The 288,358-nt window shown below is 29.7% G+C and overlaps 5 protein-coding genes across 5 annotated transcripts; 2 read left to right on the top strand and 3 right to left on the bottom strand.

Annotated features, from left to right (window-relative positions):
* Positions 1 to 27,309: 27,309 nt before the first annotated feature.
* On the bottom strand, positions 27,310 to 28,886 carry LOC148299894 (retinoid-inducible serine carboxypeptidase-like). The gene is made up of 4 exons (XM_088275524.1): positions 28,796 to 28,886; positions 28,308 to 28,537; positions 28,057 to 28,156; positions 27,310 to 27,374 (listed from the first exon to the last, which is right to left on the bottom strand). Exons 1-4 carry the CDS (start codon positions 28,884 to 28,886, stop codon positions 27,310 to 27,312), a joined length of 486 nt encoding a protein of 161 aa, XP_088131650.1.
* A 9,941-nt stretch (positions 28,887 to 38,827) lies between these two features.
* Positions 38,828 to 43,134, bottom strand: LOC148299893 (retinoid-inducible serine carboxypeptidase-like). Its single transcript, XM_088275527.1, has 9 exons — positions 43,066 to 43,134; positions 42,186 to 42,415; positions 41,331 to 41,430; positions 41,107 to 41,237; positions 40,632 to 40,950; positions 40,111 to 40,296; positions 39,929 to 40,006; positions 39,466 to 39,620; positions 38,828 to 38,983 (listed from the first exon to the last, which is right to left on the bottom strand). The coding sequence occupies exons 1-9, from the start codon at positions 43,112 to 43,114 to the stop codon at positions 38,924 to 38,926; spliced, it is 1,308 nt and encodes a 435-aa protein (XP_088131653.1). The 5' UTR covers positions 43,115 to 43,134; the 3' UTR covers positions 38,828 to 38,923.
* Positions 43,135 to 45,393: 2,259 nt separating this feature from the next.
* Positions 45,394 to 104,799, bottom strand: LOC148299892 (retinoid-inducible serine carboxypeptidase-like). The gene is made up of 10 exons (XM_088275523.1): positions 104,696 to 104,799; positions 70,883 to 71,013; positions 50,969 to 51,198; positions 49,711 to 49,810; positions 49,503 to 49,633; positions 48,043 to 48,361; positions 46,978 to 47,163; positions 46,772 to 46,849; positions 45,906 to 46,060; positions 45,394 to 45,453 (listed from the first exon to the last, which is right to left on the bottom strand). The coding sequence occupies exons 1-10, from the start codon at positions 104,797 to 104,799 to the stop codon at positions 45,394 to 45,396; spliced, it is 1,494 nt and encodes a 497-aa protein (XP_088131649.1).
* A 10,865-nt stretch (positions 104,800 to 115,664) lies between these two features.
* LOC148299891 (uncharacterized) lies at positions 115,665 to 166,326 on the top strand. Its single transcript, XM_088275526.1, has 6 exons — positions 115,665 to 116,077; positions 151,538 to 151,749; positions 154,321 to 154,456; positions 158,974 to 159,233; positions 160,385 to 160,520; positions 165,943 to 166,326. The coding sequence occupies exons 1-6, from the start codon at positions 115,999 to 116,001 to the stop codon at positions 166,035 to 166,037; spliced, it is 918 nt and encodes a 305-aa protein (XP_088131652.1). The 5' UTR covers positions 115,665 to 115,998; the 3' UTR covers positions 166,038 to 166,326.
* Positions 166,327 to 223,461: 57,135 nt separating this feature from the next.
* LOC148299890 (epithelial serine protease-like) lies at positions 223,462 to 226,474 on the top strand. Its single transcript, XM_088275528.1, has 4 exons — positions 223,462 to 223,480; positions 223,946 to 224,047; positions 224,565 to 224,710; positions 225,954 to 226,474. The coding sequence occupies exons 1-4, from the start codon at positions 223,462 to 223,464 to the stop codon at positions 226,125 to 226,127; spliced, it is 441 nt and encodes a 146-aa protein (XP_088131654.1). The 3' UTR covers positions 226,128 to 226,474.
* The last annotated feature ends 61,884 nt before the right edge of the window (positions 226,475 to 288,358 follow it).

The raw sequence follows: 288,358 nt of genomic DNA, 5'->3' as shown, positions 1-288,358 counted from the left end.
GATTTTACTTCCCGGGATTTGAAATTTTCTCACCAATTGCATGTAATAATTTCAGTCCCGATATATTTTCGTACATCAAACATATCGATGCACGTCTTAACGTTGAAAATATCCTCTCATTAGAATTTTTACTCGATCGGTAATGCTTTTATTTTAGATATTATTCGCGATCATCTACACGATTTTCACATAAAATAAATAAAATAATGTTGTTTTTTTTAATACCCTGCATTTACATTTTCCCTCCATTTGAGTTTTTTAACATTTTAAAAACGTAAAATAGGGGATTCACTGTATTAAATTATATAATCTTGAACTTAAGTTTTAAATGCGAATGGAGTTTTTTTTAATAAAAATGTACATATAAATATCAAAGGGTCATTGTTACACTTTATGGATACATAAAAATGTAATTTTACAGTTCTAAAACATACAAATATGAAAATGATATTTTAACAGGTTTCGAATATATAAAAACGTAAAATTGCGCAATTAAGAGAATGATACTAATGGTGTGTGTAGAATGTTTCCAGAGTTGTATGAATAAAGAATACAATGATAAACCTTCGTAATAAAGTTGGTAAACTCCGCCCTTCACGCGTTAGCTCCATTGCATAAAATTATAAATCGACTTAGAAGTGCGCCTGCGGCGCGGCTGCGGCGTTTGCGGCCACAACGCAAAGGTGTGGTACGTGCAATAAATTTTGATTCCTGCGCAATTTGTTCCCGAATTTACCGCCCGGTTCTGAATTTTGCGTATTCAAAACCGCAGCACTCGACCGGGCCTGGAGAGCGCAATCACACAGGGGGCAGAGCCGAATTATCGCGTGATTTATAAATTTTTCCACCCAAAAGAGAAACACGGGATCGCTTTGGCGGTGATCGATTAAATGTTAATTGATTTCAGCAACCCACGATCACCCTTCACACTGACTTCAAAATTGGTAAGTTAAAATATTTTTTATTGTCCTGAATCTAAATGTACATTTAGAATTTTTTACGGAGTGTGTGGAAGTTTTTGGTAAGGGAATGTAATTAATTATGAGTATTTTAATGTTTTAGAATTTAATAAACCCTGATGATGACAAGGTTTTTGTCGAAACCGGTAGGTTTAAGTGTACTTATAATAATGAAATGGTTAAAACAAAGATAATTTTATAAAGTTTATAAAATGTGCCACAAAGTATCTGCGGAAAACATTCAAGAAACATGTGAATATAATCCAGGATTCAGACCTTACATTAAAATGAAAGAGTTTTAGCTTAATAAAGCTCTCCTCATTCTACCATAGATATCTCTATTGAACTCTCGCACACTGTGTTTCAAGTTTGATCAGTATATCTAGAAGTGCTAAAAATAATGTATATTCGTTTCATTGATATTTTGAAAATCTATGCTAAGAATATGCGAAATGATAAAATTTTCTGAAGTATAAGTTTTTTTGCTGTTTTATTATTCTTTTGTATTTCACAAAGTGTGATATAAATCTTAGTGCGATGTTTTTTATGTCTGTATTGATTTCCTCAATAAATTCATGCGTTGAAATATGTGACCCGAAACATTACTCGGTTTACAAACCATTTACGTCAAGTTACAAACGTTTACAAACTTACAACATAATATTTATCTGCTGTAATATAATGTTCATAACTTTGTACATTTATGCATTCCAAGACATTTGTCCCAGAACTTTAGGAGATTAACGGCAAATCTTCGAAACTTTACAAGAACGATTTGTTCCTGTTATTATAAACAATGAATTAAACAATAAAATCAGATTTATAAAACTGCCTTAAATAATTCAAGACATTACGTCAAAATACATCAAAAGCAGCGGTCGGGGAACTTTTTTAACCATTACCCCAAAATATTTTTTTTGTAATCATTAAATCGAACTGGAAATCGAATTCCCTAGTCTAACCACTTTGGTTCGGAAAGAAATAAGCTTTGTCAATCTAACATAAATGGCTGTTTTGAACACAAATGTCCAGTGTCATGGAATTAATGATATTAGTACGAGTTCTAAAAATTTGAGTAGAGTCGTTGTCAAACATAAACAGAAAGATGGATGTTGCACGTGTATAAAATGATCACTTAATCAGCCTATGATAAGTCACAAGTCCTGTAAATACCTGGACAACAATATTTTTCTTCATCTATGTTGAGATATCAAAAAAATAAGGACGATGTGGACTTTAATATGCGATTACCAATTTCAGTTTAAACTTTCTTATTATTCGTATTTTATTTATTTATTTTACAGACCAATCATTATATTTTAAAATAATTTTATAAAATAAAGTTTTTAATTTTTGTTGTCAACATATAAAATGATACAAAAATGAATTTCATTAATTGATTCGGCAGTCACTTTTTTTTGTTAAATCTGTCCATTTTTTATTTACGTTTTACTGAGTAATACCACTATTTCGTGAAATCTATTGTGACAGTGTTTGAAAATGAGGAATGCATCAAAACACGTGTGACAATAGATTTTAAGAAAAAGTGGTAATAACTTAGTAAAACTAAAATAAAATATACATTTATTTTACCGATAAAAGTTCTCAGATTTTTATACAATGATCTCCAGAAAAACCTTTAATATCCGAGATTTTAAATTGACTTGCCTTCTCTTAAATTAATAATATAAAAGCGTGAAATATTTTTTGGGAATTCATAAAGTTAACATGTTATATAAGTCGTTACACGAATGTTTGTTTAAAGAGTCACAATGGAACGCGAGTATCATTGTGTTATTTGAAGCATCGCTTTATTTCATCCTGATAATATTATTTGTGCCTTCGCTTCAGAACAGCATCCCAAAACAACAAATCACACACATTCGATACAATGCGAACAACAGTCTATCCAAAATGGCATCATTACGTTTTTGTCATTGAAAAAGGAAACATTTTATCCGACAGTGATTTATTCGGTACAGCCTTTTTACATCAGTGGAGTATTTGTAGAACATGGGCCGAGAAACGCGAGGGGCGAGTGGAGATACTCCGCGCCAGTATTCTCCAAGGCGCGCCAACTGCCAACTTAGGCGATTGCAAACTTTTTCATTACAGCCTTAATCTGGAAATGTCATTGTTTTGTATTTTTTCGGGCGCCGAATTTCGCTTGTTTCTTTGATAACGAGAAAAAACAGTATTTTGAAGTTCCTTACTTTAAATTGTATTGCGCTAGACGTTCAATATTTTATTTAAGACGCTCTCTCCCGTAAATTTGACTAAAGTAATAAATGTTTATATTTAGTCATCGAGTTAGTTTGAAAACGTTTTTTTTAACTAATCGTAATGAGATTAAATGTGGAGGTCTTCACCAAAAAGACAAATTTACAAATTTCTTTTTTAAATTGTATTGCGCTGGAAGCTCAATATTTTATTTAAGACGCTCTCAAAATTTCGTAAATTTCTCTCGAACATTTTACTAAGGTAATAAATGTTTATATTTACAATCATCAGGTTTGTTTGAAATCGTATTTCATTTTTAACTAGTCATAATGAGATTAAACGTGGAGGTCTTCGCCAAAAAGATACATTTCCAATATTGCACAAAAAATCCTTTAAATGAAAATCTATTCTGTTTAAAGTTTTCTGTCGAAACCTTTATCTAAGTTGCGACAAAACGTAACCAATCTTGTGTTAAACCAACATGAAATCATTAAATCTCACCAAAACGTAACAATTTTACAAGCTAGAATTCCTGATTGCTTAAAATCATTTAAAATGGAAATGTAACGTTTTGGTGAGGATCTCCACAAATTTTCTAACTTAGTATTGTATATGACCATCACGTCGCTTCTCTACAGGGGAAGTATAGAGTATAGAACGCTTCTAATATTTTTCGCCTCTTCCCACTCATTCCCAATGATTATTCCGAATGTTAACCTGACCACTTTCAAAGATTTTTAAATATCTTGAAATGCCGATATATTTTCTGCTACTACTTCTTGAGAATTGTAGATTTTCTAATTTTCTATTTTACCCAGTGATTTATTATAAAATAAAAGGTCCTGCGCTTCAGATTCTTGGATCTAGAAGTGGAATTTATTTGATACATAGATGTATTGGAACACATTTAGTTTATATTCAAACCCATATATGGAAGCATCTGTAGTTTCCGAAACAATGTAGTCCTGGTTAAAAATAAACATAACTCAAGTAGTAAAAAACAAGTGTTCTCATTTATCATACAATATTTACAAGGAGAGGTCATTCATATGGAATGAATAACATCGGAATCATATGGAATAAATAGTATCGGGGTGTGGTCCTGTGGTTAGTGTCATGGACTCTTAAGTCAGAGTTTCTCGGTTCGAACCCACTCTACCACAATTTGATATATATTTCTAACAATGAGCCGCTTAAGTTCACAGAAACAGTATGAAATTGAAATATTTGTGTAAATAATAAAAACATAAAGTTTTCTTTTTAAAATAAAAAAAATATATTAATTACCTTGTAAAAAATGCACCTTCTCTAATAACTTTCGAGAAACGTCTGAGACATTACTATCTATCATTAGAATCCTAACTGTCCATCAAACTTCCTCTCTTAATTTTTCCCTCTACCTCCTTCCCTAAACTCCCTTTTTCCTTTGCCTTCCATATCATCATCAATTTGTTATTTATGTGTTTTTTTTTATTATTGTTCAAGTTCTATTTACCCTCTGATTGCAAACAGTTATATTATATGGTATCAAACGTTTTCACCAAAATCACTAGTTGGTTTTTGGTTGGTTGGAAGATAGTGCTTTTTTGCAATAAACCCGCCAAAGTACTTAAATACTTTATACTTAAATAAATAAATAAAAAATCATGTCTTACCACAAATAAAAAACTAGACCGTTCAGATTGTTAGAAATGAAAATAATTCAATATAAAATACAAAATACAAAAATTAATAAAATAAAATGATCACCACATCCGTATAAGGTAATCTGAAATAATGATAGTAAGATGCGATATGTGTTTAGCTTTCCAGAACATATTCTATTATATACATCTAAGTAATGTGTAGTGCTGGTAAAGTTACACTTTGTAACGTCTAACAACTAACCTCAACAACCTAATCCAGATGAAGGCACGTAGGAGAATCTGAAGGCATTTTGCGGATAACTTGAAGTTAAGAACGTTTTCCACGACAATTCAAAGATGGTATCTAAATGTATGACATTTATTACCTACTATTCACGAATATAGTGCGAATGTATTAATCGAAGCGCCAACTCTAAATTCTATAATTTATTTATTTATGTATTTTGTCCGCCTCCGTAGTGTAATGGTCAGCACGCTCGGCTACCGTTCTGGAGGACCCGGGTTCGATTCCCAGGGGGGGTAAGAATAAATATGAGTGATTTTTTCACTGTAATATTTATTCAATAATACCCTGGACTGGTACTGATCACCTTTCCTTCATGTGTAAACGATCAAGATAACACTGCGTTTATATGACGCAGTGCCCTATGCACCATTGGGGTGCGGATAAGGGTTTTATTATTATTATATTTATTTAAACTTCATGTACAGAAAATTAATAAGTACATTAACAACATTTTGAGTGTGTCCAAATACTTGTTCACAAAATCTGGATTATCTCACCAATAGATGTCTCTAGTGAAGTTCTAGTGATTCAAGAACAAGGTTTCTAAATTGGTTAATTTATATAGAACTTCCAAGAATTTTAGTAGTGTGGTTGTCAATAATGGGTAGAATTGGTGAATGTTACACGTGTGTAAAGTGATCACTTAAACCAGCCTATGACGGTCGTCAGCCCCGTAAATGCCCAGACTTCCATATTCTCCTCCATCTTTGATGAGATGTCAAGAAATAACAAAAAATAATAAGTACATTGGCGGGCTTATTGCTGAAAATCAATATTTTCCAACCAACCAAAAACAGACTAGTGATATTGATTAAAACGTTTGATACCATAAATAGCTCTTTGCAATCAAAGGGTAGATAGTACTTGAACATTTAAGAAAACCTAAATTACAAATTGACATTTAAAAAAACATAAATTACAAAGGATGATAATAAGGAGGGAAAAGAAAAAAGTGAGTTTAAGGAAGGAGGTAGAGGGAAAAACTAGGGTTTGATGAACAGTGTCTAATGATAAAAAGTAATGTCTCCGACGTTTTTTAAAAGTTATTAGAGAAGGTGATTTTTTTACAAGGATAGGTCATTCACTCCATAGTCTGGCTGCTTGGACAAAGAAGGAATTACTGAAGAATGATGTGTTATGGCGAGGAATGGAAAGCATTCTTTCTTGGGAAGAACGAAGTGATAAACCATGTTCTGAGAGGTATATTAAATTTTCAGCCTGATATTTAGGTGCATTGGGGTTGTGAAGATTAATATTAAGCAGCGTGAGAGATTCAAGATTTATGCGCTGGTTGAAATGAAGCCATTTTAGTCCCGTGCGAAAAGGTTAAACATGGTCATCATTTTTTGAATTGTATATGAAAAGGATGCTTTGATTTTGTAGACGATTCAGATGATTTATATGATCGACGTTCGCATTAATGTAGCAAACATTAGCATAGCATAATTTACGTTTCTCGAATAATCTATTGTTGTCAGTAATTAAGAGAAATCAAATTTGAACATGATTTATTTTCTTACACTACAACCTTCTTGGTGTGATAAACTCTACAATTCTGAAATTCTCATCGTGAAAAAATCCAGAAATCATTATTGTTATATAATTTTGAAAATATTTTATTAAATCAGACACTGTATAATTCACCCTTTTAATGATATGTCAATATTATAGGTATCTCAATTTGATATGAAACGTCCATCTTTTATCGTTTATAACTGACGGCCATATTTCCAAACGTATTAAAAATTGTACCAGCATGTGAAAGGTCCTGAAACCATTGCATATTAACAGGTTTCAATAATTAATGCAAAACAAATGTTTAATAATAGGCAGAATGGTGAACGTTACACAAGTGTATGAAGTGATCGCTTAATACATATAATGTAAAACTTTGATTTAATCCTCTTTAAAACACTCTCCTTTTCATTCATTATTTACTTTGTATAATACCAATTTTTTAAACACTTATTCGTGATTACCGGTTTCGAAAATAATTTCACCGCCATGTTATTAAAATAAAATTATTACGATTTGACATTTGAAATAATAATAATTATAAAAATATATAAAATTTAAAGTTATTTAATTTTTATAATTTTTATTTTTAATTATATATTTGATTTTATTAATTTTATATTAACAACCTTACGATGGAATGATTTTCCAAATTCGGTTGCCACGAATAAGTGTTTATAAAAGTGGTATTATACAAAGTAACCAATGGATGATAAGGAGAGTGTTTTATTACCATACCACAAAGTTATCAATACTTTGAATATACAAAACTAATCCTCTTTCTTCTATAATGTAACAATTTTCTTTTATCCTTACTTAGATCCTCTATTTTTTTAATGAAAAAAGTAAAAACAATTACTTCATTTCAGATTTCAGAACAAACTTCTATTGGTCGGCTTCTAAGTGACTAATTTCGCTTTCATTATAAAGCATCACTCCTTCCCTGGGGAAAATGAGTGAACCTATTCATTGATGAGCGTGCCGCTAACTAAGTCTAAGCTTTAGGTTAATTTCGTCCTTTAAAGTTAACACGGTAACGTAAAGTATAGGTCCGTGAAACAAGGACTTGTGGCAGCGGCGTAGTGAGCATTAAAATATAAACATAAATCACGTTTACATTATTTTTTGACATCTTAACATTGATGAAGAAAAATGTGGAAGTCTGGGCATTTACAGGGCTAACGACCGTCATATGCTGGTTTAAGTGATCACTTTACACACGTGTAACATTCACAAATTCTTCACATGATTGACAACCACACTTTCGATGTTTCGAGTTTAATCAACATATCTAGAAGATTCAAGAATTTGAATAGTGTCAATCATGGGACAAATTGTTGAATGTTACTTTTGTGCAAAGAGATTACTTAAACCGGCCTATGACAGTCGTTAGCCATGTAAGTGCCCAGACTTCTATTTTCTTCTCCATCTATGTTGAGATGTCAAAAATGTAACAAATAACTCCAAATTGGAGATAATATAGATTTGTGAACATATATTTGAACAACTTAAAATTTTGTAATAATTCACGTTTTATTAAAGAAATAGCAGTATACTTATTAAAGTATAGCACATAACATACTAGTATTCAAAGAACTTAATGTACCAAAAATTTAATACATTTTTAATAAAGCCTCTGTCTTACAAACTTGTCTTGTCTTACAAAGAAAAAACAACTGAAGTACAAATTTCACGCAACCTTTGATTTTCTAATAATTTAATATTGCACAGATGTAAAACAACAGCAGCGTTAAACCATTATACGTAAGTAGGTAATTTTTTTAAATAAACTTCCGGAAAACTTAAAATCTATAAAAAATTATCAAGACATTAAAACTAAAATAATAAAAAAAAAACAAATAAGACTCCACACCTAGGAATATATATTTTTTTAAATTAATTTTGTTTATAAAAAAATGTAAAACGAACACCCTCTCTAAACACAAGTATCTACGTTACTAGAGAGGTAGAAACGTAAAATTTTAAATGTATTGTATATTTATCAACTATTTTGTATTATTTAAATATGTATTATGTAAAAAAAAAATTAGTGATTTTTTTCGTTTTCTCCGAATCTTTTATTTTTTTGCTCGTTTGCAATTAATTTTTCTCGTTTATCACATTTTGTTATATAATGTTAAAATTTCGTGTTCGATTTTCTGTCAAAATTAATATGATTTGACAATAACATGACAAATTAGACAATTAAGCGGACGATAAGGCTTTATTATAATGCAACTTAAAGATTCTACTGATAATAATCTGCGATATTGATATGAACAATCATTATAGTAAGCAAAGAAAGCAAAAAGTGTAAACACAGATAAAATTCACAATATGAATTCAATGAGTTGCTTTATATAATATAAAATAAATATCATTGTGTCAAAATAAATACAATTGTTCGATAGATTAATAACTTTTTGCTCAGATACTGGATTATTCACCTGACAAATGATATATCAATACATTATATTAAATGTACAAATATTTAAAAGGTGTCTCAAATTGAGACGAAATCATTTTGGTAAAAAAAATGATAGAAGTGTGAGCATGCTAGAGCTTACGATTTGTGTTTAAATGAAAAAGCTATGAATGCTTGGAACAGCGAGTTTGGATCGTGTGTGAGAATAGCGGCGAACAGCAGCATAAGAGTTAGCAGACCCCCGGGGAGATATAGACAAAGCTGGTATTCCACCTCCCGGAGAATGATAGGATATAGTCTTATATAAAGAAGAAGAAGAATTGAGGGCACCACCGTCAGCCAAAATTCTGAATTCTTCAAAATATAACTCAAATACGAAAATCACCTAATAACAGTGCATAAATATATCTTTTAAAGAAATGCAAAATAGACAATCAATAAGGGGCAGAATGGTGAATGTTACACATTTGGATAAAATGATCACTCAAGCCAGCCAAATGCCAGATCATAAGCCCTGGGATGCTGAGACTTCCATCTTATTTTCAATTAAACACATAGATGCTTCATCTAAAGTTGAGACACGTACAATACATCTTCATCTTCGAACTCTTATCCGCACTCGATGGTGCATATGGCACTGCGTTTATATAATGATATAAACGCAGTGTTATTATCTTAATCGTAAACATATAAAGGGGAGATGATCAACACTAAATGATGAATGATGAAAGATTTATTTTCAATTGGTCTGGGTGTTTGTGATGTATTTTTCACATTTACCCTCCCTTTCCTTACTATCCCACCTGCAGACACCATCTTAAATAGACGTTTTGCTGGTTATTCCTATAAAAATAAACATTTAAATTATTTAAATAATTTTTAAAAAAACTCCGCTTCAGGTACCAGTCAAGGGTTATACTAAATAAAATTAAGAGTGAAAAATCACTTATAATCATTTCATCCCCCCCTCTAGGAATTGAACCAGGAACCTTTCACCAAATCGCTCACTCCTTTCAAGAACGACATAAATAAAAAAACTTTATTTTTCAAGAGAAAAACGTTTTTGCGTTTTTAAAATTAAAAAATATAGCACAATGTATTAAAAATAAATATCAAGCCACTTATTGAACTTTTTACTGTGCCACAGATCTTTTAAGGTAAAACTTGAAGGTTTTTTCCTCTATTTGAAAAATATTTAGTTTATTTAAAAAAAAAACAATACATTTTCTTTAAAATGCAAGAACTACATTTTCTGGCCTGTAGCGGGTAAATATTAAGTTAAAAATATGCCTCTTTCGCTGGAATATAGTACATTTTTTGGGTATTCCGAAAACACGCACAACTGAAAAATGACGATTTTTGATTTATGACGTTCTTGAAAGGAGTGAGCGAAATATTATACATTACGCGTAATGTTTATTATTTGGTGAAAGGTATTTTTTTATGTTAGAAATAACGTCCTGCCAATGCATTTATACGTACAGGGTGTACCCAAACTAAATTCATGAGTATAGAGTACAATGGTTCCCTCAAAGTATTCCCATTCAACTTCATCGTCTTAACGCTTAGGGTTTATTTCACTCTAGCTTAAAGCTTACCTGAAGGTAATTAGTACGTCGAAAAGTCAAATGTTGAATCAAGATTTTTTTACTATGCAAACCTGCACACAATATGTAAATACAGTAAAACCTTGATATAGCGGACGTCTTTTTTACGAACGGAGAAAAATCCGGTCAAATTATTGACTGTCAGATAATTAAGTTATTTATATAATATAATACGCTTTTTCGTAATTTAGAAAGTGGATAAACCTTAATAGTGTAAACAAAACTTTTATGTTTTCTGTTACAAAAAATCCCGTTCCTTTACCTTCCCCCCCTCCCCTCTATTTATTTCCCTATCTACCTCTATATATACCCCTAAATATTTTTTACTCGTTAGTTTTAATTTTAAACCTGTAGATGAAAACATCTGTTAGTTTTCGAAACTAGTCGTGTATAATAAAATAAAACTCATTAAGTGGTGTTTAATTTTTAAAATAATTATATTAATAATAATTATAATTAAAAAAAAAATCATTCCATTTTCAAAGCAGGATTATTAAAAGAAAGGGCATTGATATCACACTGCAACCTTGCTTCACAAGTATCCGAAGACGATAAAGAGAATTTATCTATGTTTTATTTTTTTTTAAATTCTAAAATCTAAATGTAAAGTTGTATTCAGTCATTTAAAAAAAAAAAGTTTTTGTTTTATTTTAAACCTTGTTTTATAAAACGGACTTCCAGATTTAACGGACACCTCCTTCCTCAAATTTGTCCGTTATATCAAAGTTTCACTCTAGTATGGAATATACAAGTGGATATTTGGACTAATACTTACCTCAAATATTTTATCATAAGGTGAAATCACACGAAATACACTCATACAAGTAAGTAGCTTCGCTAATTTATCTTAATTTTGGAAAAAAACAGTCACCTGAAATTTGCATTGTAGTATTAAGAAGAAGTAAAAATGCTCAAAATATTGTTAAAATTTTTTTTTTTTTTGGAAATCGATTAATTTTTTGAATTGTTGATTGTTATTCAGTGTTTTGTATATTATTTTATGTAAAAATCTTGATTATATTAATGCAAAATTAGAATCTTAAGTTATATGCAAAAGGCTGATTTTACATTTTCTTTGAGTTTATGTCGACACACGTTATGTTTACTATTGCTTGCCATGACAGTTTGAGAATATGTATAAATATTTCTTAGGAATTATCTAGATGTAACCTATTTTCCAAGCACTTTGCTTTTCTAAAGGATTCATTTCCTTCAGCAAAATGTATCCCGTTCTGATATTTTGATGTAGGAAAGTCATTGTGTGAAGAATTCGGATTTTAGGTGAAAAATTCTCGTTTAAACTTTGAAATCTTCAATGAAATTTAATCAATTGATTCTCATATTAAAAAAAACTCAATTTAATCATAATTGTCCCTAAAGAATATATTTAAACTCTCTGTGGTCGATATAAAAATATTTTATAATTCATTATATACATATTGTGAGTTTAATAACCAATATTATAATAACCATGATTATAAATAAAAAAAAATTTAAATAAAGGATTCGAAATAATATTATTTATTTCAAACTGTCATATCCATTAAACATTTTTTTACTATCTACTTATATTATATTGTTTATTTTAAAACCAAATAAATAGTAAATATTTATGGTATCTTATAATGGACACTTCAAATACATGTATATAGCATTATTGTATTAATATTAATAAGATTAGATTATTCATTGAGCAAGGTAGAAATGAAAATTACATCACAAACACCGAGACCAATTTAAAATAAATGTTTCATAAATTGGTTTTGCAATTAGCGGTAATCGAACCCGCGACGCCAGTTTTGCAGTCGAGCTTCTACCCAACTACGCCACAGCGTCTGTCTAAAAACATATTTAAAAACCACAAATCAAACAGGATAGTTTTTTGATCGATTTTAGAGATACGTATTCAACAAATATTGTTTTTATTTCCTTGTTTCCAAGTAAGTTTTTCTACACTTGGAAACAAGGAAAATTGTTTTACGTTCGTTTGTTTTACTTCGTTTAAAATGCACTATTATTACTCGTTCATTTATACGAGAAGATTATACTCTAGTTGATATACTGGTTTATGAAAATCAATGATTTAAAAAAAGTTCAGAGTTTCATTTAATTCTTTCTCATTAAATCTAACTGTATTTTTTTCATTTATTTATTTATTGAACATTTCTTGATATGCATTTTTAAAACGTTGACAATAGAACAATTGTAGTAAATCAGAAAACCCTGTTATGCAAAGTTGAATGTATTAAATTTATTTATGTATGTACCATATATATAGGAAATATAAAGGAAGAATGTTTAATGAACCGTTACTTAATGCGGTGAATGTATTGAGAAATACAAAGGATCTATGCAAGAGACATCCGAATGCATTCACTAAATTTCTATGCGAATAAATCAAGCGAGATAAGAAAATGATGCTATTCAAAATATACAATAAAACCGATAAATCAATTCGTAAGTTCTTAAAGATATGCACTATTCTTAGATAAATTTAAAAATATCTATTTTTTATCAAGAAAATGTGTAATTAAATATATTTATGTATTTTAACACACTTAATATTTAAAGCATTTACATAATAAAATAACAACTATGTATTTTTTTGCACATGAATTTTATTTGACCAGAAACCGAGTTTCGTCGTAACCGAAATCACCAGACTGTTAATATCAGTTATGATGAAACCCGGTTGCTGGTCAAATAAAAATCTATTTGGAAAAAAATTACATTGTTGTTAGTTTATTATATAAAATGCAGTTCCACCAAGAAATGTCAGTACAAAACTTAAATCTTATAAAGCATTTACTTTCTGGTTAGTCATTTTTACTCTTTGTTTTTTTTTTTAACAAAAATGTAAGCAATCTCAGCGTATAACCACTCACCGAGATTTCATTGTCTACCGGTTTCGAGACATACCCGTCTCTTCGTCAGGATAATCACTACAATAGCATGCAAAGAATACTAAAAGTCTCTACAATAGCACAAGTCACACACTTATAACTACATGAAATGGTGACCTGACATGCACTTGCATGTTGTTCTGCAATCCTTAGTGCATGCCGGTTCTCGGGTCGACCAAAATCCCATGAGATCAACATTTTAAGTTGTTATAAGTGTGTGAGTAGTGCTATGGTAGTGATGGGTTGTATAGTTTGCATGCTGTTGTAGTGATTGTCCTAATAAAGAGACGGGTACGGTTTCAAACCGGTAGACAAAAAATCTCGGTAAGTTATTTACTTATATCACTAACATTAAAAAAATACAGGGTGGGCGTGGTCACTTCCTTATTTTAAAAAATCTTAGAAAAAAAGTATTTTCAGCATGGATTTAATTGTTTTTTTAATGAGTTTAATGTTTATCCTTGTGATTCATATTTTGAATTTCTTTAAATAATTGTATTAAATTAAGAATAATGCACAGAGAGTCAGTGCCATCAGCCGTTAAATTAGAATAGTAGTCAGTATTTCAAAGAGATTCCTTAATAAGATTTTATCAGAGCACGCAGATTTCCATTTTACACCCAGAGCAATAACATCCCCTCGGGATAAGTGAGTCTATAAACACGGCGATAAGGCTGTGTTCACAGTGACAACCCAAACTCATTTGTCTGACTCGGAATAATCACCGTTTTATTTGTTTTAATTAAGTTTTACTTCCTTCTCGACAGAACGTGGTCATGGTTCTGCAGCCCATAAATGTCACTTAAACATCTCCCACTGCAGTGTAATTAGGAAAATATGTTTACTTTTTCAAATAAAGACTTCATTTGTTTTATTTTTTACAATATATAATTTAAACAAATCGCTAGACTTGTTGAGACGTATATGTTGTAATTATATTGTATTTTACATCTTAAACGGGTTTTTATTTATGGTTATCACAAAAAATTGTTTAAAATAAACATACATACATAATTACTATTAAATGATCAGTATCTTAAATTTAAATCGTATAAATCATGATTTGTTTTAAAATTTCAAACGGTTATTACATATAAATTAATTTTGGTTATTGATTTAAAATAAATATATATTACAGTGCATTTGTACGGTTTCGATAAAGATGTTCAGTACAATGATAGAAAAAATTAAGATTTAGTAACATTTGTCAAGTTTAAATGACAAATAGATAATTAAACAACAAAAAACAAAGTGATCGAAGCCTTATCAATCGTGAAATAGAAATTCATGAAAAAAAATAACAATAAACCCGTAATTAACAATATGACAATGACTAAAGCCTCTCCCCTGTTGTCTAAGTTCCCACTGATAAGAAATAAAAATAAAAATTAAATAAATAATTAAAAATGAGAAACAGCTGCTACCCCCTCATAAACCTTCAACGTCCCAAGGACCCTAAAAAATGTGGAATTAGCTTCACATACGATGTTTGAAAATGATGTGTAATGCATCAAAACACGTACCATAGTAGATTTTAAGAAAACGTGGTATTAAGTAAGTAAAACTATAATTCAAAATGGATAGATTTTACCACAAACTGACTGCCGAATCAATTAGTGACTGAAATTAAAAACGCTTGGTTTTGCCGTTCCACCAAGAAATATTAGTGCAACATTTTAATTTTTAAAATAATTATATTATCAACATTATGATAATTACAAAAATCTCTCAGGCTGATTGAAAAATATATTATACTTTCGACCTCGTTCAAAATTTTTAAAACACAGCTCCTTAATATGGAAAAAAATTGCATGTTGTTTTTGCAAATTATGTAGGTCACGTTTCATTGAATCTCGAAACAGGTGTCACACATAGATATACAATAATTCATCATATTTATCTAAATAAATAAATAATACGTGATATATATCGAAGATAATAAATAATACGTGGTATTTATCGAAGATAATAAATAATACGTGGTATTTATCGAAGATAATAAATAATACGTGATATTTATCACGTAAACATAAAATTAAAATTTTATGTTCACATACTATATAACAACTAACATACTAACAATTTTCATACAAAGTGACTGCTGAGAATTTAAGCATTATTAATTAAAACGAACGTACCAAGTATTTTAATAAGAAAATTAAAAATATATTATGAATAGTTTATATTACACATATTATTACTTTTAGATAGCCGATAGGTTTGAGTGCATCTAGAATGCATCGCTTTTTATAAATACTCAGTAGTCGTATAATGCGTTGATTTATACATAAAGAGACAGAATTTATTCTGTACCTTTCAGGAAGAGATTGAATTTTGTTATTCCAGAAATCAGTAATCCAATATAAATCAATCTACATTTTCTTTAAATATATATTGTAAATATGAAATACTGGGAAGTGATTATTAAAGCGATTTTCAATTGATAACCAAAATAAACAAAAAAACTGAAATAAATTAAAAATATCGAGCAAGTCTCACAAATATAGCCTATAAATTTTAGAAGTTTATTTTGTATTACAAATACAAATACAATTACATATATACACTTGTATAAATCACAGACAAGATAATTCAGCTTCGATATCCAATGATGGTAGTAAACTTAATTGTATTAATTCTTTGCGTGAGGGTACCAAGCAAAAACTTCCATTCTAGAAACTGAACGAATATTAAAAAAAAATATTGATCAACACTCGTAGAAGCAGTTTATTTTAAAACGGGAATGTAAGTAAAACGTATTTTCAATCCATATATCGTAGTCGTTCAAGAGAAAGCGAGCAACTAACAAAACGTAAAATGTTAAGGAGAACCATTTAAATTACTTATGCTTGGCAAGAAAATAAACTTCAATGCAGCTAACCATTTTCAACAAGTTAATATACAATACTTCCAAGCTTAAAATCGCTTTAGATTTTTTTCAGTGCAATGTTAAGCTAGTAAGATATCAAATAGTCAATAGTCACGTTTTTGTAAAAAAAAATGCACTTGGTCACTTTCTCCTGTGTGACCACGATATGTATTTTTTTATCGTTGTTTCATAGTAGATTCGTAAATACTATATCATTAAAATTTTCAAGACTATCAAAACTTGTAAACCGAGAGGAAATATTGCGACACATCAATTCTCAGCCACAGGTGATTCCTGCGGAAAAGTTTAAGAAAGAATTCTCATTTACGTCCTACACTTCATCCTCATTGTTACGGAAAAGACTTTTTTAAACTCTTTGTTCAAGGAAAATAAGTCGAAGCTATTGACGGAATGGAAATACTTCTGAGAGAAAGATACGATATTTGAAAAGCCATAAACATAAATTTTATCTCGGGTTCGAAGGATTCCCCATTGTTTCAGTAGTGCTTTTATAGAAATGAAGCATCAAAGAAAAAATGTCGAAAGATGACTGGAACGACGTATTGAAATTCTTGCATTTTGAGAAGATAAAATAATAATATATATAAGTATGTCTTTGTTCAAAATCTGAAAATGAAATGTCTTCTCTGCGAATATTATGTCTCTAACTGCTCTTATTTATTATTTAAAATAAGCCAAAGTTTTATATCATCCGCCTTGATTATTCTACCTCTGTAGCGCAGTGCAAGCGTGTTTGGATAGCGTTGGGAAGCGTGTTTGGATAACGGACGTCCCGAGTTCGATTCCCAGGGAATCAAAAAAATATATAATCGGTTTTCACTCCGAGTTAGGATCGAGTGGTGAGGGCAGCAGCGAAGAGGTAACTGAGGTAACCCCTAGGAAGATCACCTAAACGATGGAAAGACAGCTGGTCTTCCACCCTGAGGAGCGAACTCCGAGAATAACATGATACAGTGGGAACTAAAGAAGAAGAAAAAGAATAAGATTTTCACTCGTATTTATTTAATATCACCCACATCTAGCACAAGGAGCGCAAAACTGACTACTTTGCCTTCATGCAATAAACGATTAAGATCAAACGAACACTGCGTCGCTACGATAAAGGTTAGAAGAATAATCAATTGTTTATCTCTGAACCATAGTAAAATTTAGATATTGCAGACTTCGACCCTTATCGACAGACGTCTAATGGTGCAAATCATGCTGCATTGCTTCAAACAAGAGATAACTTGATCAGTCATTTCATAAAGCAAAGTGATCAGTTCTACGCTTCAGATTTTTAGTTATTCGATTGGAATCAATTTTTCTTTCTACAAATAAAGTGATAAAGCTTAGTATAAAGCACTTTATTGCTGAACAAATAGATTTTTTTGTACAAACAAAACTCCCAAATTATTTGCAAACACAAAAATCATAAAAATTATCAAAGTTTATTGTATTTTGAGAGTAAAAAAATACTTCATTTTCGGCATATTATATGAAGCACAACATTAATTAGAAAAAATTTATTATAAATGTGTATGTAAAAGTTTAAAAAAAATTCATATTTTTTCCTTGGAAAATCACGTTTTGTGAAACTTGTATTTTAAATTACCAGAGCTAAATACGTTATTCGGTCACAACATTTGGGGTGTGTCTAAATACTTGTTCATAAATCTTGGTTTTCTCTGCATTGGGGCTTTTTCAATTAAAATAAATGAAGAAGAATTAGTAAAACGAAATATTTTAACATTTGTTTCTTCATTTTTGCAGAAATTTATTAGTATTATTTATGAGTGGATCATTGACGAGTGATTTGAAACGGATGTAGAGATATCAAAAATGTAAACATAACTTAAATTTAAAATTTTAAACAAGTATTTGAACACATTCAAAATGTTGTAAATAAAAATAACTGTTTTCATATCGCTCACTCTTTTCAACAACGTCATATATCAAACATCGTTAAGTTTCAATAATGCATGTTTTCGGAATCCCCAGAAAATGTACTATATCCCAGCAAAAGCGGCATATTTAACTTAATATTTACCCGTTGCAGAGCCGAAAGTGTTTTTTTGCATTCTAAATAACAAGTATTGCTAGATATTTTTTTAAATATAATAAATATTTTTCAAATGGAGAAAAAACATTCAGGATTTACTTAAAATATTTGTTGCACAGTAAAAAGTTCAATAAGTGGGTTGATATTAATTTTTAATACATTTTATTCTGTTTTTAAACTTTTGAAACGATCTCCCGAAAATTTAAGTTTTTTGATATATGACGTTGTTGAAAGGAGTGACCGATATTTTAACGCGCATAAAAAATTCAGTGACTTGTTAGAGCCAAAAATTTACGTATTTATTAGATTATCAAATGAAGATTTATTTTTTACTGAATTTATCATAAAATTATACTTAATGATATTTACATGTACTTAAATTCAATGCTATCTAAGGATTTTAGTCTCATTAAAAGATTACTGATTAAAAAATAGGTAATGAAATAAGTTATCGATCAAATAAAAAAATTCATGAACAATTCAAAATTTTTAATAAATAACATATGCATCATAATCAATTCTGATAACAACGGAAATTCCAACAATTAGATCAGTAACGTGCGATTATTTATTATTCGATAAGTAGATCTATTTAAGCTTATAATGTATGAACCTTTCAGATAATGGTCATTAATTTCGTTTATTTCAAGAGAGAACACTTTCCGTTCCTCGCTATGGCACATCATTATTTATTAATATTTTCTGACCAAGCGGCTAGACTATGAAATGAATAACTTCTTCATATAAAAAGTGTATCATCTCTAAACACTTTAAATAAACCCCTGAAAGATTACTATCTTTAATGGGAACCCAGACTTTTCATTTTGTAATTTTTTCTTGATTTAAACTTCGTCTCCTTCCTCAACTTCTCTAATCTTACTTCATTTACCTTCCTCGCCTACATAAATTTATAGTTAATTTTATTTAAGTGTTGTAATTATTTGTTTAATCGTATTTCATTTATTGAATTTCATATTTTTTTCGTTAATAATCTTACTTCATTTACGTTCCTCGCCTTTATAAATTTTAAGTTCATTTTATTTGAGTGTTTTAATTATTTATTTAATCGTATTTTATTTATTGAAATTCAGGTTTTTTTCGTTGATACTTTTGTACATACAGGGTAGATAGACCCTCTAATAACAAATGACTGTATAAAACTCAAATTTTTCAAGAGCATCACTTTTCTGTTTATGAGAAACTTCAATGACAAATGGAATGAGCTTTAAAAAAAGCTTTCCTAATCCCACCATAGATACCTATTGTGAATTGTATTATATGTTTGGTCAATGTATCTAAAAGTTCAAGCGCTGAAGTAGGGTTATGGTCAATCATGGGTAGACCTGGTGAATGTTACACGTGTATATAGCGATCACTTAACCAAGTCTATGACGGTCGTAAGCCTGTAAATTTCCAGACCTCTAAATTCTTCTTCGTCCATGTTGGGGTATAAAAAAAAGTGAATTAATCATGATTATAAATGTCATTTTATCAATCGAAAATCCGCCGGTACGATATTTCTCTTCCTATCTAGCGAAAGCTTTGAAACTTTAACAATTCTCACCCTGCATAATTGATAGCGCGTAAAGTCGGCAACAAAAAGTTATTAAACACGTTTGTAATGTCTTGATTGCCAGTATCTTTCTTCATTTGCTGAGTGAGGGGATGAGAGAGTGGCCAGCTAGTTTATTACGCCATTAAGTCCTCCGCAGGACGCCGAAGGACCTAAAGGTTACCGCCTGAGCCATGACCCGGGGGAGAGAACGGTAAAAATAATACATTCATGAGATTGAAAAGAAAACAACTTCGAGGAAAGGCTTTCACCTTAGATTTCAGTCCTTATGTGGTAAGTTTATGGGAAAAGGTGTAAAAGAGCGTTAAAAAATGCTTTACATATTTTGTGTCACTCGAATACACATTCAGAAACCATTTTTATTTTGTATTATATTGTAAACATTTGATTTTTCAATTTGCTTCAACTACATTATTTAATAATTCCAATCAAAATAACTTCTTTTAAATTTAATTTAAAGGTCAATCCCAGTGGGCTTTATTTATTTATTCAATATTACCTTTGACAGGTACCTGTAAAATGAAATGAGGTTGAAATCAATACAATTGAGAACAAATCAGTATGATGATTAAAGAAAACACTTCGTTTTTTACCACTTGAGTTTTATTATAGACTACATGTTTCAGAAGTTAAACTTCCATCATTCAGGTCTGTATAATAACATACATAGTTATTATACAGATCTGAATGATGGAAGTTTAACTTCTGAAACATGTAGTCTATAATAAAACTCAAGTGGAAAAAAACGAAGTGTTTTCTTTAATCATTGTAACATGTCTTACCACAAAGTTAATGCCGAAACTCTAAATAAAAATCAGTATGCTTGTTTTAATAAAAATTATCGCTGACAATATAATCCAATTAATTTGTTTTACTCTATGACTAAAACTTAAAGAATCTCAGGAATATATTGTATGTATATGTGCCGCAAAGTATCAGAAAAAACATTAAAGATTTTTTTCTCTTATATATAAATTCATTCATTACATATTTAAATAAAAATTTGATATTGTTAAGCATTTTTTATAAGGCTGTTTATTCGTTGTTACCATATATAACATAGCTTTTAGAATTAATATGACTCCTGTTTGCAACAACGAAAATTTGTACCGTGACTGAGTTTTGAGTTTGGTAGGTTTACCTTTTTTAGGTGCTGTAAAAGACTAGCAAAAAACAAATAAATTCCATCATTTGACTCGTATAGGTGTAACTCTCTTTCAACGTTTTGTAGTAGCCGCGGTAGATCTGGTTTATTTATTTATAAAGCAAGAGTCTTAGCTAACGCAAACAAAATTACCAAATATCTGTTTTTTATGCACGAAAAAATTCTGATATTTTATTAATATTTATTTAGAAAAAACTGTTTTTAATTCATTTGATAAACTAAATCAATAAAGTATTTAATTTATAAGAAGATTATAATATTGTATCACATTGATCGATTACATTTAACAAGGTCAAAAATTTCAGATTGCAATCATGAAAATAATTTGTGATAAGGTTTATATAGTTTAAATTGACTGATATATTGATGTTGAATTAGATATAAAATATTTATCATTAATATACTTAAAAATATATACATTTGTTTAAATTTTATTCATCAATCTTTTCTAGAAAGTCTGAAGAATATATGATTGCACAAATATATAACAAAGTTAAAGCTATTTTTAATTTACTTCACAGTTTTCATTCCAGATGGATTTTCGTGAAATTAAAACAAGTATAATTTTTTGTTAGAGCAGAATTTTTTTAAAATATTTTAGCTGATTTGAATCCCAACATTCCAATATTTGTTTATTAATCGTAACAAAGGATATTTTTGACAACAAAACTGTACCGTTTAAAAGAAAACAGTTAAAATTAAACTGTATACCGCATCAATAACATTTTCAATCACAGTGCAGTGGAAATATTTAGGGACCTTATGTCTTTAAATACGGTTTTCTCCAAAGACCAGTGATTTTATCGCGTGCATGGCTAGTAAAAATACTACTTATAAATTGCTTTGCTTAACTGTATGGCTAAACATAAGAGCTGTATATAAGAAAATGGTTCCAGAGGTGTCAATTTGGTGGACTTCATTAATTGTTCACAATAGTAATAATGATCGAAAGGGCGGCATCCTTGCTCATTATCTCCTTCATATTCACTTCGACCGCGTGGGTGTTAGTGCTTTTAAGAGGAAAGCACTCCTTCCGGTCCAATTCTAGGTAATGTCCACTTACTATTTTTATCTTATTTAAGTGCACACGGTGGCCATTCATAATAAATAAAGTCTGAAGAGCCACTCTGCACATTACTTTATCCACTAACTGGGTTATTAACTATGAGAACGTTGAAATCATTTGTCTGTACAACTAAAAATAAAAAATTACCTACAACATGTGAATAGTAAAAAAAACATCAATATAATTACTCGAAAAAAAATCGCAATTTTGTTTTACAAAACATATAAATTATACTAAGCATGAAGTTAATTAACACTTTAAAATATTTATGATATGCCTTTTGAGTATTTCCTCTTTGTTTTATTTAACCCTTAAACTGTGACACATCAACGACACCAAAAACATAAAATTTACCATATACCAAATGTATTTATCAATTGTCACTTTGTGGCTAAATATATCCATTATCAATTTAAGTTTAACTTGGTTAATACATTTTTTTCTTAAAATTCCTTGTGCTACGTATTTTGATGCATTTTGCATCATTTTTGCACACGGTGTATGAAAATTATGCTAAATGCAACGAAACACGTATCATATAAAATAGTTGTATTTACCATGTAAAACTGAAAATTAAAAACATATTTATATACATTTATCTTACATTTCAACAATGAATATACAACATGATATACAGATATATAAAATACACAAATATGTTTTAACGATGGATAAATAAATAATAAAAAAAACTGTTACAATTTATTGCTAATGGATTATCTGTTTGGTTTTTTCTGAATTCCGTTGTTTTAAATTAAAGTCAAAAAGTAACATACAATATTTCCATTCCATTTGGCATATATATGATTTTTATTATATGGAGTGTGGAGTCCAAATTATCATCTGAGACCTGCAAAGACATTGGCAATGCATATTATACATACAGAAGATACTTTATGTAGTATTTGACCCACATTATGACGTTAATATTTATATAGAGGATTTATCAAAAAATCTTTGCCATACATAATTAATTTATAAATTTGTTTTATCCATTACATGAAAAAAAATATTTAAGGATTTCGGCTTCATTAATTAGTCAGACAAAAGTCATGTGCTTCAAAATACTTCTCAAAGCTCCAGGGTTATCAGCTGGGACCTGAAATGAAAAACAGATAAAATACTAAATGGCAAATATTGATAAAAATATTCCCTTTGTCATGTACGATCATTTAACTTATTTTTATGCCTCAAAAGATATCTTTATTTGCAATCGCTTTTTATTGATGTTTTTGGGCGGTTTTTCTAAGAAACAGATTTTTTTTAATCTTTTAATTGTTGTTTGGACCGCACATCGAGAGCATTCTTTTTTTACCTATTTGAATATGGTCTACAGTTTTGAATTCAATAAAATTGTATGAGACTGCTCAGTTCCGCTCAAATCACGTTTTTTTGACTTGAATTCAATAAAAAATAATGAAGGCTTAAATAAAAAATACGTAAAAATCTTATTTTTTTACTCATTACAATAACTGGAGAGCAACGATTCAAATATAAAACTGATCCTTGATATTAGTAAATAGAATGTTATGAGATAAACCATTAATCTTAAGGACGTAAATTAAAAAATATATAAATTCCATTATTTTTCTTAAATGGCCATATTTAGAACTTCAAAAACTACTGATAAAATGTTTTTCCTTCTTTTGCTTTTGGTTTTATTAGGTTGTTTAAAAGTACCCGTTTTTTCGTGTCATCCTTTATTTATACACACAAATGTTATTTGAGATACCCAAGAAAAACACTTCGATTCGATATCGCTCTTAATCTAAATTGCTCGAATATTATCATAATTATTATTTTTAAAAGGTAAATAATCATATTTTTCCACTTGACGATTTTACATCTTTTTTCATATTACATCTATTTGTAATAATGAACTGCGTAGGCTTTCGAAAAAAAAAATTTTTAAACAATTATAGGTATAAAATTGCGGTGGAGTGGGTTCGAATCCCAGAAACTAATTTAATTATTTATAGATCCTAATACAATACTTACATCGTTTCCAGCACCATTCACCCAATAGAAAGCAAATCCTCCCCCATATCTTCTGAAACCCTCCACGGTGTCATTTACCCATAGAGCCTCTCTTGGGGCGCTTCTGTACTCCGCTTCCCTTCTAAATCGAATATTTTTCTCCCAAGCCATTTGACCTGCAATCGTTTTATTTAAGCAAATTGATTGTGTACTTCATTTAGAATATTTTGATAGGTACTCTCGAGAGGAAACAAAATACATGTGTACCTGGAATATTTTGAATGAGGTCAAGGTTTCCATTGTAGGACTCGACAATTAGAGTGGTTCTATTAAGGATCTCTTCAACTGAAAAATTAAAAAAATGTAAATATATATAAATATATATATATATATATATATATATATATATATATATATATATATATATATATATATATATATATATATATATATATATATATATATATATATATATATATATATATATATATATATATATATATATATATATATATATATATATATATATATATATATATATATATATATATATATATATATATATATATATATATATATATATATATATATATATATATATATATATATATATATATATATATATATATATATATATATATATATATATATATATATATATATATATATATATATATATATATATATATATATATATATATATATATATATATATATATATATATATATATATATATATATATATATATATATATATATATATATATATATATATATATATATATATATATATATATATATATATATATATATATATATATATATATATATATATATATATATATATATATATATATATATATATATATATATATATATATATATATATATATATATATATATGTGTACATATAATTTTAAAACGCAAAGTTAACTATGTTACACGATCAATCATCATATCGATGATAATTATTAATGTACTATGTATTCGATTTATTTCAACAGTCGAATAAACGAAATTATTCCCATAGTTATATAAAAAATGAAACGGATGTAAAAATGACTAGTTTTGAGACTTACAAAACATTTGTAATTCTCGAAACTAGTGATTTCATTAATAACCTTAGGGGTATTGTACAGGTGTTTTTATATTTAAATCATTAGGTTATTCCACAAAGTAAATGACAAATGAATAAATAATATCATTCAACAGTTATTGCTTACGTTGTTTTGTTACATGGAATAGTAAATATATAATCTTGGTTTTATATTGATATATTAACCACCTTGGATATTGATGATTTTTTTATTAAAAAATATTGTAGAATTTTGCAATTGGCTTTATTTTTATAAATGTATCTTTTTTTTATTTTATACTTAAAAATAATAAAAAAACACTTTGAGTAATATTCTTGTATTTTTGATTTTAGAAAAATATTAAAATTTATGTAGATAGATGTGAATATTTAAAAATGTTACATACCAAAGATTACCACTGTGCATTGTAGTTTTGGTTACATTTGTTACTAGTTTTAAAATAGCTTATTTTGAATATTTAAGGTATGTAGTATTATTTATTGATTGTTTAATGATAATCTTGTTGAAGTTTTTATTTATTATATTGATATTAATAAAGCATTGTTTTACAAAAAAATAAAAAAAGGTAAATGCTTATTTTGCATCGAATTATCAGGATAGTGTGATGTATTTTTTTTCCTGTAAATAGTTGTGAGCTGGATTTATACTCACTGACATGGGTAACTGGATGCATGATGTCGTCATATAGTCCATTGTAAGCTGCGCCAGCAAGAGTACCCCAAATTACATCGCTGGAAATGCCAAGTGCTTCCTTTACGGGACCATTCATAAGCGCCCGAAGATCCCATTCTTCGCTATCATATTTCGATCTGATTTGTATTTGACCTACTTCAAAAATATGCATAAAAATCACATTTTAATACAAAGCAAAAATATTTTAAGAAAATGTGAGTTGGTACATATAGAGAGTCATTGGTGAGTTTCGCATGTATCTACCATTGTACTCATAATTGAAAATTCTTTTTTTTTGGCATCTCAACATAGATGACGAAGAATATGGATGTTTCGGCATTTGCGGGGTTTGCTGCTGTCATAAACTAGTTTAAGTTATCACTTTACACACGTGTAACATTCAATAATTCTACCACACTACTAAAATTTTTGTAAATTCTAAATATAAATATACATACATATATATATATATATATATATATATATATATATATATATATATATATATATATATATATATATATATATATATATATATATATATATATATATATATATATATATATATATATATATATATATTGTTCAAATTCGAAACATTTTACTGCAGACATATATGTAGAAATGAAAAAAAAAGAGCAGAAACTTATAGAACAAAGCAGAAACTAGATTATAATTAGTTATAAAAAATATTTATTGTGATTTTGAAAGGAAGAAAATTTATCTTTTTCGTTTGTTTTCATTATTATTTTGTTTACAAATCTACCAAAATATCTTTCTTAATTAGTAATGAATTTGAATTAATTATGATAACCAGTGTAATTTTATATATTTATAAATTAATATCACGATAAAAAAGTAATGTTAATTAACAGTTTATATATTTTTTTAAATTTATTTTAAAAACAAATAATTGTTTCTTCAAAAAATCTAGTGTATGATAAAATAATTTTAAAAAAAATGTTGTTAATTACAAGTATAGATGGATGAAAAGAAAAAAAAAACTCAGTACCTTCTGAAGCCTCGTTATCATAAAATCCGGGACGCGTGGCTTTTTTCAAATAATTACTAAAATCGGCTCCTTCTGTGTGTCGCGAGGCAATATTTTGTGTCCTACCCCGTTCATAATTAGCAGAGTGGTATTCCCCTTGCTCATAAAAAGCTTTTGTAGCTACAGCGTGAAGGATCATTTGATCGTGAACTGCCAGGTCAATCAATCCCACATTGTGCAAGAAAGGACCCAGCGAGAGAGTGGCCTCTATAGGATCAATCCACGCGTTTCCCAATCCAACTCCAGATATATTTGACTTCAAGTTGCCCAATTGTTGCTCCTAAGTACAATAAAAATTAACAGTTTAATACTTTGAATAAAGGTTTAGTTTAATTTAACGAAAAATTTGTTCAAAACGTTTACAAGAGTTTGGACGAAATGGAAAAAATATAAAATTATAACAACAATAACTAAAATAATAATAAATTAGGGAAAAGGTAATGATCAAGAGTCAATTCTATAAAAATTGTAAAAAAGTTTATATCTTTTAATTTTTTTTCTATTTGTTTTTTGTGTGTATATTAGGTTAAAATAAATGTAAAAAGAACTCCACCGACAAGACACACAATGTGGCTTGGTGGGTGGATGCAAAAAAATATCTTTAAATTGTTTAATGATTGTTCTTTTATATAAATGTATAAAATTTATGTGAATAAAAAATAAAATATAAAAATTTAAAAATTTACCAATAATAATCAGTAAAAAAAAAAAAAATTTTAACAAAAAAATACCTCCCAGACTTCAAGGGTTATATCTGCTGCTAGTTTTCCTCCATAACCTTGCCCAAATACAAATAATGGTGTAGTGTTATACTCTGGATGATTTGTATAGAATGATTTCAAGAGTACAACAAATTCCTTAGCTAGAAAAATGCGTTTTTTTTAGTTATTTTACAACACAAATCATATTTTTTTATAATGATGCATATAGCATCAATAATCATTTTTATGTCAATAACGTACCAACATCCTTGTTAGTCTTCGTATAAGTCGTAAGTGTATCAACATAACTGAACCCTGCTCCAACTGGACAATCAACAAATAAAATGTTGAAGTCATTCACCTATATAAAATGAATCGGATATTAAAAGAAATCATTCATGGTGATAGTTACATTATGTAGCTTCCAAAACTAGTAAAAACAATATAATACTAAAATGGTACAAAATCAAATGTTTTCTTTGTAATTTGAAATTTCTATACTATACCCTTACCAAAGTGTATTTTCTCGGATTCAAGCTCAAGTCAAGAGATCCGATCAGAGCGAAGTTTCCGTATCCTGTTGAAGAGTCTCCAGGTCCACCTTGTAGCCAAACAATAAGGGGTCTCTGAGTAGGATCAGGAACATCAGCCAAGGTTTTATGGAGCCACCAGAACATGTGAGCTTTTTCACGGACCGTTACATACCCCCAATCCTGGTCTCCTGGTCCGAAGCCTTCCTTGGCTATAATAAACATTAAATTTAAAATATTTTACATACCATTATTTTCGTAAAATACCACTTTAAGGCTTCACTGTGAATGAATTGGGGAAAATAAGATAGTGGAAAAGATCAAGCAAACAAATAAGTTTATAGTTTTTTCTAAAGATCATCTCACTGTAACTACTGGTGGAAGAGCATTTTACGCCATCGGTCCCGCAACAGCAAAAGCATGCTCGCCAAATTTTTTATGCTGGTTGTGATATGGTAAAATCACTTTGCCCTTGGCCGCTGTTGTAGCCAATCGTGGCGTGAGACGTCTATCAACCAATTTGTCTGGAATACACTGCTCTTTTAGATACCCTGGAGCCATACTACGTATTAAAGTATACATGAGTAGACAGAGTTTATTCTCATCCTTTTAAGAAAAGGTAACTAGTGCAGTTGGTAAAGTAGTGAGGTGATGTGACCGTATTAAAAAATTAGAAAAATCAGGTATCAATAAACAGTTTAAAAATTGATGTAAATATTTTCAATTTTTTTACCTTGGGAGGATGCGAAAAAAATTATAATACTTAATAACAGCTGTAACTCCATGTTTGATTTTTTCCACTAATGATAAATTTAATTGTTTTGACAAGTCATATATAAACAATTCATAAATAAACTTATCAAAAAAAGATAAATTTATTTTACAATCTTCAGTAAAAATCTACATTTAACTGCGTATGACTTAGAATATCGTAAATGCACCGAAAAATTAATTAAAACGTTTCGTAAATTATGTTAAAAATGTACGTGTAAAAAATTATATATCACGTTTATAATATTGTGAATAGGTACGTTTCGTTAATGTCTTTTCTTTTTATAATGATAATTTTTTATAATTAAATAATTAAATCTTATAAAATAATAATTATATTTTTTTTCCACATAAATTTAATTTGACCAGCGACCGAGTTATGTCGTAACCGACATCATCATTCTAATCATGTCGGTTACGACGAAACCCATTCACTAGTCAAATAAAATATATGTGGAAAAAACTACATAGTTGTTATTTTATTATATTAAATGCACTTCCACCATAAAATGTCAGTACAAAACTTAAATCTAAAAGGACTATATTTTGCATTATTCATGAAACTTTGAATTCATCTCTGAGAAAGTCGATCAATGCTGACCCTAGTCACTGCTCGCTTCTGGACGGTCTACTTCTATCTTGTATGGTTCTGTACCTTTTCGCAAGCATCTCTGTCAATAGTATGACCAGATCGCTCCATCTGCTTTATTGTCGCTATTTCGACTCGTACCCTCGATATATCTCATCAAGTTTTCAGTAGTTGTTCCCGAGATATGCCTTTAAGACTGAAGGATCCTTATAAACAAATAAAAGTTGTGTGATTTTTAGCTGTCAAGAATTATGATATTTGTATGCCTGACCTTTCATGAGTTTATTGCCACTATTACATGTCAAAGGCTCAAATATTTTCTCTCTGATTCTCTCTAGCACTGCTACCAGAACTAAACACTATATATGTGTCGCCTACTTTCAAAATCCCCCAGATCCATGTAAGTCGATTTTACAAGAAATGCTAAATTCTCCGGGTAACATTTATGTTTCAAAGATTTGTCTATCCTTAGATAAAATATTATGAAATAGAGAATTTTCCCATTTTTTAATATTTTTCTGTTTAAAAAAAAACACGAGACAAAAACCGATGATGACGTCATCTTAATTTTTGACCTATCCCCGCTCTCTGATTGGCCGATATGGGTCAGAAGACAAGTTTCATGAATATAGTGGAATTTGAAATACAACGCTGTTTTTAAGCTTTTTTATCAGGGTTTTCAAGAATATAAATATTTTAAACAATAAAACCTACATTTGGCATTCCGATAAAGAATTTATATTTAAATCTTACAAAATTCGACCTGGTGGATTTTGAAAGTAGGCGACACATATAAACAGTGAGTTAACCAATATCTACTTAGAAAATTTAAAAAAAAATCTTTTATTTTCAATTTCTTACTTTATTTAAAATGTGATCTAGAAATTATTTTATTGATTCTTTTTATAAATATTTTGTTATTTTTGATCACTTATTTTATAAATCTATGGATTCAGGAATCGGAGTTTATGAAAAAACAAATTTAATTTAAACATATTTGATTTCCATTCACTAATTAATGATAACACTTTTGTGAATTTTTGTAGATGGTATTAATTTTGAAAACATTATTAAGAATAAAATAATATAATCCATTATGTACAAATACAGTAAACTTTTTTTTAATAAATTTTTCAGATGTTTGTCATATTCCTTAAAATACCCCTTAAAGCGGCAGGTTTATCAGCCGGAGCCTGGAAAACAATATTTAGATTTGAGAACGTATAAAATCCTGGTTGTATTTAATATATTTACAATGAAGAATTATTGGTAAGAAAATTTTGTTCATTCCTGCCATAATAGTTCATATACAATATTTTAAGTAGGTATAATGAAACGTTTATTGTTTAAAAAGATATTTAGCAACAAAAAAAACATTAGAAAACTATTCATCTAACTTTTGTATATGAATCTACAGTCTGTCCTTAAATTTGAGAATCATCTATACGTTTATAGTACAGTTTAAACCCTAAAACACAATGTTAGATATTGTGTAATAATCACAACTCTGAAAGTACCGCCACGTATTTGTTTTCAAACCCTTATCCACACCACAATGGTGCATAGAGCACTGCATTATATAAACACAGTGTTATCTTGATCGTTAACACACGACGGAAAGGTGATAAGCCCTCCGCTTCAGGTACCAGTCCAGGGTAGTATTGAATTAATATTAGAGTGAAAAAATCACTTATATTTATTTGACCCCCACTGGGAATCGAACCCGGGACCTCCAGAATGGTAGCCAACCATTTTGACCATTACACTACACATTACATTACACTACACTACATTATTTATACATATAGATACAGATTATTTAATACTCACATCAACTCCTGCGCCATTTATCCAATAAAAAGAAAATCCTCCTCCATATCTTTTGAATCCTTCCAAGGTATTATCAACCCACAGAGGTTCTCGCGGGGCGCTTCTATATTCTCCCTCTCTAATAAAGCGAAGATTTTTTTCCCAAATCATTTGCCCTTAAATCGTTTCATTAATGTTAACAGATTGACAAATTTTATTTCCCTCAATTTTCGAGGTTAGAGCTATTTGATAATTTTCCTTTCCTTAAATTTTTCAAGGTTAGAACTATTCTTATTCCACTGTAATTCGAAACATTGATGTTTTATTTTTATAATATACCTGTCTCTTAGATTTTTTGGCAACACCGTTAGTCTTCTGCTAGATTATCTATAGTCTTTGCTTGTTTACTTAACAATATTGCATTTATTATAGCGAATGATATTTCTAAATTATTCAAGCATCCTATTTATAATTCTGTGATAATCTGTTTGATTTTCAAAAAAAATATATCTACGTACCAGGAATATTTCCGATAACGTCTAAGTTTCCATTGTAACTTCCAACAGCAATGTTAGTCTTATTAAGGATCTCTTCAACTAAGGAGAAATAATAATCAAAATTGTAATTAAATATACATGTTATATCATTTAAACTATGATGTAATAATACAAAACTGTATCTTATGTGTTCAACATCAAAAATGAAAGATAATTGATCCATATTTTTTTTCAATGTTTACAAAGATATATTCAAAAAATTAAATAAATATCTGACCAATAGTCATATCAAATTCCACTAGTCAATTTAATTGAGGTTTTGTCAAGGGGTAGTAAATCATTTTCAAACTAAGAAACTTTCAATTGCAAAGAATTTATATTATCCACTGACACTTCGTGATGGAATTGCATTTTAATATATTATAAGATTAAAACCAATATTTTTAGCTTTTCCAGTTTATTTTTATTTGACCAGCGACCGGGTTTCGTCGTTACATCATCAGACTGGTGATGTCGGTAACGAAGAAACCCGGTTGCTGGTCAAATAAAAATAAAGTGTAAAAGCTAAAAATATTGGTTTTAATATAATAATATATTAATTGTAAAGAAATTGTTAACTATTTAAGCGCTCATGGGCGAAAAATTAAAATAAATGGAAAGTTTTTTCTCAATAAAAGAGAAAACTTAACTAAATTTTGGGCATATGAATATCGAATATTTTAAGTTGATGAATATCGACTCCACAAGGCATTAAGACATTTTAAATTTATAATATTTAGTCGGTCATCGTTTAGAGAGTGAATTCGAATTATACTTACTGACGTGAGTTACTGGGTGCATTATATCATCATATAGTCCATTGTAAACAGCACCAACTAATGTACCCCACGTCACGTTACTAGGAATATTGAGCGCTTCTTTTACCGGTCCATTCATTAGAGCCATAAGATTCCACGGTTCTTTGGTGTCATATTTATAATTCAATAATCTTTTAATTATTTCATCTGTTGAAAAAATAATGCATTCTATGAAATCATATTTCATAACATATATTAACTAACTTACTAACTATCAGTTAGTGAGTTAATATGTGTTATAAAATATTATTTTATTGAAATGAGTTATAAATGTTTCAATAAAGAAAAATATAAAGATATTTAAATAATTGTTATATACGGTGCAAGTAAACAAAGGTCAGTAAATTTTTACTACAGATATTTAAAAAAATCATTTATATAAATTGATCAATTAAAATTATATAGAATTTAAGGCATTCATTTTTGGTTTCTATTTGTTTTCTACAAATAATAATTATATGTTTGAAAAGTGTAAATAATTCAATACAAAGTAATATTATCCATAAGACTAAATGATTTTTTTTTAAATACAAAATAAAAAGTTCTTAAAAACAAACTTAGACAAAAGCGTTAATCTTACGCTCAATAATTACAAACTGAACATATCGAGGCCTTGACAATTTTCAATTATTTGTAACAATATTTTTATTTTATTTAATAAAGTATTTTTAATGATTGAAAACATGGATACCGGATTGAATGATAATTTATCCTGACTGCGTGTGTTATAGATTTTAACAATAAATTAATAATTGTTCGTTTGGATATGAAAAGTTGATTAAGTACTCTTATTAATCCTTATCAAATTAAACTAATATGAATACAAATATCTTCTAATTAACTGGAAATAACATAACTGGAATGTTTGGTGAATTTTGTCTTTTTTTATCTTCTAATATTTCTCATTTTTAACCTTATAGTTTTTGTCTTTAATAATAATAATAATAAATACATAATATAATTGTTAAATACATTCCTTTTAATGTATTGTTACTGAATGAACCAGGAAGTGTAGCTTTCTTCAAATAATTATTGAGACTTGTTCCATACACGTTACGCTCAACCATGCCACGTGTTCTCCCACGCTCATAATTGGCCTGGTGGTATTCTCCAAGTCCATAAATGTATTTCGTGAAGTTGGCTTGGAAGTTAACTTGATCCTGAACAGCCAAGTCAACCAAACCCACTTGGAACAGGAAAGTACCCATGGCTGCGTTTGCTTCTAACGGATCAATCCACGCATTTCCCAAACCGACTCCGCTTATGTTCGATTTTAAATTTCCAGATTGTTGCTCCTATAAAAGTTCAATAAACAATGATGAACAAGAATCAATCTTCAACTATATTTTTAAAGAACTATCATGTCTCATGTTTTATTTTTAACTAAAATTACGATTAATATTGGTATTGGGAATAAATTTATAAACACAGAGACATTTTATTTTTATGAATTGTAAATCATTTTTTGGATTAAAACACTATTGTAAAAGTAAGAATTTTATTTTTTACCGACCTCCCAGATTTCAAGGGTTATATCAACTGCAATTTTTCCACCATATTCTTGTCCAAATACGTATAATGGAGTTGTATTATATTCTGGATGATTTGCATAGAATGATTTCAATAAGACGACAAATTCTTTTGCTAGAAAAACAAATATTTTTATATAAATCCTCTTAGATCATGTAAAAGCATGATAAAAATTAGGAAAGTAAGCAAAACAGTCATTTATATTGAGAGAAAAATATTTAAACTGTAAATTACACTCACCAACTTCTTTATTAGTCTTTGCATAAGTCGTACCGAAGTCAGCATAACTGAAGCCAGCTCCGATTGGACAATCAACAAATAAAATGTTGAAATCCGTAACCTGTAGAATATTAAAATGTTTCAGAACTTTCGATAACTCATCTAGTCAAATGTCTGTAATTGACATGGTTCCAAAACTAGTTATCAATTTTATTTATTGTAACTGCAGACAGTTGGTAGAATTCCATGTTGAATTGTTGGGTAATATATCCAAAATAAAACACACACTGGAGTGTTTGATAATGTCCTAAGAAGACGAAACGTGACACGTATTAACATATACATAAATAAATAATTCAATAAAAAAAACTCGTTTTATTTTGGTTATCAATGCCTACTTGATGCGTTAAAAGTATGATTTTTAGACATCTCAACATAGATGAAAAAAATGCAAGTCAGGGCAAATACGGGGCTTTTGACCGTCATAAGCTATAACATTCATTAATTCTACCCATGATTGACAACCACACAGCTCATATTCTTGGAAATTCTTTTTATGTACGAGTATATGATTCAATTTCAAAACATTGTGGAAGAATCACTGGAATTTTCACTACAGACATCTACTGGTGAGATAAAGAAGCTTTTTTTAGCAGAAACTCTTATATTTGTATGTGAGGTCATTAAAAGTATATGTCGAATAACAGTGATAAGAATTATTTATACCCAGGTGTGTTCTCTCGGATTCAAACTCAAGTCAAGAGGTCCAATCAGTGCAAAGTTTCCATATCCTGTAGAAGAGTCTCCTGGGCCACCTTGTAACCAAACAATAAGGGGTCTCTGAGTAGGATCAGGAACCTCAGCTAGGGTTTTATGGAGCCACCAGAACATGTGAGCTCCTTCACGGACCGTTACATACCCCCAATCCTGATCTCCAGGTCCGAAACCTTCCTTGGCTATTCGAAATATAGAAAGAAAAAAAAAAAACAAACATAAAAATGAACAAGTTTAAAATTTGAAATTGAATTCAATAACATAACAGGTTTATTGTAACTGCAGACAGTTGGTAGAATTCCATATTGAGTTGTTGGGTAATATATCCAAGATAAAACACGGTATTGTTGGATTGAAATCTAAATTTATTTATATATATCTTAATACGTGACGCGTTTCGTCTTCTTAGGACATTAAAAAAACACATTGGTGTTGAAGATGGAAGCTTAGCTTCCGAAACTAGTCGTCATAATAAAATAAACTCAAGTGGTAAAATAACAAGCGTTTTTCTTTTACAATATCATCATGTCTTGCCACAAAGTGAATACCAAAACAATAAATAAAATATCGGTAGAAGACATAATTATAAAAAGCAAAAGTAATAATTTTTTGACATTTCAACATAGATGAAGAAGAATATGTGAAGTCTGGGCATTTACAGGGCTCACGACCGTCATAGGCTTGGTAAAGTGATCACATTACACACGTGTAACATTCACCAATTCTACTCATGATTGACAACCACTTCACTCAAATTCTTGAAACTTCTAGATTTATTGAACAAACTCTTAACTCTCACAGTGTGCGTGAGTTTACAATAGTCATCTACTGTGGGATGACGAAAGCATTTACTAAGCAAATATTTTTCCATCTGTATGTTCCATTCTGGTCAAATGTATTTGGAAATACAAAATGTTTTAATTATTTTATTCTTAAAAAAAAATGTTGCGTGTGAATGTGGTAATACTATATCGCTCACTCCTTTCAACAATGTCATAAATAAAACAACTTGATTTTTCAGGAGATCGTTTTTAAAGTAAAATAATATAATAAAATGTATTAAAAATAAATATCAAGCCACTTTTTGAACTTTTTACTGGGCAACAGATGTTTTTAAGTAATACCTGAAGGTTTTTTCTCCATTTTAAAAATATTTAGTAAGTTTAAAACAATAATTAAACTGTACCTTTTCTTCAAAATGCAAAAACAACACTTTCTGCCTTGTAGCGGGTAAATATTTAGTTAAAAATATGCCACTTTTGCTGGAATATAGAACATTTTCTGGGCATTTCGAAAACATGCACAACTGAAAATTTACGATTTTTGATAGATGACGTTGTTGAAAGGAGTGAGCGATATGTATTATTAATGCAGATGAAAATTTTCACCAAACGTTAGGTCTGCTTTGATATAGAAAACGCTTAAGAAACAGGGATTAAAAAATTAATTTAATAAAGGTTATTCTTATTCCCAGATCTATGCAGTTTTTTTTTTAATAATGACAAAAAGTTGAAAGAAGTCATGTAACCATGAACACTTTGCATTTTAGAACACTAGTGGATGTTGCATCTTCATGAGATTTTTTTATCTAACTAAAACGTAAGAATCCAATTTATTAAATTTATGTTTAATGACATTATAGTATAATATTACCTCGGGAAGGAGCCAAAAATATTACAAATAATAACAATAACTGCAACTGCATGTTAAAATATTGCAACGATAAATAACTTTATTTCAATTTTATTGTTATCTTATATAATTTCATAGAACATATTTTTTATCTAAAAACGATACAGCGTAATCCAAAGAATGAGTAAACGGGTGGATTAATTAATATTTGAAAAGTAAAATAAAAACTTACATTTAATCGAGAGATAAAAAAACAAAAAGGATGAGTTAAATATAGTAATCAAATTCGATCACAGATAAGAACAAATTATATCATAATTTTTATCACTAAGTGGTAAGAATTATGTTACACTCAATTTTAGGTGTTTTACAAAAAAATATAGCAAGAATTATAAATTACTGAATTATGACAGCTGATTTTTATGGGTTTATTGGGACCTATGTCGGCATATGTCCTTGCTTCGAAATTGACGCATTTTGATCCCTGAAACTTAAGCTGTCCTGTCACTAAACCAGGATAAGAAACTCTCCAATGTCTATGGAAAATATTTGAATAATGAGAAATTAATGAAGTATAAATCTTTATATACCCAAAAAGAAGATATTCTGTAAAATTGAAATTATATACACTGAAGATTTAAAAACAATATTTTTCTTAGGTCTTTAGATACTTTTAGAAGTATAGTTTTGAAAGTAGCCCTTTTTTTCTTGCTAAATTCTATAAGATAAAAATAAAAAATAAATAAATATGCATATTTAATAGAAACGCCAGGATCAGGGATATGCGAGATCGAAGATGTCGTTAGGTGGGGAAGTCAACGAAGGAGACAATGGTATGTGCTTGTGAGGAGAATGGAACCATCCAAGCTCCCCCACACTGCACGGCCAACCCCATAGTAGACGGCTCCCGGGCAGACCACCAAAGAGATGGATCGCAGGAGGAATCCCTCTTAAAAACAGGCCACAAGGCCTACAACAAGATGATGAAGAAGATGAAGATTTGATAAAATAAGGTGGATAATGATATTTCTTGGTAGAACTCAATTTGATATATAATATGAATAAAACAACGACTTTGTAGCTTTTATCTCTTTTTTTAGCCACCGAGTTTTATCATCGCCGATATCATCAGTTTGATTTCAACAAGGATAAAACGTTATCGGTAGTTAAATAAAATAGAAGTGGAAAAAACCCGTTCATTGTCGTTTAATTTTGAGGTTTAATACAATATCAAACGGTAACCGTATCATACGTAACATTTACAACATTTTGAGTGTGTCCAAATACTTGTTCACAAAATCTGGATTATCTCCAATTACAGGAGTTATTTTCATATTATTTTTTGACATCTCATCAAAGATGAAGAAGAATATGGAAGTCTGGGCATTTACGGGGCTTACGACCGTCATAGGCTGGTTTAAGTGAATGTTACACGTGTGTAAAGTGATCACTTAAACCAGCCTATGACGGTCGTAAGCCCCGTAAATGCCCAGACTTCCATATTCTTCTTCATCTTTGATGAGATGTCAAAAAATAATATACGTAACATTTATTAGCGTTTGATATTATAAACTAATTTTAGTGTCATAAATTTATTTTCGATTTTTTAAAATTAATTTTGTCTTTTCTTGCAACTACGAGGATTTCAGCGCCCTGGAAGACAGCTGACGACTATTCACTCACTTTTCTCTGAGAAACTTTGGGATGCTGGACTTATATGGGACAATACTAAAGGAATGGTATCACGAGGTGTCTAAAAGACGATTTTTAGTGGTCATGTCATATTTTACATAGGAAACGAACACAGATAAAGAAGAAAAATAATTTATTATTTTTTCTGTGTTGATGTATTTTTAAACGTTTTGTGTAAAAAAATATATTTTATTTATAACGCGGATAGTATTTTTTTAATAAGACTTCTTAAACATTTGTCATGATTTTCTGCAGCTGCCTCAAGAATGCCGGATTTTCAGCGGGGGCCTGAAAAAGTACAAAAAATGTTAATTTAAAATCATGAAAAGTGTTGCTACCGAAAAACTTACACAGATGTCTACTTGTTTTCTTCAAATTATTTCAGTCATTTTTTAGTTTTCTTTAGAAATACAATAGTTGTATGATGGTAGAAAAGAGACAAACGATCGTGAATCTTAAACATTAAATGTACAGAAGATACAAATTATTTATTTTTTTAGAATATGTAGCAAGAAAATTTCATGTAACCTCTATTCCTTGAAAATTGAAGGTAGAAAAAACAGGAATATCATGATTTGTTTCTTTTGAATATTTGATGCTTTTTTTTTTTTTACTTAGTGCTTACCGAAACTATCTAAGTATATTCGAAAAATAAAACTTTTTACCCCTTTATAAATACATCCTTTGCATACATTGAATTATACATTTTTAAAACAAATTAAACGATGATCGACTTAAAGGATTAGAATTTTAATGGCATGTGAACTTACACTATGACCAGCCACATTGATAAAGTTGACTGCGAAATTTCCACCTGCCGTTCGGTATCCCTCCAGTGTATTATTCACCCACATAGAAGTCCTCGCAGAATTCCTATACTCAGACTCTCTTGTCCACCTTAAGTGCTGTTCCCACTCCATTTGACCTTTGAAAATATTTAAATATAATTAAGCTGTAATGGTCGTTTCAAATCTTTTTGAAAATGTTAATGAGGTTTATTTTGTATGTTAAAAGCATTGTTAACTTTGTGATACGATAGTCTAACACTCTCCTTATCATTCATCGTTCACTTTGTGTAATACCAAAGTGGTATTACATAAAGTGAACGATAAATGATAAGGAGTGTGTTCTTTAAATAGTTATTGATATTTTTGAATCCCATTGTTTAAATATTTATAACGCACTTAAGAATGTATAGAAATGAAGATTTAATTTTATATTTTAATAACTCACCTGGCGTGTTACAAATGAGATCAACATTTCCGTTATAAACATCGACTGGGATAGTAGTCCTGTTCAGTACTTCTTCAACTAAAAATATAATATAAAAATATGTAGTGATTTCGTGTATTTTGCAAGTAAAATATTTCTGGTAACATTTTTTTTTGTAATTTTAAACAGCTTCTTATACTTACTGATATGAGTAACTGGTTTCATAAAATCGACATACATGGCATTGAACACAGCACCGGATTGACTTCCCCATCTAACAGAAGATGGAATACCAAGTGCAGCTTTAACTGGACCATTCATGAGGGCATCTAAATCCCAAGCTTCTTTGCTGTAATATTTGCTGAAGGTATGACGATCAGCAATTTGTTCTGAAAATATATTGGATACATATTTTTTTAATCAAGTAATAACCCTTTCCATTAATTAATTGTATAAAAACTTTATATAAATAAATTTAAATAATTTATCAATTATTGCATGTAAATAACATATGTATGTAATCAACACTTTGTAAATGATGAAAAGCACATTTATCTAGACAAGTTTGATTGATATACGTATTATAATGAACCGTACAATCTCACCAGTACATAATGTTTGTAAATATGCCACACTCCCCAATATTTTTTAAAAGACAAGGGGAACGAATTCTTCATATGTGGGTTTTTCTTAAAATATGACGTAGTTTTAAATTAAAAACTACCTTCAGGTGTTCTATTAATGCCGAAAGATCCTCGAGTATTTTTTGTTAAAATATTATAGAAATCAACGCCATCGGTTCTAGCCAAAATGACATTTTCTGTTCTGCCCCACTCGACGGTAGCTTGGTAATAGTCTCCTCTGTCATACACTGTCTTGGTATATTCCGCTTGTGTGTTGACAGCTTGAAGTCCAGCTCTGTCTAGCAGACTGACTTGGTACAGGAATGGACCCCATGACAGAGTCGAGTCAATGGGATGAATCCACGAATTTCCCATCGCTACTCCGGAAATATTGGACTTCAGATTTCCAGCTGCTTGTTCCTATAAATCATAATATTATATTAACATCACGAACTCCAGAGTCCTCCACAACTATATCGAGAAGAAGGTTGGTGATCCAATGAAGAGCTGCAAACGTCAGATCGCCTTTTTATTCTGCGCTATTGTTTAAAATTAAGTTCTGACGTTACAACTTACATCCCAAATTTTGAGAGAGATTTCAATTGCCATTTTACCACCATATGACTGTCCAAAGATGTAAAGAGGGGTTTTGCTGTATTCAGGATGGGCATCATAAAATCCTTGAAGTAGGGCGACAAAGTCAGTAGCTGAAAAAAACACATTCAACAGATTCATATAAATATTCAAACATTTATTATATTTTGAAAATAAATATTTAATTATTTCCGTTGAACACTTACCAACTTGTTGGTTATCGGTCGCGTATTGAGTACTTCTTTCAACATAACTGTATCCGCTTCCCACAGGATTATCAACCAAGAGAACATTAAAATCATTAATCTAGAGGAAAAAAAAAAATTGCATTAATTGAGACAGAAGTCACGGAAACATGGATAGTTATGGTGATAACTATCCATTTTTGTTTAAATTTTACTAGAAAAACACCGCCTTTTCTTGAAATCTGTTACTACACGTGTATTATGCTTTCAGTATCATTTTGATATGTTTTTGATAATGATGCTGAATGAATCGGAAAACATGTCTACCTATCATAAAACATAAGTACTTTTACTATGTGTTGCGTATTTGTCATATCCATTATTTAATAAAAACAGTTGTTTTAAAGGAGCATAAATATTATTGTGAGTAGATAATCTAATACACACCCTTTTTCTATATTTTTTATCCATAAGAAATAATTCAATAAATTGAAAAAATGCAGATTCTCAAGACAAACCTTTTTAAAATACGTAAAATAGAATTTTAGGACTTTATACAGAAGATTTATAATATGATAATTTTGTTTTATTTATTGTTTCGGCATTAACTTTGTAGTAAGACATGTTAAAATATTAAAGAAAAAACTTGTTTTATACCACTTGAGTTTTATTAAAGACTACATGTTTCGGAAGTTAAACTTCCATCATTCAGGTCTGTATAATAACTAATTATTATAAAAGTTATTATACAGACCTGAATGATGGAAGTTTAACTTCCGAAACATGAAGTCTTTAGTAAAACTCAAGTGGTATAAAACAAGTGTTTTCTTGAATCATGATAATTTTGTTACATAAAATAATGAATTTATAACCTACCCAAGCAAATTCTCTCGTATTCAGTTCCAAATCCAGAGGTCCAAGAATTTCAAAATTTCCGTATCCTGTAGAAGAAGCTCCCGGACCACCCTGTAGCCATATGAGAAGGGGTCTCGTGGACGGTTCTGGGACATCAGCAAGTGTCTGCTGGAGCCACCAGAACATGTGAGCCCCTTCGCGTACTGTGACATACCCCCAATCTTGGTCTCCTGGACCAAAGCCTTCTTTGGCTATAAAATATGGGAAAACAATACATTCGTTATCGACTTTTTTTTTCAAACTAGAAAATTTTGGTGGCAGTTTTACAAATTTGTATTTATTTATATTGGCAGTTACGGGGACATTGAAAGGTTTTTAATTTTATTTACAGTAAAATTCGGATACATTTTCTATAAATTTTTGCAACTCAGTTCATTAAACAAAACAAAAAAAAATATTTGTAAAATAAAATCTCTCAGGACGCCTATATGCTTCTGCATCAGATCCGGGAGTGCAATGGGACAACTTTAAAAGACATTTCTAATTATTTACTAAAAATCCTTTTCCGCACTCAATGGTGCATAGGGCACTGCATCGTATTGACGCAAAGTCATCTTGATCGTTGCTCACACGAAGGCAAGGTGATCACTCTTGCGCTTTAGGATCCGGTCCAGGGTAATATTAAATATATATTTCAGTGTGAAATAACTAATTTTTATTTTTACCCCCTCCCCTGTGAATCGAACCCGAGACCTCCAGCATGGTAGCTAAACAGGCTGACCATTACACCACGGAGGCGGACAGACGTTTCTAATACTAAGGTATTTATGATGGGTTTTGCAATATTCTTTAAAATATCTACGTTTTAACAAAAATGATTGGTAAAAATATTAATATTTACCTTGTACGGCCGCTAAAACAGCACAAATACTTAAAAGTACCTTAATCATTGTCTTTTGGTAACTCACTGAGTACTGAATGACATATTTTAAGTTATCAAACTCATCAATTACTATTGATTTTATTTGTTATCTTTGTAAGATATAACAAAGCAATATACATTTCTATTGTGTAATATTTTTTTAATGTTGCAAAACTACTTAAGTTCCTATGCAGTCAGAAAATACTTAAACATTTTCATAATATATTTTATACTCAGTCAATTCATTTTTAAATTCACTTTAAATCTGATAATGATTTTATTACTAGATTGTAGTCCTATATTTGTCACTTTTATAGCGCAGTTTTAATGAAGGTATGCACATAAAAAATATGTTACACTTGATATTTTCAAAATAAACCCTTTTTTTTAAATCCCTTACCGCACCCCAATGGTGCATATTGCAATGCTTACATATAAACGCAGTGTTATCTCGATCGATTACACATGAAGGAAAGGTGAGCACCCCTCCACTTCAGGTACCAGTCCAGTGTAATATTGAATAAATATTAGAGTGAAAAAATCACTTATATTTATTAAACCCCCCTGGGAATCGAACCCGGGACCTCCAGAACGGTAGGCGAGCATGCTGACCATTACACCATGGAGGCGGACATTATAAACCCATTATAGACCACTGATTGTCTTACAAGGTAATTATGAAAAACACATTTTTTTATTATATTTATTAAAATGCAAATTTCTTTCATTGAAACATTTTCTCCACTAAATAAACAAAGAAAAATATTTTCAATGGTTTGAAAAGTTGATATGGCGAAGGTGCTTGGTGTTCCTAATAAAGCTGTAATTTTATATTCTTGCGTTCAAAAATCAATGGTTCTTTTATCACACAAACCACAAACGCAAAAAAATGATTTTAAGGACCAAGTTTATGCTTTTAACATGTATTATAGCAATTACCCGGCTTGTGTCCTATATATATATATATATATATATATATATATATATATATATATATATATATATATATATATATATATATATATATATATATATATATATATATATATATATTAGTGATTTTTTCACTGTAATATTCTTCAAAATTACCATGGACTGGTACCTGAAGCGGAGGGCTGATCACTTTTCCTTCATGTAAAAACGATCAAGATAACACTGTGTTTATATGATACAGTGCCCTTTGCACCATTCTATTTATATATATATATATATATATATATATATATATATATATATATATATATATATATATATATATATATATATATATATATATAAATAACAACGTGTGTGTGAATTAAACATCTTTGGTTTTTTGTAAAAAGTAGGTAATTGAGTGAAATCAAGAAAAATTAGAAAACAAATATAAAATTAAATGATAAATTTAAAAAAAAAATCTAACCCTTATCTACCCCCAATGGTGCATAGGGCACTGCATTATATAAACACCATGTTATCTCGATCGTTAACCCACGAAGGAAATGTGATCAGCCCTCCGATTCAGGTACCAGTCCAGGGTAATATTGAATAAATGTTGGAGTGAAAAAATCACTTTTATTTATTTGACCCCCTCCCCTGAGAATTGAACCCGGGACCTCCATAACGGTAGCTGAGTGTGCTGACCATTACGCCACGGAGGGGCACTAAAAAATTGAGTGATGTACATCTTTTATTTTAAATAATTATAAAAAAACTCCAAGGGATGAGGAAACAAAAGTGATTAAAATTCGTATTCAAAAGAAATGAGATAACCTAGAATTGTGGTCAGTTCAGGACAATCTGCATTTTAATATTTTGTCCATACTCGTTTTCCTTTGAACATACGTTGAGGTGACCACATTTTATGATTAAATTTACATATTTAAGAGTTTTACAAATTCGCCCTCCTATATAATCCTATTTAATCTGTTCTATGTAAGCATGAATCCTGGACCCAAATCTTGATCCTTCCTTCATATAATTAATGAACGAGTAAACACCGTGTTGATCCGACATCGTGACCTTTAAACTATTTAAATGCGGATGGGGGTCAAACATAATTGTACTTTGTTAAATGTTACTTAGAACCAGCGTCGTTATAAACATGTTTGTAAAATAATATGAGCATATTTTCATTCCCTTCTTAAAAGCAACAACTACATTGTCTTCTTAAGCACCGAACGAATAATTTAATTACATACAAGTATAATTATTATAATAATAATAAACAAATGCTTAAGCTTTGAACTGTTTTTTTTTTTTAATAAATCAGGTATAAGTATATGGGATTGATTGTTACATTTTTAATGAAATATCCTTTTTGAGGCTCTAAACATTTGTCAATATTTTATGCAGTTGTCTCAAGAATGGAGGGTTGTCAGCTGGGGCCTGAAAATTATAAAATTTGTATAATTATTATCTTACATAATCATTTTAATTTATTTCTAAATTAATTGATGGTAATAATATAAAATTTATGCTTAACACTTTCCGTTTTTGTAAATTAGATCAGCAAATGCGTAGCGTTTGTCAAAATATAAATATGTATACACTTTCAATACAATAACGGTATGTACCATGGAAAAATTAAATAATATTGTGGTATTTCCTACTCAAATGATTATTCATTAAGAACAAAATATTCTCACAACAAAAAAGTAAAGTAATAATGTTTGGAATTGAAAAATGTATTTTTTTCTAATTGGGGCGTTTTTTTATAATTAAACTCATTTAAAATATTTAAAAAATCTTGAAATAAGTTCAAATAAATTTTTTATTTTGTTCCATCTTAAGGGTAAGAAGTTAAAAAACATTCAGTGTCAATCTGTTAGTCAACTTACACTGTGGCCAGCTACGTTAATATAGTTGACTGCAAAATTTCCACCAGCTTTTCTATATCCTTCAAGTATATTGTTAACCCATACGGAAGCCCTTGGGGAATTCCTATACTCTGACTCTCGAGTCCACCTTAAGCGCGCTTCCCACTCTATTTGTCCTATAACAAACAATAACATGTAAGAAAAAACGAGATAATGATTATCTTATTACAAAGTAAATTTTAATTATTGTTGTTGATATTTTTATTACCATTCAAATAACTATTCATTTGGCAAAAATGGAAAACGATTATACTAGTACTTGTTTGTTAAATATATTTTATTTTAGAAGTTGAGCCATGTTTTTATTAACACAGAGTATTCGTATTTTATTCACATTATGGCATGGATTATTTTACCCATTTAACCCATTGTAAAACAAAGCTGGCAAACGTCAGCCAAGGTCAATTTGTCACTGATTCACAAAACTGTCGATTCGCCGGTTTGTCTTTGAAGTGATTTTTTTTACATTAAAACTGAATGACAATAACTTTATTCATAAAAAAATTATATAAATAAGTATATTTCCGTTAAACAAGTATATCTGGCTTACGAACAACAACAAATGCTTTTATGACTTACCTTTTTTATTTTGTATGTCTTAATGTTATTGTAATAAAAAAATTGGTTAAAATTAAATAGTGTGTTTTATGAACAAATTATGTCATTATTAGTGGTGCAATGGGTTAAGAATGTAAATAATAGATACTTTCCTTATAATAATATTTCAAAAGTAATAAAAATAAATGACTGTCTAAAGAATACTTCAAAAGGCAATGTTAAATTCTGATTTTCTTATTTCATCATATCTTTAAATATTATTTTATTACCTGGAGTATTGCAAATTAAGTCCATATTTCCGTTGTATACATCGACTGAAATAGTGGTCCTGTTCAGTACTTCTTCAACTAAAAATTATGTCATACATTAACCTGTGATTTGTAATAAACAAATGGATTATTACTTTTTTTTATAAGAATAATTACGTGTGTAATTCGTGATTATTTTAAGTATTTTTTTAATGGTATATTCTTACTGATATGAGTAACCGGTTTCATGAAATCGTTATACATGGCATTAAACACAGCATTAGATTGACTTCCCCACCTAACGGTAGATGGAATACCAAGTGCAGCTTTAACTGGTCCATTCATGAGAGCATCCAAGTTCCAAGCTTCTTTACTGTAATATTTGCTGAATGTCATCCTATCAAAAGCCATTTCTGCAAAAAATTAATTTGCTTCAAAACATTTACAGCGTATCCGAATTCTTGTTCATAAAACTGGATTTTTCCATTACATAAGGAGTTATTTTTTCATTTTTGATATTTCAACATAAATGAATAAAAATATAGAAGTTTCGGTATTAACAAGGCTTACTTTCCATCATAGATTATTTTTAGTGATCACTTTATTTTAACATATAATTCATACTTCGTTTCATGTATAAGTTCGTGACAGTATAGCTTATGATAAGTCGTTAGCCATATAAATACCGATCCTTCCATATTCGGCTTCATCTATGTTGAGATGTCAAAATTGTTTTATTTTCTTCTTCGACAAAAATTAATGTAATTATCATGATTTTTTTTATAAATGATGTTATGTTATAGATTGAAAGCTGTCCCACAGCATGCCCAGATCGGATACAGAAGCATCTAGGCTTCCTGACAGATCTGCTCTTGCAAAATCAATGTTTTTTTTACTAAGTTGTGAAATTTATTGAAAATGTGAAAGAACATTAAATTGTATCCCGATTTTACTGTGAATTTATATTTAAAAGCTTTCAATATACCTATCACTGCCAATTTCAATAAATACAAGTTTGTAAATCCGTCACCAAATTTTCTAGAAGTACCCCGGTGTAGGCAGTGAAAGCGATTAGTGTTAAGTTCAGTTAGTCAGCTAAATCCGATTCCGACCTGACGTTGGCCGGTACACAGACGCCCACAACTCCGACCAGCACAGCAGACTGATACGGAATAGTGCAAAGACATTTACAGAGAATGGTCAATCATCGCATTTCGACTCAACCATTATTCATCGACACTATTACGGATCCCTTTCACAAATAATGATGTTATGTTAAACTCATGTTGTACCTTGAGGATTCCTATTTTTAGTGAAAGATCCTCGCGTATTCTTTGTCAAAATATTATAGAAATCAACGCCATCAGTTCTAGACAAAACAACATTTTGAGTCCTCGCCCATTCAACAGTAGACTGGTAAAACTGTCCATTATCAAACACTGTTTTGGTACGTTGCGCTTGTGTGTTGACAGCTTGCAGTCCAGCTCTGTCGAGCAAACTGACTTGGTACAGGAATGGACCCCATGAGAGGGTAGATTCAATGGGGTCAATCCATGCATTTCCCATCGCTACTCCGGAAATATTAGATTTCAAATTTCCGGCCGCTTGCTCCTACAACAAAATATTTTATATGAGTTCCTACTTTGATAATTAAAACAAACTTCTTCTCATTATTATTTTTAGAGATCCTAAGGATCTGTTTGTGCCTCCGCTTGTCGCTCTTGGGATGTTGACTGCAGGCTATCTCTCCACCTTTTTGGAGATCTGCCTGGGGGCCACGTCCTTCTGGATTTACTTGAAGAGCGATACGTGCAAGTCTGTCTTTTGACATTCTGTTTACATGCTATTTCTAGTTTCACCTTCGTTGTTGTTTCTACCTCGCGATATCCGTCTAACGCATGCTTTAGATATCAGTGTTTCTTATCAGTGTTTCCGGTCATATATCGGAGAGTTTTCATCTTAAAGATTCGAAGTCAAGATTTTGTTCTAGAAGTATCTGCTCTTGCCTCAATTCCATAAATGGCTAAATTTAATCATCTTAAAACTACTTATATAATCAATGTGATAATACTACATTAAGTCACTACTTGTACTAGGAACATTGTGGATGGATATCATAGCTAAGCAACAAACAAGTGAAAAGTATAAAAATCCCCTAATAACCAATTAATAAGGAAGAAGATCTCTTCATTACGTATGCAGCGCTTTCTCTTTTTAATTTATTGGCAGTAAAGACAAGAAGAGAATGATAAATATTTATCCAAGACAAAGTAAAGGAATGGTAAACAATTAAGAGTTTATATTGATTTGAATTAAATTTTAAATGAAAAGCACTTGTTTTTTTACAACTTAATTAACTCGAGTAAAGAAAAAGAAGCGTTTTTTATTTAAAATTTCATCATGTCTTGCCACAAAAATAATACCGAAACAATAAATAGAATTGAATTTAGATTTATTTTGAATTTTATTTATATTTTTGTTTGTATATATGTTAATGTTCATATATTTTTTTTATTAATAATTAAAAAAATCCACTAACAAGAGACAAAGGTGGCTTGACAAGTCTTCTGTTAAAATATGTATAAGTAGGCGCACGGATACAAAATATTTTTTACAAATAAATAAATGTTTGGAAAAAGTATATTATTTACAACATATGTAAAAATAAGTCATGCTGTTTCCTTATTGTGATAAGAACTGTTATTTATCAATTCTAGATCAAATTGAAATTTATAGTGAAAAGACAACTTACATCCCACATTTTCAGTCCGATTTCAATGGCCATTTTACCTCCATAAGACTGTCCAAAGATGTAAACAGGTGTGCTACTGTATTCTGGATGAGCTTCATAAAATCCTTGGAGCAGAGCAACAAAGTCAGTTGCTGGAAAGAATGAGTTAAAGAGTTAGAAATAGTTAAATAGAATTCAAGAATGTCAATGAAATTCCACAATCACTCACCAACTTGCTGATTAGTAGTCGCATATAAAGAACTACTCTCAACATAACTATATCCAGTTCCGACTGGGTTATCAACCATAAGAACGTTGAAATCATTTATCTGTAATAAATATTATTAATAAAAAATTACTACATGTAAAGCACATCCAACAAAGATTATTGCAATGTTTTTTTACTAAAGTTATAAATTAAATTCTTTCTTTTTCTTTTATTTAAATCCTTATTCGTACCCCAATAGTGCATAGTTAGTGCATAAATGCAGTGTTATCTTGATCGTTAACATTTAAAGGAAAGGTAATCAGCTCTCCACTGATAAATTATATACTATAAAATGACTATTCCTTTTAAATAATTTATATTTGTTACATTTAATCCTTTGATGTTGGCTGACGCACATCTGCGACACCCAAAAATTGTGTCTGCTTAACGACTATACCATATGGATTCACGATTAATAACTAGATTTTTTGAAGCAATTAATTTTTACTTAAACATGGCTTATTTTTTTTGTAATAAGATCGGTCGTCACAAGGTTAAAATGTAACTTTATAATAAAGTAATAATGTCATCACATCATTAACATCCACTTGAATGTCTTCATGATGTAAATTGGTTTAAAAATCTAATTTTTTGAATTCATATTATGAATATTGTTTTTTGACATCTCACCAAAGATGAAGAAGAATATAGAAATTTAGCAGTTACGGGGCTGACGACCGTCAAAGGCTGGTTTAAGTGATCACTTTACATACGTGTAACATTCACCAATTCTACCCATTATTGACAACCACACTACTCAAATTCTTGGAAGTTCTATATATATAAACCAATTTTGAAACATTATTCTTGAATCACTTGAACTTCACGAGAGACATCTATTGGTGAGATGAAAAGAAGCTTTTTATTGAGCAGAAACTCTTTTATTTGTATGTGAGGTCCGAATTCCGGATTATAATCACACACATGAGAAACGCCAGAAAATATCATTTTTATTATTATTACTTAAGCTTATAATTTGACCAGATAATTTATTTACAACATTTTGAGTGTATCCAAATACTTGTTCACAAAATCTGGATTATCTCCAATCACAGGAGTTATTATCATATTAGTTTTTGACAAAAAATAATATGAAAATAACTCCCGTAATTAGAGATAATCCAGATTTTGTGAACAAGTATTTGGACATATTCAAAATGTCATATTATAAATATTTACAAAATGCTACAAACGTAAAAATAAAATGCTTCAAACTTACCCAAGCGAATTCTCTAGGATTGAGTTCCAAGTCAAGAGGTCCTAGGATTTCGAAATTTCCGTATCCTGTAGAAGATCCTCCTGGACCACCTTGAAGCCAGATGATAAGGGGTCTCGAAGACGGACTAGGGACATCAGCCAGGGTCTGCTGGAGCCACCAGAACATGTGAGCTCCTTGACGGACCGTGACATACCCCCAGTCCTGGTCTCCTGGACCAAAGCCTTCTTTGGCTAAAATGAAATATGGCATACAAGTTTTGATTAAAGATTTTTGAGATAAGATTTTGTTAGGGTTAAATTTAAATGAAATAAAACAATATAATTTAAATGACGCGTTGTTTTAAAATCACTTTAAATATTTTACTATAGCTAAGTTATAATGTCTACCGGTTTCGAAACTATTACTGATTAATCAGTCTTGATAAAGAAGCGGTTAGCTTCGAAACCGGTAGGCATTAAAATTAAGATATTTAAAATATTTATCGTGATTTTAAAACAAAGAAACATTTAAATTATAAAATAGAAAATCACAGAGTTAGTGCTTTAAATATAAATTATTAAAATAAAATAAATATTAACGAAAGGTATTAATACTTTTACCAATTGGGATTTTTGGTCATTTTATAAGCGAGTGTTTTTGCCTTTTTGTTCACTCATGAATTACATGAAATTATAGTAACTTTAAACATAAAGAGTAAATCCACTCACGAGTAGGCATAGGCTATGAGACTTAAAAAGTTGAAACCTGAGTAGGGTCATGATAAGCGGTGTTGCATAAGCCGTAGTTAGATTTCAGAGTGACTTGGACGTTAGGTAAAAAAAATCATTTTATTGGACCGTAAAAATATCAATTGAGAGATAATCAATATTTTAGAACGCTTGAAATATTTAATTAATACATTGACTCCCAATTTTAGCCACTGGTGGGTGACACAAAGTATTTCAATTGCGTCTCGTCGGCCACCGACGGCTGACGGAGGCACTTTGTACCTTATATTGACTTTGAATGCCCTGTGTCGGCCACCAGTGGCTGACACTGGCAGTAAATGTGTTAAGGGTGATTGAAAATGTCCATTCGATTCGATAAGATATTGAATGTATTCAATAATATAATGATTTCATTTTCATAACTCGTGAATCTTACAATTGAATCCCATTATAAATACATTAAATGACAGACTTTTTTCCGTTTTTTGAGACGAACCTTTTAGTTTTTCGGACATATCGCTAGAAAAAACGATAACAGCCTTAAAAAGTCAATGGTCACGTGAGTAAAGGTGGAAAAAGGCGAAGATCCTCCACTAGATGGACTGACCAAATCAAAGCTGCTACAAGTTAAGCGGCGGTGAGAGTGAGGTAAATGATGGTAACTCGAGAATAGTGGAGGACAACTTTACATAATTAGTATATTGAGGACAACGAGAGAATGGTCACGACCATAATCAAAGAGGACAATGACGTAGAAGAAGAATAAATTGAATGAAGACATATCGATCAAAAAAAGTGACAATTTTTTAAAAAATAAGTCACCATCAGGGATTTTTGTTATTACCATTTTTGGTACTAACAGAATAATTATTGAATTAAATACCATATTTCATAAAAACCCATTAATTAAAAAAAAAAACAATATATTAGGGCTGGTTTGCTGTCGTAGACAAATATATCAAACGACAGTGATAAATATTACCTTCTATCAATTTTCGATCATTTTGCGGTAACCACTTCAACTATCTATGTTCCAATTAATTTATCGTATCAAAGAGCCTACATTCATGGAAATATTGACAATTCTGTTGACCCGTAAGCTGTTTACTCTTAATAGTATTCATATCGATCATACAAAATCATAAATTGACATTGATAAACATCATGATATCAAAATCAAAATCGTTTTAAGAAACATCAATGTAAGAGTTATGTATTATCCTAACTTTATTTATGTAACCTTCAATTGTGAAAATTTATCTGCTAAAAAAATGTTTTGACTGAAAAAAGCATTAATAAAGTAAGAAATTTTAAATGTTTTATATATACTTTTTCTCACTTCAAAAGTAATTTTCATCTTCGAAATTTACATTTTAACTACTAAAAATTGGAATTTCTAACAGGAATTTTTAATTTGCGATCAAACAAAAAAAAAATCATATTCATTTGGAAAAAAATACATATTTTCTAACGTACCAAATATATGTACCTAAACTATATAATTTCACCATGGAGAATTTCCCAATAGCTTTTTAAACTTGATTGTCATAGATGAGACCGAGTTAAGATAATTTAAAAGATTGCAAAATATTATTAACGGTGGTTTGCATTTGGTAAGCGAATGTATAATGAAAGAACGACTAAGAAAGTATATTTAGCAAATGTGAACGGAAGAACAGAACAAAGCTAGCCAAGAAAGACCTGGTACGACCAAATTTATCAAAATCTAAAGCCTGTTCATATCAAAAGTCTACGTAAGTGGAGGACATGTGTATTTTTACATGTGTAGGAAGCTAGAAGTGTCGGTTTTCTACTCATTCTGCTTACCCTTGCAGAAAATAACGTGGTGATAGACTATCATGTATTACAACAATTAAGAAATAAATATGGAATGCACAAAAAAATCATTTTAAACATTTTAATACCTTGAACAGCAGCTAAAACAGCCCAAATACTTAGTAGTAGCTTCCACATCTTTGTTCAGAGACTCACTAATTACCAAAATGAGTGATTCGAGTAATTGAGATCATTGACTGATGCTTTTGTTTCTAATCATTGACAGATAACAAAGTAACATGTCATGATTTGATAAATTAAGTATTGTTAGTTTTTGTAATCCTTACTCTCTATCAATATATGTAAGTAAAAATGATTTACACGATTAGTGAAAAATAAAATTAAACATAAAAAAACTATACGAACCTTAATGACAAATTTCCTAGTTCTTCAACCTATTGGAGGCAAAATAACTTTTTTTTAAAAAACCTAGAATAATTATATTGCTTGTATATATTCTCGAAAATGCAAAATTTTTATTGGCAGAAAATAATTCAACAATAACAGTTTTCTTAAATGTTTACCATTAGATACCATTATCTTGTTATACATATAATAGACGTCATACAAATCACAGCCAATTAGTTTTCATTCGCCGTCAGTGACTGTGACGTATGACTAAAAAGCACGGAAGGCGAGAGCTTTTAAACCTTGGAAAGCTCCGGATGGACGGATGTTTGAACTTCATTAGTCAGGCTTTGTGCCCGAGCGACACCCCCTACTGGCCTGTGCTAAGTGTAGAAAGATGGATAATAACTTTAAAGAAAATGAACAAAACTCTGAACCTCGCCATGAATAATATTTTGGGAAACGTGTCGTCAATTCGACCTTTTGGCGACTTGTCTCGCATTCATTGAACCTGCTTTTGCTGTGTTTGTAACATCACATAGAATTGTGTGCTTCCTCACAAGCATAAATTACATCCATTCTAGAGGGAAAGCTTTTGTCTTCGTCTTAGGAACGTCGCTAATCAGAGTTGTAATTTTAATACTCAGTCACTTCTGCGATTCCCGGATTAAGAATGACAGATGGTGAAAGTGACCTAAATAGCGAGAATAATATTTTTAAAGGAAATTCAACAAAATATCGTCTTATGAAAGTGGTTATAATTTAGTGGTTTTTATATTTTTCTTGATTTTATGAGTTCACAAGGTTATATTTTACAGCGAGTAACATTTTGATATTATAATAAAATAATTTATAAACCACTTGAACATTTTATTCTTAAAAGTAAAGTATTTTCTAATAGAATTAGTAAAGTACCTACCCACTTGATTTTTAAATTAAAGATGAAACATCTATGATTTTTATATTAAAGAAAATGGAAGTCTGACAATCTCAGGGTCAACGACTTGGCATTTGGCTGAATTGTGTGATCACTTTGTTTGTGACACATACAATAGTTATTTTTGTGTTTACAAAGAGCGCTCGTATGAAAAAATAATAATAATAGTAAAATAAATTAAATTCTTCTTTCGTTCATTTTTCTATATATTCTATGTAGTGTATACGAGTATACTATATGAACCTAAGATACTGGCATACTTTACCTCAAAGTTTGAAATATAGATAAATATAAAATCTTTTACTAATACCATTGTACGATGTACGATATAAAGAAAAAAAATATGTCGTATGTCATATCATGGATTGTTTATCAGTATGTGACATAAAAGATTGATGGCATTAAGATAATATTGATGATAAGAGAATCACATAACTAAAGAATACAAGATAAGTAAAAATTTGTTACTTTGAAATAAATTTAATTGTTAATATATTCCTCACCGCGGTAAACAGAAAAGCCTTTTGACGTGTTACAAATGAGAAATACAATGTGTTGGTTTCCTTTGTAGCTCATAATGGCTTTATTTTTAAAACCATTAATAAGATAAAATTATTTTATTTTGAATATTTATGAAACAAACATTGTGAAAACTGCTATGAGACTAGTTAAATGAAAATTCTTATTTAGAAATTTCATGTTGATCTTTTGAAAAAAGTAGTTTTCAAATATCTAAATATACAATTTTAACTATATTAGGAACGCGACAGATCATATACTTACGACTGCTCTCCGAAATATGAAAAATTAAAACAATGGAGAGAATTGTTAAAATAAGGTAGCGAAATCAATTCCTTATTTATATGATTGACGAGTAATTTATTTTGGAGAACAACTTATTATTTTGTTTGTTTCAATAAAATACTAAATGAAATCTGTTGACAAAAGACTGAAATAAAAACAAACTTTCAACATAGGTACCAATTTTCAATAGTGGTTTTAATGAAGTACCCAATTTTCAATATTTGAAACATCTCACCAATAGATTTTTTAAGTGAAATTCTAGTGATTCAAGAACAATGTTTCGAAATTGGATCATATGTAAAGAACTTCAACTAAACCAGCCTATGACGATCGTAAGCCCCGTAAATGCCTAGACATCCATATTTTTCTTCATCTTTAGTGAGATGTTATAAAACAATATGAAAGATTACTCCTGTGATTGGAGAAAATCCAGATTTGTGAACAAGTATTTGGACACTCTCAAAATGTTATATCCTTAAAACAGTTTTTTTTCGCTAAATTTTCTTAAATTCAATATTTTTTAAAAAAAAATTTAACTCCAAATAAAAATAAATCAAAAACCATTTCTCATTCTTCTGGGAAATTAATATTTAGATCGAGTTTGATATATTGATCTATATTCGCTTCCCGCAGCATCCGCACTTCGTCAAAGGCTGGTGGATTACCAATGGCAATTTGCATATTAATTATCATATGAAATGCGATACCCGAGAACGGAATATTTCGCGAGTTGTGCGAAATGTTGGCTCAGCGGTAGTTTGACTTCCGATAAATATATGCAAAAGCTTCTGGTTCCCCACACCCGAACATGCAAATTCCCCAGTTTCTATAGGAAAGTGAAGGTAAATTGACGGCGAGCGTGCCAAAACGAGGGCGCAAGATTCGCGTTGGAAGCAAATAATTCTGCTGGATTATGATATTTTTAATTCAACCAAGTAGAATAATCATAATTACTGAGATTGAATCATATTTTACATCAGTAAATATCATTGACTTGAAAGATATATATATGATAATATAATATATATCATTCTTATTTCGTAATATGATATGAATTAATACATTCAAATTTCAATATAAACAGCAATACAATCGTACCGAACGAGTGCCCAAGATCGCACTAGAATCAAATAATTTATCTACATTATGATATTTTTATTCGATCAAATACAATAATTATAATTACAGAGATTAAATCTAATTTTACAGCAGTAAATATCATTGAATAGAAAGATATATATGATTATATACTCGTATATTATCTTCCATTTTTCGTGAATATGTCATATGATATGAATCCATATCTTTCATACTAATAATATTCCGATTTCAGTATAAAAAGCAATGCAATCGTACCGAACGAGCGCCCAAGATCGCCTAAGAAGCAAGTTATTTACCTAAATTATGATATTTTTAATTCCATAAAAAGAATAATGATAATTACATAAATCAAATCAGATTTCACAGCAGTTAATATCATTGGCTTGAAAGACATATGTAAAATGACATGTATCCATTCATTCAAAACTAATAATATTCCCATTTCACGTTAGAATCAAACAATTTAGATAGATTATGATATTTTGAATTCTATCAAATAGAATAACGATAATTACATAATTGAAATCAGATTTTACGTCAGTTTTTTATATGCATATTTATTTTAAGCATTTGCTATTGTAAAACATATCCCCCATCCTATCGGAGCTTCATTTTATTTTTACAGCTTTGTTGCACATAATTTTCTTTAAGCTAAATCTGACTTGTTTGCCATCTCTGTCATTTATAATAAAGCATCAACACGCTCACGGTAGCAAAGTGGTTAATTTTGTAGAAAATCTACAATTTTGTACTTACTAAAACGTGATGCTTTTATACAAGGCTTAAAAGACTAGCTTCGTGTTAGATACATTATCAAAATTGACAGTCTAATTATCTCCTATCCACAACACCACTTTGGATAAAAAATTCTAACCGTTTAAAATGTCTGTAATGTTAAAAAATATATATTTTAAAACAAAATAGTTACGTACGTTTAATAAGAGGATGTTTTGAATGCCTTTAATCAATTTTTTAATAGATAAATTAACCAATATCAGGTTCACTATTATCTTCTTCTTTTTCTAGATCCTAAGGATCTGTTTGTGCCTCCGCTTGTAGCTCTTGGGATGTTGACTCCCAGCTGCCTTTCCATCTTTTTGGAGGTCTGCCTGGGGGTTTGCGTCTTTCAAGGATTCCTTGAAGGGCGATACGTGGAAATCTGTCATCTGACATTCTGTTTACATGATCATTCCAGTATCGCCTCACTATTATGTATAGTGTTTGCCTCAGTATAGCGTTCACTATTGTCTTATGTTAAAATAATCTGAATATTAACTTAAAATTTAATATAGACTGAGTGAGAGCGTATACTTTAGCATACCATATGTGTGCATAACGTTTCCAACTAAAGATAACAATATCAAAGTTGACCTTAAAATAGTTCTCACAACACTGTCTTCTTTATTCATCGTTCACTTTGTGTATACCTGTTGACCTGATAATGGAATGGATATTCCGAAACCGGTAGTCATGAAGTAGGGTTTTGAAGTAGTACTACGTAAAGTAAAAGATGAATGATAAGGAGAGTGTTATATTACCATAGCACAAAGTAAACAATGCTTTTAATATACAAAATATAGTCCTCGTAGACATATCGTATAATCTTACGACTTATTCTAATATTCAATTCAATTCAATTCAATTCAATTCAATTCAATTCAATTCAATTTATTCAATAATTAATATATACATTACAAACAAACATTTAAGGCGTATATATTAAAAAAACAAATTAAAAATTACACAAGAAGACTCTTGTTAAATGTGTAGAAGAATCTCGCTTCGGAAAACTCCTTCGGACACATGGAACAGATCAATATCCAATGTGATATTGTTCAACATAGCGGTAGCTCTTCCTACAGGCATAACCATCGGCAGGTTGGTCCTGTGTATAGGAATCTGAAACAATCTATGCCGACGCTGTCTTAGGTAACTATCGGGAACATACAGACCAATGCTCTGGATAATTTCAGGATTATCGATCATACCGCGCAACAATCGATAAAAATGCGTAATCAAATACGCATTCCTTCTAGTCTCTAAACTATTGTAGCCAAGCATACCCTGGAGAAACTGGGTCGGGTAGAGCCAAGGATAATAGCCGTACTCTCTCATGTAGAGATACCTCAAAAACTTCTTTTGGACTTTCTCTACCATAAGAGAGTACTTAAGCTCGTGTGGCCCCCAGATCATCGAGCCACTCTCGAGTCTACTTCGCACCAAGGAGTTATAAAGAGTTCTCAGCACGCGGGTATTTTCGAAAACCCTGGCAGTACGCAGAACAAATCCTAGCATTTTCAATGCATTACTACTGACTGCCTCTATATGATCGTGAAATGTCAGGGTGCTCACAAATCTAACGCCCAGATCCCTAACATTCGATGCTCGCATCAGATTTTGGTCGTTCATTTTGTAGCGATAAAATAATGTTTTTTGGGCCCTAGTGAAAGACGTGATCGAACACTTGGAAACATTAAACATTAATTTGTTTCGTCTTCCCCATTCACATATATTTGATATATCTGCTTGGAGAAGACGAAAATCGTCAAAAGTTGTCACCTTTAAGAAAAGCTTTAGGTCATCCGCAAATAACAAAAACCGTGAGTTTAAAATTACATATTACAGCTTCACATACTCAAACATTTCTCCATATCGTTCTAAATAAATTTTGATACTTTATAAACATCCGATGTTTGTTATATCAAATTTAAGCGTTACAATTATTTTGGTGTTTGATTTCGTTTTTTTTTTAGTGATTTTTCTGATTCAATAATGATATTTTGACCGGTTTTTTCAATATAATCTTAAATTTACAATACATTAGAATACTAGTTCTTCAAACTTTGTTTTACCATCTACTACTGTTATAAATCATGGATGTAGAACACCTCACGAAATTTGCACAGCACAGATTATGGCTGAATAGTATGAGAACTTGACGATGTCTTGCGTATTACCCACCCGCAATAACTTAGTATTGTGAATAGGAGCTCGACATTGCAGGAACCCAGCGCCGAGTGCAGGGCGCGGTAACTCGAAGCTTTGAAATCTAATTGAACATTTTAGAAGCTGTATTACCATTTAAATAATATTACCCCTGTAGAGGCTTCGCGGTGGTGGAAACGGAGGGGAACGACGATAACAGAACAGTTGAACACCAAGACAGGATAAATTATGCAACCGTCCGCATCACGGGGTGTCGTGGCGGCAGAATATATTCCACCCAGGAGGGAATCTTAACTCCAACAGACTCGAGTATTTTTTTGAAAATTTTATTAAAGTGGGCATAAAGGATAATGTTTTAGCGGCGCATTATCGTTGTTTTATTTCTTAGAATCTTCATGAAATGGATAACTTTATGGTGCAAAATAATGTCTTCAACCCTTATCCGCACCCAAAGGTGCATAGGGCACTGCATTATATAAACAGAGTATTATCTTGATCGTTAACACATGAATAAAAGATGATCAGCCCTCCGTTCCAGGGTAATATTAAATAAAAATTAGAGTGAAAATTCACTTATATTAATTTGACTAACCCTGGAAATAGAACACAGGTCCTCCAGTACGGTAGCTGAGCGTACTGATCATTACACTACGGAGGCGGACACTATGGCGAACATCGACTGTTCTAATTTAATTTAGATTTATGGTCTAGCATCTCTCAACTCTAATATTTTCCTATAAAGAAGGTTTTTGTGCAATTTTTATAACTTTCACATGATTTTATCAATGAAATAAAAAAAATTCAAATTTTAAATTTATAAAGGTGATTTATCAATTTATAATATACACTAGGAAAAAGCGGTTAATTCTGAATTTAAATACTGGAATTATTCGGTGACTTAATAAAATAAGAAAACAGAAGACACGTTCAACATATGTCGGATGGCATATAAATAAAAATGATACAAGAGTGTTACAAGCGCCAATATAAAAAAAAGTTTGACAATTGCGTAAAAAAAAGTACGGCAAAAGGAAACGTAACGTATTAGCTGTGTGAATTTTTTTTTAAGACAGTTAGACCGATTTAAGGAAATAAATGTTAAGTTTAGGAGCGCGAAGGACGTGTTTATATTGATCTATCGTATTCATATTTTTATTGCTACATTTATTAGGTCAACCAACGTTTAGAGTATCATAAAAATGTGTCAAGAGTAGCCTAAACATTTTTGTGAACCTTTTTTAAAAAACATTTAACCGCCTTTCTCATAATTTAACTAACAAACATTGTGCATGGAACAGACATTAGTCTTCTTCTTCTTTTAACCCTTATCCACACCCAATTGGACACAGGACACTGAGTCGTATGGACGATGCTTCATCTAGGTCATTATCTACGTCAAGGTAAGTAATATAATACCTGTCAAGGGGGATATTAAATAAATATTAATTGAAAAATTATAGATATTTATTTAGACTCTCTAAGAATCGATCAAAGGACCTCAAGTACGGTATACAAACGCAGAAGAGGCGGACAAACCAGAGTTTAAACAAATATTTTGTGTTGATTTAAAATTTGCTTTCTGAAATCTATTCTAATGGAGTGTGTACCTATGAAAGTTTTAAATATAAAAGAGTGAAACTTTATTCAAAAAAGGATCTCAAAAACAAAACGAAATTTCTCCGGAGTAAAACTGAGAATGATAAACTTTCGAAACTTTAAGTTCGCAACAATTTGAGATACATACGAACATTCAGTTTTTGTTGCGAACTTTTTTATATTTGAGTAACTAACTAAAGCATTTCGTATGAATACACAAAGTTGGAAAGAATCTCAAGTTCGGCGGCCCGCATCACGAATTCACAATTTAAAAGATGTTTGCACACATCCCAAGTTGTAAGATAGAAGATAGAGGATTCTTTTGTAGTTCTTCTCTGCAAGAATGTGAGCCAGTTACAGCTGGAATTATTCTACTTTTTAATGAATCCGCCGTATCCAGTTTTCAGGAATAGTTCAGGAATATCTTTTTGAAAAATTTATGTGGGCGGTGATTCAACCCAATCATCTGTCGCTGCATCGATAATTTCATATTGAGTCCTTTCCATATTCATGACAATCGCTGAATTCACAACTCGTCAGTATTCAATATAGACTTTTATTAAAATCTGTTATAAATTACAGAATTAACTTATTCAAATAGCAAAAACTGGACGAAAACAGCAACCGCACACTCTTTACTAAGAAAATATATGTTATGAGTTCATTAAGTATACTTTTTCTTAGACTGCATAATTAATATTGTTTTGTTAAAGTTTATCACGTTTCAAGCTGTGTTATTTTTAATTTGATATATTTTATAAAATAACATTTATTATTCAATTAAACAAAATTTCAAAACATTTCTAATGAATACTGTTTTATAATTTTATTTGCTCTAAACCTCTCCAAAAAGAGACTGAGCTCCTGTGCTTGGAGAGGGATTTTTCTTGTTTTTTTTTCATTAAATTCATCATTATTCCTTTGATTAACAACCATTTTACTTAAAATTCGAAAAGTTAAATACATGTATTCTACAATAAAAAAGAGCATTTTTGATACAAACTTCACCTGCGACATCTAAGTTTAAAATCAGTATTTTAATTATTATCAAATAATTCAAAAGTTTGTCAAATATTGTATATATGTACGTAAACATTAATAAAAATACATGAAAGATTACGTAAAAATATAAAACATTGTAAATTCAATGACAAAAATATGTGAAAACTTGCGCTTTTGTGTTTTTTTTTCTTTACGGCGTTAAAAATCGATGTTTTTAATGCCTCTTTTCTATTTAAAGTTGGAATGAGTGTTTTGATGCCAACTTTGATATTGACAAAATTACATTTCGATCTTAGAATAAAGTTCTATAATAGCGCTTGTAAAACATTTGTTATTAGATCACAATATATTATTTGGCAACAGTTTTTCACCCAACAGACTGAAATATTTATTGCGCTTGACCGTAAATATTACGTAACCCTCTAAGCTTCGAGTAATTAAAATAAATGTATAAATAACGCAGTGTAATCTTAATTACCCCACAGTTAACGCCCTCGCTCTGGGTAATCCAAGCTTGGGATAAAGATTCTTATGAAATTGCAACGAAATCCAACGGTCGTAAATTTCGAGGAATTTAAAGATTCTTACCCCCGTAAATTACAACATTCATATGTTTGGTAAGCCATTAACAGAATGGACCCCGGTAGCGGAAATTACAGATAAAAATCATCGTTGAAGTTAATAACGATTAAATAAATAACCTATCGAGTTTATAACGTTATGAAATAAATAATAACATCGCTTTATGGAACTTCTAATAAACTGTTAGATCATTAATACTCCCTTATGGTTAACGGTTATAAAATTCATTTAATTTTTCTTCGAGCCCTTAAATATACCCAATGATGCATAGGGCATTAACCCTCCGGTGATCAGCCCTCCGTTTTAGGTAGTAGTCCAGAGTAATATTAAATAAATATCAGAGTGAAAAGTCAATTATATTTATTTGACCCACCTCTGGGAATCGAACCCGGGACCTCAAGAACGGTAGCCGAGCGTGCTGACCATTACACCACGGAGGCGGACAATTAACTTAATTTTGTTCATTAGTTAATTTGTAAGACGGAGGATATCGTGAGGTGGGGATGACAACGAAGGCGATACTAGAAAGAACATATAAACAGAATGTCAGAAGATAGACTCATCACGTATCGCCCTCAAAGGCAACCCTGAAGGACGAAGACCCCCAGGCAGACCTCCGAAAAGATGGAAAGACAGCTGGGAGTCAACATCCCAAGAGCGACATGCGGAGGCACAAACAGATCCCTAGGATCTACAAAAAAAGAAGAATAATAATTATTAATTTGATTCATATAAAAATTACACTTTTATCTGAAATCTAAATGAATACATAGAGGAAAAAGTAAATGCATTTTTTTCTGTGTTCGTGATATGTGTTACATATCCATATGTAAAAAGACCTACGGAATAAAATTTGAAATATGTCACTCCAAACACGCACGACGTACTAAAGGGCATCCCATAATGGCGCTTTAAAAGCATTTTCTCTTTGGTTTAAGGTTAAGTAGGGGTTAAACAAATAATCAACCCAGGAAACGTGACGGTTAAATTATTCCTTTTAAATAATTTTAACCCTCTACCTACTGCGTTTGTACCTAATCTAGGATATGGAAAGCATTTGAGGAAAGCAAACGATTTACCTCTGATCACTTTCCTAAATAAATATTGGCTTGTGTTAAGCCGATTCGATGAATCGAGGGTTTTCGAAAGAGTTTATGCATTAATTATACTGTCTTATGTTTTTGCATGTGTACGTACATCAAACAAATATGAAATATATATTTATATTCTTTTATGTAGCACGGATATAACTTTATTGATTTATATTATTGTTTATAATAAAACTCTTATCCGCATCACAATGGTGCATACGGCACTGCTTCATATAAACGCAGTGTTATCTTGATCGTCTACACGTGAAGGAAAGGTGATCAGCCCTCAGCTTCAGGTACCAGTCCAGAGTAATATTGAATAAATATTACAGTGAAAAAATCACTTATATTTATTTGACCCCCCTGGGAATCGAACCCAGGACCTCCAGAACGGTAGCCGAGCGTGCTGACCATTACACTACGGACACGGAGTATGATTTATATTTTATTATAAAATATTAAACATAATTTTTTTTAAACAGATTAATTTGAACTTCCATTTTTTTATTTGATATTTTGAATGGTGTTGGCATATCTGATAATGGTTCGCAAGCCTTAAAAATGTCAAATCAGTTCCATATTCTCATAAAATTGATCCATTTCTTTGAGAAATCTAAAATATATTTAATTTTAACTAACCAACTAACAACAGTTGGAGTGTGTCCAAATACTTGTTCACAAAATCTGAATTATCTCCAATTACAGGAGTTATTTTAATATTGTTTTTTTACATCTCATCTTTGATGAGGTGTAAAAAAAAAAAAAAATGATAATAACTTCTGTAATTGGATATAATCCAGATTTTGTGAACAAGTATTTGGACCCACTCAAAATGTTGTAAATAAATTATCTGGTAATATTATAAGCTTAAATAATAAAAATGATAATGACATTTTCTGGCGTTTCTCATGTGTGTGATTATAATCCAGGATTCGGACCTCACATACTAAAAAAGCTTCTTTTTATCTCACCAATAAATGTCTCTAGTGAAGTTCTAGTGATTCAAGAATTAGTGTTTCAAAATTGGTTCATTCATGGAACTTCCAAGAATTTGAGTAGCGTGGTTGTCAATAATGGGTAGAATTGGTGAATGTTACACGTGTGTAAAGTGATCACTAATACCAGCCTATGACGGTCGTCAGCCCCGTAAATGCCCAGACTTCCATATTCTTCTTCATCTTTGATGAGATGTCAAAAAATAAAACTAACTAACCATCACCCCGCTCCTTCGCAAGGGTAGGCAGAGAGAATAGAATAGTAAACCACTGTCTTCGTAAATATTCTTCGCTTCTTCTACATTCATGCACCTCCTCATACATACCCGACCCATTCAAGAATTTGATACACCTGACCATGCCAACTTTTGGTCTTCCTCTGTTCCTTTTTACATCTACAATCCCCTCATAAATTTGTTTTGCCGTACTTTCCTCACCCATTCCTTCCACATGTAAAAACTATCACAATTTTTTTAATTTTATCGATATTTCATCTACATTTTTTTTAAATTCTGATTTGATTTGTATCTAAAAGAAAATTAAAATTATAAACTTGACAAATATTTCATAAATATTTCAACGTGAAGTGTTGAGCTAGATCAAACTTTAAACTATTGAAATAGGCTATACAAAATTTGAAAAGCATTTGTAAGGGAATAAATTTAAAAGTTATATTACCATAGCAGTAAGAGAGAGAAGATGGAAAGTATGTTTTTGTTTGCCTTTTGCCCAACTAAAAATGCAGATTTGCCATTGGTGGAAGTATTTTAATCAGAGCATTCACACGAGGGTGAATATTTGTCATAGATAAAATTAAATAATCAATATTTGTTTCATTAATTAAAATTGAATACGATGATGCACTATTCTTTATTGGACGATAGTAATTTATATATAATATCATGCATTGAAATTAATTTTCTTTTAATCCGAGCTCAAATTTCTCTGATTTTTTTTTTAAATATATTTTTCTAGGTATAAGAAACTCGAATGCAAAGGTAATATGTATATGTTAATAAAGTACTCACATACGTACTACGTGTTTATATTATTATCAAGGCAAGCACTTTATAAGAGAATATATTTATATATATTCTCAGTGAAGCGCCCTTGAGGTATTTTTTTACGAAAATGGCGCTATATAAGTTATCCAATTTTATTATTATTATTATTATATCAATAACGATAAGATGAAATCTTCGATATTCTTTTTATCGAGTTGAAGGTTAATAAAAATGAGCATCGTTTATTATTATTTATGAAATGTGAATCACATACATATGTATAAAGGTATGAAGTCCATATTTTTTGGTAACAAAGTAAATGTAATTTAATCCCTGTAGATCGAATAATTTATTTTATATATTCTTAATTTCAGTTAATTATTGTTTAAACTTATTTCTTCCTCTCTCTATCTCCTCTTATATCGTTTTTTTACTATTACAGTGGATTATATTTTAAAGAGCCAAAATCGCTTACAAACAAGTAGAGGTTAGTAACAAAAAAATGTAATTTAATAACAAATACCTTCGTGACACGATGTTATAAAAGTATAATACTCGTAATAAGTTCGTGAGTGAATTGAACAATTCAGTTGGTTTTTTTTTCTACCGGGCCTTATAAAGAGTTTGAGCGTCGCGGTCACGGATAAGTTACTGAGACATCGCTTGTAAATACAGAAAATTCTTGGGTAAATAGTTCTGAAGAAAACTTAGCCCAAAATGTTATTAATTGTTATTGTTTTAGATAAAGAAGTAGCGTACAAATTGAGTTATTTGTTTGGCGGTTGGTTGAATAACCGCCCTTTAAAGTGCGCGCCTGATAAATTACTCACTTGTTCGCTTTGTAACAATTAAATTGTGGTGAATATAAAGTTACGGTTTCGATGAACTGAAAATAATTACTTATAAGATCTTCTGTAGGTAGTCCTTAGACTTTAAAATATAAGACGATTAATATTTCTCGAACAAAACGATAAAGTTTAACCGTTTTCTTATTAAAAAAATCAATAATTTATTTTTAATTTTAATTTCACTTGGTAAATACCACTTTTTCTTAAAATCCATTATGACACGTGTTTTGATGCATTTATTTTCAAACAATGTTGCAGAATTGATGCAAACTGCACGATAATGCACGCAGAAACACGTGTCAAAATAGATTTTATGAAATAGTCGTTTTTACGAATTTAAAATAAAATTTTAAATTTAAATTTTATTATTTTTTTACTGCAATACTATTAAATATATATATTTTTTCTTATCCTTGGTATAACTTTTAAAAATTTTATTTACAGTAATTTTTATAAAAATAATTGAAAAATCTTCAATGATTTTATTTTAGAAAATCGTCGTTTATCGGGATAATGTACGAATGATAATTAATTAGTGTTATCTTTTAATAATAAAAAAACGAGATATAAAAAAGGGTCCATGAGAGTGGAATTAAGACAGATACTATTAAAGGTGATTCTTATATTGAAATGAAAAAATCTATCCTTCTTTATGAAGGAGAATCTAGGAGACTCACAACCTCAAATTCGCGAATTTCTCAACTGATAACATGGCCCAACTATTACCCAAACTTCCAAATCTATAAATTAAGAACAAACATGTGAACGGAAACTACAAGCATTGCATAAATAGATGTCGAAAACAATAATGCAATATGGATGTTTGATAATGAGCAGAATGGTGAACGTTACGCAAGCGTATAAAGTAATCACTTAATCTAGGCAAATGTTAGATTGCAAGCCTTGAAATGCTCAGACTTATATTTTCCTCCATAAAAATAAAAATAAAACGACGGATATTTTATCTAAAGTGGTTTTACCTTTAAAATTGATACGTCATCCATAGGCTAAATAATCCAGTGTCTTATTAAATACATACCATACATTCATCCCAACCTAAAACGCTGAACCTTAATCTTTCCCAATAAAATCAGGAATCCAGTATGTGCACGTTTTGCTTAATAACTATTCAATCCCGACACTTCGCAGTCCTCAGGTCGTTGGAGCTGATTGACGGTTGTATGTTGTATGACATTAGTTCGCAGTGCATGTGAATGTGTGTGTATGTATTTATTCGTTTAGCAACCGCGACAAAGGGTTCAACAGGGCAAATTTTCTAGCTCAGTACAATCATCCACAGGTCATTAATGGCACAATCTACCCAAGTGAATAACCGCGGGTCATTGTTGAACTTCGAACCCAGTAGACTTCTGAAACTTCTGAAAATAAACAGGAAAAGATAGAATTTTTTGCTTTTTCATATTTTTTTTATTTTCGATATAAATAAAACATATTTTATCTTTTAAACATCAAATTAAAACCTAGACTTCCGTATTATTCTCCATCTTTGTTGAGATGTCAAAATAAAAAGTTTACTCGGGTTTTGGTCCCGTGGTTAGTGTCGCGGACTCTCTAGAGTTTTTCGGTTCGAACCAACTGTACCACAATTTGATACCTATTTCTAATAATGAGCCGCTAAGGCTCACCGGAATAGTATGAAATTGAAATATTTTCGTAAATAATAAAAAAAAAAGTTTTTTTTAAAGTGGAAAATAAACAAGCTTAACTCCTAAGTGGAGAAACCCAGATTTGTGCACAAATATTAGGATTCACCTTAAAACGTTGTGAATAAAAAAATGATAATTTATTTATCGCCATTTTCTCAAAATAATTCAATAAAATTAAGTTCAAATATTTTATTTGAGCAATGTTATTATTAACATCAGAAGAATTTTGATTATCTAAGGAATCTAAGATTTCTTTAATTTAAATATTAAAAATTATTTTTTGACATCTCAACATAGATAAAGAAGAATACAGAAGTCTGGGCATTTACGGGGCTTACGACCATCATAGGCTGGTTTAAGTTAACACTTTACACACGTGTAACATTCACCAATTCCACCCATGATTGACAACCACACAACTCGAATTCTTGGACCTCCTATATAATATGGTTCGATTTCGAAACATTGTAGCTACTTGAATCACTTGAATTTCACTACAGACATCTATTGGTGAGACGAAAGAAGCTTTTAATTGAGCAGAAACTCTTTCTTTTGTGTGTGAGGTCCGAATCCTGGTTTATAATCAAATACATGAAAAACGCTTTATGCTGATAAAAAAAACTTTGATTTTTTTTATCGATATACCTCAATATTTTAATAAAAGAAAATCTATTTTTTCTATTGTTAATATACCTACATATGTTGATAAAAGAAATTTTAGATTTTTCGAAAATCCAAGATCGTATACAATTTTAGACGACAATGACTTATTACTGGGTTCCAGACAATTGGACACAAGTACAAATAAATCACAATTAACCACTGGGAAACCTGTCAATTCCGTCACGTGACCCGAAGCACAACACTCCACTCCTCATGACGTCACTAGGTGATATTTGGCTACTCTAACGTCAAAGCCTTTACCCACTCTAGCGCACTAAGTGTAAACAATGCCCCTCTGTGCCTTGTACGGGGGACAACATAACTTATAAAGCAGAATCAAATAGTTCTCCATTACATTCAGCATTTAAAATCAGATGTTATGTAATATAAGCTGTACCCGGCCACGCGTTGCTGTGGTTTGATCTGGTTTAATGGTTTAATGGAAAAGAAGATATTTTATAAAATAAAACAATTTTGTTTTTAACCACTTTTTATTGGTAAACTTTTTCCAACCGCTTTCGACTAGAACCTTGTCATCCTTGAAACCGGTTGGAAAAAGTATACCAACAAAAGTGGTTTAAACATAGTAGTTTTATTTTATAAAGTTTATTAAATGTGCCACAAAGTATCTGCGGAAAATATTAAAAAAATGAAAAGAGTATTATTTGTACATGTTATTTTTTAACATATTACATTCATTAGTCACATTTATAGTATTCCCGGTAAGTAATTTTCATTACTCATTTTGGGACATAACATTAAATATAACAAGCTGAAATACAAATAACAAAGTAACAAATAACAAAACACAGGGCAAAATGTAAAATATAAAGCAATAATAAGTATCTTCAGTAAATAAAAAGCAAGCAACATTGTTTTAAAATCGCTATAAATATTTTATTATAGCTTAATTACTATGTCTACCGGTTTCGAAGCTAACCGCTCTTTTATCAAGACTGATTGATATCAGTCTGATATTAGTTTTGATAAAGAAGAGGTTAACTTCGAAACCGGTAGACATTATAATTAAGTTAGAATAAAAAAAATTATAGTGATCTTAAAACAAAGTTACATTTTACTTATAAAATGCAAAATTACAATGTTAGTGCTTCAAATATAAATTATAAAAGCAAGCATTTCTCACTCACTTATTTCTGAAACTATTTTGCATTTATTATTATTTGTTTGCCCTTGAAAATTATTTTCACCTTATTTTTGATATTTCACCACTTTGACAGTTAAAAAAACAGTAGAAACTTACTTGGTTTGCTTTAATTTAATTAATAATCAATTAATTAATTAATAATAGAAGACAAACATACATACATTCAATTTTAAATGTATGGATAGAAATATAATTATTACTAATAACGTAGGTCCTACTCAAGGAATAATTCTCAACGCTTCTACTTTTAGAGGCTTATATTGGGAAAATAGTTAGGAAAGTAAAATAGGAATTGATTTTTTTTAAATTATTTATTAACATGACGGAAATCGAACCCGCGACGCCAGTTTTACAATCGAGCGTCTACCCAACTACGCCACGGTACCTATCATTAATTTTGTTTTTGAATTCAATATTCAAAAACAAACCGATTCACTCTTATAAACTTATGCTTTCTTTTTACAAACGCATGCAAATTAACGCTAAAACGTTCAAATCCGTATGGAGTCTATTCTCCTACAAAACCAATCAGTTGATTACGAAACATTTAGGATTCAAATACTCAATACCTACTCATACGCGGACTCCTGTTCTCGTGCTCTAGTTTGTAGTATTTGGTGACCGGTGACCATAGATCGGTCGCCGAAGGTGGCACTGTCGTCTGATGCCGCATGCCGCGTCCCCGCGCGGCGACCACACTTCCTGCGTGACCCGGCACTGGCTGACTTGTGCGAATGAATTATTGCCATCGGCCTAAACAATGGACACCGGTGATTGATGCTCAGAACTGTATCAGCGCGTTTCCGCAGATGATCACAAGTGATGGCGCGCAATGGATATCGATAAAGGTAAATTGGTATATGTGGTTTATTTTACATAGATTAACCGAGCGTTTGGTATTAAAACCAAGTTTCACAAGCCATATATTTTTTTTTGAAAATTCTCGTCTGAATTTGACAAGAAGACCAAGGAAAACTTAGCGTAATCAGGTATGTCAAATACTTGAAAGCGGTCGGGTCAAGAGTCGAAATAATCGTCGGGTATGTATGAGGAGATGCGTGAATGTAGAAGAGGCGAAGAATGTTTGCAAAGACAGGGTGGTGTGGCGTTATATTCTCTCTGCCTACCTCTGCGTGGAAGCGGCATGATGGTTAGTTAGTTTAGTTATAATTTGAAAGGATAACATCTATATATGAACACTTTATTTTCAAATAACCCTTTTAAACTCTTCTTCGAACCCTTTTCCGCACCCGATGGTGCTTAGAGCACTGCGTCACATAAAGGCAGTGCTATCTTGATCGTTGACATGCGAAGAAAATTTCTAAGAAATCAGTGAATAGCGATATTAAAGATTTAGAAAAAAAACTATTCTTAATTATGTATAGTAAATAATATAAAAATCATGGATATAATAAATGAATAGTTACGTAGTTATTTTTTACCACAACTACAAAAAAACTCTTAAATGTCTGGTCAGAGAACCCATGTATTCTTAATACACTCACCATATTATAGCTTATAAAACGTTTTCGAGTTTTTTAAGTGTAGAATAGTTTTCGCTAATGCCCTGAACTATTACGAAAAATTATATCACGCAAATGTGATAAATCATGTGAAAGTGAAATTGATGAAAACAGCACGATTTATTTTCAAGTTTTAAGTTGCTTTTATTGCGTTCATTTTAAATTAAAAGTAAAATATTAGGTTAGTTACTTAAAAACAAATAATTGCCTTAAATAATTAACCACAAAATATATTGTTACTTGGTACCACAATATGTATTTAAATTGATGGATTAAAAAGTTAATTGTTATTTTATGATGGTAATCATACAATTTGGAAGATTTATAACTCCGAAGTGATTTATGTTATAAGCTTATACAAATAATATTTTGAAGTCAGAAATTTACTCAATTTATTTCAAAATACTAAATAGATTTTAAAAATTTTAACAAAGTTGTACGTGGATAATATCACATCTTCATAAAATCTATTGTGATATTTATTTTGATGGATTCCGATGCATAATACGTTATTTAAAAATGACGCGGTATGCATCGAAACACGTGTCACGCTCTATGCACAACTGGAATAACGTATAAGATTATTCATTAAGGATATTCATTGTTCATATGTTTTTTAGTTATGTTATTTATCCATATTAGAAATAATAATTAATCAAATACCTATGACTGTTACAACAAACCAATGTATTTGGAGGCATGGATGAATTGTAATTAATTTTCCTGCACTCTCCATACAATCTCAATGTGTAGATACGATAATATTTCTAAGGGTTTTTATATTTGTTTTTTTTTGCCAAGAAATAATTGTAAAATAACTTCGACTGTTGGGCGAAAGCTGTTTATAAAAGAAGCAGAGGAAGACCGAGGAAAACTTGGCATGCTAAAATATTTCAAATGCTTGAAAGCGGTCAGGTCAGGTCTAGGCATAATTGGTGGGTATGTATGAGGAAATGCATGAATGTGTAATAGGTGAACAAAGTTTGCAAGACAGTCTAGCTTGGCTTTCAAATATTTCTGTCTACCGTTATGGTAAGTTAGTTATAAATGTTTTATTTTATTTAAAAAGCCTACGAAATAAATAACAGAATATTGAGAGTACTTTAAAAATCTCATGAAAAATAAAATGACTACATCTTTCTTCCGATTGAAAATTATAAAGATGCGAGTTTAATATTAATATCTCATTTCATATACCTTTCCTAAAATTTCTTTCGATTCCGTGAGATTTCTATTTTATTATATATCTTCAGGCTCGCTTCTAAATCAAAAGATAAAACATTATTTTTTCAAAACGTATTTTTAAATTGTGAGTAAATAACGTTCAGTGTGCTATTTTAGCAATATTTGAGCATTATTTTTTTATTGAAGCATTAAACGTCCAAAGCCTGCAATTATTAATCACCCACCTCGTTATTATGGGGGCGTACCTGACATTGCCGAAACCGGTAGGGGAGGTACTCAGCCTTGCTCAAACATTATACCGCCAATAAACCATAAAGTAAACCCTTTATTTTGTGGACTTACTCTAATTTTATATCTTCATCGAAAATTTCCTTGTCGTCAATTTTGACTCGATTTATTTCTGACAATATTTGCGCACTTGTGTAATTTCGTCTAAACATCGTAAAAGTTTGTTTTGAAAAATGTCTTCGATTTAAATGAAATTAGTCAGGTATTTGTATTTTATATCCAACTAAGTTTTAGACTCTAAAGTTAGTTTTGAAACTCTGTCTACAAGCGATATATCCATGTTAATAAAAAAAGTATACATTAGGATAAACTCCAATAGACTATTTTAGGCAATTTTGCCTTTAACGAAACGTATGTACTCGTATTCTCAGTAAGATTTTTGTTTTCTAATTTCGATATGTACCTACTCGTCTCTTCATCGGTACAATCATCATGCAATCATTACTTTATACCACATCCACAGTACTATTAGCCTACAAAAATATCAATCACATGCGTCGTAAGACCGTCCATATTAGTTTTCCTCTAATCTTATTTATTTTGTGCATTTTAATGTTTATTTTTATTTCAAATTCATCAATTTATTTGTCTTACAACTTTAAATTTTTTCTTTTCTTTAATGAAACTTATTATGATTATTAATTTAGTTTTTTTTTTTTACTTGTGTGTTGTTAATTTTTACGTTAAACTGATTCGGATTGGCGAATGAATTTTTACATTTTTAAACCTTTATATAATGTACGAATTTATTCATAAATATAATACCTTAGTTACTCAAGAAACTTTAAGTTCAAGTAGAATATATCTGTACGTTTCTCATTTTCCTTCAAAGCTCTTACGTTCCATTGCATGATGCAGCAAAGAGGCATCGTTTTATCTAATAGCTTAGCATCGAAGTTTTCTAATCAGAAGCTTGTTGTCTTTTATTAAAGTTCTGTATCGTTGTTCGTGCGCCAAAGTCCCGTTGTTTTTTTTTGTTTTAACTTAGTGTAAGTAGATACCGCCGAACCAAGATACTGCGAGGCTGCATAACTTCTTTGGTGCAGGAATTTCTCTAACAATGAGGTATTGTGGTCCCATTTTCTGAAAGCTTGAAAGGATATTTTCTATGATTTTTGGATTTTATCGCATCTCTACCAAAAAATATTAATAGCTAGGTGAACAGTCAGGGGTGTGTAGGACAAGGCGCTAATGCTAAGCGCGTTAACAACGTAAAGTAGATAATTTTCCGATGAATTAAAGTTGTTGTTTTGTTATGTAAATAGATTAGTAAGTTTGTTCGTATTAAAAATATGAATTTTACCCCGAATTTTTCAAAATATAAATTTGAAATAAATAGTTTTTTCTGTACATTCAATATTACTTTTGCTTATTTCTACATTAATAGCATTCATTCAAATGTATTTACAGCAATCAATTCAATATAATCTCTTAAGAAAATAGGTATTAAAAAATATATAACCTCAGATGAAATCAGCATTTAATTATGTATCTCAGATTTAGTTGCTTTTTATCGTATTTATAATATATAAAATAATTATTTAATTTTCATAATTTTTCATGGATTAACTATTTATTTTTATAATTGTTAGAACCTAAATCAAGATAAACAATTTCCAAAATAGCAATCAATGATTTTCCAAAGCTTACAGAAAAGTGTTTCCTGTGCTTTTGAGCTAAGTCCCCGCTAAGCTGCTAACTCAGTGAGTTCCCGAAAGTTTCGCGTTCCTGGACTACAGCGGTAGTAAAGTAATCCTGCTGAATGACTGACCCGCGCAGATAAGCTGCCCTAAAACATTTTTTTCTGCGGTAATACGGCCTATCCACACCCTTCCGTGTGCGAAGTGAAGCCCTCGCCAAATAGTAACTTTGGCTGGGATTGCGACTGAACAACCCTTTTCGAATTTCACCCTTTTTTCATTTTTCACAAAGTTCACTGTTTCCAATGTTGTTTACTTTAGTTTCCAGTCTCGATTTTTGTCTGATGGGATTTTGGTTTGTCTCGTAGTAACCCATAATATTCGTAGAAGTCTGGTAAACCATTTTGACCCAAACAGTTGTCATCGACCGATTTTTTTAGCCTCTATTACCTGCATATTAACGAAATAAAACTATCCATTTTTATTTCTTGAACGTTTTTCGCACACACTTTGTGGCACATTTTATAAAGTTCATCCATTTTTAATTTCAATTAAAACTAAGTAAATATCAATATTTCTATATCATGCGGACTGCATGGAAAGATGTGTCACAATAGATTTTTACAAACAGTGGTATTTACTACCATTTAAACTTTAATTAAAAAATGATAGATTTTACAATAAGTTACAGCCGGACCAATAAATTAAAGAAATGGAACTTAATAAATGAAAAGAATCTTTCAGATTGATAAACCGTACTCTCTCTCAACTAATATTTAACTGAATAAAAACACAAGCAAAGTACGTTGCGATCTTTTGTCTTTTCTTTCTCCAGCCAACCAATATAAAACGATACATTTTTTATATATTCCATAATATGGATTTAAGATAAAATAATCAAAAGTAAATATACCATAAAGATAATTTTAACAAAATATTAATTATTATTTGAATTATTTAATATATTTTAAATATAGAAATGCCATTTTTTATAGTGTACGTACCAAATTGTATAATTTTCTTTATACAATTTACGATCAAGTTACCACTTAGACATTAGATAACTCAAAAAAAAATTGTTATACGTCATACGAGATCAATGAATTTGAGTATTTATAATGAATTTATAATATAGCATATATAATATCATAATTGTTTTTTAATTTAAATATCGCAAAGATAAATAATATCAAACAGTTCAGTAAAACAAAAATGTTTCAAAAATTTATTGCAAACAAAATTACCAGCAAAAAGAAATCTGATAAAAATATTACCGAAGAAAAAATCGTACATTTTTGTTGTAAAAATATCTTAAAATATCATACCGCTCTTGAAATTCAGCGAGGAATTGATTTTAAGAAAAAAAAATTATTCTCTAGGCTAGTAATCGATTTTCAGAAATGTGAAATAAGAATTACAGTGATAGATAAATGCTAACTTGTGTAACGAAATTTTCAAGAATGGTTCAAGGAGTTAGAAGTCGTGCAGTGAAGTAGACAAAGATAGGAAGAAACGTGAGAAACACAATCCTTAAAAGAATAATAGGTTTTACGGAAACAAAGTTCCGACCGCGTTGCAACGTTACTAGAGGTTACTACAATGGTTCTTAGTCAACTTATTTGGTATCATACATCTCACGCTACGTTGGAACAATTGAAATAAATTAGATTTTTTCTTTCTAATCCCCACTCGGTTTTATAAATAACCGAATAACCGTAATTACATCATTTTTATACGTAATGGAGAAGAATCGTACACAGAAAATTAAAACAAAAACCAGCGATACATTTATGAAATGATATTATTGCGTAGGTAATAAATACTTAAAGAAATATTTTCACTGTCTTCTTTTACTTTTTTTGAGGTACTGTGCCAGTGATGATGCGCAGTGACCTTGTCATTGAGCTAAGCTCAATCCTTGCCAGCTAGAGTAATTTAGAATTTCCGAGACAATTTTTTTTTTTTTTTTTATTGGAAACAATATATTTCAGACATCTCCAAATATGGAAATAATTTGAAAATAAACTTATAAACAACTCATAAATGTCAAGTTAAAAAAAAAACTTATCTCGAGCATAGATAATGCCGAAGAAAAAGCATGTGCAAGGTGTCAATTGAAGCATAAATATAAGTACATAACTTCCGAAATTTAAAAGTAAAGTGGTTGTCGATCATGGGCAGAATAGAATGGTGAATGTTACACTGTATAAAAGGATCACTTAAACAACCCTATGAAAGGTCGTGAACCCTGTAAATACCCTTTTTTTACATCTCATCAAAGATGAAGTAGTCTGGGCATTTATGGGGCTGACGACCGTCATAGGCTGGTTTAAGTAATCACTTTACACACGTGTAACATTCACCAATCCTACCCATTGTTGACAATCACACTACTCAAATTCTTGGATGTTCTATATATATGAACCAATTTTGAAACATTCTTCTTGAATCACTAGAACTTCACTAGCGACATCTATTTGTGAGATGAAAAGAAGCTTTTATTACGGGGCTAACTAAATGCCCAGAATTCCATATTCTTCTTGACCTTTGATGAGATTTAAAAAAAAACATGAAAATAACTCCTGTAATTGGAGATAATTCAGATTTTGTGAACAAGTGTTTGGACACACTCAAAATGTTAGGCGATAAAAAAAACAAACATCTATTGATTTTTTGTTTGTTATATCCTCAATGCTTTTTCAGTAATCTTCCAATTCTCAGTAGAAGACGGTAAAATAAAAGAAAACGCAAAGGATGCGAATGAGTCTGGATTAGGTTGAAGAATCAATCGCTGTATCCGTTTAATTGAAGTCGGATCGAAATAGAATCAAGTGTGTAAGGGGAACTGATAGGGGAGTGCTAGAGATGAGAGATTGGATTCTGTAAACCGTGTGAAGCTCCTGATCGCGGTTTAAGCCTTACCCATCTTTTTGTTCGCGTTGTCTATCTTCATTTATTAGGAAAACTTAATTAATTACGTTCTGAGGATATTTGGCAGTAATTCGCAAGAATTTGGTTTAGAGAGTAACGAACTCTGGTATACGTTACTTGTACGTGGTTATATTCGAACATTATTCATACAAAATATAAAATATTTTAATTCATACAAAATATACAAAAACTATTTCAAGTGCGGTTATGGTCGAATGTAAAGATATACTTATGGATAACTTTATTCTTCTTCTTTTTCTTAGCCTTATCCGAACCCAATGGTGCATAGGACACTGCATCCTATCAGTGCAGTTTTATCTTAATCGTTAATTGCACGAAGACAAGGAGATTTATATATATATATATATAAATATATATAATATATATATATATATATATATATATATATTATATATATATATACATATATATATATATATATATATATATATATATATATATATATAATATATATATATATATATATATATATATATATATATATATATATATATATATATATATATATATATATATATACATATATATATATATTATATATATATATATATATATATATATATATATATATATATATATATATATATATATATATATATATATATATATATATATATATATATATACATATATATATAAACATATATATATATATATATATACAGTATCTACTCAATGAATTAGGGCCACGCAGAATTTCGCGCAATTTCTCAATTCAAAACAGGAATAACTCAGAGAAAACCTTGAATAAAACAACATTGAATTTATTACACATGAACACTTTATTACGCTTAAATTATGCATATATTTTCATATAAATATAGTTGGTATTTAGTATTTCCACCTTTGGCAGAAATAACTGCCTCAATCTTTTGGCATACTTAAAATGCACTGTTTTATCATGTTTTTTATTTCTTCGTCTTCTGACCAAATTTTTGAATATTTTTTTTAGACAGTCTACTGTCGGATTTGAAATGAGTATACCTTATTTTTTAACATGATCCATACGTTTTCTATAGGATTAAGGTCCGGAGAATTTCCAGGCCAGGGGAGCAAAGGCAGATTTTTGTTAGACAAAAATTTTATTATTGATTTAGCCCGGTGGCAAGGTTGCCCCATCCTGCATGAAGGTGTATGGACCTTCTGTTGGGTCGAGTGTGTAGAAGGGCAATAAAATTCGTTCGAGGACCTGCTTATAGGAATTTGGTTCATTGTTCCTTCCAGAAAAACAACGGCCCAGGTAAATTGTTAATAATACATGACCAAATCATTGTTGCAGTGGGGGTGTTTGATAACTTTTACCACACAGGCCTCATTGTAACGTTCCATTGGTGTTCTCCTGATGAATCGACGGCTCTCTGTCACGGCTTCTAACCGGCACTCATCACTAAAGATGACCTGAAAAATAATGAAAATTTAAGTTTAATTCAATATATAAGTTTATTTACTAAAATGATATGTTGAAAATTCAGTTTAAATAAATACCTTTTCCAATCATCTACCGAGTAATTTCGATGTAGCCTGGCCCATTTTAATCGATCTGCTTTCATTCGTGGTGTCAATTTTGGTACTTTTACAGGGCGCCTGCATTTCAGATTTACTTCGTAAAAACGTCGCCTCAGTGTTGATACCGATATATTTATACCCTCTTCTTCCAATTTTATTTTAATGTTTTTGCTGATGCACTACGGTTTTCTAAGGCACTTTGAACGATTTTTCGATCAGTCCTCGGTGTTGTTTTTCTAATCCTACGACAGTTCTTTCGCCGATTGCTGGTGGCGGGTGACTGATTTTTTATTGATTTTGAAATTCTGTCCACTGTTTGACGAGAAACGTTTTCTTTTTTGAAATTTCTCTATTAGATAGTATTCCTAATTTCAGTAGCACTATAACACTAGACTTTTTTTCCTCAGAAATGTCTTTACTTTTTCCCATTTCGTCCTTTTCAAAAAAAACACTTGTGTTTACAAAAAAAAAAATATACTCTATGAACTAAAATTAATAAATTAAGTTTTTTCACAAGACACGATACCTATAACCTCTCTGAACAAAACAACAACCAGAACTCAAGAAACTTCACTAATAAATGAGATAGGACTATTTTTGAACTTTCAACTATCTGTCTACCTGTGCTAATTAGGGACCTTTCTCAGAAAAAGGGTTTGAAATTTTGTAAAGGGTTAAATAATCCAGGTATATTTTACATATTAATGAAGGTAATATACATGATATTAGATGTCAATAGAAACTTAAAGTATTTATGTAAAATAAATATAATAATCCAAAAGATTTCAGAGTATTCAAAAAATAATGGGTGGCCCTAATTCATTGAGTAGATACTGTATATATATATATAATATATATATATATATATATATATATATATATATATATATATATATATATATATATATATATATATATATATATATATATATATATATATATATATATATATATATATATATATATATATATATATATATATATATATATATATATATATATATATATATATATATATATATATATATATATATATATATATATATTATATAAATATATGTTTATATATATAAATATATATATATATATATATATATATATATATATTATATATATATAAATATATAAATATATATATATATATATATATAAATATATATATATATATATATATATATATATATATATATATATATATATATATATATATATATATATATATATATATATTTATATATATATATATATATATTATATATATATATATATATATATATATATATATATATATATATATATATATATATATATATATATATATATATATATATATATATATATATATATATATATATATATATATATATATATATATATATATATATATATATATATATATATATATATATATATATATATATATAGCACGATAGTCAAACTCGACTGGGATGGTATTCGTTACTCTCTCTCAATTTATATATATTTTTTGCTTAAGTTTAAAATAAATAGTAATATTTCAATTGTTATAAATACTCTAAATTGATTTCAATTAATTAATTTGCACTGATTGCTGTGATAAACTTTAAACCCAGAAACCGCAAAGAACTTAAAAACCATTAAGAAGTCATTCCTTGCTGGTTTTGATTTTCTTAGCCATATAACCAATTAATGATGGCGGCTAACACAACAGGGTTCGAGACCCGAAAACCCCAAAAAAGACTGCGACTCCCACAATTTTTTAATGATAAACTGGTGGTATTGATGAATGAAATGACTGCTGGCCAATTGCGACCAAGTTCGTTTCCTATAGCCGAAATATCAAGTTGGTATAACTACTTGCTATTCGTATTATAATATGACTGTAAACACGAAAATTTCGAATTGCAAATAGGCATGCCACGATTTGCCGAGGTAGATCGTTTGAATGATATTTTGGTTACCCCAAACGTATAATTTTAAATAACGTTTTTATTAATATTTGCTGGCGGTACAACGCTGCGTGCTAGAAATACAACCCTTTATGCCTGATGCCTAGTGACTGGTGACAAACTGCCAGCCGAGCTAAAATTAAATTATAATTTTTTCGTATTTTTAAAAATATATAATATTGTCCGCCTCCGTAGTGTAATGGTCAGCACGTTCGGCTACCGTTCTGGAGGTCTCGGGTTCGATTCCCAAGGGGGGTATAAATAAATATAAGTAATTCTTTCACTGTTATATTTATTCAATATTACCATGGACTGGTATCTGAAGCGGACGGCTGATCACCTTTCCTTCATGTGTAAAACGATCATGATAACACTGCGTTTATAAGACACAGTGCCCTTTGCACCATTGGGGTGCGGATAAGGGTTTTATTATTATTATGAATTTCTCCAAGCTTTTCTGCCTATATGGAATACACGCCCTTGCCTACATGTATATTCTTCTTACTATTTTCCGCACCAAATAGTACATAGGGGGCAATGTACTAACGTCGTATTATCATTATCGTAACTTACATTAAAGGTAAGGCGATCAAGTTTGCGCTTCAGACACCAGTCTAGGGTAATAATGAACAAATATTAGATGAAAAATTACCAATATGGAATGCCTATTAGGGTAGTTAACGCGCTAATCAATACATTACAGAGGCGGATTTGTTTACTTGTGTAATAAAGTGTGTGTTGGAAAATAAAAAAAAAGTTTGATTTTTCAAACCACAGTGTTTCTTACTTTCCCTTGTGATTTAATAAGCCCGGACGTAAGTGGATCAAGCCGACTAGACGTGTGTCTGAAGAGGCATAGAGCAAACTCCAGGATTAATGAATGTTCATATCAAAATATGATTGAATTGGTTTTTAAATTAAATTTATTTTTAAGAACTCTGATTTTTAAAGAATTTTCTTGAAGTTCTTTTTTCTTATTTTACAAAACTTTAGAAAATGGTATGCATTTACATTAATAATCTTTATTTTAGAAGTACTAAGGCGTTTATTTTTTTGTTTGCCTTTTGTAATAAATAAATAAAATAAACTGAAATAAGAAAACATTAGCTGCAAAAAACATGAGTTAAAGTATTTTATTTTTGAATAATGGAAAGAGGCAGAAAGAGATTGCATTTAATTGAATGATTTTTTTACATACTCTCATAAATAAAAATCTAAAAATCAATAACACGTACCTACTAGTAAATAAGAATACTAAAATACCACTTTAAAAACGTCATTTTTTCCATAAGCTTTTATATTGTACATAGTAAAGTTTCAAGAAAATCTTCTTTAGAATTCGAAACACTGTATTAACTACTAAAATAACATTCGAATCTCAAAACATAATAAATATAACATTTTGAGTGTGTCCAAATACTTGTTCACAAAATCTGGATTATCTCCAATTATAGCAGTTATTTTCATATTATTTTTTGACATCTCATCAAAGATGAAGAAGAATATGGAAGTCTGTGCATTTACGGGGCTTACGACCGTCATAGGCTGGTTTAAGTGATCACTTTACACACGTATAACATTCACCAATTCTACCCATTATTGACAACCACACTACTCAAATTCTTGGAAGTTCTATATATATGAACCAATTTAGAAACCTTGTTCATGAATCACTAAAACTTCACAAGAGACATCTATTGGTGAGATGTAAAGAAGCTTTTTATTAATTTTTTTTACTAATATAAGAGTTTCTGCTTAATAAAAAGCTTCTTTACATCTCACCAATAGATGTCTCTTGTGAAGTTTTAGTGATTCATGAACAAGGTTTCTAAATTGGTTCATATATATAGAACTTCCAAGAATTTGAGTAGTGTGGTTGTCAATAATGGGTAGAATTGGTGAATGTTACACGTGTGTAAAGTGATCACTTAAACCAGCCTATGACGGTTGTAAGCCTCGTAAATGCCCAGACTTCCATATTCTTCTTCATCTTTGATGAGATGTCAAAAAATAATATAATAAATATACATCAAGAACTTAAGTTAGAGTAATATTATTTTTATCTCACGAATAAAACACGTATTTGAACTTTGATCCGTAGCATTTCTTAGTGTTTATAGTTAGTTTGAATTTTATTGAACTCGATTGACAACAACTGTCTCTACTATAATTCTAAAATAAATTTACAACTATTGTTACTTTCACCGCGCCTCGCCAGTAAACCTGAATAATCAGTTTATATTATTACAGGCTTGGTTTTGGTATGAGGCGTCGGTTATACGATTGCGACGCTTGCTATTATTTGATTTGTAACGGACCGTATACGTTATATGTACTATACGTATTTGGATCATATATATTATATTTGGATACATGAGACAGAAACTAGCTGCGTCGTGACAAAGGTAAATCTTAATCTTGCGAGTACTTTTGCCTTGAATTTTGACTCAATCAAAGTAACGTTAATCGTGAAAGTAAACACACTCACAATTAAGAATCGGTCAAACAAGTTGGAATCGAAATATGATAATCAATGTAGCATAAACGGTTGCTAGATTTCCGGGTCACTTGAACATACGGTAATTCCAAAAAACTTTTTTGGTTGTTGTAAGGTGTTTAGACACATGTGAGAAAATTTTATCCCGGATTTTCAACTCGACTCACTTCATGATGAATGAATTCTGAATGCATTTCTGTTCAAATATTTGATTTACATGCAAAAAAGGTTTTAATTTTTAATATTTAATACATTTAGCAGTACCTGACTACGCCGTGCTGTAGCTCAGTAAGGTAAAATATAAAAGTTATAATAGAAAAACACACATTTGTAATATGTTTGAATTCACGATGCTTTTGATGTCAAGTTTATATTTATATTAATGTAATAAAAAACGATCAAAATCATTGGAATTCCTGAGTGACAGCATCTGTCAAGAAACACGCTGTTTGTCAAAAACAATTTTAAATAATTTACTTTTACGTTCAACAGATGGCGCTATGTATCACGTTAAAAAAACTGTAAAAAATATGATTTACCTGTGATCTTCAAAAAACACTTTTATTTATAAAGATAGATAAAAACAAGCGGATATTTGAAAGCCACATTGTGTCAAAATTTCAAAGTAATCAGAGTCTTACTTTAAAAATTAAAGAATTTGAACAAAGGAACATTTATATTTTTACTCATATTTTTTGTATTTTTTACTACAGTATAGCTTAAATTTCCCCTTTATTATACTTTGAATATAGAAATAATTAAAAATGCTAGAATTTATATATTATATAATACATTTTTGTTTCATTCTGTTCCTTAATTTAGAAACTCTCCCACCTACGTAAGTAATGATACACGCAAGTAATATATTCATGTTAAATTATATCTTTAAAAAAATATGAATTTCGCATACAAATTAACTGATTAAGGGATAATTACACGTCGTGTATCAAAATTATATTCTTACAATTATGATAATTTAGTGGAGGTTTTCCTTCCTTCTTGGGGAAAAAACAAAGGTAACGGCATTAAGGATTCCGAGTACACACCCTCGTGAAATGTTTACCTCTACACTTTCCTGTGACCGGACAAATTTGTACCTCTTACTGGAGAGAAACGGGCTCTCTCGTTTTATTTTAACAACCCCTAAAGAAGTGGAAATACGTGCCACCTCTGGACTGCCGATAAGTACTTAATACGTTCTGGTGACTATGTTGGTAGCGATAATAATAAGTATGGCGAATAAACGTTATGAATTATTTAGTGTGATCCAAACCCAACATTTAATTACTTTTCCTAACCCTTGTCTCCAAAACAACAACAAAAAACACTGTGGAAAATGTAAGTATTCTAACAAATTGCCTAAACGTAAAAACAATTATAAATGTAATAAAATATGTCAAATGGTATTTTTACATAAATTATTTATTTTTTACGATAAAAAAACTTAAAATATTCTTAAATTGTTGTGAAATGAACCATTATTTTGAAGTTTTTCGAAAGTTTTTTTTAATCACAATCAATACTATAACCTCGCATTGATTAATCTACGTATAAAATGTGTCGGGTTGTGGTCCCGTGGTTAGCATCGCTGACTTTCAATTCAGACATTCTGGATTTGAACCCACTCAGCCACAATTTGAAACCTATTTTAAATAATGAGCCGCTTAGGCTCACAGAAATAGTATGAAATAGAAGTACTTTTGCAAATAATACAATACAAATATTTCTTAAAAGTAAATAATAATAATAATAATATCGAACGACTTATACACCTATCGATTTTTCTTCTTTCCTCAATGGCGTATAAGGTACTGTAATTTAGAACCAGTGACATCTGACCGTAAAACATATAAAGGAAAAGTTATCAGCCCAATGCTTTGATTCAGGGTTAAACTTATTAAGTAGGTATAAGAGTAAAAAAAATACATATTCATATATATTTTGACCCCCTCTGGGAATCGAACCTGAGAACTTCAGCACGGTAAACAAATACGCTAATCGCTATACTATAGAGGAAAACTAAATGTAGTATAATGCAGTACTTGCATTGTACTACAGTACAATGAAAACATGAAGGTGTTCGTATCAATATTAAACTAAGATTTAAAAAAAATACAACAAAAAACTTACAGTACATAATATGTAAGATCAATTATGAAATAAGTGTGGTCGATGACATATGTAGAAAGAAAATTTACAATAGCGGTTTAAAAAATTATGAATTTTACCTAGTATATTGCTTTTATTTGAAAGGTAGTATCATTTATCTAAATTCATGGATTAGGCAAGGATTTAAAATATTTAATAACCTTCTTGTGTTTAAATTTATTTTTGTGGCGCCAATTTTTAAATTTATAATTTGAATACTTCTTTGTAATTCACGTCTTATATGTAAAAAAAAAATATTTTATGAAATAATCATAGTAGCATGTCTAGAAATATAAAATAAGATATTTCAGTTATATTTTAAGTGGGCGACTTAATTATACAGTAGGAATTTTAAAGAGGTTCTGAATTAGATTTATATGAAGGTATGTTTATAAAATACTAATTAAATATCTCAACGTTAGTGTGACGTAAAGCATAGAAATTGAATTAAATAAATATTTTATGTAAGGAAAAATTCTACAAACAATTGAAACAAATGAAAGTATTAATAAGAGGACAAAAGAAAAAAAGTATTAATAAGAGGAGAAAAGAGGACTTAAATATAATTTTGTAGGTACAAACGTGCTAGGTTTACATAAGTTGAACTAAAATATGTTAAGTAAGATGTCGGTCCATTTGAAGGCTGTGCACACTCCCCCAATGGCCAATGAAATTTCCTCCATCCCCCCGTTAGTTGGAGATAAGTGATGCTTGCAAAATTTAATTTCCTCCCTCACATCCCCTAAACCTTGAGTGTAATACCACCGACTTGTTTGGGTTCCAAATATACTGTGGACTGAGATATAGATAACAATAAAGTAAGTCCCTTATTCAAACGAAACGATTGTGTTTACCCATTTAATCAAAAACAATTCGCAAAACGTCCCAAAACATAACAAAACACATGTTTATGTCAAAGTTCGTTTTTTTCAAATTTAACATTTTTGTTATTTTACAAAAACTGAGCCGAAGTATACCTTAACAATAATTGACCTGACCTGTGTACATCCTTTATATTGCAAAATATCTCTCAAATAAATAGTTCATAAGCCTACTTCGTATTGTACAATAATGATCGTATAACCAATCAGAACAATACAAATGCAACACAGAGAGACAAGCTAAACAACACAACAAAAATAATTCTTTATATTTTAAATTCGAAATACCTATAAATAAGTCAATCGTCATTTGAACAAAAATGTCACTATTACATTCCTTAAGCAATTTATGCCTGTACAAAAGTAATATAAACATATAATTCTCGATGTGAAAAATTTATAATATTAATATATTATTTATATTCTTAGAGTATTATCGGTAAACAAAAATTTATTAAAAAAATACGTGATACGTGTACTAAACCGTGACCTCATTTTCAGGTATTGAAGTAGAGAATAGGTCTTTTGTATTTCTGGTCAACGTTTATCTTATTCATTACATCTTTTTTTTTTCATTAACATTTATTTAAATCACAATTTTAAACATATTAAAAAAAAATATTTTGCAAAGACCCACTAAGCCATCTTGTGTGTCTTATCGGTGGAGTTCTTTTTGAATACCTTTTTATTGTTTTTAACCATTTGAACCTAATATGCACACAAAAAAAGAGAAAAATAAAAAAAAAACAAAATATTCATTATTATCTTTGACTCAAAGATGTATCCATTCGTTATTTGTGCTTGGTAAAAATTATGCCCACCGCGGAATTCATAAGTTAAGAAAAGTGTTAGCAATATCTGTGATCGGTGATAAACTTACACGCCTTAAAACACGCCAACCCACAATTAAGTAACCCAAACTAAAAATTTGCTTCCTAGAAAATGGATATTTCGTTCTCCGCTAGATTGTTATCTTTTGTGGAAAAAAGGCATAAAATATTAAATAATCCTTATTACATTAATCAATCCACCTCACAAATATACGTAAGTATTAATACATATGAAAATTAATTGCATGGCCATTATCATTAGTGGACTATGTGTCCCCATCTAGAATCAATAAATACTCATTATTATAGATATTTCAACGAAATTGGAATTATTTCATAGTATTATGAGATATTTTTGTGGTTATTTTATTTATCCAAGTAAGTAAAATAATAAATACTTATTTTTTTTAACATAATACTACATGAGGCTTTTTTAATAGATGTTTTATTAATTGTAACTAAAAAAAATAGTTTTTACTTAAGCAAATTTTTTTTGTACTTTTTTTAAAGTTTTTTAAAATTATTTTTAAATAAATAAAAATCACAAATCTGATCAATTCATAAATATCAACAGTTTTTAACATTTAATATTTGAGTTTCAATTGGTAAATACTGCTTTTAAAATCTACGTTATTTACCGTGTATAACTTAAATTAAAAATATACAGATATTACCACAAAGTGGCTACCGAATCAAAAAAATTAAATATAACATTTGGTTAAACTTTTAAAATACATCATTTTTTTATAAAACGAGGCATCTTCAAAAAAAATATTTAGTTTCCATTTAATATGTTAACCAGAGTTAATCTTAGTTAAATAATAAATAACCTATGAACAACTTTAAATACGCTTAATTGAAAACTAATTTATAAAAAAATAATTTATTTCTAAATAACTGGACGAAGAGTTGTTCTGTGGTTAAAACCTTAAACACATGTTTTATACATTTATTTAATCTTTAAAAATTCAGTAAAATCCGATCACGACTATCACTTTGTGAGCTGTTCATATTCTAAATAAATAAACAGTCTTCTTCAAAGAGGTTTACGAAATATGTTAAACTATCATGTGTTAAAATAAAAGTTCATGTAAATCATGTTTTAAGTTATAATATATATCAAATAGTTCTGCTTACATTATTCACGAAAAAGCACAGAACACGAACATCAAAAAAACTTGTTTTCCTAATTTCATATTATTTTTGTAGTTTACATTTATGGAGCTGTGTTTATTTTACTTTATCGGTTTTGTAATACAAGCTTGAAACTCATTTCTATAATAGCTCATTTATTACAAATAACGTATTTAAGAAAATATTTCTTACATGAAATTTTGATGGCTTTTCAAAATTATTTATTTTAAATTATAAATAAAATATTTTACATAAAAAAAATGAACTGCGATAAAAACAGTTTGATCAGAGTGTTGCATACTTATTTTTCTTTTAAGTCTTTGGTGTTAGTTTAGACTGAAAAATTAACTGCAGATAAACCTCCCTATGACGTACACTTATACAAGGTTTTTCATATAACGTTCGTGGCAGTTGTTTTTCTATAACGGTGGTCCTCTGTATAACGCAGTAAGTCCGTGTACTTTGAACTTGATAAACTTTTTATATTTTGTTTTATTTTACCATTATTTAAGGTGAATGTGATGAGACAGTATATCATTTACATATATCTATTAAAATAAATAAAAAACTGTATTTTTGTATCTTTTACTTATCAAACTCCCTTTAAGATAACTGTGGATATATTTTGATTGCTAAAATTCAACAATAAAAGTTAAAAATTTAAAGTTCTTTTTTTCACTCTACCAAATCTTCTAAAACATATTTATTCGTGATATTTTTACCGTAAACATGTCCCAAATCCAAAATTTCAGCAGGAAATTTACCAATTCTGCATACGCGAAAGTGCATTCTACTCTTTCTTAACATTTATAGTAGCACAAGTCAGAATTCGGTTCAACATGTTGCAGCAAAGTACAATAAACATACAGCATTATGTATGAAAGTGGGGCCTGTTAAATGCGCAAGAATTAAAGTACGTTTAAGTGAAGTGTCAGATGCCATAAGTTAGGTGCCTAGGAAAAGCTGCACTCGACAACGGAAATAAACATCGAGATACATTTTCTATAGTGTATACAATTTTGAAGTTCCAACGAATATCTCGGAGCGCTTCTTGTCATAAAACATTAAAGCAGATAATTGTTTAAACACACACGCACCTACCCATGTGTTGTAACTAAAATTATATTAATAATTTTGTTTTCAAATACATCTTCATCTTGTATAAATTCTTAAGATGATTTAAAATACACTTGAGTTTATTAACGTACCATAAACAGTACGAGTTTATATATGGGGATGAGCCCATACCTGTAGGTAAGAACTTTTCTAGTTCTCAAAAATAACGAAAAAATAGTAAAACAACTTTTTTCCAAAGTTCCTAGTAAATAAAATAATTTCAAATACGTAAAAAATAGTTTTTGCTAATGTACATGAAACTTAATTTTTTTTTTTTTTAATTTAAATTAAGATATAAAATCAAAGTATGCACTGAAACGTGGATACAAAAATTTTAACGTTTCTGTCAAATAAAACATAATTATTTAACCTTTCAATATAAAATAAAAAATAAAAAACTACTTTTAACTTTAATAATGTAAACACGAATTGTTTCGAGAAGTGCAAATGATCTGACTAACAGGTAAAAAACAGGCTGTTTTTTCACTTGCTGATAAAAACATCCGTAGTTTTTTAAACTAGTCATGTTTTTCATTCATAAACTCAAAATTAGTCTTAAACAAGAAACAATATTTTTATCATCATGTTATTCGATAAAGTTGGGGACAAAGAAATGAATAAGATCACTCAACATTCAGATATACTTACATTTGATTAGTCTCCCACGTGTACCTCCTCTCCCTTACACTCCGTTGGCCCTCCTCAATTACATAAATTTACTTTTATTTATTGTTTCGGCATTAACTTTGTGGTAAGACATGTTACAATGATTAAAGAAAACACTTGTTTTTTACCACATGAGTTTTATTATAGACTACATGTTTCAGAAGTTAAACTTTCATCATTCAGGTCTGTATAATAACTAAAATATAATAAAACTCAAGTGATAAAAAACAAGTGTTTTCTTTAATCATTGTAACATAAATTTACAATTTCATTCAATTACGATATTGTATTATCAGCCACATTGCAACTTGTAAATTTTGTTATTTTTTCTTAGTTTTCACTTATTCAAAAACAGCTGTATAGTAATAAACAAAACTTGACCAGCATCAAAAGTCTGTTATAGTATGTTAAAAATTTTTCTTTGATCTACTGACTCTGTTTTATAAATGTGGTATGTAAAATTGAAACAGCTATTGAAAGGTATGAACCTTAAACATTCACGCTTTTTGCTACTCATAATATTGTTTTATTAATATACATCGTTCAAGAAGTTAGAAATAAATAAATTATTACTTCTTTCATTTTAATGAAATAACATTTTGTATTCTAAGAGAATATTTACCAAGCAAACTTGCATTTTAACTTATATTTTACCTGCTTTAAAGAAAATAGGAAAATTTTATTTAAGTTTTAACAAAAAGTTGAATACAGAATACGTTATTTAAATTTTCCATGTAAATTGTGTTTTTTTTAAAGAGAGTATGTTCATTGCAAGATATTATTATATCCAATATCAAAATATCTTGAAATTTATCAAGCCATAAATTTCACTGGTAATAACCTGTGTGTAAGGAAACTTTTGAGGAATAATAATCTCATGCTATAAAAAATTAAATATGAATGTTTGTTTGTACAAAATCTTTACTCCCCTAAAGTTATTCACCGATGGCGTCAAAATTTTGACACAATGTTTCAATTGGGTTGTTGTATATTGTACATTTAATATGACTGGTGTTAAACGGGTTAATGAAAAAAAAATTGAAAAACAGATTTTTGGTCGAAATCACTTCATCATCGGTTGAACTTGAATTGCTTTACATATTCTAAATTGCTCATGGCGGACAGCATGCTTCTTGACACTAGGTGTCACTTAGCATTTTGAATGTTTTATTTTGCATTGTTATTTCAAAGATTTCGGTTATTTTAAAATTACTTACAAACAGCCAAAATAAGTACAAAAAGCCGGAAAGGCGCTTTTTATTTTCTTTATTTTCCATTTAGCCATATTGAGACATAGCAATGCTTACAACATTTTGAGTGTGTCCAAATACTTGTTCACAAAATCTGGATTACCTCCAATTACAGGAGTTATTTTCATATTATTTTTTAACATCTCATCAAAGATGAAGAAGAATATGGAAGTCTGGGCATTTACGGGGCTGACGACCGTCATCGGCTGGTTTAAGTGATCACTTTACACACGTGTAACATTCACCAATTCTACCCATTATTGACAACCACACTACTCAAATTCTTGGAAGTTCTATGTATATGAACCAATTTAGAAACCTTGTTCTTGAATCACTAGAACTTCATTAGAGACATCTATTGGTGAGATGTAAAGAAGCTTTTTATTAAGCAGAAACTCTTATATTAGTACACATACTAATACAAGAGTTTCTGCTTAGTAAAAAGCTTCTTTACATCTTACCAATAGATGTCTCTAGTGAAGTTCTAGTGATTCAAGAACAAGGTTTCTAAATTGATTCATATATATATAGAACTTCCAAGAATTTGAGTAGTGTGGTTGTCAATAATGGGTAGAATTGGTGAATGTTACACGTGTGTAAAGTGATCACTTAAACCAGCCGATGACGGTCGTCAGCCCCGTAAATGCCCAGACTTCCATATTCTTCTTCATCTTTGATGAGATGTTAAAAAATAATATAGCAATGCTTACCCAGGTATAGCTAGTGCAAAACACAAATAATATTGTCACATATCACTTTACGAGAGTTTATTTGGATTAACATGTCTTTGAAGTAGGTATCGTATTTGATACAGATGTACATTTGTACATTATAGGCATTTTGTATCAGATAAAATTCATAGTTCAATGAAGCTTAGTTCCAACAGACTGATTGTGTCTATATATGTAAATGCTCCAGGATAATGCCGTCATGAACATATATATGTAACTGTTATGAGGCTATACATATATGTACTTATGTATGTAACTGTAATGAGGCTATATATTAGACAATCCTCCATTCCAAGCCTAGGTTACCTCAATAATAATAATTGGTTGTTGCGCATTTGACAGTAACTTGATGTAAATATATTGAGATATACCAAGAATGCAGTATTACAAGTGGAAATACGATAATTCTGACTCAATATTTGGATATTGTCTATATAGAAACATAATAATGTACAAAATTTTGAGTGTATCCAAATACTTGTTCACAAATCTGGATTATCTCCAATTAGGATCTATTATTTAACATCTCAACAAAAATGAAGAAGAATTTACAGGGCTTACGAACTTCATAGGCTAGTTTAAGTGATCATTTTACATACGTGTAACATTCACCAATTCTACCCATGACTGACAACCACATTATTCAAATACTTGTAACTTCTAGATATATATAGAGATCAAACTCGGAACACAGTGCTTGACTTCGCTAGAACTTCCCTAGAGACATCTTTGGTGGGATGAAGAAAGCTTTTTTCATCAAAAATCATCCCATCACCGTGTCCACCTCCGTAGTGTAAAGGTCAGCACGCTCGGATTCGATTCCCAGGGAGGGTTCACATAAATATAAGTGATTTTTTACTCTAATATTTATTCAATATCTACCTGAATCCTAGTGCTTATCACCTTTCCTTCATGTGTTAACAATCAAGATAACACTGTTTTTATATGATGCAGTACCCTTTGCACCACTGGGTGCAGATAAGGGTTTGAAAAAGATGTAGATTGATCCGTAGTTCAATCATCGTGAGCGTATTTAAATATTTCTCTTATGATATTCAGGCGAAAGTATGAAAATGAATATTCGATTCCGCTTGAAAAAAACCAATCCGTGTCCCGCTTACCATACCTCTTTACTCGGCATTTTTCTCAATTGCCGGTCCTATTTTCAGAGCTTGCTGGGGGACAATTCTCAATCCTTGGCGTGAAAACTGGCTGGGAGCCTTCGCTTTAGAGGCAAGTAAACATGAGTTAGGATTTAATAAAACTGTTTCGTTTCTACGGCCGCTTCACATCCGGCAAACGCAGTATGCTTCCGGTAATATATTTTTCCAAGCCCCTAGAATTACATCGTGAATATATTTATCTTTCTTTATGATCCAGTGCAAAATATCGTAGTTATATCCATACAATGCTTTGAATTCAGCAGTATATGTAATTACCCAGACTTTATTTATTATTTTTCATGTATGTTGAGATGTCAAAATGCAAGAAAATATATTACACTCTCCTTATCATTCATCTTTCACTTTGTATAATACCACTTTAAAAAACGTTTCGGAGTAATCATTCTATTATCAGGTCAAATGTACATTAAAATGTAATTATTACAGTTTGAAACTGTTATGATTGTTCAAAACGAAGTAGTGTTTTTTTAAGTGGTATAACGCAAAGCAAACGATGAATAATTAGGAAAGTATTTTTTACCATAACACAAAATTAACAATGTTTTTAATATACAAAATAAAGAAAAATATATGTACACTCTAGATTTCGAATGTGAGGCATTTCGATCCCCTCATCCGAATGCAATGGTGCATAGTTCACTGCATCGCATAGAAGCAGTGTTATCTTTTTGGCCCAAATGTGATTCTTCCGATAAATGTGCGGTTAAACGATATATGATAGATGTTCAAATGGTGAAACGAGGAAATAATGCAAGGCTTAGATAAACATTATCAATAAAATTAAGAAAGGTGTGGTGAGATGGTTTAAACATGTGGAACGTATGAGTGTGGAAAACATGGTAAAACAAATTTATGTGACGAATGTGGATGGGAAAAGGAGCATAGGAAGACTGAGGCAAACTTGGCACGATCAGGTATGTCATGTACTTGAGAGCGGCCGGGCCAGGAAATGGAATAATCAACGGATGTGTATGAGGAGAGATGCATGTATGTGGAAGAGATGAAGATGCTTGCAAAGACAGAGTGATGTGGCGTTCTATTCTCTCTGCCTACCCCTACGGGGAAGTGGCGTGAGGGTTTGTAAGGTGGTTAGTTAGCTATTATTTTTTTGTTTTTTTTTTGTAATACATTCAAAAATACGCAGCGAGGTAAATACACCTTCTTTTCAGCATAATATGCAAACTTTTATACATCGCACGCAAAATATTCGTGCTGTAAAAAGAAATTTAGTCATAACTGAATAAAATCATCGATCCTACCTTCTTAAAGGACTCCCACATGGACTGAGTCGAATCAGAAATTCTTCTTTCATATCGCACGTTGATATGTCAGAGATACGTCTAATTCATTCTCGTCACAAACAGTACGGACTTATGGCAGTAGTCTTTATCGCGATATGCATACTTTTGTAAGTCTACAAAAATTAAGGCTCGGAATAAAAAAAACAAATCAGATGGGATAGCATATCAATAAAGTTCCTGTCATCTGTTCTCGCTTGTGTTTATGAGGTCTAATTTTGTCAAAGGTTTGCTTCCTGCTTCGATCCCTTAGGTCAGTGTTCCGCAAAGTGTGTGCCGCGGCATACTGGTGTACCGTGGCGATTAATTGGTGTGCCATGGAAAAGTCTAGTTTTGTGAACATAACACATCTAGAAATAGCTGAAACTGAGCGAGGTGTTTTATTACGCGAAAAGCTTTGCGAATCGGGATTTTCGACTCTGACTACTATTTTTTTTAAAGGAGAGAACGCCTGAGGACAGCCAACGAAGAGGTGAGAGAAACCTTATCAAAAATTGCTCCAAATTTTTATCACCTATGCTTAGTTAAGTAGGCTCACTATAATAAGCCTATTGATATAATACAATTGAAATATGAAAAGAGTATTAATTAATTATCTATGCATCTAGATTTTTTAAAGTTATTATGCCCTTGAAGTATTTTGAATAATGTACGAGTCGTAAAGGGTAGATTTAGGGGAGTGTCCCCATGCGGTGATACTATATCCTAGTAAGTTCTCCTCAAGAGACAAAAATGGTACACCATTCTTTACGTGGACTTGTCTTTTAAGTATTGTAAGTAATCGATCGTGTCAAGTTTTCTACAAAATACAAATGTTTAACAATGGGCACAATAGCAAATTTTACTTAAATGTATAAAGTGATCACTTAAGCCAACCTAATGCCAAGTTGTAAGTCCTTAAATACCCAGTCTTACATCTTCTTTGGTTTGAAAACGATTGATATTTTATCTCATGTTCAGACACTTATCATATCGCTCACTCTTTTCAAGAACGTCATGAATCAAAAATCGTAAATTTTCAGTTGTGCATGTTTTCGGAATGCCTAGAAAATGTACTATATCCCAGCAAAATAGGAATATTTTTTATATAATATATACCCGCTACAGGGCAGAAAGTGTTGTTTTTGCATTTTGAAGAAAATGTATTGTTTAATTATTTTTTTTAAATATACTGAATATTTTTCAAATGGAGGAAAAACCTCCAGGTTTCAAACATCTGTTGCACAGTAAAAAGTTTAATAAGTGGCTTGATATTTATTTTTACAATGTATTATATTTTTAAACTAAAACGATCTCCTGAAAAATCAAGTTATTCGATTTACGACGTTCTTGAAAGAAATGAGCGATATGTTATATTTGCTTTCGGATTATATTAATTTTAATAATTCATCCATATTAAATTAAGTTTTTTTTATTTTTTGGTGTACGTCCAAAATTTCTTGATTTGCCAGGTGTACCTTGAACAGAAAAAAGTTTCGGAACACTACTGCCTTAGGTCAGACCTTAGTGTATATCTGAAAGCGAAAAGTGTAAACTCTATTTGTCGATTGACGGAATGTCGACCCTCGTCCTATAGGGAACGCGTGCCAGGAATATATTCCTCGGACAAAGGACTATAACCATCATAACCAGTATTGTTACGTGAGGAACTACAATATATCCTTAGGACTCTGATTTCCTCATTTATAGTAGATTTGTTACATGACCTAGTTTTTAAAACGAATCGAAAAGGCATAAAAATTATTTCGATATCAATAACATTAAAAAAATTGAAGTAAGAACTATTATTTGAGCTCAATGGTCTGAATATTTAAAAATTATGATTATTATGATTCGTACATAGTATTATTTTCTTGTAACTAGTAAAAATTACTAACGTAATATTAATTTCTTTATTGAAAGGAAAACACTGTTAAAAAAATATAAATGAAATAAAAAAATATAAATGAACATTTAAGAAAACCGAAAGTGTTTTTTTTCATGCCACTGATAAAATCCAGATGTACAGGGTGTATTAATAGTGAAAATCAAAAACAACATAGGCTGCGATCGCGCTTTCGTTAATATGAATATAGCTTATTTTGTACTATAATATTATATAGGAGCATCCATTTAAATGTGTGAGTTAAAAGGTAGATAAAAAGGATACTTTTATTTATTTATGAGATTGTTGATAAAGAAGGAGAAAACGGGGTAGAAGAGAATTATTCAAAAACAAATCTCTCTTTTTCTCTAATCTTTCAAACAAATGTTCCATTCTAAATACGAGTATTAACATAAAGATAAGTAAAACATTAACTACGCTAAGCGTCAGTCTTTTGATTAGGTAATACGAATGTTGCACTGTTAAATGGTGTTGCACAAAAAAACAACAATCTTAACGTGCCAAAACAAACTTCTACAGAGGAAATATTCGTCAAATTAAAACTAATGTCAAATCACAAGTAAGCACTTGTAAAAAACTAATACACAAATCACCAGTAACACAATTTATCAAAACATACATAAAACCTTAAGATCTATAACACAGAAACCCATAAAACAAAATCAAACACGTTTAATTCCAAAAAAACTTTGAATTTTAGTAGAACCTACTTCCACAATCCATCAAGTAACGATATGTGTATAAAATAGCTATTGTTTATTGGATAAAGAATGTGAATATATTTGAAATATCGCTCACTCCTTTCAAGAACGTCATAAATCAAAATTCGTCAATTTTCAGTTGTGTATGTTTTCGGAATGCCCGAAAAATGTACTATATCCCAGCAAAAGAGGCACATTTTTAACTTAATATTTACCCGCTACAGAGCAGAAAGTGTTGTTTTTGCATTTTGAAGAAAAGGTATTGTTTTATTATTTTTTTAAATATAATAAATATTTTTCAAATGGAGAAAAAACCTTCAGATTTTACCTTAAATGATCTGTTGCAAAGTAAAAAGTTCTACAAGTGGCTTGATATTGATTTTTAATAAATTGTGTTATATTTTTAAACTTTAAAAACGTTCTCCTGAAAAATCGAGTTTTTTGATTTATGACGTTCTTGAAAGGAGTGAGCGATATGTAGAACGTATCATCTGACCATGTCATCCTTTATTGCATGAATCATAATTGACAAGTTACTTTGTAAAAAAATATTAATATCCCTTCGGCACAGGAAAACTCTGAGAGGACACATTTTTGTATTTTAAATTGAAAATATATCTTTCATGAATTAACAAAAAAACAAACAGATAAATCATTATACTATTCTAGGCAGTATATATTTTTTATGTAATCTGTTATTCTTCTAACCCTTATATGCACCCAATGGTGCAAAGGGCACTGCATCATATAAACGCAGTGTTATCTTGATCGTCAACACATGAAGGAAAGGTAATCAGCCCTCCGCTTCAGGTACCAGTCCAGGGTAATATTGGATATATTTATATTTAATCTGATATAGTGATATGAATCATACAAAATTTAAGTTTTTTAATATATCTACATGTATAAGGAAAAAAAACTTACTTAAAATTGCCACAAACTTCCAAAAATAGTATCTCATATGATGATACTTATTAAAAGGCGCTTTTAGGGCAAACAAATAAGTTGAACTATACCACCCATTTATTTTAGGCGATATAACAGAGTGGGGAAACGTTATGGTTATGGGTAATCTGAGTTGAATTTGTTGAAGGTTCTTCGAAACAAATATTCTACAAAACAATTTATTCCAGGAAACTATAAACTTAAACCTTCAAAAACAATTAAGTTTACCTTATCTTAGGTAAAGGTTACGGTTTAAGTAAGTGCTATCCGAATTAAGATTCCGAAAAGTACCCGTGGGGGAAGTAATGCATACCTTCCCCTCATTAAGTGGGCGTAATGTTATTTCCTCCGCTACATTTTTCTTGGCGAATACAAGTGTTTACACACGTCAGGATCTCACCACCTGTATAGCGAGTGAGGGTAAATACCTACCCTAACTCGATTCCATGCAAACTCACTTATCTCCTGGCAAACTCACTGGGTTGTGTTAATGCCGGGTCCAAACTTGCACTACATCCACGAGGAGCACTTAAATAGTTTATTTCGAACATTAATAAATTTAACCACAAAAATTACACACAGATCCAACAACAATTTGTTCAAGAAACATCATTTATAACATTAAAAAGTATTAAAAAATAAATTGATGGCGCTCTCCACAATGATACCTCGCTCAACTCAAGGTTCTCATTTGATGACAGACCTTCAATTTTATCCATTTATAAGTCTGCATTGAATTGGTACTGCTTTTAAATCAATTTTATTTTTAACTAACTGTATCCGGCTGCGCGTTGCTGAACACAACAGCCACAATAGAAACCATACATTTATAATATGTTTTATTTCACAATGACTTTACAAAAACATAAATTTCAACAGATGACTCTACCATTACGGTAAAAACTACTGAAAATGTTTTCACTTCGTTTTAACTTAAATTTTTGTCACAAATATATACAAAGCTATCGCTGAATGACTTAATTCTGACAACATTTTGAGTGTGTTCAAATGCTTGTTCACAAAATCCGGATTATCTCCAATTACAGGAGTTACAATGTAACACGTGTGTAAAGTGATCACTTAAACTAGCCTATGACGGTCGTCAGCCCCGTGAATACCCAGAGTTCCATATTCTTCTTCATCTTTGATGAGATGTCAAAAAATAATATGACTTTATTTAAATAATATGACTTTAAGATTTAAAAAAATACCAACGATTTTTTACTATTAATTAAAATAGTGAAAAATTCACCCGTAATTAAATGCAACATTGTGTCAAAATTTCTAATAAACTATTTAATAAATAAGAGAAATAATGATTTGAAAAAAACGAATAATTTAATTTTGATTTACAAAGATTGGTTTAATAACAAACCGTTTGGAATTCAACAATCCAATGATTTTTTAGTCTAAGTAGTGATTTTTGTTCAACATCCTTCCATGTCGCACTTCAGAAATTTCATTTTTTTACTTTTATTAGTACCTGGATGTTATATAGGATATCTGATTGAATCGAAGCGGGGTTAATTTTCTTACATTAATAACATTACGGGAAGGAGGTCAATCCTGCGCTTAAAATTCATGGACTAAGGAGAAGAGAATATATTAGATGGAATAAAGATTACTAAAGTGAAGGAGCATAAGGAATGGCAAAACTGTTATTTAGGAAAGGACATAAAGACGCAACTCTTTGTTTATGTAATACATCACACACCGCCTTCAGTAAGTTTTGAAAAATAATATAAAACAAGGGATGCTAAGGTTAGTGAACTAGGGGAACAGGATAATTGGTAATATGAGTAATATGGCGAATGTGGAATAATAGTGGACAGATAGCATTTGATTCTTCTTCTTCTGTGTGTATTCCTATGCCAAGTCACCCTAACGTCGACGATCGTTTGAGAGTAATTATCCCTGTCTCGGTGGTTCTGATCTTCGTCCAATCTCGTATATTCCAAGGACAGGAGATCTGTCTTCTGCTCACACTTCGTAGACCTTCTATTTTGTCTTTAATGATTGGTGCAGTAGTTTGTTCTACTCCTTTCTAAGCACGTGCCACAGATAGGACTCCTACCGGTCTTTGATTTTAGTCAGCGAATGTCTTCGTATTCTTGCTTTTTGGAGCATGTTCATATTGTTGACTATATTGGTCCATGAAATGCATAGCATTCTACGATGAAGCCACATTTCAAATGCCTTTAACCGGTTCAAAGTGCTGAAATTGAGGGTCTACGATTAAACTCAACGTAAAGAATATCGTTATTACAGAAAAGCTATTTTTAACTATTTTATGACGAATTTTCACAAATAATACATTCAATATACTAAAATTTGTAAACATACATGTGTATACATGAAATACTCAAAAGATTTTTAGGTCCATGGGTGAATCCACAGGTTTTTTAGTGAATCGAATTTACTTTCATATGGGACCTAGATGCTATTGAATTCGAAGCTTTTTTAGATCCATTTACCATATTTTTCCCAACATCTTGATCCAAGTTGATCTTATTAACCCCACACGGTGATAATAGAGTAAAGGGTATTTGGTAGGAAAAATGCCCCTGTAATAATATTCGCCACTCTATGCGAAGTATTTTTAGTCGTAAAACCATAGGCAATATAATATATTTAAAGTATGTATTTTCGAAATACGAAAATAAAACTGAAAAGAAATTTATTTTATTTTATTTTATTTAAATTTATAGTATTTATTTTATTTTTTGGCATCTCAACATAGATGAAGAAGAATATGGAAGTCTAAGCATTTACGGGGCTTACAATAGTCATTAGCAATTTTAGGAGTTAATGCCCAGACTTCCATATTCTTTCTTCTTCATCTATGTTGAGATGCCAAAATATATAATATGTACATGAAAACTTACTCCTATAATTGGAGATAATTCAGATTTGTGAACAAGTATTTAGACACACTCAAAATGTTGTTAATGATATTTATTTGCTCTTTTTCTACAAAAATGAGCCATACGCATAAAACGGGGTATTCTTCATTATCAATTACTTTTACTAAGTGGTCGTATAAAATTTAGTCTTGTTGCAAGTTGAACAATCTTGACCCACATATCCTTTTACAATGTCTGTCTTACACATTCATTCAGGGCAAACAAATATCTTTCTTTACTTATATATGAAAATATATTTTAAAAACGGTTACAGAGCTTTAATTAAGTTCCCCGATACTGCAGGGCGAGTAGTATGTTTGCCACAGCATGCCTACTACATTGGGATGGCCTGTTAAGGCACCGAGTGGCAGGCTTCCGGGAGAGGCTGATGAAGAGCTCCAACCTCATCATAAAGCGACTTGTGGAGCACAGATGGGGGCTGGACATGTGGCAGCACTGGAGCCATCGAGCTAATCTTCATCTACATCTCTCCAAAATTTCTTTTTTTTTTCTTTCGCCGTTTCTTTTCGTTATTTGTATTTTTATTTTTTTTATTTTAATTTCATTTTATAAGAAAAATGTTGTAAAACATAAATGGTTTACTAAATATTGCACCCACCATTCAGTCAAACTAGAATATTATTATTATTATTTTTATTATTATTTTTATTCTATGTTTAGCACACGACCTAGTGCCTGTGAATGCCCTAGACAACAAGTCGTCCTACTTGTATTGTATGCTGCTTCCGCGTCACATGTCAACATGTAAAGCATAAACTCTAGAATCCTCCGTAATGCAGAATTTTTCTTGAATTTGTGTTATATTCAGTTTGTGAAATGCATCATTATTCTCCAGTGCCACATCCAAACGTGTTTATTCTCTATCGCTCCGCCTAAAGTCCACGTTTCAAATGTCGAACAAAAATATGGGAACGGTGACAGCCGGTTTTGCTGTTTTTGTTACATTTTAATCCCATATTTTCTTAATCTTCAAACGCGTATCCGCACCCGTTGATGCATGCAAAAAAATGTAATGGCACTTGTAAACAGAATATTAACAACCTGTATTTGTATTTATTTTAATTCGAAAAACAGTTTTTACAGTAGGATTCAATTCTAAAGGTAATCAAAACGATACATAATATTTAATTCATTCACGCCTTAACCTCCAAAACAGTATATTTTACAAATATATATATATTTATTTAAATGATTATTTTCTTCTTCTTCATCAAACCCTTATCCGCACCTGATGATGCATAGGGCACTGCATCACATAAACGCAGTGTTATCTTAATCGTCAACACGTGAAGGAAAGGTGATCAGCCCCCCGCTTCAGGTAGTGGTCCAGAGTTATATTAAATAAATATTAGAGTGAGAAATCATCTATATTTATTACACCCCCCCATCCTTGAAATCGAGCCCAGGACCTCCAATATGGTAGCCGAACGTTCTGATCATTGCACTACGGAGGTGGATAAGCCCAGATTTAACGCCTCGACAAAATACCCAGCTCTCTACATCAATGTTGGGATAAATAACTCTTAAGTGGACAACATTTCTTCGTAATATCTGGATGCACTCAACATGTAGTGAATAAAATAACTGGTGGAATCATATTATACAAACGTTAAATAAAAATTGTTAATCGTGTTTTAAGGCGTATCCAAGTATGTAAAGCAGTTCGGGGAGAATCTAACAAACATTTTATAAAAATCTCTTAATAAATACCAGACTTCTTTATGTTGAGATTTCATTATAAATTTCAAATACTAACGCATACATACCTTAAGAATTAAATTTTCAAGTCGATGAACATATGTGAAAAAATATGTATATAAAAATATATTAGAATTTTTTCTAAGGACACCTTCGATTGATAGGTTTTAATAATAAAATACAACATGTCTCGAATAAAATTACTTTTATTTTGTTTAGAATTGTATTTACCATTATTAAATATCAAAAAACTTACTTTTAATCTTTTACATAAAAGAATAACAAAAAAGAAAATCAGATATTTAAAATTTTTTTTGAATTGGCATGCTCACGATATTCTATTTTCCGTAGATACCCTTCAATACCTCAAGAAAATAATGAAATTTTAGTAACTAACTTTCTTAAATGTTCACCATTACGATAAAAAACAATTTTTTTCATCAGAAATTTTTACATGTAAATACGTCTCTTGATATTACAATAATTAATGTCAAAGTTCCCGACATCATAAAATGAACCATTCAAGTATCGAGATAAAACCAGAAGGGCACTTGTTTTCTTAACGACTTTATTCTATAAAGAATGTATTAACATAAATTAGTATTTTATGTGTAACCCAGAAAACGGTTTATGATCATTGCTCGCATAAAATGTATTACGGAAAATATTTTTCTTGTAAAGCAAAATGATATCCATTGAATCCTCTCCTTTAATTAATTCAAGAAAAGCAAGATTTAATGAGTCATAAATCTTTATAAACAAGCGCTGTAATAATTAAAAAATGTTTCCCAAACTAATTTATTAATTTTACAGTCTGTTGTACTCTGGACTAAACCGTTAGTGAAGAAATTACCCATATAATTCATTACTTTTTGGATGTTACATATTTTTGTAAATCCACCTTCCACATCTTTATTATCCTACGTTCAAGCATAGTTAAAAGCCTAATTTAAAAAAATGTTGGTAAAATTTAATTGTAACAAGTATTCTCTCTGCTGTATTTTTTCAACAAAATCATATCAACAATATTTCGAATACTAATTTCAATGATTCTGTCATCACCATTTTTAATACATAAATAATAATAATCTATTATTAGATTAAAACCAATATTTTTAGCTTTTCCACTTTTTTATTTGACCAGCGACCGGGTTTCGTCGTTACCGACATCATCAGACTGGTCTGATGATGTCGGTAACGACGAAACCCGGTCGCTGGTCAAATAAAAAAGTGGAAAAGCTAAAAATATTGGTTTTAATCTAATAATAAATTAAAAATGCAGTTCCATCACGAAGTGTCAGTGGATAATATAAATCTATTAATAATAATCTGTAATCTCTCATATTTCTTACTTGTGTAATATAAATTTAGCTACATATATTTTGACCTAACCCGAGCATCGATTCCATACAAAATTATCGCTTCATCCGTGTAGTTTAAATAACTGTTCTGTGGAATATAAAACCTCATTCAAATGTAACAAAATACATAATTAAATGTATGTAACTTCTTCCTTTTTGTCTACCTCGGGGTCGGCCGTGCAGCGCAATGTAGGGCAGTCTGGATAGTTCCATTCTCCTCAGATGCGCATACCTTGTCTTCTTCGTTGCCTTCTCCAACTAACGGCATCGTCAATCTCGCATATTTTTCTTATTTTGGTGTTCCTTATTCTATCTCGTAGACTCTTGCCAGACATGCTCCTTAGAGTCTTTATTTCTGACCTTAGCAATTTGTTACTACGGTATTCGCTCTTTATTCAATCCTATATGTCATGATGGGTGGCACACAAGTTTTATATATTTTATTTTCGCTGCCGATTTTCATGTCAGGAATATTCCATATTATCAGACTTCTTGAGATTACTAAGCTTTGTTTACTTGCCTCATAACGTCATATCGTAGATTCATTGGATCACACGTGTCCACACCCATATATTTGAACTTTTGCACCTGTTCTACTAAGACACCATTTTTATAACATAATGTTAAAATGCATTTTAAGAAAGATATTTAAAATACTTTAAGGTACATGTAATTGACGAATTTCGAAAATAAAATGTTCGAAAAAAGCAGTAAATATTTTTTAATATAAATATCGTTAAAAATAAAATGTCAAATGCAAATTTCAAGTTAACTTCACTACGTAGTTAACAAGTTAACGTCCGTTTATTACCGACCCAAAGCTCTTATGCTCAAACATGATAACGTTCATCATCCCAGAACTAATGAAAGGAAAATATTTTCATTCTCGTTATTCAGTATTTGTTGGTGAAGAGAAATTGATTCCCGAAGCTTTCTCTCATCGTTTTGCTGTATTTGAAGGAATTTTTTATTTTCATCACTAAATACATGCAAACGTGCATAAAATAGAGGAATTAAGCTCATTTGATAAAAAAAAATGTTTCTGTTTTCGTTTTAAAAAAAAAAAATTGTTAAAATATTTTTCTAACCCCGCGAGCAACTTTTTAAAACGATTAAATAAGATATATATATATATATATATATATATATAAATATATATATATATATATATATATATATATATATATATATATATATATATATATATATATATAAATATATATATATATATATTTATATATATATATGTATATATATATATATATATATATATTTATATATATATATATATATATATACATATATATATATATATATATATATATATATATATATATATATATATATATATTGAAATATATAAATACATATTTATATATATAAATATATATAAATATATATATATATATATATATATATATATATATATATATATATATATATATATATATATATATATATATATATATATATATATATATATATATATATATATATATATATATATATATATATATATATATATATATATATATATATATATATATATATATATATATATATATATATATATATATATATATATATATATATATATATATATATATATATATATATATATATATATATATATATATATATATATAAATATATATATATATATTTATATATATATATATATATATATATATATATATATATATATATATATATATATATATATATATATATATATATATATATGTATATGTATATATATATATATAAATATATATATAATATAATTCGAAACAATGTTTTAAATAATATAAATTCAAAAATTTGTAACAACTATTTCGGCCCACAAGGACAATGTCAATCCTTTTCGAACTAACCAAATGTACGTATTTAAGTATTCGATAACAAAATATTCTAATAAAAATTGCTATTTTACAAGTAAAACGTATTTTTTGGAAATAATTGATATATTTTAATTAATATCGCGAATTATTAAAGCCTATACTCTCCATTCAGTTCTACTGTATACCAAAACTCCGATTGTTGTTCTCATTAACTAAATATCCAATCTTACTCCTTGTCACCCTTGTCGTGTAGTCAGTTTGCGACAGCTGACAATCTCTAAATGTGTCATACATAGATAATATTCGAAGCGACCCAGGTAACATGCCTCAGGCGGAATTTTCCTATAAAAAGCGTCTTTTTTTATTCGAGAGTCACTCACTACGTAATATTATTCACAAAAAGGCGACATTTGAAGAGGAGTTAGATTGCTTGTCAGTTGTTAGATAATCCACGTGAAAATATGTAATCTCATTGTGTAATACATATGTTCATACACATATTTTAGAACTTTTTATAAAGTGCCAACTTTGAATGACGCGTGAAAAAAAACATCAAGAATCTAAAGAATATATAAATTATCCATGTGATGGATGATAATACTTCACATCACATTCTAAAATATGTTTATATTTTAAACCAATATTACAGAATATTTAAAAAAAAATACACTTTTCTTAAAACCCGTAACTCAAGATTGGATGTCAGATTAACTAAAAATATTTCAAGGTATTTATTTATTGCTGGTGGGTTGATATTAAAGTGAAAAGATAACAAGTCAACTAAGTAATACACATAACTTTTATAAAATAAAAAAATTTAATTAAAAAAAAAATGTTATAATAAAATATTTTATTAAGTTTATAAAATGTGCCACAAAGTATCTGTGAAAAACATTCAAGAAAAAACACAACCATTATTTAAAACTAGATTGATATTTTCGAACCGGTTTTCGATTAGTTTTGCAAGGGGTTTGGATTCTGAAAAATTAATTTATGAATATTTACGAAATATATATAAGTACATATCCGCTCATCAAGATTTAAGTATACCAGTTTCGAGACGTACGCTCTTCGTCCGGACAATCACTACGCTAGCAAGCAAATAATACTAAAAAAAGTGAAGGGTTCGCCGAAACCAGTAGACTTATACCTCGGTTAGTGGTTAAATAATTGCATATCTAACATTTTCATAAAAATTATTGACCACAAAGTTGTATTATTATTATAAGCTTAATTTATGTTAACTTTATAACGTAATTAAAATATGAATGAAAGTTAACGCACCAACTACGCACCGTAGAAAACTTTAATTTCTTATGACTGATATTTAAGACCGGTTTTCGTACCATATTATCAAAAAGTTAATTAAAAATTCTTGTTTTTCAAAGAGTGATAATTATCTTACGAAATCTTAGTCATCATATTATGCGTTATATATAACAATTTGACTTAAAGTCGAAATTCATTTTACAATTCTACAGATCCTACTGAAGTCCGTTTTATCATCTCCGTTTCTTCGACTTGAAAACCCTCTCAATCAATAGTCAAGGAGTTTAACTTTGATGTATATTTTTTTCTAATGTATAATATATGAATAAAATGCATTTTATATTCAGGGGTACCATAAGTCATTCTTCGAGTCCATTCCTGTCTCGTAATTCAGCCGTAAGTTTTGGCTGCCTGGGATTTGGGAGGGAGGAGAAAGCATGGGCCAAGATTTATATGACAGGATTTATTCCCCGCATTGACTTATTAACAATAAAATAAAGCGGGTTGGATAACTCTGTCGGCAAATGTGCGGGGTTGGTTGACTCCTGATATTTCTTCCGGTTAAAGGTAGAAAGTAAAAATCTTTGATTAATCAGTAAATAGCCTGTCTTTTCTCAGGGAAGAGCGATTTCACGCATTTCATCCCAGGATTTTTTGTACTTCCTTTCAATTTCTATTATTAAAAAAAGAATCATCAGAAAGAGTATTGCACTATAAATTTAAACGTAAATTGATTTTCAATTTTAATTATACTCTGTAAATACCACTATTTGTTGAAATCAGTTGTGATACGCGTTTCGACGCATTCCGTATGATTATCATAACATGCATTATCATGCATCGAAACACGTATCGCATAGATGTTAACAAAAATTATATTTACCGAGTTATATTTTAACAAAGATTTAACCAAAAAGTCACTACCAAATTAATTTATGATAAACCAAAATTAATTTATTCATTTATTTGGCATTAATTTTGTGGAATAACACAATAATTTATTTATAAAAATAAAACACTTGCGTTTGGCCACTCTTTAATATAATAATGTAGACACGACTATAATTTTTACAAGTTTATTAAATGCATTGTTTTTTACTCGCTTTTGAAAACATTCCCATTATAATTCGTTCATCTTCTTTCTCTCTCAAATAATTTAATAACAATTTTTGCACTATATAAAAAGGACACCGTGGCAATTTGACTTTAGTATACAGTTGACCTGATGATGGACTGGTTATTCCGAAAGTAGCATTTTTAAGTAGTTTTACATATAATAAAAGATGAATGATAAGGAGAGTTTTTAACACGGCTAGTTTTTTAAACAAAATATGTTCTGATCAACAGGTGAAAATACACTCAACATTTTGTATTTTCACCAGTTGGTGAAAAATCTTTAGTTCTTGGAATATTGAAAGCTTTTAAATGTAAACTCACAGTAAAATCGGGATACAATTTTATGTTGTTTCACATTTTCAATTAATTTCGCAACTTATATAAAAAAAAACTTTGCTTTGCAAGAGCAGATCTGTCAGGAAGCCTAGATGCTTCTGTATCAGATCTGGGAATGCGGTGGGACAGCTTTCAATAATAAGTTTTTGAAACAAGTCCTATTTATAGTAATAAACCTTAAAGTAGTCTTACACAAGTGTGTATTTTGTATTTATAATTGAATTAACAATTATTTGAGCAGTTAATTAAAACATCTTCCCGTCAGTATGGTTGCTTTGTCTCCCTGAAAATGGAGCGATGAGCACGTGTGTTGTTTATTTGCAAAACCAATAAATTTAAGCTACCGGATTTAATTCCTGGAACTTCCAAAAAAATAACTTAATCCCTTTACTTAAGAGAAAACTGGTTGAGCTAATCACATTAACATCAGGTGAAACAAAAATCAGTACATATAAAAAAAATACCCCATTAAATATGAAAAAAAAACTGATAGAAATAATTAAATTCAGAATCATTAAGCATGATATAAGATATTTATTTTACATGCATTATCCCCCATATTGTCTATATTCCCGGTGATAAAACATAAAACAATAATAATAAAATAAAAATATGAAACTATTTTAACTTCTAATTTTTTTTGTTTATTTCATTATTTTTAATTGTTATTACCTTTTTTCTACAACCAAAATTTTATTCTTTAGGTATGTATTTAACTTGCACCTTTATCTGTTTTAGTAAGTTTATTGTGTTCTCATCTAATTGATGAAATCATACAAATAATTTTTAATGCAATGTATTTCATTTCTTGTAATATTTTTTTCATTGTTTGTGAACGATTAATAAATTTTAAAAAAATTAAAAAACTCCCACCCCCTCTTCATCCTTCAACGTCCCAAGAACACAAGATAAAATTTTGACTTAGCTTCAAATGCGGTGTTTGAAAATTATGCGGAATGCCAAAATAGATATCAAGATCTCATAAAGTAGGGGTATTTACCAAGTAAAACTTCAATTGAAACTTTGAAATTACTTTTGACTAATAGACAATCTAACAAAATTAGTTTGATTTGACCGAAATGTGTGTCAACTTTCATTGTGTAGCGGGTTTTACTACGGCACTGTGGGTCCGAGTTCGATTTTCAGGAAATCGAAATAAATAATGGTGAATATTCACCCCAAGGTAGACAATCACCAAAGAGATGGATTGACAGCTGGGAATCGACATCTCAGAAGGCTAATTCCTCTTAAAAACAACAAAAACAGCAATATAACTACATAAATAGAAGAAGAAGAATAAGAAGATTATTTGCTCTTTTATTTACGTTATATAGTTCTAAAAAGTTTTTGAATTGATCACCTAACCTTAATATTTTTAACGATCAAGATAATATGTGTCTGTCAATCTGTACCATTGGGTAAGATATGAATTAAAAAAATAAGGAGATGAAAACGATTGTTGAACTAGGAATATAAAGTCATTTTCAAAAATTACATTAAAATATACAAACAAGTTATTTAAAGTAAGAAAATTAGTATTAATATTTGTGGAATTCTGTGGGGTAAATTATTAGAATATATTTTTCACACTCAACAGTGATTAGGGTACCGCATTTGATCGATACAGTATACATAGATCGTTTATTGTTTGAATACAAAATCAAAGTAACGAGTCCTATTTTCCAGATCCCTAGTTATAGGAGAGGAAATATTCGTTGGGATATGGATGACGTAAGTGAGGGAGCTTAGGATGATAGAAATAATTCATTTTGGAAAAAAGAAAAATCAGTAGTTTATTAGAAAAGGATGTCACCAAAAGGGTACTCAGGGCACTCAGGGTTACATATCTGTACTCGCACAAACTTGTGTTATTCCTATTCGTGTTCGTGGTCCTTAGTAATATTTTTTTCGACTTAAATACGGTTAATACTTAATCTGAATTCATATCTTGAAACCATTGTCTTTTTGGGTAAGATATTCCATCTCTATTACTGCAAATAGACAAAAAAGCGGTCTACAAATAATATCAAAGGAGATTACTCTTGGGGTATAAAAAAGGCAAAAGAAAAATCGAAGAAATGGCCTCTCAGAGATCTGATGCTGAGTAAATAATTTATTTCCTTTGTACCTTCCTGATCTGTATAAATATTTAATCCAGACATACACGATTTCATATGCACAGTGTATATCGATATTGGTGGCTGAATTATTGAGCATGAATACGCGGAAAAGCAAACGTAAGGCGGTGCTTTTATACATATCGTAAATTAAATGCATCAATTTTTATACGTGAGCGAGTGTGAGATGGTGGAATAAATAATAAAACCCGTTCCTTCCAAATAATCAAAAAATACAATTATCGTTCATCTTAAATTTCTTCGAATAAATAATAACCACAATTTATCTTTTAATTGCATAAACAACACTCCAAAAAAATCTATTTTCTTTAGTCAGTCTTCAAATCAATCCATTTTGTTCAACTGTTATATCGTAAATTCTAATATTTCTTAATATCCTTTGTCACAATTGTTATTTTAAAAAAAATATAATTAATTTTTAAGAAATATGTTTTTTATATGTTTTAATATGTTTTAATATATTTTATTATAAACAAAACATTTCAATTGTAATTTCGTGGGCCTAAGCAGACCATTATGAAAAGTAAGAATTAGGTTGTTCGCCTCCGTAGTGTAAATGTCAGCACGCTCGGCTACCGGTCTGGAAGTGCTGGTTCGTTTCCCAGGAGGGTGTCAAATTAATAAAATTAGATTTTTTCACTCTAATAATTATTGAATATTACCCTTGACTGGTACCTGATACCGAGGGCTGATCACCTATCCTTAATGTTTTAAAGATCAAGATAATTCTGCGTTTCCATAATGTAGTGCCCTATGCACCATTAGAGTGCGGATAAGGGTTTGAAGTGAAGTTGAAGATGAATCAAGTTAGGATAAAATAGACTTGAACCTTGAACCTTCTCTAGAATTTGTTATATCGTAAAATTGAAATAAGTGAGTCGTTATATTAAATGAATTAAAATTTTAATTTTTTTTTTTAATATTTTTTAAATAACAAAGTAACTTAAAATTTTCATTTTATACATTGTATTGTATTCACACTTTTACAATATATATATTCGATAAACGACCACCTCTCACACTTACGCAAAAAAATGAAGTTCTACTGACATTAGCAAAAAAGTTGTTTTATTATACAAAATGCAAAACTGCATTTTGTATAATAAAACAACTTCTTTGTAGTTTTTTTTCAGTTAAATTTTATTTCACCGGTGACTTACTGACTTTTGTTACTGACAGCACAAGTCTGTTACTGGTCACAGGTCAAATGAAATAAATGTAAAAATAAAAAAATTGTTTTAATATAAAGATGCAAATTTCTATAACGTAGAGTGCTCTTGTCGTAATATTTGAATGTTAACTTTTAGAATAGTAAGAGACTGGACGATTTATCTGATAAAACCACCAAAATGTCTGGCGGTGTAAAATTGGACGATCTAGATAGCCAGGTGAAAATATGGTAGCACCAAATGTCAATATGACACATCCACGCAATATTTGACGCAAAATCGTCATAAAACGATTTGAGCATTTTTGCTGATTTTTATTATTTTTGGCGTATATCGCTCCTATAAAAATTTTATGTGTCTTAACTTTACAAGAAATCAAAATGGACTAAGAAATTTATAAAATACTAATCTAACGCCACGTACTAATTGTCAACATAAAACACCGCACATATTGAAATCAATGCCTAAATTACTCTTTCTTATTCAATTTTATCGTTTGAACTTAAAATTGTGCTAGTATTTGAAAATCATGTTTTTTTAAAACGTTTTATCTTATTTTAATATTTTCATCAAAATTTTCACAAGTACATAATAAAAATCTCATTCATGCCGCAACTGGCATCTACAACTTTAAAAATATCAATGTAATTCATAGTAACCTCTTAAATAACAAGAAAATAAAAAAATAATAAATTGGATGCTTCTTTATTCTAAGGTATTTAAAACATATTTTGTAAATTGAAAGCGTTTTAAACTTTGTAGTATGGTAATATAACACATTCCGTATCTTTAATCGTTTTGAAGTGATGTTATATAAAGTAAACTACGAATAATAAGGATAGTGTTTGATTTAAAATCTCTTCAAATACTTATATTACGATGGATTTCCACGAAGTGGAATCATTTCTGATTTTTACTACTTCAAATTGTAGTAATTTATGTATTTAATCTTAACCTTGAACTAAAGTGTGGAAATCTCTAAGATTTTCAATTTTAATAACATAATTTTATCAAACCAATTTTATATTGAAAATATTCTTGAAAATGTCGAAAATAAAATATATTCGTATAATTAAATTCGAAATTATGAGAAAATATTCATACTTTTTTTAAATGTTGGTTTTCTAAAGGAACATTTTCAATATAAAAACAATTTGTTTTTATAATAAAAAGCTTATTGTTATAAAAACAATTCATTTTCAAGTTCAGTTGAATTGCCTAGTAATTATTTCTAACAAATCCGCTTCGAGCAAAATATGATTATCAATTCAAATCTTGGCATGACAAAATGTGAATATTATAAGTGACATATTTACAAATTAGAATTAACATGTCATAATAGACTTTTTGGCTTAAACTCCTTGGATTAATAATGAGCTTCTAGCTCCCTTAATAATACGTTAACCGATCCTAAATCCCAAAGTGTTCTCACATCCTATACGCGAGTGGGGTAATCTATGTGCGTAAGAGACTAATTACTTATTAAATCACGCTTAAGAGGCAAGACTTCAATGTGAACTCGCGTTTTGTTTTACTCAAAATGAACAACATGTTTAGGAAACTCTAATATGTAAAACCAAAAATAATGGGAATGCGATAACATTTGTTGTCCAAATTTATGCTTCAAATAAAATGATACTTACAAAAACATTGCTACTTTAATTTTGATGATAGTGAAATAAATATTATTTTAAAACCAGTCAACTTAACAAGAAATTATATGAAAATGTAAATGAATTTTAAATTAAATAGTTCAAATAAAACTTTTATTTCCAAGTTTTTAATGCAGGTTATTAAGTGTTTAGCAGGTTTAATAAGTGTTTGTTAGGAAAAAACAAAGACAGAAATTTTCCATTGTATTTTTGTTTTTTTTTCAGCAATTAGTTCATATTTGAGATTGGATTGAAATTGAATTACAGCTTTCAATCAAATAAAAAATATTTTAACGATCGAATGTAGTATTCCTTGTAAATTATGGTTTTAAGAGCTTTATGTCATTTTTTATTTAAGTACAGTAAATAAAAGTAAGATATAAATTGCTTGAGTTTAGTTATTTACTAAAATTTATTTATTGATATATACAATATGTATTGTAATTTATCAAATATATTTTTTATTTGAAGTATTTTGACATGCATATAATATTTATTTAAATAATGATAGGATAATCTGATATATTATTATCTATTGATTCGGTTATAACAATGTCTCACGCAATTGATGACAAAATTTTATGGATGTCGAAAAATATTAATTCTTAATTCTTTTGAAACCTGATAAATCAAAAACAATAACAATTTTTCAAACAAATCAAATAAACATTTTCTAAAAAACAAATAAGCGTTCCTCACAATAAATTGTAATTATGAATACTCGTACGTATCCTTAAAAGTTAATTTCAAAGATATTTTTTAATTATAAGCTATTGTTGAGTATTTCAAGATATTTTATTGCAGAGTTGAGTAATTCTCCAACCACAGGATCTTCTCCTGATCAGAAAAGTCTTATTGTTCACCAATAACAATTGAATAGACCATGAATTTTTTCATTATGTAGTTTGATGTACCGTTGAAAATACCAAATTATAATACCTTTGCAATATCTTTAATAAAAAGACTTGTAGACAATTCTCATCTTAACTGATACAAAAACCCAAAACGTAAGACTTTGTTTTCAATTATAGTTAGTATACAGTTGATTTTTTCCTTTGCTTTCCAAATAAATAACGGTTAGAGCTAAACTTGAATTACGTGTCAGAATTTAACAATCGATTATAAATTTTAAATTTAATCAATTTGAATTCATACATAAATTAATAAATTGGATAAAAATCAGGGATTTCATAATGTTTATTTGTTTTTTTACAAAAATGTAAGAAAATCCAATATTTTTAAATAAAATATTTTCAATCACAACGTTTTCAATTCAATAAATTTTTCAAAATGTTTTTTTTTTATAATATATCGTTTAATTTGCATTTTTTACAAAGCAAGGTGTCGATTTGAATTTTTAAATGTGTTTTTTTAGTAACTGTTTTACAGGAAAATCATAATTTCAGAACTTAAGCCCTTACATTTAAAGGGGGTAAGTATTTGTTTTAGAAACTCAAATGCGTGTGTATTATTTACACATTACGATCTTTATCGCATAAACAGCAAATATAACATGAAGCTTTAAAATAACGTTTTCAGCTATGCATGCGGGCGTCGCGTCGGCAGGGAACGCAGGCTGTACTTCCGTCACCCGCCGCGGCGCTGCCTGTCTACAGTAGCCACTAGCGTCCCGGCGGCCGCGCCGAATGCCCGTACGACACCGCGACGCTGACGACATGCAAATTACTTAAAAACTAACGTTTTTTCGATCCGTCTCAATTGAGAAAATAATTTTAAAACATCAAAATAATGTATTTTTCACGCGTTAATTTCCGAGTGACAATGTGTGAGGACTCGTAAATAGTTATAATATTAACTGACAGTTTATTTTCAATTTTAAGTTTATCAAGTTTTCAATAATGTGACGTGAACTTATTTTTCAATAATAAAGATGTTCGAAGGATTTTTTCGTAACTTTGAAGAATTTTTTACATCAATTTGACAACATGGAAAGATTGAAGCGACTTAAGAATTTCCGCTTTGGTACTACATCACTGACTGCGTCAATTTTTCTGCTACTTAATGGTAAGCATAATTTTATGGTCTAATATCATTCTCCCTTTAAACTGTATGTTGGTACTCGTTTTATCCCTTTAATATTTCGAAACACATGAAAGCTTATCGTAATAAAGTTTTGATATACCCTTCTCTACTTAAAATACATTTTGTTAGATCTAAATAATCAAATTATCATAATTTCATACATTTTAATTTCTTGTGAAATTTCATGGTTAAATAAAAAAAATTATAAAATATATCAATTAGACCTAGCTCTTTTTATAAACAAGAAGTGTAGTTGTTTTTCGATAATTAAGGCAATATGGCTTGTTAAAAAAATCAAAATGGTGAATGTTACGCAATGTTTTAAATCATTACTCAATCCAGCCAATGCCATATCGTAAGCCCTGTTAATACACAGAGTTTTTACAATATTTGTATTTAAATATAATATGTCTCTTTTGAGGCAATTAATAAACTGAATATTTATTTATTAAATATTTCACTAAAGTTTCAGAGGCATTTTTATTCCACGACCTGGCCACTTATTCACTATCCACTTTTTCTTTCCACTGTACTGTTTCATTCATTCCAAAAATATAAATTATATATATATATATATATATATATATATATATATATATATATATATATATATATATATATATATATATATATATATATATATATATGTGTGTGTGTGTATGTGTATGTATGTGAGTATGTGTTTATATCAAATTGTTTTATCGTATTTTATATATAATTTTCATGTCCTAAAAATATGGAATGTTCTGTTTTTTTAGGCAAAAATATTTAGTGTAACGGAATTATTAGTTTTGAAGAGGCTTTTGATTTTCATAATAAAAAAAATCACGAGATATCTAACTTATACAAATTTGTAACTTCGAATGCCCTGCTCCTATTCGCCTTTTATCCCTTTATCCCATCATCGTTTTGCGCAGGGTTAATCATCTTATTATCACATTATAAGCTAATATAAATTTCTTTCCAATTTTCTTTTGAGCTAATCATTTCGTTCGCTCTTGCGTTGCTAAAACGAATAAGTGATTGAACTTAATGTGAAAATGTCAGAAACAAAAATTAAAATCAATAAAAAGTATAATAATTTGATTTTTTTTTTTTTAAAGAGAAATATTTGTATTTTTATTATCAACAAAAATATTTTAATTTCATACTATTTCTGTGAGCCTAAGTGGCTCATTATTAGAAATAGGTATCAAATTGTGATAGAGTGGGTTCGAACCGAGAAACTCTGACTTAAGAGTCCGCGACACTAACCACGGGACCACAACCCGGCTAAAATCATAAAATCGTCATGTCACTTACACGTCTAACCAATGCGGCCTATGCACCATTTGTTGCAGATATAGGTAATATTGGAGCAAATGGTTGATAGATTAATGTACTTTTTTTACGTATGGGGAAGAAATGTATAAAAAGATGTATGAGGAAGCTAGGAGAGTACCTTGGGATAGACACATGTGGCGATCTATCCTCTCTGCTAATGTGATAGTAGTTAAAATAGCAACACAATAAATTTATTCGATTCTTGTGGCTTTGTTTTCTTACATAGCTGACACATACTTGTATATGGTAGAAATAGCACTCGTCGACAAATCATAAAAACTAAATATGTGAGTCTTAGCATCTTCACGCAGAAAAAAAAGATAATGGTTTGAATTGAGTTGATCACATTAAATCAAATCTCGATAATAATAACAAAACTTTATATGTGATGTGACTAGGTCAAAATATCCTAAAGGATGTATAAAACAAACAAAAATAGTAGCGAGAAAGCTCCTTTTGCTTATTTAAAATATTTGACAACGGCTAAGACCACATTTTTCGGAATTTTGGTACATATAGTAGGCCTACATCAAAAACAGTTTAAAAAAATAAAATGTTAAGATTGAAAAAAATATATAAAATTTTCAATGGTCGGAGAGAAAAATATTGTTTAATGGTTACAAAAATCTAATGAGAATTAAGGCGCTAGCAGAGAGACAAACGATCATCTTTTTCTAATTATTTTGATGTAGGCATGTATTTACGAACACCAAAAATTTTATACGATAAAACTCTGCTGTCTGCTGTGATGGTCGGGGTTATGGGCGTCTGTGTACCGGCCAACGTCGGGTCGGAATCGGATCTAGCTGACTAACTGAACTAATTACTAATCCCTTTCACTGCCTACGCCGGGGTACTTCTAGAAAATTTGGTGACGGATTTACAAACTTGTATTTATTTAGATTGGCAGTGACAGGTATATTGAAAGCTTTTAAATGTAAATTCACAGTAAAATCGGGAAACAATTATATGTTGTTTCGCATTTTTAATATATTCTGCAACTTAGTTTTTTTTTTTTAATTGCTTTGCAAGAGTAGATCTGTAAGGAAGCCTAGATGCTTCTGTATCAGATCTGGGCGTGTAGCGGGACAGTTTTCAATATACGATAAAACTCTTAACATACCTGGTTTTATAGGAAAGTACACAACGACACTGGAAGTCTGGCATCTATGGGGAAGTAGAAATGTTATCAACTGTTAATTAGTGTAGGTATTTGTAAACACTTTCCTTTTGACAGCTGTCAGATTGTTTTGTTACTTTTAATACTTAGTTTTTAATTATATTTCAGAATTAATATTGTGTACTTTTAAATTCTTTAATTTCAGTCGAAAATTTAATGCTTTTTCTAACTAAGAATGCTTTTTTTAAACAAAGATGGCGGCGATGAATAATAACACCCTCTCTAAGTAGGCAAAAGTATTAATTTATTTCCATGTTTTTGAGGAGTCTCGCCTAAACAAATACTTATAATATTAGTAAATAACTAATTTTTAATTAGTTATATGCTAATTAAAAATTAGATTGTCGTCTGAGGGATTGCGTTTTGATTGCATTTCAGTCTACTTTCATCCTTCTTTTGCCAACTCTATGCTTCACTTCCATACATTACAGTTGATGATAGTTCCATACAAGATAATATAAAAAATGCAATATTTTTTTTACTATGGAGTAGTTTTATTAACATTACAAACTTTTTTTTTTAACTGGAAATGACTCACCGTAAAGAAAATGCCTTAGACATGAACAATATTTTAATATTTGCTCATGTTGGGTAAAATCATCATAATTATATCTCTCAAAAGTGGAAAAAATTTATAAAATCCCCGGACGCAGTTACTATACTCGCATGAGGGTCAAATGGAACAATGGGTGGTTTATTGCCTATTGGCAATTCCAGCCAACTACCGCTAGTTAAAGTGGGGAGATTACGCCATTACGGTGTACACAAAACGAAAAATTCATTTATTTGCTCGGGCATTTCATAGCTACCCTATATTTAAAACGCTTGTAATTTTACAAATCGCGACATTTAATTTAAAAATTTCTTACAACATTTTGAGTGCGTCCAAATACTTGTTCACAAATCTGGATTATCTCCAACTACAGGAGTGATTCTTCATGTGTGCATGTACACGTGTGTAAAGTGATTACTTTAACCAGCCTATGATGGTCGTCAGCCCCGTAAATGCCCAGACTTCTATATTTTTCTTCATCTTTGATGAGATGTCAAAAAACAACATGAAAAATTTCTTAAATTATTTTTCTGACATCTCAACATGGATGAAGAAGAATATGAAGGACTGGGAATTTATGGACCTCTCATTAAAATGAAAGAGTTTCTCCTTAATAAAAAAACCTTATCTCATTCCACCATAGATGTCTCTAGTGAAAATCTAGTAAATTCAAACACTTTTTTTCGAATTTGATCAATATATCTAGGAGTTCCAAAAATATGAGTAATATGGTTGTCAATCATGGGTAGTTTTGGTGAATGTTACACGTGTGTGAAGTAATCACTTAAACCAGCCCATGACAGTCGTTAGCCAATATTCATACAAGTATGAGACATAAAAACATATTTTTTAACTTCTAAAGAAATGCATTTTTTAAATATTCATTTTAGAGTTTGGCTAGTTATTCTGATTTTGCTGACGTTACTCAGCCCAATGATATGAAAAAATATACTTTGATGAATACGTATAAATACTTCATCATAAAGAAATCAACCATTCCTACATATAAACAAATTTCTTCAAAGAGATTTAAATCTGATTAAATGTTGGCTCTTTTAGGATTTTTTAATACTTTTAAATCAACAGGATTTTCGCATTTTTTTTAGCCATCTTATATTTAGATTTTTGTTTGTTCAAAAATGTATAAATACAATGCGTATTACAACTTTTCACATATGAAATTGACTCTTGAAATTTGTAAATAGAGTGTTTTTAAATAAACCACAGTAGGTCAGGATAGCAGGTAATAAGTAGTAGGTAAAATCCATAAAAATACGATACAATCCGAAAAGATTGCGAGAATTCCAAGAGTCAAAGTATTCAAAGACATAAATCAATTGTGTAGGGGGTGCCTAATACATATGGCCAGGGCTGTATATATATATATATATATATATATATATATATATATATATATATATATATATATATATATATATATATATATATATATATATATATATATATATATATATATATATATATATATATATATATATATATATATATATATATATATATATATATATATATATATATATATATATATATATATATATATATATATATATATATATATATATATATATATTTATATATATATATATATATATATATATATGTATATATATATATATATATATTTATATATATATATATATATAAATATATATATATATATATATATATATATATATATATATATATATATATATATATAAATATATGTATATATATATATATATATATATATATATATATATATATATATATATATATATATATATATATTTATATATATATATATATTTATATATATACATATATATATATATATATATATATATATATATATATATATATATATATATATATATATATATATATATATTTATATATATACATATATATATATATATATATATATATATATATATATATATATAAATATATATATATATATATATATACATACATATATAATTATTTCGTAAAAGCCCACTGAGGGGAAATAAATAATACAATAATAATAATGGAATTAACCTAAAACTTGATGATAACGATTATGTAATGAAGCTTTATAGAGCTCATTGTTAGAGCTCGAGTTTTGAGGGGTTTTTAATTAGATTTTAAAGTTTTTACGATGAAATTCAGAATGTAGAAAGCCGCTGTTCCGAGAAGTCTGTGTAATTTACATCATTTTATCACTAATCAAATATTTAACAAGAGCAATATTACTAAAATCCAAAGCATTCGAATCTTGAACATTTTTGTTACGAGAATACATATTCTCATTGTGTCTCGTCTTTATTTTATTTCATTCGCCTCGTATGAGATTATTTTTTTAAATTTTCTTTTCTCATTTATTTGTTCCAAATGTTCAAACCATCTCGACCAATTTTATAGATAATCCTTTTCTCAGCCTTGCATTCCTTCCTTATTTTACCATTTAAACATCTCTCATACATCGTTTTGTCACACATTCGTCTGAGTAATGGCGTATTGACTGCATTCAGTCTTCTTTCATCCTTTCAACCAATTTATTCTATTCACCCATTCCATGTTTAAGGTAACTTTGAAACATTGGAATCAGAACCAGGACTCCATTGTGCATTAAAACTTTATCTTCCACTGTTGGGTTTTTATATGCTACAACTGATTTCAGCTCAACATATATTCTTCTTTCTTCTCCTTTAACAATCATCTCATTCTTAGAAAACATAATTTCTTAATACACGAAATCATCCACCTGCTCTTTTACCTTTATAACTATTATTTACCAAGCTTTATATAACATCGTCGTTGTGAGTTCAGATAGTGGAAGAATATCAGTAAAGATTTTAATTATATTTAGACTTTGGTTTATTCTATTTTTAAAGTACTAGGAGCACTCTGTGAGTGACTGCTTTTAAAGGGAGAGTAATCTAGAATGACCGCATGCCAGACTATGTGGGTTTTCTCATGATTTCCGGGTTGTTCTTGTCACCACTGTCAGCAACATACCAACATCCTTACATAAAAAAGAATGTACAAAAATGTCATCAAACCCTTTTGAATCAAAAAGCGTTTTTTTGGTTTTGTAAGAGCCATTGGAACAATATGAATTTTACTTGCTGTGGTTCATGATTTTTCCCGAGTTTTTCCCAGACGAATATCTAATTCACTCGTAATTGAATGGATTTTAGGTATTTTTGATTTAAAAATAACAACGATCTATCATAAATGCGGAACTACATATTATTTTTTTACATCTCAACATAGATGAAGAAGAGGAATATGGAAGTCTGGGCATTTACGGGGCTTACGACGTCATAAAGTGATCACTGCAAGTGTAACACATATGTAACCAATTCTACCCATGATTTGTATGTGAGGTCTAAATGAATTGTGGTCCTGAATTATAACCACATACATGAGAAACGCCAGAAAATATCATTTTTATTTTTTAATTTCACCAGATAATTATTTATCTATTTGTATTTGGACACACTTAAAATGTTGTTTATGAGAAACATACATTACAAGCTATAAATGCTAAGATTTTTTTTAAATCAAATTTCATAAAGTTGATTTGTCTTAGAATTTTGCCTTAATTTACTCATCTTGATTTTGGTACCCCGATTTAAGAGCAGTAATAAAAAGGAGAAAATAAAACTTCAAAATTATACTTGTTTATTATTTTCTGTTTCGGCCATAGTAAATGGCACATTGTCAACACATAATCCATTTCAATAACAATGCCAGGCGACAATAGCCCTTACTCTGAGTTGAAAATGAGAGGAAACGTTTTATGACCCTAAAAACACCACACCACTCGCCTCGTTACACACAAATACAATAACATTATCTTAAACAGTGCAATGATACCATGAAATAAAAATTTACGAGATGACGAACACAATAATTTGTAAAAGGCAAACAATATAAGATAACGTAATTAGCATGTATCAATAAATGTTACTGATAATCCCTAAAATTTCATATAAAGGACGTAATATGTAGATTTTTATTTATTTTTTCGGATATTAATTGATGTCTTCAAAAAATGCAAATAATAATACTGGTATTTAAGTTCCAATTTAGATTTCATAGTTCCAGTTTCATGAGTGTTTTTCCACTCAAATATTTATTTTATATTACCCTGGACTAGCACTTGAAGCGCAGAACTGACTACTTTGCCCCCAGATAATTAAATAAATCATCAAATAATCTTTGCATCAATTGGATTCAGTGATTTATGCACCGCATAGTATTTCTACTGCTTTTAAAAAAATAAAAGAAATATAATACGAAACCTACCAACGTAATAAATATTTAATTATATTATCATCGCCGTTATCGGATTTGAATTATAAACAGAGAACAACTATGTAACAATAAAAAATAAACTAAGCTAATTGATAAATTTAGCATAATATCACTGTTAACTACAAACAAATCCCTAGGCAATAGTTACTGTACAATTTAACAGTCTTGAGAAAGGAGCAGTTGGCGCCCATTTAAGGTTTTATCCTTTAACTTTCATGAATAATTATTGAAACTTATTCTAACTATAAATATTATTGGAATATTCTACTAAATATTATGATTAAATCAGTAGTTTCCAAAAGTTTTGATACAGCGCCACCGCGGTGCATTTGAATACCTAAAAAATATCGACTGTGTACCTTTTGACACTTATACAGAATGGCGGAAATTTATTCACCATATCGGAAGATGTCACAACTTTTGAAAATGGCATCGTTAGTTAATAATACTTGACATTTGTTAACAAAACAGCTGCAAAATACAAAAATACATAACGGCGCAAAATTAATTATCAAATTTTGTTTTTTAATTGAATTAAGAGATTGAGAGATGGAATTTAGACCTTGACATTTTTCACGTGTAAAAGATAATTGTTATCCGTCAAGTGACTACCGCCAGTGCTGATACACATTTGTGCCCATTTTATCCATTTATTATATATATATATATATATATATATATATATATATATATATATATATATATATATATATATATATATATATATATATATATATATATATATATATATATATATATATATATATATATATATATATATATATATATATATATATATATATATATATATATGTATATATATATATATATATATATATATATATATATATATATATATATATATATATATATATATATATATATATTTATATATATATATGTATATATATATATATATATATATATATATATTTATATATATGTCAAATATGATTAACGTATGACGCTATTCGCAAAAACTATAACATCTTTTGATAGGGTAATTAATTTTGCACCACCCCGTAGCTCCAGTTTCTCTAATTTTTCATTTGTGGGAGGGATTCGTAATTCGGACTTTGAACCTTTTTATTATCTTATTGTCTAATGGTTCTTTAGCGCCTCCTTCTATCTACCCTAGGGGATCGATGTTATCCACTTTGGGAATCATTGGTCTAAATAAACAATCATCGTAGAATTTGGGTTGGATTTAACCAACTTTCGGTCCGTTTTTATGGAAAAATTTATTCGTTTCTCGTTTTGTGAATCCAGATAAAATAAAATTGTGTACGTGGGGTTCTACTTTATTTTTCATCACTTTTTACAAGGAAAATTTTAAAATAAATATTTTAACAAATAAATATTGTTTTATCACATCGTAAGGTTTTTCTTATGTCTTTCGCTCGTGCATAATTTTCGTTGCGGTTATGTTATCGAATATTGATTAAATCATTCTCCTTGTTGCTGTGACAGTTTAAACGTGGCCTCTTCGTTATCGGTTTGCAAAAAAGAGGAATAAAGAACAGTGTTGAAATCAATGAAGGTTTTCAATTTATTACAAGGACAGTACTTTTTCACAAAGAAGTATGCATAAAGAGGTTTAAACGTTAAAGTTGAAAAGAAAATAGAACGTTTTCAAACCTCTACCACTAATGCCTATGTTAAGAATATTATATACCAATTATTTCATAATTCTGCAATTACGTATAAATTAACCACAACGAGATTGGTTTTCGTGAAGTCTGCGAGAAAGAGTCGTTTCACTATATGCATTTCAAAACGCAGGTATTTTTATGATGCTTATTGAAGTAAGACAAATTCGTCATATTCACAAGTACGTTAGCAATTCAATTAAAAAGTCTTTGTTGTTCGTGAGGAAGGTACTAATTCTTCTTACTCTTATTCGCACTTAATAATACATAGGGCACTTCATCGTACTAAAGCAGTAAAGCAGGGTTTTTATTCCTGCGCATCTTGTACCAATTAAATTAAATAAATACGAGAGTGAAAATTCTTCTTCGTCTGCTTGGTGTAGGCCTTGTAAACTGTTTTTAAGAGATATAAGCCTCGTGCGATGTCGATTTCCAGTTGTTAATCCACCTTTATGGTGGTCTGCTTGGGAGTCGTCTACCTTAGGATTGGCGTGCAGTGCAAAGTGGGGGAGTCTGGATGGTCCCATTCTCCTCACATCTGCAAACCATTGTCTCCTCCACCTAACGACATTTTCGATCTCGCATATTTCTCTAATCCTTCTGTTCCTTATTCTGTCTCGTAGACTCTTGCCAGATATGATTCTTAGAGTCTTCATTTCTGACTCTCTTAGCTCGTTTTTGTAACTGCGGTGTCTGCTCTGCATTCGATCTCATATGTCATGATGAGTGGGACACAAGTTTGATATATTTTAATAAATGAAAATTACAAAAATTTATTTTTACCCCGAAAAGAGTACTCACCTTCATTTTTTTAATAAATTTAATGTTTATTTGACTTTTTCCATCAATTCTGTTTGAACTTTTTCTGTATTAATTGCGTTTCATCTCATAAAATTGACTTCCAAAACGATAACCAAATGCGCTACCACTAAATCACGGACAGACCTAGCAAAAATTCAAAACTTTTTTGCATTGAAGAGCCTTTATTATATTTCCTCATTCTTTTATATTTAATACAAGCGGTTCAATAAAATTAATTCAACTAAATTTAATTATTTTACTTCCTAATCTTTCACTCCCTTAAACATTTCCATGCGGATTACCTCTTTTATTTCGACAATAATCGGAGCTCAGTTTGACATAAGAAGCTTTAGCCTGAGAATTAATATTGAGTAGATTACTTTCGCGGGATAATCTAGGATTACAAAATAACATTTTGAAGTCCCTCCTTCAATTCTGCCACGCAAGGGAGACAAATGTGACTTTCCTTGTTTTATACATGCCTATACTAGACACAAATAGAGACCTGCGCGTTACGTTTATCTTTTAAAAAAGTAAAGAATAAGTAGAAAATCTCTGACATTTAAATTAAAACTCTTTTTGATTGAATTCTTCGTCTTCTTCTTTCTAATGGCTTTTCCCCCATTATGGGTGTTATAGCCATTTTGATCGACTTAACATACTTGTAAACATCTTCCGTAATTACAGTAACGTTCAATAACGTATAGTACACGTACAGAAATTACTTGTTAATACAGTGGAAACTCGATATAACGAATCTCAAAGGGTTTCGAAAAATCGGTATACCAAGTATTTTGTTTTAAGGATCGTTATTTTAAGATTAGGAAAGAAAAAAGGATTTTAAGGATAAAATTGTTATTTTTTTTAGGTGGGAGTAATTATTATTATTATATTTATATTATTTATTGATTCGGCATTAACTGTGTGGAATGACATGATTATTTTATTAAAATTAAACACTTGAATAATCCACTTTATCGAGTTTTATTTTTATTTACGAAGATGAAAACAATTTTTTCGAAACTAGTCGTAAATAAAAATAAAACTCGATAAAGTGAATTATTCAAGTGGTTTATTTTAATAAAATATTATATTTACCATACATATATTCACTACACGATTAGTTTTTTAATGATGTATGTTTTATACGACCATAAGGCCTGTTATACCTTGCAAAGTATCATCAATATGTTTTTTATAAAATAAATACACGTGCATAACATTTTGGATGCGTCTAAATCCTCGTTTATAAATCTGGGTCTCTCCACAAAAGAGTTATGTACTTTGGCATCTTAACATAGATTAACAAGAATATGGAAGTCTGGATGCTTACAGGGCTTACGACCAGTCATGGGCTAAATAAATAAAGGGGTCACTGCTAAATAAAATCTTACTCATATCATCCATAGACACTACAGCGAACTCACACGTGATGCAACGTGAAAATCATAAGATTTGAGAAGTATGGTTGTATGGTCATGGGTAGAATGGTAAATGTTACACGGTTATAAAGTGATCACATTTACAAGCGTATGACAGATTGTAAGCCCTGTAAATACCAATACAGATCTATGTTACTAACTAACTAACTAACTTACCATCACGCCGCTTCCTCACAGGGGTAGGCAGAGAGAATAGAGCGTACCATACCAACCTGTCTTTACAAACATTATTCGCCTCTTCTACATTCATGCATCTCCTCTTAAATTTGAAAATGTATACATACACGTATTTTACACATTCATTGAGAAATATTTTCAAGTTCCATAAATTATATCTTTTGAAATCGATGGGATTTTTATTTTATTTTATGCCTACAATTTATTTTTGCATATTACTTATTTACACTTGTGCGCAATGACAAAACGCTCGTGCAATCGTCATACGTCGGCCAATAGTGGGATTAAATAAACAAGCAAATTACGAAGTCAATCATAATAAAGCCGCACTCACTTGGAGGGCGTCTTTAGAAAACGATCTAATGCAATTACCACTGACCGCAGTCAATACAACACTGGGATCGGTTATGTTGAGGACGTGATATATGTCTAGATTCTAAATACTGATTAGTTTTATCATCATAAATTTCATACGTGTCTCACTCAATTGATATGAATCATCTATCGTTCTTTATATATGAAAGAAAATGGATTGTAACCCGAACATACGCAATTATTTTGGTACCCTTTCAAATGTGGGTAGCATTTTCATTTATTTATTTTTTGGAAAACCAACAGAATATTTACGAAATATAACAGTGTATAATAAAAAAAATCAAAATCATGTATATTAGTAAAACTATATAATATTATAAGTAACATTTCTTTATCAAATAATCAAATAGTCAAATGGACGTCAACAATATTTCTCTTAAACGTTTTAAAATAATCATTAATAATGCCTATTTCATTAAGCATTGCATTGTACATATCGCAGGCTCGATTTAAAAATTTATTTTGGTAGGACTTATGCATTGAGGGATTTTGAATAAAGTTTTTTTCTGGTCTTTGCTACTCTAAAATTGATAAGTGATAAAAGCTCTGGGCAATCTGGGGAAAATAAAATCTTTCATGCACTTTCATATAAAAATAAGGATATATATTTAATATCAAGTTGAAACACCTTTAATATTAACACATCATCTATGGGGTGAATAATCCAGTGTCTGATTTAAAAAAAAAAAAATCACAAAATATAAATTTCGTTAAATTTCGTTAATACTTGAAAGTGGTCAGGTTAGGAGTTGTAATAATCGGCGGGTATGTATGAGGAGATGCACTAACGTGGAAGAGGCGAAGAATGTTTGCAAAGACAGAGTGGTGTGGCGTTCTATTCTCTGTGCCTACCCCTGCGGGGAAGCGGCGTGATGAAGCGGTTAGTTAGTTTAGTTAGTTTAAATTACATTTTTAAAAAAAATTGTGGAAATGGAAATATTTTTATTTTTATTATGTTCATAAATATTTCAATTTCATACTATTTCTGTGAGCCTAAGCGGCTCATAATTTGAAATAGGTATCAAATTGTGGTGGAGCGAGTCCGAACCGAGAAACTCTGACTTAAGAGTCCGCGACACTACGGGACCACAACCCGATACAACATCTCAACAAAGATAAAGAAGAATATGGAATTCTAAGTATTTACAAGGCTTATGACTTGTGATAGGTTGGTTAAGTGATCGTTTTACACATGTGCAACATTTACCATTTTACTCATGATTGAAAACCACACTACTCAGATTTTTGGAACTCTTACATATATAGATCAATCTCATGATACAGTACATACTAGTATGAGATCACAACAGCCATCTATGTTGAATTGAAGAAGAATGGACACACTGAAAGTTGTAAATAAATATTGTTCATGAAATGTACGCAGTAGTATTGATTATTTGATGCCATTAGTTCGTATCTACCGCATACACAGAAATCAATTTGTTCAATAAAAAAAATGGGAAATAAAGAAAGATCTTGTTATTATGTATTGAGAACATTTTTCTATGAAAGCGTTCAGAAAATATCTACAATATTGCTATTTTCTACGCCATGGAGTAATGAAAAAAGAGTGCATTTGCTATAATGTCGACTTTTGTTGCCAGCTCAATTCAAATTAAAAAAAAATTAAAAATATTTTCAACAATTTTTTTTTTGACATCTCAATATAGATAGAGAAGAATTTGGAAGCCTGGGCATTAACTCCTATAATTGGAGATAATCCAGATTTGTGTACAAGTATTTGGACACACTCTAAATGTTGTTAATATTATTTTTTATTTAAAGTAAAAGTAGGCATTATATATAAATATCGAAACGAAACTTTTTTTTCAAATTGAATATTTCATTTTGTGGCATTAATTTGAATGTGACAGACACACAGAACCGGAAGCCGTCAGTAGACGGTCGTCTCAGAGACTGTCAGAACAGTTCCTGTTACGTAATGTATTGGATACACTAACCAGTTTATATAATGCCGTTATTCTAATATGATGACGTATCTCACAATATTATCATCAAATCAAGATAAATCATGTTATCAAAACAAGAGACTTGCAGATATTATCTATTAATTTAAATCTACAAGTGATCTATACAAGTGATTTAATTGAAGTCCAGGTGTAATTATTTTATTGTTAAACCTTTATACTAAAAATTATTAATGTTTCTCTTGTGTGTAATGTATATAATCTAATAATTTACAAAAAAAAAAAACAAAAAAATAATAAAAATAAAAATAAAAAATAAAAAATTTTATTAACATGTTAATATTTCGGCTCAACACAGGCCATGCCTAAAGAGCCGTAATACATATAGTAAATGTATCTTTGAAATAAATATGTATCTATGAAAGTATCTTTGTTTCTATGAAATAAAAAAAATAAAAAAATATGCATTCACATTATTTAAAAACAGACATTCAAACCCCTTATAAAGATAATATTCAATAAATATTAGAGTGAAAAATCACTTTTTTGTATTTAGTATATTAAAAGCATTGATAACTTTGTGGTATGGTAATAAAACTAGTAACTCTCCTTACCATCCATTGTTTACTTTGTGTAATACCACTTTTTTTTTAATACCACATTTTTATTTTTTTTATACAAATAATGACAAATCGTAATAATTTTATTTTGTTTGTAATGACCAGATGATGGAATGGTTTTCCAAAACCAGTAATTTAAAAAAAATGTTTAAAAAGTGGTATTGCAAAAAAGTTAACAATGGATAGTAAATCACTTTTATTTATTTGACCCCCTCCCCTTGGAATCGACCCCGGGGCCTCCTGTACGGTAGCCGAGCGTACTAAATATTACACTACTGAGGCGGATAAACATAGTTCTTTTGAAACTGGTTTCAAGCCATATATATTGTATTTAATACCTCATATCCTCCTAAAGCAAAATAAAATTACAAAAAACAATTACTGTCTACACAGCAGAAAACCCAATTATGAAGTAATAAAACCTCCAACGTATATTTTTCCATCTTAAATTTATAAATAGAAAAACGATTATTATCAAACGCCATTAAAAAGCTGCCATTGAAAATTTTTTAATAATCTATATTGATAAGAATTAATCACTGGTAATTTTTAAGTAATTTCTAATAAAACACATGGAATTACCAACCTTTATTCAATTGGAATCACTAATAATGGTCCAATTTGTAAAATCATGAAAATCTATCTTTGAAATCCTACTACTTACTTAACCGCAAGCCCTTTACTTAAATTACTGATTACAAACTCGGTACTCTCTTTCTGAGTATAATTGATAATCTGTTTTTGACAGCTTCTTTGGCGAATTCGGAGATTTTTCTTACTTCAGCCTGATACTTTATTCGTCAGCTTTGCCAACCAAATACCGTGAAGAATACATTTTCATTTTGCCGTACCCATACAAAGAAACACTTTATTCCTATATGTAAGTAACCTGAATGTAGCCCTAAGGTGGTACTGAAGTAAGTAATTCTACATTCGCTCATATAAAATACGAACTCCATGAGGTTTTTGACTCGTGAAAAAGTGAGAAACATGTATGAAAAGATATATAAATATGTAATTATATACATATATAAATAAATATATATATATATATATATATATATATATATATATATATATATATATATATATATATATATATATATATATATATATATATATATATATATATATATATATACATATATATATATATATATATATATATATATATATATATATATATATATATATATATATATATATATATATATATATATATATATATATATATATATATATATATATATATATATATATATATGTATATATATATATATATATATATATATATATATATATATATATATATATATATATATATATATATATATATATATATATATATATATATATATATATATATATATATATATATATATATATATATACTTATATATATATATATATATATATAAATATATATTTATATATATATATTTATATATTTATATATATATATATATATATATATATATATATATATATATATATATATATATATATATATATATATATATATATATATATATATATATATATATATATATATATATATATATATATATATATATATATATATATATATATATATATATATATATATATATATATATATATATATATATATATATTTGAAATATATTTATATACATTTCGTAATTTTGTGATTTATATACATTTTATCATCACATTATACTGATATGATTGTATGTATTTTTTAAAATATCATAAAGATAAATGAATATTTATATAATTTTATAATATAATAATACATTTACATTTTTTTAAATATTTTAATTTGTATCATAGTATAACATAGTATTTTTATACTGAACATATGAAAGTCTGAGCTTTCCAGAGCTAACGATCTGACATTTGGCTAGTTTCAGTGATCACTCATTTCATACACTTGTGTTATTTCCACTATTCTGTCAATTATTGAAAATCCAATTTTGATTAATTTGTTAAAGATGTCAGTATACACTATTGTTTTCGTCATAGAGTAATCACTTGAGTGTCTGATCAATTAGATAATAATAAAAACTTTTGAAATATTTTAATTTGCATACCTTCTCATGAATTTAGCTTTCGGCAATCACCTTTTTCCTATTATAGTTTAAATGTCCGCTTTCGAGAGTTGTAAGCATATTTTTAATTGGATTTTAAGCCAATTGTTTCTCATAAAATGTGTATCAGACGCATGTTTTAAATGAATAATAAAAGAGAATAATAAATCCTAAGATTTTCTCCTTCAACTTTGCCATGTGTCACTGGATCGGATCATGAAAATTTTACTGTTCATTTTATTAACATAGAACTCCATACTACAGGCATTCTTTCCAAAATATATATTTAAACATATTTTATTGCCAAGCTCGCGATAAAATTTGCCAAGTCATATTTTTATTGCTCACTTGTATAACGCAATTAATCAATTTAAAGAGCATGAAATTTATTTCTGCTACAAAATTTTATATTTTCGCTACGCGTCGACTGTCGTGTTAAAAATATATTTTCAAATAACTCGCGATAAAACGGACTTTTTCCATCACAAAATAAACATCTCCGCTACTTTTCTTAAGTACACACATAAATTACTTGGGCGCAAAAAACGTAGGCTCATACATACAATATATCCTTTTAAAACAGACACTTTTTCATTCGTTTATCGAAAAAACAATCATCCAGGTGGTATTTCGTTCGGCGCCGCGATGTGAGCATTACTTAGCGTTTAACATATTATATTTCCAAGTAAATTTAACCGCTATTCTAAAGTAACATTCCTCGAACTTATGTACAAAAGATCCTTCAAATGTATAAGGAAGTAAACCTTTGTATTCCGAGCGCAAACGCGGCCTCTTCATCTCACCCTCTACCTTTACCTGTCCCAAATTACTACACATAAAAGGAATACGGGGGTGCGTTGCGGCCAAAGAGGATTCATTAATAACTTAATAATTTTCTCCCAACGCGTGGCCTAACTCGAGCTGCTACCGCTGGAGATAAAAGCTCTCGGGTTATAAATACCAAAGCTTTTTATAATAACGCATTAGGGTTGTAAATATTCACAGTAATTTTAATTCATTTGAAACAAAGTCATAACTTCCACATTGTAGATCCAACATTTATTTTACTTTTAGATGTAGAAGCTTGAATTTTTAATTATTCTGCATTTCAAAAGTAAATAATTCCAAACAAACATATTTATAAATATATATGTATATATATGTATATATATATATATCTATATATATATATATATACATATATATATATTATATATATATATATATATATATATATATATATATATATATATATATATATATATATATATATATATAATAAGAAATATAATAATTTATGAAGCATCATTTTCGTAAAATATTACCTTAAGAGCGCTTCTTTTTATGCGTAACTTGTATTGACAAAAAATACTTTATTGTCATGAAAATAAAATATTTTAACGTATGCAAAAATAAAGAGTGTAAAACTATTTGATTGATCCTTATCCGCACCCAATGGAATGAACAGGACCAGTGTTATCTTAATTTTTAAACACGTGATTAGTCCTGTGCTTGAGATATCAGACAAGGGTTATATTGAATTAGTATTAAAGTGAAAAAACGCCCTGTAAAACGAACCTGGGACCTCCAGCAAGGGAGCCATACTCGGTTACTTTTAACTACTTAGGCAAACAAATAAGTACAGAAAAAATCATTAAAAAAACGTTATTTTAGTGATTTACTTTTAAAAAACATATGATTTATTATTTGGTGAACAGACTCTCGAAGGAAACAAGGAGTATTTTATTTAATAAAATACAATAATCTTCATGTTTCCGAGAAAATTGCCATTTCAGAACATTTTACCATTCAAACTAATGTTGGCATCTTTATCCTAACTGCGAATGGGTTTTCGCTCTTTTAACTGCCCGCTGTGTGTATGTTTATGGAAATTTAATGGATACGGTATTTAAAAAGGTTTAAATTCCATTTATTTCCTCCATTCTTCTTTTTAAATAAAAGCAAGTTCATAAATATTCAGATATTATACATTGTACTTCAAAACAAACAGTTCAACGGCATGGAACATGAAAAGAAAAATGGCCCACTTGGTAAATTTAATTTTACAATTTATTGTATCACGGAAGAATTGCCCCTTGATAATAATTTTGACACTATTGCATAAAATATTACTTTACTTGATGATAATGAAATATTATTAAAGGAATGTTACATAAGATCGTAAATATTACGATTATTGTTGCCTTTAAATTAGAATCCTTATCTCATATCTCTTGTTATATACAGATTTTTTCTCTCTTACTTTTTCTATGTAGGTATAAATGTAAAAAACTGTAATTGGTATTCATGATTTTTTTTTTTATTCTGATTTTTCATGTATTGAAACTGTTTTTTTCCCTTCTAATAAAATAAAATAAAAAATGAAAAAAAAGAACTGCTTTCACTTCGCTCTTACACTTATTCAAGCGAAGTTAAAAAACGCACAATGTAGGATTGTTTTTTAGGTCATTTTATTATAAACATAGACAAAATTAAATAATTTCTTGAATGTTTTTCGTAGATACTTTGTGGCACATTTTATAAACTTTATAAAACTAAACAACTTTGTTTTAACCATTTTTTTATAACAAATACACTTTAACCTACCGGTTTCGACAAGAATCTTGTCATCATCAGGGTTAATTCAATTTTCAAACATTAAAAACATTAAAATACTCATAATTTATTACATTCTCTTACCAAAAACTTCCACAACCTCTGTAAAAAATCATAAATTAATGTAATTAATTTTGAGTATTTTAATGTTTTTGAATTTAATAAACTCTGATGATGACAAGGTCTTGTCGAGACTAGTAGGTTAATGTGCACTGATAATAAAAAAGTGGTTGTAACAAAGTTGTATAATTTTATAAAAATTAAATCATTTCGCCTCTACTTTACTCTTCATTATTTATTATTTAATCTTATATCTACAATATTTTATCAGATTTGATTTTAAGCGAAACGCAATAAAAAAAATTATTTTATGCATTTACCAAAACTGCCATGTTTGATTACACCAAAAAGCACTGATTGCATTTAATTGTAGTCTTTCTTTCTATAGTATGAAATTTAACTTTTACTGGGGTACCTACTTACTCAGTAAAGAAACGAGTAAAAATGTTGAAAAAAAATTGAATTCCAAATCATTAAATTATTATTTGTCGGAAATCTCGCAAAGCTACCTGTTTTCAACTTTACTTTCGTTAAATCTTTTTTCATTTAATAAAGTTTGAAAAAAAGCTCTTTGATCAATTTGAAAATTCCTCGCGAAATGACTTGCGATGACTGTTAGTTTGGCATCCTTTTTACCGTCCGGTTTTTTGATAAAAGGGCCAGGGAACTTTTTTTAAAAAAATTATTTATGGTTCACAAACAATAAAAAACATATTACAATAAACGAAATACAGTGCAATACAAATAGTTTTGATGTTTTCCATCAATTAGATGGGAACACAACAAGTGTAATCATAATCATAATATTTAAAAAAAACTGTTTTTTTTCTGTTAAATGGAACTAAATTATTTTTCTGCTAATTCGTACTCACGACCTCTGATTCACTAGATTTAAGTATGAAAAACATTATACTTCAGATTTAATTTAACTTGAGCGTCAAACGTTTTTTTATACAAAAGAATATGAAAGAAGTCTGAGCATCCCCGGATATACTACTTGGCGTTCGGCTGGCTTGAAGTGATCACTTTATACACTTGACTAATGCTCACCACCAGTACATTTTGAATATTAATATTGCATTTATTTTTGCTGCCTTGGAACAGGTAAACCAATTTAGACTGAAGTAGCAACTCATTTATAAAAAAATATCAATTATATATAAAACTTTTATATTCGTATTCACAACCTTCAATGATAATATTCTATGCTTTTAATTTGAATCGTTTATTTGTTCATGGATTTGACATTTGAACAGACAGATAATTTAGTTTCTTTACAAGTCGTGATGGGAGGGCGGGTTCCTTTTGAAACCTTTAGGGGAAAATATATGTTATTAATAAAGATTAAATCATAAAATCTGACCTCGTTTACTTGAGGAAGTGAATCTCTTTAAATAAGTAATAAAAAAAACAGATACTTAATGGGGTTGGATATAATTTTAATAAAATTAAATTACAAGTGTTGATACCCGTCCGTTTTCGTTCGATATTAATATTTCGTATACGGTAAAAATATTTTTTTGTAGATTATACCAATTATACTCGTATTGTACTCGTACATAATTCCCCACTTCTGTAGAATAGTGGTTGATGTGTTTGAAACCATCCTGAATGTCTCAGATTCAATTCCCAGAAAGTTTAATATTATAGTGTCATTTTTCACTAAAAGATCAACCACCTTGCCTTGAATAATCAACAATTCAAATAATGCTGCCTCGATACGTTTCAATGCCAAATGCACCGTTGGGGCAAATAAAGGTAAGAACAAAATACTATTTTTCTTCTTCTTCTACCCCTTATCCGCACCCAGTGGTGCATAGGACACTGCATCGTATTGACGAAGTGATATCTTGATCGTTACTTACATGAAGGCAAGGTGATCACTCCTTCGCTTTAGGGACCAGTCCAGGGTAATATTATATAAATATTGAAGAGTAATATGACAACATTTATTTTCACCCCCCTGGGAATCGAACCCAGGACCTTCAGCGCGGTAGCTAAACACGCTTACCATCACACAACGGGGGGGGGGGGTATTATAGTTTAAAATTCAATTTTTTTTCAAATTTTATAAATGTTAATGTATGTATAATTTATATTTGAAGCACTAACTTTGTGATTTTTCATTTTAAAATTAATGTGAGTTTATTTTAAAATCACTATTAATATTTTATTACAACTTAATTATAATGTCTGCCAGTTTTGAAGCTAACCGCTTCGTTATCAAGACTGATTAATACTATTTATCCGTCCTGATAAAGAAGCTGTTAGCTTCGAAACCGGTAGACATTATATTTAAGTTATTATAAAATATTTATAGTGATTTAAAAAAAAGTAACATTTTAATTATATGTTAATATATGTATAAGAATATCACAAATATTATATTTAAAGGAAAGAATTTATTTTTGAGTGACAAAAAAAAAGACGATTTTTTTCGACAAGACATAATTTATTTGAATTCTAAGGCTTTAATTGAAATTGCTGTATTCCGTAAGTTGCGTATTTCCATGGTGTTCAAAGTATTATATATTTTCGCCCACTTGAACACTCACAGACTTTATGTGGCTCTGTGTAATGGACATCCATTTACCGAGACCAGGAATTCAATACTAGCCTGGCTCGAAGTAAATCATTTGCTGCGCAATTCGATATTGGAAAGGTTGGCTCGGAAATACTGACCTGTAAATGTTTTACTGCTATATCTGCTAAAATGTAATCTCATTATGTCATAAAAACGTGTTGTTTATTATTAACAGCCTTTTTATACCATATATGTATATAAAACGACGAAAAGAAGTACCAAAATTAAGTTTGGCATTAAAACGCATAGTAAAAAACTAAGTCTTTTTTTCTTTTTGGTTAGTTTTTGTTATAACTTTTGTAGTACCACTAAAGTTATTTTTTACGTAGTATTTTTACGTTTTTCATATTTTACATATATCATTTACTAAGAGAATGCCTACATCACTAAAAAAACTAACAAACTAACCATCTCGCCGCTTCTCCGCAGAAGTAGGCAGAGAAAATAGAATGCCACACCAAACTGTATTTGCACACAATTTTCACCTCTTCCACATTTATACATATTCTCATACATACACGCCGATTATTTCGACTCCTTACCTTACCACTTTAAAATTGTAGAAATACTTGATCATGCCAAGTTTTCATCGGTCTTCCTCTACTTCTATTACCAACCACATTCACCTCATGAATTTGTTACTACAACTACTATCAACATGGATTACCTTGAAATTTAATTATAATATTGAAGATAAGGCGATCTTTGTCGTGATATTTTTCTACCTCCATAGTGTAGTGGTTACCGCATTCAGCTAACATACCGTAAATCCCGGGTTCGATCCTCATGAGGGTCAAAATAAATATACGTTTATTTTGTAAAACATTTTAGCTTTTAAGTATCGTAATATAACACACTCCTTATCATTCATCGTTCACTTTGTGTAATACTGCTTAATAAAACTTTAGTTTATGATTACTCGTTTCGAAATAACCATTACTAAAATCTAAAATCTCAAGTTGACCTAATGAGGGAATGGGTATTCCGAGATCGGCAGTCGTAAAATGGAGTTTTTGAGTGGTATTACCTACACAAAGTGAGCGATTAATGATAAGGATAAGTGTTAAATATAGGTATTTTCTTACTCTAATATTAATTTAATATTACTCTGGACTAGTTGGTATTTGAAACGAAAGATTGATCACCTTCCCTTTATATTATCAACGATTCACTTAACATTGCATCAATTTGATGTAATACACTATGCACCGTTGAGTGCGGATCTCGGTAATCTGGAATGAAAAAAAGTGATCAGTCATGATATCCAGATTATTTCATTAAGACGTAAAAAAACATTAACAACTTATAAAAATTAAGGAGTAATGAATCTCAAGGTAAAATGTAGTATTTTCATACAGGAATGGAAAATGAAAAAGAAGAATGGCTGGTAGGAAATGGCAAATAGCAGTAATATCAAGAACACTCACGAGTGCATTTCCACAATCGTCAACGTTGAATTTGCGTTAGTTTCGTAAGGGAAAAATTGCTTTTATAAAATTAAAAAAATACTTTAAAAATTTTACTGTTTCGTATTATAATTCAAGAAATTTATGTTAAGAGATTTTTTGCTCCGATTCCATTATGCTAATATTTTTTTTTCAACAAAATAAGTTTATAGTACAGTAAGCAAATTGAACAAAATATACTCGCGCTCACATTTTAGCATTCACGCTATTTACAGTATCAAAAAACGGGATTCTGATCATAAAGAATATAAATCCTTGTAAAGAAAACACGCTCGTACGTAACACATCTAAAGTATAATAATATATTCCATTGTTCACGTGCGTTATCCGTTATCTCATCACAAAGCTCGCTTCTTAGCGTTTTTTAAACGGAAACTTTACATAAAATAATGTACAAGACGAGCTTACGGAATTCAACTACGAACATATTAGGTAGACTGTAAATTTAAATGCAAATAGCTTCAGTCTACCGTTGCCGATAAGATAACTGAAGCCATCGCGATTTCTCGACATAAATTTTCACGCCTGACTAGTGTCTAACATTGTATCTTCGTGCTGTACTATTGAACATATAGAGCCGCCATTCAGTTTCAAGGAAATTCCTCAACGTAATAATAACGTGTAGGCGTATTCATACATTTTCCATATATGGATTTCAGAGAAGAGAAATATGCGTGTGTTTGCGGAGTTTATCCCTTCGGATGCCTACATTTTCCGCAGGCATGCTGGAACCCCGGTACACAACATATTTTCTTCTTAAAATTCTTCCCGGATTGTTCAATCAGGTCTTTTAAAATATAAAATACCTGAGAGCGAGCATATTCAACTTTCATGTTTGTGATTTTTCTTCAAGTACACGAATTCATTTCACTCTGTAAGATTTGCTTTTCCTCTCCTATCTCTCAGCTCATATTTTTGTAAACAGTCTTCGCGTCTTCGGAATTTCATTCCGAATATTTACATTATCACTATCTATCTTTATTGAAAAAATATATTTATTCAAACCATCATCCGCACCCAGTGAAAAATACGGTACGGTATATTGCATTGGTAAAGTTCATATTTTATTATTAACAATAAATGCAGCAATAGCTCATTTAACCATCTTTAAAAAAAAAAGTTTAATAGTGGGTACGTAAGCGAACGTATAAAAACGACAGAATATGAAACACCTGTAATATATTATTCAAAATGATAAGATTCGATATTAAAATAGTGGCAAACGAATAATATTTCATTTATGCTTTTGAAATTGTATATCGTAAGGAGAAAGCGACCAACTTACAAAACGTAAAATGTATGAGGACGATATAAAATTATCTGTGTTTTAAAGATTATATATAAATATATATATATATATATATATATATATATATATATATATATATATATATATATATATATATATATATATATATATATATATATATATATTTATATATTTATATATACAATATATATATATATATATATATATATATATATATATGTAATATATATATATATATATATATATATATATATATATATATATATATATATATATATATATATATATATATATATATATATATATATATATATATATATATATATATATGTATATATATATATATATATATATATATATATAAATATATATATAAATATATATATATATGTATGTATATATATATATATATATATATATATAACTATATTTATATATATAAATATATATATATATATATATATATATATATATATATATATATATATATATATATATATATATATATATATATATGTATATATATGTGTGTGTGTGTGTGCATATGCATATCTGTATACAAATAAAACGAACAACCAATTCGTGTTTTGAGCATATAATATTAGTAATAGATTCAGATTGTATTACCCTGTCCGCACTATAATAACAGGATTATCATTTATACTAGACCGCTAATAAACTAGTTATTATGATTAATCTATTTCTGCAAAAACTAACTTAATTTATCGTACATAAATTTATTTATATCTTTACTGATATTTTTTTAGCAAATTAAAATATTCACAAAATTAAAAAAATTCAAAAAAACTCAAAATGGCTTACTTTTTTTGTATGTTTTTACCTCAAAATTGAAACACTTTAGATTGATTTATTGTTGTATATATTCTCACATGTATTTTTCTTTGATGTAGGCATAGTAAAATAATCGTACACCAATCGGTTGAGTTAATTGGCATACGTTTTCTTATATCTTACCACATCGATTTGCTTGTTTGTTACGGATATCAATCGCCTGTACAAATTAATTATTACAGTTGCAATATCAATATTGGCTGAGCTGCGCTTTGAAAGCACTTTCTAAAGCCCCTGTTTACTTTATAACAGTCTTGAATGGCATCCTCTCACTAATCTCCATAAATTATCAACCAATCAGCCGACACAAGTTTCCCATTCCTAAGGCCCGAGTTCGGGAAGGTTGAGGCTCAGAGAGTCGACGAATCTGAGCACAAAGTTGGACCCGTCTCTAGAAGAGAATACATTTTCCTTTCTCACAAACTTCACATCTCGTTAAGGATTTCATACATAACGTTTGATTTCGGGTCACTATCTTGTTTAAGAGAATTATGGGGTTAGGTAGATATTAGATTAGGATTTAGATGAAAGATATCGCAATCTATATAACCAGTCTCTAAAATACAAATTTTAAGAGACCAAAATTTTAAATTAGATATAATAAATCAAAATTGTTAAAAAACATACTCCTTTCAGTATGAATTATCCGAAATAGTTTTAAAATATCCTGAATAATTATGAATAATTAAATATTGTAAATATAAATTGTCTGAATAAAATCTGGACAAGTACAATATTTGTTCAAAGTTATTAATTAAAAACAAATATAAACGTTGATTTTAACTAATTTGATATCACAAATATAAAAAAAAATTAAATCAACGTGATATCAAAGAATTTTAAATATTGTTTATGATTTCTTTTTTATTTATACACTAGAATAATCACTCTATGGATGACGATGAATTTCTACCAAAATATAAATTAGATAAAATAAAACCAAATTGTCAATAAAAATTACTTTTTTTAGAATAAATTATCAAACGTAATTGTTGAAAATAACCTTAAGAATGAAGTATCAATATGTATTTAAGGTTTCTCAACTTGAAACAAACCATCTGTATACTATTCTGCCCATTATTTAACATCCATATTGCATTATTTTTTTAAAGATGTTATATATCCACTGTTGTGGATTCATTTCTAATAATATGTATTAAGTAGTATTTTCGTTAGATTAGGAATTTTATCCGACGGTGGCAATTTAGTTGAGAATTTGTGATGTGATATGGCTTATTCTAATTATTTAAAAACGATAGATGCTTCCTATCAAGGTGAGACATCTATATATAATACACAATATAATGATATATCATTCGTAAGGTATATTCCAGTACATGAATATATAATAGATCTCAAATAAATATCATTAATCATGATGATATTAGTTAAAATCAACGTTTAATATTTTTTAAATAATAACCTTAAACAAATATTGCACTTGCGTAAATTTTATTGCATCTATTAATTGCAGTATGTAATGTATTGAAAATCACATAAATTTAGATACCTCAAATTAAGATAAGATTAAATATTTTTAATTTTAGAGAGTTCTCATTTCAGTTTGTTTTGTTATGATTTTTTCCAGCAATGCGTGGTAATTTGATTTAATTATTATTTAAATAGTAAATTTCGTGGGGAAAAATAAAGAAAAAATGTAGCTGAAAAATTGGTGTATGGAAATTTTTTGTTAATATAAATAGTAGTTCATACCTTTTCTTTATACTTTCAGTAAAATTATTTATATGTACATGGATATTAAAAAAAAAAACACATTATTTGTAATACTAAAAAAAATGCTTGCAAAACAGATGAAGAAAAGATTGAATGGTTTCAAAATTAATATTTATTCGTAATATAACACGGTTAACATTTATTGAATTTTTTATCGGGAAATTGTAAATGGTATGTGAAATTTTGACTTCCATTAAAAATTTAAACAAAAACTAGCATTTTATATAACAAATAAACATATAAAGTATTTAGTAATATAATCGGTGAACATATTTAAATGACTTACCTTTAAAGTGATTTATTCTGTATCCTGATGCGTGGTTTACAAGTAGATAAATAACTCCCACGTATAAATTGAATCCCATCCCATTGACCTTTCAATTTTATATCGCCTTTGGAATGATAAATATCAGAAATGAAATTGGTGTATTTTACAATTTAAAGTCGCTGGGGATTTATACTCGAATTAATCAAAATTATTCAAATAACGGCAATAACTTACTTAACATTTTTGCAATATCGTAACTTTGTTACAATTTGGTAAAATTAGAGGCAGAGTGGTGAGTTCGATGTTCTTTTTTTTATTTATTTTAAGGGTAGAATACATTCTATAGAATACAGATTAATCAACTATGAGTGATGGATATTACTGTGGTTTAGGAAAGAAAATGGAGGAAGAGAACTTAGCCCTAGAAGATACATTACGTGGATGATTTACTATTATTTACAAACGCTTAGTATATTATAAAATAACGAATATTTTATAACGTAAGACATGATACAATAATTCCCAATAATATAATCTCTTTATTATTTATTGATTCGGCATTAATTTTGTGGAATGACATGATTATTTTATTAAAATTAAACACTTGAATATACCACTTTATCGAGTTTAATTTTTATTTACGACTAGTTTCGAAAACGACAGATGTTTTTATCTTCTGGTACAAATTAAAGCTTTTAATTTGTACCAGAAGATGAAAACATCTGTCGTTTTCGAAACAAGTCGTTAATAAAAATAAAACTCGATAAAGTGTTATATTCAAGTGTTTAATTTTAATGAAATAATATAATCTCTAATAAACCATGCTATTTCTGGAGGAAGTTTACTATATAGACTTTTTGTATACTGAATGAGATAAATCAATTGGTACACCTATAATAAAGTGCATGCTTTATCAACAAACAAAAAACGGATAAAGAAACGTCATTTTTCATTAAACATTAAATATATTTAATTTAAAAAATAAACTTCCAATATTTTTCATCCATCTCCGAAGAAGCGCTTTTAACTACCGTGATAGAGGCTCAGGGTTTGATTCCAAGGGTTAGGCCATAATAAATACATGTACTAGTAATATTTCCGTCTTATATTTATTTCATATAACCTTGGACTTAGTATCTGAAGCAAAGGATTAATCACCTTGTCTTGTGATGAAATTATCAAAATCACACGTGAGTCAGTACACGCCCTATGCACAGTTGGCAAGCAAAGAAAATATTTTTTGTTGTAATTTTTATGAAACTGTTAAATACAAAGCAAAAAATTTATTCTTGTAAATGCGAATTGAACCGGGTTCAATGCCCAGGGGGGGTCAAATAAATATATATAATTTTTTTTTCACTGTAATATTTATTCCATATTACCCTGGACTGGTACCTGAAACCGAGGGCTGATCACCTTTCCTTCGTGTGTAAACGATCGAGATAACACTGTGTTTATATGAAGCAGTGCCTTATGCACCATTGGGATGCGGATAAGGGTTTTATTATTAATGCGAATTGAAATTGAAATGACATTCTTGCGAGAAAAATGCTTAATTTTATTTGTTTTTTTTTTCACTAAATGATTGATTTCTCTCCAAAGCTCATTTCATTTGATTTGCTTTATTTTTAAAGGCGTTATTTACGGCCCGCAATCATTCAGAAGAAAATTGTAAGAAACAAGTTGAATCCATTTGTATTTAATCACTCGCTCCGTCAATTTGGGTTAAATGGATGAGGGAAGGTAAGATAGATGGTGGCGGTTAACATTCCAATGCACTGAGTGATTACACCCATTTTATGTGCAATTTATATCAATGTTCAGGAATCAAAGAATTACTGTAACACAATAATACGAGCCTGTGGTTTTTCTCACATTGTTACTGAGTATACGAAAGGGCGAAGAAGCCTTAAAATTAATCAGCATTAAGTGAATGGCAGGCCACCGATATTTTCGTAGGCATGTACCATGCTCCATATATAATATAATACAATATTGTACACAAGCAGTATTCCATTAAAAAATATTTCGATGAACCAAAACCTTTCAAGGAGATTGTGTATTTTTAATAATACATTTTTCAAATACAACTGGTTTTAGTTTATATTTGAAGGATTTCATAACTGTAATTTTACAACTTAAAACATACAAAATAACTTTTTAGATTTTATAGCAAAAAATATATAAGTGTTTATGTTTGTTAAATATACAGAAGAGACTCTCAGCATCAAATAAAATTGTATTCATGATCTGACAAAAATATTGTTTGAACTTAATACCTACATAAACGAGTATCATAACTATCTGATATTATTATGTTAAAGAAAAAATACATATTTTTATTTCTTTCACAAAATATGGTCAAATGAATTCGACATGTTTGTCTCTAAACCATCGACATACTAACATTTAAAATGATGTTGAAACAATATGTGGCAGTTGGAAGTACCATTTATACTCTACATAACATTTTATTTGAATAACTAAAAGCACCATTGATAAATTTAAAGTGTTGAAATTGAAAAACCTTGAATTTCTCGATAAAATATTGATAAACCATTATTTTTATATGGAGTGAGTACAATTAAACGTTTTAATTGCCTTATATAAAAATCCGCGATAACGTTAAAAATATAAGGTGTTTCGGTACTATTTTCAGTAAATACATGTTTTATTGCGTGACTTCACACAGGGGAAGAAAACACGATATTCGTGCGGTTTCCATAAGCTTTAAAGCCTTTCTTGTATAGATCATTGTATTCCATAAAATACAAAAGAAATTTTATCGATTTTATGACTTGTATTAATATACGAAAAATGAAATTTTCTCCTTTGTTCATTCACTGTTTAACGAAATAGAATAAGTTAAGTATTAAGTCATGCTTATTAACTCATAAATAACATTTATTTTGTAACGAAACCTTTCCATGATATTATTATTCTATCTCAACTATGTGGAGAAGAATTTCATCAAATATCATATAATTTTTGTCAATATTGATGCGACATTTCACGCAGGCTCAGATCAGGGAGTCATTTAAAAAAATAGTTATATTATTAATATTTTTAACAAAAACTTTGTGGTCAGTCATTTTTAACAAAATATTTCTACGTGTAATTTATTTATTTTCAGTTTACATGACAAAATATTCTATATCTAACTACTAAAAGTTCAAAGAGATGTAAGAAGGAAAACATTTAATCAATATATATGTATATGTATATATTTAAATATATATATATATACATATATATATATATATATATATATATATATCTATATATATATATATATATATATATATATATATATATATATATATATATATATATATATATATATATATATATATATATATATATGTATTTGCAGGTTTTTAAATATTACACTTACAAAAAATCGACAATAGTATGAAATTCAATTTATATTTAACTATTTTTTTTCCTTCGTGATATTTTAATTTATTTTTTAATTACACTTATACATAGAAAGTCGTGGCAAAAATAATTGATGATAAAATTATCTCAATTTGTCTGGATTTATTTTTAAAATTTCATTAATATGTGTTTTCTGTTATAAAATAAATATTTTCTTAATAACCCTTCGCATTATTATTATATAATATAGTGATATTCTTACTTATTAATATAATTAATATAGTTATTCTGACGCGTTGTTTCGTTCTTCTCGTTGGACATTTTCTAAGGAGCGCTTCAATCAACTTTATAAAAAAATAGGTGTGAATAAATAATTGGGATATTTTTAATAATAATTAAGCATATACTTACATCTTTTTTTGTCATTCATTTTTGCTTTATAGTAAAAAAAATACAGATTCTATGAACACTCGTTTAACTCATATTAATGATGATATAACACGTCAAAACTTATTCTGCTCATAATTGTAATAAATACTTTTTTACAAATAGCACACTGAAGACATTCTCAAGCAGAAACTCGTTAATGAAAATTCTCAGTTGCACTGAAGCCTTGACTCAGGAACAGAAATTTACGGTTCTGAAAGTTAAAAATAAAAAAGCCCCACACGTCATGAGCCTGTTAACGTGCTGAAATATAGAAATATGTTTGAAAAGCCTCCGTAGCCTCGCAAGCCTTGTATGAAATACTGAAGGTGATTAATTAAAGAACCAACTGAGCTATGTGACTGGCTACACCGGGATACAAATTGTTGGCATATTTGTGATGTCAAATGAGAATTTAGTTGGCTCTATATTTTTAATGTTTTTTTTTTTAAATATCCCGATACAAATATTTTGTCTAGTTTACGGTCAGTAGGCTTATAACAATGAGCAAAAATTTTTACATTTGTGCAAATAAAATGAGCAAAGTCTGACATTCATATAACTATTCTTTTTTCCTTTAAAAAATTAACGACAAAAGAAAATGCATCTAACACATTGAAATATTTTTTTTTAAATATCTCAACAAAGATAAATATTAAGAAGAGAATTTTAAAGTTTGGCGTACAAACTTTAATGGCAGGGAAGTGATCACTGTATTCACAATTACATTATTATGCACTCTACATTATATAATATTCACCATTATAATTCGATTAACAACCATGTTACGTACATTTAAAAACGTTGTTCATATGTACATTAATGTACATGTTGCAAGTGGCAAAAAACACTTTCAGTATTATGTCGATGAGTTCAAACATTTAAAGTTTATAATTATTTGTGAGTTGATGAATGTGATCTGTATTTATTTCCTGCAATATTTCACAATAAAACCTCCGATAAAATCATTTTTATTCATTTTATTCACAATGTTTTTCAGAATTTGTGAGAAAATATTCGGATGTACATAAAATATTGTAATTTTGTAAATATCACGAATACAGATTTTTACGAAAACCGTTAACAATAGAATACGATCAGTTTTTAAAAGGTTGAGAGTCTGAAAATAAAAATTCCAATAATCAAACATTTTTCTATCGTGGTGTCTATAAAATTAATTTACAGTTTTGTAAATGCTTCGGTACTTCATAGAAACTCACATCAAATATTAATAAATTTTACTTAGTTAATAAGAGGAACTATGAAAAGCTGATGAATACTAAAAACGAGAAAAAAAAATCTTCATTTTGACATCTCATTTTGAAATATATGTATTTTTTGGTTAAATTATTTTTAATTTTATTTTTTAACATTTTATCTATTAGCGCGTTATTATACCCGTTGTTTTTTGCTATTAGTTTAATTGTGTTTAATTCACGATTATAATTTGAGTTACTGAGGGGGATATTAATTAGTCTATTTAATAATGAATGGAAACTGGCCATTTTATGTGAAATGGGATGAATGGAATCAGCTGGAATGACTGTGTCAGTGTGTGTTGGTTTACGATATATACTAAAATCTAATTTATTATTTATAACTTAAATCGATAAATCAAGCAAATTTAGGGTATTATCGTCATTTTTTTCCATGGTAAAATTAATATTATTATGTAATGTGTTGATGTGGGTAAGGAATGAATCTAGTTGTCTATCAGTACCAATAAAAATACAAAAAATGTCATCAACGTACCTACACCATCTAAAAATACATGTTTTTACAATAGGATGACTAGAATTTAATAATTCTGTCTCAAAATCATTAAGGAACATATCAGTTTTGTAAATGCTTCCGTACTCCATAGAAACTCACATCAAATATTTATAAATTTTACGTAGTTAATAAGAGGAACTATGAGAAGCTGATGAATACTAAAAACGAGAAAACATTTTCTTCATTTTGACATCTCAATATAAATAAAGAGGAATATGAGTTTGAATATTTACAAAGCTCACAAATTGCCAGAATCTGGTTCAATAGATCACTTTTTATACTTGTATCATTCACCATTCTACCCATGATTGACAACTACAATACTGAAAAATGTATAACTCATTTTAGTATTCTCGATTATCAAATTAATAAAATTTAATTTTAAAAATGACATAAAATATTTACAACAATAAAGAAAATATAATTACAAGAACTTTTACAACATTTTGAGTGTGTCCAAATACTTGTTGACAAAATCTGGATTATCTCCAATTACAGGAGTTATTTTCATATTATTTTCTGGCGTTTCTCATGTGTGTGATTATAATCCAGGATTCGGACCTCACATACTAATTAATATAAGAGTTTCTGCTTAGTAAAAAGCTTCTTTACATCTCACCAATAGATGTCTCAAGTGAAGTTCTAGTGATTCAAGAACAAGGTTTCTAAATTGGTTCATATATATAGAACTTCCAAGAATTTGAGTAGTGTGGTTGTCAATAATGGGTAGAATTGGTGAATGTTACACGTGTGTAAAGTGATCACTTAAACCAACCTATGACGGTCGTCAGCCCCGTAAATGCCCAGACTTCCATATTCTTCTTCATCTTTGATGAGATGTCAAAAAAATAATGCAAGAACTTTTAATGAGGAGAAAGATATTCCATTTAAATTGAAAAATATTATTTGCTTTAAATACACACAATGAGCAATTGTTAGCGATGAGAATTATATTGTTACCTAACGTGTTATATATTATTATAACGAACAGTAGAAATAGGCATACTACGATTGCTTTGTAATTTTCTCACATAAACAATTTTCGAGAGTTCAAATTTTAATATTTTCCCTTGGAAAAATCTCATTCAGTAACAAAATTCCAATTTAATTGACCTTTTCAATTTGCGCCGTGCCTGACAGCTACCTGCGTTTCTTGTTATTGTCGGTAAAATGCTTACGTACTCTAAATCCCGTAGCATTAAATATTTTCATTCAGAATTTAAGCGCTGGGAATTAAATTGAAAGGTTGCATATATTTTTGGGGCAGGGGTGTGATGACAAACAGGGATACACGCTACAAGGCACATCTCTAACGAGCGTTCACCTTTATAACCGTAAGCAAAAAAGCAGTACCGTTTACACTGAAAAAATCACACCATATAAAAAATGTGTTTAACATTTTTATACAGGTCCTCTCGGAACTAATTTCCCCGCTTTTCGTGTGTTTCCCTACACATGAGTCCCGAGGGCAGCCCGGGTTAGCGCGATATGTGGCGGGCAATTAATTAGAAGGACGGCTACATACAAATTGTTGGAATATTTGCAGAGAAATGTAAACAGGGTATAAGTTATTAATATAACGCGTTGAAGGATTCCTGAAGATTTCACAAGCAAAGATTTCCGGGGAACAGGGACTAATCTCCCTACTTTAGGCATAACTTGAACACACGAGTATCTGGGAGATTCAACATTTAAGTAGTGATTCAGCTGGATACAAGTTTCGGAAAATGTACGAGTTAATACGTTTACATCTGAATATACAAAATATATTCATATGCGTACTTATATAGATCCTTTTTAACCATTGACTTATGCGAAATTCTTTTTTTTTATCTATAAACGTAATCAAAATATCCTGAATTCATAATATATCAGAAATATCATTTTGAATATATTTTTTAACGTTTAAAAGTTGTAGATTTTTTTTCGAAACTTAAGTTCAACTTCCTACTCTTTCTTAACTTTTGTTAGCATAAAATATCTTTAATTATGAATATATGAATAAAAACAACGAAGAAATATTACCTATTCTTGTAGAAAAATATATTTTTTTATTTTATTTTCACATGTTAAATACCCCTATTTCTTACGTTTTACTATAACACGTATTAAGCTTCCTTCCTGTTATCCATATTCTCTGTACTGGAGGTCCCGGGTTCGATTCCTAGGGGGAGTAAAATAAATATAAGTGATTTTTTACGCTAATATTTATTCAATATTACCCTGGACTATTGCCTGAAGCGGGGGCTGACCACCCTTCCTTCATGTGTTAACGATCAAGATAACACTGCGTTTTATGATACAGTGCTCTATACACCATATAAGGTGCATATAAGAATTCGAAGGATAATGAATAATTATATTTTTATCTTTTGATTGGAGCGGGGAACAGATCGCCTTTCCTTCATATGTTAACGATCAAAATAATAGTCCATTTTTATGATGCAGTACCCTATGCACCATCGGGTGCATTTAAGGGTTTGAAGAAGAATGATGAAGGATATTTTTATCAAGTTTATTATTTTATTTTCACAATTTAAATACATTAACGAAGGTTAAGCGTGAATACTAAGAAGAGCGTTTTCCACAGCTAGCGTCTCCGGTTTGCGGCTGAGCGAGGTCCGTATTCCGAACCACATATTCAGGGGGAGCGCTGCGCGGCTCGAGTGCATCTTCGAGCTGGATAAGGGCGAGTCGCTCTACTCCGTCAAGTGGTACAAGGATGGGAACGAGTTCTTCAGGTACCACCCCAAGGACAACCCCCCCGCCAGGGTGCTGAATCTGCCAGGGGTCGTTGTAGATGTGAGTATGATTAATCATTATTTTACATCATAATATAAAATTAACAAAAGTGTGTTGATGGTTTGTATATATTATTATTAAAACCCTTATCCGCACCCCAATGGTGCATAGGGCACTGCTTCATATAAATGCAGTGTTATCTTGATCGTTTACGTACGAAGGAAGGGTGATCGGCCCTTCGCTTCAGGTGCCAGTACAGGGTAATATTGAATAAGTATTAGAGTGGAAAAATCACTTTTATTTATTTGACCCCCCCTGGGAATCGAACCCGGGACCTCCAGAATGGTAGCCGAGCGTCCTGACCATTACACTACGGAGGCGGACATATATATTGTATATATTGTATATATAGAACAAATGAATAAAGAAAGAACAAATAATCAAATTTATAAGGCAATTGTAGGTGGATATAGTAGGAGACAGAAAGAACAAGAAAAACATAGCTTGATCAAGTTTTTAAATTCTTATAAGTGGTCAAGACAGAAGTCAGGAATAATTGTCGGATATGTCGCTCACTCCTTTCAAGAACGTCAAATATCGTAAAACTTGATTTTAAGGAGAACGTTTTTAAAGTTTAAAAATATAATACAATGTATTCAAAATAAATATCAAGCTACTTACTGAACTTTTTACTGTGCAAATCTTTTTAGTTAAAACCTGAAGTTTTTTCTCCATTTGAAAAATATTTAGTATATTTAAAAAAGTAATTAAACAATACCTTTTTTTCATAATGCAAAAACAACACTTTCTGCCCTGTAGCGGGTAAATATTAAGTTAAAAATATGCCTCTTTTGCTGGGATAAAGTACATTTTCTGAGCATTCCGAAAACACGCACAATTAAAAATTTACGATTTTCGATTTATGACGTTCTTGGAAGGAGTGAGCGATGTATGAGGAGATGCATAAATGATTGTTTGCTAATGCAGAGTAGTATGGTGTCCCTTTCTCTTTATTTATCCTTGCGGGGAAGCTATGTGATGGTTAGTTAAATGGCTTATTTATTTCCCACAGGTGTCAGTTACAATTTCGAGCTCCTAATCTCTTCTGTGTTAATGAGGTGATGTTTAAATAAAATTCGAAAAATATTACACGAGAATATCAGGTATAAAATTTCTGAAAATATGGAGAAAAATTTGGATAAAATCAATTTAAAACAGTGTGTAATCGTTAAAAAAGATTTTAGGAGCTCCGGCGGATTTCTGATTATTATCAGCGTAATTCTTTGAGAGTTCTACGATTAATGAAAAATAATACGAAGAGTTAATGAAACAGATATTTAAACGGTACGAGTAATATTTTAAGAAAAAATAGTGTATTCTAAGTGTAATGCAATTTTAAAATGGAAAGACAGTATTGACTATCGATAGTCGACTATCGAATTGACTATCGAATACAAAAATAAAAAAATAAAATTCATATCTTTACAATTAGTTTTTAGTATTCCCCGATCTTATCCCGAGAAAAAATATTCCAGAAGTGTTCGCCTACTCTCTTTAATCCAACCCTACGCTGTATAATCTATTTTTGATTTTATCACCTGAAAAATGAATAAACTAAAGATATTTCAAATATAGCGAAGAAATGATTGGTTTTTCAATACAATGTCGAAGGCGGCGGTGGCGGTGTATGAACAATGAGAATATTTTTTCATAAAGTGTTACCAAAAAAGTGTATCGGAGGAAAGAATAAATAACAAAAAAAAACTAATCAACTATTTAAAAAAATACAGTAAATAGAATTATTCGTTACTTAATTGAAGGTTGTAAAAGAAAAACACTTATTTTTTACCACTTCAGTTTTATTTATTTTATTGAAACGACTAGTTTCGGAAACTACTTCCATCTTCAGGTCTAAATATTAACTAAATCATTGATAATTATCTGTACTTTAAATAAGAAACAGCGAGAAATTTAAAGATAAGAATTAAAGAACATAGTAGCTGTCTTGTTAGTAATTATTTTTCGGAATTCGCAAATCACATAATAGATACCAATCACTCATTCGACTGACATAAACTAAAATTATAGCACCCACTACCACACAAAGGCCAAATAATTAATAACTTTGTAAATTCTAATAATAATTTTATACACTATTTTTTATTTCAAATTGTTTACCTTTGGTTTCCATTTTTCCTTTATTCTCAAACCCCATCCCCTGACTCATCCCCTCGCTTCCTTAATTACCCCCTCCTTATTTATAGAACAGATAATTATTTATGCTTTAGTTTATATTTTGATCTGAAGTAGGAAGCATAGTTTTCGAACCAAGTCGTTATAATAAAATAAATACAACTTAAGTGGTAGAAAACCAGTATTTTTCTATTATAATTTTAATAAATTTTAATAATTTATGTTTAACATTTTATTTACTACCCTTAAGACAGTTATCATATAGAATTTTTCATTAAATGATTCGACAGTCACTTTGTAGTAAAATCCATCCATTTTTTATTTTTATTTTTACTTGTATCGAATTGTGGTATTTACCAAGTAAAACTTAACCTAAAAATAAATTGAATTTTCACCAAATAAAATTTAAGTAACATATTTTACGTCTTGTTGTTCTAGTTGGAGAATTCTACGGAAACCCTTGTGACTCTCAAGTCCGTGCCCTTATCAGCTTCAGGACGCTACCGCTGCGAAGTCCTGGGAGAAGCTCCATCCTTTCACACTGTCGTTGAACATGGAGATATGACAGTTATTGGTTAGTTTTATCTGTTGTCATATCGTACATTTATACTATACACAAATTGCTTCCCTTTTCTCTCTCTCCCTCTTTCTACACGCACGCACACACACACACACAGTATTAATATGTGTGTGTGTATATTTATATATATATATATATATATATATATATATATATATATATATATATATATATATATATATATATATATATAATATATATATATATATATATATATATATATATATATATATATATATATATATATATATATATATATATATATATATATATAAATATGTAAATGTCTATGTAAATACTTTCTTAATCGAGAATCAGACATGTTACAGCAATAAAAAAAAACAAAAAATCAGCAATAATACTACTAAACAATTAAAAATATAAATTAATGAGATGACTTTTTCAATCGTCAAATATATTTACGAAAGTCGTTAATTACATTAAGGGTTGGTGAAGAACCACTTTCATAAATAAATGTCTTCATTAAGTACGAATATGAATATCAGATGTTATAAAATGTGCGTCTAGAGTTGAAACTGGTGAACGAACAAACCCGTTTTCCATCAAAATATTCATAGATCTATCAAGATATTTTGAACGAAATCTATTACAAAAGCTTCAGTAAAATACTTTTCCAGTCAACTATATGTAAGATTCATTAATTCAAAGGTCTCAAGAGATCGAATAAGGAAATAAGTCACTCGAAAAATGATTTTATCGCTTATTAGGGATCCAAAAGAGACTTGAAAGAAATAATATTAATAGGGGGAACGTCCCAAACTTCTCACAAAGGCCTTTCGGAGAGTAAACGCCAAAAGATATGAGATTTTATACGGTACACAAGATAATGTAGTCTTATAAAAAATGTCTTGACTTTCCATCTTGTGAACTTTGAAGAGTTTTAAAGCCTCTTCTTCCGCAGTGCTGTCGTAAAAATTTACTAATTTGTTGAAAGTTTCAAAAAGACGGATCCTTTGATTTTATTCGATAAATTTGACTCGCGTAAAATTTCATCGGGTTTATTTTTAGTAGTGAAACAAAACTTCCACTATTTCAAAGTGTAATTTAAGACACGTATAATTTAGTACTGAATGACTGTTAACGTAAATTTTATTAGAAATTTTATGAATTTCGCTTTGAGAATATTGTAAAAAGTTCTCTTTTAAGTGCTTTAATATTTTATGACTCAGATATAAAAAAAATATTATTACTTATTTAAAAATGGGCAATTAAGAATCTAAATAACGGTTTTAATGAAAAAAAAATATTTTTTGATGCGGAAAGATAAGACTTGAATATATTGTATTTTAACGTTTCTGACATCTTAACATAGGTGAAGTAGAATTTGGAAATCTGGGTATTTGACCTGTCATAGGCTGGTTTAGTGATTACTTTACACACGCGCGACATTTACCCATGATTGACAACCAAACAAATCAAATTTTTGAAACTCCTACATATATCATTAATCTTATGACGATGTACGTGTGAGTTCAATAAGGTTAATAACCAGTTTTTGATACTTTTCATCATTTTAATATGTCGAGAAATCAAAATATTAAAAATAACTAAGTGAAGAAGCCCAGATTTATGTACAAGTATTTGGACCTACTCAAAAAGTTGTCAATAAAATAACTTGTCAAATTAAAGCTGCATAAAAATTCAAAATCATGTTTTCAAGCGTTTCCCAGTATGTAAAGTAATCCGGTTAGGATCTTGTATATATCCGAATAAAATATTTTCTGCCAAATCCAACCATAGATTGCTCTAGTGAACGTACATTAATGATATTTGTAGGAGTTCCCAAAATTTGAGTCGTATGGTTATCAATTATGGGTAAAAATTTCGAATGTTAAGTAATCACTATTATATGTAAAGTAATCACCTAACTAGCCTATGACAGATCGTAATATTTGTAAATACTTAGGCTTCCATATTCTTCTTCATCGATGTTAAGATTCCAAAATTTAAAAATAACTCCTTAGTGGAGAAACCCAGATTTATGAACAAGTACGTATTTGGACATACTGAAAATGTTGTACATTGTATTTTATATAATACCAACGAAATGCTAGGTGATATTTCCTCCCGCTCCGCTATTTTTCCTCAATTTATATTCTCCCTAAGTACTGCCAGGTCGTCCCTTCGTTCTGCTCCACTCCTTCTCATCTCATCCGAGGTGAATGTTAAAATTTTAATCTTCATAAAGGATGCCTGGCCGGGCCTCGTCATAACGGCGACTTAATTTGGTATGGCAATCAAGACGTTAAAAACGTAAAAGGCAAACTGTGTTGTGAGAACACCCCGGGCGGTGAAAGGACATGAAACTTTCCAGACCTTCGGGACCAAAGCGGGCAGATGGAATCTCATATTTCACGAAATTAATAAAACATTTCTACATATTCGCACAAAAAGGACCATCATTTCGTAATTCATTTAAAAGTTTTTCCTTTTTTTCGGGTGGCATGCTATAATTTAACATTAAACTGAAGTATTTTAGACTACTTTATAAGGTTTTAGTTCATGAAGTGTTTTGCGGAACCATAAATTAACGCCGTTGAAGAGATTTAAAGCGCTGGGTTTTTCTGTACAAGTTTTTTTATTTAAACTTTTAATATGCTAGTAACGTGAAACGTACTTTAAATAAATAATTGATTGATCGCTTTGTCTTCATTTAAGTATTTTTTGCTTCATAGTTCTCAATTTTATTAAATAATCATAAAAAATTTATTAATTGATTCGGCAGTTACTTAGTGGTAAAATCTATCCATTTTTAATTAATGTTTTACTTATACGGTGTTTGAAAATGATGCGGAATGCATTGAAACACGTGTCACAGTAGATTTTAAGAAATAGTGGTATTTACCAAGTAAAACATTAATTAAAAATAAAAAAAATATTTACACTATTAATAAAAAATTGAAATTAAACCTCATCTCGTAGGGAGTTTGTTAGTTTTTTTCTTTATTATTTATTGAGTTGAGTCTCCAATATATTTGAGAAAGAAAAAAATGTTTCTGTATGTTGTCATAGTATTTATAAATACGGTATTATTTATTCTACTACACAATTTTTTCAGACTTCGAATCCCGGAGTAGACAATTCTCTATGATGTAATTTCTTCATATTTTCATGATCGTTTTTTCTAATTTTTAGTTTTTAAAATGAAAAACATTTTTAATAATTTCTCAACATGATACAAATTATAAATTCGTAATATCTAAAAGTAAAAGTTCGACCACCATAGGGGCATGGTTAAGTATTCAAGTATTCAATCAAACGGTTTCGGAATTATCATTCCTTCATCAGGTCAACTGAAGACTACAACCGTAGACTTTAATGGTCTACAGTTGACCTTATGATGGAAAGGTTATTTCGACAGGTAGTCGTGAAGTAGCATCACAAAAATAGTCGTATCACAAAAAGTGAACGATGAATGAGAAGGATAGTATTAAATAAGAACTGTGTAATAATTGATGACTAGTGACGTATTTTTTCATGATTATTAAAGCATATTTGACAATTAATTTTGCAACAAATAATAAATAAATAAAAAGTGAACAAAATAATAAGACATATTATTTTTTGACATCTCATCAAAGATGAAGAAATATATGGATGCCTGGGCATTTATGGGGCTGACGACCGTCATAGGCTGGTTTAAGTAATCACTTTACACACGTGTAACATTCACTAATTCTACCCATTATTGACAACCACACTACTCAAATTCTTGGAAGTTCTATATTTATATATATATATATATATATATATATATATATATATATATATATATATATATATATATATATATATATATATATATATATATATATATATATATATATATATATATATATATATATATATATATATATATATATATATATATATATATATATATATATATATATATATATATATATATATATATATATATATATATATATATATATATATATATATATATATATATATATATATATATATATATATATATATATATATATATATATATATATATATATATATATAAATATATATATGTATATATATATATATATATATATATATATATATATATATATATATATATATATATATATATATATATTTATATATATATTTATATATATATATATATATATATATATACATATATATATATATATATATATATATATATATATATATATATATATATATATATATATATATATATATGAAACAATTTAGAAACCTTGTTCTTGAATCACTAGAACTTCACTAGAGACATCTATTGGTGAGATGTAAAGAAGCTTTATATTAATGATTATTGATATTCTTCTTCATCTTTGAGGAGATGTCAAATAATAATATGAAAATAACTCCTGTAATTGGAGATAATCCAGATTTTGTACACAAGTATTTGGACACACTCAAAATGTTGTAAATAATATGACCATTATATACATATGTTTCTCGCGAGTTATTTCATGAATTTTTACTGAAAAATATCTTATTTCCTCCAGCCCTTCCTGAAGAAGGTCCCAGGATAACAGGCGGACTCCGACGATACCACCCGGGAGACACGGCCAAACTGTGGTGCGCGTCGGGTCCTAGCAGTCCTCCGGCAGGACTCTCTTGGCTGCTGAATGGCCAACCCGCTCCTCTCACGGCCTTGCGCGGTCCTAAATCCAATCCATCACCCCCTGGACTCACTACCACTACCCTTGGACTCGAGTTCAAAGTGCGCCCGGAGCACTTTAAGGATGGAGATTTGAAACTGAAGGTTTGGATATTAATGTTCTAAGTGATCCGTTTGTTGTGGCTCCCAACACGCAAAATTATAATAAACTTTTTTTGAAACCACCCAGCAGTTTAAATATATTACCTGTTTATTTCTCTAAGCAACGTCACTACGACCAGAGACATTTTAACGAGTTTATAAATATATATTTTTTAATATTTTACAAAATTTAAATATATTTTACTTATTAAATATTTTTCTACTAACTAAAATAATATAAACATTTAATGTTTGATGTTTTTATAAACAATTTGTGGTGTTTACTACAATTAGGTAGAGCAAGAGATACTTCAACTCTCCTTGACAGAAGTAATCTTATGAAACGAATTCTAAACTTGTGTTAGAGAATAATTGTATAATACCTTATAATTTTATAAATTATTAATCGTTATTCTAACATAATTGAAAAACAATCTTAAGAAAATAGTTCTTGTTGTAAGATGTTGAATAAATATTTTTTATGTATATTAATTTCCCTACTAAATTATATCGTAGTCGTACAGGAGAAAAAGACCAACTACAAAACGTAAAATGTTCAGGAGGGCCATTTAAGTCACTTTTGCTTGTCAAGAAAATAAACATCGATGCAGTTAGTCATTTTCAACATGTCAATATATTATATTTCCAAGATTAAAACCACTTTTGGATTTTTTCAGGGCTATATTAAGCTAGTAAGATATCAAATAGTCAAAAATCACGTTTTTGTAAAAAATGCACTTGGTCACTTTCTCCTGTATGACTACGATATGTCAATACAAGTAGCAGGATGTAGTTCTTTTCATTTCTTTTAAAAATCCAAATTATACAATATTTGACTCACATGACGCTCGATTTTTTTTTTTTTTTTGTATAATACTCTTTAATTTTCTTTAAAGTTGAGTTAATTTCGTTATTTACCATCGCTTTTATATAAAAGAAAGAGGAGGTAAAATCTTTTTTTTAAAGTAAAATCTCAATGTCTACTTGTGTAATTTTACTAACTGAGCATACGATCTTATCAGAGTCAAACTTTGGGGATACGCAATTTGAGTTTATTGTCGCCAGAATAACCTCTATCCCGGATAGTACTTCCCATAGCCAGAAATTAGTTCGTACTTGAAGGGTGAATGTAATAATGGAGACACTTGTTTTAGTGCATAGCCACAATAGCCACAGTTTACTGGCGCAGTAACGAGGAGAGCGTGGAGGGCGAGAAGCCCCAGAGGGCGCCGGCCCTGGAGAGCCGGGACAGCGCAGCAGGCCCGGACTCGCGCGCGCACAGGGTGCAAGGTAGGTCGTAAACACTGCGGACCCGACCAACCCTACATTCATCTTGTCCTTTGTATGAATTATCTTCGAACCTTTCTCTTTAATTTCGTGGAGCTACTTAATTATCTACACATAATGGTCCGCTGGAGGAGACAAATGGACGGTCCGGAAAAGAAATCTCTAAAGTTAGTTAAGATTATTCTTCTTAATTAAAAAAATATTTTTTTTATTAAAAAATACAACTAAATAACAATTTTCTTCTGTTTAAAATATTATCCTTTATATGTTTGGAAAACATCGTCATATTTTTGGAAAGCTCAAAATATTTTTTCCAGATACTAACGGGGATAGTAAGCAAGTATGTACTATCCCTGGATAGTTGGGATGAGGGTAACCAAAAAATACGACGGTCTTTTACAAAATAAGTAACAGATAAAAGAGCTAGGCAGGTCCTCACTAAACTGCCTTCAAATCATTCAACATGTTCCAAGACCTAATAGAAGAAGACGTCGATGTTGTCCGTCTTCTTTCTACCACAAATTTGGACACTCAAAATTTTGCTTAGCATAATCGTTACATTTAGAGATTTCTCTGATCGGATCGTCCAAATGGCTGTATCCTCGTTTCAAAATATTTTTTTTTTATTAGAGTTCATTTCGTCATACATTCATTAGGTACTTCAAATTTTTAGGATAATTTTCCATCCAAGAATATAATTTTACTGAATTTGATACTTTTAGTCGAAACTCACAAAACATATGTGTTATTTCTTAAATTTTTCGAGACATTATTAAACCTTGTTTCCTATCTTTATTTTGTAACCTTTTTTAATACTTTTTACAGTATTTTTTGTCGATTTTGTTGAACCTTTTGTTATCTTGTTATTATTCCTTATAAGTAAGAAATTAAAACAATAAATATTTCATCTTTAAAGAAACGGTTTCCCTCAACCCAAAAGTTTAATCATTCCATAAAAGAAAGGTGTTTATTGTTATTGATCTTTCGATAATAACTATTTTATTTTTTATTTATCTTTCATTCATAAAAATGTGCATAACACTGAAATGTGGATCACAACACTCAAGTCGAGTTTAAGATGATCTTTATGACCACTTTTATGACAGATCGTAAATTGGCACAACATTGTTAAGTGTACCAATACGATTTTTATGAAAGTTTGTAAAAGAGTGTTTTTTATTGAAACAGTCCATCATTTTAGTTTTTAGAGTGGTCCAAATAATAATCTGCAAAAGAAACACACAGGTTATTTTTTTCTGTAAAAAAATATAATTTTATCGTTTCATTTAATCGTTTGTTTGCTTATTGTATTTGATTGATTAGTTTCAAAGTTTTGACAGTGAAAGAAAATTATTTTAGTAATATGGTGTATTCAACCAATCTATCATATAAGTTCATTTTAGTGCCAAGAATTGATGTTTACTGTATTGTAATAAAAAAGTATTTATTTTTACAGCAAGAAAAAGGGGAAACTAGTATAATTAAGTAAAATTTAATTAAAATGAAAGCAAATATATATATATATATATATATATATATATATATATATATATATATATATATATATATATATATATATATATATATATATATATATATATATATATATATATATATATATATATATATATATATATATATATATATATATATATATATATATATATATATATATATATATATATATATATATATATATATATATATATATATATATATATATATATATATATATATATATATATATATATATATATATATATATATATATATATATATATATATATATATATATATATATATATATATATATATATATATATATATATATATATATATATATATATATATATATATATATATATATATATATATATATATATATATATATATATATATATATATATATATATATATATATATATATATATATATATATATATATATATATATATATATATATATATATATATATATATATATATATATATATATATATATATATATATATATATATATATATATATATATATATATATATATATATATATATATATATATATATATATATATATATATATATATATATATATATATATATATATATATATATATATATATATATATATATATATATATATATATATATATATATATATATATATATATATATATATATATATATATATATATATATATATATATATATATATATATATATATATATATATATATATATATATATATATATATATATATATATATATATATATATATATATATATATATATATATATATATATATATATTATATATATATATATAAACATATATATATATATATATATATATATATATATATATATATTTACTCTCACTGCTTATATTTAAAACTTTTTTTGAAGAAGGCAGTATATAAGTACTTATGTTTATAAAAAATAATATTTTTAGTATGGAGATCTTATGATAAAGAAAAATAAATATTTTAAATCATGAATAGAAAACATAAATAGAAAACTTAGAAAGCGCTAGAATCTGAAAATAATATGTATAAACGAAAAAAACTCCTTAAGGTATTAACATTAAAAAAAAAAATATTAGAATTTCCAGCTATTATGAAAATTGATAAAATTTCATTTTTAAATACTACACAATACATAGTTGTATCACATACAAACATTTAATTGCTGCTCCGACTGGCTCCTTTCCATTTTTATAATCCATTATTTTTTGTACGGATTTCAAAATAGTTTTCGATCAATATAATATTTCTTTTGGGAGCATATTATATACACAAAGGCTTAAAAAAATTCAATGCCTTTTCAAAAAAAAAATGATTTCTATGATTGGGAGCGTTAAACTGTTCCTCCATAGAGTACTCTACATGCAAATTTATTCGGTCAGCTTGCAAAATCCATTAGGAGGACCATGTTAAATATGTACATTGACCCAAATATATCTATGAACGGCAATTCGTCCGAATACTTTATATTCAGTCAGATTAATTGAATCTTTCAATATCCATGTTTAAGGTGGAGATAGGATCGAAAGGACCTCAGTTAGATCCTTTGTGGTCTCCGTTAGTTACTCTTCTTGATTAATGCCACGACGAAATGTAATTCGAAGTCCGTACCTTCATAAATTCGTATTAAAATTATGCATCACGCTCGTTAGGTGATATTATTATTTAATCAAGGATTTATTCGGGAGCCGTGATTCTGAACTGTGTGTTTGTAAACTCCACCAGCCTCGGGCGTGGGAATAATTAATATTATTGCTGGTACATATTATTGCTTTTGGTTTCCAACTGCACGTCAATATATTTATTTTACTGGTGATCGTTTGTTTAGTTACAGTTTCACGATACGAGGCTTGTTCCCGAATAATATTACATTAATACCGAATTTGGCAACAATTTATGTACAAATTGTATATACAAGTTTTGGCCGACACCTATTGATTTTACAACAAATTTACAATATGGGATGTAACGAATCTCTGGGGTTTTTTTTTAAATATTATTATGTTATATTGAAGATCGAATAGACTAGAAACTCATCTTATTGGGTTTTACTCTCTTATTTGTCGACCTCTATACAACTAATTCTGGATGGGATTCAACCTTGTCAAAACGATATTCATGTTTGATATGAGAAATAATAATAATAATATAACGCATTTAATGGAAATATAAACACACTTTTAGTATAAACATAGTTTTATTTTACACATTTCTAGTGTATACAATAGTAACATATTTAAATTCTTCTATTCCTGTCTGCACACAATGATGCATAAGGCACTACTTCGAATGGACTGAATGTTAAGTTAAACATTAGTTATATGAAGCAAGGTGATAAGTCTCGAGTTCCAGTCCAAGTTAATAATTTTTAAATATTTTTTGTGAAAAAACACTTTAATTTATTTTGAACCCCTGGGAATCAAACCCCAAACCAGCATAGTAGTCAAACTCAGATACCACTACATTATGAAGGCTGATGACATAGAAATTACATGTACATACGAATATTGACATAAATATAAACTAATTGACTTTCGTTATATCAATGTTTTTACGTGCTTTATTTGAAACAAAAAATATATATTTTTCATAGAATGCTAAAGATGGTTCAGGGAAATTCTAAAAATCCTTACATCAAGAAATTCGTTTTATTGCTGTTCATTACATTGAAGTTCCATTGTTTAATTTTTTTCTGACAATCATATTTCACAATTTCATAATTACATTTGTCTGTTTTCTATTATGTTATTACACTATAATACTATATTTTATTATAGTATTTTCCTTTTAACTCATTATTTTCATCAATTCACCATTTTTAAATTATATACCATGGTAACATTGAACAATCATCACTGCTTTCTAATTACACATCTCAAAACTTTAATATAAGTCACCAAAAGTAATAAAAATAACTAAATTTAACGATGACTTGTTTGAAGTATGCAGAAAAAAAATTATCAGAGTATACATGTAGAAAATGTTTATTATTGAGGTTTTTTTTAAGTTTTATACTGTTCTGGATTCATTTAAAAATTGGTGGTTCTTTGACTGTGGTTTATTCTATGCATAAGTTAAAAGGAGCTCTAAGTGAGTGAATGATTTTAACGAGAGATCATTCTAGAATGACCACTTGCCAGACTCCGTGGGTGTTCACACGGTTGCGAGATGTTGTTCTCACCAATCAATGTCAGCAACATACCCACATTCCTTATTCTTAGGATTATTGAGATGTCTAAAAGTATAATAAAACTATTATTTTTGGCCATCTCATCAAAGATGAAGAAGAATATGGAAGTCTGGACATTTACGAGGCTGACGACCGTCATAGGCTGGTTTAAGTGATCACTCTACACACGTGTAACATTCACCAATTCTACCCATTATTGACAACCACACTACTCAAATTATTGGAAGTTCTATATATATGAACCAATTTAGAAACCTTGTTCTTGAATCACTAGAACTTCACTAGAGACATCTATTGGTGAGATGTAATGAAGCTTTTTTTAAAGCAGAAACTCTTATGTATGTGAGGTCCAAATCTTAAAAAAAAACTTCATCACCAATAGATGTCTCTAGTGGAGTTCTAGCGATTCAAGAACAAGGTTTCTAAATTGGTTCATATGTATAGAACTTCCAAGAATTTGAGTAGTGTGGTTGTCAATAATGGGTAGAATTGGTGAATGTTACACGTGCGTAAAGTGATCACTTAAACCAGCCAATGACGGTCGTCAGCCCCGTAAATGCCCAGACTTCCATATTCTTCTTCATCTTGATGAGATGTCAAACAATAACATAAAGGTAACTCCTGTGATTGGAGATAATCCAGATTTTGTGAACAAGTATTTGGACACACTTGGAAAATGTTACGATAAAACTAATTTGTTTTTACTTTTTCAGCAACTATCCATAGTAATTCCTGCTGCCGCCATTTTGGATCGTCAACTCTAACCGCATTTCTCATTTTCTTGCATATAACCATAACGGATAGATAACAAAATAGTCCATAAGTGTAATTTTAACTCCATTAGTATAATGAATTTGTTCCAATAGTCATCTATGGAAAAATAAATAAGTTGCCAAATACTTTTAGTGTAAAAATTAAGATAAATGTATAAAAGGGCATATCTTTATTTATATTTAGTTCATCTTTGACTAGCAAGGATGATGACGAATCTTTTATTACAATATATCAACTGTTAATTTTATTGATTAAATACATTTTATGCATTACCGAACTTTGTTGAATGTTTTCCTATTTAAATAAAAAAAATCTGTCGCAAACATGCTGTTTTTTATTTCATCAAATCATCAACATTATTAAAAATGCCCTAATCTTTATCCGCTAATATTGTTTACACCCCCTTATAAAATTGTTACAAATTTCTATCTCAAAAGAAAAAGAGTAGCTTTCCTCTCAACTTAAGATATAATCTAGATCAGTGATTCCCAAAGTGGTCTATTATCGACCCCCAGGGGTCTATAACAACTTGCAAGGGGTCTATGTTTTAATTTGAATTTAAAATATAAATGTATAAAACCTAACATAAGTGGTTTTTAATTTTCACTACACTTCACTAAAAATACATTTGAAGTTAATGAATTTGATAAAAATCAATATCAGGTAAGGCAAGGGGTCTACGAGATAAAAGAGTTTGGGAACCTCTGATCTAGATGGTATTTAAACACCATATACAATATTTATTGATAAAAATTCCCTGGAAATATTTGTGTATAAAGATTTGGCACGTACATAATAATCCTTAATTAAATTTACAGGTGAAAATAAGAAGTACTCTTAGAAATAATTTATCATACTCTTTATAAAAATGTATTATTACAACCTATAAAAATCAAATCAAAAGTAATGCTTGATTATAAGAACAATGGTTTAATTGTTTCTACTACTACTACGGACCCAATGGTGCATAGAATACCGCATAAAATTGATGCAATATAAATTTAATCGTTTATTATATGTAGGCAAGGTTTTGCGCTTTAGGTACTAGTCGAGGGTAAAATTAAATAAATGTTAAGTCAATCACGACTAGAATGGTAAATGTGATCGCTTAAACCAGTCTGTGAAAGGTCGTAAGCCCTGTAAATATCCAGACATTCATATTCTTCTTCTTCTATATTGAGAAGTTAAAATTTAAAAACAATTCTTAAGTGGAGAAGCTCAGATTTAAGAACAAGGGTTTTGACACACTCAAAATGTTTTGAACATCTATTTCACTTGATCCATACGAGTATTCGTATTAGAATCTCATAATTGAGAATATTTCAATGAATAATTCATGAACACAAACAGTTCCATATTATCTTCTGTTTCTTGTATACAACAATACACGGGCACCAGGGCTCTCCCTCAACTTACTTGAAAGTTTGGGAATACATTCGGGAATCGAATGGTATATTGGAAATTTATGATAAATACAATCGTAGTTATGGTCTATACCAGTGGTCGACAACCTACTATGCGCGGGTAATTCAATTACTCACTACGACATACTGAAATACCCATCAAGAATACATGATGATGGGATATATATTTTTTTTATCAAATCATTTATTTATAATTAATGACAATTACAAAATTAAGAAGAAATTTAAAAAAAAAAAATGTCACTAGAGGGGATATTCGCTAACACAGAATTCATTCCACCGAAGACTACCAGAGAGATCACATTAACGCCTGATTTTTTTAAAAATACATATTAAATAAATAAAATAAAAAAAAATTAAATCTTTTTTTAAAATTTTCCCCTTTCAATAACAATTTTTTTTAACCATGAAATTATTTCGAAGAAAAACTTAATTTTCCAATGTAAAAACGATGTTTTAAGAAGAATATTAACTACGTAAAATGTTACCTGGATTAAGAGAGAAGTAAGTTGCGACTTAACAATAATGGATCTTAATAAATAAATTAATAAAAAAAATTACACTCTCATGAGTGGCAACACTCCCTTACTGATGTGTCACAGACATAACAAACTTCAAATCAAACCCTTATCCGCATCTTAATGGTGCATAGAGCACTGCATCATATAAATGCAGTATTAACATATGAAGGAAAGGTGATCAGCCCTACGCTTCAGGTACAGTCCAGGGTTATATTGAATAAATATTAGAGTGAAAAAAATCTCTTATATTTATTTAACTCGGGACCTCCAGAATACGGAGGTGGACATAACAGACTTTCGCTAGCAAATATCGATTTCTGTGTTCGACTAATGTTAACCAAAAAATTGACAAATATCGAACACTTTCTATGAAAACTTAAAACCAAGATAGCAAAAAAATGTTTACTTTAGAAAATAAATTTCTAATTACACGTACATTTAAACATTTTATTCTATGAAATATTTTTTTCTTAAAGAAAATGAAATTTTTGAAGAACTTTTACCCACTTTTCAAATGAATTTTTCAAAATCGTTTTTTTAACCAGTCTCTCAAATGGTTGTCGGTTACTGGTCTGTACACTAGTTATCCTAGAAAATATATTTCATGAGTAAATACAAATTTTGTAACCTGTAATATGTATACAGTGTTCATATGTGTGGTTTTCCATATATGTTTATGCTCACACTGTTTGAGTTATATAAATCGATAGTCTATTACAATAGATAAAATCTTACAAGTTGACGAAATCGAATATGCTCAATGAAATATATTCTGAATTGTGACTTTACCACGAAAAAGCTATAAAAGATGCTAACTTTATGAAATGTAATCTTTAAGTGATTTTTTTTTTTAAATAATAAAACTTTTTAAAAAAATATGCAAGAGATATCATATACTCGTATGTGTATGTATGTATGTTTATTTCGTGATACATATTTGATGTGTTAACATATTAAATGAGTTTTTTATTTCCATTTTAAAAAGTGAGCATCTTTGGGTAAAACCTAAAGAAATGCGTAAAAAATTATCGTACAAAAAATATGTTTTCAAAAATGAAACTAGGAAATGTAAATTAAAATAAAAAAAATGGCGTATTATCTTTTTCTTTGAGATTTTAGATTTTGATTGAATAAGATATTTTATTTACAAGGTAGAAACAAAATTATTTGTATGCAAGCGAAAAAGGAGGTGAAACCCTTAAAATATAAAAATGATTCAATTCTTATTTCCTTCAAATTCTTCCGCAATAATAACCATATAATAAAATAAATATTTTTTATTAGTCTTGGGTGAAAACTATTAAGTTGGATACCGGTTGAATAAATATAGAAAAATAATAATGGAAAATAATTTGTAACTTATTTTCGAAACTAAGAAAGTTTTGAGTTATAAAATCACGAAGTTAGAGATTCATATATTGATTGTGAGAATCCGTCGTTCGCTAAAATAATTTTTGGAAATAAGGCCTCCTCAGCCCCGCGAAGTCACATCAATCTTCAATATGCATTCATCACCCGGCGTAGCATAATTCGGAAGAAAGTTTCAAGTTCCCGTTGGAGCGAGATCCGAACACCGCGTCATGTCGAGGCGAAGCTTAACTACTGAAACTTTTCACCCGGAGCTTAGTGCGAGATGTGCTCTCCGCCAAAGCGTTTGCTAATTCCAGAATCCTTATCTATTAAACGGTTTGGAAAGATATCTGGTACGGTGGCGCTTCACCCAACACCAACAACCAAACTACATTGGTAGATAATCGCTTTCTTGCTTAAAACTTGCCCAACTTTATTTCTCTTCGCGAAGTTTCCGGCAGAGACGCCGATGGGCTTTGCTTAAAGGGCACTTCAACTAAACGCGGAAGAACTTTCCTTTTCTTTGTATAATTTGCGTTTCATTGTGTCAATTACAGTGCCCCTTTGTGTCTTTTTTATATTATTCAAACTGAATACTCAAACTTCCCGAGACACCTTTGTGGAGTGCTACAAGCAAAGCAAATTATTTGTTATGCGTATAGTAGGGATTCCCTTTGAAAGTACTCCGTACGAACTTTTAATCTAAAGGAATACTTTAATATCTCCCGACACGCATATTTGTATACGTTTTCTTATTTTTAGACTCTGTAATATAAATATCTGTGACACATATTATTCGAAACGAAAATTTCATAAGCATTTGAAGAAATCTCCGAAAACAAATATGTATGTGTATCAAATATTTTAAGACACTTTACACAATACAATAAAACAAAAAACATATTCTTAACGCCATCAGAGTTTATAAAACAAATACAAACTTCTACAAAATACAAAACAAATTTCTTAAAAACGTATGTTCACTGATAAATAAAATCAATTAATGGTATTTTACCAAAAGTTAACTCATTTTAAGTTTCATGTTAATAATATACAAACATATACATCAAACTGAATCTCAATAAAATAAAACCTGAATTCAATTCAATTCAATTAATTTAAAAATTAATATATATAAGAGTACATTATAAACACAGTATTTTCGGCGTATATATTAAAAACATAAATTTAAAAGTAAGCAAGAAGACTCTTGCTAAAGATATAGAAGAATCCCGCTTCAGGAAACTCCTTCAGATTCATGGAATAGATCAATATCCAATGTGATATTGTTCAACACGGCGGTAGCTCTTCCTACAGGCATAACCATCGGCCTGTTGGTCCTGTATATAGAAATGTAAAACAATCTATGCCAACGCTGTCTTAGGTAACCATCGGATACATACAGACCAATGCTCCGAACAATTTCAGGATTATCGACCATACTGCACAAAAATCGATAAAAATTCGTAATCAAATACACATTCCTTCTAGTCTCTAAACTATTGTAGCCAAGCATACCCTGGAGAAACTTGGTCGGGTCGAGCCAAGTCACCCATTCTAGTCTAGTCTATAGATCAAAACGTAAGATCACGTCTTCAGTGCATCCTCCGACACAGAACACGGCCTAGCTGTACCAAGATTCTTCATGAATATGCTCAACCAATCATCATGGTCACTGGATTCAAATGAAAATGTTTTCAATACCTTTTGGAGGGAAACAAGTATTCTAAATGTAAGTATCTAAAGTGCCTGAAAACGAACGAATCATCAATAAACGAACGTCTTGTCATCGTTATATGTCAAATTTACTACCTTATACCAGGTTAAAAAGTTTCAGCGTAAATAAAAGTAATTCTACAAAAATCCCTAATTTTAACCTTCCAAGGTTTCTTAGGAAAATTAATGAGAAATCACGTTAAAGACACCCTTTTACCTTTGAACATCAAGATATTTTTTCCATTCATTCTAATAAGAATTCCGAAGTAATTTAAAAAATACAATAAATTACGTTTCAACAAAATTTAAACTTTTCTAAGGAAAAAAACTTATTAGCTTTGACACAGTTAAAGTAGAGGAAAGAAACGTTTTCAGCTTGTTTCTCAGAAATTAGCTTTAAGAACTTCTAATGTCACCTTTGTTGTTTTTTGCTAAATGTTACTCTTTATGGAAACATCGGATTTGTTGCGTTATTTATAATAATCAAAGTAACATAATTTTTTATCCTTTTCTATGAACTCATTGTTTTATGTTTTTGTTGAAGGAAACACTTAGATTTAAATTATCATCAATTTGATATACCCTGGCAACGTTGCTGAGTATATACCTACTACCCTTAACAATGACGTCAAAGTTTGGGACAATTCATTGCGTATTGACAGATGTTTGTCTAATTTAATGGTAAGTGTCGCTTATTGGCTCCGATACTGTCACCAGAATACCCTTACGTACTCTGTCACTCTCACACCCTTTATGGCCCTCCTGATAACAAAGGCCTCTCTGATCGCACACATATCGAAGATTGAGGATTGTAGAACTACCCTTTAAGATTATTCGCTTTTTTTAGAAAAATCATATATTAAATATATATGGTATTTATAAACATATAAATATTCAACCCTAGACCACGTGACTTGTACCAAAATGTACCATGTTAAGAATACCGTTTGTCCCTCAAAAATACGTTTCCTTAAAATATTTTTTTTTTAAGTACACGTTATTTGTGAACTAAACAAAATAAGAATATTGGTTAAAAAATTTAAATACTTACTAATTTTCACTACATTCTTTACAAACCTATGTTGTTTCGATGCTATCCAAGATTGGATTCCGTCGTAAGTTTTACGAATGTCCCAAAATCTAGGTTCAAAGGGGCGAAAAAAACAATGGAAATATCAAAGAACTTTATTTATCGTTTCATTCAGTTTATGGTAAGACATAATTTTTATTTACCTCGTGAGTTTATTTTATAATAACGAATAGATTCGGAAGCTATGCTTCTATTTTTATGCTATTTAGACCTGAAGATAGAAGCTAGCATTTTTAATGAACAACCGCTAAGCCTTTTTTAAAAAGTGTATCTGAGGATGAGGTATATTAAAATGAAAAGAATGAAATATACACAGCAGCCCGACTAATTTAAAATATTTTTTTCCAGGATGCTAATTTCACAATCGAGCATGCGTCCAACTACGCCAAAAGTGTGGCATCTGATTTAATAAACTATTTTATTGTAAAATACATTAATTTAAAAATATATTCTTACTGAAATAAAGAAAACATTTAGAATAGGTATATTAAATATTTTTAAATATGTGAGACGTTAAATATCCAGACTTCTATATTCTTATCATGTATTGTGAGATGTCACAAATAAATGTTAAAAATAACTTCTTATTGGAGATAATCCAGATTTGTGAACAAGTATTCGGACACACTTAAAATGTTGTAAATGAATTTTATTTAATAATTATGTTATTTTGATCATTGTGTATATGTAATATTTGGAAAATAGGAAATAGCTGATGACTTTAATTTCAATCAAATTTTCTTTATTACTTTCCGAATTGTGTGGGTAAGGTAACGTGTTTCTTTATTGACGACCACGATATTTTTTATACCTTTCATGTGGTTATTAACGTCATGGCGTTATTGATTGCGGCAAACAAATAGAATATTGCACGCGAAAAATATTTATAATGCGTTGCCTTACCCTACTTACATTATATTTCAGGATGAAGTGATTTTGATTGATGGACATCTGTTACGGTGATTTTGGATTAGAAAAACGCCAACTTTTAACTGCTTTACTATATTTTTCTCCACAGATATTAATTGGATTTAATCCATTTACAAGTACTTGTAAATAATAATAATTATTTAATTACAATTTAAATGCGTGTTTGTTTAAGAAATGTTTTTAATGTTATTCACCGATTGATTTGAAATATTGACAAGACGTTAAATTCTAATATACGCATGTTTTTACATAGTCTGTTCATAGTTTTTTTGCCTCTAGTTTTTTTTTTTTTATTATTTATTTAGCAGTATAAATAATTTTAAAAATATTCACAGTTATTTTATTGTACCTCTTTTTTATATTATTTATACTGCCAAATAAATAATAAATAAAAAAAATTTGGTAAAATAACTGTGAACAAACTGTACCTGTGATAGATGTTGTGACCTATGACTGGTTAAAACAGGCTTATTTTCAGGTTATTTTTTGACCGCAATGGCAGCACCATCTGCTCAATATACAAGACTCGCAATAGTTAATATTGCTCATGGCCGATAGTATGTCTATTAAAATGGATGTCAAAATATTTTATGCCTGAGAACCTTTGTTATACGTTTATACTGTGAGGTATTTTTACACAACGAACTTTTACAGCAGTGTACAATTTACACAAGCTATTAAAAGTAAGAGTATGCGTCTCTTGGTGTGCCTCAGCTAATACCTATATACTTATTTTCTTCTGCTATATTGCCAATTATTCTTCCTTCATTTATTTTCCTAATGAACACATATATCCTTCACGCTGAGCTTATTCGCGTATGTTATCAAAATATCATTACTTGATACCATTACCATAATTATTACTGTCTAAAAGTTTCGGTAACTGCACATCACATATTAATTTACTACGTTTAAATATGTAATGTTAAGTACGTTAAATTAAAAAAATAAATTCATGAAATCAATTTAGAATCAATAAATCAGTATATTAAATATAGAAAGGAGGTGAAACGTTGTTCGAGTACTGGAATAGATAGGGAGTGTCCAATATAATCGAAGAAGCAGGTACTTTCTCGTAAATGTGTTGCGCTCGGAAACCGAATGAATATCCGGGCCGATACATCCGCACGTGTTTCCGCTGCAGCCGGATACGGAAACACAACACATTCATAATATATTATAACACTTCCCTTGCACCAAAAACGACATGGCACATACTAAACTAACTCAAGAAAATTCTTATGAAATCACTTGATCGATCGCACATATATGCATAACCTCGTTTTTTATTATTAATATTTACTTTTAACGCATGTGTGTGTGTTAGATTGGATAAGTTTTCATTTACTAGTATAATAACCGCTTAGCTCAAAATCCTGCTATCATAGATTAATTATCAAGCCAACACTGCGTCGAATGTGTACAAATAAATGGTTTTTTAAAAATGCATAGATACCCATAAACATATCCTTAAAACATCAAGATTATGATCTATTCAACTGTTTGCAAATATCTACAGTTCAAACCTATTAATATAACTCCTTCCTCCCCTGTCTGTGATTCTCTCGCTTCATAGTGATTTAATAAACTTTTATGTATTTATTTAAACTCTGTAATGTTTTATTGAAATTATAACGAATCCAAACCTTTGTAATTCTATACTAATAAGTATTTAAATAAATAAACAACAAAAAAAGCTCATGAGTTAAGGTTCAACCAGTATTCCGTTTAGTGTTCAAACCATCCTTCTTATTTACTTAAATTTTGAAATCTCTTAATTTATGATATATCTACCAATAAAAATAAAAATAATAAAGTATAGATTATTATGTTGATGCTTTGTTCCTTTGTGGAACGAAATACATAAATTATGTCCAACATCACTTGTTCACAATACGAGTATAAACATTCTGCTCTGAATATACTTTTCCTACCTGCTACTCCTTTTTCAGTGGATCCTTTTTTAACATAATTTAGTATCTCTTTTCTCCACAATCCTACCTTTTAAAAGTTTGGCACAGCCCCTATCTCCTATCTACATTACGTATGTAGATGGTTCAATTGTTAACCCACCTCACCCTTTCTAAAAGAGCCACAGGCAGTTATCTTTTTTCTACCCAGTTCCTGCAAATCATCTACCTACATACAATTGTACACACCGTGATAATAAATTCCTTTTCAGTTTTTTTTTAAGTATTTTAAATGATGTTTATTTTATTTTTTCGATTTAAAAGACAAAGTAAAAGGTTTTGTACGATCTTAACAAATTAAAAAAAAACGATATGCTAAATTATTTTCTTGTTAATATTAAAATATGAATCAAATCATCCTTTTGAATGACCTTAGAAGACGAAACAAACTTTCAACCGAAAATTAAACATATATCAAATTTGTTCAAAGGAATTTTGAATAATACGTTTTATAGATGTACAACCTACTTCCATTATCAATAAAATCATTATATAACAAACTATGTGCAAAAGCCCTATTGATAATTTTATAATACAGGTGAGAAGATTTCAAATAGATTGTATAATTTCGTCATGTGTCCTATAATTGCATAAAAAAGGGATTTTTTTTGAAACACAAATTGAATTACTAATATTTCATAAACAAAAAATAAAATTCTTAATTATTTAGTCATTTATTAACACATATATTTTATAAAATTAAATTTTATAAAGAAGAAAAAAGATATCGAGAGAAATGTATGTTTATACCGGATGTAAGCAAACGGAAATGTCTTAATCCTTTCACGTCTCATTTTGCTTTCAGATATTAAAAAAAATACGAAATATAATCTAAAACATATCACGAGAACTAATACAAGAGGTTAAGGTAATATAAAAAATGCTTAAAATATTTTGTTCAATAATTATATATGTTTTAAATTGGTATCTTTAATTATTTAATGGAACAAGACCAGTTTTTAAAAATAAAAAAAATGTACATAGTACGAGTTAAACCAAATAATAATTTAGTATTTTGGGTTAATCTTCAAAAGTTTCTGAATTAAGTATTGTTATTGAAGCGATAAAAGGCTGATAACCCACCTACAAAGTAGGTACTTAATATTATTATTTGTTACCGCTGATCCAAGGATATAGTTATCTACATCGCATTATCCATGTTAACATTAATTTACACTCGGTTTTAATGGGTTGACCTGAACATATTATTACCATTTCACAGAAAGAAACTTACATGATATATTTCTCTTATTTTCCGAGGAAATTCCAATATAACAAGTTATTAAAGGGGGTGAAATTCGAGACTCTGTTTATTTTTGTACAAAGTGTAACATTATACGCGAGCAAAATATTGTTTTTTCCTTGCGATTTTTAGTACGCCATTTTATATCTTATACCATCACAAACGGATGATTAAGCGAGGGTCGGAAATGGATATTTTGCTTTATGTATTTACCTTTTACGAGTTATTTCTACTGTTTTTGTCTCAATTAGGTTAAGTACACGATTGAAGATAAATATTTATTTATTTACTGAAGAATACAGAAAAAGTGATAAATTTAGGGAAAAAAAACATTATTTAAATTTGCCAAGCTAATATAATTTACAAAAACTGAAAATAAATTTTGAATAAAAAACTCTTTATGGGACAAAAGTACTTTTTACGATTTCTGTTATTTAACAACAATTCATATTTGGTTTTAATATATTTTTCAATATTTCTTAAAATACTGATAATCGTAATAAATATGAATACATTTTGCAATGTTTTTAAATAATTAAATTCGTGAAGTGATACAAATAAGACTATGTGTTGTTATACTTGTTGTCAATATTTTTTTTGTTACACTTAATATAATTTTTTTGAACTTCTAATGCAAATGGTATGTACGCTTACTAAAATATTTTCTAAAACAATGACTTTCAACAAACATTTTATTTTTCATTATACCCATATTTTCAATATCAAAATTTACAATCCCTGGGTTTTCCCGTGCTCAGTTGTTAGCCAATTCATGGTTGTCAATCATGGGTAGAATGATAAAAATTACACGTGTATTAAGTGATCACTCAAACCAGCCTTAAACTGGCCGTTAGCCCTTTAAATATTCATACCTCCATATTTTTCGTCATCTAACTTGAGATGTCAATAAAAAATTGTTTCTAACTGAACAAACCCAAATTTATGATAAAATATTTGGAATTACTCCAAAAATTGTTACATTAAGGCTCTTTATACGTTAAATAACAAAAAAAATGTCTTTTAACCCAGGTAACATTTAAAGTAATTATTTTTTCTCTTAAAACATCGTTTTCGTAATGAAGAAAAGTTTTTCTTAGAAATATATGTATGGGTTTGAAAAGTTAGTTAGAGTTATTGAAAAGTAAGGAGTCAAAAAAATATATATAATTTTTTTTTTAATGTATATTCTAAAAAACAATAATAATAAAACCCTTATCCGCACCCCAATGGTGCATAGGGCACTGCGTCATATAAACGCAGTGTTATCTTGATCGTTTACACATGAAGGAAAGGTGATCAGCCCTCCGCTTCAGGTACCAGTCCAGGGTAATATTGAATAAATACGACAGTGAAAAAATCACTTATATTTATTTTACGCCCCTTGGGAATCGAACCCGGGACCTCCAGAACGGTAGCCGAGCGTGCTGACCATGACACTACGGAGGCGGACGACAAAAAACAAACAGCAAAAAAATCCAAAATACATTCTGAAAAAACTGATCGTGAAATTACGTGTGACTTTTAGCGTTGCCGAACCCCGAATGAGATCTGTTATTACATTATGTAAAATTTAAATATTATGTAAAATTTCTCTCATCACTCATCATGATTTAAAGTCTATCAACTTCTGATTAAAAAGGGTTTCACAATTAACAATAAATTACAACCTAATGGGAAAATATGATGAAAATATAATTTAAATATTATGTAAAATTTCTCTCATCACTCATCATGATTTAAAGTCTATCAACTTCTGATTGAAAAGGGTTTCACAATTAACAATAAATTACAACCTAATGGGAAAATATGATGAAAATATAATTTAAATATTATGTAAAATTTCTCTCATCACTCATCATGATTTAAAGTCTATCAACTTCTGATTGAAAAGGGTTTCACAATTAACAATAAATTACAACCTAATGGGAAAATATGATGAAAATATAATTTAAATATTATGTAAAATTTCTCTCATCACTCATCATGATTTAAAGTCTATCAACTTCTGATTGAAAAGGGTTTCACAATTAACAATAAATTACAACCTAATGGGAAAATATGATGAAAATATAATTTAAATATTATGTAAAATTTCTCTCATCACTCATCATGATTTAAAGTCTATCAACTTCTGATTGAAAAGGGTTTCACAATTAACAATAAATTACAACCTAATGGGAAAATATGATGAAAATATAATTTAAATATTATGTAAAATTTCTCTCATCACTCATCATGATTTAAAGTCTATCAACTTCTGATTGAAAAGGGTTTCACAATTAACAATAAATTACAACCTAATGGGAAAATATGATGAAAATATAATTTAAATATTATGTAAAATTTCTCTCATCACTCATCATGATTTAAAGTCTATCAACTTCTGATTGAAAAGGGTTTCACAATTAACAATAAATTACAACCTAATGGGAAAATATGATGTTCCAGTAATAAAATTTTACTCGAACATAATTTTCTTCTCGAGCACAGAGAGAGAGCTAGTAAAGAAGAATCCTGAACAGTTTTCAAAGGATAGCCATTCAGCCATTCCAAAGCAGGTCTTAGTTATCCGTCCATTTTCCTTCCCGTGTTATACCTTCCCTTGGTGTTTTATTATCATATCCAACCCTTCGAGAAATATGAAGCCTCAATTTTGAAAAGTAAATAAATAACACCTAACAAAAAAAAAAGAAATAGATAATCTGTCTTACAATTTAAAATTGTTATTGTGGACGTTTCGGAAAAAAATTAAGATAATTTTTCTCAAGAAAATGAACAATATTCTTTTCATCGGGATAAATAAAAATCATCAAGAGTGAATTTAATTTATTTCCTTCCGTAGCGTAATTGGTTAGCGTGTTTAGTTACCGTGCTGGACGCACGTATTCGATTTCATGGGGGGTCAAGAGATCAGTGATTTCTCAATGAAATAATATGACTTTATGACTGAAGCGCAGAATCGATCACCTTGCTTCCAGATAACAAACGATAAATTTAACACTGCATCAATATGATGATTTCCACTATGCACCATTGGTTTTGGATTAGGGTTAAAAAAAATAAGATAATGTAGAATATTGTTAATATTAAATAATTATTTGCTAACAATATTCATTATAATTTAATACATTTTTGTAAATATTATTTCCATTCCTTTTTTATTAATTTGTATCTTTTTTTAATCTTGAAATATGGAAAATTGTACAAAATACAATGAATAAATAAAAATACAAACAGAAAATAAGTGATTAAAAGAAATAACAGTTCATTCAAAGTATAAAATTAATGTGTAATGCACACATATACACATATATTAGAAATTTCAATCTAGAAGTAAAATAAAAGCTTTGAAGTATGAAAATTGTAAAAAAACCGCTGGAATTGTTTTTTGATTTACCGCAAAATACAATTAATCGTACGTATCATCATAATAAAAGTTTTTTTTTAACCTTCATCAGTGAAGTAATCATTTTCGAACTGTTGATAATTTTGATAAAGCTTTGTACCTATTTATAAAATACAAGACTGTGGTTAGATTTAAAACGAATTATTCTCGATTCATTTTGTAAGCAATATCATACGACCACTCTCCTTGGAAACGCAAGCTTATGTGATATTTTCGAGATATAATGTCAATTTGAAAACCTAAAAACTTATAAATCATCCATTAGGGAGATAGAAGGAACGAAACCAATATCAGAACTGTCAAAAATGAAGGATCACATAAATTTACACTCCGTTTTCACTTCCAGTGCTAAATGTAAAAAAAGAAGAATATAGGCTTCAGTGATAAACAAGCAATAATGGGAAATCAAATCCAGTAACTAAAAAATTTGTAGACCGATGTATTAGCTGTCGAAACTGGAGCCTGTCCAAATAACCAAGATGGATGCTTGAGGTTGGTTGTTGACACATGGTTTTTAATAGTAAAAAAATGGCAAATCACTTTTAACGAAAACATTATGAAGAATCAGAAAAAAAAATCTCCATCATTTGTGTCCTGTGGGTTGTGGTCCCGTAGTTAGTGTCGCTGACTCTTAAGTCAGAGTTTCTCGGTTCGAACCTACTCTACCACAATTTGATACCGATTTCTAATAATGAGCGACTTAGGTTCACAGAATAGTATGACATTGAAGTATTTTTGTAAATAATAAAAAACACAGATATTTTTTTTTTATGAATTTAGTTTACGACTTGCTGCATTGATTTAGATTGTTAAAACATGTTTTTGACTTGTCAACATAGATGAAGAAGAATATGGAAGTCTAAGCTTAAGTGATCACTTTACACACGTACAACATTCACCGATTCTACCCATGATTGACAACCACGCAATTCAATTTTTAAAATCCCTATATATATATTGATCAAACTCGTGACATGGTTCAAGTGAGTTTACTATCGAAGTCTATTTTGGAATAGGAAAAGCTTTTATGAAGCAAAAACTCATTCAATTTTTGTGTCCGAGTGTGTCCGAAAAAGTCCGAATCATGGATTAAAGTCGTGAATTTAAGTTTTCAAATAAGGCATAAATGTGTGTAAGATGATTTTTTAAAATTTGTTGTTACTGTTTCTAAATTTATCTTTCTTCTTCTTCTTTTTAATGGGTTTTCACCCATCTTGGGTGCTATAGCCAGTGTCGAGTTATTTAAATTTACCTCAACAACATATATACACTTACGCTATTCAAAGCAACCATTTAGTAGTGATCTCATTTATTTAAGCGAATAATAGTATGCTGCATTACAAATTCCTTCAATTTGCAACGTGTTCAGCATGAATTATATAATGTACAGGAGTAATTCTATTATTTAGTAGAACATTGCACACCCATATTTCACAATACTAATGCAATATCAATAGTAAGAAACATAACAACTAAAGCATCGCATGGTTGTAGATGGAGTTATCGAGACAATACAATTAAATCTAGATTATCTAAAAGCCCTTGGTACAAATAATAATTACAATGTACAAACGAAATCCTCACTACTAATGCAATTGATGAGATGAATAGAATTTAGTTTAAAAATATTTTTAGTAAATTCATGTCTTTTTATGTATGCGGTCACTTCCTTTTTGAAACTCGTGCCACAAAGCGAAAGTTGGTTCAAGACAACATTTCTATAACGCGTTCGAAGGCATGGGATCTGAAGTTTTTTTTTTAGGCAAGTTTAGTATCAATCGAACCATGGACGAACGAGAAGCGCGCGTTTACCGTGTGACTATTTCCTGTGGGTTACATTAAAATATTGGTTTATCCGAATCGTCTAAGGACCCTTGGTTTCTATAGCATATTGACGATAACGGTGACCGCCTTCGAGATGTTGTATTTAAAATGCAATGAAATAAAATGATTAAGGAAACACTTGTTTATACCACTTGAGTATAAACAAGCGTGTCAAGTGGTATAAACAAGTGTTTCCACACTTACCACAAATTTAATGCCGAAACAATAAATAAAATACAATGAAATAAAACTTTAAATGTGTTTCTATGTAGAGAAAAAAGAATTAGATGCATAATTACAATACTTTTTGTGTAATGATTTTTCAAAATAAGGAAGTGACCACGCCCCACCCTGTACTTGATTTTTAGTGCTGATTTCTATTTTCATATATTGCCCTCTGAAAATTTGTGTACCCAACTACATGGCTCTTGAAACATTAGTTGTATTCTTATTAATTTGCGTATTCTCTTAAACAGAATTTAATTTTATATATACGAGTATGTGAACAGATAGTTCTTTAAATCACTCATGTGATTTGCAATTGCATTTGTTAAATTAAGAGCATTTTCGAGTGTTCAGTTAAGTTATCTTTTATAAGGTGATCTATAGACGCCATTACTAAAACTAGACCTCCGAGAACGAAATCCCAACCCACCTGCTCTGGTGCAGTAATATTTATATGTATAGAAAAGGCAGGAGTGTGATGTCACCGGCATACGGACTTCATTTAAAAAATTCAGTACAGAAAAATAAAAACGAAACGTTCTTTTAAAATAAAGTACATGTAAATAGCAATTATTATAAAATATTGTTTGGATTTTATTTTTTTAAAGGAATAACACGCAAAGCCTTTACTTTTAGAGGCTTGTCTGCAGGTAGGATAGTAACGATAGGCAATTGATGAGAATCGAACCCACGACGTCAGTTTTGCAGTTGAGCGTCTACCCAACTATCCCACGGCGCCCATCATTTTAACAAGTTTGATGGTGTTAATTAATTTTATATATAAATATATATATATATATATATATATATATATATATATATATATATATATATATATATATATATATATATATATATATATATATATATATATATATATATATATATATATATATATATATATTTTTTTTTTTTTTTTTTTTATATATAAACATATTCATGTGTATTTGGTTAAAAATGTTATTTTTATAATGTTCATTTTCATGTATTATCATTTTTATAACGTAAATTTCATCAATTATTTTATTGATTAATGTGATTTATTTTAAGTAAACTTCATGGTTGATAACATCTGAAGAGTTTCCCGGATAAAATCCGACATTCCAGAATGATGATCATAGCTTTAAGTGGAAGGTATTTCTGGAAAAATAATGGTTATAAGCATTCACTTACCACACGTACTTAAAAAAAACTAACGTTCAACCCAGCACGGGTAGTAAAAATAAGTATGTATTAATACGTGCTTGAAAAATAATCAAAGCAACGTTTTCCATAAAACAAAAGGTTTTATTATATTTGCTTTATGTGCGTTAATCTTTATTAAAGTTTTTTGTTTCAATGTTTCATATAATATATTTTATTTCTATACGAATACCTTACTAGGCATAACCCGTATTGAGGCATTTATTAAGATTATTTTATTAATCATTTTTTCGTCTAAAAATATACATTAAATAATACATACGCGTTCATAATTTCATCGCTACAAACATAAATTAAAGTTTTTTTTAAAAAGTAGTATCATTATTACGGCTCTCCAAACTCAAAACACAGTAAGGGACATTTTTTGTAGTCGTTTTTTTTTGCATTTTTGGACTAAGTAGATTCTACTTAATCCAAAAAAAATGTCCCTTACTGTGTTTTAAGTTTGGAGAGCCGAGAACGGCATACGACATGTGGGCAGAAGACACTACAAAATTTTTACAATATTTTTCTTCACAAATGTTAATTGGAATTCAATCTATATGAAAAAAAAATTATTGTTAGTTTGTTTCGAGGTGTGGGCAGAAGACAGATCTCCTGGCTCCGGAATATACGAGATTGGAGATCAGAACCAACGAGGCGCTGTTTAGAGCTATCCAAGACAAGGACAATTATTCTAAAGTAATGGCCAACGTCAGAGGGATGTAACATGGTATTCACAGAAGAAGAAGTAAGGTACATATCTACATAATAACAGTGCAGACAGTTACTGTCGTGGCCTAAGTGGCACCTTTGCATCGGAAAGTTCCTGGTAACGAAATATGATTATTAAGAAATATATGGGACCTAGTGATGAAATAATCAAAGTAAGCCTGATTATTTTTTTCTCAAAGAATAAACGTGTAAATATAGAGTTTGGTTGGCTGATAAATAGAGAGGAGGGGGTTAAGTAAGGGGACTTTTTGTAAAAGGAAACATAGATAATAGTGGTGAGGTATTTTGAAAGAGCATATTATAAATTTTTGTCCGCCTCCGTAGTGTAATGGTTAGTACTCTCGGCTACCGTTCTGGAGGTCCCGGGTTCGATTCCCAAGGGGGGTAAAAAAAATATGATTTTGATTGGAGTGATTTTTTCACTGTAATATTTATTCAATATTACCATGGACTGGTACCTGAAGCGGAGGGCTGATCACCTTTCCTTCATGTGTAAACGATTAAGATAACACTGCGTTAATATGACACAGTGCCCTATGCACCATTGGGGTGCGGATAAGGGCTTTATTATTATATATTATAAACTAACATTTTATCAGAATTTAAATTCATATGTATTTTTAAGATTTCTAAACTGTTCATGACTTGACCTTTGTTTGTAATTGAGTGTAATAATTGAAGTGCATGTGAGTCAAATGAGTGGTTAGTTTCTATTACGTGATTCGCGAATTTTGAAAACATCATTACTTGTAAGTCCAAGGCGATGTTCGCTGATTCAAATTTTTTTGATTTCTCTAGGTTTGGCCAGTATATTTTTTATCGCAGCCAATATATTAGATAGAAGCCGTGTATATAAAATTTCTTGGGAACAACTGTAGTTTTCGAAACTAGTCGTGTGTAATAAAATAAAACTCAATAAGTGGTATTATATGAGTGTTTATTTTTTTATAATCAACATGTCATTCAACAAGGTTAATGCCGAATCAATAAATAATATATCTTTATATTTTGTCTCTGATCATTTGTGCATTCTTATTTCAGCAGTTGTTATAGAAATCGTTAATTGATGTTGAAAAAAAAAGAAATTCCGATAAATGTATTTCATCTGCTATAATTTGAGTATTATGTTGTACAACGAAGTGCTTAATCTCGTTAATGGAACGCTGTATTTACAATATTGTGTGCTACTTAGTATGGTATGCTGCAACTTGTCGCTTCCTTCATGTTTACATATTGCTCGGCTTTGTGTTCTCGTGCACAGATGTTCCCGCCCTTTAAATCTTACCTTGCCACGTGCTTAGTCATTGCTAACGTGTAATGCATTCAATTAGGCTACAAACTTATATCCGCCTGCGCTTATAGGACAAACTGCGCCTCTCACGAATTTAGATGAAAGTTTACTTAAATCGCGAATAAATAATAATCTAACACAACCCTGACTACTTTTGCTACTGATAGTTTTCGCTTTTTCGTCTCTTTTAGTACTATTTCTTATTCTACGTTTCTTTTACCATATATCAGGATTTTTTATCATCCAAACGTCCTTTACTTACATTATCTACATCCAAACAAACATATCCTTATCCTATATATATTATTCTTTTGTGCGGAACTGATCACCCAACCTTTGTATAATCGAGGTAATACTTATACATCAGCAAATTTCTGGTATATGTATAAAATTAGCCAAATGAAATACTTCCCTCATATGCGTGGAAAGTACTCGCCAAAAATATTGTGTTAATATGTAATTATATGGATCAATCATTAAATTTAATAAATCACTAATATAATATTTTAGTACTTGTATCGTTAGACTGTTAATCTCTTTTAAGCGATTTTTGAAAAAATATTATCGATTATGTGGTGCGCTATTTACCACCTAAGTGTAAAAATTGGAGTGAGAAGAATAAGTGTCGTAATAGCAAAATAAGCTTTTAAAATATCTCATACACAAATACTTAATAATAATAAACAATTATGAAATTTCCGAACTATTAAAACTATGATAAGAATCTCTATCAAATTTCTCCCACATACTCAATTAAATTAATTATGTCACGTTTATTATACACCTTTCCCTAAATGTTATTTCAATAGTGGCAAACGGCTATCAAGGCATCGTAAAAGGGAGTAAATGTTGATATCGGAAATCCCAAAAGTTCTATTAATTTGCGGCGAATGTTTTCCTATGTGTGCCAAGCACGCGACTGAATATCGCGTATAATTCAGATCGCACAGACGTGTACATACTTTAGAGTACACAGCAGTCATCCACTCTTCAAATTACTCGGCCCATATCATGAAATGGATTGTTACGCGACTAATTGAAAAGCAAAATTGTTTGCTTTAAACCGCGTCATATGGAAGCGATACAAAGTACAATCAACACGGCTCTCGCGCAACCGCCGGCGACTGTCCCAGCTCGGCCGCAACCGTTTCCCATACACACCCACTCTCGTTAAATGCTCATTAGCGGTCGAGGAGCACTGCTTTTACAGCTTTCCCTTCTGGAACTAAATCACGCGTTCGCTAATTGCTCATGAAACAAAAGTTTATTTTTTAATGCGCTTTACTATTTCTTTATAATTAAGGCCGGAGGCCCGACGCCCGCGTTGTAGGGGAAGATTGATGTTTTTGTTAATGATCGACGTTTATGAAGGTCAGCGAAACCTGCAAGCCACGGGCTATTTTTCTCAAGCCCCGCTAAATCATACGAGACACTTTTATGGCGGTAACTCCCGAAAGAAAACGCTACAGAAGATGAATATAAAACTGTTTTTGTTTTAAGTTTTCAACAAAATTCTCATTGTTTTAAGGAAAATAATAAATTATCACCACTTTATGTATCCGCATACTGAATGTGAAATTTTACACGCTTCTTTATTTCCATTTCCGTTTCGGATATGATTTATTTTCCTGATGGTATTCAATTCTCAGCTGGATGAAAATATAGTATTTTAATATTCCTACATACTTCGATAGCTAGCGAAAAAGGAAAAATAAAACGATATTCCACAAAAATAATACTATTTTTATATCATATACATAGCGTAATTTTTATAAAATGTTACCTAAAGAGATAATTACTGTGATTTAATTATAGGAAAACGAAAAATATACAACAGATTTTGTAAAAATTTTTTTTTAATCATCTCATCTCACTGCTTATGGTAGAGCATTTCATGCTATCGGGCCCGGAACAGCAAAGGTACACTCGCCAAATTTAGAGCGTTTGTTCCAATCTGCTAAGATCTCTTTACCGGCGGCTGTTTTAGATGATCGAAGAATGGGACGTCTATCAACCAATTCATCTGGAAACCTCAACTCCTTTATACACTCTTGTTTATTATGAATTATGGTTACTAATGCGGGAGGTATTTATTACGTGTACAAACTAAAGTATGCAATAATATTCTTGCTAACTTAAATACTGTTGTGTTACTCTTCATTAAAGTTCTCACTTCTAATGCTATTCATTCAGATAATCTTTGAGTAATAACTTGCTTGCATATTAAACGTGTTTTAATAACTATTTCAACAATGCAACTGCTTAATCCTGCAATCACCATTTATTTTACTGTTTAGACTTAAACATAATTTAAAGTCATAATTTAATTTCATAATACATAATTAAATGTCATAATTTTCTATAGAACTTATTTATACATTTAAATATAAATATTTTTAAACGACGAATTTAAAGATAGTTTTTAACATTGTTGCATTTTGTACTAGAATCATTTGAATTTGTTATTTCTTGATACATATCTCAACATAAATGAAGAAAAATGTGGATATTTGGTGATTTACAAGGCTTTACGAGCTATCATACGCTGGTTGAGATGATCAATTCACAAACGTCTAACATTCACCATTCTACCCATGATTCACAACTACACTTCTATTTTTGGTGGAACTTTTTATTTATTTAGAACCATATCATTACATATACAAGTATATATGTATGTAAAAGTGATCTTCCTCGAAAAATATCTAGAAGAAGATCAAGAGATTCATGGGTGATGCAAAAAGGTAGCATGATTCGAAGGCACGGCCTAGATGACGTCGTCCAGGACAGAAGGGCCTATAACCTGAGGACGAGGAGAGCTAAAATCAGCAGTCTACAAGGACAATAAGCTGGGATGTAGCCAGGAAGAATTTTGTTTAAGTCATGCTCAGAAAATTAATAAGGATAAGAAAAAAAAATACATGAATAAGGGTAAGGATTACAGGTAGGTAGTAAGGTAAGCAAGGTACTACACAGTAGGGTAGGGTAGGTACTGGTTGCGTTTTTATACTTTACGCGGGAAAGTTAGGATGTACATACTTAATGAAATAATACCGAAAATGTATCTGTAATTAATTTTACAGTGAAAAATATTCAAAATAAACTAACAACTTTGACAATATTTTGTTATGGCGCATGATTTGAATGTTAACAAAGTAATTGAATAAAATCATCAGCATATTTATTTTATGAATAATGAATGCTACTGATGGATGAAATAATGATAACGAAATGCTTTCAACGTATTATGAATTATAATTAAAAGTGTGAATTAGTGAAAACCGTAATAAAATAAAACGTTTATTACAATAATTATAATATTTTTTGTAATAAAAAGTTTATTCCGGCTTGAATAAGCGGTAAATGCAATGCCATATTTTTTTTACAAAACCATTATAATAAAAAAATATATAAGCACACCAAAAAACAAAAATAATATCTGAATGTCTGAGAAAAGCAATGTGAACAGTATTATTTATTGATTCGTCCTTAACTTTATGGAATGAAATGTTTTTTTTTTAAATTAAACACTCATACAATACAACTTTTTGAATGTTATTTCATTTAATGTGATTACAAAAAGTTTTGGTAATCAATCTGTAGTTTTCGAAACAAGGCATGTGTAATGAAATAAAACTCAATAAGTGGTGTGATATAAGTTTTTTTTAAATTATCAATATGAATAGTCGTCTGATTCATTCCTTATATTACATTCAATTCTTTTTTTATAAATGAAATTTAAATATTTTAAAAATATACAGAAAGATAATGTAGATTTTGGATTGAAAGATTTCAGTCACGTTTACTGAAGCTTCGTACAAAAGCTTTTTCTTTATTTAAAACGTATTTAAGCCCCTTTTAAAAGTCGTTATTTTTCCTTTTGATCTATTTCACAAAAGACGAAAAACACGTGTTAATAGTGATTTATAAAGTGTACTAAATTCTCCTTTGATTTCTAAGCCGTTTGATCTTTCGACGTCTACGAAAAGGAATTATGCTAGTCCGGACATTTGTTATGGTCCTTAATTTTTCTTTCAAATAACTTGCCGTTCCTTGCGATCCACCGGAAGTCAGTCTCCAGGGAAGCTCTTCCGGCCTGAAAAGAAAATAAAAACTAAAAGTCTTCCAAGTGTACTATAGGGTGCGGCACGACTTATTGCCTGGGTACCAATTATGGACAGGTTTTTTTTTTGCTTTTTAAAAAATCTTAAACGCTTTCTTTTTCCTTGTCAACCAGCCGTTCTTCACTCCTAGATTTAGGCCTTTTATTTTTTCCAGACTTCATCGTTTGGGCTTTTTCAATCCACTTACTTACTACCCAAGACGGGGACAATGTCATCGGCTCATTTTTTTATGGGGCCAGTATATTCCTTTTTTCCTCCACCACAGAACTCTGGATTATTTTTGTTTATTAGTCACATGTCCATTTGGAAAGAGATCGGATGGTTAAAATAAATAACTCATTAATTGGGAAAACAAAAAAGCGTTATGACTTGATGGATGTCACTCAAATTAATTTGCACTAACTTGACTATAGTGTCACAATTTTTTGTATTTTCAAACTTACAGGATCTGATCTGAAGGAATGCGAAAGATAGACCTCGCAGGTGACGTGAAATAGCCAATCGTGCCACAAGGCCAAAAAATGTTTGTTCATAACCATTTCGGCAAAAGTAAACGTTAAAAAAAGAACTCCATTTTACGTAAACGTATTCAACTAAGTCTTAAAATACAAACAAGACATTTTGAAAGAGAAATATCAAATTTCACTAATTATCTCGGAGAATTTAGAATAAAATTTACGTTAAGTCTACAAACTAAGAAAAAACTTGAATTACTAATTTTGAAAGTGCTCATTAACTTTTTGTTTTAAAATCTCATTTTGACTGAAGGACTTTCTCATCAAAAGAAGCCCTAAAAAGTAAAGAAGTATACTAAGACAGGACGGAAGAGTTTCAAATATTTTCATAGAAACAAAAATTTATCCCAAAAATGCTGAAACAAAGAAACCTGAAATCAGGAAATAAGGTTAGGAGGACTAATGACTGCCTTTCTTCTTGTTAACTTCATGGCTTTATATTTCTTACGGTTTCACTTAACCCTGGCTTCAAATGTCTGACTCGTTCATTTGTAACACCCTAATGAAATCGTACTTGATGTAATATTAACAAAAATTTGATTTTTAAGAAAACAGTTTTATAAACAACTAAGAATTAATTTTTAAAATATTGTTAAAAAAAATAATTGGTGTATGTATGTATAGCGTGTGCTTGAGTGTACAATTTCATACACGTACTTACATTTTCGTATAAAAATCTGTTGACAAAAATAAATATTTTCAATATTATGAGTTAAATATTTACAATCCAAATCATTGGTAACAAATTCTGGGCTGCTTTCTGCTTAGAGAGTTATTCATATTAATATTATTTTGATGTCTCAACATCGATGAAGGAAAATATGGAAGTCTGGGGATTCACAGGGCTATTTACCTGTCACAGGCTGATTTGTGATCACTTGAGTCAAATGAGAGGATGTTTTGATGAAATAAAGCGAAATGTTTTTATTATTAACTTAAATCTTACTTGCACCATTCTGATGATGTTTGTAACGAAGTAAACCGGTCACTGGTAAAATAAAATCAAAATTAAGAAAACAACGTGGTTTTGGTTTTTTTATATTTTCTTGGTAAAAACCATTTTTTTCTTAAAATCTATTGTGACACATATTACACGTATTAAATCACTCAACTAGCTTTAACAAACAATTTCTTTTTAAAACAGACTTTTTAAAGTACGTAAGTAATTGAAGAAAGAGCTATTTTCTTTGTAACCAACAAATATTAATTGTTGTTTGTGTACACAATGATTGAAAATTAAAGTCGTTTTACAATGTTCGTAATTCACATCAAGTTAATACTTCCATTATTTTACAGTATGTTAAAAACATTTTTTATTTTTTATTTTTTTCATTCAACAGGTGATGAGATACCAAAAAATTTCGAGGAGAAAATTCATATTTTATCTTCTTCTTGTCGGTAGGAGTTCTTAATTATCATCCAGCTACATTAATTATCGTCTCCGATTCTACCAGCCACGTACACTTTATCTAATTTTCTTATGTTTTACGTGTAGCTATATAAGTAAAAGGCAGCGCCGGATCTACATTATTTGACATCTGGAACATAAACCGCTCTTGCTTTCTTCTTTCTCGTATTTGTTTATAAAATTATGATTTTTTTTATAAAACTATAAAGCTTTGTTTATATTGTTTGTTTGATTTTTTACCTTTTGAATGACTTTCACTAAAATTGTATTTATATGTATCGTACTTAGTCTAAAATATATGATGGAATATTTTTGAAGTTTTTAAATAATCCCGCAGATAATATTGCAAATAAAAACTTTACAAAATTTACTTTAGAATATTTTAAAACAATATTTCATTACAAAGTAACGGTACCAACACCCATTTTTCTTATTCTTCTTAGTGTAGGCCTTATAGTCTGTTTTGAAGAGGGATTAGCCTCCTGCGATGTCGATTCCCAGCTATCGATCCGTCTCATTGGTGGTCTGCCTAGAAGTCGTCTATCTTGATGTTAGCCGTACAGTGCAATGCGGGGAGTCTGGATTGTTCCATTCTCTCCTTCACTGCCTTTCATTTTTTTAAAAATAATTACAAAACTTATCATTTTTGTCATTATGTTTGCAAAATCAATATCCTTTTAAATAAAACTCATATGACATGTGTTACGTGTGAATGTAACCGACTTAACCTTCATAATAAACTCCTTTATATGGGAAAATGACATTTTTATGGAATAGATTCGCTCAATATTGTGGTGGTTTTATTACTTTCAATTTTACACAAGTTGAACTATATAAAATTAGGTACATAGGAACAAAAATCACACCATAATAAGTGCACTTGTGCATTCAAGCGATGAAAAATACTTAATAGACCCCTTTTTTTCATCGGTGCCCAATTTTCCTGTTCAAACCCCTGAGATGCGGCCCTGCAAAGGGTGACGACGCAGACGCCTACTTGGGAGCGCCGTGGCGGCGATAGCAGATAATTCGCGGCTCTGATTAAAACTTCACTTGGAACAATGGAAACTGTGAATCCTCTCGCGGTAACCTTAAAGACTTAACAGCTAGATCTTTATTATGCTTTAGCTAAGAAGTGGTTCATTGCACTCGCTCTGTTAAATACTAGTCTTAGTGTTAGTTTAGTGCTTTTAAAATATATATTAATTTCTAATACATAAATTTGTATGCCTCCGTGTGTAATGCTCAGCACACTCGGCTACCGTACTGAAGGTCCCAGAGTTGATTTCTAGGGGATTAAATTAATAAAAGTGATTTTTTCACTCTAATTTATTCAATGTTACTCTGGACTAGAACATGAAGCGGAGGGCTGATCACTTTTCTTTCATGTGTTAACGACCAAGATAACACTGCGCTTATATGATGCAGTACTCTATTTACCATCGGGTGCAGATAAGAGTTCGAAGTAGAAGAACACATACATAAGTGTTAAAAAATATTTGTTTTTTTAAACATTTATCGAATTCTCCATATCCACAATCAAAATGTAGATATTCTTTAAGGAATTATATTTCTAAAAATTTTTGTATTCGTTTTCCTATCCAAAAGTGGATTACCACTCCTGAGGATATGTATCAATGTTAACATTATCTAAACATACATATCTAACATTATCTAAACTTAAGACGAACTTTCTTTCTGAAGCAGAATTCTAAATCAATAAAAATTTCAACAGTGTTTGGAAAGAATCTAAAAACAGTGCATATACACATCTTCAAAAAATATGTATTGCAGTGTGAATATTCAATAATGGTCAATATGGTGAAAGTGTTCGAAGTGATCACATGGATTTGAAATAAGTAGGTACCTACTATGTATACTTAAGTGAGAATCTTTAATAAAAATCATTAATTGAGTGGTATTTTAACAAGCTATGTATATCATTCCTCTGATTTAAAGCAAGATAATTAGAAAAATAATTAATTTAATTAAAACAATTCATCGAATATCCATTAAATCTACTTCTATCTGAAAATGGGTTCGATCATTTGGTAAAAATATACCAAAAAAACTCTTGGCACATGTTGAAATCTAATTAGATTACATATTTACTGGGATAGCACGTGATAAAATTACCCTTTTCAAATGTATCGAGTACACAAGATTAAGTATTTTTAACCCTTTGTTAGTCATATCCAAAAACAATGCTTTTTTGTGACAAATAGAAAAACTGTAAGATCGACGGATCTAAGAAATTATTATGGGTCTCCAATATGAATATAGCGCTCAATCTTAAACATCACAAATTATTTCATACAAACAGACAAAATGATTTCATAGAAACTTAACAGAATAACAGCCTAAATAAGATTAATTTGTTTAACTTGATTAAATACTTACTCAACCCGTATCCACCCTGTATATGGACCATTTGAGGTCCACAAACTGTTTTCATTCTCCTTTGTAGGCTGCCAGATGCTTTGCGACTTCTAAAATCAGTAGTTTAGTTTTTAGTTCAGAACTGCCGAAGCAGTGGACGTCTAGGGTTGCGAAAAACATGAAAAAATCAAGCATGATCTCTCGTTCTCGGAAATTATGTTATTTCCCCTATAAATACCCAGATGTCCATATATTTCATGACCTATGGTGAGATGTTAAAATATATAAACAACTCCCAAGTGAAGTAACCTAGATTTACAAAAGACGATTTGCATACAACAAATGTAGTGAAAAAAAAACTTTTTAAAATAAAACAACTCTGTCTTAACCACTTTTTACTGGTACAATTTTTCCAACCGGTTTCCACAAGAACCTTATAATCATCAGAGTTTATGTACTAATTCTAAAACATTGAAATACTCATAGTTAGGTTATAGTTAATAACCCTTGCCTTACGATACCAAAAACTTCCACGCACTCCATACATCATATTAATTTTTTCAAATCACATTTTCATTCAAGAAAAGAGAAAAAAAACTTATCAAAATATAAGCTGCATAATAATTAAAAATCATGTTTTCAGGCGTCTCCCAGTGAATAAAATAATCTGGTTAGGATCTTGAATATATCTAAATAAAAGGGTCGTTGTGAAATATTAGCTCCCTCAAAGCAACCATAGATGCTGCTATGAACTCATTTATGAAACATCATGAGATTTACGATATATGTATGTATATTTATTAAAAATTTGAGTAGTTTGTTTGTCAACCATGGCTAGGATTATGAAAATTACAATGATCACTCGTCTAGCCTATGACAGGTCATTAGCCCTGTAAATACTTAGACTCCATATACTTCTCTATCCATATTGAGATGTCAAAATATTCAATACTATATAATTGTTTACCACTGTTCAGTGAAGTTATTTTAGTGTCGGCCAACGTCCCGCAATATTCAACGAAATAAATAAAAAAAATCTCAGCGTATCTGATAGATATGTCGCGACTAACGGGGGGTTAAATAGAATTAGGGTTTTGGCACCGAACCCGACGCGTGCCCGCTCTGCGGGGACAAATACTCGCGCCTTATCGCGAATCAAATAAAATTTTCATATTTTAATCACGCATCGGTAGGCATCTCGCGTAGCCGCACATTAAAATGCGGATTCGCATAAAACCCGCGGAAAAAGCGCACGATAGGTGAAAGATAAACCGAGGAGATAAGGATGCTGAACTCTCACCGCTGCCCGTAACGGCGGCACGCCGACCAGATAACGCTATTCCTCTCCAGCCTTTTTTTCTCCTTTTCCGCTTTTTCCTCCTTCCTGCGTTTTACGCTTTCGCCCTCGCACGTCGGATTTGGTCGCGGAATATCTGGTCATAAGTGTACAACGTGAATTTTAGTATTTCAATGTTATATCAATACGGTATTGAAGACCCAACTGGATACAGAATATTATTTTTTTGACATCTCATCAAATATGAAGAAGAATATGGAAGTCTGGGCATTCACGGGGTTGACGACCGTCAAAGGCTGGTTTAAGTGATCATTTTACACACGTGTAACATTCACCAATTCTGCCAATTATTGACCACCACACTTCTCAAATTCTTGGAAGTTCTATACCGGAGTCGTACAGGAGAAAGTGACCAACTGAGAAAACGTAAAATGTTCAGGAGGGCCATTTAGGTCACTTTTGCTTGGCTAGAAAATAAACATATATGCAGTTTAGTCATTTTTACCAAGTCAATATATTATATTTCCAAGTTTAAAATCGCTTCGGGATTTTTTTAGGGCAACATTAAACTAGTAAGATATCAAATAGTCAATGATCCCGTTTTTGTAAAAAATGCACTTGGTCACTTTCTCCAGTATGACTACGATATATGTGAACCAATTTAGAAACCTTGTTCTTGAATCACTAGAACTTCACTAGAGACATCTATTGGTGAGATGTAAAGAAGTTTTTTTTAAGCAGAAACTCTTATATCAGTATGTGAGGTCAAGATTTTGTGAACAAGTACTTGGACACACTCAAAATGTTGTGGATAGAGAAGTTCCATTATTCTAGATGACCCTTAATTTAAACCTGAACTGTGAAGTTAAAAGTTGACCGTCATCGCCGTTACTCGTTGAAAATATGAAAAATTTACGAACGTGTAAATTTTTGCGCCATTCTACCCATGATTGACAAATACACTACTTCCATACTAGATTATCCCTCCTCAACACAGTTTTAAATGAAACATCTTTTTTTATTATATTTTCTGGCGTTCCTCATGTGTGTGATTATAATCCAGGATTCGAACCTCACATACAAATAAAAGAGTTTCTGCTCAATAAAAAGCTTCTTTTCATCTTCAGTTTCAAAATTAGTTCATATATTTATATAGAGCTTCCAAGTATTTGAGTAATATGGTGTCAATAATGGGTAGAATTGGTAAATGTTAATAAAGTGATCACTTAAACCAGTCTACGACGGTCGTCTGCCACGTAAATGCCTAGACTTCCATATTCTTCTTCAACTTTGATGAGATGTCAAAAAAACAACATCTTTATTTAGTAAGAAGAAGCAAAAATCCACTTAAAAATCTATAAACCTTATACATAAAAAGCAAGGTAGGAAAATAACAAATGCAATTCCCATCTTTAAAAAAAAACTCTTCTCTAAATTTCTTTAATTTTATATAATTAATTATAAATAATTAATCTTCTAGATATATTGATCAAACTCGTAACATAGCAAAGTTCACAATAGCCAACTATGGTGGGATGATGATAGTTTTTATTAGGCAGAGACTCATTTCATTTGTTTGTGAGATCTAAATCCTGGATTATATTCACATAAAAACAGCTTGAAAACATGATAATTTGACTAGTTAATTTATTTGAATTTATAATTCAAATTTAAAATGTTACGATTATAATTTAATATCGACAAAAAAAAATACATTTTATTGATGAATTTTTTTTTCGCAAAGCACCTAAAATTGAGTGATATGTATGCCGAAATAATTTGTATAGATTTTTTATGTAAATATAAAAAAAAACATTTTTTTGTTATTGAAGATACCTTGCTGAAAAAACCCCTATGTGCGCAGTCACGTGACCCTCCCCCTCCCCTTGACGTCACCCTTCCCTCGGACGAGTTCCGAAGCCCGCATCACGTAATTACTACGATTTCATAATTGCCCAACAAATCATTGTTACGGATCTGGGCCCATTACCTATGGTGGACCTCTGTGAATATAAAGTGGCCTCTGTGTACGTCCAACTATGGCACAGGCGTCCCGTGTTTGTATTCCAGTCTTCAAACAAAAGTTTCCATAAATCAGAGCGACAACGGCCCATTCTTCGTCTTTTTTCTACGCAATATCTTTTGATTGTTCCCAAATTTGTAATTTTTGTAGGCGCCCTAGTAATTTTATTGGACTGCCGTAAGATACTTGACTCAGTTAGATGTCTTATGTTTAAAAAAAATATTACATTTATTAAGAAATAACACTTAACATGTATTAATTTTATGTGTTATTTACTACCGTAGAACGGGGCCACTTGAACTTTGATGTGTTACTTGAGCCCAGTACAAAAAAAAATCTGTATTTGGTCTCCAATAATGAACGTTTAAGTATCACCTGTCATGGAAACAATGAATCATGTCGATACGTTCATTATAGTAGACCAAATACAGATCTAAATATTTTTTGTACTGAGCTCAAGTAACACATCTAAGTTCAAGTAGCCCCGTTCTTCGGTACGTTAACTTATTTTGACGACAATAACTCGACTATGAGAATCAATGGTTTAAATGTTAAATCAAACACTGATATTTTTTTAATTGACTAAGTTGTATTTGATTGTTAAAAAACACATAAAAATAGATTTTGTTACAATTGTTTCGCCTACGAATGTCATTCGTTTAAAAATGCCATAACTAGGCGAAACAACTGTCACAATATTGATTTTTATGTTTTTATATTTTAAATAATAAAATACCACTTTATAGACTCAAAAAATGAATGTTTGACTTAACATTTAGTACATATGTAAATTAAAATAGAGTTCTACAAATTAAAAGCCAAATATATAAATATGTTTAAGAATCAGGTTGTGGCCCCGTGGTAAGTGACGCGTACTCTGAGACTCTTTATTCTATTTTTTTGCAACAATTCACTTATGCCAAAAAAAAGTGTTAAATAGATAAATATGTGTGTTTTTAATAATATCATATATATTTCTCGAAAAAAAAATTATTTAGTTAACAAATCGAATAGCCTTATTGGTTAGGTTATATTCTTTATTATCGTAAATGCTCTCATTTTATAAATGTACATAAATTATATACATTTATTATGTACTTATAAGTATACTCGTGCACATGTGTGTGTTTTACTTTATAAATATATTTTCTTGATATACAATAGTTAACAAACGCGGTAGCCACTAAAGTATGGAGGCTGACCAATAATTATACACATGCATATAGAAATATGTGAGTGAATATTTCATATTTAATTTACAAAGTCAATATGAACTTACTATGAACAGTTAATGTTATCATTTTTTCGTAAAAATAAATGGATCATAGTGAAAACCGAAAAATAGTTACAACTTTGAATAAAACAGTGCATTAAACTCTTCTTTTTCTACAAAAAGTTCACGCTACATGGACATGGTCGGGATTAATGCAGTGTTACGAGCCGCCCTACTGATGTACTCCTACGAAATGCTGCACTATGTATTTCAGAAAAGAGCTTTCACACATTCTAAACAATGCCAGCTTTATTTTGTATGTGAATCTCATCGTCATTATATGAATTCTATACCGGTTATATGAAGTCACAGCAAAAGTTTTAAAAAATGTAACCTGTTTATCTATTTATTTCCAGTATCAAATGCGACAAGTAAGTCAGTAGGGCAATGTTTCTCGTCATTAAAAAATCTTATACACAAAGCGATACCTGTTTTTGTTAGGCATCTGAAGTGTTCGTTGCAAAAAGTATGAAAATTAAAGGTTTATAGACATGAAATATGCATTAAATATGGTTTTTTTTATTCATTAAAATGTTGTTAAAAATTTGATTAACTGTCAAAAATAATGCAAGATTATAATAGTTTTCTAATATATGGAAAATTCGGATGAAGGCCCATAAAAGGGAATCGAAAAAGTTTTGTTTTAATGTTTTTAACGAAAAAATACATCGAAATTTTAAGGCGCCTGCTTTGATTTTCACCACTTTTAATTGTTTGGAAATTCATAAAGGAAAAGCTGATAATATCTAATAAAAACTTTGTCATTTAAAAAGTCACCAGACAACAATAAATCATGCAGTCTTCTAGAAAAAAATGGGAAAACCCGTACAGTGCCCGAACCGAAAATTTCTGTTTTCCGCATGGCTGAATTTTCATTAATCTTTCAAATCCGATAACGTTCACAATTTTTTTAGATATAAAAAGTAAAACATATATTTTTTATCATATCAAAATTTATTCGGTTTTGAGGAATAAAAAAACGTGAATTTTATTATAATAGGACGTTTGAAGAAAAGAAAATAATAGAGACAATATATCTAAAAGACATATTTTTCATGACATTTTACTAAAATTGCCCTTGTTTTTTGTCTAAATTTGTGAGAATCTAACCCACGACTGACTTAAATATTTTAAAGAAATAAATTTAAAATATTAACATTTCTGCATTTATAACTGTAACATATTTTTACAACATTTTGAGTGTGTCCAAATACTTGTTCACAAAATCTGGATTATCTCCAATTACAGGAGTTATTTTCATATTATTTTTTGACATCTCATCAAAGATGAAGAACAAGATTTTGTGAACAAGTATTTGGACACACTCAAAATGTTGTAAATAAATTATCTGGTCAAATTATAAGCTTAATAATAAAAATGAAAATGGTATTTACTGGCGTTTCTCATGTGTGTGATTATAATCCAGGATTCGGATCTCACATACTAATATAAGAGTTTCTGCTTAACCTTTTCATAGCCACAAATAAATTACGCCGCAGTGCTCAACAGGCCAAGTATTTTTTTGAAAAAAAAAGTTGTCTAAAGATTTTTATGTTTGTTTTTTTTTTTAATTATAATTTACTTACCAAATATTATATCCCGCATCGATTGTTAGAGTTTTATTCTTGAAGTTAAACCAGTTTCAAATTTTCAGGGTTGTCACACTAAGTCGCACACGCAAGTTTTTATTAAATTTAATATTAACACACAACTATTATTTATCAATGGAATATTTTAAAATAATAAGAAAAACACAAAAAAATATAGCAAAAAAAAACCCCTGGCGTTCAAAACAATCGATTAAAATAATCAATATTTCAAGTGGTTTGAGTGGTAGCCCTAATGACATCTGTCAACTGTCAGCTGAAAGTGATACCGATAAATCACTTAAAAGTATTTAAAAACTTTATAAAATATTTTGTGACAACTTCAACTGATGGCAATGTATGTTCCGTTTTTGACAGATTGTCAATATGAGTTAAAACTGCGGAGTAATGCGTCATCAAAAGTACTGACGAGATATCTCGTCTCTGGCCATACGGGCACTCCGCCATTTGCCGAGATATCTCGTCTCTGGCAACCATCGGGTTAATAAAAAGCTTCTTTACATCTCACCAATAGATGTCTCTAGTAAAGTTCTAGTGATTCATGAACAAGGTTTCTAAATTGGTTCATATATATAGAACTTCCAAGAATTTGAATAGTGTGGTTGTCAATAATGGGTAGAATTGGTGAATGTTACACGTGTGTAAAGTGATCACTTAAACCAGCCTATGACGGTCGTAAGCCCCGTAAATGCCCAGACTTCCATATTCTTCTTCATCTTTGATGAGATGTCAAAAATAATAACATATTTTTCATGGTTATGTATACTTTTTTGTGTTCTAAGCGGCACATTATTAAAAATGAAAAATAAAGTCCGTGATGATGTGGGCTCAAACCCTTGAATCTTGGGCTTGAATCTAGAACTCCACGTCACTGAGTCTCCAATACTAACAACGGGACCTCGATTTAACCACATTAAAAAAACTGGTCAAATTATTAATTTTAAAGATTATTAAGTATTAATTCAAAAATTTTATCTTGTGAAATAAGGACGAAAAAATGGAAATATGAAAAACAATAAAAAATAAGGTGTAAGCATTAATTTTTTTTTTTTAATCTGAACTTTCCCCAAAAACAAATTTACTAATATCATGCATCCTTTTGTTTTGTCAAAAAGTGTTCTCCTTTTTTAACTACCTCTACATGTATGCATGTGTGTTTATATATATTTTATATAATTTTTATCAATTAAATTTATAATCGACATTTTTATATTATTTTGAGAAATAAAAGGATTTTGTTTTTTGATCCACTCACATTTACTCATATTCAAAACATAATATTGGCGAGTACGGCTTGTAAAGATGTGAGTGGAACAAAATACAAAGTCTTTTTATTACTCAAAATAATATATCAATATGATCCACAAAGTTAATGCTTTCAATATTCAAAACACGATTTTTTATAAAAAAAAATTTTCAACTTTCTTAGGATGTCAGTGATTACATATGGTAAAAGTCGATCATATATGATAATCATGCATAGTATACAACAGTAAACTGATAGTTTATTACATTTTAAATACCTATATTTACCCTACTTTACGGTAAGGATGGGAATTAAACTATAATTCACCTACAATGGTTTAAAAAGCAACTTACTGTGACTTAAGTAAGAGAGCTGTTTGCTTTCGTCTTTTTATTTTGTTTAAGAATTTAAACGAATCTCAATTAGCTTCACCCAAATTACCTGCAAACGAAGTATATTACCGCCCACAACGGGAAACCTAAAGGGAAGAGGATTATCCGTGATGTACATTACTTCTTGCTCAATTATTCAATGTTGTAACAAGGTAAAGTCTAAAATTGTTAAGGAATATCTTGTTTTTTATTTGAATGAATTATTATTAGAATTCAGGATTTTTTGGATTTAAAAAGTGAATTTCCATTTTTCCTTTTTCCTTTTTTTTCAAACTCCACCCCTTGACTAACCCCCTCCCCCTAACTTAGCACTCTCTTTATTTATAGAACAGTTTTTTATTTTTTTTATTTTAGTTATTATTCAGACCTGAAGCGGAAGTTTAGCTTCCGAACCTAGTAGTCATTAATAAACTTGAGTGGTATAAAAATAAGTGTTTCTTTAATAATTTTAACATGTCTTAACATTTTACCATAAAGTAAGTGCCAAAACAATAAATAAAATGGTAAAATTTATTTATTATTAATGGAATAATCCATCAAGATAATTGTTTAGCTTTTTAAGCAAAACATAGCAATTATTATATTGAAAAATTATAACTTATTTTTTCCATTATTTTTTGCTTCGTTCATTACTTTGTTTAACCTGTATTATGTAATATTTTATGTTTTTAAAATAACGAATACACTAAGCATTAAACTGATGTTTTTTTTTTCAATTTGAATGTCTGCTGTCTTTTGTATACTGACGATGCTATGCTTCTTGCCGAGAGTAGCGATAACCTACAGGAGCTGGTGTCAAAGGTGTATACTCGTAATGTGTTCAAGGAAAATGTTTTGCTGATTAATGTTAACAAATCCAGTCATGGTTTTTAAAAAAGTTGAATGAAGATCTGGATGTAAAATAGCAGTGAATGATGACATTAGTATTTCCAAATCAAACGAGTTGACATCGATTTACGAAATACTTTGCTTAATCAATTTGACTTAGATCAATCAATTTGACAATTTGAATTAGAGTTGGCAAAAGAAGGATGAAAGCAGATTGAATGCAGTCAAAATGCGATCTCTCAGAAGAACGTGCGACAAAACGATATATGTTAGATGTTTGAATAGTGAAATGAATAGTGGAAGGAATGCAAAGCGATATCGATAATGCTTATCTCATAAAATTAAGAAAGGTGCGTTGAGATAGTTTGGACATGTGGAATGAATGAATGAGGAAAGAACGGTAAAACAAATTTATCAGGCGAATGTAATTGGAAAAAGGAGCAGAGGAAGACGGAGAAAAACTTGGCAAATCAGGTATGCCAAATACCTGAAAGCGGACAGGTTAAGAGTCGAAACAATCGGCGGGTATGTATGAGGAGATGCATGCACGTGGAAGAGGCGAAGAATGTTTGCAAAGACAGAGTAATGTGGCGTTCTATTCTCTCAATCGCGTGATGGTTAGTTAGTTACTTATATTACAAATCATACAGTACGTTTTATATAATTGTTAATTTGATTTGTTGCGTTTGTGATTCTCATTTTGCTTTGGTGACTCCAAAATCGAATAAATAAATTTCTTCTTCGCCGCATTTATTGATTTATTTATACGTAAAATAAACATGTGCCAATACACACAATATTTAGATTACACGAGATTAGCTTCACACAATATTTTTACATTTTATTTATTAACAGCATATTTAATTTTTTTTAAAGATATATTATTATTTAAGGGTTATTTTAACTTATAATTTTCAAACCGATTTAATAAATGTTTAATTCAATAAAATAAAAAGCGAATTTTATTTAAAACTTATGACATTATTTTTAAACCAAATTTATTTTTATATTATTAAAATAGGTGCCATAGTGAAATATTAAACAATACGAGTAGAATTTAAAGTTTTTAGAAAAATAATACAGCGTGAAATAGTTTTTGCAGATAAGCCACAATATTAGTCGTGGAAAAGTTGTACCGTATAATATTTTAGTTTGCAAGAAGCTCCTTGTGGATTTCATTGGTTTGTAATAATGTTTCGGATCTCCGTCGGAATTTTGCAGAGTCACTGCGTGCTCTATTACGCTATCGTGTACCTTTTGTGAGAAGAAAATTGTATCGAGTTAGCGTACAATTTATACCGTAGATGAAGCTTAACTTTAGTAATAAGAACATAAATCTCCGAAGGGATGGAACAAGTTTCTTGCGGAGATTGTCGGTGAGGAACATGGCACCATTGTTATTGGCGCTTGTTTTCCACAGAGCTTTTGTTAACCAACCAAGACACAATTACTGCGGCAGGCATTTATTTACTTTAACTTCACAAATTAACAGCACAATGATTAAATTACGTATTCATTTAACATTTTCATTTGCATATTACAGAGAATCTAACTTTATTCGCCGAAACTCTGCAACAATGTAACTAGGTAAAAATCGAATTGTCTAAATCAGAACAACTGCAAATTAACCATTTTGTTGGATTTCATTAAATTTATGGCTTACAAACTCAACTTATTTCTTTTCTTACGAAATTAGGTTCATTTGTTTTAATGGAAATTAAGCTATTTTTAGAGTGAAGAAATGTTAATAAATAGAAATTGTATTTCATTTCTTTCTTTTGAGATTATAGACCTGAACTAAAAAGGTATATAGTTTAACAATCCTTTTTTATGGAAATATAATCCATGTCTTATAAGGTATTTATAACTGTTAGGAAAAAGAATCATACAAATTTTTATAAAAATTTAAAATATACGATTCATTATTTTACCAAATAAAACATTGAATAAATGATTTTTTGAGATTAAAATAACATTTTTAAAGAAAAAAATAATTACATATTTTTTATATGTTTTATGGTTCACATTTTTTTTCAAGAATACTTTAGTAAGTTTTAAGAAATAAAAGATTTTGTTTTTTGATCCACTCATGTTTTTATCAACAACCAACTTGTTTCGGCAACAACCTATTGCCCTCTTCTGAGTTTATTTGATGATTTAAAAAAAAAACAAAGTCTTTATTTTTTTCAAAATAATATATCACTATGATACCCAAAGTTAATGCTTTCAATTTTGAAAAAAAAACTGGACGTTTCACAAAATAGTATTGCGGGTACTTTTCATGAAAATTGGATTTGTGGTATCACACACATAAAAAAGATATTAGTTGACTGAAATAACAATAATTTTTCAGTGAACTTTTAGTTTGTAGCTAAATCAAGATGTTGTATCCTTAACGCGGCCATTTCAAGAACAAATGGTAGAAGAACGCTATTAAACAGAAAATATTACGCATTACAGAGAAATTGTTTACGAAAAATGTAAGAATAATAACATGCAATTATGATAATGGGATGTGATATTTTGTTTATGTTCTAAACTTAACAGTACATGACATATTTAGATGAAAAATAGGGATATTAAGAATCTCGTGGGAGTATTTCTTATCTGAAATAAAATAGCCACATATTCTCAACGAGAAACCCAGTGATGAGATAAGTAAAGATAGCCTTACAGCTAACCTTAGTCTATCTGAAACGGTTCTATATATTTTAAAAATGTATTCAAAAGTAATTAACTGTTTTAGTGTTAATCTACGTTTATATTTATTTCACCTAAAAATAAATTTTAAAAATACATGATAGTTTTCAAGTACAAACTTTTCATGGTACAAACTTTGTAAAAGATGATGTCAAAATTTAACTTAAATAATATGAATTACACATGAAAAGATAAGACTTGTACGCCTTATTTAGATTATAATATTTATTGATTATATCCTGGTTATAATGGAACATACATTCGATCAATAGGCCAAATTATATTTTTACATAGTTACTGTGGAATATGATTTAAATATATCATGTCAAGTTTTCCTCGGCCTTTTTCTGCTTCTGTTATCGCCTACACTCGCCTCATAAATTTATTTACTGTTTTTTGCACTCATTCAACTCACATGCCCTCTTAAAACACCTTTCTTAATTTTATCTATATCTCACCTTTACATTCCTTCCTTATAGTATATCACCATTCGAACATCTATCATGCAACGTTTTTCCGCACATTCGTCTGAGAGATCGTATTTTGACTGGAATCAGTGCATACTTTGCTTCAATACTTTAGGGTTGTTATCAAAATTACATTGTGTACTGCCAGTTTAGCTTTTGCTAATAGGGTTTCAATTCAATTCATTTCAATTCAATTTATTTATTTATAATTAACATACATATTACAAACTTAAATTTAAATCGTATACATTAACAAAAATAGAAAATTAGCAAGAATACTATTGCTAAAGGCGTAGAAGAATCCCGCTTCGGAAAACTCCTTCAGACACATGGAACAGATCAATATCCAATGCGATATTGTTCAACATAGCGGTAGCTCTTCCTACAGGCATAACCATCGGCAGGTTGGTCCTGTGCATAGGAATGTGAAACAATCTATGTCGACGCTGTCTTAGGTAACTATCGGGAACATACAGACCAATGTTCGGGATAATTTCAGGATTATCGATCATACCGCGCAACAATCGATAAAATTGCGTAATCAAATACACACTAAACATAAACTATTGTAGCCAAGCATACCATGGAGAAACTCGGTCGGGTAAAGCCAAGGATAATAGCCAAGGATAATAAATGCACTATATGGTTATATGTATTGTAATGGGTTATTCCAGGTGTTATGTTTCCGAAGCAATTATAACCATTTTAGCGTTTACCCCAACATCATACCCGGACCAAATCGGACACTACGAATATTACAATGTGTACGTGGCGTACTCGCGGAAATTCACCACAGAAGCTCTAAAGCTTAGCAAAAAACAAATAAGGATCCTAACCAGGACCTTGACAGGATACTGCAGACTGAGGAATCACATGGCAAAAATTGGACTACATGACTCCCCAGTATGCAGATTTTGTATGGAGGATAACGAAACGCCAATCCACACTCCCTATAATTGTGACGCACTCGCTCGCAAACGAATTCACATCCTTGGAGGACCTCTACTGGACTCCGAGAAGGTGAAGATCCTACCACCAAGACAGGCCGTGAGTTGCATGATACATGTAGGTCTTGAGAGTGAGCTGTAATACAGAGGGAGGTCACAACAGACCTAATATGGTCGCAGTGACATATCACATCCCTTGACCTCCCAAAAAAACTACATTATATTTATTATCATACATTTCGTATACATAAAATTATTCTTTTTGTTACCCTTATCCGCACCCAATGGTGCATAGGGCACTACATGGTTTGATACAGTTTTTTATTGAACTTTACTTACATGAAGGCAAGGTGATCATTCTCGCGCTTCAAGGATCAGTAAAGGGTAATATTAAATAAATATTTGGTATCAATGCTGATGACACATGGCATTATAAACCAGATTTTTTATCAGCAATACTTGGATCGTTTGAGAAATTCCATTTAAAACAGTTTATACAATTCTGATAGCCATTGTCTAAGAATATAATTGTTTATAAACAAGTGTGTAGTTATTAAATTAATTATTTGATAGTTCCAGTGTATTATTGCTTCCTATAATTAACTTGAATAAGTTTTCTTTTACTAGCCGAGTTAAAAATAATAATTAAAACTGTGAATTATGGGGTTGTTTTATAAATAAGTTCTGCTATGTTCGTAATAAGTTTAACCTGATAAATAGCTAGTCTTCCTCAGTCTTATCACAACAGTAAAAAATGTCACTTAGGAGTCGAGACAATGGTTCTAATAAATAAATGGTATCCCCCCTCTCTTGGAATCGAACCCGGGACCTCCATTACACTACGGTGGCGGACATTTAAAAAAATAGAATAATGATTAAAGAAAACACTTGTTTTATATCACTTGAGTTTTATTAAAGACTACTAGTTTCGGAAGCTAAACTTCCATCATTCAGGTCTGAATAATAACTAGAATATAAAATATCTAATGGTTCTTTAAATAAGGAGAAAGGGAAGTTAGGGGGAGAGCGTTAGTCAAGGGGCGGAGTTTGAAAACAAAGGAAAAATGGAAAGCGAAGGTGAAGAATTTTGAAACAATATATTATTTTATATATTATTACTAGAATTTAGGTTTTTTTGGATTTCTAAATTTGCTAAATAATTCATAATTTGGCCTTTACGTGAAACAAGGTATATTAACAAGTTTCTTTCATTGTAACATGTCTTACCACAAAGTTAATGCCGAAACAAAAAATAAATGAAAAATAGAAGCATTAAAAAATAAACGTCGCCTACTTCCTAAAACGAATTAATATTTTAATCTGAAATTTCATTAGCAATAATAGAACGGTAACCCGCATTTCACCTGCGCAATTTTTCATTAGCACTTAATTTCAGCCCCCGACGGGACTCAGCGGGCTATTTACACTCAAGTAGGCGTCAGCCACCTCCCCAGCTTAAGGGAAAACTGATTTACATTTCATATTACTAGCCGATTCGCAGATAAATGTTACTTTTTTTTTAGATGGGAATTGCATTTATTATTAACTTGCTTATTATGTACAAGGTTTATAGATCATTTAGTGGATTTTTGTTTCTTCTAGCTAATTTAATATGTTTATGTATTAATTTTAAATCAAGCACAGATTTTTTTGAGTCTACTTAGTTGTATTTTATTAACAAAAACACATAAAAAATTACATTGTAATGACATTCGTCAAAACAATTGTCACAATATAATTTTTTATGTGTTTTTGTTAATAAAATACAACTTAGTAGACTCAAAAAAATCTGTGTTTGATTTAAAATGAATATATAAATTAAAATGGAGTTGTAAAAATTAAACGCCAAATCAATTAATAATTTAATTTGTTTTTATTTGAATATTTTTCATATAGTCCGCCTCCGTAGTGCAATGGTCAGCACGCTCGGCTACCGTTCTGGAGGTCTCGGGTTTGATTCCCAAGGAGGGTAAAATAAATATAAGTGATTTTTTCACTGTAATATTTATTCAATGTTACCATGGACTGGTACCTGAAGCGGAGGGCTGATCACCTTTCCTTCATGTGTAAAAAACGATCAAGATAACACTGCGTTTATATGACACAGTGCCCTATGCACCGTTCGGGTGCGGATAAGGGTTTTATTGTTATTATTTTATTTCGTATCAATAAAATTGACTCCCCAGTATGCAGATTTTGTATGGAGGATAGTGAAACACCAATCCACATTCTCTATAATTGCGACCCACTCGCTCGCAAACGAAGTCATATCCTTGGAGGACCATTACTGGACTCCGAGAAGGTGAAGCTCCTACCACCAAGACAGGTCGTGAGTTAAATGATACATGTAGGTCTTAAGAGTGAGCTATGATATAGAGGGAGGTCACAATAGACCTAATATGGTCGCAGTGGCATAAGGGATACAAGATCCCTTGACCTAAAAAAAATCACTACATTGTATTTATTATCATACATTTCGTATCCATAAAATTATTTTTCTTGTTACCCTTATCCGCACCCAATGGTGCATAGGGCACTGCATGGCATTGACACAGTGTTAATTTGAACTTTACTTATATGAAGGCAAGGTGATCACTCTTGCACTTCAAGGACCCATAAAGGGTAATATTCAATAAATATTTGGTATGTGTTGATGACACATGTCATTATAAACCAGATTTTTATATCAGCATTACTTTTGATTGTTTGAGAAATTCCATTTAAAGCAGTTAATACAATTCTGATGGATAAATGTTACTACGAGTATACTCGTGATAGAATTTCGATAAAGAAAAAGGTTACTTCTTCAAATTTACTTTATATATACTAGTTGTATCCGGTTATACGTTAGAAAAGAAATAAAATGTAAAATACACATTTCTATTACATTTAATTTTACAATGCTTGTTAAACGAAAAAAAATTAAATAACAACAATTCAATCTCAAACAATAAAAATTTTAAGTTACAGCAGCTACCAAAAAAAATGGTATCCGTAATTAGCAATGTATAGTTTTTTTTATTTGTTGCTGTTATGTTTAACAGATGAACCTTCCATTATAAATTAAATGGAAGATACACATTTCTATAACGTTTAATTTTACAATGCTTGTTAAACTATATAAAATTATTTTACAACAATTTAATCGCAAAAAATTAAAATTTTATGTCTCAGCAGCAACAAAAAAGGGTATCCGTAATTAGCAATGTATGGTTTTTTTTTATTTGTTGCTGTTATGTTTAACAGATGAACCTTCTATTATAAATAAAATGGAAGATACACATTTCTATTACGTTTAATTTTACAATGCTTGTTAAACAATATACAATTATTTTATAACAATTTAATCGCAAAAAATTAAAATTTTATATCACAGCAGCAACAAAAAAGGGTATCCGTAATTAGCAATGTATAGTTTTTTTTTATTTATTGCTGTTATGTTTAACAGATGAACCTTCTATTATAAATAAAATGGAAGATACACATTTCTATTACGTTTAATTTTACAATGCTTGTTAAACAATATAAAATTATTTTTTCAACAATGCAATCTCAAAAAATAAAAATTTTAAGTTACAGCAGCAACAAAAAAGAGTATCCGTAATTAGCAATGTATAGTTTTTTTTTATTTATTGCTGTTATGTTTAACAGATGAACCTTCTATTATAAATAAAATGGAAGATACACATTTCTATTACGTTTAATTTTACAATGCTTGTTAAACAATATAAAATTATTTTTTAACAATGCAATCTCAAAAAATAAAAATTTTAAGTTACAGCAGCAACATAAAAGGGTATCCGTAATTAACAATGTATGGTTTTTTTTGTTGCTGTTATGTTTAACAGATGAACCTTCCATTATATTCTTTAAGGGTTTGTCCAACAAAATTATAATGAGTTAAAAAATATGAATTCTTTCTTATTTGTTTATCGACATGGGTACGTAGATGAAAACAAACTCACATTTTTTAAACTTTTGTTTTTCATTTTGCACGCTTTTTCCCAATTATGGATATGGCGCTACGTAAATGAATTATTCGTTATCTTGATCATATATCATGAAAGCAAGGTGGAGCAGTCTTCATAAGCTTTTAAGATCTGGGTACATAAGGATGTTTAAATTCATGCCTGTTATCTCATATTTTTTTAAGAATTCTTAACTACGTAGCATATTGTATTTACGAGTGAATAAAAAATACTCCACAAAAAAAATGTTTTGCCCACCTAACATAAAAGAAACGTTTTTTGAGATGAAAAAGTATTAAACAATTTCTTCGTTTTAAAATACCAACCATTCTTCAACTCGTATTTATGTGCTCAAAGATTTCTACCCTCTTTTGAACGGAATGCTGTCAATTCTCCGTTATGAAGCCACGAGGAATTAAATCTACATTTTACATACATTTTTCAGTAAAAACAGCAAATTAATGAAATTTTTGGGGGTGCAATATGGACGTTTATTTATTTAGATATATACATTATTTGTATATATTATTAAGATATATTATTTATCTGTGAATATTGAAGTGATATGTGAAATAAAATAGCTATAAAAATATCCACCCTAACATGTGAATTCTCATTGTTAAGTTAGGGGTAGAACACCTTCCATCTATCCGTTTTATCTTGGAATAATGGTAATCTCGGGGTCGAGGACAGTTGCACTACACTATTTCACCGAGAAGACCTGTAAAACGGTGAGCCAGGAATGCTGCCGGCCCGAATCGCCCTTAAATTTGCATAATAAGCTGATATAAAATATCACAGCAGAGCTTTTCTTTATTTTTACAGTCCGGCGACCCACGAGGATGGCGGGCCTTGCCGTTCTATGAACGATTAATATGCAAACTGGATGTTCCTTATTAAAATCATTATTCGGCTTCCCTCGGTTGTGAAAGAATTTCATCCAAAATTCTTCCAAATTAAATATTTGTTTTAATCCTTGGCAGTAAAACAATTAAGGTCCTTGAAAACATACGGGTATTTTTTACAGTTTTACGAAAACGGCAAGTGAATTAAGTTTTTAAAGCTTGGCTCATGACTTCATTGCATTTACCTTTCGCCGGGATATGGTTTAAAGTTAAAGCTTTTAGGACCGAAAAATCTACGTGTATCACAATTATAAATAATTTTGCCGTGAGAATATGGGGTGAAGAAGATAAAATAAAATATTATACAGAGATACGTATTTATGTTCATATATAATTCAGATTCGTTTCTAATACATATATAAATAACCCCATACGAAAGAATCCGTCAAATAAATTACTGCAATGTCATCCTTACATTATATTTTTTTATTACTTTGTAAATAAGTTTATGCATATTAATTTTGGTTCGCGGTGTTATGGTTAGCGTGTTAAGCTACCGTGCCGCGTTCGATTCCTAGGGCAGGGTGAAAATAAATAGTAGTGTTGTTACTCTCTAATATTTATTTAATATTACCCTTGACTGGTCCCTGAAACGCAGGAGTGATCACCTTGCCTACATGTATGTAAGTAACGATTAAGATAACACTGTAAATACGATGCAGTGTTCTATGCACCATTGGATTAGGATAAGGGTTAGAAGAAGAAAAAAAAATATTTTTGATATTTAAGATTGTTTTTTTTTTTTATTTCCAATAAGCTGGACGTGAAGTGATTTTATTCCAAAACACATAATTTATAAAATGTTAATACACTACCATATGTATTTTGAGCATAAAAAACGAGTCCGAAGTAACTATCCGAAACAATATAAGTATATTTCATTTATCGAAGCGTCCACCAAATTGAATATTTTCATATTTTATAAAGCTTTATGTATAAAAACGCGCACAAAATACACCGTTTATTTTTTAAGTTAACAGCTTGGTCTGAACATTAAAGGCCAGGGTTGGTACTTTTGTAAGCAGTATGGCTTATATGCGGAATTTAATTGTTAAATCCTATGTAACATTCCCTGAGATAATTTCCTTTATTACGTTTTTTTTTAATTTTCATCTTTATTATCGGCTATAACAGGAACCGCTATTTAAAAACTTCAGCCCCTAGTTTTCGCAGTATAACCTAAATTAAACGTCTCTAAGGATTAACGTCATTGTTGAATTCCGGTGCCGTAAAAAAATTAAATACCATATTTTTTCAGTTTAATATATTTTTTTTATTATTTAACCGAAAATTATTTGCTTGTAAACCGACAAACTTAATTTTTTCCAAAAAAAATCAGCAAATTTTTTTGTTTAAAAATAAATACACATTTACATAGTGCCTTTTCTTTATATACCTGTTTTGTTTTATTATTAAGGCCTCACGTGAATATTTTCAAATCATTTGAAGGCAGTTTGTTATCTTTCTTCAACTTGAAATAAAAGCAATCAGGATTATAAGTTTTACAATTTTCGTATTGTTTTATTTATAATTTGAATTATGTTGTTGTAACATTTAAGTTTTAACAATATGCTCGTCAACAATGATCATGTATGTACAAACGTATACATTATAATAGCTCACATTAATATATACGTATGAGGGTATAAACAGTGGCGTGCGTTCCATAAAATCAGATAAGTGGTGCCTACCCTGCTAAATGGAAGAGTTAATTTTACTATGGTAGCAAAGAAAACGTTTATTTAAATATTATTATTATTTAATATACGCGATTTCTCGATTACCCTTTAAGCAACGAAAAAACACGTTTAGATTTATAAAACTTTTTATAAAGGTTTGCTGCAATTTCATTAAATATTTCATATGTTATTTGTGTAGGTCCTCACTAAAAAGTTACATGTCTTATTTTGCACAAAAGATCATTTAAATGCAAATCTGGTATGCTTACTGAGTTCCATCGAATTTTTTTTATCAAAGTTGCGACAAAACATGACCAATCCTGTGTTAAACCAATATAAAATCATTAAATCGCACCAAAATGTAACAATTTTACAAGCCAGAATTCCTGATTACTTAAAATCATTTATAATGCACATGTAACGTTTTGGTGTGGACCTTCACATTTATTGTTTCGGCATTCACTTTGTAGTAAGACATGATTAAGTTATAAATAAATTTAAGAAAACTTGTTTTATACCAATTGATTGGTAAAAAATAAGTGTTTTTCCTTATAATTTAAAAATATAAAATGTAAAGTTGATTTTCGTGCGGCCTACCCTGATTAAAAACTCTGTGCACACCACTGCCTTCATATGTAGAAGTAATAAATGAAATAATCACACGAACCAATTCCGATGTGGCTTTAAAATCCTCTAAAATAATTGGTTTCAGATCCGCTTACATACTTTGAATCTCAAACGGGCTATATAGCACTGCGGGTTTTCTACACTATTAAAAATGTCGAGATCTCCGCATTAAGTTCATAACGCGCCCGTCCACGCTGGCGCTGGCGGCGCGGAAGATGGCGCCAAGCGGTCACATTATAACATCAATGGGCATAAAATGGCGGGAATGGATTTGGCGCTTCTCCCGTAAACCACAGACAATCTGCGAGGCGTCTCTCGCACCGCGCCATAAAATTTGAATTTATTGCCGAATCTAAGGATAGAACAAACGTGATCTCTGGCCGCTTACACTACACGACTTCAGCTTACATTGCGGTAATAAGATACGATGCAATGCTTTAACGGATTTAATAAAAGAATGGAGGTCTGCAATTTATGATGGGTTTTTTGCTATATGATTAATCAACATAATCTCGTGTCAGGTTGTGGTCCGGTGGCTAGTGTCGCAGACTCTTGAGAAAGAGTTTTTGGATTCGGGCCCAATCTATCACAATTTGATACCTGTTTCTAATAATAAGCCCCTTAGATTCACAGAAATAGTATGAAATTTATGTATATTTGTGAATAGTAAAAAACACAAATATTTATCTTTAATTTATTTTTTTTACAATATATATTTAATTTAGGATTTATAATACATGCGTGCGAGTACATGCCTTCTTCCTAACAGACATCAAAATAGTAGAAATCGTTGTTTTTTACATGTAAAATGAGTTCACCAAGATGCTTTTTTGGTGAAAGTTACTTTTTTGTGATAAATTCATAGATCAGTAATGGCAAGTTTTACACATACACAAGTATGACATATCGCTCACTCCTTTCAAGAACGTCATAAATCAAAATACTTGATTTCTCAGGAGAACGATTTTAAAGTTTTAAAATATAACACAATGTATTAAAAATAAATATCAAGCCACTTATTGAACTTTTTACTGTGCAACAGATCTTTTTAGGTAAAACCTGAAGGTTTTTCTCCATTTGAAAAATATTATATATTTAAAAAAAATTAAACAATACCTTTTCTTCAAAATGCAAAAAGAACACTTTCTGCCCTGTAGCGGGTAAATATTATGTTAAAAATATGCCGCCTTTGCTGGGATATAGTACATTTTCTGGGCATTCCGAAAACATGCACAACTGAAAATTGACGATTTTTGATTTATGAATCGGTTGTACCTTTCTTATGAATGGTCTTCAATATTGAGATCGGAGTTTAGTAGTTGGGTATGACCTATTATGAAGGAAAATACCCGTGCATGAGTACTGAGGAACTTTTTCATAATTAATATTGTGAATTGTTGTAAAAAAACATAAATACAAAAATTAAACATTACAAAAATCACCATTCGCATAGAAGTATTTTTAGCTCTTTCGAAGTTTTCACCCAAATTTATCGTTATTTAAAAATAACATTTTTTATAGCGTGTTATTTTTTTGGAGTTATTTAGACCTAGTTACTAAACAAGTGAGTTATTAAATGTGGTAAAGTTATAGTTTATAATTTATGATATCCCCAGAGGGTTAATTATACAATACATTATTAGGTTGGTACGTATTTTAATTTGTAGAATAATGAATAATTAATATTAATTTAATAATTACCATTAAATTTCAAGTATTGAAAGCGAAACATTATTATTTATTGTTATCTTACTGAACACATTTTAAAATTATAATTAAAATGAATGAACAAAGAAACAAGAACAATTTTTATACTTATACAATTATAACAATTCAACAAGTACCAAGTAAGTGAATCAACTTAATACTGATTTATTATTTTTAAAAACTAAACTTGTGATGTCTTGTAATTGACGTAGTGATACTCTTCGCTAGAGCATTAAAAAAACGAAGAAACATTAAAATCATTCAAAAAAGTTATTTACTGCTTAAATTGTGTATGTTTGACAACTAGCACTGTCAGCTCTAATGTGTAAAAATAAAAATAAACTGACGGAACAAACAAAACCGAATAATTCTATGCTGAAAAATAATACATTCGTTATACCCATGAACTAATGAAAAAAGTTTCCGATTAACTTTGTGGACAATAACATACTCGTATATGTTTTACACATGAAAACGGAAAAGTAGTCTTATTATTCGCAATTTCGCTATACACTCGCAGTATGTTGGCAGAGAATAATGAAGGATTAGTATGTGCTTAAATTTATCTAACTATTTATTTCTCATTTTATTTTCATACCAAATTTTAGTAGAGTGGTTCACGATACTTGCCATGGCACCAAAACCCTAAAAATTATTTTAGAATCAGTACGGTAAAAAGCCAAACAATTACTTTTTTCATAAATTCAGCTTCCATTCATTGTAATTTTTTTTAAATAAATTTTACTTCATTTATAGATACATTTTTAAAAATCTGCTTTAATGAGTTTGCATTTTTTACTATCGATATAAATAAATTAATGGGAAAAATATGCGCGTTGGTTTATTTATCAGTTTTTACAAAGCAAGGCATAGTTTATAATCAAGTTAAACTATTTCCGCAAATCCAACTGTTAAAATATTAAACGCATGCTCGTAAAATGCTTAAAACAAAATAACCCAAAGAAGGTTTATAACAGAAGCTTCCAAGCTGCGGTTTAAACTTCGGCCAGACAGTAAACCTTTACAAATTAATCTAGGCTTTAATTCGTTAAGGCATTATAGACATTTCAGAAAGCGTACCTTATTAGTACGTTACACGAATGGAGTTGAACCAACAACTTCAGTGGGAAGTGGGTATATTTAATATATTTATTTATATACAAGTTTATAATATAAACCCACGTTTCCTTTCATTATTGTTAACAGAGTTTTGAATTTATTTTTAGTGCCCCGTATTTGGATTTCTAATATTCTAAAGCCGACAGATTCATTGTTTAGAATCCAAATAACCGAAAGCAAGTATAGGAATAAGGGATGAATACTTAACCTTTTTCGTTATATTCTGGTACGTAATGGAGAGCACAGAGTGTGACAGGAAAATATGGTCCCGCACTATATAACGCTAGCACTAGCGAGGCATCATTAAATGTTAAACCTCGCGCCGATACAAAACAAAGGAGGCGTTGAAAACTTTTTAGCGTGCATGAAAGAAATAAATTCCATCACTGCAAAGTCACACCTGAGTCATTTTCGCTGGCAGTATTTCCGCAAGCCTTCTCCTCAGACGGATTATTTATGATGATCACGTAACTTTTTGCTTTTTTGACGTTGCGCGAAGAAAAGATTACATTATAAATTTGCTCTGGATACAAAGGGGGAGCATGTGTTGCTTATTCGCAAATGTATTCAATCTAACACGTATATCATCTTACACAAAACATACGAAAATACATGTTTAACGATTCAGACGTGTGGCGCTTAGGGAAGTGAGCACGTATTGTCGTAAGGTATGCTGGCGCAGGTAAGCTCGGATCGCCCTCGCCAATATTCTATTTTGCATTCTTCCCTCCGCCCTTCAAGGGGATCCGGCCAGACTCGAAAACATCACCAGAATCAAAACATTTTAACCGGGAAAATTGAGTAAATTTATCTCCAAACATAATTGGCAATTTCAATATTTACCGATGAATTTTATTTCGCGTTTTATATCTTTGTGACTTTTCGTTCGATTGATTTAGAGGGTTCGTTTCTAATATTTCTCCTAAATGAATTTGAATTACACGTTTTTCATGCAAATATTCTTACATTTCCAGATACGCACCTAAAAATGTCAAATAAATCAATGGAATGGAAAGAAACAAACGTGATATCAGTAATCGTGGTTTGCGCACGTAGAAAATATATGACAGGAGGGGATCTTGTGTGGAAAACAAATTTCGTCCCCTGATAGGGTAGCAATAGGAAGGTTGGAGTAGTCGGAGACAGTGTGACCCTCCCCGTACACCGTTACACCTTTACACGCCACCTGATCACGGTTGAGCTTTATCTGCGGGAATCGTATATCGGTTATTTGATACCAGTATCCACCTCATGCATCCCATATTGGAGTTCACTGTAGACCACGTGCAATATCGTGTATCAATTTTAATTTATTCATGTCGATTTCAGATTAACAATAAAATATAAATAACTTTTTTCATGGAATAGAACTGCTACATTATTGTTATTTTGGAAGAAAATATGTCATTTCAAAAATTGATTTTATTTTAGTTAATTTAGATTTAATTAGCCAAAACAAGATATTATGTATAAAAATACTAAAAATATAGTAAATAGACTAGGGTGCAGATCTTTTAGGAAACAAAATATATTTTAAAAATTACGTATTTTTTATTTCAACAAAAGAACAAGATTAAGTTATTTTAATTGATACTAGTTATCAGAAACCTTATACCTTTTTAAAGATTTTTGTTTTTTCAACAAAAAGTTTAAAGAATTCAAAGTGTAACTTTATTTTACCGTGGGTTTAGTATACAACGAAGCTATGTAAATATTTTGAATCCCTATGTCAAAGTTGCAATATTCTTTCAAGAAATTCTAACATTCTAATATAGTCCAACTCGGAACAAGAGGCGAAATCCGAGAAATTTTCGAAGTAAATTGACTTCCTTGCCTTATCCCGGGAAAGACCAAAACTCGCGGGTATTTTGGTGCTGAGAGATATATGAACCGCTTTTTTCGATGATAGAGCGTTCTTTTTCAACCTACTCGTTTTTTTTACCCGCTCCTCATCTGGAGCTTTGTGTGCGCTGTTTCCCGAATGAAATAAAGGAATCCAACAACAAGGCTATAAAAGTTTTCTCCTTTGTAATTTATATTCTTTATACGGGGGAAGTTTTTCACCTTTATCGTAGTAAATCAGATATACAATAAAGGCAACAAGAGCGGTGTGAGTAAATGGCACACTCATGGCCCTTTTATTTATTCTATTTTATTGTTTTTACTTTGTGCATCTTCTTGCTTCGTGTAAATTTTAGTGCGAACAGTTAAAGTTTCTCTTGTGTAAAAACTCAACGAGATACGTTTACTAGAAATGCACTTGTTTTTATTTTCTACCGTATTTCGTGCTATTTTTCATTTCAAATGCAGTTTTAAAAAAGCGTAAAAATAAAAGTTTTATAAAAAAATACGATCTGACTTGATAGCACAGCGAAACTAAAATGACATAAAAAAGTTTTGTTCATATAATTCTTTTCATATTACGAATAAGAAAAAGACACATTATAAAATTAAAATAATAATATTGCATAATTTTTCAGTAGAGTATAAAAAATCTTTATAAATAAAATAATTTTTGCAGAACTAAAGAAAAACCTTTGATTAACTCAGTTCTTTAAAAAAAAAAGATGGATTCTAGAATTTTTTCCAACCACTTTTGTCAAGCAAGCCAATCACTGTTGTCTAACTTAAGACTTAACAGTTAAAAACAAATCTCTTAATATCGATAGTTACACATATCAAAGCTTAAAGTTCATTCCTAGTTGATCTTTAAAGTTGAAGATTTTTTCTCTGTAAACATACGTAATAGCGCAACAATCTCGAAATGGATCCCAAAACTTTGTTATAATAAAATGTGCTGTGTCATAACATTTCATAAAGGAAGCGCGTAGCTATACGTAGATGAGAACGCACGATAAACAACAACACTTATAAAAGTTTAAAATCACTTTGTGTCCAAAGTTTTTTCAGTTTCCCCTGTTGACTGGAGGGGCTGAGGGGAAGTGAGGGTACAGCTAGTGACACTAAGCCCCTTGCGACAAGGAAAAGCCAAAAATGTGCGCCGTTTCAGACTAAGTGGTAAACCTTGTTCATTTTAATCATGGCCACAATTTTCATGAAACTCTCCAGATTCTTTTGTACAAATTAAGCGGAAACACGGTGGAGCGACATCTGTCATTAGTATTCATATTCAAGTGTTAAAATTCACGATGATTTATTTACCTGTCAAATAACAAAGTTTAATAGTGCACATTATCTCTGTTATTCCGGAATGGTATTACAAATCTACTACTTACGAAGTACATATCTGCGTACTATTACATTACCCATTACGTAATTCTGAACCTAACGATTTTGATATTTTTAAACCGATTTTCTATCCATATTGCCAGGATGATTAAGTTACCGCAAAATAAATACACATAGTATTAATTTCCTACTGAATTGAGTAAAAGTTAAATTTATGTACGTGCGTGTGTTATACCACCCCAGAGGAAGTATTACAATGAAAAGATAACGGAGAGATATTATTTACTTAAATATATTTGTTAAACAAAAAAATACTTTTATTATATTTTTTACTTATAAATTTCTGGCAGTACGGATCGATAACAAGTTTCAAAATGCGAAAACCATTAGTTCGAGGAAGGTATAAGTTACCTACTTCTTTTTCTTACCCTTATATCAATGACGCATAGCGCACTCCATCGTACCAACGCAGTGTTATCTTCATCGTTGCTTGCCTGAAGGCAATAATTGATATTTTACATAATATTGCTTATCATTTCATTTTAAGCAATTAGATTAATAACAATTCCATTATTTACGTATACATGACATAATATATAGATAACCCTATCATTTTGATACAAACACATATAAACTGATAAGAAAAAATTTAATGTATGGCAATATCAGCAAGATCATTGCACTATTCAAATAATTTAAAGACGCAGTGAATATGTTTAAATTCCTTTTTTTCGTGTTTATATTTGTGGTAAGTATTTTGGGTGATTTATTTTATACATCTGATCCAGAGATATTCAAATATTTTCAAGCTATTTTTTTTTACACAATTGATAAGTAAAAACTGTACCAAATGTTCATAATATTACTTACTGTCCCATAACTGCCATATAATATCATCAAAATGTACTTACTGTTTAAAGAGTTTTCTCTGTTAAAAGTATTTTCACGCCCTACTAATCTTGCTTTTTTTTACTCAAAAGTGAAAACTACTTTTAATAAAATTTGTAGAAAATTTTTGCAACATTTGATAAATAATTTATTCCTCTATTTAAAAAAGGTTTTTTCGCTCATTTGTTTCATTTTTAACAAGAATGTCCACATCTAATTTGGAAGATTTAATTTATGTTGCGAGTAAATGATTTGAAAAAATCACTTTGGTGATAAAATCACAAGTAGCTTTGTTAATACGTCGCGAGAAAGCAGAAAAAACACGTATTGCCTGAGTATTGTTGCCTATTTTTGTAAGTGAGCATCATTATGGGTAGGTAATATGACAACAATGTTCAGCAACACACGATCATACTGGCAATAGTGGTGGAATGTGCCAAGAACATGTCCATATTGCCGAAATACGAATTTAAAATAACGATTAATAAAAATAAAATATTTCATGATTAAAATAAACTACATATTTTTACTTATGACGTAAAAGGTAAATTATTCACGGTAAACTGTACAACGTTTTATATTTGCTTATTTTATTTCAAGTATCAAATATTTTTTATGTGTATTTTTCTAAAAATATCATAAAACTGTTACAAAAACATTAATTATACTCTACTACTCCTATGGGAAATTAATGTTAGCATTTCGTCAAAATCACTGCTTTAGATATTCAACGAAATTTTTCCCAAATTGAACATTGCGTTTGTGTAATGTTTTATCAAAAGCTATTTTCTTAACATAAAGCAAATTTTAAATGCTGGTTTGATTAATTTTTTTAAGGAAAAAATCAATATTTTTAACTGGATAGTTTAATTAAGATCTCAATTTCGCCGCAGCGCTTGTACAAATATGCATATAGCATAGACATTTTTTATTTGAAAAAAAAAAATTTTAATTATTAAGTATACAAAACACGAATCTCTAGTATGTAAACCTATGATCACATTGATTGTCATAAATTTTATCAAGTTATCAATAAAATATATTTTATATTCTTTAGGGATTGTCCCCGGGTCACCCTTTATCACTTGAAAAAGAAGGTATGTATAATATTTTGTATATATCTAATATTATTTAAGATTAGCAAAATATTTATCAATGTTTACAATAACTTACTAAGTATTGAACTCAATTTTTTGTATATGTAAGACGAATAATTTATGGAAATTTAGCTATACCCTCACTGTCCCCTTATCATATAATTTTCATCTAATATTATTTAAGATAAGCAAAATATTCATCAATGTTTACAATAACTTACGTATTGAACTCTATTTTTTGTATTTTTAGGACGAATAATTGATGGAAATTTAGCTATACCCTCACAGTTTCCTTATCATGTAATTTTCATAGCAACGAAAAGCATACAAGAAAGAATTAGCTGTAACGGAGCACTTATTAGCTCCAGATGGGTTATAACTGCTGCTCAATGTATTAAAGGGTAATTTCAAAAATACTTATAATATAATACAAATGTTTATATACGAGTTCAATTAAACGTTTTTATATATTAAATAAATGAAGTTAAATCTCGATATAATGAACTTCGGACATAACGGGAAAAAATCCGTTAAAAAAATTAAACTTCTTGTTAATTTTATACGAGTACATGCTTAAATTCAAGTGTAACCGCATGCAAAAACAAAATTAGAGGTCATGATAATCAAAAATTATGTCTCAAAACTTCAAAATTGCGAACAATATATATATTATTGCTTTTTCAAAGCAGGATTACCAATCAAGCGCGTCGATATCGAACAGCAACGTCACTTCACGTGTGTCCATATAGACAATAAGTGTAGATTTGTTAGTGTTTTGTATCTAAACACAGTGTTCATATTTTCAAGAAGAGGTTTTTGATTTATTACTCGTATAAATCTATTTTTATATAACGAATTTTCGGCTTTAATGGAAACCCCTTCCCGCCAATTTTTGTTAAACCCTTATCCGCACCCGATGGTGCATTGGGCACTGCATCATAAAACGTGTTATCTTGATCGTTAACACATAAAGAAAAGGTGATCAGCCCTCCGCTTCAGGTACCAGTCTAGGGTAATGTTGAATAAAACACTTTTATTTATTTCACCCCCCCTGAAAATCGAACTCGGCACCTCCAGTACGGTAACCTAGCGTATTGACTATTACACTACAGAGGCGGACCCAATTAGTCCGTTATATCGAGGTTTCACAGTTTTAAAAAAAATAGAGTAGTCAAATCTTAATATGCACTTATTATTACCCGTTATCACCTTTATTAATAACAATTGTAAATTGAAAACAAACTATACAAATGTAGATCTAGAAAAAAAAAAATAATAATCAAAAAAATTAATCAGTACTTTTAATTTGTTTTAGATACATTGAAACAGTCGTATTAATGGGCTTCACAGATTCAAGTAAATTAAATGCCGATTTAAGTATCTCGACACGCAATTTATACAGCCATCCCAATTACTCAACCGCTTATCTAAATAATGATATCGGACTCATCGATCTGGGCGAAGATATTCAATTCAAAGGTCAGAAATTCATTACTTAAAAATAACAAAGGTTGGCAAGCAAAGCGTTTCTTCTAAAATAAATTTAAGAAATGTTTGATATACAAAATGTGATATTTTATTTTAACCTTAATATTTGAAATCGCTCACTCCTCTCAACAACGTCATACATCAAAAAACTTTATTTTTCAGGAGATCGTTTTTAATGTTTAAGAATATAATAAAATATATTAAAAATAAACATCAAGCCACCTATTGAACTTTTTACTATGCAATAAATCTTTTAGGTAAAACCTGAAGGTTTTTTCTCCATTTGAAAATTATTTAGTATATTTAAAAAAATTATAAAATAATATTTTTTCTTCAAAATGCAAAAATAACACTTTCTGCCCTGTAGCGGGTAAATGTTAAGTTAAAAATGTGCCGCTTTTCCTGGGATACAGTACATACAGTACAGTACATTTTCTGGGCATTCCAAAAACATTCACAATTGAAAATTGACGATTTTCGATATATGACGTTGTTGAAAGGAGTGTGCGAAATGTGCACCCAGTGGTGCGTATCTAGGAATAAAATATACATATTTGAGTACACAACCATGATTCACGATTTACCCACATCGAAGCTTCGATAGTTCCAAGAATTAAGAATAAATATGGGAGTGGAACACTTCAATTTATCGTTTCAAACATTTTTAATTTGTTGCCGATGGAGGTAAGTGGTCAAAGTAAAATATGAAACAAAGGCAAAATAAAGGAATTGGGTAAATGACCAAGAGTTAATTCTAAGAAATTGTAGAATACTTTTTTTGTGTATATTAGGTTAGAATATTATACATAAAAATAATTTTAAAAAAACGTATGTTAAAAGAACTTTACCGACAAGACACACAAGGTGTCTTGGTGGGTCTCTGCAAAAAAAACGTTATTTTGTTTATATTTTTTTCATGAATGTATATACACTTTTTGTGTTTATTGTTTTTGTGTACTTAAAAAATTTATGTTGTATTTTTTTATTGAGAGATAACATAATTCAAGGAGTCATGGATGAAAAACATTTCTATTATATTTAATTAAGAATTACGCGCGGGGTCATACACTTGTACCTGTACTCGAATCAACTTATAATTTAAGGATTGTAAAATCAAAGCCATATACTTATACCATTCTTTAATTAGTATTTAATATTCCAGAGAACATACAACCAATTAAACTTCCTGGAAGCGAATCTAAAGTGAACACATATGAAGGAGTTGTTGCAAATATATCCGGAAATGGAAAATTGCACGATCAAGGTAGATTATCTATTTCTTCTTTCAATCCAACGGGTATAACTTTACTCTTTGTTATTTTTTATCTTAATTTATGACAAGGTGAAATTCTAGTATTTATATATTTTTTTAAAATTATGACCTGATTAAACTATAATCCATTTTACCTTTTTGTTTAAGTTATGACAGGTCAAATTCTAGTCTCCGTTGCTTTTTATTTAGTTTAGTATGAGGTCAAACTCTAATCGTTCATATTTTTTATTTTTAGTTATGACAGGATCGAACTCTAAATCTTTCTTAAATTTTTTTATTAAATTTTGATGGGTCAAACTTAAGTCATTGTTACATTTTATTAATATTATGACGGGGTAAAACTTTAATCATTCTAACTTTTTCATTTAAGTAATGAACTGTTAAACTCTTCTATTTATTTTATTATAAGGTCAATTTCGATTATTTGTTACCTTATTTATCGAATATGTTGAAAATACAGGTTATGTTGTAATTTTTATATAATGTGTATTATATTTTGTTACTTTAGATACCAGTCAGCAAGAAAATGTTTACTTTGGAAATGTGACAGTTATATCCAATTCTTTGTGTACTTCTTACTTTTCGTCAAAAGCAATTCAAAATGCGACAATATGCACAAAAGGACAACAACCAGGACTTTTTAACATGTGCATGGTTAGTTGATATTTATATTTTTTCCTCATCTTTTTCTCCCTCATCTACATTCATTGGAATATAGACCAGGGTAAAATGCCATTAGGTGATAATATATATGAATATTTAAAGGATGTAAATCTGGGATTTCTTCTCCTCAATTTATCATTTTAGCATTTTAATATAGGTGAAGATGTCAAGCGATCACTTTAATCACTTTAAGATATTAAAATTTAAAAATAACTCCTAAATTGAGAAAATCCTTATTTGTGAACAAGTATTTGGTAAAACCCCATATTTGTTTAAATATTTCAATCAACCACTGATTAGAGTATACTTAAATGTTTATTTCATTTTTAAAACATACAAACGAAAACTATGTTAGTGATTGTCCTGACGAAGAGACGGGTATCTCTCGAAACCGGTAGACGTAAAAATCTCGGTGAGTGGTTATATACTAATTTTATTAACATTTTTGTAAAAAAATAAATAAGTAAAAGAAAACTATGTCATAATTTTAATTAAAATGTAACATTGTTTTAAAATCACTTTCACCAAGTTACATTTTAATTATAAAATGGAAAATCCCAAAGTTAGTGCCTCAAATATAAATAATATGTGATAATTGTTTCGCCTTGTTAGGTAATTTTCAAACTGATTTAATTAAATACTTATAATATTGATACCTTTAAATGCCCTAACAAAGCAAAACAATTGTCACACAATTTTTGTTTTTATGTTTAAAAATAAAATAAACATTTTCATTGACTCAAATCAGAGTTTTATTGAAACATTAGAATTATTTCAATTTTTCCAAGTTTTTTTTTGTTCATATCTGGATTTCAAGATTTTTTTGTTTTTTATAATTTTAGTTTGGAGATATTCTTAAACTTTTTTTTTGAAAAACGTAAAAAATTTAAATGATTCGAATGAGTGAGGAAAGAAAAGTAAAACGAATTTATGAGGCAAATGTGGCTGATAATGAAAGCTGAGGAAGACCGAAGAAACGTGACGTGATGAAGTATTTCAAATACTTGAAAGTCGTCAGATAAGGAGTTGGGATACTTGGCGGGAATGTATAAGAAGATGCATGAAAGTAGAAGATGCAAAGATTGTTTTGCAAAAACAGATTAGTGTGGAGTTTTATTCTCTTCACCTACCCCTGCAGAACAGGGGCGTGATAATTACTTAGTTAGTTAGTTTTTTTTTCTTTTTTATACAATGTTTTAATAGTAAATTAACAGCCTATGATCAATGTTTTCAGGGTGACCAAGGTGGACCATTAGCAGCTCGGAATGAGAACAATGAAACATTTCTCTTAGGCATAACTAGTTTTGGTGACAGTGTGGCGTGTGATACTAGTCACCCGACTGCGTACATTAGACCCGATCATTATCTGGATTGGATCACATTTATCACTGGCCTTGAGTTCAACTGACTTCTTTGTACCTAGAGGCATGCATTTTAGATAGGCAAAAAAGCAGTGCCTACCCTGGATTACTCGCTTTCCATATAGAAACACGTCCATTGCCTACTATACCTTATCGTTATCTAACCTTACCCTGATTATACCCTGATTAAAATCTTTGTGCATGCCACTGCTTATACCTATATATAATGCAAATCAAACATCAAAAGACATATTGGAATAAACAAGTTTGTTGAATATATATGTTTGTGTGTATGTGTGTGTGTGTGTGTGTGTGTGTGTGTGTGTGTGTGTGTGCGCGTGTGTGTGTATGTGTGTGTGTGTATATATATATATTTTGTAGTAAAAAATTAAGCATTTTCATTTAGCAACTGTATAATTATAACAAATAATCTTATGTTTTATAATAATTTAGCATTAACTTTGTAGAATGACATGTTGATTATTTTATTTTATTGACAGTTTTTGTGATCAGTTTTTGATTTTTTAAAACTAGTCGCGTGTAATGAAATAAAACGTAATTAATGATATTAAACAAGTCTTTATTTTTTTTCTTAATATAACTTAAAACGTTTTTAGCAACCTTTCAAAATCATTTTTACGTAGTTAAAATTTCGACAACATTCACAGCATAATTTCTCATATAGAGATTCCTCGAAGCAGAACATTGTTCATTTATTGTATATTTATACTACGTTTTTTAGCAGTACCTACGTGCCTTGTTAAAGAAGCCAGTATAAATCTGCCATTCACACTCCTGGAGCAAAAAATAAACTTTTTTGGTATAACAATATCAGCATATTTATTTTAAACTGTTTTATGCATTTTTTTTCATGAAGCTCTTAGAATTATTTTTGACACATACTTTAAAAAAGTCCTTATGAAAAAATATTAATTAAACATCTCGTGTGATTTTATTTTTTGCCGTCTCAACAAAGATGAGGAAGAATATGGAAGTCTGGGCATTTATGGGGCTTACGACTGTAATAGGCTGGTTTAAGTGATCACTTTACACACGTGTAACATTCACCTATTCTACGCATGTTTGATAACCACAGTATTCAAATTCTTGAAACTTCTATATATGTGGTTCAATGGTTATATCGAAACATTTTGCTTGAATCACTAGAATTTCACTGGAGACATCTATTGGTGACATAAATGAAGCTTTTTATTGAGCCGAAATTCTTTCATTTATGTTGAGATGTCAAAAAATAATATCAAAAATAACTCCTTTAGTTAGAGATAATCCAGATTAGTGAACAAGTATTTGGACACACTCAGAATGTTATGATTACATTTCATGTGGATGTATTAAAGAAAAAATGAAATCATGATGGGTTTTTATGCATTTCATAAAACTATGCCACAATGATAAAATATAATTTATTTTCATCATCCATTGTTTACTTTGTGTTATGCCACTTTTATAAAAGTGGTATTACACCAAGTAAACAATGGATGATAAGGATAATGGTTTATTACCAAACCGCAAAGTTATCAATGCTTTTAATGTACAAGATATATAATATATTTTATCATCGCAAATAGGCATGGCACCCCATCGGGAAATCTTCCGATATTCAAGTCGAAACATTCTCTTTGAGTATCCCTCTGGAGAGAAAAGGCTAATGAATAAAAGTATCAACCCAATATTTTTTTTTCAATAAACCTAGATGTTATATTAAATTAGTACCTACCGAATTCAATATTCAACGTGATCTATTTGGTTATAATGTAATATATTTTCTCTAACATGGTGATATAAAGCCTAGAGTTTTAATATTTAAAAAAAAATATAAATATAACTTTGTTTTAAAATGACAATAAATATATTATTATACCTTAATTATAATGTCTACCGGTTACAAAGCTAGCCGCTTCATTTTCAAGGCTGAAATCAGACTTGAAAAACAAGCGGTTAGCTTTGAAACCGGTAAACATTATAACTAAGTTATAATTAAATAATTATAGCGATTTTAAAACAAAGTTATATTTTTTTACAACATTTTGAAGGTGTCCAAATACTTGTTCACAAATCTGGATTATCTCCAATTAAAGGAGTTAGTTTTCATATTATTTGTTGACATCTCATCAAAGATGAAGAACAATATGGAAGTCTAGGCCGTAAATGCCCAGACTAAATAAATGAACTGGTCAAATTATAAGCTGAAATAATAAAAATGAAAATGATATTTTCCGGCGTTTCTCATGTGTGTGATTATAATCCAGAATTCGGACCTCACATTATAATATAAGAGTTTCTGCTCAATAAAAAGCATCTTTTTATCTCACCAATAGTTCCTAGTGAAGTTTTATTGATTCAAGAACATTGTTTCTAAATTGGTTCACATATTTGGAACTTCCAAGAATTTGAGTAGGTAGTGTGGTAGTCAATAATGGGTAGAATTGGTGAATGTTACACGTGCATAAGGTGATCACTTAAACCAGCCTATGACGGTCGTCAGCCCTGTAAATGCCCAGACTTCCATATTCTTCTTCATCTTTGACAACATGTCAAAAAATAATATGAAGTTTTTTTTTAATTATAAAATGAAAAATCACAAAGTTTTTGCTTCAAATATAAATTGTAAGATTTTTGTAGCTGTATTTCAGAAGTGTTTTATTTCAAACAACATTTTCATTTAATATATATGTAGTTAGTAACAAAATTTACGTTAAGAGGTGTTTTTCGCTCTTCAGAACTCTTTTAATATGAGCACCTACGTGTTTTTAGGAGGAAATGCGCTTTCATTTTAGCTGGAATTTCGCGAACTACTGGTGTTGTCAGAAGCGACTCGGGGAGGTGTTATGCGCCGTAGGTAGAGATAGTATATTGCGTAGGTAGTATGTTTTACGTTCACTTTAACTGCTCTTCGCTGGATAGAGTTGATCCTGGGAGGACAATAGGATAACCCGAGCTTCACGTAGGTACTTACTCCGGAGCTATCTTCACGCTGCGACTCTGACAAAGAACGGGTTTAAGGGAAATGTTGCTAATCTCGTATCATTTTCTGATCTTTACAACCATTTGGTACCTTATTGCAAATCAAAAAGGTACACGGGTGAGACATACTCGCAATAAATAGATGGAATTTCGTTTCGTGTATGTAGGTTTTTTTTAGTTTGATCTGTTTCATACGGAATAATCTCAAATCTATCTAAATTCCTGGTTAAATTTCATTTTATGTACGTACGTTTTCTTTTTTGTTTTATATTCTTCATTTAATTAGCTATTTCAAAACAGAAATAATGTTAAATCCTCATAAATTCCTGTTTGAATCTCATTTTACGTACGTACGTTTTCTTTTTTGTTTTATATTCTTCATTTAATTAGCTATTTCAAAACAGAAATAGTATTGAGTCTTCATAAATTCCTGGTTGAATCTCATTTTATGTACGTACGTTTTCTTTTTAGCATGATCAGTTTCATTAAATCAGCTGTTTCAAAAACAGGGATAATTTCAAATCCACATAAATTCCTGGTTTTATTTAAGGTTTTTTCATGTGAATTTATTGCATTTTTTTAATTATATTTAAATAGTAATGAAATACAGTCAATTCTACATAGTAAAGATCCCAGTTGCTAAGGTCAGCCGCTTTGTTGGACAATATCTTCAGGAACGAAAACAATGCAAGAAAGTAAATACAATTTATTTCAACACCCTCTTTATCATTTTTGTTTACTTTGTGATTTACCATATTAAATTAATACCACTTTTAATACAATTTATTTCGGCTAGTTAGCTTAATTTAAATATATTTTGTAAATCAATTAAAGCCAACGCATAATTATTTATTTTTATTCGTATTTTTTAGGATCGTGTAAATTCAAATACATTAAAGAGGTTGAAATATAAAATATAAATTGTTTTCTCCATTTCAGTCTTCACACCCTAGCAGCCGTTTTGGTGAGGTCCGGTGTTAAGGTCCCAATGGCTTACTAAATAAAAACTTTTTTGTTTTCATTTGACATTTTTGTACAGATTTTCGCACACGAATTTGAACCCTAAAAAAGTCATAATGAACTGGAGTTAATTTTACTAATTGAAATTTACGAAGGATTTTTTGAAATTCTCTAAGCGTATATATTATGTATTAAGAATGTTAACAAATGTAATATTTTACTCGTTTTATGTACTTTAGAAAGAGGGTACGTCACCATTTTAACTTTTTCTTTACTTTATAACATAACCTTAATTTCTAGTGTCAAAGCTTATATATGTTGTTTTGATTCCTTTAAATTTAAAATATTAATAATATGTAGATTAAGCAAATATATTAATAACAAACTAATAATTTATTATTTTGAGAAATGAATTTGTTTTTTGATCCACTCACATTTTATTAACAATCAACTAGTTTTGGTAGCAACCTTTTGGTCTCTTCAGGGGTTATTTATGACTCAATATTCAAAATTTAAACTATTAAAATTTAACAAGTATTAACAAGAAGGGCAGAAAGAGGTCAAATCATCCCTTTGTGAGTTTTTTTTACATATTAGAGACCAACCTAGATAAAAACATAACAATTCTTTATGAAGCTTTTATTTTTAACAAAAATTTCTCCATTCATTCCAAAATCTCTTTTATTCTTTAGTTTTCCACATCTTACTAGCGGCATTTTAGCAGGTGCTTGAACAATGCTGCCAGATATATATTTTTTTAAAGAAGGCGATGTAAATGACTTGTAAACTTTTTTAACGCTTAATATAATCAATCATTTTAATACTTACTTTATTTATCAAAACACGTTGAAAATCAATTGTAAATTTTTGCGTGAAAATATTTAGATAAAACAACCCAAAAACCACATATTCAACTCTCGAGATGTAGTAAGTACGGATAGAATCGCAAAGCAAGTTATTGATTCATGTTTTCATGTTTTTTCAGGATTGCGCAGTAGTATCGACTTTTGATTATCAGCAATTAAAAAAGTGGGTCGTAGGATTACAAGGAATGGCGGGAATACCCTAGTCTCCCCTACTATATCAACATAGAACCGTTTTATGTACCTATACTGTAAATACACACAGAGTAAAAAGCTAGGTCATCTTCCATTATCTGGTTTAGTTTTCAGAGGGATCAGGAAGTAATTTTTAAGGTATTTTTCACCAAATAAACCCCGGATTGGGCTTATTGCTTTTGAAGTAAAAGTTCTGTTTGGCGTAGAATGAATTTAAGACTGAATAATTATGCATTCTAGAGCTTCAATATCCTACACGTCAATACCGATGGAAAAGCAAACATATGTATCATTATTGTTTCGTCGTTTAAAAACATCTAATAAAAAATGTAATATTGTATATATGTACCATGAATAAGTGCCAAATAACTTCTCAATTAATTTCCATTAATGTGAGCGTAAGTTGTTATAACTTATGGTCTAAAAATATATTTTCATCTAAAGAAATGGTGTGTTACGTATATAATACAGAAAAAAACGTAAATATGAGTAAATAGTAGTATGTTTTGCATTATTCTAAAAAAATAAAGTCCAACACATTTTATTTAAATAGAGAGATAATGAATTTATGAATTTATCATATTTTTTGATTACCAGTCACATATTTTATTAAGTAAAGCTGAACACACAGTTATGTCAATGGAAAAATTAAATTATCCCTTTCATCACAGTTAGAGTAATATCAAAGTAATAATGATAGTAACACCCTCGACACAGTGAGAGTAACACCCTCTTCTCAGTGAAATTAACACCTTCTTTTCGCCCACATGATGTTGTGGTTGGCAAAAGAGTTGGGAAAAAAGTTTGTGATTAGCTGAGTTAAATTCAGTTATAAATTAATGTTATCTGAGGGATATTTCTTTGTCTATTTGTTATAAAAACTCTTAATATTAAGACTCCTGTATATAATTTCTGTCTTACTCATACAAGGTAGTTTGAGCGCTGGTATTTAACCCCGAGTACTATACCAAATAATAATTTCCTATTTTCCTACCTACTAATCTTCACCCATTTCCAATCTCTTTTACACACAACAGTACTATAATATACTTCACTTATATTCTTTATCGTTTATATCACCTATATCCTATAAAACATTTTCCACTTCTACGTTTATGAATTGAAGGGCAAACTAACCATGGCTTCATATAATTAACTATCATGTTTATGCCGCTTTGATCCAATGCGGTGTCTTACGCATCATTGTGTGCAGATAAGGGTCAAAGAAAAAAATATTTTTCAAATAAATAATGTTGTGTTGCACATCATTTCTGACTTTTCTCCAACCGGTTTTGACAAGAATTTTATCATATTCGAGAACGGACATGTCCATCCTTGAAGATAACAAGATCTTTGTTGCATCCGGTTGGAAAAAAAGTACGAAGAATAAATGTGGTTAAAAACAATATTTTAGTTTTATTTAATTGAATTACATACATTTTATTATTTTCCAGATGATTTTGTTTGAAAGAGTATTAACATCGTAAAACTTAAGCAAAGTACCAACATTGTACATGATATTCTACAGTTAGTCAACTACGTATTACCTCGATAAGTTTCTGTAATACGATTATGTAGAAATATCGATGTAATTGATTATATCCCCCAAACAAAATTAGTTAATACCTTCACCTAATCAGATCAATTCCTAGCGATTCCTTTGCCAGCCCAAATATCCCGGTGAATATTAATGGCATTATTAATCAATCAACCAAAATACACCGATCCATTAAAATGCCTATCAAACACAGTTAACTGACGAAAACAGACATGACGTCTTAACCCTACAATATTAATTTACTACAAATTCTTATCGTTTTTATGCGCTAATCCGTCTTTCCATCGTGTTTTTTGAGAAAATTAATCGCTTAGAAATAAAAATCTATTGAATTAAATAATTATAAATAATGATTAAAGTACATTCAACTTCTACAAAATGATTGAAGAAATGGTTTTCTATCCCACATTTTTATGAAAATTTAAAAATTAATTTGAAACGGTTTATCGGTAAACAGTTGTATAAATTAACAAAAAATAGGTTACAATGATTAAAGAAAACACTTGTTTTTTACCACTTGAGTTTTATTATAGACTACATGTTTCAGAAGTTAAACTTCCATCATTCAGGTCTGTATAATAACTAAAAAATAAAATAAAAAATTGTTCTATAAATAAGGAGAGGGGAAAGTAAGGGAAAGGGGTTAGCCAAGGGGCGGAGTTTGAAAACAAGGGAAAAATGGAAAGCAAAGGTGAAGAATTTTGAAACAATATATTATTTAATAAATTATTATTAGAATTTAGGTTTTTTTGGATTTCTTAATTTTCAAGATAATTTATTATACAGACCTGAATGATGGAAGTTTAACTTCTGAAACATGTAGTCCATAATAAAACTCAAGTGGAAAAAAAAACAACTGTTTTCTTTAATCATTGTAACATGTCTTACCACAAAGTTAATGCCGAAACAATAAATAAAAAATAGGTTATTTTCAATATATTATTAGTATTAATAACAACGAAACAAATATTTCAGTGCTATTAGCGTCAATAATGTATCTAGTTCCTTCAGATTTTTGTACTTAAATACTGGTGAATAATAAAGAATTGTAGATTTTACGTATTTAAACATTCAAAAGTGTTATAGTAACGTCCCCCACATATATTTTTTTATTTCTTCTTTAAAAATCGTTAGTTTATTTTTGTGAAATTTGATTTCAAATTCTCCAATTATAAATAATTCACGAATAACATTTAACCTCCAGTAAAAAAAAAATGTTCACACGCATATCGAAAATTTGGCTTCTCGGTTAAACACGGTTGAGTTGATTTTAACGAAATCCGTTTAATAACCTGCTTTTAATATAAGAGTTTATTTGTGCATTATTCTCTATAAATCTATTTACATTTATCTAGAGCTGGCCTCTATTTGCAGTTGATAGTGCCTAGGGCATCGTATCAGATCGACAGGATATTAAATTGGTACTTAATTGCAAGAAGGCAAGTGTATTTATAAGTCCTGCGCTCTGGATTCTTCGATACAGTAGTAGAATTGATAGGATATAGGTAATGTACATGAGCTCAGAGTGAAGAACATCAGGAAAAGGAAATAGAAGAGGAACAGAAAGTACTATTTATTAAAAATGGGAAAAAAGGAAAAAGCTGCAACGGCTAGAACACACAAGATTGCATACTCGATCTCTTACAAGCTTATATAGGTACTGTGGACAAATATAATATAATGTTAGAAATCCCCTGACAGTATGTACATATAAAGGTAGGTCTTAATCAGTATTTTATTTTAAAGTAAGTTTTAATCATTGCACAATAGCAATATTTCATAAAAACATTATACTCACGCAACATTTTTGAGTGTGTACAAAAATTTGTTCACAATTTTGGATTTTTCCACCTAGAAGAAGTGTCTATAATTAAAAAAAAAGAATAAACAAAGACTTCTTCAATAAATTCACACACAAAGCTTTATGAGATTGAAGACTTCTTTATGATATGGGTTAACTTATTTTTGTATATCCAGACTTCCATTTCTTTTACATCTATGTTGAGATGACAAAATATAACATATGTAGGATTTCAAAAAAATATGGGAAGTGTGGTTGTCAATTATGGGTAAAATAGTGAATGTTACAGTGTATAAAGCGATCACTTAACCAGCCTATGGCAGCTCATAAGCCCGGTAAATACCTAGACTTCCATATTCTTAACAATATTAACTTTATTTATTATTTCATACACTAGATTATTGACCCTACGAATGAGATGTCAATTTTATATGCCAGGTTAAAAATGGCAGGTCGTAATCCCTTTCTTAAAAAAAGAGAAGAATGATACATGTTCAAATCAAGTTAAGACACCATTACAATTCCATATTCTTCTTCATCTATGTTGATTTGTTAAAATTTAAACTAAATATTATAATACATATAGATATATATATATATATATATATATATATATATATATATATATATATATATATATATATATATATATATATATATATATATATATATATATATATATATATATATATATATATATATATATATATATAATTATATAACTTCATTGATCCAGGAATATCTTGATCGTAATCCGCAACATACAAAAGCCAAAGATTATTTATTGTGTTTTCTACTTTGCTTTTTATATAAATACGTACATGTACCAAAGTATTCACGTTATTATCGTGAAACTGACTGGTGAAGTTGTAATGGTACTCTTAATAACTTTAGTATAAGAGAAAAATATTCAAATTTAAAATTAATTGACTTTTAGAAATAGATGGCTTGATTTGTTCTGTCTATAATTCGTATTTTGCTATATGAACTCACTGTGGATGTTTTTTTATACCTGTAAGCTTTAAGGCTTCCAAAAGTTTACAACACAGCTGGAGTTTCACTTCCCAAGAGGCTTTAGTGAAGGAACGACTTTATAATGATCTGTTTTATAGGAAAAAAATATTGCTAACAGCAAGTAAGCTGAGTTACTAATATTTTGTAAATATTTTATCTTTTGTAGTATCAAGGGGATTAATTAACTTTCAATTAGCAAGGTTTTAACTGAGCGAGTCACAAACCGATCCAATTTTTAATTTAATTTAATTTTTTCGATTTGATTTAATTTATGTAAATCATGTCCTCTACTGATATCTCAATGGAGATGAATATGTTCTTATGCAGAGAAAACGGAAGTCTGAGCATTTAAAGGTCTTACGACCTACCTATCATTGGCTATTAGAAAAAAATCAATATTTGTTTAAAATCATATTAATTATAGAGACAACTCTTTTTTAAAACACTTATCCGCTCAAAGCGGTGCATAGGGCATTGCAACGTTTCGATGCAATTTTATTTCATCGTTATAAAAATAATTGTATCTCTAAAATTAGTCGTCTTATTTAGGTAAAGTAAAAATCATTATTAAAATAAAAGATTGTTTATGATTTACAAAGCACTATCCGTAATTTAACAAATTTAATTTTTCACATAAAAAATAAAAATACTCAATTTCAACAAAAAAATGGTATGCCTTATTTGAAAACATTTGTCAATTCATAGACCTACACAACACCTAAGCTTTCTCTTATGTTTTTACGGCCATTACAATGCATTGTTCTGAATGTTTCATATCCAATCACACAACAGATTCTGTCATGGACTTAGTTATACTATTATCAAAAATCAGTGTAATCCAACAGCGAAGTGAATCACAATCACTGGTCCTGTATGGGACTCGTAGGCAGAACGACGCAAATCAGCGGTCCCGTTTAGGACCATTGGGCGGCTAAAGGTTAATGTCAACACGCCTAGTTTCGAAAACATCTGTGATTCTCGACGCTAGTCGTGATCATCAAACTCAATAAATACTCTTTTAGAAGTGTTTTATAATTATTTTAACTATATAAAACAACCTCAAATGAGTTTATTTATCATTTTATGTTTTCTATTGCGGTATTAAGTAAATATGTTACCCTATTAGTATAAAAATCCTTTATACGCTCTCATTATCTAAAAAATTTAAAACTTTTTTACCATCATTTCACTCATATTACTCCTAGTTTACGACTTCTCTAAAAAAAGTTTTATAAAAAGTTGTACGGTACATTTAATTTTAAGCGGTTGAAATTTTATAGCTCGGAAAATTTTGCTTTAGGGACGTAACGTATGGGTTAAATGTAATAACAATAGGTAAAGTAGAGCTCAGAGTTTGTTTACACTACAATTTTTATTCCTCACTATTTATGAAAAGAAACAAATATCTTTGTTCCACGGTTTTGTTTTCATTCCCTTGTTAAGGAATAATGTATTACGGGTATGAGTTAATTTCTCTGTAGTCTGCAGGGAATTATTCAACTTGCCAGAGGAAGCAATGTTACTTATCTTTAGTATAGTTATGCTGGATAACGTATACTTAATATTCAGTTGATATTACTATCTTTATTTATTTAGATGAATTATATACAAGTACAATGATAATTAAAAACCTTGAGGACTCGTACATATTACTCAAGTGTATATGAGTACAGATAGGATGCAAACCATAATACCCTGGACGCTGTTGCTATTTTCATTTTCTGTACATACTAATCCTTATAAAGTTGGCTTTAAATAATGCTTGTCATAAAGTAATCATTTTTAAAGATTTCATATGAACTTTATGGAATTAAAACATGATTTAAATAAAAAAAATAAAACACTCCGAAGATCACTTTTGAGTTTATTGATGTAAACACGACTAGTTTTTAGAGCTACAGATGTTCTCATCAACGGATCAAAATACAAACCGTACAAAAATGTATTTTCACCTACTGATGAGAATATCAAGAGTTTTCAAAAATTTAAATTGATGTAAATTAATAAATTCAAAAGTAGTCTTTTAACAGCTTATATTTTGTATTTATAATATTGATAAAACAAGAAAATAAGAAGTAAAAATAACAAATATCAGTAGATTTACATGTATTATTAAAATAAATAAAGAAAATAAAATGACATGCCAATTACGCTGAGATAATTATTTTTTTTCATGTTTATCTTATCAAAAACATTCATCTGTTAGATTTTTATGTCTACCTATTCAAAACAATGAGATTCTCTACACAATATTGTATAAATTTTCATTTAATGATGTTTATAAAGTTATCGTTTGAAATTTTATTTAATTTTTTACTCAAATACTCAATAAACATGTAAAAAAAAGAGAAGATAAGAACATTCATCTTTTCGCGAAGAGAATCAAGACAGTTTTTATCTTTAGACGAGGTCCATACACCCAACCGAGACAATTTTCTGTTTCTTTGCCTTTGGATAAGTCTGCTCCTCCCTTGCATTAATCCTAGAGAGCTGTATGCGCAATATTTATTTTAAATTCACCCTTCTCCGTCCATACAACGCAAATGGATCTTCTTCAAGCACTTTCCCCTCCCAGCCTCGGACCAGCCCTGTCTTGTCACCCCTCTGGGGGTAATTTGGTTAGTGCCTGTAAAGTAATGGCCCGCTCTGAAACCACCATCAACTGCCCTAATTGGCCACATTTTTCCGACTGACAAAAGTTCGCGAGAAACGCCAGAATAAATAAGAGCCTCCAGTAGTCGGGGAATTAAGCGGCATTGTGCATTTTGTCACTTATTCCAGTGCGCTCTTCAGGGAGCTATAAAGAGTAGGGAAGCAAATAATCTCATTAATTGATTCGACAGTCACTTTCTGGTGAAATTTATCCATTTTTAATTTAAGTTTTATTCAGTAAATACTAATTTTTCTGAACAATGTTTGAAAATATCGCGGAGTGCATCAAAACACCTGCCAGAAAAGGTTTTAAGAAAAGTGGTATTTACTAAGTAAAACATTGTTTATAAAAGCAAATAATCATCTCTTGAATGTTTTTCGCAGATACTTTGTGGCACATTTTATAAACTTTGAAAATTAAACAACTTTGTTTTAACCACTTTTTTTTAAATTATTAGTACACTTTAACCAACCGGTTTTGACAAGAACCTTGTCATTACCAGGATTTATTAAATTCTAAAGCATTAAAATACTCATAGTTAATTACATTCTCTTACCAAATCATTGTCATACAGAAAATTTAAGGAATAGAAAGAATATTAATATTATTTATTGTATCGGACATTTGATTATTATTTCTATGGTGAAATGTCAATTTTAAACTTGAAGAATATTCTATCGTTCCTTTTTATATGAAAAAAAATGTCTTTCTTTATGAAAAAAATCCGAGCATCCCAGGGCTTACAACAAATGAAATAAGCTAGTCCTTCGCCAATTGCTCAACTAATAGTGGTACAATTGTTCATATTTCCTAATGTATTAAAAACCGTACCGACATGTGAAATGTTCTACTACCATCGCATATATAATACAGGTTTCAAGACATAATGCAATATGGATGTTCAGTAATGTGCAGAATGGTGAAAGATACACACATGTATAAATTGATCGCTTAAGCCAGCCAAATGCAAGATCATTAGCCCTGATATGCTCAGACCTTCATATTTATATATATATAAAGGGACCAAAGATGTTTCATATCAAGTTGAGGCAACCAGAATTACAAGAAACTGTGGTGAATTTTAAAGTTTATGTATTTATTGTTGAATCCTTAAAAAATATATTTAAACCTAAATTAAATTTTATTACAGTTTACAGTATTAGGGCTATAAGTCATGAAGTACGAAATTCCGCAACCGCTGCGCTGCAAAAATCACTTACCAAAACGGAGCACATTCAATAAATCACTTCAACGGGCCAAGAAATAATAATCTCTTTGTAACGCTCAGAAGAAACCCTTAGATTCTCGTACACACGTGTGCATATGCACTAAAGAATGATTCCATTTTAAGGTTTTATAGAAGCGAGTATAATATACATATATCACATAGACAAGTGTTCCCTTTTGCCAGCAGTTAATAGAAAATAAGATGGTGAGATTTATTCCGGTTCTTATAACGCCGGCTTTCATGTCGTCTCACCTTCAATAGGTGCCTCTGGAAACAGCTCCGTACTACCATATTTTTAATCAAATAAATCCCTTGATATATGCTCCCGAACACACACCATTTCACCGGGGGAAGAAAGTATGAATAAACTGCGCGTGAAGAAATTTGATTAGATGGATTTTTTATAGACATTACCGAAGATTTATGGAAACTAGGCACCGTTTGAAAACTTTATTACATCTCGCTGTTTTTCTTTTGAAATAAACCGCGATAATATTACACAGATGCTTGCATGGATGTGTGTAGGTACTCAAAATTGTGAGACTGAAAGAAAAAAAAAGAATCGGACCTCACATACTAATAAAAGAGTTCATCTCACCAATAGATAGATGTCTCTAGTGAAGTTTTAGTAATTCAAGAATAATGTTTCAAAATTGGTTCTATATATATGAACCAATTTAGAAAACTTGTTCTTGAATCACTAGAATTTCACTAGAGACATCTATTGGTGAGATGTAAAGAAGCTTTTTATAAAGCAGAAACTCGTATATTAAATTGGTTCATATATATAGAACGTCCAAGAATTTAAGTAATGTGGCTGTCAATAATGGGTAGAATTGGTGAATGTTACACGTGTGTAAAGTGATCACTTAAACCAGCCTATGATGGTCGTCAGCCCCGTAAATGCCCAGACTTCCATATTCTTCTTCATCCTCGATGAGATGTCAAAAAATAATTTAAAAAAAGAGGTCATGTTTCGCCTTTATATATGTATGAACGCTGTATGATAGATGTTCGAAAAGTGAAATAAGGGAAGAATGCGAGGTTGAAATAAGCATTATCGATGAAATTAAAAAAGGTGTGTTGACAAGGTTCGGACATGTGAAACGAATGAGGGAGTGAGGAAAGAACGGTTAAACACACTCATGAGACAAATAAGATAACGAAAACTTGACACGATCAGTATGTTAAATACTTGAAATAATAAAATACTTTAGGAGTCAAAATGTGGGTGTGTTTGAGGAGATGTATGAATGTGGAAGAGGCGAAGAATGTTTGCAAAGACAAAGTAGTACGGCGCTCTATTCTCTCTTCACCTTCTTTGTTCACCTCCGTAGTGTTATGGTCAGCACGCTCGGCTACCGTTCTGGAGGTCCCGGGTTCAATTCCCAGGGGGGTCAAAAATTTATTTAAGTGATTTTTTCACTGTAATATTTATTCGATATTACCCTGAACTAGTACCTGAAGCGGACGGCTGATCACCTTTACTTCATGTGTTAACGATCAAGATAAAACTGCGTTTATACGACACAGTGCCCTATGCACCATTGGGGTGCGGATAGGGGGTTTATATATATATATATTCTCTCTACCTACCCTTGCGAGGAAGCGTCGTGATAGTTGGTTGGTTTACATTTTTATTACATAAATGATATTTATATTCACAATGTGACAAATATTGTGTATCTTAGAGTGGTGTCCTTTCAAGTCATTGAGTAATTGAGTCCATAACCGGACGGTGGAGATACATCGCTTACTGAAGTATGCAATTCGAAACCAATTGAATAATCCGTTTCGCACTTAACGACAAAGTGTATGTCATACGTGCATAACCGATTATTCAATTCATTCAGTTTGTCCACATAAAGATAGGATAAGCACTCTGATTAACTCAAGTATCAGATGGGGCATCTTGATTGCTTCACAAATATTTTTCAACAACAGTATTTTTTTTAATAAATGAAATATTATATTTGTTTTAGTTTTTTATTTACGTAAGCCAGTCAACACAAAAAAATAAAGCCACCCGAGATCTACCTAAGCTTTTTTCCCTAAACGTCTAAATATTTTTAATATTGTTAAGTAAATGGTGTTTTGGTATTAATCAGTATTGATAAAGAAGCGGTAAGCTTCGTAATCGGTAGACATTATAGTTAAGTTATAACAAAATATTTACAGTGATTTTTCAAACAAAGTTACATTTTAATTATAAAATGAAAAATCACAAAGTAAGTGCTTCAAATATAAATTATAACAGTATTTTTCTTTCCATTTCGCAGAAAATATATTACACTTCTTCAAATGGCTTTTTCTGTCCTCTACTGTTGGATATAGACCTCTTCCATATCTTTCTATTTTTTCGATCTGTTGCTGCTTACAGCCGATTTTTACCCCCCACTGCGGCTATGTCGTCGTACCATCTTTTTTATGGTCTTCAGACGCCTCTTTTATTTTATAATCAAAATGTTACTTTGTTTTTAAATCACAATAAATATTTTATTATGACTGACTAATCAGTCATGGTGAAGAAGCGGTTAGCTTTGAAACCGGTAGACATTATAATTAAGTTATAATAAAATATGTATAGTGATTTTAAAACAAAGTTACATTTTAATTATAAAATGGAACATCACAAAGTTAGTGCTTCAAGTATAAATTATAGCCTCTTTTATTCTTGCAAGGTCTCCATCTCAAAAACTTGTATTGGATATTTATCGACAGACAGGTGCCGTGGCGTAGTCAGGTAGATGATTGACTGCGAAACTAGCGTTGCGTGTTCGATTCTCGCCAATTGAAAAATGAATTCAAGAAATATTCATGTTCAATTGGTGTGGATGTTTGTATGTATTCTTCACATAAACATTCCCTTTCCTGACCATCCTACTTGCAGGCAATTCTATAAAAGTAGAGGCTTTGTTAGTTTTTTTAAGTGACAACATGTGAAGGTAGTTTTAAACAGTTTGAAAATAGCTTAATAAGGAGAAGAGCTAAGAACTAGGAGATGATGAGATATTAATTAAAAATATAAACAATTTGCAGTGTAATTTTTCAGTTAAACGTAGACAATAGAATGATGCAATAATCGTAAAATAAACAACTGCTAGAAAACTAAAAACAAACATATAAATAAAATACAAGTTAGATCTAAACTAATACAGGGTTACACATTTCGTAGTTTTAAAATAAAAACGCTGGCATTTGACGCCCGTCAAACTCAACTGTCATTTAGAGTGTCATAATGTTAGTTAAATGTTTGCTTTTTATGAAAACGCATCATTCAACAAACGAACAACGAGTTGAAATTACTAAAACTTACTTTAAAAGTGCTGATTCAAACGTAGCCACTTTTAGCTCATTATACGCGCTGATTATGGTCGTCATAATCGACCAAATACGCAAATAATCGGTAAAATTGTAGAGATTTTTAAAGAGAGTGGAAGCGTCACTGATGTCGTAAGGTTGTCGTTATGTCGTTACTGATGTTTGGTATGCTCTATGGTCGAAAGGCGTACCTATCATCAAAAATTACTCCTTCGATCAAAGAGGCTTTTCGAGTTATTCCTTTTAAAAAATCTTGTGGTGCATAAAAATGTTTATTGTGTCCACATTAAAGTTATATTGATAATAATTGTGAATACTTCATACTCCAAAAATCAGAAGCCTGCGCTTCATTTGAATTTGAACATTTACTTGTTCATTTCCGTGAAGAGCGTAACACGGTTATGTTACGTAGCATACGTATGTTTCTGTAACTGAACGCCACGAATCTGCCGATGGGAAATTATTCATCTGCAGCTAACTGTTATACGTTGCGATAACAATGGACTTATTAATCGAATTGGCACGCTGAAATATGGTGGATCGCGTGCCGCGGGGAGCAGTCGGCAACCCTGGACTAACCAGTAAACACCCGTTAGACCACACGACGGGAACAATGAATGCAATTACACAGACACCGTTATTTCCTCCATTCCGGTCCTTCACCCTCGACGAGAAATAACGTATAGATCTAAAATTTATTTATTTCTTTAGTTATTAATCTTAATATGCCACATAAATACATACACAACTGCGTATGTATATATGTGTGTGTGTGTGTGTGTGTGTGTGTGTGTATGTGTACACAATGTTATTATTTATATTCTTGTATAAATTTTTGGATTTTTTTCAAAAAAAAAGAGAAATAAGTATTTGTGTTTTTTTTATTATTACACAAATATTTCAAAACTATTTCTGTGTCTAAGCGGCTCATTATTAGAAATAGGTATCAAATTGTGGTAGGTGAGTTCAAACCGAAAAATTCTGACTTAAAAATATGCGATACTTACCACGGGACCACAACCCGACACACCATTAGGTTTTTTAGAGATTTCATTTCATTATTTTTGTTTTCGCATTTAAGTATAAAACAAGGTAAAATAGCTTCCATTATATGGAAACGAAATCTTAATAACTGGGATAAGAATGCTAAATTAATTAATTTTAAAACCAAAAAAATGCACAAAACTTTTAACACATAATTCTTACAATTAATATTTAGCGTTTTTTTCTGGTGCAGATTTTTTTTCGATGGTCAAAAGTAAATCATTTAGCATCCTTGTCCTATTTATTCGTTTCTTATACTAACCATATCAAAAAATGATAACTTGCCAACTAAAAATAAAAAAGATCTCCAACTTAAAACAATAAAATGATATCTTTTCTCGGTATTTGAAAAAATGGGATTCATAAATATTACATATTTTGAAATACAATACATTATTTACAACAAACAAAAATATATTTTATTAATCTCTCAGCCACGTCGAAAATTCCGCCCCGCATGACTATGCTCACACAAATGTTTTATGTTTAATTATTTTGAACCTTCCAGGAATTAAACCCGGAACTACAAGTGGATAGTCTATACGAGAAAATAAAAGAAATAACGACACGTGATCTGGTACCAGTATATTGTATTATATATACCAGTATTCTGGTGCACAACAAATTTTGTACGCAAATTATTAATAATATTTTAGGAATTTGAAGGCCAAATCAAAAATGTCGCCATCATTGAAATAGTATTTTTTTAATAGATTATTTGTTGACAACATTTTGAGAGTGTCCAAATACTTGTTCACAAAATCTGGATTATCTCCAATTACAGGAGTTATTTTCATATCATTTTTTAACATCTCATCAAAGATGAAGAAGAATATGGAAGTCTGGGCACTTACGGGGCTGACGACCGTCATAGGCTGGTTTAAGTGATCACTTTACACACGTGTGACATTCACCAATACTACCCATCACCCAACATTCTAGTGATTCAAGAACAAGGTTTCTAAATTGGTTCATATATAAAGAACTTCCATGAATTTGAGTAGTGTGGTTGTCAATAATGGGTAGAATTGGTGAATGTTACACGTGTGTAAAGTGATCACTTAAACCAGCCTATGACGGTCGTCAGCCCCGTAAATGCCCAGACTTCCATATTCTTCTTCATCTTTGATGAGATGTTAAAAAATAGTAAGATTATTTGTTAATAAAAAAGAAATAAGGAATTGTTCAGAATTTAGGCAGAATTTTACACAAATGACTTTAGGCAAATAGAAAAATTGCACTACCACTGGTTTGATATCATTGTTCGCGTATATTGTAATAAGTTATTTTTAAGAAAATTAACGTCATTTGTCTGTCAACACCAATCTGTCATTTGCAAACATTATTTACCTCTTCCATATCCACGCATCTCTTCATATTATACACACCAGCCAATTATTTCGAAACCTGAAGTATTTGACATACCTGATAGTGCCAGTCGTAAATACAACTTAGACTCAAAAAATCAGTGTTTGATTTAACTTTTAATAAATATATTAAAATACTGTTCTACAAATTAAACGCCATATCTTTAAATAATAATTTTATTGTTTAAAACGTTATGAAAATATTGTGTGTAGATATAAGTAGATACACAGTATACATGCATAAACATATATGTGCTGTCTGATATTTAGTTGAAAACTTCAAAGATCTCTTGATATTTATTTCAACTACTTTCAACTTTTGAAATATTAAATTAAATGTTTAATGTCAAGGTAAAAGTATCATTATACTTATTATGTCAAAGTTTCCTTTTCTTCATAAAAATAATCAGAATAACGTTCGTGACTATGTCTTATATTTTGATTTTAATAATTTCAACAAGACACAAATATATTTTTTTAATGTTGAAAGTCAAAACTAGCTTAGAATAATTTGAGTCACATACACACAGCAAAATGAAACGCTACCATGCAAAATTAATTTAATATACATGACTTATGTGTAATATTTTTTGTTGGTGGATATAATATATTTTAACAAACATTATAACAAACATTTTTACAAAACTTATGAGAAGTTTCACCCTTGAATAAATACTAAGTTAACTTCATAACTATGCCAATCTTTCTTTTGTAAATATTTTTTGTATTGGATTAAAAGATGTTTTCTTGATTGTAATATATAATTAAATATGCAATAAAGTAATAGCAAAATGAATGTAAGTGATTTCTCTCTAATGTTTATTTAATTTTATCCTGGACTAGTAATTGCAGGACTGATCACCCTCCTTTGATACTTGTAACGATCCAGTGCCTTATGTTCCAATGCGCGGGAACAGAGTTGGTAAAAAAACAATTCCAAACTTATTAAAAGTCTGTAGTCGAAATTTTGAAATAAAATGGATTTGTGTCATTTAGAAAATAATTGTATGGTCGTTGTCAGAATTTCGTAATATTTCACACAAATATATCACTGAGAAATTTATTTCTCCTTCTGACTAAAAATGATATATAGCTTCTGTTTTCTAGAAAACATTAAGAATCATTGTTCAGTCATTCATTTTCTAACCAATTAATCAGACTTTGGTAAGAATTACTTCTCCATTTGCATAAATGGACAATCACTGATAACCATTGTTAAGACTCAAAACCCTAAACACAGTAAAAAAATATATATATAAAATCTTGTCACACTCTTACTACCTGAGTAAAATCAAGAATTAAAACATTACACTTAAGTAACTTCACTGCTTACTTAGAATCAACGAAATGTATAAAATCATACCTCTAGCGAGATAGATAGTGAGTTTTTTTGCCTAGAATTTTCACTCATGAATTACATGAAATTATATTGTATGAACTTTAAACATAAAGAGTAAATCCATTCACGAAGAGACATAGGCTATGAAACTTAAAAAGTTGAAGCCTGAGTAGGGTCATGATAAGCGGTGTTGTATAAGCTGTAGCTAGATTTCAGAGTCACTTGAACGTTAGCTAATTCAAAAAAAAATCTTGGGGTAAGAAGGTTTTATTTGACTTGATTTTGCCTGCCGATTTTCATTCAAGAAATTAAATCATTAAAAAAAAAACAGATTAAAAATAAAACTGAACTTTATTCAAAATATGTGTTTATTTTTTTATGCTAAATTTTTATCATTTCAGCACTTGTTTTTAAAGCAATTTAATAAAAAATATTTGATGGAACATATTAATATCACAAATCTGTGTAATACGTAAATGTTTAGAGTACGTATTATTATCATTTATTTTAAACAAAAAATCCAGGCAAAATTTTCGCTTTTCATCGATGAATTAAAATTGCTGTTAATTTTTCGAGCATTTCATCATATTCAACTCTGAAGCGCTGGGGTTGTTTTAAAATTAACTGTTAGTGAGAACTAGTCGGTCCGTGGTACAATTATTCAAACCACTTCCCTCCCTTGATTGCTCACGTCAGACATGCAAGGGAAAGCGCACCCTGGATGGTTTAATCGAATTATAAATTATTGCGGAACTTTCAGGTCCAATTTTCATTTTCACAAAAAAAAATATATTTGTGATCTTTGGTAAAAAAAAATCTCAATATATTTTTTTTTTATTTACAAAATACATATTTGAATAATACAAAATAGTAGGTAAATATACAACACATTTCTATTATAACGTTTCTGCCTCTCTAATAAAGTAGATACCTCTCTAATAAAATACGTTAAAAATAAATCGCTCACTCCTTTCAAGAACGTCATAAATCAAAAAACTTGATTTTTCAGCAGAACGTTTTTAAAGTTTAACAATATAATACAATGTATTAAAAATAAATATCAAGCCACTTATTGAACTTTTTACTGTGCAATACGGTAAAACCTGAAGGTTTCTTCTCCATTTGAAAAATTATTAGTATGTTAAAAAAAATAATTAAACAATACTTTTTCTTCAAAATGCAAAATAAAACACTTTTTGCCCTATAGCGGGTAAATATTAAGTTAAAAACATACCTCTTTTGCTGGAATATAGTACATTTTCTGGGCATTCTGAAAACATGCACAACTGAAAATTGTCAATTTTTTATTTATGACGTTCTTGAAAGGAGTGAGCGAAATGTGTATTTACTTATTTAATAATAAATGTGTCTTTACTTATTTATTTTCTTACAAAAATGTTAAAAATATTAGTTTATTATGTATTTTGTGTAGTTTTAAATGTAAAAATAGTGCTATGGTAGTGATGGGTAGTATTGTTAGCATGCTGTGGTAGTGATTGTCCTGACGAAGAGACGGATACGTCTCGAAACCGGTAGACATAAAAATCTCGATAAGTAGCTATATACTAATATTATTAACATTTTTGTAAAAAAATAAATAAGTAAAAATGATTTACCACAAAGTAAATGTTTTAAATATTAAAAATATAAATGTGTATTTGACCATTGAATATGTTATTTAATTGATATTCACTTTAACACTCTCCTCATCATTCATTGGTTATTTTAAGTAAAACCACTTTTAATAAACCCCAACTACGTGACAACCGGTGTCGGAATAATCATTCCATCATCAGGTCAAATGTAGAAATGTAAAAATGTTACGGTTGACATTTATACAAAATTAAAATTTGTAAGAGAGAGAGAAAAGACAAACGAATCACAATGGTAATTATTTTTCAAATTGGACTTATAGTTAAATTTAATTGATTATTTATTATGGGCAGTATAATTTTTAATTTTTATAAATTTTCTCTTATTTCAAGTCAAATTAATTATCTACCAAAAAACTATCGAGTGCGAAGGGTTAAATCAGGGAAAAATTAATTCATAGAAGATTAAAATATTTATTTAGCGAATTGTATTTTAGGGGAGGTCGCTATTGTTAAAAGCTCAAAATGCGGTTGAAAAAAATCAAACCGTTCACAAAGCGAGCAAGCCATCGCATCGTCACTTAATCTTCGGGCGCGGGTAGAAGAAGCGCTCTAGTCGGTGGTAAGTAGCAGTGCCCCGCGCACGCGCCCCTCCCGAGTGATGTCTCTATCAATCTAAATAATAATTCCCGCAAACCGCTCCGCCAATTAATTAACCCCCGATCTCGGAGTGGAGTCTCCGCGGAACGATGCGGCCCGGAACTTTGGTGTGATGACTCCCTTACACCACTCCGGATGAATTCGCATCAAAATAACCACCACGTCCTCGATAACGCTTTAACCACTGGCATCGGCTTATTTACCTCACGTGTTTTATTCGTCAGAAAAAAATATATTTTTTACAAAAAAAAAGGCGGACAAATAACGTGTTTCATTAATAAGTTTTTTTCTGGGCAATAAAATCGTTTTTCGTTACATTTTCTCGATTTATATTTCTTCCCAGCTTTCGTATTTAAGGTCAAATTATCAAATATATAAGAAACTAAAAATGTGCAAAATGCAACCAAATTTATGTAATTTGACGTGATTATCGTTAAATTATCCAATTCGATAACCGAAAAAAAATGATATTTTTTATATGTCCATATTTTACTACGTTATTCCATTTGATCTCCATGCCTTCCTAACTAATGGATGATATAAACAACGTAGTATCCAAATGTCCGCCTCCGTAGTGTAGTGGTTAGCGTGTTTGGCTACCTTGCTGAAAGTCTCGGGTTCGATGACTCCCTTACACCACTCCGGATGAATTCGCATCAAAATAACCACCACGTCCTCGATAACGCTTTAACCACTGGTATCGGTTTACTTACATCACGTGTTTTATTCGTCAGAAAAATAAATATATTTTTTACAAAAAAATGGCGAACAAGTAACGTGGTTCATTAATAAGTTTTTTTCTGTGCAATAAAATCGCCTTTCACACGTTGACTGTCAATGACGAGATAACTCGTAGATTGCGTTTTTTGCTAGGATGCTGACTTCGAGTTATCTCGTACTGTGTTTACTTGTAATATTCGTGAAGCTACGATAAAATCCGTAGTATATAAGTGCTAATCCGTAGTATATAAGTGCTAATCGATACGTGGCTTCTGGGAAGTAAACAAAAAATCAATGCTGGCTTGCATGAACAGAAAATTTATTAATAAATGAACAGACAATAAAAATATCTACCATAATTACAGTTTTTAATAATTTAATATGATTAAGTGAAATTGCCTTTTTGGACCGGAATTCTGAAAATCACTGTGGCAGTCAACGTGTTAAAAAACACAAAAATAAAAGTGTCTCAACTTAATATAACACGTATCGTTCTTCCCTTTTTATGAAAGAAGATGGATGTCTGAGAATCCCGGAGCATATAACCTGGCATTTGGCTGGTGTAAGACTGGTATTCGTAGACCGAATAATCCAGTGTCCGATATAATAAAGATTAATATTGTAAACCCAAAAATAATTTAAGTTTTTTTTTTACATATTCTGAAGAAACTACACAATAATCTTTTTGTTGATTGTTATCTTATGTTTGATATGTAATCCTTTATTAAATTCATATTTATATAAACATGTATCCTATATATCCTCATAGTATAGTGATTTCCGCGTTTGGCCACCCTGCTGGATATCCCGGGTTCAATTCTCAGAGGGGTCGAAATAAATATGAGTGTTTGTTTATTCTAATAAAGCGCCGTTTTTTCCTTGAAAAATCACCTCAAGGGCCCTTTGCTACATTATATGTTTGTTTTTCAGAAGCATATTTTATACTCTCAATTTAAATAAGGGTTTTGAAATGATTGCGTTTTTCAATTTAAAATGCGATTTGCAGATTACAGGAAAAATTACCGTTTTGTTTTCGTACAATATAAATGCTTAGAGATGAAACATTTCAAATGTTTCGTATTTGAAATCATTTTGATTTGATAACATAGAATCATTTCGTTGAATCTAAAAGAAAAAATCGTTTATTACCATTTCGACGATCTTCGATTCGATTTTTCGACAAAAGAATCTACCAAGTTTTGAGATATTCAAAGCGCCCGGAATTTATTTGCTACAAAGAATTCCAAGAATTGTTTGAATTCCTTTGGGATCGCTTGATGCTGTTTTTATTACAACCAAGTGCATTCAGTCCCTTTGTGGTAGAGCTTCTTAGAAATACAATATGGTTATCTTCCCGCGAAACAAAAATCTACCTTCAACTTACGGTCACAAAAAATAATAATTTCTGCATCACAAAGAATCTGAAAAGCCATAGAGACTATTGTTTCGTGCTTTGTCTACTTTTTCAGGAGTACACTATTTCATTATTAAACATATGATCACACGATTGATCGCTAACTAAGTCTAAAAGCTTATAATCTGTTTCACGAGAAACAAGAAAGTATAATTTGGTAAAAATACTGGTACTTTGAGTGAATCTTTTACGAAGAACGGAAACTAAAGAATTGAGCATAATACTAGGCGTATAACTGACCTTTAAATCTAACTCTCATTGTATCTAAGGTCATGTTGGATTTATATAATATGAATAAATTTGCAAATCATTTTGCGATATAATACAAAAAACACCTACTTTTACAGTTATTATTATTTTTTTCATAAAAGACAATTATAAATAATTAATAACAATAATGTGTCCTCAATGAGTGTACATTTAACAATATTTATTTATAAAATTGTAAAGAAAGAAAATTGTTTGTACAATCAAAATATGGGTGAATGATAACGATTTATTTCAGATCTACTCATTTTTAAATAATTTATTTGTATCTTTATCCATTTATGAATAGCTCGTTTACATTAAATTTCAAAATATATTGACTTTATAGATAATGGAAGCAGGTTGCATAACTTTATTGCATAATAATCAAAAATCTTTTGACTGAAAGATGTATATGTTACATTTTGTTTGATGTGTTTATGTGTTTTGGATATTTAAGCTCTATGAGCGTTACTATTAATTGTGTTTATTGAAATTGATGTGTTTTGTTGTGAAGTGGTTTCTTATATCCTATAAAAGAAATTCTTTAATGCGTATATAAGCATAGTTTTGACGTATATTTAACTTTCATAAGCAATTTGTCAAATATTTCCTCCGTCTCGGAACATTAAGTATTATATTCAAAATTGATTTTTGAGCAAAAATAAAAGTGTTAAATAATGCATTACTCGTTATATAAGAAGCATTCTTGAATATAGATACCAGGTGTGGAAACCGAGTATAAGTACAGATTAGATTTCAAAATACTTGGTGTAGATTCTGAAATCTTTTTTAAAACGAACTCTCTGGTTGATTGTAGAAAATCGAGAGATGTGATCTTCCTTTTTAAATTGCTTTACTCTTATTTACTCCCCAGAAGACTTGGAACGAACCATGTATTAAAGTTCCCAGTCGAATCACTAGGGCAACTGACGCTTTAGAACTTTTTACGAGTGGAACAGACTCGATTTGGATTCATTCATAAATGTTTCATTCATCAAAATTGTTTAACGATTAATATGGGATATTAGATGTGTTCAAAAAGTCATTGCATGTGTTTCACTGAGATCATTTGAAAATAATTGGTCGTTAATATCGTAGTGATAAATTCGGATTTTTCAAACAACTTTTTCGAACGTAATGGCAGCATTATCTGTTAAATAAAACAGCAATAATGAACATGGTTCATGGCGACTAACGTGCTTCTTGGTGGCTGATACAACTAAGCATTTTCAATGATTTCGATGGCATTGTTTGAAATGAAACATTTGAGAAATATGTGTTTTCTATTTCCTTTATTTTATATTTAGCCAGACAGCAGTGCGTGGGCGGATACAGCTAGTTACAAATATAATTTTGATTTCTTGTGGAACCAAATACATAATAAATCCCGAGTGGCTACCGCAGCCTACTATATCACTTCTGTGTCCCACCTAACCTTGTCAAAAGTGTCACAAGAATCAACCGAGAAGAAGATTAGTTTATAAGATAATACTGAGACAGGATTTGAGATAAAGAGGCAACGAAATTGTGGGACAGAGTAATCCAGTGGTTGAACAAACTCCTAGCAGATTTGATTAAAATTCCAAACCGCACCTTACCGAGGATGTTACAAAGGCTAATTCAGTTTGAGAGTTTTATCGGCGGATTATTCTCGGGTCGACCATAAATCCTTACTTGTTACACCTGCACATCGCTTGATACACTCTTTTTATACGCAGCGAATAGAAAAAAACGGAGAACAAGTACACACATATTTACATAATTGAGAAAATATTCCGACAGACAAAATGTTGCGTCGTATATTTTTCCGCACTTTTCATGATGGAAAAATTAAATCAAGAGCAGTTTATTAACTGATTTTTGATTTGTATTGTATTTGTGGAATAACACTTTAATTTAAATATTAAATAAATCATAACGAAAACAGCAAAAAAATTTAATCGGTTTTTTTGTACAAATCAAGACTAGTTTATTTACTGATTTGAATTTTATTTTTCTAATTACACGATAATTTAAATAAAACATAACATAAACATACATCAGACTTGAATCAGATTTTTTCATGTAATACAAAAATAGTTTATTTACTTATTTGCATTGAATTTAAATATAAAATAAATCCCAAAAAAATAAAGAAGATGCATGTATAATTTCACAATGCTTTTGAAATAATGAAAGTATTTACAATTCCTGAAACAACAATGCAAATGAAGTGACAGCAGTTTTCAAGTACACTGCCCACAATGATCATTATTTAGTATTGCTCGTGCTGTTACGTTGAAAAGATAGCGTTGCCATTGCGGTCAAAAAGCTATTTAAAACAATATGCTTTTACTTGTCATAGTATAAAATAATTTACCTGTCATATGTATAAAATCATTCGCGTATTTAAATCCAACGTTGTGTCAAAATTTCAAATCAACCGGTGATAAACTTTAGGATATTTAAGATTCTTAACACATAAACTTTTACGTTTTTATTTATATAGAAATAATGCATTATTAAATTACACAAAGGAAATGCAAACTCAGTAAATAAAATGATTATTTATGAATATTTGTCATAGTGAAAATATTATAAAAGGTTCTGTTGTGTGTTAAAATGATCAATATAAAATGTTCATTTAAAATTACAGTACTTCAATAGAGGGTTGCAGATATTGTGGTTTTTATCCTGACGTCTGACGTCCTGAATACTTATTACTGCAGTGTTTACGTTCTATCAAATTTGCAAGCTACGCAACTTCTTCTATATAGCGTTTTTCCTTAACTGGGTAACTATTTATTTTTCGGTTACCTTTTGGAATGGTATTCGTTACATTTTCTCGGTTTATATTTCTTCCCAGCTTTCGTATTTAACGTCAAATTTTCAAATATATAACAAAATAAAAATACGCAAAACGTAAACAAATTCGTGTAATTTGACGTGATTATCGTTAAATTAACCAATTCGAAAACCTTAAGAATTCGAAGTCCTTATTTTATTACGTTATTCCATTTAATATCCATGCCTTCCTAACTAATGGATTATATAAACAACGTAGTATTAAAATGTCCGCCTCCGTAGTATAGTGGTAAGCGTGTTTGGCTACCTTGCTGAAAGTCTCGGGTTCGATTCTCAGCGAGGTCAAAATAAATTAAAGTTATTTTCACTCTCATGTTTATTCAATATCACCCTTAACTGGTACCTGTAGCGTCCGACTGATTACCTCGCCTTCATGCAATTAACGATCAAGATAACTCTATACGATGCAGAACCCTATCAGGGGCGTGCATCCCATATAGGCAGAAAAGCAGTGCCTATCCTAACTTACCCGCGTGACATATAAAAAGGCAACCAGTACCTACGCTACCTTACTAAATAGTACCTAGCTTACTTTACTACCTACCTCTACTGCCTACTCTAATTAATTCTATGTACACGTTACTGTGTCCTATGTATTATTGGGTGCAGATAAGGGTTAGAGATAGAGATAGGAAAGTAGAGAGAGAGAGACAGAGAGATCTAAATTTCACCAAACCCAAAATGTACTCATTTTAAGTCTCTTTCATCTTCGGTATAATTCCCACATTTTCTGCATCACCCGTCGAGTGTAATCCCCTGATTACCTCCATAATAATAAAAAATAGAGACTGTCAGTTTATCTACTCATAAAATGGCGCAATATAAACTTTCGGCCGCTTTCCGCATTGAAGCTTTCCAATATAAATCGCCACATCGTTAAATCCTTGCGAAACTTTGTGTTTTTTGCCCACATAGGCAAATTCTTCGAGCGGGCTTCCTCTACTCGGGGCTCTTAGATTGATGGACTCGTTTGCTGATGTTTGTTTGTTGTGCGAAAAAACAGATGGTGCTTTGTATCGGCGGCTGTTTATCACTGCCGAAAAGGTCCGAGGAAAACCGAATACCGGAACTAAATTCCATTGTGCGGGTTTTTGCAAGTAGTTTGTATAGAAAATTGTTTCCGCGTTGGAAAATGATGGAGCGTGTATTATTACGAAAACTGTCTCACAAAAATACTAGATGTTTGACAAATTCCAAAAGACATCAAGTTATTATTATTAACTACATATGTAAGATGAAATATGAATATAGATAAAAATCATATTAAGATATTAAGACTTATTAATCATTTTAAGACGATTTAAGTTTTGTACTGACATTTCTTGGTGGAACTGCATTTTATATAATAAAATAACAACTATGTAATTTATCTAATTACACAGTTGTTATTCTATAATATACTATGATGAATTAAAGAACTCAAGGAATGAATGAATCAAATAAGCTTTGAAGTGATTTTTATCTTTCAGATTTTTTTATACCTTACAAAGTACGTAAAGATGCAATGCACTGCCCTATGTACCATTTGTTGTAGATGAGAGTTAGAAATACTTTTTAAATATTTATTACCATGCAAGTTTTATCGTACCTACCTATAAAACAATGTTTTTGTAAACAAATATATAAATATATATATATTATATATATATATATATATATATATATATATATATATATATATATATATATATATATATATATATATATATATATATATATATATATATATATATATATATATATATATATATATATATATATATATATATATATATATATATATATATATATATATATATATATATATATATATATATATATATATATATATATATATATATATATATATATATTGTATATATATTTACATTATCAACTTGGTAAGTACCTCCGATTATTTAATTCTATTTTAACACGTGTTTCGACGCACTCAACATCATTATGAAACTCCGTAATGAAAATTAATGAAAAACAATAAGTCAACAATTAATGAAAAACAAGTTATTGTTTGGTGATTCCCGGGGCTATGAAAAGTTATGTCTCGAATCCCGAGAGTTAAAGGATACTCCCTACTTCTCCCGACCACATTTTCTAATTATAATAAAACCAGTGAAAATCCTGATTTTTACTTTCGAAGTGTCGATACGAAATATAAAGATTTTTAATTTTTATAATTTCACGTATAACATTTAACATTTTATATTTACATATTGTTAAAAAGAATATATTGCTTAATTTTAGGGTAAATAAACTTTAAACTACATTTGAATATTTAAATAATACAATTATATTTAATTAACTTGCCAAAAAAATCCCAAATGACTAAAATTACAGTTCTAAATCACTAGTAGATTAGGCAAAGTGCTTACAAAAAACGGTAAGCGTTCATTTTAAACCATAAATTGATATAATAAAGGATAAAACACTTTGATCTTAGCTAACTTAATCAAACTAAATATGAAAATTAATTAAATATAATTTAATATGACGCTAAACAATAGTTTCACCAGCAAAAATATAAATACGTAAAAAATTAGAATTGTATTGATAAAAAAGGTAACCTTTAACATTAATTATTAACATTAACACTGCGTTTATATGATGCAGTGCCCTATGCACAATTGGGGTGCGGATAAGGGTTTGAAGAAGAAGAATCATTCATATCATATTAACCGATGGTAACGAATTATGACACATTTCCAATATTCGTGATCTCCTTAATAGATGAAGTAATACTGAGTGGTAATTCGAACCTTCACCCCATCTCCCCAAAGGGTTGGCGTATAAAATGTAAATTGTTCCGAGGAACACCCCTCTGGACAGGTGTTACTTGCCATCGGCCGGGGCATGTTTCATTTCGCGGGAAACACCCTTAGGTAAAACATCTCGATTGGGCTTTTCAATGCTCGCTTTGTCACCTGAATCGGAAATTTAAATTACTTCTTCTTAACTTGACTGTAAGGAATATTTCTGTATTCCAATTATCGATTATAATATCTACCAAATTATGAACATGAAGTTACTAATTAGTCGGATAATTTTTTTTATCATTATTATAAGCGGTTTTATTTCTTACCTAAAATATAGTTAACCCCTATGTTTACTTAAATATTTAATACAAAATTAAATACACATTATTTAACACTCCTCTTATCATTAATCGTTCATTTTCTGTAATACCACTTAAAAACACTACTTCATGCCTACCGGTTTTGGAGGAGAGTGTTATATTACCAACCATTTTTTTTTTATTATAACCATATATACTATAATTAGTGTATACTATAGGTGTCTCAAATCAATACAAAGCAATTAACGTTTTAAAAATATTGATATGTATCCAAAAAACAAATAAAAACAACAACAAAAAAGCAGCATATCTTAGTATCCTCTTACTTACAATCTGGCGTTTAGTTAGCTTAAGTGATCACTTTATATACATGTTTAATATTATTATACTAACAAGCACTAAAAACTAAAATCTTAGACATTATCTGTGTACATTTGAGCAATTTACAATAAAAAATTACTACATTTATTCAAATAAGCTTCCTAATTTCCAAATGTACTGTCACAATATTACTTAATAAATAATATCTAATAGATCTTTAAATTGAAGATAATATCCGAACTTCTTCAAATTCATATTTGACACTTTTTACTTATTATTTTTACCATTATTCACTTTTTATTGACATTTATATAATATTACTCTCATAAACTACGTTAGAGAAACTAGTCCCAGGGTTATGATTGGGATGGAAAATTCTGGTTTGATTCCATATTTATGTGATTGGAAATGTTGCTTTCCGAATACAATGTTCTGTGAAAATTTATCAATAATTGGAATTGTCTCAAAGGATTCGTGGGAATTATACAGGAGACTACTATTATTATAATCATAATATTTTATCGTACAAAATCCACATTTTATTTTGATTGTCGTCCCTCACTAAGTGAGAAGCTGCATTTTTGTGTTTCCACTTTATCTTGCAAACAAAAACTTCATCACGAACAATTCAAATAATTAAATGCATTTTTGTGATAATCATTAATAGCAACACATTTTGCTTCAATCATATTAGATTTATAAAGCTATAAAATAACAGGATAAGTTTCTGCCAGAAAAATAAATAAAAATAAGGTACTTCTTAAAATTTCTAAATGGTTTTGAAGACAACAGAATCAAGGGACATTTAAAGGAACCTTTTTAAAACGAAACCAAATATTTAAGAAAACCTTTAATCGTCTACTGGTTTTACAATTGGTGTTCATTAAGACAAATTCCATAAATATGATTATAAATTCAATTGTTGAAATACTATCTACTGAATTCAATTATTATTTGTGACAGCTGTTTTGCCTATCAACGCTTAAGAAATTATTTTTTATATTTCCTAAAAATACAATTCAATAACAATTATAAATTTATGGGTTAAAATATATACATCCCTTAATGATATACATACCATTAATGATACGTATTTTTATTTTTTAAATATCTTTATATCAAAAGTGTAGGTAATAAAAACATATGAAAGAATTTTTACGGGAAATGTATTTCTGTCCGTTTTTTGCGGTCATTTTGCTGCCATCTATTAAAAATAAACATTTCGGGCTCTAGCCCAATATATTTATTTTTCAAAGATTAATACAGACTATCAAACGTAATACTAGAATGTCTACGGAAAAATTGTTTTAAATAAAATACGTTTTACCTGTTTATTAGTTTACGTGGAAAGAGTCTGAAAATAATGTATTATGTAAAATACATCACTGCCACCATGGCATTCCGGGAAATGAAAAAGCCGACTCTCTAGCTAAGGAAGCCGTTTTAAATGGAAGTACGAATTTCTCTAACTACCCATCTGATGACCTTTTGACAATTCAAAATATTGATATGTCTTCCAGCTGGTCCCTCAAATGAACACCTCCAAAATTTCAAAGGGAAAACATTACTCTCTCATTCAGCCTATTGTCCCGTCCCGTCTTTAGTTTAGGAAAATTTCGATGAACAAGAAAGATACATCCACCATTTGTCGAATGAGGATGGGTCATTGCTGTACGAGAGAGCACCTTGCGAGGATTGGTGTCTTTGACTCCCCCATTTGCGAGTGTCGTTTTGAAGAGGAAGACCGTAACCACATATTCTTTGTTTGCCCAATAAATGATCAAATGCCAAAAATTTTTAAATCTCTGGCCCCGCTTATTCCCCTCCCTACAGATATCCATCTCATCCTGGCGAGCAGGAACCCAATTTTGTACAGACTGTTAGTTGTTTTTCTGAAATTAAATGCAATCAATTTATTTACAACATTTTGAGTGTGTCCAAATACTTGTTCACAAAATCTGGATTATCTCCAATTACAGGAGTTATTTTCATATTATTTTTTGACATCTCATCAATAATGGGTAGAATTGGTGAATGTTACACGTGTGGAAAATGATCACTTAAACCAGCCTATGACGGTCGTAAGCCCCGTAAATGCCCAGACTTCCATATTCTTCTTCATCTTTGATGAGATGTCAAAAACAATAAATTTATAGTTTATCTTTATAATTTATAGTCTATCATATTTTATAATTAAGAATTCAATTAACTTGACATTGGCAAATGCATTGTATTACATGTGCAACGCCATTCCATATTAAAAAAATACATCACTAAAAAATGGATCAACTGACCTTGATATAAATATCAATAACAATCGCTGAAATACAAGTACGTAATAAATTTTCATCGAAAGGAGATAAAAACTTTCTTCAAAGACCAGTCTTATTATTTAAACTTTATTTTATGTGAGTCATTAATATTTTCTCCAATTTATTAATGTTAGCGATAAAGAAATGAGGTGAAATTTTATAAAATTATTTTATATATTTTCCTCGTTGTTTTAATAATTTAAACAAAGACTTTTCCGAAATGGACGACTACACAATCTACACGTGTACTTAATTGCCAACAAAAACCACTAATTAAAGCAGTTCATTACAGCCTGTGAAAGCCTATCCCCAATACATTGGTGGGTACTTCTACATAGTTTACTTGTCAACAGTTTGCAAAACTTGGCAAGCCCAGGAGAAAAATATATGTTTTTAATACAAACAAAACACCGTCTTAGAGAAATTAAAAAAGGTTTTTTTAATAGTTTTCTTCTAGTACATGCATTACTTTAAAACCCATAAAATACTAATTTTAAAACAACAAAAAAATCAAAACATAATTTATTTATAAAGTTTATATCTATCTAGGTTTTGGCCGCCTCCGAAGTGTAATGGTCAGCACGCTCGGCTACCGTTCTGGAGGTCCCGGGTTCAATTTTCAGAGGGGGTCAAATAAATACAAGTGATTTTTTCACTGTAATATTTATTCAATATTACCCTGGACTGGTACCTGAAGCGGAGGGCTGATCACCTTTCCTTCATGAGTAAACGATCAAGATAACACTGCGTTTATATGAAGCAGTGCCCTATGCACCATTGGGGTGCGGATAAGGGTTTATTATTAGGTTAGGTTGTGATGTCGAAAATTTGAAATAATTTATAAGTGTAGAAACCCAGGTAAAGAAATTTTGGATACTCAAAATATTGTGAAAAAAATATACCTAAACATAAACAATAATATTATTTTTTTAACATCTCATCAAATATGAAGAGAAATATGGAGGTCTGGGCATTTACAGGGCTGACGACCGTCATAGGCTGGTTTAAGTGATCACTTTACACACGTGTAACATTCACCAATTCTACCGATTATTGACAACCACACTTCTTAAATTCTTGGAAACTCTTTATATTTGAACCAATTTTGAATCATTATTCTTGAATCACTTAAACTTCACTAGAGACATCCATTGGTGAGATAAAAAGAAGCTTTTTACTGAGCAAAAACTCTTTTATTAGTATTTGAGGGCCGAATCCTGGATTATAATCACACACATGAGAAACGCCAGAAAATAAAAAAAATATTTTTATTATTGAAGCTTATAATTTGACCAGATAATTTATTTACAACATTTTGAGTGTGTCCAAATACTTGTTCATAAAATTTGGATTATCTCCAATTACAGGAGTTATTTTCATATTATTTATAATATGAAAATAACTCCTTTAATTGGAGATAATCCAGATTTTGTGAACAAGCATTTGGACACACTCAAAATGTTGTAATTAAACAATAAAATACGAGAACGCAAACTGGTTGACTCCTGTTTACCCTAAAAAAAATAGGTGTTTTGGTCCAGAATTAGTTTTGTCCAATGTAGAGTAGATTTTGTAAGATTTTTATTTTGTATCTGACGCAGTGGCGCTTCACATCATAATGTATTCATAAATGAGACAGCTAATGGCAGCTGAAGTCGGTGGGCTTCGTGATAAATGGATCCACGGCCGAGAACAATCGAGAAAACGAAAGGGAATGTTTTTCATTACTCTACTATTTTAAACTTCAATGGCCGTCATTTGCATTAGGAACGGATTCGTGGATCACGCGATGCCGTTAATTAATCTAATTTTTCTGAAAAATGGATGACAACATGCGAGGAAAGGACAAACAATGAATTCAAATAATTAAATGCCTCATTTGTTTTATGGACGAACACAAATATTAGTATTTTGTTAGGCGATTAATTCAGACAAACTTTGGGGGTAAGTTATCAATTCAAGCTCATACCAGCCGTAAAATATGCGAATACAAAAACATGAAAACATCGTAGTCGTACAGGAGAAAGTGACCAACTAACAAAAAGTACAATGTTCAGGAGGGTCATTTAAGTCACTTTTGCTTGCCAAGAAAATAAACATCAATGCAGTTAGTCATTTTTAGCAAGTCAATATATTATACTTCAATGTTTAAAATCCTTCGGGATTTTTTTCAGGACAATTTTAAGCTAGTAAGATATCAAATGGTCAATGATCACGTTTTTGTAAGAAATGCACTTGGTCACTTTCTCCTGTATGACTACGATATATTGTATATTAGGTGTTTTTTTAGAAGTATACCAATTTAATTTCCCCCAGTCAATTGATGGAGGTACCCACCGTGCGACATGTTTCGCCATCTTGTTGAAACCACAGCTCTGTCACATTAATGCTATTCAACTGAAGACGAAGAAGCCAGTAATCATGGTTCTATATCGCTCTCCATTGACCATAATATGCAGGACAACATTTTCTTTTAAAAAATATGGGCCAATGATTCCACCTGCCCATAAAGCACACCAAACAGTGACTTTTGATGGATGTAAGGGCGTCTCAACAAAGGTTTCTGGGTTTACTCTACTTCAAATTATGCGATTCTGCTTATTGACATAGCCATTTAACCAAAAGAGAATCAGGCAGAATTTGTTTTCGGCCCATTCACCGAACCTACGACGCGCATAATGGTCATTCAGTCTATTTATGGTGAAATGGTAAAACGTACTGCCTACAAATCAGCTATCATATGTCAAATTGACAGTCTATGGAAACAATGTTGCAAGTTTGAAAACCAAACCTCTAAAAAAACACCTTATTTATTCAGTATGTGGATATCTATCGTTTTTCGATAAAGAAACGTTTATTTAAGGAAAAATTATCACATTTCCTAAAATTATTTTCCAAATTTTAAGGTAAAAAAATATATTTCCGTATTCAAAAACATTAATAACTTATATGTGATTTTATTATATTATACTACTTCTACAATATTTACCCCTCTCAATGTCGTTTAGGGATGAAAATACTAAATATATAGTATTACGGTTTATAATTATCTTTTGCAGCTTACCTTCTATCATAGTTTTATTTAATTAATAATAATAATAAATAATAAAACCCTTATCCGCACCCAATGGTGCATAGGGCACTGCTTCATATGAACACAGTGTTATCTTGATCGTTTACACACGAAGGAAAGGTGATCAGCCCTCCGCTTCAGATACCAGTCCAGGGTAATATTGAATAAATATTACAGTGAAAAATCACTTATATTTATTTGACCCCCCTGGGAATCGAACCCGGGACCTCCAGAACGGTAGCCGAGCGTGCTGACCATTACACTACAGAGGCGGACAAAATTTAAGTAAACTTAATTATTTAAATTTAATTATTTAATTAAACGCTTTATAATTTTATTTAACGAAAAGACATTAAGTATTTCTTAATAAACTTTACTTACAATCATTGAAGACGATTGAGAAAAAAATTGTTGTTTTTTTATTGTAGATTAAATCAGTTAATTAAATTAAGTTAGTTAGTTAGTTAGTTAGTATTACATTTTTAAACTTTAAAAACGTTCTCCTGAAAAATCTTTTTTTTATATTTATGACGTTCTTGAAAGGAGTGAGCGGTATGTATGAATCTGAGTCAAATTTTGTACGTATACGTACGTATATAAATATGTAAGCAGTCACTCGTACCTTTATAGAAAGTTCGCTTTCAAACACATCATGTCATACTTCTCTTTACTCGCGTTTGCTGGCTATTATGCAAGGATTCTGACGCTAATGAGAGACAGATGAGTGAGTGGATGAGAATATTGGGAGAAATCAAGCCAAGAATAAGGGTGAAACATAACTCCTCAATGCCTATCATGTAACTTACATACAAATATATATTACATTTATAGATTTTTTTACTTTTTCTGCCTAGTATAAAAAAATCAAATGAGTTGAACAGTATTTTGAGAGTGTTGATATATTTGTACACAAATATTTGTACACTTAAATTTGTACACAGATATTCGTACATTTAAACCTTAAATAAAGTTTTCATTGATACCTCAACGAGGACGAATAAGTTTTAATCATCGGAATAGGGAATTTTACGTATTATCTAGACTTACAATCACTGGCTAGTTTAATGATACACCTTCCAAAATTTCATTCCTCCACTCCAAAAAGATAAGTCTTGAGTAAAACTGTGGATTCTACAGTGTTTTACAAAACTTATTGATGTATTAATAAAAATCTTCATAAAGTAACGAGATGCTTTGAAGTTCTACACAATGTATCACAAAATTTGTTGAGATATTAATAAAAATCTAAAAAAGTAATAGTATGCTTTGAAATTCTATGCAGTGTATTTTGAAATTCATAAAGGTATAAATAACAATCTTAATAAAGCAATAAGATACTTTGAAGTCCTACATATTGTTTTTCAAAATTTGTTAAAATATTACTAAAAATTTTAATAAATTGATAAGCCGCTACATATTTTGCAATGAGCCGATATGAAGGAAATGAAAGAAACTAAATACATTTGCAAATATTTAGGTGGCTTGTTTTTTAACATGGTTAAGGTATGGCATATTATTTAACTAATAAAAAGTAGGCACTCAGAGACGTCCTTGGTCCTTGTTAAGAATTTGAAGCATCAAATTTATCGCCAAGTCATATATTTTTATTGCAACTTGAGCTCCTCTGCCCTGGCAATAAATTCGTTTACCGCTTTTTTACAAGCCCCATCAATCATAATTTCATAATATTGTGGATCGTTTTCCAACGTGAAAAAATAATCTCCTGACATATGAAACCTGTCCCTGGGATGTTAAGGTCTTGTTTTATCTTTCACATACTCTTTTGTACATAGATGTACGAGTACTCTTTTCAAAAAATGAAATGTTAGGTCTTCTTAAAATAAATTTTCTTCACGTAACTAACTAGTTATTATAATAAGCCAACATTTATGATACGAAAGTGTCTACCATAAATTTCACCTTCATTACAAGTCCTGCCAATTACTGCTGTTTTTCTTTTCATTAAAAAATCTCCTTTATTTACTTTCAATAGAATTTGAATGTTGCTTACAAACATATATTTCAAATTAATATATGTAACCAAATGCGCCAAGAACACCATAGAGGCAGACCAAAAAAATAATAATAGAAAAGAAAAACCAAGGGTTTATACTTCATTTCAAAACCACTTGTAAATTCTTAATTAATAATATTATCCTATCTTATGCACGTGATTGATTACATTATTACTATTTTGGTAATAAACGATCAAGTTTACACTTTATCAATCCAATCCAATATTTTAAGGACTATTGGGTGCAGATGAGGATCAGAAAAAGAACTACAAAATTTTATTATTTATTGATTCGGCACATTAAGTTTGTGGAATGACACTTTTTTTTTAAATTAAATAATATAGAAAATTGTGAAATATATAAAAAAAAAACCGATAAAACATTTTTTAATAATATGCTTATTCAAAATACTTCATTATTATCTATATATGTTTTCTTTTGCAAAAAGTCCTGTTTTTTAACTCCCCCCCTCTATTTATCATGCGCCCTTTAGGTAGTATTTCACGAAAACGGCGCTATACAAATTATCCGTTTTCGAAACTAGTCGTGTGTAATGAAATAAAGCTCAAGGGTATTATAAAAGTGTTTTTTTTTTAAACACAAAATTCTATACAATTATTTTCTTACGTATTGATTACTTGTTTTGAGAGTACTTATAAAATTGATCAACAAAAATAATAAATCTCGTCTTTAACAAAGACGTGTTTTTTATTAGATTTAAAATTATTATCCTTGGCTAAGCTTGAAATCCTACTTAAATAAATGGGGTATAATTTAAAAGAAAGTTAAGAGTGCTGTTAGACATAAATAACTTTTTTGAATAAATTAAGAGTAATCTTCTGGCGGAAAAGTCTGAAATTATCATCCGTATTCATGACAGTTCTCTGAAAACTCACTCCTTCAGAGGTATGTAGCAAATAATTTATTGTAAAATTGTAACACTCGTTACTATCCTTTTAAGATTAGCTTAGAAGATTTCTATATTATGAACATCATATACTTTTCTATTTAAATTTGAAATGATTCAATTCAAAATAAAGATAAAATATAAATCTTAAAAGATATTGCACTCTATCCTTATTTTTTTAAACTTTTTATAATACAATATTGAAAAAACACCCATTTGAAATTAATTGTGTATGTAAATCAACATACTCATACTTATTTTACAAAAGTTACATCGCTTAAGCGTAATCGCTTTAAATATACACTTATATATTGATCTAATAATTACAAAAATACATAAATTAATTTATGAATAAAGAATAAATAATGCTCAAATATTAATAAAAACACAATAAAACATTTTTAAAATGATAATTTTTAATAAAAAATATTCCTGTGTTGATCTTAAAATATCTCAAAATATCAAGAAGAAAAATTACCAGCATTTATTTATTTAGTTGAGATAATAAGAACCTAATCCCCTATTTCTCGACCCCAAATTTCAAACCGCAGAGGGGTAAAAAATCACAGCGACAGTAATAAAAATCACAACACTTTTATCAGGACGGTCCCGCTAGTCACATTGTGTCGGGCTGTGATTACTGACCAGTCGATTCAGCCTGAAAGAGTGTCATGGAAGGTAGGCGGGTGGGCTGTGGTATGCTGGGCACGTTGTAGGCGGCGGACGGTGGTCACCGGCGACTTACTATGGGCGGGGGTGTCGAGTAGATACTCTATACAGTACACACAACACAAAAAGCACAATATTTTTGTATTTGAAAACAATAAATCTACTCAAAATGGAAAAAAATATCGTTATTTGATTGCAAACTTATTGCGAGATTGTTCATTAGTGCAAATAAAAAAAACTAAATTAAATAATATTTTTAATAGCCAGTAAACTTTATTTATTAAAAATCAATTAATTTGAAATTATTTTGATTTTATTTTGTTGTTAATATTAACTTTTTTTTCGAAAATAATGCTGTTTGTTTTTTATTGAATTTGATTCCATTCTTTTCATTTTGAACAAAACTGTTTTACGTTTCCTCTTAATCTTAATATTTTATTTTAATTTTTATAAGGGTAACAACAAAGGTCTTTTTTTAAATAAATACAGTAAAACATTAATGCTGAGGGTTATAAGAATGTAGTTTTTAGACATTTTTAAAGATTGCATTTAAAAGGAATTGGAAAAGGGTGCATTTATTATTTTTTAGTTATGAAAATATATTGTTCGAAGTCATCGCAAGTAGGCTGAGTAAAATTAAGGAAAAATCGAGATATTATTAAAAAATACCATCACCCTTCGCCGCAGGTCTAATCTCTCCTCATCCTGCCATTACTTCCACTCCTCCAAACTTAATTAAAGTACGGATAATAATAATGAATGCAAGGCGCACACTTCCGATCCATCCAGTTTAATAGGCGGCAGTTAGCCGCGGGTTGGGCGGGCTCCTGTGCCCTGTCACGCAATGCACTGCCCCGCCCGGCCCGCCGCCCCCGCCCTCGGTCACACCGCGCACCGTGCTGATAAATGCCCTTACAACCTGACAAACAACTCAATTGTTCCCATCATCACGATCTTTCAATCTACTTTGCCTGAATAATTGACCCACTCGTAGAATCATCCTGTTTATTTTCATTCTCGGCTTGGTACAGACGTTTTCTCAACCCGTAGTCGTACAGGAGAAAGTGACCAACTAACAAAACGTTAAATGTTTAAGAGGGCCATTTAAGTCACTTTTGCTTGGCAAAAAAATAAACATCAATTGAGTTAGTCATTTTTAACAATTCAATATATTATACTTCCAAGTTTAAAATCGTTTTGGGATTTTTTCATGGCAAAATGTAGCTGGACGATATCAAATAGTAAATAATCACGTTTTTGTAAAAAACGCACTTGGTCACTTTCTCTTGTATGACTACGAATTGAAACAATTACTTCTTAATCTGACTATCCATATCGACCTCAACATTATGAATAAATTAATTTATTTCAAAATATAATACATACATAAGTCATATATACATATAATATTCCCGATAAGTAATTTATATTTCTCATTTTGGGACATGGTACTAAAGTTAACAAGACTGGAACACAAATAATAAAGTAACAAAATTTTTTTTTTAAATAACCAAAACAAATACTTATAAATGGCCAAATATAAAAAACAATAAATAGGCATTAGAAGCATATTTAAAACAAACAAATGAGAAAATATAAAAAAAATGAATAAATATAACAAATGAGAAAATATAAAAAAACATAAAGTAAAAACAAAATTAGAAAATATGACTAATCACTTCATATATATCTTTCCATAAAGTAACTTCTCAGATCATTTATTTTGGATCCCCGAATGGGTTTTATTTTATATATGTCAGGCAGCTGGTTAGTGTTCTGAGGTTTTTTGATTATATACGTGAAACGTTACTTTGTATGTATAATAATAATACTAGTATTACCAATTGAAGCACCAAAGATTAGAAAACAATGAATACTAAATAAAAAATATGCTTATTTTGAATTATTGATTTTTTTTTAGATGTCTCTCTTTGTCTTATCAAATTGTACCTCTCTTATTATTTATTTTTTCAGAAGTTTTATTTCTATTATGCATTTTTCTGCATACCAAGATTAGTTTTGGCACTTTTTAATTGCATGGTTTCGTTTGCATCAAAAATATGTACAATGTTAATTTTTAATAAGTTTAATAGAGTTTAAAGCACGGGTTTGACGATGAAATTAAATTAAAATGAATTTCCAGTAAATAAATTCCATAAGTTATTAAGAAACAATGAATAATAAAATACAAAGTTGTCTAATAAAAACATTCAACTTGAAAATTTTTAATCATACTTCTACTTCTGAAATCGTATTGCGATCTCTGCTATGGAATTTCATTGTTCTACTCCACAAATAAAAGGTCTCAATTAAAATAGTTACTCGGATCACGCTACATTGCAAACTGCACTGAATACTGAGCTTTCCATATATGCACATACATTTGTTATATATGAACACCCCTCTGCCGATACATGTATTCCAGTCAAAAGAAACGGTAAGCATTTGCATTCCACTGTGCGTATAAAGCTATAAATTTATGTTGAACGTCGCAGAATGGCAATTTCCAGTACCGGGTCGGTCGAGCTTAATGATTTCAGCATTTCTTTTTAATGTGACTGCTTTCATGGGTCAAGCTAGGGTTATCAAAAAGGTTCGAAGGCTAATTATTAAAATATCTCGGTATAACCTGACGTAAACCTTTTATTGAAACGCTATCAGGATCGTAAATTACGTGTACAGGGTTGAGGATAAAATTTTCTTTAAGGTTTTTTTGTAGATACTTGGTGGCACATTTTATAAACGCCATTACATAAAACGAAAACTTTTTTAACCACTATTATTTTTTGTAAATGGTTTTGAAAATAGGTGCCAGAGGCGAATACTGGGTATAAAGTGGTATGACTTCGTCAGAAATGACGATGTGAGGAGAAGAATTCAACAGCCCCTCATACTGGAAGTCCTGAAGAGGAGAAGGTGGATATGGTTGGGACATGTCCTTAGAATGCCACCTGAGAGCATCAACCCCTCATGTTTCTTCTTCCAACCCCGAGGATTTCGGCGCCCCGAAAGGCCGCTGACGACCATTCACCGACTATACTCAGCGGAACTTCGAGACGCCGGACTGACCTGGGAGGAAGCCAAGGAGATGGCGCGTGACAGAGTGACTTGGAGACTTCTCGTGTTGGCCATGTGCTCCACCTAGGGAGCGAACATGGATAGAAGTAGAAGAAGAAGAAGATTATTTTTTGTACTTTTTCCACTGATTTCGACAAGTGCCTTATCACCTTATGGGATAAGACAACAAATCTTTTACTTAAGACGACAAGAGGTGCTCTACAAACATTTTCCTTGAAAAAAAAGTTCCAAAATGACTGAATTGGTGATATTCGAGTAATTGACTTATAGTTTGTTAGTTATTATTTTATTTTAGTGTTAGCTGTATTTAATGTGTATATTAAACACACATACCTTTTACTTAAGGGTACCCACATTAACAAATTAAACGTCAAAACATGCTAAGTAGTTTAATGTAGCACAAGGATAGTAATACAAAAAAGGTTTTTCAATAAATAAATACCGATCTGACGCAAATACTTTTGAGACATATTTAATATAAACAAAAGTTTATGAATTCTCTTTATTCGCTTTGAATTTGATGTTTGTACATTTTAAAAAAAACGTTATGTAATACGTGTGCACATATTTAATATTTTTTAAACAAAAAGTAATAATTTTAGTTCAATGTATAAATTTATTTTATAGGCTATTGAAACAACAAATTTGAAAAAATATTTATCATTAAAACATTTGTTTTACTAGTAGTGTTTTTTTGTTTATTCAACTATTATTTACCCAAAATACTAATTATATAAATATATTTTTTAAATGTATTTGCTGTTATTATATAGCTAACTGCGTACATATTTGGTGCAATTTGGTGTATAATATTCCATTAATCTCAATAAAGGAATGGTGTTGTTTTCGTAAAAAATATATTTCGAAATACTTTCATATATTTACACAGCCCTATTTGGATGCTTTTCGTCTGGTGTTGCAGCTGCGTTCAGTTTTTTGTTTCTCCGATTCTGAAAATTGAGCGCGGAAAATATTCCAATTAAGCGGGTAGACGCGGTCTCAGCCACGTAGTTTACAGTGTGAAACTTGCGTTGATTATATTGAAGAAACGTTTATTTTACTAGATGCAAAATCAAATATTGAGTTACAGATTTATGTAAATATACACAATTTATATGAGTCCATATATATATATATATATATATATATATATATATATATATATATATATATATATATATATATATATATATATATATATATATATATATATATATATATATATATATATATATATATATATATATATATATAATATATATATATATATATATATATATATATATATATATATATATATATATAAACATATGTATTTGCTACTACTACTACTACTACTATTACTACTATCCTTTTTTTCTGCAGGGCTAGGCACAGAGAAAACATTCACAGTACAACAGATTTTAAGTTCCGATTGATCTGATCGTGCCAAGTCTTTTTTGACGTTCACGTTTGCCAAATATACATTCTCAGTAATTTTCTCGCCGTCCATTCGCTCCACAAGTTAATACCACATAACAAAAATATTCTAAATACTCTTAATATTCCTTCTACTGAATTATTCACATTCATTTTAGTTATTTATTAACACATTTAAAAAAAACTTGCATTAAAGATTTCTCTTTTCAGCGTGTTGGTATAACTGAAGGTGAAATCTTTAAACTATCGGTGTTAAATGATAATATAATTTTTTGAAGAAAAATAAATGCGATGGCAAATAAATAAATTTCTATCCAAAATATTAAATGCAAAAAAACCGTTAAAAAAAAACAAAAATGTCGAAATTCTACTTTCATAAAAAATATGTGTTATTACAATTATTTAAATTTCACTTTAAAAAAATCATATTTTCCCAAAGCCCACATTTATTAATAAATTTATCACATGTTTAAGGTACTTAAAATACTACCAATTATGAACCCTTACTGGTATAATGACCTTTATACAAGTAAATCTAGCATTTCAACGATAAGGTGGAAAAAAAACATTTTAAGAATAAATAGCCTAAGAAAAACAAAAGAAAAATCTTTATCTACATTTTTATTAAATAAAATGTTTTCGATGAAACAATTTCATTTTCGTAGCTTTTCATCCAAATGTGAAACAAAAGCCAAAAGGTTAAGTAAAACAAAGGAACAAGTATGTATTTTATCTTCATTTTTAAATTAAAGAACAGCTCGGCCTATTTATTCGCCAAAATAATATTCCCCCAGGTAACGTTTGCATAAATTCCGCAAATTTTTCTAGTCAGAAAGCTTAATTAAATTGTCAAGAATCTTTAAAACCTCGTGAATCTCAATAAACCGTAGTTAGGTCATGCGTTCCTAAAAATATATACATACATATAATCGCGCAGTACAGGCGACGGTCCTTAAAAATTCATTCCCCATGATCCGAGGCGCTATCAGTTGTACGTGATTCGCTTCCGAGCTTTTATTCTGGAAATTTCCTTGGAGTGGTAGAAAAAACACCCTCGAGTTGTGAGGGGTAGGAGACAACTGATAAAGGAAAATAGAGAGTTTCGGAAGTATTTGCTGATTGTTATTCATACCGCAGTCCTGTGACTTTACAGTCGTTTCGGCCTCACACGCCCGACAAGTTTCCGAGTTGAAAATGAAATTAATCTCGGTGGTAATTGGTTCCATCTCGCAGTGGTCCTCTCGTCTAGCGTAAAGACCTAATACTGATAAAGTTTCATCTCAAGAGTGTGTGTTGCCGTTTCCATGACGTCCGTGTTCATCTTGACGAGAAATTCGATATGCCAAACTTCCTGTCGTACGCAAGCATGCACATACACACACGCAAACGTACCTGGAATTTATATCCGTAATTTCAGATGCGCAAAAGAAAAAACCCAATTCCACAAACTTAAATTAGAACATATATACTCGTATTATTTTTTGACATCTCATCAAAGATGAAAAAAAATATGGAAGTCTGGGCATTTATGGGGCTGACGACCGTCATAGGCCGGTTTAAGTGATCATAGTTTGAGCCTATGACAGTCGTCAGCCCCGTAAATGCCCAGACTTTCATATTCTTCTTCATCTTTGATGGGATGTCAAAAAATAATATGAAAATAACTCCTGTAATTGGAGATAATCCAGATTTTGTGAAAAAGTATTTGGACACACTTAAAATGTTATATATGTATATACTCGTAGTTATATTTGAATATATTTTCAATTTTTGTTTATAAGATAAAATATAATGACAAAATAATAAAATATAATAATTTGGTTTGTATAACATCCAATTTGAAGTGAAAAACATGTGTATATAATTTATGTAAAAAATCTATAAACCTAGAAAAAATCTGTTCATTACAGTATTGTTTTGTTATTTGGTAATTTTATTATTCTCAACCCGTATTTACAGGGGCGATTGAAATAATTGTTGTATTATAAGTTCTCCCAATTTACTTTTAAGTTGCAATATCTTCGCAGTGCTCACGACAGAATTATACCGGGAGGGAAGAAGTAACCAGCAGCGCCAACAGGGTGCCATTAAACATAAACTTTAAATATAAATGAAGTTCGAATGAACGACTCACTGAGCAGTACTTGCGGAACTACTTCATATTCAGGACAGTTTTTCGTTGATGACGACCCGGTTACCCCTTTACTCCGGAAATAATAATTTAAAATCCACTCCTTTTTGTCACGGGCTCTCCTTCGTTGAATGTGAAAGAATTTTTAATTGTATTCAAATGAAGGCTCGAAAATAACACTTCTTCTTTATAAACACTTTACATGTGACGTGACGTAAATCAAGAATATCTTTGGGTATTTATAGGATATATGGAAAAATAATTTCAATATTTAAAATCACTTTTAAACAAAAACTATCAAAGGTAATTCAATGGTTTTGATCCTAAAATGCGCGGATGCTTTTTTTTAATCGTATTTTAGAATGTTTTGATGTGTGCACCAATTTCACGACCAAGTATTGGACCTTTCTTTTTCGTAGAAAAGACCATTTCATGCCAAGTTTATCTGAATCAGTTTGAACTGTTCGTATTGTCTCAAATTGAACAAATCCAACCACAGACTGGACAACAAATTATTTTTATGCAAGATGAAGTTCCACTTCACTACCAAACAGTTAAGGCATGTCCAGGTAAACTAGATCTGTAATGGTATTTTCTGTGCTCCAATAACTTGGTCGTGAAATTGGTGCACAGTGCACACATCAAAATTTACTAAGATACAATTTTATGTTTAATCTTATTCCGCACATTTAATGAACAAAACAATTGAAGTATTTTGAGTAGATTTTATATAACAGTTATTTTAACTGTTGACAAAAGTTTTCTATGACCCTGTTTATTTCAATGGCGATTCAATACTGATTACGACTGTAATATTACATTCAATAACGATAGTATTAGAAATTGAATAAGGGTGGAACGATAGTAGTTTTTTTTTTATAAAATTGTTAAATTATTTAAAAAATTAAATGATAAAAATGAATTTTTATATTATGACAATAATATAACTTAATTTCATACCAGAGAGTAATTTTTCCATCGATATATTGAGCTAACTTATCAAGTTAGTTGATATAATCTATGACTAATTGAGATATTTGCTTTTACAGCAAACTTACAATTTTACTAAAAATATGGTTTCCAATCCACACATTTAGAATTTCAACAAATAGTAAAAAAAATCCTAAAATTGTTTCCGAAATTTATATCAGACTTCGAACACTATACATATGTTAATCTGTTTTACATACCTACACAAAAATGGTATTCGAGCCACCTAATATATATTTGAATGTACATGCATTATATATATAACGTAATTTATATAATTTGGATATGCAAATGAAGCAAAATACGCATAACAGTCGGATGCGTAGAAATCCCTTAAACCCCTGATGAATAGCTGTCGCAAAGAAGGAGATGAAATAATGGAACAATACGTAAGCAGTGTCTACGTGATGCGAAGTAAAATAGACTGTCGAAAATCTAACGATACTGCTTTTGTCAAAAATTCCTTTAAATTTGTACCCAGACACATGCCCCATTATTGCCCGAATCCCATGATACCCGAACACAAAGGACCGACTCTCATTTTTAAGAAATTTATAGCATAGCCCATTTTTCGCAAACATTTTCATTTAACGATACGCGAGATTACCTTGATACTTGAAAAATAAAAAAGCGCTTGGTATCCGCTTATCACACACCTGTTACGTAGCACTAAGTGTGTTCCATTTATACGGAGACCATTCATATGTCGTCGAATACAATCGCGTATGATGGAAGCGAACAAAATTGAAATTCTTCTTTTACTTAACGGTTTTTCTGCGAAAATCTATCATAAAGGGTTTCGCACAAAATAACAGCAAAAAACATTGTTACGAACGCCTAAAATATAGGTTTAAAATAACATGTTAGCAAAAAATTTACATTGTGGTTTTTGTATAAGATTTTTTTTAATATACCTCTTCGAAAATTCTACATCACATTTATTGGTAAGCCAAAATGTACATTATATAGATTGTGTTATTGAAATATTTACCTTAATGTATAGGTATAACGTAATTTTACTTATGTCGTTAATTCAGGGGTATTGTTTGTTTAATTTATTAAGGATTTAATAACGATAATAACGATTCTAAAGATTTTTATAGAATATTAATCACCGATATTTAATTTTATTGTTATTCTAATTTTTCCATAAAATTACAAAAAAAATGTTTATACAAAACAAGTTCATCAAATTTGAATGAATTTATAAACAACAAACTGATTATTCGTGTTGTAAAAAATGTTTTATTACTTACGCAGTCTTATCTTAATCGTTACTTAAATGAAGTCAAGGTGATTAATCAAGCACTCAAGGTACTAGTCCTTAGTAAAAATTAGTTTATAATCAGAGTGAGAAATCTCTAATATTAACTTGGACCCCCTGGGAATCGAATTCAGGACGTCCAGCATTTTAGATTAACGCTCTAACCATTACACTTTAAAAATTGACTAGTGATTCAAAGAGAAGTACCAATTATTTGTAACATATTTCATTTGCAAATGACTAAAGAAGACAAATATAAATTTAAACCAATTCCTTGAATTTTTTAATGTTTGTATTGTAATTTTATAGTGGTTACGTAAGAATTTAATCTAAATATCGCGGAAATATTTCATGTGCTGAAATAGCTGAAAACCTACGACAGCATGAAAAGGTGATAAAAATATAAGGACACCACAAACAAAATCTCTATACCTGCGAATGGCCAAACCCTTTGTAGCACTCGTGGGAGGGTTTTGATAAGGTCAAATAATTTTCTACCACACATGAAACCTAATGCAAGCTACCCTACTTTCTTAAGGGATGAAAGCAAAATGATCTTACGTTTACATTCCAGATATCCTTACTATTCGCTATTTTATGGATAGTAAATTTTGATTTTTTTTTTTACTTCCCAAATAAATACTTTTTTAATAAATAATTTTACTCAATTCACTGTAATAGACGAAACAATTATATCTAGATTTTAAAACAAGTAGGGTAAAAAACCGATAGAAATAAAATGCCTACAAATTGTAGAATAGTACAATTTTTTTTTTCAGTAATTGGTTTATGAGGGGGATTTTTCCTAGGAATTTATTTTATTTTCTTTGAAGTTTACTTTTATTTATATTATTCATTTATATGTTATGATTTTTTCTTAATTTTATATCATGTATATACCATATTGACGTTAGAAGCTTAATGTCAAAGTTGGGAATAAATATAAATTAATACCCTTTCTTTCAATATTTATATGAATCGATTTTTTTCTTAATTTAATCATTTTTTAATTGATAAATTTGTGCACAAAACCTAATGGCTTTACCGTATTTATAGATGAAGTAAGTTGTTTTGAATTTATTTATTAATAAAATACATTTTAATCATCATTTTACAATTACTATTCATTGCAAAAAAAATTATTGTACCGGTTAATACTATTATATATACAAGGACACGTGTTTCAATGTTAAATGAACTATGATTACAACATTATTTATTCTTAATTTTAAGTTATCCTCAGTAGTCAATTGAACAATTTTGATTTTAGTTGAAACACTCAAAATTTTTGTAAAAATAGAATGACATTTATATAAGCAGAAAGGAGACATAGAAAGAAGGCATGGAAAAAATAAGAAAATCAGAATAGTTTTTTTTTCCAAACACAAGTACATGCTGGACCCAATTAGGAAGAAATGAGTTTTTCACTAAAGGTATTACACGCTTTGTAGATTTTTTTTATTGAAAAATGTTTGATATTGGAAGAATAGGACAAGTTCTTACGTCATAAGCCATGATCTTTGTCCTTTTTCAAAGGAGACCATTTCTCGAGGAGTGGGTAGAATAATAATAATTAATAGATCAAAGAAAAACGATTAACGATTCATCTAAAGCCTTTTTATTATTTTTTCTATGTTTCCCTCCCCTCCCATACATATCATACAAGTCCTGATATTTAGGTATCAATCCTCCAGGATGTATGAAACAAATATGAATAAGATAAACCACTTATATTTATATGTATATGTACGTATATATATATATATATATATATATATATATATATATATATATATATATATATATATATATTATATATATATATATATATATATATATATTTATATATATATATGTATATATATATATATATATATATATATATATATATATATATATATATATATATATATATATATATATATATATATATATATATATATATATATATATATATATATATATATATATATATATATTTACGCATTTTTCGACACTTTATATATGGCACATAAATTTTATTTGGCTATCGAATTGTCATGTTTATGTTAATTCGTTTAATTTAGAGACTAATAACCTTTATACGGTATAAAATGTATGTGAATATCTTTCAGGCTCCTGTAACTGTTTAGAGATAACTGAAATGTAGAGCACAATTTACTGAAAACAACTTGTATCAACCGTTTGAATTTTCAGTAGGAGATGCAAAAAGATTAACGATCTTTAACTCCCCAAGGTAATCTAACATTTCTCAAAGTGCGTCTTACGTTTAAATTTCTCTCGAAGCGGGGATAATATTATTTACTGCAAACGCTTTTACTCGTATTTCAAAATAGAATTCATTTATTCATAAAAATAAAATGTATGTTCAATCGTAGATTACAGAAATATATTACTTACCTACGATATCAAAAGCCACTGCGTGCTCCAATTTTCATCATCTAATGGCGCTAAAAGTACTTCATCAGATAATTTATATTTGTTTTAAATCATAAATAGCATGAACATAGCATGATCTAAGACGATACTAGTCTATAAACCAAAAATGTAATGACAGCGCCATGTGTTGAACGTTACAGGAATATATGTTATCCTCATGGTTGACAGTAGCTGATATTCAGACTTTTCGGATTTTTTTCAAAGGTTCATAAACATTGTCAAATGGAACATTTCGAAAATGTATACTTTTTTCATTTTTTTTACTAATGACCAAACTAAGCGTGGTTCAGTATAAACCAGTGTAGAAATTTTTTATATATTTTTTTGGCATCTCAGCATAGATGAAGAATAAGGAAGTCTGGGCATTGACAGGGCTTAAGACCGTCACAGGTCTGGTAAAGTTATCACTTTACACAAGTGTAACATTCACCAATTCTACCCATGATTGATAACCACAATACTCAGTATTTGGATACACTCGATTTTTTTAATTTTATACATATTTGTAAAAACATTTAAAATGGTAATTTAAATATATTTGTAAAAACATTTCGATTGAATTCCCAACAATTATTTTCACTCTCACGTCAGTGGCAGATTTCTCACACCAATATGTAAACACAAATATTTATACATCTTTATCATTCAAATCCCAAGTTTATATCACGTGTTTATTCAAATACCAAACTTAGCCGGGAACAACTTATTTGAGATGGAAATCGAATTCCTTAGCGAAAATAAATAAAAGGAACATTTTGATTGGCATAATTCCAATATTGATGTACCGAGGAAGGAATGAGATGAATGTTATATTAGTTCACAGTGAATTAGGCAGTTTGATTAATTAATTATTGAATCTAATTCCTTAGAATGTTCAGAACTCTTAATAGGTATTCCAATTCGTCAAGAGAACCAAATTATTTTTGAGATCAAAGGAAAAATATTAATTTACTTAATACTTCCGTATTTCTTTAGGTAATTGAAAAACTGGCAAATTGTAATAGATTGGGGTTATAAACCTAAATAATCTTTATCTTCTTCTTCTTTTGTGTCATGTCAAGTTCCTCCGATATCGACTATCACTTGAGAATAATTGTGTATTTTATTAGGCGTTTTTATCGATTGTTGCGCGGTATGATCGATAATCCTGAAATTATCCGGAACATTGGTCTGTATGTTCCCGATAGTTACCTAAGACAGCGTCGACATAGATTGTTTCACATTCCTATACACAGGACCAATCTGCCGATGGTTATGCCTGTAGGAAGAGCTACCGCTATGTTGAACAATATCACATTGGATATTGATGTATTCCATATGTCCGAAGGAGTTTTCCGAAGCGGGATTCTTCTAAACCTTTAAGTCTTCTTGCTTACTTTTAATATATACGCCTTGAATAATGTTTGTCATGAGTATATAAATTTTTTGTTGTCGTTGAATAAAATTCAAAGTCCCAGTCTTGGTCAGCTGTAAACAGCGCCTTAACGGTTCTGATCCCCGTCAAAATCTCTTATTTTCCGGAGTCAGAAGATCTGTCTTCTACGTCTCGTCGACCTTCTATTTTACCTTTTATTATTGAATGCAATATCTTTTACTCCTCAACGGTCCTGATCCCCATCCAATCTTGTATATTCTGGATCTAGGAGATCTGTCTTCTATCCACACCTCGTCGACCTTCTATTTTACCTTTTACTATTAAGTGCAATATTTTGTATTTCTCTCTTCTAACTATATGCCCCAGATAGGACACTTTCTGGACCTTGATATCAGTCAGCAATTATTTTTTTATTTATGTTATTTAGAGCACATTCATTCTTCAAAAGATTTTTTATTGATAACTCAAACAAAGATGAAGAAAAAAACGGATGTCTAGGCACTTACATGGCTTACGATTTGCTGTGGGCAGTTTAAAGATCACTTTATAAACGCTTACATTCTTCATTCTACCTTTGATTGAAATTATATTTATGCTTCAATTGAAAACGTGTTTTTTAGCTACATTTAATGGTTATTAAAAAGTTTTAAAGAAATCTTTATGACACGTACATAAGATTCTGCCCGAATAATTGTTCACGCTAGGAGACGCCTGAAAATATATTTAAATTTATTTTTACGCTACTTTTTTTTATTCATAATATTTTCAGTGTCTACATTTTTTATTATTTTTAATATGAACATAAAATAGGATACATTTTAGTGTTAGGAATTAACGCCCTCGTATTTAAAATCACAAAAAGTTACATTAATTTAATTTATATTTTAAGTATAACGTAAAAAAATTGCCTAATTTTATATTTATTATATGTAACATACTTATGGTTTCTGATCATGTTATCAAAATGTTTTTATATACAAACAGCGATGTTGTCACAGTCGAGAATGGTAAATAGACCCATTTTATTAAAAATACGACCAAACGTAAATATTTTCGAGGGGACTGAAGAAAAATATGTGCGGAATGGATTATTTTTCCCGAGCCTCGTTCTTTCTAGAAACATTTCTGAAGCGCCTTGCGACCATAAATACGAGCTTTAGTTTCCAAATATCAAATATTACAACAAGGTTTAGAAGAAGAGTATCATATATATATCACGGGAATCTAAGTGAAGCCACTATTAAAATACCAGTGAAATATTACAGAGAATTTACCATTTTCTTAGGTGACGCGTGAAATAAAGATAATACTCTCAGAAAAGTGACTTGTGTACTTGTAAAATAGTGAATTTTGTTCATCTTCATAACTTTTATATTAAAATAAACTAATATTAAATTAAATACCAGATGTACTGACATGTTGAAGTGGCACAGACAAGTTTATAGCAAAAAATAGAGGATTTTGTGGTTTAAATGCTTTTAAAAAACATATTTTTAGCTATAACGGGTTAAAAGTATAAAATTAGAGCCTATTTAAATGCAACGTTGTTACAAAAATTCAGTAAATATCTTAAGGAGATGTCAAAATTTTAAGAAACGTGTAATTATTTTTTTATGACAATATATATATATTTTTTAAACACGTAAATTAGCCGCGTAATTTATTTACTTCAATCGATAATTAATCTTTCATTGAAATCGTGACGACACTTTACACAAAGTTGTTCCCTTACGTAGTGTAGTGATTAGCACGTGAGTCTACTGTGCTCTAGGTTTCAGATTAAAACTTCAGAGAGGGGTTTCAAAAAATATATAAGTAATTTTTCGGTAAAAATGTATTTAATATTACCCTGAAGCGCAATGATTCCCTTTCTTTCATATATTTGTCGACCAAGACGACATTGTAAAACAATGTGGTACCCTTTGCACCATTGAGAGCAGATAAGAGTAAGAAGAAGAACAGAAGAAGCGAAACGACGCACATTAAATATAAACTATTTATAAATACGAGATTCAATTATTAACAGACTTAGAAAGTTCATATATCTACAGTTGATAGAGCGAAAATCTGCAATCGCCCTTTTGGGTTGAAAAGGGTATTTCCGTATACAAATAAAAGCATTGTGTGGCTCGATAAAAAAATATTTTTCGCATACCCGAAAATATACATGAAATAAAATCTCATAATAATCCCTTAACGTAAATAATTCTTAGTAGAACTAATTTCGCTGCGACAATGGCGGCCATAAATCTCTCCAAAGGGGAGTATAAAAATATCTTTATCCTATTATATACCGGGAAAGGGTGTACTAGCCAATATGTGTCACGACTAGTGGCTCTATTGAATAGGTGACCGGGGCCTAACGGGAATCCGGCCCCCGCCCAGCCCACCCTCCCAGCCTGCGACTCAATAAGAGATGATCCAATTCAATTCTACATAATTCTGAATTCGACCGACTCATTTAGTTAATACACTCCTCTCCCAATTTCGTTATCTATTCAGCCCTAAGCCATTAAAAATTCTAACCACTTAATTAAGTAATCCAAAGATAACGTTTTGCTTTTCTTCGAATATTGATCTTCTATCGTCTTTGTTTCTTCAGTATTTCTCAAAGACCTTGCCCAAGATAAATATATAATATATATATATATATATATATATATATATATATATATATATATATATATATATATATATATATATATATATATATATATATATATATATATATATATATATATATATATATATATATATATATATATATATATATATATATATATATATATATATATATATATATATATATATATATATATAAATATATATATATATATATATATATATATATATATATATATATATATATATATATATATATATATATATATATATATATATACATGTATAAATATATATATGTATAAATAAATATATATATATACATATATATATATATATATATATATATATATATATATATATATATATATATATATATATATATATATGTATATATATATATGTATATATATATATATATATATATATATATATATATATATATATATATACGTTTTGCTTTTCTTCGAATATTGATCTTCTATCGTCTTTGTTTCTTCAGTATTTCTCAAAGACCTTGCCCAAGATAAATATATAATATATATATATATATATATATATATATATATATATATATATATATATATATATATATATATATATATATATATATATATATATATATATATATATATATATATATATATATATGTATATATATATATATATATATATATATATATATACATATATATAGTATACACACATAACTACATAAAGGGCTTTTTTCCATATTCTGGCACTTTTTTCACGAATAATTTTGTTTTTATTTAATTTTCAAAATCAATAGGACGAAACAATGTTTGCGCTTACGTAATTACAATCTTTAAGTATATAATTCATCAAAATGATCAAATATGGTATTTTAATAAATATTTATATGATATTTGATTTTTTTTTAGTATAAAGTTTGACATAAAGTGAACTCCGGGACCTTTTATGTTTAATAAAAAGCCCTGACTATATACATAGCCCTATAAACTTTTCCGTTTCAATTAACTCATATTTGATAAACAATAAAAAGAGATATTTATTCATTGGATTGCGGATGATATATCAATTTTTACTACTTTTGTATGTGCCTCAACTTGAGCATCCCAGGATTAACATTTACAATTGGCTGATTTGAGTGATCACTTTTTACCTACTGTAACGTGCACCATTCTGCCTATTATTGAACATCAATATTGCTTTATTTTTTAAAAATGTGTATGTGCACTATTTTTAGATTAATTTCGTGTGTAAGTCATAATTTTTAATACTTGTAATTTTGACTGACAGTGTTGTCCTTACTTTGTTGTTGAATTTGTGAAGTGTATAACAATATTTTCAATTAAACACATGTAGGTGAGATTCATTTAAAATTATTTGAATAATATGTTTTCGGGGAAACTGTTGGAAATAATAAGTCAATATTTAGAATCTTGAATATTTTTTTTCAAAAGAAATATTTGTATATTATTTTTTTACACAAATATTTAAATTTCATACTTTTTCTGTGAGCCTAAGTGGCTCATTATTAGAAATAGGTATCAAATGGTAGTGTGGGTTCGAACCGAGAAACTCTGACTTAAGAGTCCGCGACACTAACCACGTGACTACAACCCGACACAAAAATCTTTGTAATTTATTTGACCGTTAAAAATCTTTTTAATAACACATGTGTATCCTTTACCCACATTTTTTTAATTAATATTACACGTAGACATCTTGAAGCATATAGAAATAACCAATATGTTTTTGAAAAGTTTCCATTCCGAGATGGTTTATAATTTTGCCCTTAATTTTTGGCCCTTTTTTTCATTTTTTAAACCAAATGGTTTTTGTCTTATATATGTTTAATCAATAATTATCATCTCTCGATATTTTTTTTATTTTTAAAAGTGATTGAAAATTTCATATTTTAATCTCTCGATTTTATTTTGTTTAAAATCTATACACTATAAACCAAAGATGGTAATATAATTTTTTTTTGACATCTCATCAAAGATGAAGAAGAATATGGAAGTCTGGGCATTTACGGGGCTGACGACAGTCATAGGCTAAACCAGCCTATGTCGGTCGTCAGCCCCATAAATGCCCAGACTTCCATATTCTTCTTCATCTTTGATGAGATGTCAAAAATAATATGAAAATAACTCCTGTAATTGGAGATAATCCAGATTTTGTTAACAAGTATTTGGACACACTCAAAATGTTGTCATTTAAAATCATTATTGCCTTAGCTATTGCATATAACATATATATGAAACCAAATGAAACACTGTTATTTTCTCCGCACATCTCTTCTATTGTTATTCAAATCTTGATCGTTTATACCACGTTTAACAAAACCACTTGTGTTATACAAGTAATTTTAAATAAATCAATCCGTATACACTTAATATAGTCATATCATATTCGTACTTCAAATATCTAGTACAAAATTAAACTATAAAATAATATTTGAAATTACGCTTAAAATAATCTTTCTGGGAATTACGCCACATAAAATAATATAAATGTTTACTTGCAAAAATTGGTTTTAGGATATCTTGTCTTCTCTAATTAGGAAGACAAATAAACCCTCTCTACATTACATTAATATTACACGTGTACTCACTCGTGGCATTATTACTTACCATCCCAACCTTTATAATACCTACTTTAAACCACAATCGAATTATTCTGTAATTATCTATCTTGTTATTTCTACATACTAAACAAAATATTTCGATGTACAAATTTATGTATCAATTTGTTTATACAAAAAAAACAAGTTTATAATAGCAACAAAGTAATGTCAGACTGTTTTTATTAGATCTAAATTTTATTACAATGATGAAATTAAGAGTTTCAGAAACAATAATACATTTTTTAGACAATTACTATTAAATCCTCTAGGATTAATGATGCATATAAGAAATTATTTGAGAGGCAATGGAAATGTGATATTTGGTGAAGTAATTTTCGCTCTCGGAAATTTCTACTTTACACAAACAAATCACAAATACAACAGTCCACATTAGATTGGATTCATCACAGTAATCAACTAATTTTCAATAAAGATCTGCATAAGAAAAATACTTGATATTATTCACCAAGTCAATTATTAATCAATAATCAATCAAGTCAACTCAGAATTAATTATCTTCACCATATTGCTTAAACAAATTTAAATATTTTACCTCCTTATCTAATGATGCATATCCCTTCTTACTCCTGATTAATATCAGTAATTCAATTTTTTACATGTTTTTTGTAAGTAATGTTGTAATTAAGGGTTTGCTTTTATGTATTTGTTATGCTTGTTTCATTAAATATTTATTTTTAATATCCACACCTTTTAATTTTTATTGAATTTCATATACTATGGATATGTTTGCATGGATATGTGTTTTTACCTTATATAACAGGGTCTTTTTATGTAAATAAATGTAAGACTATACAGTTTCCTTAAATGAGCTTTTTACAAAACTCATGGGAATATAAATGGCCGTGTAATAAATTAAGGTGAAGTTAATTAAATTACTTGATTAAAAAAGTTGTAAAAACACAATTATTCTACCCAACTGGAAATCGATAATAGATTCTTTTGTTTTTTATCCAAACACCCTTAAAATACATATATACAACTAAAATAAACTTTACTATTTATAAACCTTTATTCGAAACATAAGATTTATTTTTTTTATAAAAAAATATGTTGCTGTCAAAACCCAAAGATTATATATATTAAGATCTGTCAAAATTCTTAAATAAATTATATTGGAGTATGACTTATCAGATTTGCGCGTGTTTCCATCAGTGTCGTAGATAAGAAATTACTTTTAAAATTAAGATGTAAAGTGATAATCGGTTAGGAGCAATCGATACGTAATCCAAAATTACTCAATTGCTCGTATTTTATACCCACGATAATGTCAATCAGTATCATAAGGAATTAAAGGTTTTTTTTTTGAAAATCGCTAAAACATTGTATTTTACTGGCCTGTCTGGATGTAGGATTAGGAACGTAGCTATAAAAATAGATCACAAACTGATGGAAATTTTTATAATTCCAGAAATTATTTTACAATTTGTGGGAATCGAATCCCAGACGCGCGTTAGGGAGTAAAGCGTCTATCCAACTACTCCACGGCGCATTGAAGTACTTTACAAGATTTTGCCGACGTGCCGATCTGACGAGAGAATATGAATTTGGATAATGGAATCTATTAAAGACGAATAATTCTGAAATACGTATAGTACACTTTCGTAAAAAAAGGGTACGTAAAAATATCTTATCCATAAATAATGGTGTGAATAAAACCTTCGAAGGGATACCTTTGTATTTCGCTCTCTGTGGGATAAACTCTTTTGATAGTATGCAATGAACCATTTTATGATAGTTTTTCTGGGTTACAAAAGTTTTATAGGGTGGTGGCTCTCACTTAGTACCGTACACACCTTTCGAAGAAGAAGAACATTGTATAAATTATGAAATGTTTTACCCTCCGCTTCCAATTCCCTTAACATTTACAAAAATATTAAGCGCATTCAAAAAATGCATCGTGTAAACAAAGAATCATTTTCTTTATAAAAATATAGGTGTTTATTCACTCAAAATCTTAAATCTCCAAAAGTTATTTAAATTTTCAACACAACGTCACATTTAAATATGCACATTTTTTAATATATTTTGGACAGGTGTTTTTACCCGTGATAAACAACTTTTTTTCAAACAACTTTTTTAACGGCAATGACAGTGCCATCTATTGAGCGCAAAAGCAGCACACTCATTATGAAACTTTTTTCATGGAGGACAGGCGCTTCTTGATAGTTGTTATCACTTGGTATTTCCAATGTTTTTAATTGCGTTGTCGTTCCATATATTTTTTAATATTTTGAGTACTTCATAAGCATTTTAAAATAATGTATAACAAATGTGTGTTTACAATTTTCATTATTTTGCATCTAACTAGTCTCAGCCACAGCAACGCGTGGCCGGGTGCAGCTAGTTTATTTTTTTTTTTAACTTCCATTATGTAAGTAATTGTAGCAAATAAAATTCTTTATCGCTGAGTACTTGAGTACTTGAGTGGTAAAATATGACCTCTACCACCTTATGGGCAAATTAAAGAAAAATTACAGAAGTGGCACAGAGTCAGAAAGAGGAAGTTCTCCTTTCGCAATATATAGAAGTGGATCGGGATTTCTTATTCTGATGAAGAACCGTTAATGATATGCCAGTATGGATAAGAGCCAACGATAATTAAAGAAGTACTACAGGAAGAAGACGAAGAATCATAAGACAAAAGAATGACATCTATCGAACGTAAATTTTCCAATATAAGAAACACATTTATTTTGATACACCCTCTGTCTTTTTGAGACGTTTCATTATGAAGTTTTAATTTCTAAAAAAATCTATCACATATCGCTCACTCCTTTCAAGAACGACATAAATCAAAAATCGTCAATTTTCAGTTGTACATGTTTTCGGAATGCTCAGAAAATGTACTATATCCCAGCAAAAGGGGCATATTTTTAACGTTATATTTACCCGCTACAGGGCAGAAAGTGTTGTTTTTGCATTTTGATGAAAAGGTATTGTTTTATTATTTTTTTGAATATACTAAATATTTTTCAAATGGAGAAAAAACCTTCAGGTTTTACCTAAAAAGATCTGTTGCACAGTTAAAACTTTAATTAGTGGCTTGATGTTTATTTTTATTACAAAAATCAAGTTTTTTTTATTTATGACGTTCTTGAAAGGAGTGAGCGATATACTTTCCAGATATAAATTCGGGCTACACTATTTGCTATCTACATTAGAGAATGGTAACTAAAGAAATCGTATTTGATCCACATGAAGAAATGAAAGATTTAATTATTGGTAAGGCTAGCTAGTGACTCGATTTTCTGGCCGGATCCTAATTCCATTACAGTTGCTATGATGGTATCCATCGGCACAAACGTAACACATGAATCAACGTATCTGTAATACTCACGTAATTTCAAACCACTTAATCAAAAAGACTCACCAAGTAAACCTGAAGTTTTTTAATGTTGGCAATGACTGTCTAACCCTTTCTACCAATTGCTACGAACATACATTTTCATTTTTCCCTTTAGGTGCATCTAAACGTCCATAATGAAACTACCACTCTGAACAAACATCTTTCCTTCATGTCCAGTTGGTTTTTGACTCACTTAGCGGGAAAATAAAATAAAATTTGTAATAAAAAGGGTCGAATGGTTTTTCTTATTAGGTATTTTAAATAAAGAAATGTTTTAACTTTTTTTATTTTGTTGTTAGGTTAGAAAATTCCTGACAATTCTCGTATACCAAAAATCGAACCACGTCTTTATTGAAACCTTTATTCAGTAAAAAAAAACAAAGACTTTAATTTGAAAAATTACTCATTTCATAAAAAGTAAAATATTTTCAAATACGACAATAGGATACGAATATATTAATCGTAGATTTAATAGTATTACCTTTTTTATACGTGAAATCTTCGTATAAATACGTATAATGATATTCACAAATATCCAATTGTAAAAAAATAGAGAATTGTCATTAAAAACTAAAAAATAATAATCCAATGGAACCATCCAGACTCCCCCCCCCCCCCATATTGCACTGAACAGCCAATCCCAAGATAGACAACTCTTGGGCAAACCACCAAAAAGATGGATTGACAGCTGGGTATCGACATCGCAGGAGGCTAACCCCTGTCAAAAAAAGGCCTCAAGGCCTACACCAAGAAGAAGAAGAAGAATAAATAAATATCAGCAAAGTATATCCTATGTCAAACTACT

This window comes from Brachycentrus maculatus, unplaced genomic scaffold, assembly GCF_059751285.1.
Source record: "Brachycentrus maculatus isolate JH-2025_06_01 unplaced genomic scaffold, ASM5975128v1 h1tg000904l, whole genome shotgun sequence".
NCBI classification, from domain to species: Eukaryota; Metazoa; Arthropoda; class Insecta; order Trichoptera; family Brachycentridae; genus Brachycentrus; species Brachycentrus maculatus.
Note: the sequence above shows the minus strand (reverse complement) of the source record. Positions and strands in the feature narration are given on the sequence as shown.

Excerpts from the sequence above, each read along its gene's own strand:
- LOC148299894 (XM_088275524.1), bottom strand. The coding sequence starts at position 28,886 with ATGGCTCCAGGGTATCTAAAAGAGCAGTGTATTCCAGACAAATTGGTT. Across the intron at positions 28,538-28,795 it reads GGCTACAACAGCGGCCAAGG|CCAAGGAAGGCTTCGGACCA; the intron begins GCAAAGTGATTT and ends TGTTTATTATAG. Across the intron at positions 27,375-28,056 it reads GAAGACTAACAAGGATGTTG|GAGCAACAATTGGGCAACTT; the intron begins GTACGTTATTGA and ends TATTGTACTTAG.
- LOC148299893 (XM_088275527.1), bottom strand. The coding sequence starts at position 43,114 with ATGATTAAGGTACTTTTAAGTATTTGTGCTGTTTTAGCGGCCGTACAA. Across the intron at positions 41,431-42,185 it reads ATACGAGAGAATTTGCTTGG|ATTAATGATTTTAATGTTCT; the intron begins GTAGGTTATAAA and ends TTTTTCCTCTAG. Across the intron at positions 39,621-39,928 it reads TCTCATTTGTAACACGCCAG|GTCAAATGGAGTGGGAACAG; the intron begins GTGAGTTATTAA and ends ATATTTTCAAAG.
- LOC148299892 (XM_088275523.1), bottom strand. The coding sequence starts at position 104,799 with ATGCCGTTAGTTGGAGAAGGCAACGAAGAAGACAAGGTATGCGCATCT. Across the intron at positions 71,014-104,695 it reads GCTGCACGGCCGACCCCGAG|GCCGATGGCAATAATTCATT; the intron begins GTAGACAAAAAG and ends TCCATTGTTTAG. Across the intron at positions 46,061-46,771 it reads CTTAATTTGCAATACTCCAG|GACAAATAGAGTGGGAAGCG; the intron begins GTAATAAAATAA and ends TGTTTGTTATAG.
- LOC148299891 (XM_088275526.1), top strand. The coding sequence starts at position 115,999 with ATGGAAAGATTGAAGCGACTTAAGAATTTCCGCTTTGGTACTACATCA. Across the intron at positions 116,078-151,537 it reads AATTTTTCTGCTACTTAATG|CTAGCGTCTCCGGTTTGCGG; the intron begins GTAAGCATAATT and ends CGTTTTCCACAG. Across the intron at positions 160,521-165,942 it reads GCGCGCGCACAGGGTGCAAG|CAACTATCCATAGTAATTCC; the intron begins GTAGGTCGTAAA and ends TTACTTTTTCAG.
- LOC148299890 (XM_088275528.1), top strand. Across the intron at positions 224,048-224,564 it reads TGGAAAATTGCACGATCAAG|ATACCAGTCAGCAAGAAAAT; the intron begins GTAGATTATCTA and ends TTGTTACTTTAG. Across the intron at positions 224,711-225,953 it reads GACTTTTTAACATGTGCATG|GGTGACCAAGGTGGACCATT; the intron begins GTTAGTTGATAT and ends CAATGTTTTCAG.